At 44.8% G+C, this 269,219-nt stretch overlaps 2 protein-coding genes across 3 annotated transcripts; one reads left to right on the top strand and one right to left on the bottom strand.

Annotated features, from left to right (window-relative positions):
* Window positions 1-138,359: 138,359 nt before the first annotated feature.
* zmp:0000000660 (arf-GAP with Rho-GAP domain, ANK repeat and PH domain-containing protein 2) lies at window positions 138,360-247,799 on the bottom strand. Of its 2 annotated transcripts, none has more exons than XM_029117473.2 (33): window positions 247,663-247,799; window positions 241,516-242,434; window positions 241,194-241,279; window positions 238,907-238,971; window positions 238,172-238,221; window positions 235,352-235,762; window positions 231,934-232,003; window positions 220,849-220,969; window positions 208,571-208,746; window positions 200,202-200,308; window positions 193,018-193,217; window positions 189,081-189,166; window positions 188,589-188,771; window positions 184,878-185,052; window positions 178,496-178,621; window positions 170,289-170,433; window positions 166,430-166,532; window positions 165,633-165,831; window positions 162,285-162,348; window positions 161,939-162,102; window positions 161,397-161,609; window positions 161,074-161,179; window positions 160,013-160,160; window positions 158,695-158,772; window positions 153,339-153,413; window positions 152,145-152,262; window positions 148,065-148,193; window positions 147,480-147,619; window positions 146,544-146,626; window positions 142,203-142,238; window positions 141,586-141,649; window positions 138,939-139,043; window positions 138,360-138,719 (listed from the first exon to the last, which is right to left on the bottom strand). In XM_029117473.2, exons 2-33 carry the CDS (start codon window positions 242,307-242,309, stop codon window positions 138,381-138,383), a joined length of 4,959 nt encoding a protein of 1,652 aa, XP_028973306.1. In that variant the 5' UTR covers window positions 242,310-242,434; window positions 247,663-247,799; the 3' UTR covers window positions 138,360-138,380. The 2 variants fall into 2 exon arrangements, with proteins under 2 accessions (XP_028973306.1, XP_028973307.1); XM_029117474.2 differs by having other exon boundaries at window positions 235,352-235,750.
* On the top strand, window positions 247,186-262,554 carry dthd1 (death domain containing 1). The gene is made up of 11 exons (XM_020043254.2): window positions 247,186-247,678; window positions 250,679-251,289; window positions 251,913-252,309; window positions 252,771-253,101; window positions 253,187-253,366; window positions 256,519-256,778; window positions 258,045-258,194; window positions 258,922-259,211; window positions 259,999-260,261; window positions 261,103-261,160; window positions 261,250-262,554. Exons 2-11 carry the CDS (start codon window positions 250,851-250,853, stop codon window positions 261,561-261,563), a joined length of 2,682 nt encoding a protein of 893 aa, XP_019898813.2. The 5' UTR covers window positions 247,186-247,678; window positions 250,679-250,850; the 3' UTR covers window positions 261,564-262,554.
* Window positions 262,555-269,219: the final 6,665 nt, after the last annotated feature.

The following is a 269,219-nucleotide window of genomic DNA, read 5'->3' as shown; positions in this document are numbered from 1 at the left end:
TTAGAGCTCGTGATGAATGTTTTCATTTTAACAAAGCAATAATGGCCACTTTCAAACTCAAGCATTTTTCTGGCAGTGGTTTTACAGACCCACAACACCGACAGAGAGCAAAAGAAAACATAATAAAATCAAATGAATGGTGGTATATGCCTGTAAGGGTGGCTGTTTTAGTTTATTTTTCCGCAGGCTGTTGAGATCAGTTCTGTACTCCACGTCCAAGCTGTCACCCTCTGTCAGCCATTGTCCCCAGATCATAACACTTAGAGGACCATTGTGGCCCCAGGTGTCACTTAAAGTCCAGAAAATTACACTGCTACACTGCCAATGTCACACTGCCAAAGCACAATGGCAGTGATAAAAAAAAAAAAAAAGAACAGCATTCAGCCATTATAATTACAATACCAATAACTGGGCCTTAATCAAATGGCCTCCTTCTTAGATCCAATTATGAATCAAATTCCAAAACAACCAACAAAGATGTTTGTAAAAGGTTACAATTTACAGTACAGTGTTTATTGAAGCCAGGGACCTATATCACACAGATCTTTAAATGATTGAGAGAACTGAACTAGGAGTGTGGTGTTGGTCAGTAGTAGGTAATGTTGGTCAGTTATTGTTAATGTTGGTCAGCAGTGTTGGTTGTATTGGTAATTAACAGGTAGTTTTGGTCAGTTTATAAATAGGTAGTGTTAGTTAGTCATAGGTAGTGTTGGTCAGTAGTTTTGGTCAGCAATAGGTAGTACTGGTCAGTAGTTTTCATCAGTAATAGGTAGTGTTGGTCAGTATTAAGTAGTATTGGTCAGTAGTATTGGTCAGTAATATGTAGTGTTGGTCAGTTTTAGGTAGTATTTGGCCAGCAATAGGTAGTGTTGGTCAGTAATAGGTAGTGTTGGTCAGAAATAGGTAGTGTTGGTCTGTAATAAGTAATGTTGGTCAGTAATAGGTACTGTTGGTCTGTAATAAACAGTGTTGGTCAGTAGTTTTGTTCAGACAAAAAACTAAAGCAGAATGGTCCATTTTCCAATGTTGCCATTAGCTGCATTTCCTGTTGTGGCCGTGACCTTCCAGTATATCCCATCAGCCATCCGTGAGGTAAAACATTCATTAAGGTTGTAAAGGTTTACTTAAGAATAAAAGAAGGTAGTTGTTGTGAATGAGTGTGCATTTGCCTGTGTGTGTTTCATACTAAAGAACAAGGAGAAATTAGAACGATTACCTCTAAAGCTTACTGTGAAAACGTGTGCAGTGTTGTCCCTCCCACAGAGATAACAGACCCATACTGAGAGAAGGCTTCGGGGGGGAACAGAGCAGTAGATTGTCTCACATCTGCCTGACAGGGCCACAACAGGGGATGTTTGTGGGCTGGTCGAGTAGTTTTGGTATGAAAAACTGCTTTTCAATTTTCTGAAAGAGTGAGAAAGTACAGTGATACAGAAGCTTGCTCTTGCTGACCCCGTTGCCTGTCTGTTGGGATTTCAGACATTATCTGCATTGGCAAGACGACGGGTCTCATTCACAGTGGTGCAAATGTGCAGCTATTTACATAGCAAATGAGTTCCACTACGCGCATTGGACATATATTGCAGAAGGAACGTAGAGAACAGCTGAAATTCTACATGTAGTTTTATATCGTGCCTTTCAACCTCACACTTATACATCTTAAATAACCCATGAATGTCTAGCCATATCTAAGAAATCATCCATTTCCACCTATCTCTAAGAAATCATCCATTTTCACCTAACACTAAAGAATCATAAATTGCCACTTCACACCAACACCTAACTCCATACCAACACACACTAGGCAATCATCCATTTCAAACTCACAATCATAAATCCTCCATTTCCACCTCACACTAAGACATAATCCCATTCCATTACTTACAGAATCAATAGTGTAATTTCACTGATTTTGTGACTACATTTCTGTTTAATTACAAGCGTCTAGACACTTTCACTCTACTTCTCTCGCCATTTGTCTTTCCATCTTTCTTTCTCTTTCTGTCTATGTCTCAGACATACACAGCCACTCACTTGCACACAAAAACAATCACACACATTTCCCACCCCCGTCACACATAAATAAAGATTAACCCCCCCCACCAAAACTTGGCCCAATCGCATATTTCCACTGGCATGCTGATATACTACCACATGAAGCTATTTCTTGGAAAATACACTCAGTGCAGATCTCATGTGATTCCGATATTTGTTGAAACTACATACAATAAAGATGTCACTTCACAGATGGAAAGCAATATTTTTAAGGAAATGAAAGGAGGTTATATGTCCAGTGATAGCTCTGCAAGTCAGTAACAAAGGCTTTGGCGATTGGGTTTGGGGACAATGAGGAAGGATAAATAGACAAGGGTTTTTTAGCATTGGCAATGTCACCTTCAGCCGGACACCTCGACAATGATGTGCAAACCTCCTGTTCATGTGAGGACGAAATCACCTCAAATTGTGTGATTTTGAATGTATTTTGAGAGGCTGACATGATCAAACTTCTGGCTGGATTACAGCTGCTGACGCGGCGTGATTTGTCTGGAGTCGCTACCAAGGACGTGACCCAGCAACTGGCGTCACCATCTCAGTTTCACTTCAAGCTGGTAACTCGGTTTTACATGGTTAAGAGCCGGAGTTAAAAGTACAGCTGGGATCCATCCAATTTTGGACATCTTTGTTTATTTTACAATGAATTTTATGCTGCATGTAATGGCGAACACACTGGGTGACTAGTGTTCCTCAGTGCAGAGCAGAAAGCACTGCGTTGACACACCCAAAGATCACTAATGAGGCCTCACGCAGAGAGGTGAATCATGGCAACAATAATTCCATTAAAGACATTTGCATTTGCCCGATTAAGATCACAGTACAACGTAATTACTATAATTTGATCGGAGCGACGTATCCTTATTAGCCATCCAAAACAAAAAACCATGGAGAAGGGCACCAAACAGCGGGAGTGACATACAGATGACTTTAAAAGTTCATGATGGGAGTTTGCTCCGGCTGTATTCGCCTCCTCGAGTGAACCCTTTCTGTCTGCTAGAGTCTGTGCTTCGGACTGGGTCTGACATTGTTCAGTTTGTTCATACGTGATTTCGAAAACATAAATTCGGACATTAATTTGGCTAATTTGTGGGGTTCAATAGCTTTGGGTGCATTGTTGGACCAATGTACCATGGGCATAACACACAGAGAAACACATATAGAGTCTTTGGGACATTCTGAACCAGAAAATGAACAAGGCAAGCCTAGTTCAGCCGGCCCGTAGTTAAAGAGGATAAATGCTGTTGCTGTCCCTGGATTCAAACCCAGGCGTGTGGCTGTCTTTAACCACTACACCACGGTGCTACAGTATATGTTGGCCCAGTGTTGGTATAGCATCTCGACATTAGATCATTTTGTCACACTTTAACATCACGCCATGTTTGAATATTTCGCTAGACACCATTAAGTATTGTGTTAAACAGGCTAACGTTTCTTATTAAGTTTACCACCACCACAAATAGCATCTATGAAATGAATGGCTTTTGCCACTGGCCGTTTTAACAGCTTATTAGCCAGTAATAGGCTTACTAGTATCTAACTTACTACTTGAACTTAACACAGCCAAAGCTATTTCATGGCACAAAAAATATTCGTTTTTCTTTCATTCGTGAATGACATTGATGCAATAACTATTAATATAGGTGACGATAATTGACTTTTTAGTCAAGTGAAAAGATGAGAGAATCGTGGAAACCCCTACTCTTTTACTGCCCAAGGGGTTTTTATTTAGCCCATATCACCCCAAAAATAATACATGGATGGGTACTTCGAAAATCCACCAGAAATAGTCACAACATAACCATGAACAGTTTTATTTTTGGCTGACTGTAAAGCAGCTACTGCAGGTTGTAGCCAGCAAAGTTTTTATCTAACCAGAACAAATCCTAATTTGCTTTGACGAGATTCAAACACGGAACCTATTGGTTGAAGGTCCGTGTCTCTAACCACAACACTATTTAACAAGGCTTAGATTAGTCAGTCTCTCACTCACTCAGTAAGAGACATTCACTCTTCTTGGCTGGCTCCACTTACACGGTCCGGCAAAAATGACAGATGTGCTGGTCAGTCTTGACCCCAATGTGTCCTGGATGATTTCTGGTTCCAGTCCACCCCTGGGGAAAGGAATATATATACACACACACACACACACACACACGTACACACACAAACACACACACTCAAAGACACAAAGACACAGAAAGCCTATTGGACATATACGAGTGGTCTGGTGTGATGTCTTATAACGCAGATTAATTATGTATGTGAAAGTCGTTTTCCACATGATGCTGTATGGGGACCACTCCACACAAGTGGCATTCCACTTTTCATAATCCACTTCAATCCTGATTTAAGTGACTATCCAATCGGAATCAAATGTGTTATTCAAAATCCGTAGGGAATGAAAACGTCATTCCCGTTGCTCAAAACAACATCAGGTTGGTAGTAAATGATCTGCGCGTGGAAGACGAGTGCCTCTCAAGCAGCTCATTTCATAATTCAAAATATATTATAAGTGGCACCACCATGAAAATATATGTTTCCCAGTAAATACTGACCGGCACTCGGTAATTCAATTCACTCCATAGATGGAATTTTTACTGCGGAGCATCAGTAGCTAATTTCCTCAGGGAAATTAATGGACCCCGCTCTTAGCGTGAGGAGGTGTTGGATGAATGCTGACCACTGTCTCAGGCGAAAATATTGACAGTCGGTAGAACGAGCTCGCCGTGCTTTTTGGATCTTTCCACGTGACGGCTGAATTACGCCCCTTTGCCGGGGCACACCGCGTGTCTGGCATTCAAAAGTCCCCTCAAGTTATGCATTTACATTAGCAGAATGTCTGGGATGATATGCTACAGAAGAGGAGCGGGCTGGGGGGTGGGGGGGCGGGGTGGGTGGATCATGCTGGCCCTTGGAGATCGGCTCTTATTGTGGAGCACAGCCTGGAGTGTATTCTGTATTCATGCATTCTGACAACAGCGGCCTTATGTGACACGCGCTGTAACGGGTATAAAGGGTGGCATTTTCAAAGGTGCGTAGGGAATCGCGGTTGGCATTCTGGACCAACACTGGTTAATTCATGTGCTCCCCCCTTCTCGTTGCTCTTTCTCCTGTCCCCACTCTTACTCCCAGCCCGTCCCCGATTCCCTCTCGCCTCCCTCTCTCTCTCTTCACCCCGCCCCCCCCCCCCCGAATACATCAGGGCGCGAAGTCGGTACAGTTCGACGGACTGCCCGGCTGGCAGCTCACAGGGCCGTTGCGCTGGATTATTGGAGACCCTGGGGTCAGCGAACGTACTCCCGCAGCTCTGAACACCCAGTGCCTCACTTGCCCTAATGGGGGCCCATTCCCAGGAACACCCAGCTCCTCACCTGCCCTAATGGGGGCCCATTCCCAGGAATACCCTGTGCCTCACCTGCCCTAATGGGGGCCCATCCCCAGGAACACCCAGTGCCACACCTGCCCTAATGGGGGCCCATTCCCAGGAACACCCAGTTCCTCACCTGCCCTAATGGGGGCCCATTCCCAGGAATATCCTGTGCCTCACCTGCCCTAATGGGGGCCCATTCCCAGGAATACCCTATGCCTCACCTGCCCTAATGGGGGCCCATTCCCAGGAACACCCATTGCCACACCTGCCCTAATGGGGGCCCATTCCCAGGAACACCCAGTTCCTCACCTGCCTTAATGGGGGCCCATTCCCAGGAATACCCTGTGCCTCACCTGCCCTAATGGGGGCCCATCCCCAGGAACACCCAGTGCCACACCTGCCCTAATGGGGGCCCATTCCCAGGAACACCCAGTCCCTCACCTGCCCTAATGAGGGCCCATTCCCAGGAATACCCTGTGCCTCACCTGCCCTAATGGGGGCCCATCCCCAGGAATACCCTGTGCCTCACCTGCCCTAATGGGGGCCCATCCCCAGGAACACCCAGTGCCACACCTGCCCTAATGGGGACCCATCCCCAGGAACACCCAGTGCCACACCTGCCCTAATGGGGGCCCATCCCCAGGAACACCCAGTGCCACACCTGCCGCCGAGGCTTTTCTGCCACGACACGGAAACCACAAACTCATGGCTCTCTGTGTCGATATGGTCTGTTGATACTACGGGACGTTGTGTGCTCTGGGTTATACTGTTCATGGACACAGATGTTGTGTGCTCTATATGGATTAATAAGCTTAGATAAAGACCTGTGATACACAGTGAGGCTGGACTCCGGTCCTGGAAGGCAAAAACACACTTCTGGATTTCACCCTCTGGGGACGGGTGTGATGGGTTAACCTGTTTCTGTGGCGCTACGCACCTGTTTCAGGGACGCTGCGCACCTGTTCCAGTGACGCTACGCACCTGTTTCCTTGGTGCATTGCACTTGTTTCAGAGGTGCTACGCGCCTCTTTCTGGGGCTCAGGGTTGTTTCATGAACACCACAGGGAAGCCGCCTGCTCTTGGGGGAGTTTGACCCTCAGATGGGCGGTTAACCCGTCTTTGAAGCCCTTTGATATCATCCAGCTCTCCTCCATCACCGCTACTGGACACAATCGTAACGGACAGAACAGTGCGTCCACTCTGGCCGTCCCTTATTCCAACACATATCGAGTGTTGGGAGTTCAAAGAATCACTGTGCAGCTTCAAAGAAACCCCTTCTATGGTGTTCCCTTTTTTTAACTTCACTTAAGGAGGCACACCGAGGCTCATATATGGCAAACAGGCGCTCTTCTCGGGGGAAATCAAAACATAAGCGTCCGTACTTACCCCTCCCCACCCACTCGCCACGTCGATAATGTCAACGGTCGGCGCTCTCTGTCCTCCTTTCATTTCGACAAACACTTGGACGGGCATGCTGGATCAAAGCACCCCGGACCTTTTCCTCTGGCTTTGAGGACGGACGCTGCGTTTGTCTGGGCCATTTCCCTTTGAAACAATATGAAAAGGCCAAGCGAGAGCTTGGTTGAGAGCAGCGAACGGGAAAGATTTGACGTTTTCTTTAACGTGTGGACATTAGACGCTAATCTCAAACACAGAGGGGGACTTGGATCCTTTGGATATAGAATATTGGGGACCTCGAAATGGTTGGTCCACTGAGAGTTGCCAGGATCCAAGAGACCGTGCTTCAATATACATTTGCTGTTGGGACACAGCTTCTCACCTGCCAACACGGTATTTCGTCGGCTCGTTTGCACCATAGTGGATGTCACATCCTACATTCCTGGTAACTGCGTTGGTGATGATACACATTCACCATTATTGGGTAAATCTTTACCCTCCCCACGCCCTTATCAGACTACAGCTACTGAAACAATTTTTATGGATAGAATCCTACTGCAATGGGCCAATGTGTACGATAGGCCTCTGACCAGCGGTGGTCAACCCTGTTCAGAGAGGGGCTGAGGCAGCCCAGTTATCATTCAATGTAGTCGATGATTGAATTGATCTGTTATCTCGTTTTTGGTGTTGTGTCTAGTTGGGATAAAATCCCGGTACCTGGTGACATCCAGGCCCGGGTTCTCTTCCCTTCATATAAGAGGTGCAGAGCCAGTGACAGATATGTTTTTTTTTGCTGTCTTATTTTAATGTCTGAATTATCTGAGTGACCTCCTGCGAGTTGGTGTGTCGGCAGAATTGAAGTTCATTAGATCAACACGCTAGCGTTGGAGCAAAAAAGATGATTGCTGATTTTCAATAGATAAAAAAAACTATGCATTTAAAGTGTTTATGTAGACTCTGCCTGGCCTGTGAAAGATGTTTGCTGTTTGTACTTTTACTACAGAAAAAAATAAAAACATTTACAGCACGTCAACAAGAAACTCAGCTGAAACATGCAACCAAGTATAAAAATAGGCATTCAAACCTGAAGCTTTATCAATGTATTGCACCATCAAGGACATACATTACCATATGCTATTTTTAATCTCTTAAGACGCTGTTAAAAATGCTGTTTTGCTGTTATTTTCATAGGCCGGTATTCTTTATGAAAAACAAATTTTTCGAAAGCCAACAAATAAAGAGATCAAGGTTTCACCAATTAAGACGGATTCAGTTAGGCTCTCGAGGGACCCCGTGTTTCGCGCTTCAGATGAGATGCTATGGGTCCCAACAACGGGCGACAGCTCCGGCGCATTAATTGCATTTAAATGCGCTAATAACCCTCTCCTGCAGCTAGCCTGTCAGCTGTGATCCATCCTCACCTCGCTGCCCCTCCTCCCCCTTTTGATAGCACTCTCCGCTTGAGACGGAACAAGTGGTACGAGTGGAGGGTGTGTGTGGGGGGGGGGGCGTGTGTCTTCGTTCTCTGTGTTTTTGTATAAAACGGGTCCCGGAGGCGGTTTTCCAGGTAGGATGTGAAGGCTGTGCGGTGATGTAGTGCATCTAGGCGTTGTGACCGGGGTTCCTGCCTGGCTAGGTGGGCGGTGTAGAGCATACTGATGCTCCTGGCACAGAACAGCCGGGGCGGTGAGGTGGATACAGATACGAGTCTGCTGTCTCTTTTTCCTTTCTGCCTTTCATTTAGTCTATTACGCATCTATCTCTTCGCCTGCCTCACCTCATCTCGCCCGCTATCTCTTTGTTTCTCGCTCCCCCGCTCTCTCTCATTGCCTCTCTGTATCTCTCCCTCTCTCCGTCCATCTCTCTGTGGCTCGCTAACCTTCTCTCTCTTCATCTCTCCCTCTGAATGTATCTTCGTCTATCCCTGTCTCTCTTTCTCTTCTGTATCTCCCATCTCTCTCTCTCCCTCTCAAACTCCTACATACCACCTTCGTAATATTAATACAGCCACACAAACTCTCTGTGGGGAACAGTGATTCAATAATATATCATCCAAAAACAACATGAGGCCCATAATACCAGTACCTTATTCATAGCAGTAGATGTAACCAAATATTACCAGTACCATATTCATAGCAGTAGATGTAACCAAATATTACCAGTACCATATTCATAGCAGTAGATGTAACCAAATATTACCAGTACCATATTCATAGCAGTAGATGTAACCAAATATTACCAGTACCATATTCATAGCAGTAGATGTAACCAAATATTATCAGTACCATATTCATAGCAGTAGATGCAACCAAATATTACCAGTACCATATTCATGGTAATAGAAAAAAAGCAGGCAAAAAGGGAATATTTTACCAAAACAGGAACTTTCTTTGATAAGAAACTCAGGTCAGGGAGAGCATCGAAGTCAGCAGTGGAGATGATCCCGTTAAGGAAAGGGATTTTATCTAGAATTGCAGGTTGTTGGATTGTACACAAGCTCATTTAAAATACATCTGTCATCCTCATTTGTTTTCCAGCTCGTTTGTGTTTGTGTGTGTGTGTGTGTGTTTGATATCAGGTGATAATGGGCACTTTCTCAAGCGGCTGACTAAATTCTCTAAACATGAAAAGGTTTTGCCATGTATCATTCAGCCCGCCATGACATTTTCGGAAAAAAATTACTTCTGATTGACAGGCCACACAAAATACGGCGGGCAGTGGCTGCCATATTTCGTGCCCCGTACTCCATATAATCGCCTTATATTGCCATGACGTCTGCCTGTCCCTGGGTAGTTCCGTGTGAAAATTGGTTGTCTTTTACTGCCAGATGTTGTTGGTTCAAATCCTGCCAGAGACAGTATATTTTCACTTATTTTTGGAAAAATCATTTTCCCATAATAGGTGGGTAATTCCCTGTATTTAAAAGAAAAGAAAATGTTTCCTTTTTTATTACATGAATTATCTACTCTAAAATGATGCTAACCTGTTCAGCGTATTCCTGAGGAAGAGAAACAAAACAGAAAGACATTTTCTGAAAAAAATGCTGTTGAGTGACAGGGACACAAAAAAAGGTAGGCTGTGGCTGCCGTATTCCCTACTCCATAAAGATACCCAATATTTCCTGCATTGTGAGCCTTTTCCTGGGTAGCTCAGTCTATAAAGTCATGTACATTCACTGCCAGAAGCTGTTGGTTCGAATCCTGCAGGAGCCACTAAAAATGAAATGATTGTGGAAAACACCCTCTCAATTAGTAGGTGGGCAAAGTCATTTGATTAGTCATTTTTTTATTAATTTCTTTCTCATAGCTTGATTATGGCTGAAAGAGACATACACTCACCTAAAGGATTATTAGGAACACCATACTAATACTGTGTTTGACCCCCTTTCGCCTTCAGAACTGCCTTAATTCTACGTGGCATTGATTCAACAAGGTGCTGAAAGCATTCTTTAGAAATGTTGGTCCATATTGATAGGATAGCATCTTGCAGTTGATGGAGATTTGTGGGATGCACATCCAGGGCACGAAGCACCCGTTCCACCACATCCCAAAGATGCTCTATTGGGTTGAGATCTGGTGACTTTGGGGGCCATTTCAGTACAGTGAACTCATTGTCATGTTCAAGAAACCAATTTGAAATGATTCGAGCTTTGTGACATGGTGCATTATCCTGCTGGAAGTAGCCATCAGAGGATGGGTACATGGTGGTCATAAAGGGATGGACATGGTCAGAAACAATGCTCAGGTAGGCTGTGGCATTTAAACGATGCCCAGTTGGCACTAAGGGGCCTAAAGTGTGCCAAGAAAACATCCCCCACACCATTACACCACCACCACCAGCCTACACAGTGGTAACAAGGCATGATGGATCCATGTTCTCATTCTGTTTACGTCAAATTCTGACTCTACCATCTGAATGTCTCAACAGAAATCGAGACTCATCAGACCAGGCAACATTCTTCCAGTCTTCAACTGTCCAATTTTGGTGAGCTCGTGCAAATTTTAGCCTCTTTTTCCTATTTGTAGTGGAGATGAGTGGTACCCAGTGGGGTCTTCTACTGTTGTAGCCCATCCGCCTCAAGGTTGTGCGTGTTGTGGCTTCACAAATGCTTTGCTGCATACCTTGGTTGTAACAAGTGGTTATTTCAGTCAAAGTTGCTCTTCTATCAGATTGAATCAGTCGGCCCATTCTCCTCTGACCTGTAGCATCAACAAGGCATTTTCGCCCACAGGACTGCCGCATACTGGGTGTTTTTCCCTTTTCACACCATTCTTTGTAAACCCTAGAAATGGTTGTGCGTGAAAATCCCAGTAACTGAGCAAATTGTGAAATACTCAGACCGGCCCGTCTGGCACCAACCACTATGCCACGCTCAAAATCGCTTAAATCACCTTTCTTTCCCATTCTGACATTCAGTTTGGAGTTCAGGAGATTGTCTTGACCAGGACCACGCCCCTAAATGCATTGAAGCAACTGCCTTGTGATTGGTTGATTAGATAATTGCATTAATGAGTAATTGAACAGGTGTTCCTAATAATCCTTTAGGTGAGTGTATCTTTAAGTGGATTACAATACAAACCTCCAAAGTTGATCTTATACCAAAAATGAAATTAATAATATCATACAGTAGAATATAACGGCCCTATTTGAATTTAGTCTGTGTTCAAAACGCACACCAAATGCATGTTGTTTGTTCGTCTTCTTTCAAACTGTAAATAGTCCTCCCTGGAGTTTTGCCGTCGCTCTGCCATTTTGTGCTTTTGTGTGACTTTTCGGGAGGTCACCGATACCCCAGGTCCCCATGGTACCACAACACCGGGAATTATGCCGGCAAGCACAAGACACAAACAGAAGCACAACACAAACCAACATGCACACACACACGCGCACGCACGCGGACACAAACACACACACAAAACACGCACACCTGCGCACGCACTAATAGAGCACTGCCGGCCACCGTAACGGGACAGGTTTCGGCAAAGCCAGCCGGTGAAAACCCTAATACGGGTGAGCCTGTGCACGTACGTGGTGGGCAGGCGACCACGGCGGTTGTAATTCTGTTTCCTGCCTGGGCGACCTGGGACCACATGCCAGTCCATTCGTTCCCAGTGAACCTGTGACTTTCCTGACGTCTACCGCATCAGCGGCCCGACGGCACAAACCACGTCTGGGCCAAAACGGGAGACGGATCACATGGCGCTGCGTGTTGTTTACAGTGGACACGAGCAAGTCGGTAAATCCTCGCACCTATTTGGCCAGTTGTCTACCGCGCATTTGAATTTGAGGGAGGTTAATGTAATTGGTGTGAGGCTGACGTCCCGACCTTGGTCATAAATCCACTTGTATATAATACGTGCACTTTGACCTTTTTCAGATACTTAAGCATAAATAGCTCTTTCGGGCTGAATTCACCCCTGTGTAGAGATCAACAATTATCCAGAGACCATTTCTAAATTGTGTCCCGGTGGTCATCTATTTCCTGGCAAACCTAACCCAGTCAGTATTCCTTTAAAATCTGGGCCACAACACCATCCAGTCAATGATCTGACCCACACATCACCGCTGGGTGGTTTACAGGAGCCCTGTCATTTCAGTACTGTGTTGTTAGTGGTAACATTTAACCGGCCCCATCTCCTAGTTTAGAGAACGAAATGAACCGGGTCAGGCCGCTCAAATGTGAAAGGGCAGAATGTGGCTTTAACAGTCCATATTTTCTCGCTCCCCCCCATCCGCTCCTAATGGAGAAACCTCTACAAACAAATAGCCCAATGAAAGAGCAACCTCTGTGACTCCGCCCCTTCCCCGGCCTTAACGTCCCATGCGTTAGCCACTGCCGAATCCAAATATCTATTCCAATACAGGCCCAAAACATGATCTGGTCAACCGAAGCCACATGATGGCCACTCAAATGACCGATCGTTTTGCGCTGTGCGTTAGGTCATATTGACCCTATTTTTCTTTTTTCTGAAGCCACATGTCAAAGGGTCGGCACTGTACAGTCTGCTGGTGGGGTAATTCCGGCGGGTGGTGTTCCAGTGTCTCTTCATGGAGTAGCCTGACCCCCCTGCTACATCGAGTACGGAGTGCGTCTGACCAGGGACTGGCATGATGGGAAATCATTACTCCACTATCCTCATTACAAGGTCCTCATCAGCACCGGCTTGAGTGAAATATTAATTAGTGTGGAGAGGAGAAAAAAGAAATGAGGGCAACTCAAATGCCTTTTAGATGTCCGTTTTCTTTCCATGTAGCCCAGGATCGGCTGTCACCTCGGTTTAAGTCGGTAATGCTGCGCTGGGGCACTCTGGATATTTACTTTCGATTCATTTGCTGTCCAGTGTCAAGAAACTACAAACGAAGCAAAAATGCAGAGCATGACAAACCGTGTATTTGATTCAAATACCTGCAACCCCTCCCAGTTCACCTCTGCTGTGGGATGGGTGTCATTGCGTGTGGGTGTTATTGTGTATGTGTCAGTACATGCATATGTGTGTATGTGTGTGTGTGTGTGTGTGTGTGTGTATACACAGTGCTCCTGTCAAAGGGTGACTCTGGCATGCCTACAAGGACACCTCCCTGACAGGCGTGGCCAAATCAGTGGCACCACGATAAAGCAGTTACCAGAAGACACACAGTTGTTAGAATGGAAAGAAAAGGTTCCAGGACTGTGAAGGGGACCTTCACAGACTCACAAACACACTAACACCCAACTACAAACACGCACAGAAACATACACACACACACATCACAACAAACACCAAAACACACAAGACACATCACAACACACACCAAAACAAGACACAACAAAAACAAATGGTCCTCCCTGATACAGTTACATGTCCCTCTTTGATACAGTTACATGTCCCTCCCTGATAAAGTTACATGTCCCTCCCTGATACAATTACATGACCATCCCTGATACAGTTACATGTCCCTCCCTGATAGTTACATGTCCCTCTTTGATACAGTTACATGATCCTCCCTGATACAGTTACATGACCCCTACCTGATACAGTTACATGTTCCTTCCTTTTACAGTTACATGTTCCTTCCTGTTACCGTTAAATGTTCCTTCCTGTTACAGTTACATGGTTATTCCTGTTACAGTTACCTTTTCCCTCCTACTACAGTTACATATTCCTTCCTACTACAGTTACATGTTCCTTCCTAGTACAGGTACAGGTTCCTTCATGTTACTGTTGCATATTCCTTACATGTTACATTTTCCTTACTAATACAGATACAGTGGGGAGAACAAGTATTTGATACACTGCCGATTTTGCAGGTTTTCCTACTTACAAAGCATGTAGAGGTCTGTAATTTTTATCATTGATTTTTTTAAGTAATTAATTCGCATTTTATTGCATGACATAAGTATTTGATACATCAGAAAAGCAGAACTTAATATTTGGTACAGAAACCTCTGTATGCAATTACAGAGATCATACGTTTCCTGTAGTTCTTGACCAGGTTTGCACACACTGCAACAGGGATTTTGGCCCACTCCTTTTGGTACACTTCAACTCTGAGAGCCAGAATCTAAAACAAAAATCCAGAAAATCTCATTGTATGATTTTTAAATGATTAATTTGCATTTTATTGCATGACAGAAGTATGTGATCACCTACCAACCAGTAAGAATTCCGTCTTTCACAGACCTGTTAGTTTTTCTTCAAGAAGCCCTCCTGTTCTCCACTCATTACCTGTATTAACTGCACCTGTTTGAACTCATTACCTGTCCAAAAGACACCTGTCCACACACTCAATCAAACAGACTGCAACCTCTCCACAATGGCCAAGACCAGAGAGCTGTGTAAGGACATCAGGGATAAAATTGTAGACCTGGACAAGACTGGGATGGGCTACAGAACAATATGCAAGCAGCTTGGAGAGAAGGCAACAACTGTTGGCGCAATTATTAGAAAATGGAAGAAGTTCAAGATGACGGTCAATCCCCCTCGGTCTGGGGCTCCATGCAAGATCTCACCTCGAGGGGCATCAATGATCATGAGGAAGGTGAGGGATCAGCCCAGAACTACACGGCAGGACCTGGTCAATGACCTGAAGAGAGCTGGGACCACAGTCTCAAAGAAAATCATTAGTTACACACTACGCCGTCATGGATTAAAATCCTGCAGCGCTCGCAAGGTCCCCCTGCTCAAGCCAGCGCATGTCCAGGCCAGTCTGAAGTTTGCCAATGACCATCTGGATGATCCAGAGGAGGAATGGGAGAAGGTCATGTGGTCTGATGAGACAAAAATAGTGTTTGGAGGAAGAAGAAGGATGAGTACAACCCCAAGAACACCATCCCAACCGTGAAGCATGGAGGTGGAAACATCATTCTTTGGGGATGCTTTTCTGCAAAGGAGACAGAAGCACTGCACCGTATTGAGGGGAGGATGGATGGGGCCATGTATCGCGAGATCTTGGCCAACAACCTTCCCTCAGTAAGAGCATTGAAGATGGGTCGTGGCTGGGTCTTCCAGTGTTTCGGTCTTCCAGTGTTTCGGTCTTCCCGAAACACACAGCCAGGGCAAATAAGGAGTGGCTCTGTAAGAAGCATCTCAAGGACCTGGAGTGGCCTAGCCAGTCTCCACACCTGAACCCAATAGAAAATCTTTGGAGGGAGTTGAAAGTCTGTATTGCCCAGCGACAGCCCTGAAACCTGAAGGACCTGAAGAAGGTCTGTATGGAGGAGTGGGCCAAAATCCCTGTTGCAGTGTGTGCAAACCTGGTCAAGAACTACAGGAAACGTATGATCTCTGTAATTGCAAACAAAGGTTTCTCTACCAAATATTAAGTTATTTTCTGATGTATCAAATACTTATGTCATGCAATAAAATGCAAATGAATTACTTAAAAAACCTATGATAAAAATTAGAGACTTCTACATGCTTTGTAAGTGGGAAAACCTGCAAAATCGGCAGTGTATCAAATACTTGTTCCCCCCAATGTACATGTCCTTCCTGCCTTGTCTCTAGCATCTCCATGTGTTATGTTTGGGTGTCTGGTAATTAGATTGGTCATGCTTCCGACCTGGACTAAGTTTAAATAGACTCTGGACTCAGCCTTTATTAATTATTACAATTTGTACTCTTAATATGTTCACCTGGCACAGCCAGAAGAGGACTGGTCACCCCTCCAAGCCTGGGTCCTCTCTAGGTTTCTTCCTATATTTCGGCCTCCTTAGGGACTTTTTCCTAGCCACTGAAATTCAACACTATGGTTGTTTGTTCCTTTTAAGGCCGGGTGTTTCTGTAAAAGCACTTTGTCACAACCGCTGATGTAAAAAGGGCTTTATAAATACATCTGATAGATGGTGGATGTATAGGTGGGGAGTGCTTTACTTCAGCACCCGGGAGTTGGACCGACTTAGCGACAGAAGTAAATCTCGATCCTCGACCATCCAACACTTGCTGTGGCGTTGGCAGTACAAGGCAAGGCCATAAATGGGAGTTGGACATCCCAAAATTGGAAGGGGAGAAACATTGGTTGTCCATCTATCTCTCCCCCAGTAACAGATTACACTTTGACCAAACCACACGTGCTCCACAAGCAGAACCTCAGGCGCTGTGCAAACAAAACAAAAAGAAGAAAGTCTGTGACTGTGTGACTTGCGTGAATGCAATGCTGTCGTCAGAGTAGGGCACAGGGGATCAGGTGGAGAGCTTGGTGCGCGGGGGGAGAGCCTTTTTAATGCCCCCATATCCCATCAGCCTCCACTGTCTCCCATCAGCAGTCTCATCCCTTTCCTGTGGCTCTGAGGTGGATATAGACAGTAGGCCAGCCTGGCTGGCTGTCAGCTTCCTTTCCGCGAGGAGAGCTCAGCAACGTCAATCGGCTCGGCTTAACTCAGCCCGACACATGTAGCCTCGTTGAGTGGCAGAGACTATGAAGAGAGGAGAGACAGAGGCATCGCACAGTGGGGACTAACCCTAAATCTGAGAGTAAACAGAAAAAAAGTCACGTGGCGCTCAAGCTGCTGACCGTGAGAAGTCGTAGCTCGATCGATAGGGCCCGCACCCCTCGGAGTGGTGGTTCAGAGGCGGCATGGAGGTTCAAACTGAGTCAAAGGGCTTCGGGAGGTTCAAACTGAGTCAAAGGGCTTTACCCCAACCACAAGAAAAGCAAAGAAGTAGTAAGGGGACATAATCTGAGAGGTCAAATGTTAGAAGATGAGAGACACAGGAATAAAAAAGTGAATTGTAGAAAGAGAAACAGAGTTGTTTGTGTGTGTGGGGGGGACGGGCTGTGCGACATATTCTGCAGTGGGGCAAATTGATGGTGTGCGGAGAGAAGAGTTGGGGTACTGGAGGGAGTAGTTCAACTACAGACAGGTACAGTGAACAACAGACAGGTAAAGGGAACTACAGACAGGTACTGCAAACAGGTACAGTGAATAACAAACTGGTAGAGTGACCTACAGGCAGGTACAGTGAACAACAGACAGGCACAGTGAACAACAGACAGGTACTGTCAACAAGAGACTGGTACAGTGAACTAGCTGCACATGCACAGTGGTGAACAACAGACCTGTACAGTGAACTAGCTGCACACACACAGTGGTGAACAACAAACCGGTACAGTGAACTAGCTGCACACACACAGTGGTGAACAACAAACTGGTACAGTGAACTAGCTGCACACACACAGTGGTGAACTAAAGGCAGGTATTGTCAACAAGAGACTGGTACAGTGAACTAGCTGCACATGCACAATGGTGAATAACAGACCAGTAGAGTGAACTAACTGCACACACAGTGGTGAACAACAGACCGGTACAGTGAACTAGCTGCACACCCACAGTGGTGAACAACAGACCAGTACAGTGAACTAGCTGCACATGCACAGTGGTGAACAACATACCGGTACAGTGAACTAGCTGCACACCCACAGTGGTGAACAACAGACCGGTACAGTGAACTAGCTGCACACCCACAGTGGTGAACAACATACCGGTACAGTGAACTAGCTGCACACCCACAGTGGTGAACAACAGACCGGTACAGTGAACTTGCTGCACACCCACAGTGGTGAACAACAGACCGGTACAGTGAACTAGCTGCACACCCACAGTGGTGAACAACAGACCGGTACAGTGAACTAGCTGCACACCCACAGTGGTGAACAACAGACCGGTACAGTGAACTAGCTGCACACCCACAGTGGTGAACAACAGACCGGTACAGTGAACTAGCTGCACACCCACAGTGGTGAACAACATACCGGTACAGTGAACTAGCTGCACACCCACAGTGGTGAACAACAGACCGGTACAGTGAACTAGCTGCACACCCACAGTGGTGAACAACAGACCGGTACAGTGAACTAGCTGTATTAACACACTATCAACTCAAGACAGTACATGAACAACAGGGTCTTGTTGATTCATACAGCAGACAGTCACTTTGTACCTTGTGCTCATTTCAACATCAGTTCTCCCTTGTCCTCTCAAAAGATACATCATCATCCTGTCCTTCTGGACGAATTCAACAATCTGAAGCTTGCAGTACATAAAATAATTGTCCTGAACTGATCCCTGACACAAGGTCGTCTTTCGTGGTCGCCATGGCGAATCATCCCCATTAGAGCAGGGGAACGCAGCTCCTTCTGACGGAGAGTTACACCCCTCCTCCCTGGACAGCCCAGGGTCCAGGGGAAACGTGGCTGACAACGCAGTGTGAACGGAGGGGGAAACGGAAGACGTGGAGGAGGTGCAGGCTTTAGTTTGCCTTATGTTATACATACAGGACATTCATTAGCATTGTGTGTACAACATGTAGCCCAAACGCAGCATCACCACCCAACGCCGTGACAACCCAGCAGGGCCCCGGCACCAACACGCCCATACACCCCTCCTGAACACTGACCTTCAAACTGCATTACTTCCTGATGCTACCCCGCTGACATTTGCTACCACGGCGACGGAGGGTTGACATGAGCAGGTTGAATTAATTAGCCAATCAGCTAACTTCCCGCATATTAATGTGGCTCATTTTGGGCAACCAGACGAAGACCCCGGGACGCATCTCAATGAGCTCCTCCTCACCAATCACAGGCAGGCAGACAGAGAGCCCCCCCCCGCATCCAGGCCACGTGTCCGCAGGCCGGTGCAAAGTGTCAAGAACCGCCCCCGAAAGAGACAAATGGCCCGAGTTCGACATGTGCGCTGTATCTTCATTAGCTGCCAGATAGGCCCAGTGATTACTGCAGTCTTCTCCGGACACGCTGTCGCTTTGAGGACGCGGCCCTAGCTCGAGCTCTCACAACGTTCTTTCCCCGTTTCCCGCTTCCGTTCCGTCTGGCGGGCCCAATAACTGAAAGCGTCCGTCCACCAAAGCCGTTTCTCGATCCCGGGGTTGTCCGTCTCCTCTGGGCCGTGGGCTGGATCTGTGGATGCTGATAGTATTGACAGCTCTCTCCGTATGCGGTCCACTGCACATGGTTTTATTGAATGCTGGCGGGGTGCGGAGGGAGGGAAACAGAGAGAAAGAGGGAGAGAAAGCGAGAGAAGGAGCGTCCGCGGGAGAGAGAGAGTGAAAGCGCGAGCAAGATAAAGGGACTAAGCTTGTGGTCTGGAACGGGCCTAGACACCCACATATCCGCCGAAGCCACACAACTCCCGTCACCGCGCCCCCCCGGGAACGTAGACTTGCCGCCTGATGTTCCCTGCTCTTGCCTTTTGTTTTCGGTGGTGGGGAAGAGATAAGCCTCTTTAACTGGTGGTCTGGGCGCAAACACATGGGCTGTTTTTCTCTGTCAGCTCGGAGAGACTACAGGCAGCGGACAGTACAAGGAGGAATGTCAGGCAGTTGGAATTGACCACGCCAGCCACCGTACAATCCGTTTTCCCTCAGAAGTGTTATGGAGGTGAAGAGGGAATCAGTGTGTGTGTGTGAGTGTGTGTGTGTGTGTGTAAGATAGAGCGTTTGTCTGCTCTCCAAAGCTATCTCTTCTCTGACCAATCTCCCTCTCTTGGCTCAAGTCCCCCCCACCCATCTCCCTCAACCCATCTTCCACTCTCCCATCTCCTAAATTCTACACCCCCCCCACCCCAATCTCTATCTATCTCTCAATTTTCCCCCATTTCTGGCACTGCTGCACCACCACAGATTGCAGCCTTCTGCAGGCCAAAAGTATTGCTTGCAACAGCGACATAAAGAGGGTGAAAATCTGAGAGTTACTGGGAGCGGGAGAAGTTGGCTTTCCATTTAATTTCACCTGGGCAGGGTCCAATGCAGTCAGACAGTGGTGGTCTGGAGGTCAGTCACTCGGTCGATGAGGCATATGGTCAGTCAGTCAGTGAGGCAGGTGGTCAGTCAGTCAGTGAGGCAGGTGGTCAGTCAGTCAGTGAGGCAGGTGGTCAGTCAGTCGGTGAGGTAGTCGGTCAGTGAGGCAGGTGGTCAGTCAGTCGGTGAGGCATTCAGTCAGTCAGTGAGGCAGGTGGTCAGTCAGTCGGTAAGGCAGTCGGTCGGTGATGCAGCTGGTCAGTCAGTCGGTAAGGCAGTCAGTCGGTGATGCAGGTGGTCAGTCAGTCGGTGAGGCAGTCGGTCGGTGAGGCAGTCAGTCAGTCAGCGATGCAGGTTGTCAGTCAGTTGGTGAGGCAGGTGGTCAGTCAGTCAGTGAGGCAGTCAGTCAGTGAGGCAGTCAGTCGGTGAGGCGGTCAGTCAGTCGGTGAGGCAGTCGGTCAGTGAGGCAGTCAGTCAGTCAGTGATGCAGGTGGTCAGTCAGTTGGTGAGGCAGGTGGTCAGTCAGTCTGTCGGTGAGGCAGTCAGTCAGTCTGTGAGGCAGTCAGTCGGTGAGGCAGTCCGCCAGGCACCGAGCTGTTACTCTGCCACGAGTGGCACCCTGGATACGACTGTGAACATTCCCATTTACTGCAGGTCTCTAATGGCTGCGATGGCTCCACACAGACACTGGAGATCTCCGTAATTCTCTTTATCTGTCTCTCTCTTCTCTGTGTGTGTCTGTTCCTCTCCATGCTCTCACTTTCATCCTCTCACTGTCTCTGTCCCTCTTATTCTCTCTTCTCTTTCTGTCGGTTTGTCATCCCTATTTCCCTCTCTCTCCGTTCTGCCCTCTGTGTGTCACCATCTTATTCTCTATTCCTGTCTTTATCTCACATTATCTGTCGGTTTCTCTCCCTCTCATTCTCCCTTAGCCCTCCTCTATCGTCATTGAAAACATTAAGCAACTGAACATTAAAAAGCGGTGCAATCTACATATGAAATGTAATTTGCAAGAATTAATTTGGGCCTTCCATCTGTATGTTGGGCTTTCAGAGATAATTTGTTTAGACAAATGATTACACTGGTCCCCATCTGGGTCACTTGAAAAGCAGCTAATGTCTTAATTTAGCATTTACAGTCTGCGTCTCTCTTTGTGACTGTGTGTGTTTGTGCGTGGGTGTGTGTGTGTGCATAGAAACCACTGCTGTTGTATGAACAAAACAAACCAAAAAAAGCCCCACTTCAGAATAACAGATAAATCACAACTGGATTGGCAGGAATTGAACCCTTTACTGACCCATACCGGGCTAGGAGACAAATCGTGTGGTCCAGAACAACATGTAAACATCAGTGTGGAGGTTGAACATGGCCACAGTGCTGAATAATGGCCCGTGTGTCGAGTGGTGTTTACAGTTGCCTCTGCCAGGCTTGCAGGAGTGGAAACCGGTCTCCGTAGCCCCTCCATTGTGGCTCAAGGCGACCGGCACTCAGAGCCGAGAGGAGGAGAGGAGGGAGGTACCGCGGAGCAGAGGCACATGTACTTGGCTCTGCTCGCCCGTCCCTCAATTAAACCGTTTCAATCAGCCTCCGAGCAGCACTGAGACTGGGCCGCCGCCAGCTCCGTCCCAGGCATAGAGGGATGGAGGCAGGGTGGAGGGGGGGAGGCAGGGTGGAGGGAGGATGGCTGGAGGGACGTAGGCAGGGTGGAGAGACAGAGGCAGGCGCAAGGAGGCAGGGTGGAGGGATGGAGGCAGGGTGGAGGGAGGGAGGCAGGGTGGAGGGAGGGAGGCAGGGTGGAGAGACAGAGGCAGGCGCAAGGAGGCAGGGTGGAGGGATGGAGGCAGGGTGGAGGGAGGGAGGCAGGGTGGAGGGATGGAGGCAGGGTGGAGGGATGGAGGCAGGGTGGAGGGAGGGTGGGTGGCTGGAGGGACGTAGGCAGGGTGGAGAGACAGAGGCAGGGTGGAGAGACAGAGGCAGGGTGGAGGGACGGAGGCAGGCACAGGGAGGGAGTCATGGAGGCACGTGGGTGCGAGTGAAGGCATAACGGAAAAAAGAGCATCCAGCGGCCATCAACATTCCCAAATAATATTCAGGCGGGAAAACACTCTGCTTGGCATAGGACGACTTTAAAAAGGTATCTCTGATACATAAAGCGATCCAGGCTTGTCTCATAGTCTATACACAGTGGGTTAGTTCAGATCTGGGACTCGACTGGTATGATATGTTATGTTCGGTGTGGCCGCTAGGGGTGCTGTGAAGCTCGTTTCCCTGTAAACAGAGTTGCAGTTTGCCTAGGCTCGTTACTGCAGTGATGTCACTTAGTGAAGGTTACCCCTAAACTTAGCATTAATGTTATCATACGCTGTTGTGAACTTGTAACATATGATACGTTTTTGTAGGGTAATGCAATTAAAAGTATGATATACTGGATGAGTGATCCCAGAATTGACGATATGGCTTTGACCAGTGTTTGACCAGTGTTTGACTATATGGCTTTGACCAGTGTTTGACCAGTGTTTGACTCTATGGCTTTGACCAGTGTTTGACCAGTGTTTGACTATATGGCTTTGACCAGTGTTTGACCAGTGTTTGACTCTATGGCTTTGACCAGTGTTTGACCAGTGTTTGACCCGTGTTTGACCCGTGTTTGACTATATGGCCAGTGTTTGCGTTAACATACTCCAAAGGAACATTCTGCGTAATTAGATCCTCTCTGTGAGTAATTAAGTGAAGGATGACCTTATTATTAGTTACTCATTATTTACTTATTAGTTACTCTTTTCAGGCAATATGTCGTCTTTACCGTTAGTGGTAAGTGTTATTCTGTTTCCATCAACCTCTATGGTTAGACTAATGGCTAGACAGATTTCCAAAGAGAATTATGGAAATCTGCCATTGGTTTGAATTTAAATGAGTCTAACCCCCTGCCAGAGGACATCAGTTGCAGATGTGATATATCATGTGATTTTTGAAAATACGACATTGGGTACATTTTCTACAGGCATAATCTAAAAGGTACTAGCTAGGGACTAGCAGGCTAGTTGGGGTTCCATCTTTTAGTGTGCTTCTGACCTGTAGTGACCTGTAGTAATCAGTAGTGACAATCAGTAACCTGTAGTGTCCTGTAATCTGTAGTGATATGCAATAACCTGTAGTGACCTGTAATAATCTGTAGTTATCTGTAGTAACCTGTAGTAATCTGTAGGAATCTGTAGTGACCTGTAGTGATCTATAGTAAGCCGTAGTTATCTGTAGTGACATACAGTTATCTGTAGTGACATACAGTTATCTTTAGTGACATACAGTTATCTGTAGTGACATACAGTTACCTGTAGTGATCTATAGTAAGCCGTAGTTATCTGTAGTGACATACAGTTATCTGTAGTGAAGACGGTAAAATTAAAACTAGTCTGAACCAATCACTAAATACTGCAAAAATATGAATCTATTTGAATCTACCTGCAGTGACCTGTAGTAATCTCTAGTAATATCTAGTAATCTGTAGTGACAATCAGTAATGACCTGTAGTAATCTATATTAAACCATAGTTAATCTGTAGGGACCTTTAGTTATCTGTTGTAAACTTTTGTGACCTGTAATAATCTGTAGTAATCTGTAATGACCTGTAATAATCTGTAGGAATCTGTAGTGATCTATAGTAAGCCGTAGTTACCTGTTGTGACATACAGTTATCTGTAGTGAAGACGGTAAAATTAATTCTAGTTAGTCTGAAACCATCACTAAATACTGCAAAAACACTCTGAAATATGAATCTATTCCAACCCCCCCCCCCCCCCACCCCTTTTTCCCCACGGGGTACAGAGAAGCCCTACTCCAGCAGGATGTGGACACTTGCATCACCCCAGGCCCCTGGAGAGGAGCGTTTGGACAGGGCCCACAGGCAGCCAACCACAGAACAGCAGAAAAGGAGGTGAGGCGCTGGGGAAGCGTGCACGTTTCACATGCACCTGCAGAGTTTGATGGATGACGAGGATAATGACTGATGATATCTGGGAGGCCCAGGGGAGAACACCTGAGTGGCTGTGTCTCACACACACGCGCACACACATATCTAACAACAGATAGCTCTTCTGACTCAGACATGGTTGGTCATGGAATAGATTCAACACCCAGTGATAGAGAACAGTGTGGACGAGTAGATGTACTGATCAACCCCACCAAGACCTTAGGGACCAAACACACACAAAAACACACACACATGCACACAGTACATACATTATGGCCAAACATGGGGGGGGGGGGGGGTGGATTCTGTGATCGTTTTATGGGACGACATTTTCTCCAAAGCTGAGAACACTGTTGTGTTGTCTAGCTGACTGCGTGAACAGTTAACATCATGTGGAGTGTCTCTCTCTCTCTCTTGGCTTAAAGTGGGTACAAACTGTCAGCGGCCACTCACTCACACTGCAATTTGCTGTCATTTGTGAGATCTGAATAAGCAAATCTGAACAGCTGCCAGTCATGCTTCCAGCACACACACAGCACGGAACCGCTGGGGCTAACGAACACAAACACACAGACCAAATGACCACGACGTGCGCGTGGGTGTTTTTCTCTGTCACACTGGCCCAAGGATAACTAATGATAGAAGGTTGTTAATGCAATGGGGTAATCTAGGTCCCTTTGCAATTTTATGGTTTCATGCATTTAAAGCACATGTTTAATATAACCTTCCCGACCTTATCTACATAGCCTAGTTACCTGCCATTATCGCAATCAATATCAGTTACTGTCTAGATTTTTACGACCAGCCTTGAAACATCACCCCTTTAAATCCATTTAGACAAGTCTGCATGGCAATGTTAAGGGCCTAGGATCCAAAGTTGGGTTCGTAAACAAGAGGGAAAAGGGAATTCACCGCGATTTGGAAGAAAATACGATCTGCAACTCGGGGAAAAACACCCTGAAACAAACCTCTAACTGGTGCACTAGGGACTAGCCACGAGTTCTTCCACATGCTTATGTCGGACTCCACCTTCTAGAGAAATTATCTTGATTAGAGGATTTGCTATGTTTATACATATGTAACATCAAAGCATTAATTATAACAAACTATCTATTGTTTTGTCAACTCTATCATTTGATCGCAAGCAAGATAAATGTGCTTATAAGCTACAGTTGAGCTTGTTAGAAATTATCCAATGGCCAATTCCCCAACCAGTTCAAATCACACAAATGCATCTATCTGGCACTGATGCCATCACAACTGGTATGTTCCCAATTCCCAATTATTTATGAACACAGCATAAGCCCTGTCTCAGTGGCTGAGTAATAAGATGCAGGAGGTTATTTTGCTAAGGCAGTATTTTGCTTGTTATAGTCTATTCTCTTAGGTACCGCTAAATTATAACAACACTGTGTAGACAGATAAATGAGGATATAGCACTTTGCAATTTGCATTTTTTTAGGTTAATGTTTTTTTTTTTGTTTGTTTATTTATTTTTTTTGTTTCTGTTTTACTCCAGGGAAACCTTTTCATGAAAGAGGCCAAGAACACATAGCTCAGCAGAGACGAGATTTATGGTTCCGGCCAATTCTTAGTTTTTTACGTGTTCTCTTATTTAAATTACTATTTACTCTATTTATTTAATCAAACCTTACAGGCTACTTTATTCACTGCCAAGCCGCTTGTTTTTACAATATTCTTCAGACAGCCCCCCCCAACCCCATTTCTTACATCGTTCTTTTCTTCTCTCCCTGTTATTTTACCCATTTACTGAATGAGCAGCACAATGACTCACAACATCAAATTACAAGCTCTCCACACTTCATTCAATTAATAAACAACTGAGTAAATTGTGGTCCGGAGCACTGTAAGGCTGCCTCAAGTCATGTAGAAGCACGCGACTCCAATAAACCAAAGACACGTGAACACAAAAAGCAGGGAAATAAACAGGACAGCGGTGGGTTGCGTTCACATGGGGACAGCGAGTTAGCAACGTGCCTCGCGCGTGCCCCCGGCCCAACCCCCCACCGCGCCCGAACGTTGACCACGATGAGCAGCTCAGGCCGTACATCACCTAAGGCCACGCCGGCCCGGGCTCGTTTGTCACTCGAGACGAGGCAGGTGTCCGCGTGACGGCCCAGCGTGTGTGGGGGTGGGGGGTTTGGGGGTTGGCTGGTCTTCCGTTTACCGTTGCCGCGGCAACACGGTGTCACTCAGCATCAGCGGCCGTCAGCGATGACAGGAATTCACCGCTGAGACTTGGACGCCGCATACAGCAGAGGATTGTTCACTGGGGCGTGCCATTGTACTACTATGGGAACCAAGAGGCCACCGCCAAATTGATTTTGGCACAGCCACATCCTGTACAGAGTACATAAAAATGCCTAGATACAAACATGGCACCATGCAGAATACTAACAACTTTAATAATATCAACTTTTGTAAGTACACCTCCAAATGCCTTCCGTTCTACTGTACATGTTTTACATGCCTTGCTCAAGGGCAATGTTGATTTATGTAATAAATGCATTTTAATGTTAGAGTTAGGTCAACATTAGGTATCACAGCACTGGGGTTAAAGTTAGGGCTGGGGTTAAGGTTTGGGTTAAGGTTAGATTTCACAGCAGTGGGGTTAAGATTAGGTATCACTGCACTGGGGTTAGGGTTAGATTTCACAGCACTGGGGTTAAGGTTTGGGTTAAGGATTGATTTCACAGTAGTGAGGTTAGGGTTAAGGTTAGGGTTAACCGTTTGACGCGTACAATCACACCAGTGTGATCAAGCTAGAGTGGTCCCTGAAGCGTATGATCACACCAGTGTGATCAAGCTAGAGTGGTCTCTGAAGCGTACGATCACACCAGTGTGATTAGAATGTCTTGTTTAGAACGCACCATTAGCATGCCAAGCTACAAGTAACGTAACAATGGCTGGTCAGACCGCGCTGTTATTTTCTCACATTTAGCTCAGTGTTTATAACTTTATTTCCTGATTGTAATTGTTTCAAGACCACACTATGATATTAACCAGGTAGAAAGCATTCAAATCGGGACAAGAAGTGTTACTTACGTACCAACAGGCAGCCAACACTAATACACAAAAACGAATTATATTAGCGAGTACAATAGAGCATCAAAACCATTGTAAAAACCTTCTAGAAGTTACGTTACCCGTTGTATGCTTTTTATATAGTATATTCATTTTCACTGCACTGAATTACTGGTCACGCTTTGTTAGCTAGCGGTTAGCTGACGTTTGCTAGCGGTTAGCTCACGTTTTCTAGCTAGCTACAGTTATACATCAACCAACTTTTCCAGCTCTTAGAATTTGAGTCAACGAGAGAAGCTTGCAATGCAATGCATGTAGTGTTCCTTACCTAGCAAGGTGACTGTTCAAAGGCTGGCGTGAGTTCAAATGCTGCAGAGTACTGAAGTCACGTGCAAAAACACTCACGCTGGGGGGTCGGTAAGGAATATTTGAAACTCACGCGTGAAAAGGTTAAGGTTAGATTTCACTGCAGTGGGGTTAAGGTTTGGATTAAGGTTAGAAAGAAAATCACTTGTATCATATTGACAGTGTAACTTCACTACTCGCATCCTTTATCAGGAAGTCCCTCGTTGGAGAAGTGGGTGGAGCACCCATCTGCGGAGTGGAAAGACCTGAGTTTGAAACATGGCCTTTCCCTTTTATTTTCCGGATTATTATTTTAACGTTACTTTACCTAACGTAATATATCTTAAGAATTCGGCTGTCAAAGATTAACGTAAAATAGTCTACGTTGTCCCCTGAGACGAGGTTGAACCATTAGGCCATCTGCCACCACTATGCTACAAACCATTGTATTTGACATAACTGATATGTTTGCAGAAATGTTTTACTGATGATAGCTTGATGCCAACATTTGTGGGTTCGTTTTTAACTGTTATTTATGCACTTCGATTTCTTACTATGACGTTGAAATGAACATGTATATTTTTGCATATACGGATCCATTTGGATGAATTCCTTTTTTCAACACTGCACGGTTCTCCAGCACTTCCATTTTTGTATTTTGACTCCCTTGTTCCAGTTAGAGTAGTTTAGCAAATTTCGATCCCTAAGCTTTTCACCCCAGGAGTCATACTGAATGCAGATTGTTTATTACAATTGTTGGATATCCTCTCAGCTGGATTCCAAGTGGTAATATTTAACACAAAAATGCATAATTTAACTTGTGGTGTATTCCATGGATTTATGAACACAATGTTAAAGACTAATTTGCACCAACTTAAAACTATGAAATGTATTCTCATTATTTTACATGTACTGTTTGAAGTTATGTATAATTCAGTAGTTGAAAGCTTCAAGTCTGTGAGTTATTGTCATAGATGTCCCTGTCGCCAACATACAGTCTGGATGGGTATCTCTCTCATCTCCAAAGTCTTTCTAGGATATTTGAAAATAAGTAGTATCATTACCTTAGTGTAGTCATTTAAGTTGATAATAACCCAACCCAAAAAATGCAACAATTTCAAAAACAGGTTTCTATTGAGAATTCACCAACTTGTAACCAGTGGAAGTAATTTTGTTCAAGTAGGTCCAAATAATCATTTGTTTTCACCTGCATGCACACATGCATACTTGAATCCGACATTCACATACTAAAATAATATATTTGTCCTTGAATGGAGATATTTTAAAGGATTGGATTAACTTTGCTGTCAGGGTGAGGAGCTGACAGTGAGGGAATTGCACTCACATGTTTTAGGGGAACAAGGCTTTGGGGCTTTGCCCGTGATTTGTGCTTTCCTACAGCTCTACTTCCCAAAAGTAATTAAAGCTTGATTATGAGTAAATGGAAATCCTCAGCCAATCAGTCGTCCTCTGTGATGTGATTGTTGGCTTATGCTTACACTTGTAATTACACTCTAACTGGAGCTCATTTGGAATATAATATCGAGTAACACATTGGATTCCATTCGCCCAGAGTGAGGCACAGTAGATAGCTAGCCTACAAGAGTGGCGAAACAAACGGAAAAACGACGCCCGCTGATGGACAAGTGTAATTACTTAAGTCTTGACAGTCGGGGGGAGTACTCAGCTGTTTCCTCCATTCTGAACTGCTTTGAACGGGTCAACTCAATTTCAGCTGCGGAGCCCTAAATCAGCTCAGCGGCTGTTTGAAGCCAGTGGCTTAACGTAATGCAAATGACAAGTCTTCAATAGCATAAAGGGGGAATGTGGAAAGAGTTCATATTGCGCCGGAATTGGACTTTTCCCCCACCTGTCTCAAGCCAAAGTGTCATCCCTGATCGCATTCGCTAGAAGGGGTCCGTGTCAGCAATCCGCCGGCATCGTTGGGTCCTGGAAGCGTTTTTTTTTTTTTTTTTTGATGGATGCCAGCATCTCTGAAACGTTCAACTACCCCGCAACAATGAGATGTTAAAAAATAAAACACCCGTCTCAAATTCTGCCTGCCCAAAAACCACAGCTGACCATTCTTTGCTTTCCCACCGATGGCCAAACATTGACATCTCATTAGAATTAAGGATTTAGAACCATTTCGCAGTAATAGCTCTCTGAAACCTACTACTTTGCTTCCTCTAACCCAGTACGACTGAGAATTCGGCATGGGTGATGTGAGGTAAGTGGGAAGTAGCAGGAAGGAGAGGAAATCATATTAAACAAATTCTCCAAAGCATTGAGACCAACTGGAGTGTACAGAGCAGATAACAGCTGTGGACGCTGGGTAGGTTCACCTCCATTGGCAGCACCATGAGAGGAGAGGAGCCTTTTTAAACGGTTCTGGGCAAGCAGGACTTGCACATTGTTGTTTGGTCTACTTTTTAATTGCATCCTAATGAATGGGTTTCTACGCTGCGCGGTAACGACTTGGATGTGAACAGGAGGATAGACTGTCGGTGTCCATTTCTTTCACCGTGGTTCTGAGAAACAACAAACTGGAATGGTAAATCCAAAATGGAACCGGAAACAGTCTGTTGCCAGGATGATTGTTCTGTTCCTAATTTAAGGAAAAGTTTTTACAAGGAACTCCTCAACACGTAAAAATGAAAAGAAAACTGATTGAAAACACTGAAATATTGAATGTCTATTTACAAAAGCACTGTACATTGAAAGGCACCTCCAACAACGGGCCTGCAGGGTTGGACACTCCTCCAAACACACTGCGATCTGCGGTGTGTGGGTGCAGCCACACGCGCAACTTGATATTGTCTCCATCTGTGATTTCAATATGAATTTTTTCTTTTTCTTTTCACCTCTATTTAATCAGGAAAAGACCTTGAGGCTAGAAACGTCTTTTGTGAGTTGGAACTAGCATGACGTTGTTCCTTTCTCCAAGCGATTTGCGCGTTGGCGGACAATGGAGACAACGTTTCACCATCCAAAAATCCATTCTCAACAACCAAATGTCCAGTTGGTTAACATACTGTTATCAATCAATTTTTGCTTCCTTTTTTCTCTGAATGTTATAATAGAACCTCGCAAGGCAAAAGCCATTCTTATAGGGTCAATGCATGTCCAATATGCTCCAGAGCTTCCTGGTGTTTTGTAAAATGTCATTAAGGAAGAGCACACGTAGATAAAGGTGACATGCTGACATGAATGTCTCAGTTGTAGGGGACAAATGAAGGGCCACTGTCCTAATAGTCTATTACTACCATTGGCTGTGTTAATGATTTTCACTGCTTTTTTTATTTATTTCACCGGACATTTTTTATTTGATAACTTTCATGGTATGTCTCCGCCACTGGATTTGTGGGAAGTGTTTTCTGTCACTTGGTGAAGTTTCCTGGCATCAATGCAGACATATCATTTCCAATTGAATTCCATCTGAGGGAGAAATGTTGATTAAACATATCTAATACATAGAACATAATATCATGGAACGCCTAGCAATACAACTTCTGCACACAAAACAGGGGCTGTGAATTGAACCGGATGTCAACAAAACTGACTGGCAGTGACTGGGATGAAAATGACACACACACACACGCACACACACACACGCATACGCATACACACATACACACAGAGACACAGAAAGCCTGTCAGGTGGATCCATCTGCTTCTTCCTGATGATCTGGGTTCCTTGTGCGATCATCAGCGCTGGAACGCTGCATCGGGCACAGGGCTGTGCCGCCCCACATTGCCAGGCCTTTAGAGCAACAGAATGGGGCACTACCGGCGCCCGCAACTTCTGTGCCAGTCGGTTGGTTGAGACAGCACACCCCCAAAACCCCCGTCACCCCCCGACCCCCGCCCCCCCACCCAGCATCCACAGTGTCCTGCGACCGTTCTGAAGTGTGTTTTTCTTTTTCTTGTTCCATGGTCTGTTTTCCTGATTTGTCTTTTCCCAAACCGGAGCTGGGTTGGGGAGGGTGGTGTTTTCAAGGCTGACGCGCGTGTGTGTGTGTGTGTGTGTGTGTTTGGAAGGCCTGTCCATGTTTCCTGTGTCCTCCTGGCGTAGCTAAGAAGCCAGAGACGGAGGTCAGTTTTGAAGCATTTTCAGACAAGCTAATTAGAATGGACACTTTCAGGCTAAAGTAGCTGGTGCTTCTAACGAGGGCCACAGGGTATGTGTGAGCGGGGAAAGGAGAGCGAAGAGGTTAGGCGGTCGCGTTAATGTGGACCCCTATTATTCATGATATTTATTTCATCCAATGGAAGGCTGACCTGGGTTTATGCACTGAGGAAGATGTTCTCTCGTTGGAAACTGTTAACGAGACTCAGACGTACACAAGGATTAGTGCGGAAATGTGGAGCATTAAGACCCGCTTTAGGGAGAAAGTGTTGGGTCGTGTCTGACAATGTCAGGGATTTAATTGGGTGTTAATAATTAAGTTACTGGTTTTAATGGCTTAACATCTTGGCATCATTTTACCAGGTTTGCCTTACGAGAACTTCTAGCAGTTTGGACCAATAATCTTTAAACCAGTGATTTGACCAAGAGTTCATTAATGTGGCACAGTTGTTGTTGTTTTTTGGGCGGCAGGGTATAGTTTTGAAATGCTCACATTAAAATATGAAAGAACATTTAACAAATGCATGAAGTACTGTAAATGGATGGTTAGTTTCAGTATCTGAATTTTACACTTTAAATGGATGGTTAATTTCAGTATCTGTATATTACACTAAACGGATAATTAGTTTCAGTATCTGTATTTTAAACTGTAAATGGATGATTCGTTTTAGTATCTCTATTTTACACTGTAAATGGATGATTAGTTTCAGTATCTGTTTTACACTGTAAATGGGTGGGTCATTTTCATATCTGTATCTTACACTGCAAATGAATGACTAGTTTCAGTATCTGTATTTTACACTCTAAATGGACGGTTAGTTTCAATATCTGTATCTTACACTGTAAATGTATGATTATTTCAGCATCTGTATCTTACACTGTATATGGATGGGTAGTTTCAGTATCTGTATTTTACAATGTAAAAGGATGATTCGTTTCAGTATTAAAATCTTACACTGTATCTGGATGGGTAGTTCCAGTATCTGTATCTTACGCGGTAAATGAGTGGTTGGTGCCTTTTTGACACAACTGGTGGCGTGTGAGGGGAGGGGGGTACACTGTGGTACAGCCTGAAGTTGAAGCGACTGCAACATCTTGTAGAAAACATCTTACTACAACTTCCTCTCTCTCTCTCTCTCCAAATGGGCCCTTCGCCTGTTATTTGTTGGCCCCTTTTATGCTCTTCACCACTGTCACTTCACCCACAGGCTTGCATCTTTGCTTTAACCACGTCTCCCACAGCACACTCTCGATTCCTCCCACCTTTTAAGGCCCGGGAGATGACTTGAGCACCCCGTGTCCAAGCTACAAAGGCTTTCTCTCGACTACAAAGCGATGAGGATGAAAGAGGTGGGAAGGTCTTGAGCATCTCCTCGCGCATAAAGTGATTAACCCTTCCAGTACTGTGCGTGCATACATGCGCAAGAACACACACGCGCGCACACACAAACACACACACACACACAAATACACACTATACCACTGTGTCTTCCATCCAGCTCTTTAGATGCAAACAAGGACTTATCATTCCACCAAAAACATTCACATGTTTTTCAGTAAAACTAAAAAGCTTTGAACCCCCCAACTGATCAGTAGTTAAACTGTTCGTTGTTCTATCGTTTCATGTGATTAACTCTGTAATGCAATAGAGATGTCACAGGAATTGAAATGCTTGTATCCTGAAAGCCCTTTGATACGTGCGGGATAGATCTAACAACCTGCCTGCCCCAGACTTTGGGATCTCCAAGACACGTCTATCGTCAGAGCTGATGTGCCCGAACTCACTCAGTCACTTGGAAGACATTGATGTGTTTCAAAGTTTCTACATTTTATTGGCTGCGTACACATAAAAGATGATGATGATGTTATTGCAGCGTTGGGAGATGCTTCTGTACACCCACTGAGCAAAGGGCGTTGAAAAGACGACTTTCTTGTTAAAGACACTGAAAAGCAGTAAAGTATTTCGCTCAGTGGGTAGGCTCCTAAACAACGTGGTTGTAAACATTTTTAAAATGTACTTTCAATATGAGGAAAACAAAGAAATTACAATATACAAATGCAATCAAAAAGGCAAATGAAGTGAGCCGGATACCGAAAAAAGGAATGTGTCAAGACTATTTGTTTCGTACACGGGGAGTGTACACACATGCGTATGAGTGCAAAAGGTCTTCAACTGAGACTGAGAACTGAGGTTGCCAGGTACAGTTCTTGCACTGTTCACGCAGCTGAACAAGGAGCTTTGATTAATGTATTGATTCATCAACCTTCATCTGCTCAACAATAGAAACCTTCTAATTTAATGAACTATTCTCAACTATTTTTGAATTTTATAAATGTTTTTCTTGGAAATATTGCACCCGTTGTGGAAATGTTAATGTTTAAGGTAACCTTTTGTTGATCTTCCTGATTCTGGCACTGTCTCATCCAGGGGTTGGATATCCCTGTTATTGCAGATGTGGACCAGGACCTCATCTCGTCCTAAAATTTAAAACTGGAGGAGACATATCCCCCAGCACAATAATATAGCAGCGTAACACCTTGGAACTGAGACGGGGGGGTCCAGTGACACTGTGGCCCTACCCAGGGGAGGCCCCGGACAGGGCCCAACAGGCAGGAAATCAATCCACCCACATTGCCAGGCATCAACCAAAGGGACACCCACCAACCGCAACCACCCTGAATGAGGGCCGAGTATTGCTAGCAGCGTACAGCCCAATTGCACAAGTGTGCAACAGAGAGTCAACAACAAGCCAGTGACTCTTCCCTCGAAAGGCATTGGAGGGAGGGCATCCCAGTGGCGACGAGAGCCCATCTGGCAAGACAGCAAGGGTGGACAGCATCAAGCCTACTGGTCACCTTCACGCCCCCGGGCCAGGCTACACCTAATTATAAACTACACATCACTACACTTCACTTAGCACTACACATCACTACACATCACTTAACACTACACGTCACTACACATCACTTAGCACTACACATCACTACACATCACTTAACACTACACATCACTACACATCACTTAACACTACACGTCACTACACATCACTTAGCACTACACATCACTACACATCACTTAGCACTACACATCTCTACACATCACTTAGCACTACACATCACTACATGTCACTTTGCACTACACATCACTACACATCACTAAACATCACTACACATCACTTAGCAAGCCAACATAATGTGAGTGGCAGGCTTGACGTGGCCTGTAATCCAAGAGTTTCAGTCCGGGATATCATGTATTGCATTGACTTAAATCATTTCAATGACAGTATTACTTCAGAATCTCATATGAGGAAAGCCACTTGATGGAATAGTAAAAAAAAAAAATGCAACCAGTATCTGTCAATAGAAAACCGAGTCTTGGGTGGTTCCGGTAACTTTAAAATTCACTTGAGAGGCACCCTGGGAAATGTGGAAATTATGTCTAAAATTCAATTCCAATCCCTGATGGTTGAATCATGCTGAAATTGTGTGTGGTCCGTCCAATAACTCTTCTATTTATGGATCTTCACAGATGGTACCCTTTATGACATCACCGTCAAGAACCGTATTTGGTTCCGTCTTCCACCTTTCTTCTTCTTGGTGCATGATCACAGCTGCACCCTGAGCTGGGTTGCAGTTTGCCCCTGACAAAGCCTCCCAAGCAGAGTTCTAATGGGTTTGAACGCTTCTAAACATCGTGCCTCGGCATGCCAGGTATTAACCTGGGCAGTTTTTTTTTTTAATTGTGCTCCAACGATCATTTAAAGAGCCTTCTTCCATCTGACCTGAAAAAGAACAGAAAAAATGCTAGGTCTGTCAGTGGCAGTTGAATAACCGATGCACTTCAGACAGTTCATATTTAACTCCCCCTGTTCTGTATTGTAATGCTAATGCAACCCCCCCCCACCCCTCCACAGCCCCTTCTACACCACCCCCGCGCCCCCAGATTGTTTGTACTACCCATCCCTTCACAAGCTTCTTCCAAATTGCATTGCAGCAGGTTACCCGTCACAAGCTATTTACCTCAGTGAACTGGTGTCATGCACATTAGCTATTTTGCAATTGAACTGTGAGGCTAAAGGATTGTCAAGGCATGTTATTTCTTGCAGTAAGTACAGCCCCACAAAGAGCTCCTGGGAACGAAAGCACCAAACCATGTAAAGAAGAAATGTAGTCTTTGGTCTGACACGATTTAAGACCCTAATAAGGTGAAAATGCTCACACGTAATAACACCGGAAAGGCCAAGTAAGACATTCTGACTCAAACTTAATTTCAAATTGAAAAAAATGACTATTCATAAGGCGTATTTGCTGCCCTGTCACACTCCCCTCTGTCTTCAGTTGTATTAAGTGCATTTAATATTGTGCGTTTTGTTCGAATGTTGACTTGTGTTTCTTAAATCACAGGACATTTCTTTTATCACATACAGGTAATATGCAAGGATGTCAATCTAGACTCAAGATCCTGAGGTCACCAACACCAATATTATGGCGAAAAATCTTTGAAAACTGAAGACATTAGCTTCATTTTAACATATCACTGTTTCCATGGCTATCATTGTTTCACATGAGCTAAAAGCACCTGATAAACCTCAGTAACAAATTAATTGAAACGAGAACATCTTATATCTCTTAATTCCTTGTTTATATGTAAATGATACCCTTCATAAAAACAACCAATCAATATACACACAATACCCCTAATGACAAAGCAAAAACACGTTTTTTTTTTTTAAATGTTTTTGCAAACGTATAAAAGATATCCCACTAACGTAAGCCTTCAGTTCCTTCGCCCCAGTATGGCACTCAGGTGCATCCGTTGATCATCCTTGAGACGTTCACACAACGTGATTGGAGTCCGCATGTGGTGAATGCAATTGATTGGGCATGATTAGGAATTGTACACACCTGTCTACATAAGGTCCCACAGATGAGAACGAATGTCAGAGCAAAAAACAAGCTGTGAGGTTGAAGGAGTTATCCTTAGTGCGCCGAGACAAGGTTGTGTCAAGGCACGGCTCTGGGGAAGTGTACCAGAAAATGTCAAAATGTCTGCAGCACTGAAAGTCCCCAAGAACGCAGTGGCCTCCATCCTTCGTAAAAGGGAAGACATTTGGAACCATCAACACTTCCTAGAGCTTGCCTCCCATCGGGGAAGTGGGGGGTGGGGGGGTCTCCAGAGTTCCTGTGTGAAGTCAGAAGAACTTTCCAGAAGGACAACCATCTCTGCAGCACTCCATTAGGCCTTCATTGCAGACTGGCCAGACGGAAGACACTCCTCAGTTAACGGTACCTGACAGCCCACTTTGAGTTTGCCAAAAAGATTATATGGTCTGACGAACCCAAGATTAAACTCTTTGGCCTGAGTGCCAAGTGTTATGTCTGGAGAAGACCCAGCACCACTCATCCCGTGGCCAATACCATCCCTATACGGTAAAGCATGGGGGTGGCAGAAGAATGCTACGTTTTTTGCGAAAACATCTAAAAACCTGTTTCTGCTTGGACTTTGTTGGGTATTTTGATTAGATAGATGAGGAAAAATATGATCAGTCCATTTCAGTATAAGACTTTGACGTGATAAAGTTCTGTCTTAATATGTTGCACTGATGCACTGTATTTGAAATACATTTCTTAGACTTATAGAATATTTGATGCATTGGCTAAAAGAGGCAGTGGTCCACAAAGGCCTTTCTAGTGTTATGGAATACATGGCCTTGGTTGGGGCGAATTAACTGTAAATGGACTTTGTTGTGTTTTTGCATTGTCACATGTTGAGAAGGTCATAGGCTAAACAATTCCTAACTGAGTGCTACTATCTATTTTCAGTCACCAGATTGGACTCGTTGACTAACAGTGAATGAGTACATGAGTACAGGACGTTACACTTCACGAGAACAATGGGACAATTGGGTTTTCAAAAGAGAATAGCAATGCAGTCGTAGGCAGCATTCGCTAAGAATATTCCACCTGCATGACTCTGTGTCTTCGGTTTCCCTTGTGGCTCAATTGGTGGAGCACGGTGCTAGCAATGTCAAGGTTGTGGGTTTGATTCCCAGGAGGGACCTGTACCAAAATGTTTGCACTACTGTCACGCTGAGCAGGCATGTCTGCTGGATGAATCAAATGTAAATGCAATGTCTTTCCTCTCCCGCTCTTTCCAACTCCCCTCCTGATCTATCAGAAACGTGCCTTGTGGAGAAGAAAGCCGAAACTGGGGAGGAATGTGGAGACGAGGGAACGTGTGTGTAAAAGTTTCACGATGGTGCTCCAAGAGGAGCTTACTGCAGTGGATCTTTTTCTATTTCATAAACCCAAGGGTAAATAATACACGGTGTGTCATTTTGTTCTTTGGAGACTAAGGAGAATGAGCAATAAGCAATAATGTGATGGCGGAATACAAATCATGAACTGGTATGACATGACAGATTTGTGTGTGTGTGTGGGTGTGTGTGTGTTTGTGTGTGGGTGTGTGTGTGTTTGTGTGTGTGTGTGTGTGTTTGTGTGTGTTTGTGTGTGTGTGTGTTTGTGTGTGTGTGTGTGTGGGGGGGTGTGTGTGTGTGTGTGTGTGTGTGTGTGTGTTTGGGCAGCCTGGGTCTCATATCGTGGATAGGACCATGTCACAGTAAGTGCATTGTGTGGCGTACATTGTATGTTTATGTGTGTTTTTGTCTGTTTGTGTGTGTTTGTTTGTTTGTTTCTGTGTGTTGTTTGAGTGTGTGCTTACCCAGTTTGCAATTGGGAGCTCACAAGGCAAAAGTCTGCAACATACAGTGTTTCTAATTCCAAATACTTATTCAAGAAAAAAATATATATTTACATTTTTTAAATGTGTGCTAACATTCACTGTACCTTTATTACATGTTAGTGTACTGCAGTCTCTAAAATTCCATCCAAGATGGTCCATATAGGAACCATTTATTTGTGTTTATCATCTACTGATGCATCCCTGTGTTCATTCTTTACCGTCCAAGAAAGTGCATTTAGCAAAAACACATAAAACTGCACATACATTTTATTGAAGATGGCAACTTTGCGTGAAAGCAGACTTCTGTGTTCCTTCTTGGTTTCATGACAGCACTGGGTTTTGCTTTTTTTTAAAACCTGTTTTTATCATTTTCATTATTATTATTTATTTTCTGGAAAGCCCCGGCACAGAGATAAGCAGTACTGGGGCTTCATCAAAGGATGTCCTCAACCCCCCCCCGCCCCAGAAGTAATTACTTCAGCTCCTTGATAAGGTTGTGTTATTCTCCTACAGGACCTCAGACTCAGGTCCATCCAATAAGCAGACAAAAGGAGGATTAGGTGACCTGTGAAACATGAAGAGTTGAAGGGTCAATCTCTGACCAATCTTCAATGTCGTGAATCAGCATAGATATAGTATTTTGCTTTTAGTACATGTCATGGATTCTATTTTTCTTCAGGGGGAGTTGGAGATCACAGCGATAAATAGGGGGTGTGTGTGTGTCAACAGAGTTGGACTGAAGATGGATTTTGCTTAGATGTGGGCAATTAGTGTTTCCATTTTTTTCCATCATCATAGGGGACTTCACTTATTTTGGTCGTTTTGCTTAGTTGCAATTTTCTAAAAGTAGTGCAGTTTCCATGAAAGTTAGTGAATAAACAAAAAATGTAATTAGTTTCCGCAATGATTATACTCAGCCATTATTATCCACAACAGATTTTGTAATAATAAAATGTGATGTTCTCTTACGATTGTGTGTGTACGTGCCTGTGTGCGATTGCATGTGCCTCTCCTAGTGTATTTATTAAAGCATTTTGTGAGTTTTCTTTAAATCCTACATAGAAGAACAACATAGGCCTGTGGGTAATGTACAAATAGTCTCTAGCTGCTTTCCTGACAAAGCAAACAAACAAAAGAAAAGACATCTTCACTCGCACGGCATGTCAGAGGTTGATTTGAGGTAGACAAACCATTTAAAAATGACATTTCTTTGGAGGGAAAATGAAAAAAATCAAAGATAAATATTAAAGTTAGCATTTCTAGCCTAAAGTTTGCAGAAGGGGGTTGTTGTTTTGTGTCTGCAGGTAAATTCACCCAAGGGGGATGAGATGCCAACATCAGTCAGAAAGCCCAGAGTTCATACAACTTCACACATCACTCCGCGAAAAGAGACAACGAGGTGTCAATAAAACGCTGCGGAAAATATCACTTCACATACTGTTACAGAGAGCCTCCTCTGGCTCGGTGTAGGCGACACGTCTGAGGGGCTCCACATAAGGGGACTAGACACGCAATTTACAACCCAAACACGTCAAGATAATGTCACAAAGTAAAATAGCCTGGCACAGGCATGAAAGTACACGGGAGGAAAAACTTGGAAACACACCACCACAGTAATGAAGTCCTAGACATATGATAGAAGCAGAGGGGAAGAGACAGAGAAGAGACGGAGAAGAGACAGAGAAGAGACGGAGAAGATAGAGAAACTGACAGAGAAGAGCAGAGACGGGGAAAGATTCAGAGCGTGTCAATAATATTTTGACAGAATAAAAATAAGGTTGCTAGTTATTGTCATATTGGACAGCGGATTTCTCTTTCGTTCCCCAACACAATCTTAAATCTTCTTTGTCAGTTCTCTCCGTTGACGCTTTTCAATTCAGAGCATATTGAAATTCAATTGTTAGTCATCTTCCACACAACTGAACTTCATAATTTCACCGGTATCAAATGACATATGCTTGTTGGAAATTATCTATCTGTCCGTTTGACAATAGCTCTGCCTTCTGCACAGTCGACAATTACAAGAATTTTTGATTTCCACGGAGACAATTACCAAGGACAACTATTGGATTCTGTTGATAGCGCCGTGCCTGCTCCTGAATCACGAGCTCAAAACGTTGTTACATTTGACAATCGGCAGTGGAAAACACATTGTCGCCACACAAAAAGGTCACAGCAGCAATGTCTTTCTGGCTCAGCAGACAAAAAGGAACAAAGCGCTCTGAGGTCGGCGGCGTGTCTCTCAAATCTTTGGCGAATGCGGAGGTCGAAGTCTCCAGGCTGTCCTGCAGCCCCGGCTTCAGACTGGCCTCGGCGTCTTCGTAACCCCCCCCCCCCCGCCCCCGCCTTTCACCAGACGCCCACCCAGATGTTCAGACATCTGTACCCGTTGACGTGGAAACGGTGGCCCGGATGACGCCTGTCATCCGCTTGGTTGACGCAGTACTTCTCTCCTCATCCACTCCTCACCCGCTCCTCCTCCACTGATGCCCTCCTCTACTCGTTCATTTACCCGCATTCCCTCATCCTCCCCGTATTCCCTCCTCCCCGTCTCTCCTCCCTCCCCCTCCCTTCCTTATCGCCTTTTCTTTGCCCCCCCCCCTCCTCCACTATTCATCCCTTCCCTCATCCCCCCTTCCCTCAGCTGTCTCCGTCGACTCATTTCCCTAAATGTCAGTGTTTGGAGGGTGTTGCGTTCATCAATCAGCAAGCATGCCCTGGGTCTTGGTTGAACTGGCGGTGTAATCTTTGATTGGCTGGTGGGCATGCATATGCGTGCGCGCGTGTGCGTGTGTGTGCGTGCGTGTACACGATCAAAGCGCAGACAATCACAGTGGTTTGTAGAGGGTCGCATGGTTCCAGTGAAAAGCCCATTATCAAGCTTCTCTCTCTCTCTCTCTTTCCAGTCCTACCAGCTGTGACAGAGGATTCAAAGGCCGAGGAGAAGAAAAGGTGGATGGCAGCTGCTCTTCTACACCCCCCCTTTTCCCGCACATGCCAGAATGCCTCCAGCACGCTGGATTGGCAAGGCCTACCTCCATCCACTGTCCCAGTGGTATACTGGGTCATCCTTCTTGTTAGCTTCAGGAGTCTGATACGCCATGTTGGGCAGGCTGGCTCTATGACTGGGCGGATGCTCCGCCACCCTCCCTCCCTCCGTTCCTCAATCCCCCCTGAGCCGAAGGGGCTTATCCAGATTCGGCTCTTTGCCATGACACCAGCAGCAACCCCACTGACCCCCCTGTCTGAGCTCAAATCCTCCACCTTCACTTCCCGCCTCACTCTATTACCCCTCGGCCATGTGTGTGAGCTTTTTCAATTATTGTTACGTTTCTTTCTGCATTGGAGTAATTCGTCGCATGGCGGTGAATAGGTCATGCACGGCTGTCGTTATAACTGTCTCCATAACGCCATTTCATTCTCATCACTCCACCCTGACTACTTTGGACCCCGTTATAACAGGCCTTTATTTCACCGCGTTGTATACTTGTTTGTATTTAATGGAATAGTGTGAGCTTCTGGAAGACACAACAAAGTTATTTTTACCAGCGTATCTTGTTTGGATTGGAATTTATTTGTATTCTTTTTCTTTCGTTTGTCGTCGTTTGTGCGTCCCCCACACCCCCCCTCCGAGAGATTAATCAAGGTTCTGAGTTTCTCCTGATTTTGACTCCTCTGCATCGTTGACTTATTCATTTACCTTCTGAGAGTGCTGTCGTATTTCCGTATGTTCTGAGTGAATCTTAATTTCCTGTAATTTCCAGATGCAGGTGTGGAGGGAAGGAGGAGGAGAACAAGGAGATGGGGACAAAACAAGTTGTTGTCGGTTTCTGAAAAGACATACTTAGCATTAGTGTTGTATCGATCGCGGGGGGAAAATGCATCACCTTTAAGTGCCAACTGTGTCACACACTGCCCTACAGGTATTCCCCGAGAGTCAATGTTATATGCTTCTCCACAGATATGCAATAAATCTCTATTATAAAATGTCAGAAGCAACTGTTGAACTGCAGGTTGGTGGTACCTACCTATCTAACAGAAATGGCAAGAATATAATGTGGCATCCTTCTATTTGTTCTCATGTTTTCCCACACTCCCTTGTTTCCGCTCTCCCACAGTTGCTTCCTTACTCCTTCAACCGCTCTCCTCTATCGCTTGCGCATTTTCTCCTCTAACCCCCCATCCACCCCACCCCCACACCTTTCTCTCCTGTCCTCTGAGAGGTTCTGACAGCTTCATCCTACATCATCCAGGTGAGGGACCAACAGCTCCTGCTGACGACGAACTCTCGTCCCACCATGCCGTCATCCATATGCATCCACCGCTCAAACGTCCAACGCAAAGATGCCCGCAAAGGCACCCTGCTCCTCCCCCCTCCGTCTCCCCCGGTTACACGTCTGTCAAAATCAACACATCCCCCGTTTGTTCATTCCGCCATTCACGGTCCACGCGCCCCATTTTATTTAGCATTCAGATCGAATTATTTCATAGTTGGTATTTTTATTCAAATTAATGTTTGTTTTTCTGCAAATAACGCATTATCGGCAACCGCTGGTTCTATGCCCCCCCCCCGCCGCCCGCCCCCCTCCCCCCTCCCGTTGACTAATATGTTTGCTATCTTGTGTTTCCCCTGGGACACAAGGTCACCCTTCAGTCGGATTTGCATTTTATGAAATTGTTTCTAAGGAGAAGCATCTGATTTGTATTTATTGTATGTACATGTCAGGCTTTGCTTTTGACACGGCCTGCATATTCAGCAGCTCTGCGGCATTAACCTTTAAGGGGGGGGGGGGGGGGGACAATAAATCCATTTAAATTACATGTTACGTGATGTTGAATGGGCCTCGCCAAAGAATTGATTGTCTCTGAATGTTTTCCTCGGCTGGAATGTAAAAGAGGCCATTGACTGTACGGCCGTAAAGCTGACAGTGAGGTTTGGGGCCTTGTTGCTGATGCCGGGGACACATGTATGTCTCTACATCAGCTCTTCCCTTGTCTAATAAAATGACACACGGAAACATGAAAGCATGGGGAGAATGACTGACGTTAGGCCGATTTTAGATTCCCCCGGTTTATCGACTAGGTTCGGCATGTGTGACTCAGCTGGTCACGGCCTCTGACGCGGGTGTCTGCGTATGTGTGTGTGTGTCACCTCGGCCTCACTGGGCATGATTTCCTAATTTTGTGGGTAAAACATGAACACACGCTCCAATCGCCTCTCCCCAGTCCTGCGTCTGATTGTGACGTTTTCCCTTCCTCCAGCTCCCAGAATGCCACGACGCCACTACATTGTCTAGCGAAAGACACAGCGTGAGAACGAGACAATAAGATGTTAATGGGTAATGCGGAAGTATAATGCACTTATTAAAAGACTATTAAACGTGCATTGTTGCTTTGGACCATGTCCTCTGTCAAAATCAGACTTAGACAAGCACCTGGCACTTTGATCATCAGATCAGGTAGCTAGTGACTGTCCTAGCTACCACTGCCGCTCTTTTTACGCTCCTGTGTTACCACGTAGAGAAAGGACGGTTATTAGTGCAGAAATAATCTGGGCTGCAGCAGACAGAGTGTGGGGAAAAAAACACATCGGTAAAAAGCATCCGAGCTCGTTATCACTAAGTGTCAATGGAAATTAGTCAGCGTCTCCGTGAGCCGCGAGTTCAAATAAAAACAAATGCGAGGTCTTTCGCTGATGTGCCACTGATATCCATTTTCTGCGCGTCTCTCTCCATTTCAACCTAAAGATGGTTAATTTTCGAAGATGCATTCCCTCTCTCTATTCCTCACTCTGTCTTTCGCTCCCTTGCTCTCTTGGTTTGTATCTCATATCTCACGCTAATCTGCGACTCCGCATCACTTCCTGGGAATAAGCTTTGAGCTATTACCTCTGAAGTGAAGACTGCTGGGTAAATCGTGTAGCTTTATCACTGCGGATAATAATTGGGGAAGTAAACAGACACATAAACACAGAGCAGACAGACGGCAAGACGTGCCTGGCAGTAAAAAATAATCGACGTTTACTTGTTGCCATTTGGGTGGGAATGCAACGGTGGAGGAATGCTGTAAACTGTTTCAGACTGGTTGTCTCGAAATGGCCACTGTGTTCCTCTGTCACTCATATTATCCCAGGAGAGTGGGCCCTGCGATCCATGTGACACATGAACTATCTCAAATGGCCCGTAACACCTGAAATGCTCAGCGATTATAGTCACATGGCCAAGTAACCCATTGCCCGGTGACCTATTGAGCGCCCGGTCGATCTACACTAAAACCTAATTTACTTTTGTGCCACCTGCCTTGATGACTTCAACGCACATCCATTGACCCTAGCGAGAGTCTTTCGTTTAACATCCAGGGAAACGACAGCCGTGACAGAGCAAAGAAGGTGATTGTGTCCAGGGCTGTGGCATGTGAAGGGTCTCGGACAGGGGTGGGGCAAGCCGTTTCCTCGGAAACGCAAGACCCACGCAGTGATTTCAATCCACTGACGACAACAACCCCCCCCCCACCACCACCACCACCACCACCCCCGCAAAACACATCGCATCATGGGATCAGTGTTTGACGGCCTCTGTTCCTCACCCGTGTCTGGTCTCACTCCTCTAATTAGCATCTCTCTCTTTGCTTTCTCCAGAGCCGCGACCACGGGCACGCAAAAGCCTTACTGACACTTGAAAATTGTTATTTTTTGTATTTTTTATTATATTAACGACATTAGCGCCGTTGGGGGGGACTTTGCACTCAGCCGCATTTTTTTTTTAAATAAAACGATTGTGCGGAAATAGCGGGCGCAGCATATTAATTATTACCTTTTGCTGATTTCTGGGAAATGGAACTGTGGGTTCTCTTTGTCTCATCATTATTGGTTTGATACGGTGAGGTAGAAATCAACAAGGGGACCCTTTGGTTAATGGGTTTATCGTTACAGCAGAAAAGAAGAGATAAAAAAAGGTAAGGTAAAGGGCAAATGATAATACTCAAGTTAATGAAATCACGTTCTTTTTGGTGAGTCCTCTCATAGAATATGTTCTCACCTAAAAATACCTTGGGGTTTGATTATTTAATGATATGCAAAAAATATATATCTCTTACAATTCCATGCTGTACAATCACAAATAAATAGTAATACATGAATAGTAATGAGGATGATAAATAGGGAAAAACCTAACGGCAAAGAGATCAAATCATTCTAATTAAGGGATCAGGAGAACCATCAAACCGTCCCAAAAAAACACAAAACAGTTTAATAGTTTAGGCAGTGTGTAGACATCTACGCCTGGCTCCTTTAGACTTTAGACTTTCCACTGGGACGCACCAATCGGCTCCCTCCTTAGCAGGTGTGAAACCGCAATGTATCATGGGTAAATTGTGACTGACTGATCTAGACATAATGAGTCGTAAGACTGCCTCCAGACTGCCTCTGACCCACCATGCCTCCAGACTGCCTCTTGACACCAGGCTCCACCATGCCTCCAGACTGCCTCTTGACACCAGGCTCCACCATGCCTCCAGACTGCCTCTTGACACCAGGCTCCACCATGCCTCCAGACTGCCTCTGACACCAGGCTCCACCATGCCTCCAGACCGTAACACCTGGAGGCCACCTAGTAAAAAACTAAACGGAGGTTGTGACTAGAAACAGTTGGCAAGTAAGGAATTACCAAGTTTCTTAATTCCAAATAGCATACGACTAGCATAAAAACATACATGTTTAAAGGACACTGTGCAGAATCCGGCCTGTTCAAACAATGACACAACTCCTCATCGTCTCCACTTACCGAACAAGACCAGAATAATATTGTTTAGGCTGGGAACGAAATGTCTAGACTGCGAATGTCTGAAGTGAGTATGAGGAGATTATAAGTAAATGCATACTGATAGACGGACCAGCAAGAAAGTTTCAAAGGGGAATATTTCAGGCACTCTGAACGGTTTTGTATAAATAATATTTGAAACATTAGCTTAAAACGTTAACTTCAAATGTCTTCTGGTCATTTACGCTTGTATTTATGCTACCAGCACAGCAAGTCTTGCATATGGCCCCTTTCAAATCACATCAGATCAATTAGCCATGGAATATTCAGACAAAAAGCACACACGCATTTATTAAATAATATTTTCAGTGGAAGCTCATACAAATGTAATAATGGTAATACTGTTTGAAAAACACAAGAACACTCCAGAACTAGAACACAGACATGAGTGACAATAGCAGAAATGAAAACCACAAAATGGCTTTCAGACCGACACACACACACACACACACACACACACACAGGCCAGGACACGCTATGTAGGTCCGCCCGCCTGGCGTGTCAATTCAGGCGGGGATAAAAGAATGGATGCAGGTAATTATGATGCAAATATATGACAAAGCCAGTCTAATGGATGCCCATAGGTTGACAAGAACAAACGCAATATGGAGATTTTCCTCCCCTGGTCCCACTCACGCTGGAGAACCAAGGGCAAATGGAGATGGTTCAGTGGGGTGAATCGGCCCCTCAACCACCCAGGCAGAAAGCTTTGCTTTCCCATTTCAACTTTGAGCGCTGATGTTTTCGCACATACTCCAGTACATATTGTGGTGAGAGGAATCCACGCCGAGACGTGAAACGAAAAACCGCACGGGCTGCCACTTGCAAAACGGTAGCGTTTTCAACGTAGCAGTCATACTGGGAGGGGGCGCAGTCAAGGCTTAAGCAGTGCCGCGAGGACGACAAGCACGTCCACTGTTTTAGGGTCATTAAGCACCTTCCCATGAAAGATCGTACACCCACTGGTGTGGTCAGGCGCGGTTCTGCGGGGGTTGTCAGGCGCGGTTCTGCGGGGGTTGTCAGGCGCGGTTCTGCGGGGGTTGTCAGGCGCGGTTCTGCTGGTGTTGTCAGGCGCGGTTCTGCGGGGGTTGTCAGGCGCGGTTCTGCAGGGGTTGTCAGGCGCGGTTCTGTGGGGGTTGTCAGGCGCGGTTCTGCAGGGGTTGTCAGGCGCGGTTCTGCTGGTGTTGTCAGGCACGGTTCTGCGGGTGTTGTCAGGCGCGGTTCTGTGGGGGTTGTCAGGCGCGATTCTGCAGGGGTTGTCAGGCGTGGTCCTGTGGGTGTTGTCAGGTGCGGTTCTGTGGGGGTTGTCAGGTGCGGTTCTGCTGGTGTTGTCAGGCGCGGTTCTGCTGGTGTTGTCAGGCGCGGTTCTGTGGGTGTTGTCAAGTGTGGTTGGCGGCACAGCAGTAGCTGCATTTCCACATAGCACCAAACACACCATTCAGGCCTATCACACTGATTCGATCTCCATTCTGTCGAACAAAGATTCGACCGACCTCTCGATTAGAATTGACTGCTCGAAATTTAGAATATTTGTTCTCCTCATAAACAGACCCTGTCTCAGTAAAACCAAGTCATTTGTTGCTTTACACCGGTGCCAGACTGAGTAACAGGACAAGTCCATCGGAGACCAGCTCGGCAACAAAGTGGTCAACTGAGACGGACGGGAGTCAGACAGGTGTTGGCCACGCGACTCCTCAACCGAAAGAATCGGAGTCGAGCAGGAGACTCCTGTCTAACCAATCGACTGGTAGACTGAATTGGGACGGCCCTATTGGTCGGCTGATGTCACCGGCTTCCCTCATGGTATTCTGGCTTAATGCATTAGCAACGTTTTAGGAAAACAATCCTACCAAGCAGCTGATGGAGACAACTTTCCTTATGCGCTGTCAGCGATAATCAGGATCTGAGGCCCGAATTTATGTTGGTTTAATGAGACTGAATTATGGATCATCAGTACCGAGGCTTTTAACTCTGAACGGCCTGAGACAAATTAAAAGTGATATATATATATATATATATATATATATATATTTATTTATTTTCTTAAAGGGACGCTTACTTACTCAACGACTTAAGCACGCATTGTTGGACACGTTGGTGGCCAGGGGGGCTTAAGTGAGGTGTGGGAAGGCTGATGAGAACTGGAGACAGAGGTGCACTCATCAGTGTTCACGGGTGTGCTAAGTTAGAATGCGTGCACTGCTTTTACAAGTGAAGGTGGGGTTAGCAGACTAACTCCAGTGTCTGTGTGTGTGTGTGTGTGTGTGGGAGGGCAGGGGGGGTTATAGTCACAAACCAATGGTCCCACACCAGCAATGTTCCACATAGTTCTGTGACAAATCCCCCCCCTATTATCCAGTGTAAATAAGCAGGGAGCTTGCAGTGACAATATTTGCTGAACGTCTACAAAACCCAGCGTCTAAAATCCCCAAGTGCCTTGTCCTTTTACTACAAAAACGCATTTCATTATGAAACCGACGATCACACTATTGTGGAAACAACAAGACGGCAAACCAATTATCCGCGTAACAACTATCTGCATAACTACACAAACGACTGCAAACGGTCAGACGGGTAAACAGATGAGGTCTCCGGGAGTCAACGGCTCTCTTGGAATTTCCCGGAGCCTGTGAACGGCTGGTGTGTGGAAAAACAATGTCTGAGGGGGGAAAAGGTGTTCCAGGGAGTCAGCAAGTCTCGAGCCCTGTAAGAAAGACTAAGGGCCCTCAGGGGCCACACACACAGAGTCCGCCGGAACTCATTAGCTAGCACAATTCCCACCATGCACCACAACCCGAGCCCCTAAAAAAAAAAAAAAGAGAAATCGCTCGACCAAGCAACTCTTTAATCTCGCTCTCCCGCTCTCTCTCTCTCTCGAGCGCGCTCCCGCCCTCTCAAAGTGTGTCTAAATTTCCCAGCGGCAGACCATTCCAGGCTCCTAAGCTAGAGTTTATAATAAGCACAAGCCTTTTTTGTTGGCGGGGGGGGGGGGGGGGGGGGGGGGGGGGGGACCAACAGCAGAGCAAGAACGGTCAAATGTTTACATACAGAAGCTGTGAGACTTTTTACAGGACGAGGTCTTGTAAGCTGTACGGTAGCGAAGACACTATTTTTGGAATCAGTTCTGGTTTTGGCTTTTCTGCAAGAAGGGGTTATTAGCTGTAACAAGCCCTACAAGGACGTTTCTACACATGCTCCTGGCCCGGGTCAAATACCACACTGCAAAAAATTCTAACATTTAACTATATTTGAGGAGATACTTTCTTGATATAAGTGAAACACATCATAACTATAGGGAACATTGTATTTTGACATTCAACAGGTTGTTGTGTCTCTGATGCCCTGCTGCTTGCAGGAGTCAGTCTGTGATACAGCACAGTCACATTTGATCAATTACTAGTTAATGAATGAATCAGTGAATTTGGGCTTGGGTTGATGACAGGCCCAGGTCAGGGACAGTGGAGGAACAGAGGGCACAGGAAGGGACATCATACTTGCACCAGGATCTTGGAGTTGCAGGGAGATGTGAGCAGCTGAGAAAACCCTTTCTCAAACAAGACACACAGGACAGGTGTATTTCTTTCATTTTCCTGCCTCTCCGTGCTGTTTGTTCTAGTGTAGCGCTTTCAGCTACTCTACTGTGTGGCTCAGCAGTTAGCACGCTCTACCACTTTGACGAAGTTAAGCCGCCCAGTCTTCTCCAGGCAGCCAGACTGTTTCCTATTTCTCACTTAGTATTCCGGCTGTTAGACCGCGTAATTATGGCGTGATGGAAGCGCGGAAGTGTTGTGGATCTGATGTAGGGTGAGGAAATTGGAGTGATGGGGATGCTTTAGGTCAAAGTCCAGGGCCGTTTCTTACTGGGGACCGCGTTTCTGCTGTTAGATGGAAACAAACAGTCAGCAAACATATTAGCAGACCAGCCTTTGAACTGAACACATGGAACTGGATTGTGGCAATACCAATAAATGACTTCTGCCGTGTGCTTCTCTTGCATTTTTATCCACAGTTATGAGGATTGATTTGATTCCAGTCCCTGTTCCAGTTTTGGTTTTGTTGGTTTCCTTGCTTGTTAGCATCATGTCCTTATTTGGATTTCCTGTCCTTGTTAGTTAATTAGTCCACGTAGTTTACTTGTGTGTGCTCTCACCTATTCTCTGTTGTGTCCTTTGTATTTAGTTCAGTTGTTTGTTCAGTTCTTCGTGGGTTATTCTTTATCTTAGGACACTGTAAGTTTGTATGTTGCGTCTTTGTTGTTTCCTGGTTAATTTTTGCCTAGGAAGCCTACGGGTTGTGTCTGCCCGGCCTAGTTTGTTAAAGTATAGGTCATATTTACCTTTGAATGAAAGGTAATGAAAGATCTGTCGTACATGCACCTACTTTACAGACATTTGGGATGGGAAATCAAGGCTTTCTGAAAGAAACGCTTTCTCTAAGCTTTCCAGCACAGTGCACAGCAGGGACATATGCTGGACAGAATGTAATATGACATGTTTGATTTAGAAGTTTTGTGTTTAACCTGGAAGAATACACAAGCCCTTACCGGTCGTTATCGGCGCATTCAAAGTAATGGTGAAGATGAATGAGTAGTGAAGACCAATGATAAGGCTAAGGTCAATAAAACAGGAATTTGTTTGACGGAGAAAGGCTGACATTTTGTGTCCAACAAAATCATATTGCCTGCAATAGGAAGAATCAAACCTGTGACCATTTGAACAGTAGCCTGGAACAGTACGGTTCCGACCAACGTTTTGGACGGGTCCATTTGTTATTGGGTCACTGGTGCACTGTGGGTTGTTGCATTCTGGTTTGAAAATAACCTGGTCAGACGAAGCTTCGGATGTCATCGATCATGTGATTATGTCCCTTTGAAGCTGTAAGGTTGTGTCAACGTCGTCATTCCCTCCCACACCTCCTTCCCTCGTCTTGTTTCCTGTCTAAAACCTGGATTCATTCCCTCCATAGTATGTGTGTGTGTGTGTGTGTGTGTGTGTGTTTATGTGCTGAGTTAATCTTTCCTACCACAGTTTTTTTTTTTTTTTTACTAGTTGTAAAGCATTGTTTGGTCCTTCATAAGCACTGCATTAGAACTATTTACTGTTGTTATTACTAAAAGGTGACAGTTATTTAAACCAAATATGAATAAAAATATGCCTAACCAAGGCTTCAAACCTGTACTGAAGCTTCAAGAACATATAAGAACATTAATGTTTAGATGTTCCTGCGAAAACCTTTTTAGGCATGACAGATTGCAGAGGGCCTGGACACAGACCTTAGCCATTGTCGTTTGGCAATGTGTATAATGACTACATAAATAACATTAAAAAACAATACCATTCCAGCCAATGAGTCCACAACTCCTGTATTGACTGTTCAAACATAGTGTGGCCTACAGTTACAAAAATACACACATTCATATACACAAATACTCCATTGCTTTCTAATACACTACCCTAATTCCCAATCCCGGAACCAAGCTAAGCAACGCTCTTAATGATTATCTTGTGTAATTCTCAAATTACCTAATCTTTTGTATGACTCTCAAATAACTAGCTAACCGACACTGTACATTTTTCTCTTATAGAACTCTCAAATTACTGTTCAATGACAACTATCAAATAACAAGCCCTATTTTATGTCTCTTGATTAGCTTGCTCTTTCAATTACTTCTCTCTAATTTCCATTCGCATGCGTGTCTCAAACTCCTACTGACCGGATTTCATTAACCTTTAATGCACGCAGGTTCAAAACAGACATTCTGAAAACAGCACAGGTTGGAACTCGAAGGTGATTTTGTGACGTCCGAAGCTTAAAACGTCATTGGTCACGTGACGCTGTACTTTGAAACCAGCTTCTGGTACACTGCATCCAAACAGTAGAGCAAAGGAAAACTGAAATGTGCTATGGTGCTTCCATTTCATCCTATCCATACCAGACATTACAAATACTTCTTTATTTGGATATTTTGTTTAATGAAAATAAACAAAACTGTTCAGAGAGATACTCAAGGAACTTTTCTGTTTAAGAACCAAATAATTTTGTGACATGCCAAAGTCAGAAAATGCTCTTGAACCATGAGAACTGTTGGGACATAAACTGAAGAAAGGGCTAAGAAAGTAAGCTGATAATATCTCAGTTTTGAGTGACTGTAGAAATGATTTCTTTTCAGTTTTTTACTGAACTTTTATCGAGAATGAGACTTTCGTGTGGGGTCCGTTCATCTGAAGGTCAGATCGATGAAGCAAAGTAAATTATTATTTCATTTCTCAACCTCAAATCTCAAAACCAGACATTGAAGAACCTTTAAAGGTACTGAATGTGCATATATATATATATATATATATATATATATATATATATATATATATATATAAACAGTTTTCATTTGGACACTATTGTCATTTTCCAGCAACGGCAATACAAAAGAGTGATCAAATTAAGACCCTGCATCTTTACCAGGAGGAATTCAAACTCCAGCATTTGCTTGTGCATCCACACCGTGTCTCATACAATGGACTTAAAGAGGCAGGGAAAATCTCACCTGATTTGCCTCAATTCCTTGATCCTCCAATCTCCCGGCTTTTCAGAGGAGACGGACCTATGACCCCCTCATCCGACGGGTTTTGAGAGGGGATACGAAGACCGGAGGAATGGAGCAATAAACAAAAAATATCCCCGCGTAAAGATTGCCCACGAGACTGAACGATATAAGGGAAAAACTGCATGTTTTCCCCATACGTATCAAGAGGAAGTTTTGGGCACATACATTCATTGAAACTGTATGGGCTCTTATGCTTTCGTGCTTTTGCGACGCATCTAATAATAACAGACCCTAATAATACACAGGCAGGTATTCAAAGCAGTGTAGAACCTTCGTCGCAGCATAGCAACCGCCACTACAACCATGGGGACCAGTCTCAGACGGTCCACAGTGTTAGCGGTAGCACATTGACTAATGACGTCGGGAAGCTTGGAGTAATTAGACACATCAAAGCTGGAATCTGAAAATTAATTAGGCTCTCCTCGATACCCTCTTTCCAAATGAGCATCAACTCTCTCTGGCTAATGCTAATTAGCATAAATCCCCTCAATAAGGACAGAGATGCAGGTAGCACCTCGTGACTTTGCTTTCGCTTTTTGGAACATGTTCACCATTAGTGGTCCGGGCCTAATCCAAAAAATCTACTGTAATGAAGACGCAAAGAGAAAGGAAGTACACGTCCTCTTCAAACTTCAAACTATCCTAATTATAGATCATTATTGAGCACGGGATTGTATTTTTATTGTATTTTTTGTGGTGGGCTCTCAATCAAAATATCCCAGTTGTTTTCTGAGTGGTTTTTACGAAGTGATTTACCTTGCATGCCGAAAGAGTGAGAATATTGTGAGTTAACCCTTTTTTATTCCAAAAGGAGTTAGAGCAAGTAAAGTGAAAGCTCCTCTCATTCTACCATGGTCCTGTGGGTCAAGTGGGCCGTGTCTCCACTCGCTACAGTATGTCACAACGTTGTACCTTTGTGGTGTGAGTTTGTTCAACTGAGTATCAAGAGCTGCCGGTTGGAACCCGCTCTCCGATGAGCCAACCACATCAAAGGGACTTAGGGTCTCCTTGTTAACTTTTAATGTCAAAGGAAGCACTGACATTCACCGAACCCGACGGTCGTTTTCTGAGCTTCATTAGCCGTTCGTTCCCAATCCGGTTTTTGCTGTGTGAAGTGACATCAAAGAGAACAGAAATCACACGCTCATTCGCCCTAATGAAGAAGCTCCTTCAAACACAAGCGCTCATTATTAACGACACCTGATTTTAAATTTGAGGTGTATTATGTTAATTACACATTATCATTTTTCCCTTCCACTTATCATTTAAGTTTGTATTAGTTTTGTACACTTTATTCTTTCTCTGGGGCTACCAGTCTCCTCATATACCCATCACCTGCAAAATGGATGAGACTCTTGTCAGAGAAAAGCTTAAATATGAATGAAATTACTAAAACAGCGTACGTTTTTTTACGCAAAAGTTTGAGAAAACAATATTTTTTTATGCTAATATACGTTACTGTTTGTGTGTTTGTAATACTATACTATACTCAAATTATGTTCTATTGTTTTATTTGTATAAACCCATGAAGAGGCCAAGAAGAATCCAAGAGCCTTGTAAAAGCATTGAGAGCAACCGACAAATGTTAGCACCTGGAGTTTTTAAAACGGCATGGGCAGTTTTGATTGGGAATCAGTTCTATGGGCTGACAAAATGGAAATGCAGCCACTTGGCCACTCACACCAGTGATGGCTTTTGTGAAAATAAGAGGATGCACATGCAGAAAAGAACATCATACCTATGGCAAAATATGATCTTTGATAAGGAAATTATTTTGTGTTAAAAGTTGAGGAAAAGTTCCCAAAAAATAAAAGGACAAATTCATCCAAAATATGACCGTCTGTTCTCAATTTTACTTCTAGGCCACTTCTTCTACTTTATAAGACCATTTACACGCCCTAGTATACATATTCTAACCCTTTTAAATGACGCTGGACCTTGAAGATAGAAGTCAGGCAGTGAGCACTATATATAATAAGTACTTGATATTGTTAGTGGGTTTTAGATATTTCATTTGGGACATGGGCCTATCCACATCGAAAAGAAGAGTTTTCTGCAAGCACTTCCCTTAATAGATTGCTCCAACAGTTTTATGATTTTAGATACATATCAAGCGTCGTCAAGGGGAATAGTTTACACACACCCAAGGCCTGGAGGGAAAATCAATAACAGGACACTCAGCTTTTCTCCAAACCTGTCTGAAAATAAACCCTGAGGAAGTACTAGGTAGTAATCATTTGCATAGTGTGGTATTCCTAAGCGCCCTGACATAAAAAAATGATACAAATGTATTACCTCGACAGGAGAGTAAGTGCTGAGTACGGCAACCTAGCGCTTGCTGAATAAACTCCAGCAACGAAACCCCCCCATCTTGGTTCATGACATGATTCTGCACGGGATTGATCTAATAAATGGCAAAACCGTTTTATGCACAGTGCCATCATAAAATAAACCTTTCTCACAATTATTTGTGATGGCGCTAGCTGGCACTCTCTTGCAAATGTTTTGTTTGCCAAAGCTCTCAAATCCACAACAATGCAGTCTGCATGAACCAATGCTGTCTCACCACACACATGGAGGAAATATGTACCTACAACTATTAACATAACTTTAACTGTGACATTAGAATAAAAAGTTACACTGCACTAAGAATACATTTGAGATAATAGCATGTCCAGACAAAGTAACTCATCACAACTAGGGCAGTTCCTGTTGGCTACCTATCAACACAAAATTAACCAATTATCACCCACAGCCTTGAAGCCAAACTACCTCATTGCAATGAAGGTAAATTAGCCATAACACCCAGACAGAGGCACTAAAGCTCAAAGCTGCAAACCAGGTCATTCCGACAAGACATCAAGAGACATCTTCTCTACATGTTTTAGACATTGTTTTGAATGTTAGCGTTTCAGTGTTATTACAGGTTGCCATATAACATGGTCATTGATAGACAGCTCGTGTTGGTTACAGGTGTGACATAGACCCTTAATTGCAGCGCATGTATTCTGGCCCAGGTGCTTGTAACTGAGTATTAACTATGTGATTAACCACAATGGTTGGATGAGTGGAAGCCCAGGAGGTGCAAGTTAGAAGAACCCTGTGTGGTTGGCTCAGTGTTTGATGCCAGGGGAGATTTTGGAAGCCTCTTTCGCTAAGAGACGAAAAACCTTGATGAGATGGTGATGATGACGATGATGATGATTTAAGCTCAAAGACAACCCTGTCCCACTTCCTCTCCACCTGCGCTAAAACCTGATTGGTTTGATTTAATTAAATTATTACTGACACATCCGAGGACACGACGGTCTCTGAATAATGGGTCCAGGGAAAAGCGTCTGTATATGGCATATTAGATTGTGGACAGGGATTATGGACAGTCATATTATATTGTGGACAAGGATTATGGCGGTCATATTATATTGTGGACAGGGATTATGGACAGTCATGTTATATTGTGGACAAGGATTATGGACAGTCATATTATATTGTGGACAAGGATAATGGACAGTCATATTATATTGTGGACAGGGATTATGGACAGTCATATTATATTGTGGACAAGGATTATGGACAGTCATATTATACTGTGGACAAGGATTATGGACAGTCATGTTATGTTGTGGACAAGGATTATGGACAGTCATGTTATATTGTGGACAGGGATTATGGACAGTCATGTTATGTTGTGGACAAGGATTATGGACAGTCATGTTATATTGTGGACAGGGATTATGGACAGTCATGTTATATTGTGGACAGGGATTATGGACAGTCATGTTATATTGTGGACAGGGATTATGGACAGTCATGTTATATTGTGGACAGGGATTATGGACAGTCATGTTATATTGTGGACAGGGATTATGGACAGTCATGTTATATTGTGGACAGGGATTATGGACAGTCATGTTATGTTGTGGACAAGGATTATGGACAGTCATGTTATATTGTGGACAGGGATTATGGACAGTCATGTTATATTGTGGACAGGGATTATGGACAGTCATGTTATATTGTGGACAGGGATTATGGACAGTCAGTAAACCTGCAAACTTAAATTCTGTGACATCAAATCCAGTGAGTGAGACAAACTAAGCACTTTTGGTTTGTTTCTGCGCTCGTTTTGTCCATATGTGCTCCTACCTCCACAAACCCTAACCCTTCAGTACTCGAATCAAGAACAATGCTAGTTTCAGCATATTACCTGACAGTTCTTCCTTAACCATCAACGTATGTTTTTCATGATCCCCGCCGGACAGATGTTTCAATACTGACGTGAGCCCTGAGATCACACCTGGTCTCGATGGTCTCATGCGAAAGTACAAGCAGCAGTTTAGACAAAGACCCTGGATCAGCTGTGCAAGTGAGAGCCTGGGACACATCGCATCTCCTCAACTCTGCCTAAGTGAAACACCTCTGCTTCCAGCCTCCTAGGGCAAGACAAATGTGGGGACGCCGAATAAATCACAGTTCTGGCTGGGTGTCTATTTAAAAAGGTACCCTGCACTGTACTCTGCTTCTGTCCACCTGAGCCTCTCCTGCTTGGCGAGGTGGGACATTGTTTAAACATCCATCGGTCAGAATGCTGACAACACAGCGGAGCAAGGCAGTGTTCTTCATCACTCTCGGTTGTAGAAATGTCTGCTGAGGAAGAGCGGAGGTGTATTCGACGAAGAGGAGCGACTGCTCACACCAAGTCGCCCAACAGACCCCTTGGTGATGTTAATCAGGTGTCCCGCGTCACATTTGCTTCTCTAAAGATCTGGAACACCAGGTGTGGAACTCTGAGTAAACTGGGATGTAACTAAATGCATGATATTGTGGACATTTATCTGTAGTGTTTGGATTGCCCTCGCTCCCCTTAAAGGGAAGAACATTCTCATATGGTTTATTGTACCTACATTTTGTGGTCAGTTATGATCACATATATTTACAAATAAAATGGAGTCAGATTAAATATATATTCATTTATCACAAATGTTATATTCCTCAGCTCTTATTTTCCCAGCTCTTCCATCGGGAATCTTCTTAGTGGTAAACGTTCTATCACCCCACTACACACGTCCTCCCCAGCCATGAAAGGTTGTGTGTTAGAAGTTGTTTTCATTGTCTGTACATTTAATTTGATATTCACCACTAAAATATTCTATTCCACTCACCTTAATAATGTGGCCAAAATATGGTAAATGTATCAATTGTCTACAGAGTTTTTCCAAATAGAATAATTTGTCTGCAGTATTTATTCCAAGAATGCACATTAAACTCAGAAAAAAAAAAGAAATGTTTACAAATCTTTCAATGAGTATTCAAACATTAAAACCAAAACTGCACATTTCTTAGTGTTTAATTTTAACAGCCTCAGAGTAACCAAATGATTCTCCCATCACATTTAACTTCACCAACAATCTCCTCTGGCGAAACTCGGCTGAAAGAGACTGAAAGTCAACAAACTAATGAAGCCAATCAACTTTACCAAGGTTTTTTGTGGATGGGGGACTTCTGAACCCGACACACGGCGCCGACAAACACACAGACACGCGTGTTTGTTGGTTAATAGGGCAGAATTAAACTCGTCAAGCGACGTGGTGTGTGATAAGCAGTCTCACGGGTCCTGTGAGGGGGCCCAAAGAAGCTCTTGTAATGAATGGTTGGAGTGTTTCCGATGCACAGCAATCATTAACAGCCTAATAATTACCCATGGTATCTCAGTAGAGGGAGCACGCGTTAGGAGAGCAATCGTTGCATTTGTGTGCGTGTGTGTGCGTGTGTGTGAGTCAAGATTGGGTTTTGCATGCTGATACTGTTCTGCGAGTGGGCCTGGCTGGCCGCGTTCAACACAATTTCAGCTATGTGGAACACGCAGCCCTAAAAGGTTCTGTATCACCCCTGTTGTACCCAACATCCCTGTCATTATCCCCCAACATCTCACTCGCATGGCACATACAGTGAAGCTGTCCCCTGTAATGTTACTGATCACCCTAAATGAGGGGGTTGAAATGGGACCAACGGCGTGTGTTCACAGTGCACGTGAAGACCGATGGAGAAAACGTTACAAACGACGGAACCGATGACGGCAAAACAATAACTTCTCCTGCCTTGGGCACAAATAAAAATCCCTTGCAATTCAAATGCAATTTTTCTTTTTACAAACTTCCCAAAGTCCTATTTAGTGTCTTTACTCTTAAATCTAGATAAATGCTGCAAATCCAGAAACACAGCACACTACCAAGTGTGTGTGTATGTGTGTGTGTGTGTGTGTGTGTGTGTGTTCATCTGGGTATTTGAGAGCTTTTCTTCACTCAGCTTGTTATTATTCAAGTGCTGTGTATCGTTCCAGAACCAACCAGAGCGAGAGAGTGATGTCTCTATGGAAACCAATGCTTTCCCAGGCTCCAAAGCCAGCTCCACATAATGTTCTAATAAGAAGAAAGACAATGATGCTCTCAAGTAGCTCTCGAAACTCACTAAATGATTCAATAGCCTGTCTTGTGCTGGTAATACTAAACATTAAGCCCTTTAAGGAATATGCTACCTCTCAATAAATACATATTTAAAGAGCCACCCGTAGTAAATCGGCAACCGCCGCGCGCTGTGTGGACATCAAAGGCAGCCAAGTACTGCCATCACTCTTTGACTGTAAAACATTACCAGCGTTTAGAGCTCAAAACCTAATCACTTATTTATTTATTTTCTACAGACCATAAGAACATTCAGTAGCACATTACGGTCAACGCAGAAATGGAAGAAACAGACCGAACAGATCGCCCAGGTGTCTATGCGTTGGCCCAACAAGTTGCCTGGTCCGGCCATCACTCTGTTATTCCATGACCCCGTAGTCCCTTTTCCCGTTGTCCCCTCTGAAGCCCCCAAGTCGAGGAGGTCGCTCTGCTTTGACCCGGTGGCTCCCAATCCCGACGGGCCCAGCGGCTGGCCCACCTTCACCATGGCTTGGTCTCACGTGGGCTAATTGAACGGCTAGCACTAGAACACGGTGGCGGAATTAGACAGGGGGGAGCGTTGACTGCAGGGGCATATACGGAAGAGTTCCAGCCAGCTGCAATTAAACAGACAAATGACGCGTGAAATGGCAGACGAGAGAGAGCGAGAGCGAAAAAGGAGAGAGAAACGAGAGGGGGAAGAGAGACTCAGAGAGATGGAGGGAGGGAGAAACGAGAGGGGGAAGAGAGACTCAGAGAGATGGAGGGAGAGAGAAACGAGAGGGGGACGAGAGACTCAGAGAGATGGAGGGAGAGAGAAACGAGAGGGGGACGAGAGACTCAGAGAGATGGAGGGAGAGAGAAACGAGAGGGGGACGAGAGACTCAGAGAGATGGAGGGAGAGAGAGGAGGTTTGGGGTGAAAAGAGCTAGCATGAAAGACAGAGCGAGGGAGGAAAATGGAAAGAGACAAAGGACACGAGGGTGGGAAGTGTGCTGCTGATGGGAACTTGGGGAAGAATGAAACGTACGGGATGGTGAACGACACAGAGATGGATGAGAAGGGGGACCGAGAGAGAGGCTTTGCAAACAGGCACACTGTGTCGCAGGCTCCGGAGATGGTAAAATGCAGAATAAGCTTTGTCTGTTCATAACGTGTGACAAGACTTCTGACAGAACTTTTTTTCCTCCCAACAGAGGATTTGAAACAATATCTGAAGTTTGCTATCATCCAAAACCTTATTGAGGAGCACTGAAGTAAGAGCCAGAGAAGCGTAACAGACATTTTCATTCATTTATAATAGAACAAAACTTTTATTCCCTGAATGGTTTCAAGAACGTTTGAAGTGTCTTATAGAAATATGTTTTTGCATAGTTATGGCGCTTCATACCCCCTCGGCCATAACCATACAGTTAATTTAACCCACGTGGCATCAACGCAGTCATCTTCCTGAATGTAAATTTCTCTTTGACTCATCCCTAAAACCTCCCAAACCACCGCCCTGATTCCTGAACGCGGAACCTTCAATAAAAGTCAAACCGCCACAGACATCAAAGCGGGAAAGCCTTGCAATGGTCAGCATCAAAGGCCAGAGACTCCCAACCCTGTCACATGACCCTCAGCAGACATATTTAGGCCAATCAAAGTCCCTTCCTGTAACCGGATCATGGCTGCACCTGCTCTACGTGAACCTGTCACCTGTCCCACATTATAAACCCTCAGCATTGGTGAGACACATCCCGAAGGACGTTGAGGACGCGTGCAAATCAGCCGAGCGCCGTCCCCACGGTCACCTGCAGAGAACACAGTGTTTGCCGCTCGGAATCGTCTTCATGGAGGAGATGTCCCTAGGCTTTAAAAGTTGTTTGATCGGAGCTTTCCTTGTGAAAAGACAGCTGAGGGTTCTTTTGTGGTGGCAGGGAAGGCTTTGAGCAATTTTATAATATATTTTTGGTCCGTCCTGTGCTCTCTGCCTGAACGTTCCAATTGTCCGTGATTAACATAATGATGCTACGTGAAAGGTATTAAAAAGTTACAATTACTTTAAGTGTTTTATAATGAATCCAAAGTGATAGGTCGGGGCTCCTTTCCCAAACTTCGTTTGAATAGAGAGTACTCAAAGATTGTCAGTCATCACAAGGTCTTTTGAAGATACACTTGGATAGGTCATCTTTTCTGGTCCTGGTAGTGTTGATGACATTATTTTTAGGCTGATAGAAAGTGCAGCGAACATGTGGAGTTAATAGAATATGAAATACGGCAGACACTACAGAACGTCAGGGTGTTGCCGTGCAGTCCTGTGAAAAGCTCCTGACTGGTGACTGTGGTGGAAAAGACGTGTGTGGAATGAGAAGGTAAAAAGGATTGGGAGCATGATTTTCCACGGCCGGACCAACGCCTTCCTATACTCAAGCTCATGACCAGTTCATCCGTCGCTATCGGAGCTCAAGACCCCTGCCGGATGGGCCGGTGTGGCACTTCGTTATACAATCGCTGGCCCTGACGGGGACCACAATCTCCCAGCGATTTGAGGCCTGAGAAAGTGAGGCTTTTCCGATGGTATTACTGAGCGAGTCAGAGGTCTGGGTGGGTACAGTTAATGACCTGTAAGTGGCTCTAACAGCAACCCAACAAAGGTCAGCCTCTAAACGCGTCTGCTAATGGAAGGCAGAGCACGGGCCCGCTGTGTCGAAAATCGCCTTTGAATCGGCCCCCAAATATGACATGAGTGGAGAGGGGATTTTAGCTCTAAATCAACTTCAGATTTAGGATTTTCTCTCTTCCCAAAGCCGGCCTCATCTGAGCCTTAACTCACTGCAGTGGCTCCACGCTCGCCCAACACCTACCCTACGTACTGGAAAGAGTCGTACAGGCTGTTGCTAAATTCGCCGGGTACTAAATTAGCCAAAATACATTTCCAGCTATTTAATAACGCCACCGCTTTGGTGGAGGAAAATTAAATAGGCTGAAAGAGGCTAAAAACACCAACGAGAGAGGTGGTGTTGTATTACCTTTCCCTCAGTGACAATCAGTTCTCCGGATGCCGCATCCCCCTAGCACTGCCCCTCCCCCCCGACCCCCAACCTCCCACTTCCTCATCCCGCTTCATCTAATCCCGCCAGAGGAGTTTAATTTACTACCCAGAGTTCTCTCACACAATTTCTTTAAAAGTACATTTTATGAGACTGCAATTTCATTTCATAGGGGCCCCGTGCAGTAAATCCTATTTGCGAAGCGTCATGAGCCCTCGTATTAACATGACAAAAGTGCCAGTCTGTGGTCCTCCTCGTTGGAGCTCTGCCTTATATTATCCCCCACTGAAGCGCTTGATTGGACACAGGGGTGCTAACCCTGTCCGTCCACAGAAGTTGTGCTGTTCAAGGGAAGACACAGGACGAGGACAAACAACGGCAACCCCCGTTGTTTGTCGCATGTACACTGTTGTTTGTCGCATGTACACCATCATATTGCATGTACACCATTATATTGCATGTACACCATTATATTGCATGTACACCATTATATTGCATGTACACCATTATATTGCATGTACACCATCATATTGCATGTACACCATGCGATATGATGCTGACATCCAACACTAAGCATCAGCCAATTAAAACGCTTGACGTTCTGTCAGATGTCTGTCAGATTGAATACTACACTGTAGATCCAACTGAAAGGCTCAGGTGAAGCCCTCTGGTGGAAGAGGTGACCTATTCTAGGATGTGTCATTGGCTTCTGAAGAAAAGTTTATATTAATTGACTGGTGAGGAATTAATGTCACTAAATAACACATTAACACCGCCATCTGGTGATCTTATTCAATAGGGTGAAATACGGGACAGTCAGGGTGTAACCCCCTTCCCCACACACACCCACCACCTACCCACAATGCACAACAAAGTAAGGCCTAACTTTTTACTTTAAATCTCATTATATTATCAAATACACAAATATAGTCTATTGTGTTTGTACTGAATGAATTGGATTGAAGCAACAAAACACAATTTCACTCAGAACAAGACATCATGCATCTCTCTGGCAAAGATGAAAAGTTTCAACTGTAAAAGCTACTGTATACTCTAACAAAATACTGCATACGTGACAAACTAATGAATTGGATTGAAACAACAACAAAAGAGTGTTTGCACTCTGGATAACATGAACACATTATACATGTACTCTGAAACATGAACACAGCCTAGCTTCAGGTGTACACAGCAACAACTGTAATAACGTAACAGAATTATGCCTACTCACTTTTGCTAATTTGATTCGGGGGTGTGTGGAGTCCGGTTGTACTTTTCGCATGAGCCATTCTGTATCAGAGTCTGTGTGTGTCTTTAATGAGTTTGCCATAGACATCTGTGCACTTAAAAGCAACATTTACCTAAACAAATGACATTGCCTTCATGGATGGTTGTTACAGCGAGGTGGGATTTTGCGTTCTGGTTATTTATATTTGTATTTTGGCTAGTAGTGTGGTAAACACCCATAAACTAACCTTCATCTACTGTTAACAGGTATGGCCCCTAAGTGTTCCCTGACAAAGCACTAACCAATTGCTGTCTCAGCGGCGCTCCAGAAGCCGGAGAAAACTCTACAAAGTCACACACGTTTGTATCGTCAAATAGGAGATGCCACTGCATGAATATTTAACACCGAAGTCTCCCTCAGTAAACAACCAGGGGAAGTTTTTAAAGGTTTCACTCTCAGCCCGTCACAATGCAGCTTACCCCGCCCGTCATTCACATGGTATTCATGCGGGGGGGGGTGGGCGGATTTGTTGCCGAGGCGACCGACGTTCCGCCCCCCACCCCCCGGGGCGAAGGGAGGTCCAGGCAGCGTTTCCATATGGCCCCTACCTGCCCTCTCTCCTCTGCGTTTCAATCGCGGTGCCTGACTTTGACACCGGGGCAGATGGGGTGACTACAGGGAGAGGCCATATGGTCATGTGACAGCGGTCTTTGATGGCCCGGGGGTAGCGGGCTGGCGGCCCGTCGTTAATGAGCTGTGATTGATTTTAGCATCAGTGCCGCTGCGGCTCACTCTGCCGGCTGATGGATGCTAAACATAGGTCTGTCAACGACCTCTGACCCTCCTCTGCTCTGCTGGAATGTGACGGTGAGCCCCCCCCCACCCCCACACACACACCCCCCCCCCACACTCCCCCCGGGCTCCTGGTAGTGACCAAACCGTCAAGTGTGATGAAAGGAGTCGACTGATGATCTTCACTGTTGTTTTCTCTCAGGATGTAGTCAGGTCCTGTCCGACTGGATTAGCATAAGCCAACACAGAACTGTAAAACAGTGAAAAGCCTTGTTGCAAGTTTGACGAGATAACAGGGCCTCTGTGATTGTCACCTGTCCCTGGGGCAACATGAATTTCCGTTAGTCTTTCTCTCTCGCATCTGCCGCATTTGAAACACGGTCGCTTGGAAGTGCTGTAATTCATATTTTCTTACTATTGTTTGTTCTGCTTTGTTCCACAAGGTCACGTATTAGAGTGAGTCACTTTGTTTCAGTGAACCCTTTTTGAGTGTTTGTCTCGTTGAGGCATACCAGAATGATGGATTCGTGAGATACACTCTAATGACTCCTTAAAAATTCTATCTACAAATCTTTAGGTCGGTTCATATGATTTCACAATTTTATTTGTGATTTTGGAAATGGTTCCCTGATGCACCCTTGGGATTCGATCTAGCAACCTTTAGGTTGGAATTAGACCTAGCAACCCTTAGGTTAGAATTAGACCTAGCAACTTTAGGTTGGAATTAGACCTAGCAACCTTTAGGGGACTGGTTGGATGCGTTGGTTGTTGATAGCTCAGCCATGCTTTTTGGCTGTGGAATATGCACTCTTCCCAGTGTAGGGATAATTCCTGGAGTGAGGAGTGAAATACGAAGCAGCTTGGCGAGATGTGAATCTGAGGACACATTTGAAATGTTTTTCTTTTCTGAGCCTCATTGGGAGTTGCTATGACAAGGCAAAGCCAAAATAGGGAATTGGACATCATCAAAATGAGAGGGGTAAAAACTGTTATAATAATAATTTATAATTTACAGTTCCTGAAAGAGAGACTAATGAAACTAATCAGAAACCATATAAACAAATATAATTTTAAGCAAACCCAATACCTACTAGGCTTTGATCTTAACCTGTCCTAGTAAATGAAGAAGGGGCATCTCTGCCAGATGGTAAAGATAGGGGTATTTAATTATCCAGAATGCTAATTCCTACACACTGTGGACAGCGCTGTACAATTTACTCTTTTTGGTCATCAACATGTACATATAATTTCAGAGGACTCACACAGACTTGCAATGCTTTGCGATCACAAAAAATAAACATCAGCAGAATTATCATTATGATAAATAGCCTGACAATTAATTCCACATTTTCCCCAAATGTCACTGGTGCCAAAGGCTGTCTTTAACCGGTGAAGGGATCTACGTGAAGAGAAAATTGGTCGACAGTGCAAACGTACAAGTATTCATTGAATGCTGTGGCGTACACAATCCAAATAATTTCAGGAAACAGTCATTAAACTGTGAAACCATGTGACAGGTGGGCTGAGGGAGAACAGGGGAAACTGTGGCTGTCAGCTGCTATTGGTGCTTCATTTCTCATCGCCCGGAGGCAAAATTCTGGACAAGGGCCCATCAGATAAAAATGAAACCTCCCTAAGTAATAAATGAACGCTGTTACCTGTTTTACCTTTTCTCGTATTTAGCTTTAATCTTCTGCCAGGTTATTTTTGCTCCCACGATTACAACTAAGCTTAGAAAAAGAAAATGGCACCAGTGTTGTCATAACAAGCGCTCTGAATTGAATGTTATTTTATGCTTCCCACATAGACTGTGCACAGGGCATATATTTTTACATTTTAATAATTTAGCAGATGCTTTCATCCAGAGCTACTTAGATTCATTCATTTTATGTTAATTGACGTCCGATAGCTACGTGAGACAACCACACAACCAGGTAGTAGTAGGTAGAATGTATACAATGAAGGAGCTGTCAGAGGCATTAGTGCAAGAAAAGAAAAAGAAGTATAATTGTTACATACTTCCTCTACAGGTTTAATATAGGTTATATCACACCATAATATTGTAGATAATATATAATAAGCAACACAATACAAAATATCAGTGATCCTATACGTGATCCTATCCTATAAGTTAAAAATAAATATTTGTTAATCAACCTGTGTAGTAGGACATATTTCATATTTAATAGTCAGCAATTTTACCTGTGCAACCTGCACTGCATCCCATAAGCCCTACACTGAAGCATGGTGGTGTAAGCATCATGCTATGGGGATGCTTCTCAGCGGCAGGAAGGAGACTGGTCAAGTTTCAGGGAAGGATGATTGGAGCAAAATACAGAGAGGTGATTAATGAAATCCTGTTGTTATGCCAGGACCTCAGATCGGGCAAAAATGTATCTTTCAACACGACAATGATCAAAAGCGCATAGTAGCCAAAAGACAAAGCTCAGGTATCTTAAAGTTAAACGTCAAGAACAACATAACTGCAAAAAATTATTATTAGGTGTGTGTGATATGTTCAGCCCTATTCTTGATTTGTATCTTTTTTGTTTTCACTTTGATTTGTATCCAGTGAGACACCTTTTTCTTAAAAAGTGAAAATACAAAGAATGTTTAACTGACTGCGTGCCTGGGTCTGTGGTGTTAATTAAAATAACATTGGTTCTTGACAGTTTGTTTAACCAAAAGCAACACTAGAGCATGTTGTATTTTTCACTGGCTTTTGCTGACTTGGCTTTTGTGGAAGAAATCAGCTTATAACTCCGACTAGGCCATTGTGAACATGTCATTACAAATACAAACCAGATTCATCATGCAAAGAGGCTAACATCAAACCTGGTGCGAACGGCATAACAACTAGTTGCAAATGAAAAATGAACCATATGAAGTTGAGCGTTACAGCACATTCTTAACATTCCCTTGTAGCATTGCATAATTCACCACTTATCAGGCAGTCGCATTTAAGGTTTGTTTAAATTAAACATAGGCATAAGGACAGCGAAGAGAAAGCAAAAAAGAAAAGCAAGCATGGAGAACGGGTATGTCCGACCCACAATCAGGAGTTCAAAAACCGCTGTCTGTGCAGGTTTACAATGGTAACCTTCCAATGTGTGACATTTACATAAAGGATTCGGGCTTCTCTGAATGTTAATTATTGATGCGAGCGGTAATGAATGATTTATAACGAAAGACAATCAAAACCTGCTGTCTCTTGGCACCACCTGAGGTGTATTATATATTTATAAGTCAAGGACATGCTGTCATTGTTTAGACCTGGCTACCAGATACCTAGCGACCAGCTACAGTAGAAAGGTACTTTGTTCTCCTTCCTTTCATTGCCGTTCACCTTCTTTCCTTCCTCCCTTCAAAGACGTTGTCTACTGGAAGTTCGGCGGAGCTGTCTTCTCGTCGCAGAGAAGTTCTGGAAGTGTCTTTGTTTCAAGTGTGTTCTTGTAGCTGATGTCTAGCATGTGCCCTGTCCTCTCTGGTGTCGAGATGTCACTTTCGCTCCCTTCTTGCCGAACCCATTTTATTCAGTGAAATGGTCAAATGCAGGGTGCTTACGTATGTCCTGTTCCCGCACACCTGTACAAGTCTCGGAATTGTTGGTCTGAAATGGAATTGTGTTTATCGCCTAACCCGTCTCCCTCTAAGATACCATCAGAAAGTGCTGTCACTGCCAGGGATCAGCCATCCTTTAACCAAGTAGAGCTCAAGGGCAGCTAGACGGATCACCTTGTCAGCGCAGGGATTCAAACCAGCAGTATTTTAGTTACTTGGCCAATGCCGCAACGGTTAGCCTACCAGGCCAATGTGAAGAAACAGGATTCAGCTTTTGTTCCTAGCCTAAAATTTTTTTGATGTTACCCTGTTGGTGAAATGGCAATTACTTATTTCTCACTTTGATATTTGTTTGCGTATCCATCTGTCCATCTGTATATCTATTTATTTATGTTTTGACCTGTTCACTTACAAATATATCGCTTATTTTCCTGTATTATGGTGTCATGATCCGAAGTACCTCACCTTTATTAGTCTGAATATCATGAAATCTCTTGGGAACTTCACATGTTACTGAACAGCAATGGTCCATACATAGAATCTCTACGTTCGCCGAAGAAATGACGGTAAGACTGAATTGGTCATGCTCCCTCACGTCATTGTGTATTGAATTGAGGTAATGCACTCCAAATTAGACTCCCGCTGTATGTTAAGTGAAGTATGACCTGGGCTGTGAGTCCAGACAGCCGACCCATTCAGCCCGTGAGAGTACTTATAGTCGTTTGGGTGGTCTCTCTCTCCGTGCAGGCTTGAAATCACAGCTAAGCCTTTTCCATCGCAATTTAGCAGCTTTACAATCCCTGGCTCTCCATATTTTCCCGTCATCCTTCTTTAATCCGTTTGAGGTGTCGAGCTAATGAAGGGGGACATGGAAACGATGGGCCGTCGATGACATCATAACGGTTGGCCGATAAAAATGAGATATCCAGGGATGAATGGTGGAGATGCGCGCATGATTTCAATTGGAGAAAGGGTGTCCGTGCGTATCAACAACACTTACGTAAGCACACTGATGTCCTATTCTGCGTCTCAAAATCTTCCTTCAGTTGGTGTTTCACCCATTATTCCTTTCAGGTTTTATGAAACAGCTCATTGGGAACAATCAGTTGCATGGCCATAGTTCTCTTTTCATTTCTAATTGGCTTTCACTAATATGACTGATCTTATTCTCAAAGATGCATCCCGAACTATTTCAGTAAAGACGTGAGAAGCCGTGTTAGTGGTTTAGCAGTCACAGTGATGACGACAATCCATTAATATTCAGAAAATGGGGCAAGGTAATATGTTGATGATAACTCAAACCCGAATGAAAAAATAGATGTGCTTCCTCTAAGCATGTGATTAATTTAATACCCAGGGGAGTGACGTGTTGATTGGAGCTAAATTGATATTACATACAGTTAAATTAGTCTCATATTAATTGCTGCTACCTTGATTCAAGGTCAGGGTTCACATGTTAATACATGTCAGGATATTGATAGTAAAGGTGCTTTTTAATTGTGGCAGGTAAACTGACAGGTGAATTAACTTGGATCTTGGGTTCAAGGGTCATCCTTATGGCATACACTTCCTGTGTTACCGAAGTAGATTGCATATGATTGCATTCTGTAAATTATATCAGCAACATCATGCATATTTGAATTAGAGGGGTAGTCGGGAGTTGCTACATCAAATTAATAAAAATGTATCCTTATTTATAAATACAACCCGGCTTACAACCCCAACTCAACTGTTAGTGTTTTAACAGCTGATTCCATCTGTAAGTCAATCATTGCACTAAGTATCAATAACATAACAGAGAAAGTGATTGGTTCCATTGAACCTTACCCCCAAGGAGCACCCGACATGTGGCTTCGGCCGATGCTACACTGCATCCCATGTGGGATGTCCATGAACCTGACTTATTTAACAACCTGACATTTACCAGGAGGATTTAACGCTTGAACGATCCAGGACCGGGCAATTTCAACAGGAGGGGATAACGTCGGGTATCATTCGCACTGAGGGTAAATCAACGGACGATGGCCATGCAGTAATCCTTCCCATCTCACTCGCTCTTACAATCACACACACAACGCTCAATAACTCACACACACAGACACACACACACACACACACACACACACAAGCACATAGAATGCCTAGCTATGAATTATCCCACTCCTAACACCCACGCATGCAGTAGCCTCTTCCCTTTGTGTGGGGTTAGCGTCTGAAGAACAATACACACGCCTAACTACAAGAGCTTCAAACACTGTTGTTTCCATGGGGTTGCACTGTGACCTTGGCGTCTGCATTTTTATTCAAATCAACGTTCCGTCTTTCCTGCCGTCGGGGCCAAACTCGTGATGCTTTAACTTTAATTTGATTTTTATGAGAAAAAAAAAGCATAGACTAAATATAGACTAATTCTTTAATGAAATCAAACCCAAGCAAATGTTTTCGAGGTAACCCTTTTGTCAGGGAGAACATTGAAGTGTGCAGCATGTTTTGCAACATACAGCACAGCTTACAAAGGACTTTTTTTTAAAAATTGTTTTAATAATTGAGTCCTGATCTCAGACCCTCTTCTCTACACCCTTTTTTTTTGTTGAAACAAAAACACCCTCGCAGGAGTTACCGTTCTGCTAAGGGCTGTATATTAATCTCAAATTAGGTCTACATAGGAACAAATGGGACCCTGCCTGAACCCCAAAAACTTTCTGCTAAGGGAGGGCCAAGGATTGTAGGGTTTCGTCGTCGTGACTCATGACGTTGTCTGAAGTGAAGCGTTTTCAGGTTGCTTTGGCAGCAATGGGCACTGGCCTCCTGGGGGTTGTCAGCAAGCTCACTCTCCTCTATGTGTTTTCCCATTCACCTCCTGTGGATGAAAGAAAAGGGATGTGAATCAAGCCTTTGGCCTGTATTCCAGGGAATATCATTGGCTTTTCAAGTTCAATCATGAGCACAGTTTTTAATACCAGGAGCATCCTTTCATAGCGTTTTATGTTCCAAAAACCACTGTATTTTCAGTATGGCATATTTATACACACTTAGTATGAATATATGTATTTAACTACTGCCGTTAAAGCAACAAAGTTGTGTTTCAGTTAGTTAGACTTTCATGTGTTTGCAACGCTACAGTATTTTCCACTTGGTGCTGGCACTGGCCAACCAGACAGCTGTGAGGCAGTGGACTGACATTATCCTCTCCTTCAAGCTCCAAAGGAATGGGTGTCGGGCAGATCCAGTGACATGACTAACCTGCCTGGGTCAAGCGTGCTGTTCTGGTCAGCCAAGTGCCACGCCAGCCTTCTATTTGGAGTGATGTGGCTAATCGCCTGTGTTGTCAGGCTTCCTGACCAATGTATGACTATGGGTTTATGCATGTGCCACTGTTCCCAGTCTCTTCGAGGCTCAACTTGATTTCTGTGACGAAAATACTCCCGTTCTCCTAGCGGCTGGTTTCGGTCGGTTCCCGTTTGGAACAGATGGTGGTTGCGCCAATCTGGTCCGATTGTTACGACTGATATCTGGTGCTCTCGGAATATCCCAGGGGTTACCACTGCTGGAGAATTGGGGTACGCGCCTCTCGACTCACAAACAGCTTTTTCCTTCAGGCCAATAGGCTCCTCAACTAACAACACTGATCCATGATCATACTGATCACACATGAATGTTCCAGATGCTCTGATGTCTTTTCAGGTGCTTTCAATGTACATCAGAATATTTCCTCTCATGTGCAATTCGTAAGCATATTACACTCATATGTATCTGTTATATTCAATACATTTTCAGAATCCTACTCCTCCTCGTTTGCTGCTATTTGTATATTATGTATATTATTGCCATACTTGTCATGTCTATAATATTTAATTCTACTACCCATTTGCTGCTAGTTTTTCAGTACTCTTTTTAAAGTGCTGCTAGTTTTACAATGTTATTTATATTATCACAAGGCCGTAATTACAATATTTACACAATATATAACTAACTACAAGTCAGTTGCAATTATAGTCCTGGAGCAACATTTACTATTTTGTAGGAACAACAACAGGTCCCCCCTCAATGTTGACTCCATGGCTTCAGCCTCGTATTATCGCTTTTCTTTTTGCTATATATTTGGCTTTATAAATTTTTCTTAATTCTAACTACGTAAATGTCAGATGCCATGTCACAAGAATTGAATTGTGCAGGATCACGCTGTGTCATTCGGTACATTTGACAAATATACTTGAAACTTGGGTCGTTTGGTGGCAGTTATGATTGGCTAGCCCCAACAAGGGGTTAGAAAGGGAATTAGCTTGCAGTGTGTCATCATGCTGTGCACTCCAGTAGTGGCTGTGAGCTCAGTCAGGGTATACGTCCGGGGAGTGTGTTTCCTCTGGCGCACTAGGGATTCTGGTTTAGCCTGCCTTGTTGAGTGTGCGGCGTGACAAGAACCAGAACGGCATCGGAGGCACTTTGGAAGACACATATCTTGACATCGTCCTGTCTGCTAGGAATTGTGGCAATGAAGCAGGGCCTCAATCACAAGAAACATAATAATCTTAATTGCTCCGGAAGAATTCCCCTGGATCATAATGTGATTACTAAATGACAAAACATTTAGAAATGTTAGATTTCTTTAAAAAAAAAAGCACCCGTGAGCATAATGCAGTAACTAGTTAAAACTCTCACTCCTCCAGAAACAATTTTAGTAACTCAATAAACTCCACCTACGTGTCAATTTTACAACGTCGGCAAAAAGCTCGACCAGCAGACGTCTCAAAGATCACCGAGGACGTTCTGTGCTGCAGTCGTTGTTCTGGCCCCCGGTGAATCAAAGCCGCATTGGAAACACTAACTACCAATTCATTGTTCCGCTGATTGAGCATTGTTCAAATGATACAACGTTGTTTAGGATGAATTCACACTAGGGGCAATGCAGTGAGAGTGAGACAGAGGGGGAGAGAGAGACTGCGGAGGGAGGGAGAGCGACGACAAAGAGGGAGAGAGGGAGAGAGAGAGGGGAAAGGGGCCAAAAGAGAAAGGAAAATCGGCGTCCTCTGTGACTGCTGAAGGAGTGGGGACCTGTGGGGTTGAATGTGTACAAGGCAGCAATTAGACATGATAAAGTGGTCCTCTCTGCACAGCCCGTCTTCAACAGCCATTTTCCCCTGTGTTCTCCACGCCACACCAGAGCTGCTCGCATACGTCTCACTGCAGCAGAAGATCTCATTAACACAGCCGCCCAGTAGGACGTTGCGTCACTTTATCAAACTTGCGAATAACTGCCAGCCCGTCTCTAAATTGTTTAGGCTCTTTCTCTTTTTCTTTCTCTCGCTCTGCTTTGGTTCTCGCTCTGAAACGCTTTGTCTCAGAAGCAAATCAGAGCTGGTAAGAGGCGGCGAGGAGGGGCGATGGGGGAGGAGGGGGAGATGGGGGAGGAGGGGGAGATGCGCGAGGGGTTAGCTTGGTGAAATAGAACAACTTTCTTCATTATTATGAAAATTATGTTTTTTATTCTAGTGATGGGGGTGGGGATTGGGGGGCGGGGTAGCTCTCGTCTCCTTTTAAAGTAAATGACACAGTAATAGGCATAATTAGCACTATAAAGTCGAGAGCAAGAGCCATGAGAAAATGAAAATGAATGCTGATTTCAAATTGCCTCCTTAAATCATATTTCCTATTACTGTACATTTCCAACAAGCCCCTTTAAGTAGGTTAAGAAGCCTTTATTTTGAAGATTGGATTCTTGGTGGCGACGGATTACCAATTTTCGATAATGAATAAACCCTATCAGCAGAAGGGAGTCCTGAAAAAGCCCCCGCTAAACAATCGGAGCCTGTCTCTAAGCCTCAGTCACTTAGCAGGCTGACTTACAGTCATCTCCATGTCGCCCCCCCCCCCCCCCCCCGCACCAGCCACAGAGAATGAGAAAGAGGGACAGAGTGAGAGAGACGGACAGAGAAAGGAAAGAGCGAAAGGGAATAAGTGTGTTAGAGAGAGACAGAATCCTGGCACGTGGAGGTATTTCAAAGCTTGGGGACTTGGGGATGTTGGTGGCATAATGAAATGGAATTATATGTTAGTAATGGGAACTAAAGGAGATGTTGATTAAAAACCAGGTTTTTCTAACCTGAAGTCAAGTGTTAGTGTTTCCCTACAAAGCACACAACATCAAATCCAATGTCACCTGACGAATGAACAAAGACTAGAAGAAAATAAAGGATGAGTTGAAAAAGAAGTGTCTGCATTTGCAGAGCTGTGTTGTGAAACAGTTTAATACCCAACTGTTGGATGGACCGATATCTTTCTCATGATATTGATCTTATTATGCCTGAGAATCAGGGATTTCAGGTTTGGAGCCGATTTTTTTCCTACTTCCTGCATATTCACAAGAAATGATTAGGTAAATAATGTTAATTTAATTCATTGTTAAACCACTATTTCAGCAAGGAACACAGGCTGAGACCGAGGTCTCTTTTACAGCTGGGCCCTGCATATACATGTTTACACGTACATTTTATGTTCAGTGATTAAAAACAGTGTAAATCACAGTGTACAGACAAAACAAGACACAGAGAACAGACAAAACAAGATACTCAAATAAATAAGACAAATTAAATTGCTTTAAACACTGGTGTTATTCCCTCAGTGGGCTCAGGTTTGTAGTAAAAATTGGGCCTGGCGAGGTCTGCACTGTCCCTTAGGTGTACTGAAAAAACTTGGCGCACCTGTTTTCAAAGCATACATGTATACATCAAATGCATGTACAAATTGTGTATTTCTCTCACATTTTACATACAAGTCATGTACAATCAGAGCATGCCTGACATACCACTCTGGAGGAATTACATATATAATATACCCTAACCCAGGGACCTACAGACCATGTACAAGGCCTTGAATACATCAGATACCCTAACCCAGGGACCTACAGACCATGAACAAGGCCTTGAATACATCAGATACCCTAACCCAGGGACCTACAGACCATGTACAAGGCCTTGAATACATCAGATACCCTAACCCAGGGATCTACAGACCATGTAAAAGGCCCTTGAACACATCAGATACCCTAACCCAGGGATCTACAGACCATGTACAAGGCCCTTGAATACATCAGATACCCTAACCCAGGGACCTACAGACCATGTACAAGGCCCTTGAATACATCAGATACCCTAACCCAGGGACCTACAGACCATGTACAAGGCCTTGAATACATCAGATATCCTAACCCAGGGATGTACAGACCATGTAAAAGGCCCTTGAACACATCAGATACCCTAACCCAGGGATCTACAGACCATGTACAAGGCCCTTGAAGACATCAAAGCTTCTTTTAAAGTTTTGTACTTTTGCACAGAAAACACACTATTTAAAAAATAAATATTATCACAGACACAAATTTAAATCAGTTGAGGTAAAATGATCACAGACAAACCAAGAAACCGTTACAGGAAACACAAAACGTTCTTAAACCTCTCGCACATGAAGTTCTGTTTATTCTATGTTTTTCTCTTTGGTTTTCACTTAGTATGAGTATTCATAATTTGATTCTAGTGAGCAGTTAGCCAGAACATCTCCTTTTTACGTGGAGGGCAAGGCTGCCACAGACATGAGAAAAGCCATAACACAGTAATCTCTTGTATTACTGCTCAAGTGACATCAAAGCCAGGTGACTAGGTCTCACCTTCCTCCCTGACGCGGCAGCCTGCACAGTTCCCATAGCGACGCTTATTCATTCATCGATGGAACCATTCCTTCTCGGCTTCTCAGATAAGAGGCGTCTGCCCGGCAAAGTCGGCACAGTCCATTGTCTGGTGCGGTTTATTAACTCGGGTGACTGTTTGAACAGGACATCTGACGTGCTGTTTTTGACTGACGATAACGGGCGCAGGCAAACCTCACGCGAGGCACACTGTTGACTGTGCGAATACCAAGAAGCCATTTACCTAGGCTGACTCCCTTCTGACTTTCTGGCCCTCTGTTAACTTTGATCCCAGGGCCGACATTGCAGGGTACTGGGGTGGTTTTCGGGACTGTGGAAGCCAACAGAGTTCAGGTGGGGCCGTTTGGGTTAACCCAAATGAGGTTATTTGAAAGAAATCCGTCTGAAGTGATGCATTATCTTCTGCCCCACTGCGGAACAATGGTTTCCACAGTACCTCCGATTGGCTCGTCTTAACCTTGACTAGTGAGATAGAGAATTAGAGAGGGAGTGAGAGAGAGAGAGAGAGAGAGAGAGAGGCCACACAGGTCTCTGTTTGTTGACAAGATAAAGAGAGAGATGGGAGCAAAGGAGGTTGGAAGAGAGAGATGTCCTTGAGGTCGTCAATTTATTTGTATTATGGTGTGAAAAAAAAAGTTACATCCTGCAAGAATGTGACTTTAAGTCACTGACTGCTTTCATTGGTTGGCCTCCAGAGTATAATAATGTTTGGCTCCCGACAAATTAAAATTGCTGTGAGAATAGCACAATATTTGTGGAAGTTTTGCACTGTTAAACTACGACAACTCTTAACTCATTGCCCCCCCTCACCCTGTCTCCTTTCAGTCCACCTCTCCATCGCTTCGCACGTTCCATTATTGGCTTCAGATATTTCCAAATCTCTTTTACTGAATTCCTCTGGCAGAGACTCGCCCCCATTTGGAATTCCTGTGCTAATCACTGCCCAGATCCACACTTACTGGCAGGCAGAAAGACAAAGCGAGCCCCTGGCTTTACTTCTGTCTTACCAGGCCTCTGTGCTCCCAAGTCTCTCTCAACCGTTAGACAGACGAGCTTGAGAATTCACCTCTGGTCAGTCGCTAGAAGACTGTTCTTCATTCCTACCATTCTACGGACGTTCTACCATCATAATGTCCTACCATCGTACCGTTTTACAGTTGCGCTTTTCTACTGTCCTACCGTGCAAACGTGAAACAGTCCTGCAGACCCACAAAACAGTCCTGCCATCCTGCATCTTACTATTCTACTAACCCTATGTCGGTTGGTCAATCTGTAATTAAAGGATAATTGGAGAATTACCGTAATGTCACCTGATTCTAACCCTTCAGACACCCATTGCATCGTGGCCAACATTGTGTTTCATTTTCCCGCCAACGTAAACCATCGCCGTAGATTTCTTTCTCCTTCACCGCCATCCCATCCGGGAGTAATATGCAGATGAGGCCGATGAACACCGGAGTCCAGGGAGGCCGGGTTCGCATGAATGCTCGGAATCCATGATTAGCCATCTCATTACCATTACATTAACATTTCATTTGCCCGCGTGTCCGGGGGCAAATCACGGAGGAGGTGGGGTACATGCTAGCGCTCTGGCCGATGACCCGTGAACACGCCTTCGCGTCCTGCCCACCGCCATGCCAGGGTGCTAAGAGCATCCCCTGTTTGTGCAAATAATCATTGTACATAATCATGTCGGTCCTGAAGGGGAAAACAGTCGCGCGCAGGAGGGGGGGCGGTGGGAGTTGAATTGGACAGGAGCGTGAAAGAAGGTGCGCGGGTGTGTGCGTTTGTGTGTGGGTCCGTGCGTCGCAGCGTGTGTATTCAGATCATTCAGTATCACTCATGCTCACTTTGAAGCTCAGTGGAGTAACTGAACACGTTTGGAATTCATGTCCTATGTCTTGAAAGTTGTGGCGCAAATTCTAAAATGGTTAGCATGTGGTAACAGGGACAGAAAAAGCCTGCACCAACGCATTGATTGTTGTCCTTTTCCAAAGACGGCTTGGGGCAGTCCTTCAGTCCCCCCACCCCACAAGCTTTCCACTGTGGAATTAGCAAATTGTCCCAGCCGTGGCAGGAAGCACTGCCCGAGGTGGCTACTCTTCTCTCCAGTGGACAGGTCAAAGCCTGAAGCACCAGCGGGGTCTATCCAATGAGACGTTAAGGCTGTGGTCACTCCCTGCGCCCCAAGCAAGATTCCCAATCCCATTTATCATCAACGTACATAATCCATAAGGGTGGCGTTCGAATGACTGCCGCGTTAATGTAACACCAGCATTTTGAATCTCTTCAGATTTGACCGACAACCTCTCTCTGTGTGTGCCGGCGAAATCCAAAACCTTGAATATGAATATGGTAGCCGTACCGTTCATTTACTTTCACAGATTAGACTGGGGGTGAATGTAGTTAAGCGTCAAGTAGAAGGATGTGTGTGTGTGTGTGTGTGTGTGCGTGTGTGTGGAGTTCATTGATGTCATCCGTTCTGACAGGTGGAAGGTGGGCATTGGGGGAGGGGCATGAGCAGACATTCAGTTCAGTCAGAGGCCGTTCATTACCCAGGTAAACGTTGACATTTAAGAGACCGGGATATTTTGACCGCCTGCCTATCACAAAGCCAGTGTACACGTCAGGCTGGGATGCTTGAGCAACGGAAGATGGGAGAAGCGGGGGAAGGCCTGCAGAGATTTTTTTTTCTAACATGACAGGGGAATTTTCGACGTATCTGGACACACATTCATTATCTTTCAAATGCACATGAACACACAAACACAAATGCCCAAACACGCGTTTGTTTTACTCTCCTTATGCATGACCAGCCGAATCCCTGGACACTAAACCCATCCTTAAACCCAATCCTCCCCCTAATTTAAGATAACCCCAATACCTAAACCCAAACCGACCCCCTAAACTGCAAATAGTATTTTTCTTATTGGGGACCGGGCAAAAATCTGGTGCACACAAACACACACACACACAGATTATCATGTGAACCTCTGTAATTTGTGTCCTTGCAGATCCGGTCTCTCCCAACAGCCTCCGTGTATACCTGTCTTGACACGGGGAGAGGAATCAGACATCCAGTATGGCCTTTCGTGTCAAATCTCTCTGACCCCGTCTGACACCTGATGCTGATTGGCCGCTTGGGTCGTTAACGAGCACAAGCCCGAACATCGAGCCTCAAAAATGTTTTACATTTTAAATTGCAACCGCCTCTCGTTGATGTGACGCGTGGCCGTTTTAGCACCGCTCGCCGATAGCAATCCATTAGAGGACCGTGTCATATTTGATCATGGCAATCTGTCGGCTTGAGATGTTGTTTCCCCCCGACCAAGCCAAAAGCGGCATCGGTGATCACCAACACATAACCGCTGGGTTCTTTCCAGACGGCACGTCCACTGGCGCTTTTGCCGTCATCGGGTTGGTGAACCAGTCCGTCAGAACACAGGCGCTTAGTCCTGTCTTCCTACGTGATCCAGAACAATCCCCGGTCAAAGCAACTCGTCCCCGAGGACTCCGCGTCCTGTCGCTTGTCGGGCCATCGACCGTGTCTTTTTCGGACGTACGGCCATTTGTTTGGTTGCTGTAAAGAACATGAAAGGTCACACTTGGGTCAGCTGAGGTTGACTGGTGACAGCCCAACTGGGCGAGTCAGCCGCATTTTTACAGCACTCTGTCTTTTCTGTATGTCAGCCGTTTTTGGGCCCGTCTCATAATCCACACTGCCGTTCCCTGGCTTTCGCAGCCCCGTTGTTTTATTGGGTGGTCGGGGGGGGGGGGGGGCACGACACACACACACACACACTCGTAAAGCCACGCCTTCGGGATTCCAGGCGTAATTGGAAATTGGCAGAGGGGTGTTGACCGCGGAGCGGCGAAGGGTAGAAGGATTAGGGGGACAGAGGGCCGGCTGGCTGGGTGAGTGGAGGGGTGGAGTGGGCGGTGTGGAGGCTCAGTCGGCTGGTTCCTAATGGAACCATGTGTAGGACTTTCCCTTGTTACCCAGGGTACCCGAAGTGGCGGGATGTGTGGCTGTTAGGAGAGGCTCCATCCCCGTTCCAGACCGATTTGTCTCGGCCAAACGGTTCTCTCGTCCTTCACAGATGGCTGGGCTTACTCCCCCCTATTAGTGGGCACCAGGGAGGAGGACCGAGGGAGAGGAGCCGAGATGGAGGAGACACCTGCATGTCTGGTATAACAAATATGCGTGCGCGGTCCTCTCTGTGATCTACGGAGGAGTTGTTTTATACGGCATGTAAATTAGATTCAATCACAGATGAGATACATTATGGATAATATCCACTGCAGTCAGAGAGGAAAGTTACTGAGGCAAGCAGAATTCCTTCACAACTCCTTGGAGAGAATTAGCATTTTTCCCTGTGGGCAGAAATCGGTTAGAGAGAGGCAGAGAGAAAGAGAGTGAAAGAGAAAGAACGAGAAAGAGGGAGGGAGGGAGAATATAGACAGATTTGATATATATATAGATATAGATAACCTGATATATAGATAGATAGATGAAAAAGGAGACTGAAAACAAAGCAATACACATTTCAGACAAAGACGTTAAGAATTCTTCAGAGAAGAAGACCCTCAGTTTCCAAGGTTCTTTTCAAACTTGTTATAGAAGGTTATAGATGCCATAAAATCAATTCCGCACGAAAGATAATAGAAAGTGAAATGTATTTTGCCTGCGATCAAAGCACTTCTTTTTCCCTACTCTCTCCCTCTTTCTCTCACTCTCTCTCTCTTAACCCTTCCTTCCTTGGAGTTGGTGTTGATGGGTTGAGGCATGGCAGGTAACTGTATTTTGTAGTTGTGTGTAAGACCCAGTTGCATCCTGGGTAACGTCTTGTCGTAGTGCACCAGGGTACTTTCGGTATGATTTGACGCACGGCTCACCACCCTCTAACCCACTTTTTGTAAACCACAAAAGGTTCTGAGACCTTCTGCCCGTCTCCGTTCCCCTTATTCTCTCGATCTAAAGTTGAATCTTAACACATATTGGGCCCAACAGCAGACACAGTTCTGCAGTTACTCACTGGTTCATAGTGCTCTGTGCTTACTGGTCTGGTGCCAATGAAAAGTGTCCAATCACAGCTCCCACATGAAAATTGACACGCAGCTTATCATATGCTGATTGTTCTAAAGTTCCTGAAGACCTCTATCCCAGTAACAGGATTGGTTGAACAGACAACAGCGGGCACCGTAATCATGGCTGTGATGACCTGGTTAATTTGAGCTGTCTCTCTCCCAGAGATAGGTAGTCTTTGAGATTTGACATTTCTTAGATAGTATCTCATCTCTTCCACCATAATGACACCTGCAAGTTCCTTTTTCTATTATTTTCCGGAATTGTGATGTCTAAAAATAACACAAAGCCTTTAGTGAATTAAGGAAGATAATCAGCGTTCTTGTTCTCAATGGGATCTAAGGGCAGGGATATGCTTGGGTTTAGGTTATTTTGGACGCCCTGTTCCTGTGAGTTTCATTTAAAGTACGGCAGTCTTTCGAAGCATAAGTACGCTTCATATTTCCAAGGGGGGAAAAAAAGATATATAAAAGGCCCCTAAAACTTCCCATCAATGGTGACGTCCTCTGTGAATGACAGCAAATATGCAATATTAACTTCCCATCCACAATAATGACTCGCTTTGCAGAAAAGGCAAAACACACAGAAAGCGTAGAGGTCATATTCTGCCTTGTATGAAGAGAGTTAATGTGAAGTGAAGAGAATTACCCAGAAGGCCAGTGTAGCGATGGGCCTTAAGTAGGTGATAATCAAGAGAGTCTCCCATCTGGGCTTTTAAGGGGTATCAGCATTGAACCGTGTAACCACGGGATGCCGGAAAATGCACAATGGCAAAACACGTCCTGACACCTCGTGACTACTGGAGTCAGCGCCATTAATGGCTTTTGTTGAAAGCAAAGTAATCCTTGAAAAGCCGGAGAAGAAACGTTACGGCCTCACATCCCTCTGCCACCACTTTAGCCCCTGAGCATGGCCGCTTTTCAAATCCACCGGTCTCCTTGCTCTGCTCTCCTTTTCCTCTGTTTACCGGTCAAGCTGAACAAATTTAATTGTGCTCACCGAGCAGAGTGCTGCCTCGAAACGAGTAAAAAAAAAAAAAATAGAATGTGGAGAACGGGGGGGGGGGGGGGGGGGGTCTGATAGGGAGAAGGAAAGAAAGAGAACTGAGGAAAAGGGAGCAAAAAAGTGGCTTTTAAAAGGCAATTGCAAAACCATTAGGCATTGACATGAGAAAAAAAAATAGAAAAAGGGGGGAAAGGAAGAAAAAAAGTATGTGCAGACAGAGATGAAAGGTGGGGTGTACCTTTTATCCACAATTACTCTGCTTATCATTGGAAAGGTCACAGAGGCAGTCCCCCCCCGTCATTCCTCCATCGCTACCAGACAGCCGTACAGCCGCAATGCCTTTAGAAAAAGGGTGAACAAATCCACCCAGAGAGAGAGAGAGAGAGAGAGAGACCCCCCCTTGAACAGAAACGCAACAACAACCCATTGATTTGTTGTGATGTTGTTTTCCTTGGCAAAATGAGACTAATTATTTTCATCTCTCACACGGTGAAGGGGAAAAGTAACAAGAACAATTTGGAGTGAATGAGTGTGCAATATTTGGCATTGAATGACTGCGTGAAGGGTTTTCAACCTTGTAGTGTCAGCTGTGTGTTAGCGTGCATTATTTTCACAAGCCATTCCGCGTGTTCTCGTTGGGAAACAATGCGGCATCAACTGGAAGGACACGCCGAGAGAAAAAAGAAAGAAATAATATTATTATTATCATTACGATTACTTATTTGCACAAGTTTTTCCTCCGTCCCGATCGGAAAGAACTAGTCATCTGTTCCAAACCATTCAGCTTTTTTTTTGCACGTCCAGCCAGGAGGACAGATCAGCATGGGTAAGGGACTACAAGACTGATGACCTCAGTAAGCTCACAGGCTCTCAACCCACCTGAGCAGGGGCAGATAATCCTAAATGCTCCCGGGTCACTGTGCGTAATGGCTGAACCCTTGGCTGTTACCCTACTCTCGTAGGGTACCTGAAGGACAGTGAGATATGCACAAAAAGCCCACATTTCCAGAACAAGTATGACAACATATCATGCCAGACGAAAGCCTCTACTCTCATCAAAACATAAATGTCAGCACCAGCACTTAGCTAAACGTTATTGGAACTTTGATTGGAACTGGTTCTGTGGTCAGATGAGATAAAAATAGTCCTGCGGCCTCAAACACCAGAGGTGGGTTTGGTATAAAAAGAGGGATGGTCACACAGAAAATCCTCAGTCTGAAGTACGGTGGTGAATATGTGATGTTTGGGTCTGTTTTGATTCCAAAAACCCTGGCATTGTCGACTTTGTCGTGTACCAAGAGAATGTAGAGTAAAATCTCTCTGCCTCTGCCAGGAGGACAAAACTGGGTCATCGTTGGATCTTGTAAATGGACAACGATCCAAATCATTCTTCCAGATACAAAGAGAAATGTCTCTCTGACCACAGAATCGTGCTTTGGCAATGATCACCCCTGGCCCTTCACCTAGGGGATATTATACCATGGGGGGGTCTGCAGAGCACAACTCATGACTGTGCCCTGAACTGGAAAGATTCAGTATAGATGAATAGTTCCAGATCTGTAGGTACTTCATCAGACATGGTAGGACGGTTATGCAGGGCAGTTACATTGAAAACAGGAGTGCAGAAACTACTTACTGCAGGTGCCAATGATCGTGATGTTTCTGAGAGAAGTATCTTTTTCTGGATAAAGAATTGGATTGTCCTTTGAACAATTCTGTCTCAATCGTTTATCTGACATCTTGAGTGCACAATGAAGCTGACAAACAAAGCATGTGCTTATATGTTTGTGTTCAATTAAACATGCTATACATATTTAGCTTGACAGATTCCCCAAAGCCACAGAACTAATTATTCCTATTTTTTGGCAAACTCAACAAATAAGGTGGACAAATAAAATAATCAAATTCAACGTTCATTCTTTGATGATTCTTTGTAGGAAGAGAACGAAGTCTACTCACCACAACAGTAAACATCAATAGTACCCCCCCCCCCCCCCCCCCCCCGAGTCCCAAAAAAACATTATAGCAAATATATACTGAAAAAAATCATGCTCTTAAACCATTGTTCTTTCCAGTGATTAGACAGATGCATTTAATTCCACCAATTACATTCTGCTGGTGAGCTGCAAGCACAGCTCACAGAAGCTTCGGGGACAGAGGGGTACAGCTGGATCACTGCTTGACTTCCTTGGGGAGAAAGAAAACACGGAATCAAACACAGCAACCAAATCATACTAAATATGATCATTCGCGAGGGGGCCACGGCCGGCCGGCGTACTTCAGTGGGATTTTAGGAAGGAGGAGGCCTTCCCACGCTCAGAGAGAAACGCCTCCGGTCACCAGAGATCAGGGAAATGAGAATCAAATACTTCACTTATGGCCCGATAATACATTTAGCCTGACAGGCCTAGGTCAATATTTCTGCAGCTAGGGGCTTTGACACCACTGTGTTTCCTTCTATCTCTTTCTTTTTCTATCTCAATCACCATCTCAACTCCTTTTGTTTTCCTTCTTTTTCCCCTCTCTGTGTCTGTCTATTTATCTCGTTCTCGCCGTTACTTTCCGTCTTTGTTTCTGATTGTACACTATATGGAAAGAAAACAGATGAGGATGAGAAACACTCACCTCCAAAGTCACTTCCTTTACCCTGGCTCTCTCCATCTCTCCGCTCTCCATCTTTCCTACCTCTAGCTCACCTTCCTCCAACACTCGCTCGTGCCTCTCTATCTCTACCAACTCCATTCCCATCATATTTAAAGAAATAAATAAAAAAACTATCTTACTGCAAATTTGTACGTTCTTTCTGTTATAAAATGTGAAACTGTACCACCATCCAAGGTTGAATATCAGTGACAAAACAGTCATGAATTTACGTAATTCTTCACAAAACTCTTTAGAATAAAAAAATATTAAAACTTAACCCAGAGATATGATAAGGTATTGTCAAAATATATTTATTTTTTTTGCAGAGGGAGGAATAATTCAAATTATATACTTTTGTATGCATCTACTGTAAGTAGCTAGCTGACCAGTAACAATAAAATATAACGTGACTTGCAGACAGCGTCGCAAGTTGGGGGAGTTTCCCGGGCAGAAATGGGCTTGGGTGGGTTGATTTACAGATAGGGTTGTATAGTAAAAATAGCATTTGGGTAGGTTTTTGGCTGAGAACGTGGGGGATTTTTATGGTATATTGTCACTAAAATCTGGCAACCCTGCTTGCAGATATGGGACACACATGAGTACGTTTCAAAGGAAGCAGCATTTGTCAACCCCTCCATTATGTAGCAACTCTGTTGCCTTCGGAAAGGAGAGTATTTGCAAAATGTAAAACAAGTTAATCAAACTCCTTATCATCTGTTTATTTGGATAGATCTATAAATCGAAAGATGTTCCGAACCACCGATGGATTTTCAAACTAGCAGAGATTCAGGCAAACAACAATAATTCCTAGAGTCAAAGTGCCTATTAACAGATGGTGTTGAAATATATGAATCTTGACACCCTAAAATGATCTATGTCAGTCTAGATACATCTCACCTATTCACAATTAGGGATATTGCTTTATTAATAATATCAGTGGTCTAATGAAATTGTTGATATGGGAGCCAATTTGCAAATGAGCCAAGGAAACTGCAAATGAACCGAGGAAACTGCAAATGAACCAAGGAAACTGAAAATAAACCAATGAGACCACTGAGTGAAATAATACTTTAATTAGGTCAGAGACTTTCAGAATTAGGGCCAAGATCACCAATATCATCAGTCTGCGGTACTGAGGCCCTTCCAACTTCAATAGCTCCAACATTTTTACTCTGCTGAAAGAGCGTTTGGCCTCAGAACAATTTAATATTGTCCACCTACAGTGGGGAGAACAAGTATTTGGTACACTGCCGATTTTGCAGGTTTGTATCATAGGTACTCTACAACTGTGAGTGATGGAATCTAAAACAAAAATCCAGAAAATCACATTGTATGATTTTTAAGTAATTAATTTGCATTACATTGCATGACATAAGTATTTGATACATCAGAAAATAACTTAATATTTGGTAGAGAAACCTTTGTTTGCAATTACAGAGATCATACGTTTCCTGTAGTTCTTGACCAGGTTTGCACACACTGCTGCAGGGATTTTGGCCCACTCCTCCATACAGACCTTCTCCAGATCCTCCAATGTGATTTTCTGGATTTTTGTTTTAGATTGCGTCTTAAAAATTATAGACCTCTACATGTTTTGTAAGTAGGAAAAGCTGCAAAATCGTTAGTGTGTGAAATATTTGTTCTCCCCATTGTATGTATAGTATTCTAACTGTACTGTATACTTACATATGTGACTTTTGGGCTAAGAGTTAGAGATGGAGAAAAAAATAAGTTTATAATTTAAGGGATTAATTTCAGTCGAAATCCTGTTGAATATCAAAATTATTGTTGTTGAATGCTGATTCTGATTCTCAGAGTTGGAAATATACAGCACATGCAATAAACTCCAAAAGTATTTGGACACAAACACAGTTTCCTGCATTTTGGTATGACAAACCACTATAGCCCAGTAGTTCAGCTACTGCTCAAGACTCAATAGTTTCAGAAATGTAGCCCCATAAGGCAAACTAAACTCCCTTTATATGCACACCACATACCTGCCAAATATATATTTAACATGCATGTGTATTCCCCTTTAAGATCTGTCTCATGACTTCAATAGCATTCAAAGAATGCCCTCTGGAATTAAAGGGATTGGTACAAACATGATATCGTTTTGATCTAATAGATGAGCTCAACAATCATTACTTCTCAAAGCTCTACACATAGACCTACATTTAAATATAAAAAATATACACATATATGTGTGTGTGTGTGTATGTGTGTGTATATACACACACATACGCAACTTCTAATTTGCATGTGATTTAAATTTCAGTCATTCATACAGAAAAGTATTCATAAAAAAGCAAGTGGAAGTTGACAGAAAACAACTAATGAAAGCTAATTGACTCGATATCACTGGCAAAATCAAAGAATCAGGAGAACTCGGGAGTGTTTGGGGACTTTTGGTTGTGTTTGGGTTGTGTTTGGGTTGTGTTTGGGTTGTGTTTGGGTTGTGTTTGGGTTGTGTTTGGTCTAGCTGATGGAAAAGATGACGCTGACAAGGTGGTGTTGAATCACGGGGGGGGGACTTACGCATGCACGCCACAGCGCTAGGTTACAGCCCAAGTTATTCTATTCAGAGTTACACAGAAAGAATAGAGGATACATACAGGAACTGGAATTAAGTTAGCCTTTTCATCAGGCTAGTTGTTTCATTATGCCAGGATACTAGAAATGCTTGTCGCTTTCAGTATAAATAAGAGGTATTTTGCCACCTCTCAGCACTGCCATACTTCTCAACCAATCAGATCCTGTCACAGCCTACAGTGGGCTTGTTACTGTAAGATAATGGCAATTTGAGCCAATGACATACACTGATGGTCATTGGTGGACATTATGATGGTCACTGATGGACATTATGATGGTCATTGATGGACATTATGATGGTCACTGATGGACATTGTGATGGTCACTGATGGACATTATGATGGTCATTGTTGGACATTATGATGGTCATTGTTGGACATTATGATGGTCACTGATGGACATTGTGATGGTCACTGATGGACATTATGATGGTCATTGTTGGACATTATGATGGTCATTGTTGGACATTATGATGGTCACTGATGGACATTATGATGGTCATTGTTGGACATTATGATGGTCACTGATGGACATTGTGATGGTCACTGATGGACATTATGATGGTCATTGTTGGAAATTATGATGGTCATTGTTGGACATTATGATGGTCACTGATGGACATTATGATGGTCATTGTTGGACATTATGATCGCTCACAGGTGAAGCAAATAACGTTGATCATCTCCTAACAAGGTTTAGGTAGGTTAGATGATGAGCGAACAATCAGAACCATCAGCTCCCCCAATCAAAGTTCCCCCAGTCAAACCGTCGGGAGTAAGCAACTTTGACAAGGGCCAAATTGTTATGGCCAGACGACTGGGTCAGAATATCTCTGAAATGCGCAAGGGCAACGAAGGCTGTCCCGGCTGGTCCGAACCAACAGATCTACTGTGGCACAAGTCACTGAACATACTATCGATGGTTAGGAGAGGAATGTGTCACAACACAGTGCATCAAACCCTGCTGCGTACGGGACTGCAGAGCCACAGACCGGTCCGAGGGTCCATGATGTGTCCACCGCCAAAAGCACCTGCAATGGGCCCGCGATCGCCCAGGGACCCCGACCTTGGAGTAGTGGAAGAAGGTCGCCTTCTCTGATGAATCCCACTTTCTTTTACATCACGTGGACGGCCGTGTGCGTGTGCACTGTTTACCTGGGGAAGTGATGGCACCAGGATGCATTATGGGAAGATGACAAGCTGGTGGAGGGGGTGTGATGCTCTGGGTAGTGTTCTGCTGGGAAACCCTGGGTCCAGGCATTCATGTGGACGTCAATCTGACACGTACCACCTACCTAAACATCCTTGCAGACCAGGTGCACCCCTTCATGGTGACGGTATTCCCTCATAACAGTGGCCCCTTTCAGCAGGATAATGAGCCCTGCCACACGGCACACAAGTACAATCCACGGTAGCTACATCTTGCAACTTACAGCATTTAAAGGATCTGCTGCTAAAGCCTTGGCGCCAGATAACACAGGACACCTTCAGGGGTCTTGTAGAGTCCATGCCTCGACGGGTCGGCGCTGTTCTGACGGCACACAGAAGGCCAACAGCACGTTAGACAGGTGGTCGTAATGTTTTGGCTCATGAATGAATCACTGAAAAGCTTATTTCCCCAAACTGTTCAGTTTAACAGGAAATATTAAGATATTGTAAAAATTCTAATGGAATATTGCAGGACTCTAATAGATGCATAAGGCGTAAAACAACATTGTTTTTAGTAAATATATTGAATAATTCACATTATCAAGTTGATAAATTACATGTGTATCAGTTTGATCAGAGTCACTTCCAATTACCTTATGCAAAAAAGGTTGATAATGTCAATGTTTCATGCAACTGTTATAAAATTATCTCATGGTCAATGAGGTGTGTCAATTTTTTTTTTAACTACAAATACTAAATTGTCTTGAATTACCATGCCACATTTATTTATGGCTGTAATTGATGAAGAAAGTACATATTTTACAGAAACCATGTTTTGACATGAAACACATTTTTGCTACCTAAATATTAAATAACATCTGAAGGAATGGTATAGTCTGTGAACGCTACAGGAAAACACCTGCAATTGTTAAGCTCCTCTCTCAGCTTTACTCGCTTAACATTATCCCCTCACACTGTATCAGAGAAAAAAAGACGAAATCAGACCACCAACTGGTGAAGAGCGTGTCTGGCATTCACCAAGCACTTCACCTACAATGGTGTTAAATGTCTTTATTTCCCTCTCTCCTGGTGGCTATACAGAGAGGCACAATTCATTTAAGTCTGAAGGCGACTTCCCAGCAACTTATCAACATCCTGCAAAGGCGGAGTCTTCTCTCTTCTCGCTCAGACAGCCTTCCTCTAATGTCTCTCTGTTCTGAGCTGCATCCGGAGGTAAGAAAACTCTGGTAGCTAGGTACTGTTGTTACAAAGAACCAATTCAAGCAGTACAAACAATGACTTCTTCATTCCTCATGGTGTTTAAAGAAAAGCTCCAAAAATTGTGGAAAAAAATCCCAGATATTTTTTTCTGCTTTTATTTCATCAGCTGACTGTTGATATATTTCCAACATGTTTTGCAATCAAGTCTAAGATATAGAACTTTGAAAATGGAAACAGTTTCACTGTATGATGTATTTCACCTAATGTGCGTCACACAATGACAATGTATTCATTTCTTGAATGATCAACATAATGAAACTTCATTTCAGGCATGCCAAACATCTATTAATAGTCAACTAATGAGAAAAATACCAAAATATTGTTTCTGAGTGATATTTTACATACCTTCAAAAGGAAACTCATTAGAGCACATAAATAATTAGAGAATGTTTTCAAGTGTCCCTGTTGTGTTACATGAATCCATTGGATTGTAATTAAAATACATGAATCCATTGGATTGTCAAAAAAATACATGAATCCATTGGATTGTCAAAAAAATACATGAATCCATTGGAATCGAACAAAAATACATGAATCCATTGGATTGTAATTAAAATACATGAATCCATTGGATTGTCAAAAAAATACATGAATCCATTGGAATCGAACAAAAATACACAAAACCATTGGATTGGAACCAAAATACATGAATCCATTGGATTGTAACAAAAATACATGAATCCATTGGATTGTAACAAAAATACATGAATACATTGGATTGTAACAAAAATGCATGAATCCATTGGATTGTAACCAAAATACATGAATCCATTGGGTTGTAACAAAAACACATGAATCCATTGGGTTGTAACAAAAACACATGAATCCATTGGATTGTAACTAAAATACATGAAACCACTGGATTATAACTAAAATGCAGATTTGTTTTAAAGGAATGCTGTCATTGGATGAACCAAATATTATTTGTATTAAATAAACATGTTTTTGTAGGATCATTAGAATAATTAAAGACAGATAATATACTGTATATGGGAGTTTAAAGACAGATAATGCACTGTATCTGAGAGGTTAAAGACAGATAATATACTGTATGTGGGAGTTTAAAGACAGATAATATACTGTATGTGGGAGTTTAAAGACAGATAATGCACTGTATCTGGGAGTTTAAAGACAGATAATGTACTGTATGTGGGAGTTTAAAGACAGAGAATACACTGTATGTGGGAGTTTAAAGACAGATAATGTACTGTATCTGGGAGGTTAAAGACATGATGTTGACAGACATCATGTTGTATGGCATTTTGTTGTGCCTGCATTTTAAGTCTTGGATGTAAGCTACTGTCTTGGGACATAATCTACAGTTTGTAGGTATTGATATTGCCTCGTTGGTGGGAAGCCTTGTGTTCAGGTAAAAACCAGGTGTGTAAAAGATGTTCAGCTTCCCACAACAGGAAGGCAAAAACACTTCAAGGATGACGTAACCACCCAAACCCTACATCTTTTGGATTGAATATTTGTGTTGCTTTTGCGATGAAGCATGAAGAAAATACAAGTATTGTTACGTTTAGCTTTTGCCTCCCCTCCTGGTTAGTATCACCACTGTAGCGTTACAAAAAGATGTCTTTGGAGGAAGGTGTCTTCAAACCAAACTGGCTCATCAATTTCCATTACGTCACCAACACAGTTGGACCATGTATTTTCCTTAGCGTTCACAGGAATTTGGGGGGATGGTCATTTCCTGACTACTTGATGTTCAAAGCTCTCTGTGATGAACTGCAATGCTTAAAAACAGTAGCTTAAAATTAAAACATAGAGACGACGCATTTGCCAAAAATATTGGTTCCGTCCATTTCAGCGTGGCCCAGTATGTTATGGTAAATGTATGTTAGTATGTTATATTATGCAAGATAATGAATTGCTGTATAAATGTTGCCGAGATAATTTCTTTTTTACTCAGTCTCTCATTGTTACATAACAGTCTCTGTGGAACACTGTCAGTAATAGATGCACGCCAGGGAACCAAAACCTATGTTTGTTAGACCTAGCGTGACGTGCTGTGGTCCACGAACATGTGGATTCATATTAGGCAGTCAGATTTAGTAAATTAATCATAATTAATTGTTCTACCCAATTGTTGTTTGGTCGCAAAGATGGAACATTTGTCGTTAATTTCTACTTTACAGTGGGATTGTAGTTATCTGATAAAGTGAATATCAAACAGCATTTCAGGCCATCTGGAAGACAATGTCTAAAAGAGGTAAAACAGTCAGCGTCCAATTAGTCTTTTTTAATGAACTGGGCCTCTGATTATTGAGAAAACTGGAGTTCTGATTAACAGCAAACCCCCACAGATGAGTTATATGCGTCATAAAGAAATATGATCTATGTAAATGAATGATGTCTAATGTCGGCAGTTCCTACATTTTTAAACATTTAAAAAAAGCTCACCTTCAAACTGTCTGCTTGTGAAAGTCCAGATAATTAGTACACTTAAAGCCCATTCAGTTAACAGTTTCAGTGAATGAACAGGGGACTTATGCTCTTCTCAGAGCAGTTAATATTAAGAGTGGGTGATCAATATACAGTAGCGAGCCAATCACCCCCATAGCCTTTCCTTTCACTGGGGTCAGGCAGGAGCCACTGTTATCACACGTAACGCAGCGTACGATAAACCTGAGCATGTCCAGGCAACAGATCCACTAATCCTCAGGTTAATTTGTCCGGTCAAATAGAAATCCTGCTCAGATTGCAAAGCAGCATGGGTGTTCATCTGACTCTCCCATTGCGCTTCTGTAGTGTGGAGACAGGAGCCAGCCACTGGTAACCATGCATGTATGCTTTTCACAAAAGTAATAACAGTTGTAGTAATGGTAATAACAGTTGTAGTAGTAGTAATAATAGTAGTAATAATGGGTGTTGTAATAATAGCAATACTACCAGTAGCAGTAGTAGCAGTAGTAGTAATAACTGTAATACTAGTAGTAGTAGTAGCAGCATCAGTAGTAGTAGTAGCAGCAGTAGTAGCAGTAGTATTAGTAGTAGTAGTAGCAGCAGTAGTAAAAGCAGTAGTAGTTGTAGTAGTAATAGTAGCAGTAGTTGTTCTGCATTGTTTAGTAGCCAGCAACATCCTGTTAAACTGTGTATGTGGCCAGTAAACTTTGGTTTTATGATGTGGGGGCTGTAGCCTGGCAACAGATCAGATTGGCAACAGACTAGTTCATCGAAAATAAAATGTGCTCAATATAGGATTATGTAGCTTGAAGGTAAACAAACTAAATGAAAAGTTGACAATCCCTTGAAAACAAACTTACTTATTTGGCTTAGCCTATTCTTAGTCTCCAAGGATGGGTTTTGGCCATGAAGACTTTGCCAGCCAGAGTATTTTTGTAATTTCTTTGTAAATCTTTTAATCATGAAGAGAACTGCAGGAGTAACTCTGAGAAAGATGTAGGCTCTCCATTTTCTGTGTAAAAAGTTAAAAACACAACGAAGAAAAGCACTGAAGAAGGTTTTTGGATGACGTTATATTAAACTGCTTTTGCCTGAATGCATTTTGTTAAGACAGTCTTGGTGGATCAGAGATCCACTCCCTGAGTAATTTGGAGCAGAGTAACAGCCTAACAGCAACGTCTCATAGCCTGCCGGTTAGCTAAATGCCCCGTAAAGCTGTTCTTTATCCGATCTCCCCTACTGCAACAGACTACTGTCTACCCACCCATTCGGTGTCCTCCGAAAAGTGAGGAAACTGAGGAAACAATGTTCGCCTGGAGTTGGGCTCAGAGGGTGGGCGTTAGCAGTTATTTCTTCTTATCCCCAAGGGAACGCCGTGGCAGCTGGCGTAGCCGCTTCTCGGGAACAATCCAAAATGCTGCCATAACGTCCGGGCATATTTCCTGGGACGGCCGAGTGACTTCTGCATGTCACCTGCCGATACACAGTTAGCCGATCTTGTAACACAGAGGGGAAAAGATCTGGAGCTCCATGTGAGATCATTGTCATCGTGGATTGGAGAGCAGGAGGGAAGAGCGGTTTATTTGTCGAGTCTTCAACAGGCCGAGGGTTACATTTGCATGTAACGGTTGTGGCGTCCGCAGGTAAAAAGAGGTGTCATCGTTGTACTCATGGCTGAAAGGTTTAGAGCAGTTGATGTGGTCACCAAGGAGTGTCACATTGTACATTCTCTCGCTGAGAGGAGTTGGCGGCTGGCCAAAAACATTGCACACGGTCACCTCTTGTACTGTGTGTCCTCAAGTCCGAAGTCTCCAGGGAATACCATGACAATGGTGATACCTGGAAAAGAGCAAAGAGGGAAAATGACTCTACCATGTCTTTGTGTAGCACTGACTGCGTGATTAGGTTATGGCTCAACCCGACCGTGCAAGAAACGGATTGACAATAATGGAATTGGTTTCTCCTAAGTCAGTGCATAGTACCCCCTTATGTAAGCTCACCAACAGGCTGTGTTTCTTTTTCAGTCAAAAGATCAATTACCGACCAAAAAATAAATTGGCTGTGTAAAGTCTGCCCATATGAACATCAGCTAAGTTACGTTGAAGTGGGTGAGATCCATTCATCTACATGTCAGATTTCCCTGAAATACAAAATATTTTTTATTGGATTAGGAAGGGGCCTTTACATTTTACAAAAAAATCCTCTAAAATGGTCTAAGAAAATGCCACTTAGTTAGACTTAAACCAATCCTCTAAGTCAGACAAATAAGTGTCTTTTATTTTGGAATAAGCAAAGGCCTTTCAGTTGGATGAAGAACAGTCCTATAAGAAGGACTAAGAAGAATTCTCAAAGACAAATAATTATCCTCTTAGTTGGTCTAAGAAGAGTCATCTAAATTTGACAAAGCAGAGTCCTTCCTATGTTGGAATTAGAAAATAACTTTGGATTGGACAAAGAATAGTCTTCTAATAGTCTTGGACTGAGGGGAGTCCTGTTAGTTGGAATAAGAATATTCCCTAAATAGTCCTCTAAGTCTGACTAATGTTCTGTTTCTAGTATTCCACCCTGCTGTGGATGTCACTGAGAAGTTCTCCCACCAGTACTCCCACCAGTTCTCCCACCAGTACTCCCACTAGTAATCCCACCAGTTCCCCCACTAGTATTCCCACCAGTTCTCCCACCAGTACACCAACCAGTACTTCCACCAGTTCTCCCACCAGTACTCCAACCAGTACTTCCACCAGTTCTCCCACCAGTACTCCCAGAGACATGCAGACAGTGTGGAGATTATCCTGTAACGTTAGCATGGGAGTGCTTTGCCTGTAGCCTAATTCTCATAGACCTGGCCTTAGCATAGGACTGGTCATGCCATCTGGCATTTCAGCTCTATTACTCTGCCCAACTCCCCCCTGATAACTGCACGGAGACTGGGAGGGTGAAGGGACCACATAAACTGAAGGTAGTCAGGCAGTTCAGACCTGATGTGGCTTAGTTGCTTTATCCAATTGTGCCTTATGCTTTAAAAAGCTGGGGGGGGGGGGGGGTCTTATATGAACCGATACTCTGGCTTGTTCTCAGCGATTCCCAAAGTCCACGGCGTCCACAGACTGGAAAAACAAATCATTCTAAATAAGCTGCCATTAAAAGTAACATGAAAAGCCTGCACCTGAGAGAGATGGGAGGAACACAAATGGCGGGCAAATTTTATGTTCACGATTGCATGATCGCTTTTAAGTCTGTTAAAATGAGAACACTGTCAAGTAGCCTTGTTGAGCAGGACTTCTAGTGTGTATTATCACTACCCTCTGCTGGCCAGAATTGGGAACAGCAATTGGAGAAGTTGAACATTGCAAACATTTTTACTACCTTGTCCGTACCACCTAGAGGCATTCTGACATCTATATTTCAGAGTCAGCATCAAGATAGCCTCAATTATTAAGCTCTCCCCATTATATCATTTTCTAGTAATATGGGCAGAGGCAACAAACAGTTGTATGAAGTTAACCAACGTATTTACTCAACATTTTGACAGATTCATTTATTTTCTTTTATTCATTTAATTCTGTGCCTCTCTTCCAATCTATGTTCCCTCTCTCTGTCTGTCTCTCTCTCTCTCTCTCTCTTTAATTTTACCTAAATATGTGTATATTTTCCAATCACTGTACATCTCCCTCTCCTTCCTTTCTACTTTTGTACTGCTTTACTACTGGTTGTCTACTTTAAGCCCAGAATCCCCATTGCTGGTCACACAAAATGACTACCGGTATGCATAGCAGAAGAGATTTGTTTTCATCCTACAGATTTAAATACTTTGGCACTTGGATTGGAAGAGGTGCTTTGGTCAGACTGTATGAAAATAGAGCTCTTTGGCCTTGCACACTGCCAACAAAAATGAACCAGCCTGCTGTTAAAGATGGTGGTGGATCTTGGATGTCATGGGGCTCTTTGGCTTCCTCTGCTTCTGGGGCTCTAGTTAAGGTCAAAAGCATTATGAACTTTACTCATTAGAGGGTTGTTTTGGCCAAAAACCTGGTTGCCAGGACACTGAAAATCTGCTTCTGGATCTGACTGCAAGTCTATAACACCCAAACACTCAAGAAAATCTTAATTGGCCAGAAAATCTCTCCAAAGTCGAATCCCATTAAAACATGTGGTTTGAGTTGCTAAAGGCTGTCTTTAAAAGCAGACAAAAACATTTCAAAGACCTGGAAAGATTCTGTATGGAGGAGTGGATGATCCCTTCCAGTGTGTTTTCCATCTCATGAACATTACTTTAAAAGACTCAAGAGTGCACAAAAGTTCGTTTTTGGAGAAAGCAGGCTAGTTTTTCAAGTATTTCAAGCAGGCTAGTTTTGCTCATATTCATCATGGGTGCCAATCCTTTTGGAGGTAACAGTAAGTCAAAGGCCACACAGCTAGCGAGGTATTGCTTCATACTAAAGCGGTAAGGTACCCTGGAGGAGGAACTATCTGCTTCCCATTGGCATCCAAGATAGATGAGACCCATCCTTAAAAAGGTTCACAGACCCCACCCACACTACACACGTTCAACACGTCCGAGTACAGTAGGTGGCCGTCGTTGTTTTCTGTCTCAAAAAGTCCTTATGAGGAGGGTCCAAATTCAGCATACATTTGCTCTACGAAGATTGGAAGAATTATTGCTTGCAAAGCCATGGTGCCAGTGTTGTGGCATATATCTTGATTAATAAGCCAGGCCAGGGGTTGATTCTGAACTCCCCCTACAGACCATTTATAAGCTGGAAAAATTTTACATAGCTCGAAAAAGTTTTCAGAAGTAGATGCTGTCTTCACCGTTCCGCTGCGAAGTTGTTCGGAACACATCTAGCACGTATCCGCTCACAGAATCAGGAGTACTAACCAATCAATGCAACGCAGACATTATCCCTTCCATGTTTAGAAATGAATAGCTTAAAAAGCCAAAACCAACACAGCATCTAGCAATTAATTTCCAGCGAGTTGCCCATGTCTGTGCAGGCTGTTTCATCCCTCAGTTAATGATAATGATAATAACTTCTCGTGAGTTGGCAGAAATGCGATGAAACCTGCCGCAAAACGTTATTAAACTACAGCGTGGGCTTACCTAACGGAAGTGCATCGTGAATCGTTCTTATCTATTATTGTTAAGAATTTGTCTGAAATAGCAACCCCTATAATAATTGCTTATTAACCCTATTTTACCAGGTATATTGAGTGAAAAGGGATTCACTTTCCTTTTATAATAATATTTTTTTTATTATTGCCAGAAATGGGCAGTACAGTCAGAGTCTTTATGGTGAAACTGAACTGATTAGACACCTCTCCCCTAGTATCATCCCCCTCTACCTCTCCCTCGCTGTCATCCACTTCCTCCTTTCTCTCCGTCCTCCTCCTCCCACCTCTGTCTGTCCTCTTCCATCTCCCACTTCTCTCTTCCTTCTCTCGCCTCCTCTTCCTGGTCCTCTCTCTCACTCTTTTAATTATGCTCTTCTTTCCGTCGTCATCCCTCTCATCCCCTCTCTCTTGCTTTCATCCTCCTCCTCTTCATCCTCTCTGTCCTCTTCCGCCCCCCCCCTCCTTCTCTCTTTCTTCTCTCTCCTCCTCTTCCTCATTCTCTCTCACATTATTTTTATTGTAGGCTGATGGAGGCAATAGATCACTGGTGAATTAAATGCTTACGCCTTGTACTGTATGGCTAGGTTGTTTTACTGTGTACATGTAAGTGTGTGCATGTGCGCGCATGTGTGTGGCTGCGCGTGTGTAGTATATATGGATTTCAGATGAGAGAATTTAGCCCCGAGGTAAGAATTGCAATCTGAATGAAATGCAACCGGGATGACCACTCATTCTGGCCTCAGGACTAATTGCATAGAAAGGTAGGGAGAGAATGGAAGAGGGAAGGAATGAGAGTGGAGAGAGAGAGGGGACAGATGGGAGACAGACGAGAGATACAGAGAAAGGGAGAAGAGGAAATAGTAGACTCATTAACTATCCCAGACATGTTCCAATTGCATGACCAGATTTTAAGTTCTACCTGACTCTACCATTACATGGAAGTATGCAGGGAGAACACAGTTGTTGTTTTTAAAGCTTGATTCATTGAGAGCAGTGAAGTCGACTGAATTGAACGGCGGGTAAAGTTATATGATCAACTTTGAGACAACAAGATCTCTAACCAGAAGAATGACTCTGTCTGTCAGACATTTTATTGTGTGGTCTCTTGATCATGCCTTAGGCTTCCTTTAAAAACGTTTATCAACGGGTTTGTGTCACATATCTGCCATGAGAAGTTTTATTCTGAAGGGGCTTCTGCACCTGGCAGTTTAAACACTACACTTGTACGTCCTCTCCTGTAATGCTGTTGTCACAGGGTTGTCACACTCGAATAGCCAGGGAGGAAAAGGCAATCGAGAGGAAGAAACAGAAAAAGTACACAGGAACATGGCCAAGTTAGGTAATAAGACTAGGAGGGAGGCCAGGACGCTATGGCAAAGTGGGAGAGAGAGAGTGAGAAAGGCAGAGATGGAGCTATTTGTCCCTGTACTGAATAACATCTCTGAGGACTTGCTGTTAGAGGCCAAGTCAGCAGATTTAGTAGGTGGAGTTCAGAGAACAATGCAGGAAGCAGATACAGGTGGAGTCCAGAAAACAGCCCAGTCAGCAGATATAGGTGGAGTTCAGAGAACAGCCCAGTCAGCAGATATAGGTGGAGTTCAGAGAGCAGCCCAATCAGTCGATATAGGTGGAGGTCAGAGAGCAGCCCAATCACCAGATATAGGTGGAGTTCAGAGAACATCCCAGTCAACAGATATAGGTGGAGTTCAGAGAACAGTCCAGTCAGTCGATATAGGTGGAGTTCAGAGAACAGCCCAGTAAACAGACATAGGTGGAGTTCAGAGAACTGCCGATTCAAGAAATATAGGTGGAGTTAAGAGAACAGTCCATTCAGAAGGTGCCATTCCCAACCAACCGCAGGTCCAGTCACAGCTGGTTTCACCTGGTAAAGCTTAGCAGACTCTAATTCCTGGTTTTTGGGTGTCTGTTAATGGTTTTCAATATTTTTGTCTCTCTTTTGTTTTCAATCTTAGCTCAGTATCCTCTTCCTTGGGTTCTTCACTTTCTCCCCCTCCTCCTGTCTTCACCCCTCTCCCCCACATTCCATTAATGTAATCTGTCCCCATAGACCAGTCTGGCTTTTAATAATTATATATTTATTTCCCTGGCTGCTTTTTCTGCGTTAAATGTCTTGTCTGTGATATTTCATTTCAGCTGACATCATATTTGAGGCTTTGGTTTATGTTGCTACCATGGCTTCATCCCAAATGTATTTTATCCCTTTTAAAGTACACACAGGTTACTCTGATGCCATAGTAGCCCTGCTCTAAAGTAGCGTATACTTTAGGGAATAGGGTGTCATCTCTCCATAGGGTCCTGGTTAAAGTAGTGTACTATATAGGGAAAAGGGTGTCATCTCTCCATAGGGTCCTGGTATAAAGTAGTGTACTATATAGGGAATAGGGTGTCATCTCTCCATAGGGCCCTGGTCTAAAGTAGTGTACTATATAGGGAATAGGGTGTCATCTCTCCATAGGGCCCTGGTCTAAAGTAGTGTACTATATAGGGAATAGGGTGTCATCTCTCCATAGGGCCCTGGTCTAAAGTAGTGTACTATATAGGGAATAGGGTGTCATCTCTCCATAGGGTCCTGGTCTAAAGTAGTGTACTATATAGTGAATAGGGTGTCATTTCTCCATAGGGTCCTGGTCTAAAGTAGTGTACTATATAGGGAATAGGGTGTCATCTCTCCATAGGACTCTGGTCTAAAGTAGTGTACTATATAGGGAATAGGGTGTCATCTCTCCATAGGGTCCTGGTCTAAAGTAGTATACTATATAGGGAATAGGGTGTCATCTCTCCATAGGATTCTAAATTAATGTAATACTCAGGCAATAAGGTGCCTTTTTTGGGGTTACCCACAGTCCATATGCACTGGGCAATATAGCAGAACCCTGAACATAAAAGATTTGCCAGAAGGACTGAAAAGCTGATCCATTATGCGATTTCTTTTGGTACAATTTAAAAATTATAAACCACAAATTACAAACAAACCCCTTTGTTTGCATGTTTTAATATATTCTTTAAATTTAGGACTGACTGAATTTCCAACAGAGAAGTCATCATAGAGAGGGAAACAGCACCCCTTCTTTTACAGTATGTGTAAGCCATGTATCTGATGCTGCCTGGCCAGCAATTTTATGAAATCAGGAGAGCGATCGGCTTCCCCTGACAAAACAATGAAAATACATGAAATAATGAGCCAATTAGAGTTGAGCTGAGTCCTACCTTGGGTAGTCCTGGCGCTGAACAAACCGACCCTCAAGGGGACGACATTTTGGGTTTGGCGTCACACCAATCACATCAACATAAAAACATCATTGACATCTTGTTATGTTGTTGGGCCTCAGGTGGCTAGTTAGCTTAAAATTGGCGAAATTTCTAACTAGCCATACTCACTTTACTGGCATCTGGATTTTTTGTATTCATAACCTGCGTTTTCTCTCTGGTCTAATGGATGGAGGATCAATTTCCCCTAATATTGAACTAGCTTGGCTGTTGTTGGCTTTCATAGCCATCTAAGGAAGCCAGATTAGCCTCAAGCGTTTAGCTGAGCAACAGAAAAATCAAAAGCATTTTTAGTTTTATGTGAAAGAGTCAGACTGTTTGGGATGTTGGCAACCAGAAAGTTTTTGTACACACCCACACTCACACACACACACACACAAAGCGACACAAACCATTAGCTTACTGTGGACTGTATGATACAATTTAGCTTACTGGTACATTGACTGGGCAAATGCATTTCGGTGGCCATCCTTATTTAAGTTTAAGGCAATTTGAAAGCTTTGCTAAAATGTTCAAGTGACGCTGGAATAGCAGAGGCTGCTCTTTGTTTTCTCTCTGTGACTTGTGGCAGGTCCCTGTGGTGTAACATACACACCAGACCTGGTTGTTCTGAAGTCTGTTAATGTCAGATACATTCATCTTGCTTAGCCATGCATTACAGTTCATACAACTGTTTGTTACCTGCTATATGTGCTTTATGGACTTCACCCGACAGGCTTTGCTCTTTCTGATGAAAACAAACATGTTGTTGGATTTATTCTGCTGTTGCTGCTGTGTGGCACATGAATAATGGCTTTTAGTGCAGAAAATAAATCAAAATCACAACACATTGTGAGTTGTGGGGTGTCTTTTTTTTTTTTTCACGGGCTTGGTTTCCTCAGTGATTTGACCCACCCACCACCACTATGAATCAGAGTGATACTCTGTTATAAGCATCTAAACAGTACTACGCCCATAGTTAACTATACACTCTACACAGGGATCATCAACTCTTACACTATGAGGGCCGGATCCTGCTGGTTTTCACTCCTACCTCATCGTTAATTGGACCCACCATGTGTCCCAGGTCTAAATAAGCCCCTGATTAGAGGGTTGGAAGGAAAAAATGGAGTGGAACTGGCTTTGAGGGCCAGAGTTGATTACCCCTGAGTCCTACACTGTACTACACCCAGCCAATCTACAGGCTATAAACAGTGCCACACCCAACCAACTATATGCCCTCTAAACAGTTGTATAACCATCTACCAACAGCCTCTAAACAGTTGAATACCCATCTACCAACATCCTCTAAACAGTTGTATACCCATCTACCAATAGCCTCTAAACAGTTGTATACCGATCTATTAACAGTCTCTAAACAGTTGTATACCAATACAACTAGTCCCTTTAAACAGTGTTACACCCATCCAACTGTAGTTAATAGTGCTAAACCAATCCATTTGCAGTCACCAATCTGTTGCCTTTAGCAGTGGTTCTGAACACACACATACATGAAGAGAGCATTTTTTATCAATCATTTTTAATGTATTCACTGGTAAACGAGACCTCATTAAATTCAAAGAGTGTGATTCTGCAATCAGCAGGGATGTTGAACATTAACTTCCGCCGTTGGTTGGTAATTACGCTGGGTTTACATGTTCTCCAACCCAAGCGCTCTCAAAATATCACTCAAGTGCCATTTATTATCTACAGAATCATAGGGGCACAACCTGTACTTTATCAAGATCACATTTAGGTGATTACACACCAAAATAACTTTGAGCGTTAATTTCCAAACTGTTTTGTGCCTTCAGTTCGGTTCATTGTGAACACTCAGTTGTGAACTAAACAATGAACACTTGTTCACTACCATGATATTGGGGGGAATACATACATATATACAAATGCTGTTTGTGACTCCCATTAGTGAATGTATATGCGTTTTTGGCATTCAGAAACCTGAAACGTATAGCTGTGATCTTTGTGGCTGCGTATTCAGTCCGTCCCTCAAGGTTCTCTCGTTAAATAAAGGTACAGTGCTGCCAAGGCAAAGTAGTGATGTATTCTCAGTAGAAATTGTATCGAAGAATCATTTAGATTTTTTATATTCATGTCATTATAGACTGAAAAAGCACATTATACCATGTTTGGTACCAATTGCATTACTGATTATATATTTGGTTTATGTATAGGGGGAATGATTTAACATTTTATATTTGGGCAATTTAGCTAATTCCATGATATTGTCTAACTGCTGATTCTCAGAAATGTAAATTGCCATAAAGCCCTGGAGTAAAACTTTTAAGTGGTTAAAAGTATTTCGACAAATTCAAAATATGTATTCATTCAGGATTATCTGTCATGATTGTAGCATCCACCCGATTTGGGTGAAAACACCAGCCGATCAAAGCTGACAGTCGGCTCTTTAATCTCACAGTCAATGTGCCGTTTTAAATCCAAAGGGCCTGGAGTACACAGTCCAAATAAATAAAATGTGTCAGTGTCACAGTGTGTTCTGGACCTCTCTGAATGTGCCGGGGCCGCTCATCAAAGTTTTGAATTTTTTTTTTCAAAGTGACTGCATTCCAATGCACCTCTCACCCATTTCATTTCCTCTCTTAAATGTTTGCTGTTATCAGTATATCTAACCGCACCCTGAGAACTGGCGAACGTGGCAAATACTTAGAAAGCCAGCTATTCATACCAGCCAATGCAAACGTAAATTGGCGAGGGGAAAAGAACAAACAAAAATTGTGAAAGACTTAGTGCGCAATTAATATAATGTACACTCACCTAGGATTTTTAGGAACACCATACTAATACTGTGTTTGACCCCCTTTCGCCTTCAGAACTGCCTTAATTCTACGTGGCATTGATTCAACAAGGTGCTGAAAGCATTCTTTAGAAATGTTGGCCCATATTGATAGGATAGCATCTTGCAGTTGATGGAGATTTGTGGGATGCACATCCAGGGCACGAAGCTCCCGTTCCACCACATCCCAAACGACGTTACCGATTGGCCCGCGCATGGAGTCATGCCTGTCTGTCTGTCTGCCTTTCCTGAGATGACAGAGACTACACCTATCTAACCCATGAGCTCCTGCATAGCCCCCAGTTGTGGGTGACCATGCTCGAGCTCTCCTCTGTCTTCAGGGACCCTCTCTGTGACCAGCTCATGTAGAGTATTGGTCCTCCCCATGTCCCTGACGCCGTGTCCTAGCGTAGCGGCTATTAAAGCATAACCTCACCAAGCAAACATCAAGATCGGTATAATATACAGTTTATTAACGTACACATTAAAATGTCACATTGTATACTATTATTTATTTTATTTTATTGTATGTGTATAACCTGCAAGCGTTATAACAAGTGAAATGATTCCCCTATGGGGGATCTATTTTTATACCTGGCGCCTTCACCGACTTCTGAACATAGAGCTCTTACATAACCTCTCACCTGACTACAGCACACATCGGCTGGCACATTTATCTTCACACTACAAAGCCTGATGTGTCTCCCAGTGTTTCTCGGGGAGTGCTCGTCCTCTACCTCTGTATGTAGCGTACCAGGTGTGAGCTTTCCATTATTATAACCTGTAATGAGTCCCACTGTGTCTCTCTACTTCTGGTGTGGTCTGTGGTTTGTCAATTATCACTTTTATCATAAACCAGCTTTTAAATAAGATGCCTGTGTTTGTTCCTTCACAGGGTCTTTTATGTTCATACTTTGAATAGTAACGGTACAGTCCGTATGAAATAATGTCTGGTTAATGTACCGCCATGTCATTTACAGTGACTGCCTTTGCACGATGTAATCCTACATCTAACACTATCAGGAATAAACAGTGCCCTCCAGAATGATTGAGACCCTTGGTAAAGATGAGCAAAATCATTGTTGTTCATCACCTGGATGTTACTCTTAATAAAAAATTAAATATATTTCACAAAAACATGTTTCATGATTCAATTAAAAATAAATTAAATTTTCAGCCATTTAGAAGAACTGAAAGTGGTCACCCATGACTCTCTGTTTTGAAGGGATATAAATATGAGGTGACACACAGGTTATAATCCAATAGTCATCTTTCAACATGGAGATATATAAAATGATAATTGAGCAACGGCTATGAAAACGCAAGTATGTACACGCCTGAAAATAACCATTGCCACTATTATGGCAATAATGAGTATGTTTAAATCAACTGAAGCTCTGATAAACCGGTCTGGAAGAAAACAGAGATATATCATTTCCCCAAGCACAGTGAGGAGTTTTCTCTTCTGATATTGTTGCGGCCTTTGGTCAACTAATTGTCCAAAAACCATGTCGCTAATGCGCAAATAACGTGAAGTGATGATTCAGGTTTCCTTCTACCGCCTCTTTCACCGTTATTTCTCTCATAATTCCCTTTACAGACAGAAATGTCCTGCCGTGTCGAACAAACAAATCATTCCACCAGCCTGGTGGTAACGGTTTTAATGTGCCGATTAATCTGCATTGAATAGTCAGATGGTAACGTTGTTATAATTACCATTTTTGGAAGTGAAAACAATTTCATTCGTATTAGTAGTAATTATAGGTCACATTTAATATCATATCTGAAATATGCACAGCTGGAAAACCTGTCCCTCTGTCTCTCTCTGCCATTTCCCCTCACCTCTTTTCCACCTTGCTCTGCTCAGTATTATTCTACCAATTGACACTGACTGTAGCTTTCAGGACTCAGGCCATTATTTCCTTGATCTATCTTTGTATCTCAGTGTTTTCATCTTTTAAGCCAAATAAGAATTCACAGCATTACAGACAGTCACAGATCTCAGGCACATCCAAAGAACCTACGGTGGTGAAGACAGACAAGGGCGCACCAGTAATTACAGTAAAGCATGCACAATGTCTGCACCGAAGTTTACATCCCAGTGTTCCCCGGGGAATTTGGCTTTCCCTTCAGGAAGCCAAATTCATGTCGGCCGAGTGGAGGAGTCACGTGACCTGCTGGCGTTTGAAATCAACAGAGGGCTGCGAGCTGGCCACCGAGTTCTACTCTGAGTTCTATGATGACACAGACTCTAATGGAGGAGAGAAGTGATGCACTGATATCCTTAATTGATGGATTAGAAACGTCTGCGTCCCACAGGAGTCGGGGGGGGGGGGGGATCAAGCAGGAGAGAAAGGGAGCGGAGGAAGTATAAGAAGCGCACGTGCCCGGCAGGCTAATTGAACGAGAGGAATTCCCAGGATATTTAAAAACCAAGGAAGAGGAGGCAGAAAGGCAGAAAGAGAGTGTGTTAGGGAGAGATATTAAAGAGCCAGGGAGAGCGGAAAGAGGAGCAAAATCAGTTACTCTCACTTAGTAGAGAGAGGGAAACAGAGATGGAGAAGTAGAGACAGTGAGAAACGGAGACGTGTATTGGAATTTAAATATACTTTAACTGGAGTTAGGTATTTATGGAGATCAAGTGAAGGTTGGGAAGACAGGAGAGATAAACGGAGGGGTTTGAGGATAAAGGACGGAGGGCGACCCGAGAGGCGAAGGAAGGTGGAGAGGCGTGGAGGCAGGAAGCAGCCCCGAGACTAGGAGAGAGATGGAGGCATACATCAGCTTAGATGGAGTGATAGGTAGATCCAAGGGCAAAGATGAGGAAGAATAGGGCCTGCGTTGGATGGATGGAATGAGGATGACGGAAGAGGGAAGGCTAGAGGAGTGAGACCCCAGGGGGAAGCATGTGAGCCCTGGCTACAGCCAGGCCTTCATGTGCCCCCCCACGTGGAGGAACATCAATGGAGACCAGAGGATCATTACGCATCAAAGGACTGTCTGTCCAGGCACATTAATCCACCCTAAATGTAGCTTTTCAAGAAGCAAAGTCTCCCCGATCCTTCTCTTCTGCCACCGCTACACAGAATACTAAACGATTGAGTATTTATTGATTCTCAGTGTTTTTTTTAATAATAATGATATGTACATACGTGCATGCATGCACACACACACCAATAGTTTCGTCAGTTGTATTTCATACTTTTACTATTAATGTGTAGATTTGTGGTTTTTAGTCGGCAATTTTTTATACGTTGATTTAGTTTCCACTTTTGCTAAATGTATTCAAATTGTAAAGCCTTGTTTGCCAGGAACAAATTGAGGTTTTCTTTTGTGGGTCTGTTGTCCAGGAAGACAAGCTGTCACCATGGTGTCTGTGGGGAGCCAAATAAACAAATAAAGTCAGTATTAGATAATAGTCTGGGTTCTTGAAAGGGGAATGGATGTCGAGGCTAACTGAATTTTCCTTCTTGCAACAGTCACAAACTTTATTCCAACCCAATCTCCGATGCAATTTCAGAAATGTTCCATAACTGCTGTCAACTGAGGGGCTGGACCCCTTCTGTAAATGAGGTACCGTCGATGCTTCTGGTACACCCCGCGGTTCTTTAGTCCAAGGTTCAAACCCACAGCCCGGGTTTTGCATTCTCCACGCTCTACCCACTGTCTCTCCCTCTCGCACCCGGCATGTGTCTCTCTTTCACCCGCTCCTTCCCCGTTTTTCTTACTACAACATGTAGGTCGCCTGTGATCATCTTTCGTCCAAAGTAACAGTGTGCTGATTTGTTTTCACACTATGCTTCTGTGGGAATCAAACCGCAGACCTTGACCTTAGCAACCCCCTCACTCTCTCTCCTTCGCGCACTCCCTTCTCTCTTTCCCTTCACCCTCATTCCTTCTCCCTCTCTCTGTTCTATTCCTGTCTTCCCCCGAAAAGAATCAATGAATAATAGATTCGGTTTTTCAGATTTTATTTTTTGAATACGATTGTTACCCCCCCCCCATCTAGCTTGCATTCCCACCCACCAGCAGGCACTCTGAGGGGAGTAGAAAGAACATAGTGGTCTTTTAGATGGAGAGGAGACTTTGTAGAAGCCTTTTTTTTTCAGCTTCTGGATGGATCCTCTCTTAAGTCCCTGAAATGCTTCCTCAGCAACACGCAGCGATGTGCTTTGTTTTGTCTCTTACCCTCTCCGCACACGTCTTGCGTTCCCCTCACTCCATCGTATTCTTCATTCCGGTGGCCCCTTTTTCCCGGTTTCGAGGGGCGAGTCAACGACATTGACAAACACGAATGAGTGAGAGCCACGGATCTTCATACCTCTCAGCTCATACAGCATGAAGCTCCAGGCCCAGGCGCTATGAAGGTCTTACCTCTTTGTCATCCGTGATGAGGGACTGAGAAAACCCGAAAGAACGAGAGGTAGAAAAAGGAGGGAGGCAGATAGAGAAGGAGGGAGGAACCAGGGAGGGAAGGAAGGACTGTTACTAAAACAATGGGATTAAAGGATGAGGGGTTTAAACAGCCTTACTTACGATCAGGGCTCTCCTTGTGTTTTGATCTCATATCCCTCCATCTACTTCTCTATATCCCTCTCTCTTTTCCTTTTCTTTACTCTTTCCTTTCTCACAAACACACAGACACACACTCCTCGTCTCACCCAGACACACACTCCTATTTCCCTTTGTCAGCATTTTGTTCTCTGACAGTGAATCAAACCCCCCCAGTGTGATGTCGAAATTAAACCTTTTTTTTTTTTTTTGGAAGCCGATGAAAGTGTATAGACTGGTGTACTGGGTAAACTGCATTAATGAGCTAAATGAGCCTTTCAATATTTCATATCTGAACTGTAATATGCTCCAGACTGTATTATATCACCAGCATACACACACACACACACACACACACACATGCACACAGCCCGTATGCATATTAACATATATTGGTTGAATATATTTATATAATACATAATCAAATAAAATACATTTAAATATATTAGGTAAGTCTATGTGTAAAATAGACCCCCATAACCTTCTCTATCTAAGTCTCCTCTAAACTGGCATATAAGAATGAATCAAAACAATGCATAGTCTTCAGAATGTAAACAACTTATTAGAAAAGTGGGTAGGATAATTGACCTTGTAGGTTATAGTAGGTGTGGACAGAGTACACAGGGCATGTCCTCCTATTCAAATATTTCCTTCCCATATACTGAAAGATATTAACATATATATGGAAGTACATGAATTTGGCCAAAACTGTAATATTTAAATATGTTCACACACACATATTATATACAAATACATTAATATATATATATATATATACAGTGGGGCAAAAAAGTATTTAGTCAGCCACCAATTGTGCAAGTTCTCCCACTTAAAAAGATGAGAGAGGCCTGTAATTTTCATCATAGGTACACTTCAACTATGAGAGACAAAATGAGGGGAAAAAATCCAGAAAATCACATTGTAGGACTTTTTATGAATGTATTGGTAAATTCCTCAGTAAAATATGTATTTGGTCACCTACAAACAAGCCAGATTTCTGTCTCTCACAGACCTGTAACTTCTTCTTTACGAGGCTCCTCTGTCCTCCACTCGTTACCTGTATTAATGGCACCTGTTTGAACTTGTTATCAGTATAAAAGACACCTGTCCTCAACCTCAAACTGTCATGCTCCTAACAGTCAAACTTCATTTGGCCAAGACCAAAGAGCTGTCAAAATTATAAGAAAATGGAAGACATACAAGACCACTGATAATCTCCCTCGATCCAGGGCTCCACGCAAGATCTCACTCCGTGGGGTCAAAATGATAACAAGAACGGTGAGCAAAAATCCCAGAACCACACAGGGGGACCTAGTGAATGACCTGCAGAGAGCTGGGACCAAAGTAACAAAGGCTACCATCAGTAACACACTACGCCGCCAAGGACTCAAATCCTGCAGTGCCAGACGTGTCCCCCTGCTTAAGCCAGTACATGTCCAGGCCCGTCTGAGGTTTGCTAGAGAGCATTTGGATGGTCCAGAAGAGGATTGGGAGAATGTCATATGGTCAGATGAAACCAAAATAGAACTTTTTGGTAAAAACTCAACTCGTCCTGTTTGGAGGAGAAAGAATGCTGAGTTGCATCCAAAGAACACCATACCTACTATGAAGCATGGGGGTGGAAACATCATGCTTTGGGGCTGTTTTTCTGCAAAAGGACCAGGACGAATGATCCGTGTAAAGGAAAGAATGAATGGGGCCATGTATCGTGAGATTTTGAGTGAAAACCTCCTTCCATCAGCAAGGGCATTGATGATGAAACATGGCTGGGTCTTTCAGCATGACAATGATCCCAAACACACCGCCCGGGCAACGAAGGAGTGGCTTCGTTAGAAGCATTTCAAGGTCCTGGAGTGGCCTATCCAGTCACCAGATCTCAACCCCATAGAAAATCTTTGGAGGGAGTTGAAAGTCTGTGTTGCCCAGCGACAGTCCCAAAACATCACAGCTCTAGAGATCTGCATGGTGGAATGGGCCAAAATACCAGCAACAGTGTGTGAAAACCTTGTGAAGACTTACAGAAAACATTTGACCTCTGTCATTGCCAACAAAGGGTATATAACAAAGTATTGAGATGAACTTTTGTTATTGACCAATAAATTCATTAAAAATCCTACAATGTGATTTACTGGATTTTCTTTCTCATTTTGTCTCTCATAGTTGAAGTGTACCTATGATGAAAATGACATGCCTCTCTCATCTTTTTAAGTGGGAGAACTTGCACAATTGGTGGCTGACTAAATACTTTTTTGCCCCACTGTACATACATACATACATTTGTATATCTGTCATTTGAACAGATAAATAGGTAAATAGATGAATAGGTAAATATATGCACATACATTTTGTAAAAATATATACCAGCATATTCCTCTTGCTTATGGCCAGACATATCAGCACACCCACGCTGTAACGTTGAGGGAATATTTCCCATTCATTTTGCAGTAAGTGTGCATACTGTAAACCTGGATGAGGACGCTGGGAGGGGAACAATCAACGATGATCACCAGGCACTTCATCAGAGCAGCCTATTGAACGACGTTCCACGGCTATAACGTGGTGACCACAGTACTGAAATACACAGACACACGTTTCCCACAAGGGCGTTAACGGGGTTTACAACACACAACCCTCAACAGTGTCCCGACAACAATCAAACTCTTTCTCTTCCCTCCCGGAAAGCCCGGACCCCACTTCAACATCGAGAAACCACATTAAGGGAGAACGAATGAGAGAGGAAGAGAAAAAGGGAGGGAGAGAGAGGAAGAAAGAGGGAAGAAAAGGTATAGGATAGGATCCAGCTCATCCCACTTCTCTTGACGTCTTCCAGTGTATATTAAAATTCAAACGCTTTCCGAGTGCAAACCAAATTCCCAAACCTAGAGGGGAGCCCGCTATTGAAATAACATCAATTTTACATTGTTTTATTCATTCCCAGCATCCCTTTCCCGCAGCGTTCTTCCGAACGACGTTCCCAATGAAGCACCAGCGCTCCGTTATACTCCGTGATTACTATCCGTTTCCATGAAAAAAATAAAGAAAGCCTGAATTGCGCCGCAACTGGGAAAGGCTCAAAGAGTGTGGCTACAGGAACACGTGTCCCATTGAGAGATCAGCATTGGATTCACAGACGTCTGGGGAGAAATGCGGAAACTGACAAACCAGAGGTGCACGGCATAAAGACACCAGTCAAATAGAACCGGCAGTGATGGAGTGAGAAATCTTTGAGATGTTTGTACCCCTAAAAACGATGTCATTCAAATCAATCAGTCACATTTATTTCATAAAGTATTTTCCTAAAACCCCAGAGAGCATGGAACAACAAGAAATGGATGCACAGTGGCTAGGAAAAACTCGCTACAAGAGTGGCATGTCTTCCAGCCTTTCAGTAGTATGTCTTCCGGCTGAAGGTTATTGAAGTCAGGCTCTTATTCCACGGTGCAGTGTTGCTGTGAAATGCTTTTGTTTGGCTTTTGATGTGTAATTGGGCTGAAAGGCTGACAAGATGTCATGTGTTTGTATTTCTGTTTTATGTTGGCATTCCGCTAAAGACATGAAGGGAGATGCTTCTTTCCCTGGGTGGATGTTGAATGAAGGGGGAACCCTCGGGGCAGACATGGAGAGGTGGGAGGATGGGTGTAGTCAGGGCACACACACACCACACACACACACACACACACACAAACAGGAAAAACAACAACGTCAGACCGGTTTCGGCACCGCGAACAGAGACAGAGAACGTCAGACCGGTTTCGGCACCGCGTCGGAAGACAAAGTAAACTTTTCCACTTGAAGCTTGAACCTTCTAAACATCTTCACCTCCACATGTCAGTATGAACCCTACAAGGACCTGTGAGTGGGAAAATGCACCGCGAGAAAATGCTTCATTACTTCATTACTTTGTCGGACATCTCATATTTCTGTCATGACCCTCCATTGCCCTTTGGCCTGAGTAAACACAGCCCAGGCCGCGAGTAGTGAGGTAGCAACCGCCGCCGCGGTCAGCGACGATAACCGTCAGCGCATCTGTAGTGACTCATTGGTTAACAGGTGGTTTGTAGAAGGGCCGGAGTTTCTACGGCACCTCGACTCCCTGTTCTGCATGACGGCTTTCTTCCCCGTTTCCATGACAAACCTTTCCCGGGGTTGACGAGAGGGGCGGACCTGTGGGGGAGGGAAGGTGGGGGGGAAAAGGGAGAGAGACAGGCGTCCAGCGGACAGATCGCTCTGCAAGAATGCATTCGTTGTCACCGTGGACACCTCGTCACCGACCCCGCCAGGGATCTCCCAGTCTCACCGTCACACGTTTTGGAAGTTCTGAATAGGGAATAAAGTTATGAAGGAAATTAGAGCACACTTTCTGGTTGCTAACACTGCGAACCCAGCAGGAAAACAAACAGCCTTATCAACTTCATTACCACCTTAAATTGCATGTTTATCTCCTTAAATTGACTTCCACCCTTGTTGTTGTTGATTCCCAGTGATTTCGGGAAACAAACAGAGAAATTAGCTCAAAGGGATCCCGACTCCATTTTGCTGCCTCTCTCTTGATAACATCTGTCTCTGAATATTCAGCGCCACACACAGCCGCTCGCCCCTATAGACCATTTTCACCTTTATCTTATTTGTTTTGAGAGAGGTTCAAATACTGGCGAGGTGCACTTAGGAACCTCTGTGCATTTCTAAACTGGCACTTTTATAGCCACGATCCCCATTCGGAATGGCAATTAGCTAGCACTACTCAGGGGGGGAACAATGAACGAAGCGTTGATATGCATAGAGGCAGGCAAAGTTAATGGACTTTTAAATCGACACAGAGCGCCAAATTCGTTGATTAATATGGTCCCAGTCGCATGCAGCTCCCACCTTGTGTGGAAATTTATCGAAAAGGTCATCCTGAAATGTCAACAGAACAATGGTGAATTGGATACACTTCTGTATGTTGCCATATTGTCAAGCATCAGGGATCACCTGCTCACCTGAGGAAAGGTAGGAGGACGTGCAGGGAGAAGTTCAATTTGGGAGTTTTCATCATTAGGTTTCTAAAGGTTTCTTACAGGGGGTGAAAGGTCTGTTGGCCTAATGGTTATTGTTGGGCGGGCAGCTGAATTGTCACAGGATAAAATTCCGCAAGCTAACAAGGCTAAACAAATCTGTTGTCGTGCCCTTATGTGCTCAACCGTTAAGTCGCTCCAGATAAGAAGGGCAGCTGAATAACTTGAATGTCAATGGTCTCCACTTCTCTCCTCCATGCGAGGTACACAGCCTGACCATAAGCATGTGTAGAAAAGGTCTGTCGGTTTCTGCTTGCTCCGGCATATTGTTGCCTTAGGTTTGTCTTCAGCATGTGAAAAGCATGTTCACTCGGATTCAGATTAAGGAATTTCCGGTTTATCATTTTGACTTACCGTCACTTTGGTGCAGGTGAATTGTTTACTCTTTCTAACAAGAGTTTTTTATAATGCACTATACATCATCAAAAAATACTCAGTGCACTATAACACAGTAATACTGCAGTATAAGGACAGTAATAGACACTTGAGGAGACTCATAATTCCCTTTCACGCATTCTAAATATAATCATGGTCACTTGGAATGTGCAGCAAAATTGCGCTTTATAACTGATGGTAACTTTTTCCTCAATAATGAGTCAGATGAATTTGCTGTTTTTGTCGGTGAGCAGCACATCATTACCCCTGCATCGTTATATAAATACTGCTATAGATCCTTTTTCTTTTTGCTACAGTTAATATGGCAAATTGCCGTAGAAGTTTGTGCAAATCTGTCATGTTATGTTCCACTTGCTGAGTGAAGTGCAATGAGAAAGAACTAAAAACTTTGTGTTTTGTCACTTTGAGAGGGACCACTCACATAATATTACAGTAACATATGGTGTATTGTATCTGATAAAAAAAAAAATGCATTATACTTTCCTTTCCAAAACACTGCTTGCTCTTTTCTATACTTTTATGGCCACCCTGCTTTTAAGGCTAGCCAGTATTTGTGCATCTTGCAGTCCACCTTCTTTAGTTTGGCTGGTGAAGTCCTGACACATCCACGCCTACCTCCTGTAGAGTGTTCCTGGTCTGCCGGGCAGCTGTTGTTTTCTTCTTCATCAAGGTAAGCATTCTTTTGCGATCCACCAGAGTGGTCTCCCTCGGTTAACTGGGTAATATCCCACTGCTAGGTTAACGAGTGCATTCTTTAAAATAGTTGATTTCGGCGGGCCTAATGTTTAAGCAGCTTTAGAAGTAACTGTTCAAATACTTATGTCACCAGTTGGTATGTAAAAAGCGGTCTGCAATTTCAAAACACCCTTTAAATGGAAGCTGCCAGTATGCACTTCAACCCCATAGTTGATTGAATTTGTTCAAATCCAAAGTGTAAAAATACAGACCACAAATAAAAAAGGTCCGAAAGTACTTTTGGAGTTCACTTTCTCCTTACGACGGCCTGGCCAGTTTTCTGATTGACAGAGGGAATCTGCCTTTGGGCTGCTGGTGTGAGTTAACCTCCTTGGACCCAGAGGTCGAGGAGGACGGTGAGGATGGGGGACCGTAGCGTGGTGGTGAGGCCATGGTCGGAGCCCAAGGCACCAGACAGTTAGCTCCGACACCATCAGGCTGGGGAACTTAGAGGAAAGCCAGAGGCAAAGTTGAACATTGCAAATCAAAGAGAATGAGTGCTCCAATCTGAAAATAACCAGTGGGTTGAGCACATAAATTCTATTGGCGGCACAGGAACACACACACACGCACACACACACACACACACACACACAGAGATGGTGGAGAAACCTGGAGTAAAGTGACTAATGCCGATCACAGACACTTTAGATGTCTTGCATGTGGAAGAAACGGGTAGCAAAGAAGGGGGTGAGACCGGGGAGAGGAAACAGGGTAGGAAAAGAGATGGAGAGAGGAACAAAAGGGATATAGTGGGAAAACACAGGGTCTCCACTGTCTGTCCAGTTTCATTTGTTTTCCTAATTATCTGATCACTTCCTCGTCAACCTCATGGACTCCCCCGTCTCTACCGACTCCCCCGTCTCTCCTCAATATAAGGACGCTGATCATTCCGAGTGCCACCGCTCAAACCCTTAACCGAAATGTGGTGTGATTGTATGAAGCGAAAACCGAGTTGATAATTGAGGCGCGGCAATGGGGGGTACCAGCAACTCCAAAACGTTCCTGTTTATTAAACAGAATGAACTAAAAACCCAAATCCAATTATTACACAAAATGTTTTTTGTTTTTCCACAGACAGTTTTAAATAGTGCTGTTACTCGCATCATGCCCGGGAGGCCCGTCATCTCACGACGTCTCATGTCCCACTTGAAAGAACCCATCCAGATGTCAGTGAGGAAACTTTCATTTAGCTGTTTTCACAGGAAAATAGTTTTCTTTCTTAAAGTATTATTTTTTCTCTTTGTATATTTAGACAATGTAACATTTAGCTGCTCGTGACAGGACTTGGACAGTGTTGGAAAAGGCTTGTAGCATTTTGAGTTCTTTCAGTCCCTTTGAATTAGAGATGGAGGAGAAATTGTGGAGGAAAAGGGAGAAAGAAAGGGCTTGGCAACAAGTAACCTTTAACCTTATTACTAATACCAAATACTAAAATGAATACCTTACCCTTAACCCCAATGATAAACCTTAACATTCAACCATATAACCTGAATTTAAACCTGAAATACCTAATCCTACCTGTATTACCTAATTTGTGTAATCCAAACCCTGCCGTTTACATTCCAACCAAACGAAGTTCTGCTTGTTGGCAGAGGGGCAAATGGGGTGACAAGTGCAGGTGTTGCCATGTGTCTGTCAGAGCTCCTGAGCGTTCTCCCCTGTTTCCGCATTCTCCCTCTATCCATCTCTATGCTAACATAGGCACATGTGCCCATTAGTTAAGGGTACTGGAGAGTGGATCGTGAAGATGAAAAGGATGAAAAGCTTTTGGAGTTTGAGACAGCTGTCAGGCATTGTCTAGACACACAGCACCTACATGTAGAGCTGCATGCTAAAATAACAGGTGACAACAACAGAGAAGGCTCAACCAATAACTTCCGATGACATTGACATTTCCTCTGTGACTTAGAAACTCACAACTCTGGGCAAACTGACATGAAATAAAAGTCGACCACCGCTTGTTTGAAGTAGAGATATCCTTCGCAAAGCATTTGAAACTAATTGATTGGGTGAATGAAAATGTGGGGCACTAACCATAATGTCAATATGCATCTCGACTCGAAGCTTGTCTCTCCGTTTATTTTGAAAGACATTGGTGGAGGCATTGGCTGGATTTCTTGTCACACAGGCAGTGTTGAAGGAGGAGACTTTGCTGAAACAGCAGTGGCTGGGATTCAAACCCATGTTGTGGCAGCACATGTTCACTGGAGTCAGAGGCTTAGACCCCTGGGCAACCAGTCGACGCTTTTGGATTTTAGAAACCCAGAGACAAGCGACTTAACGCCCTGTGTACACCCCCACCCCCCCCCCCGCCCCGCCTTCCTTGACACTCCTTCCATCTTCAGTTCTCTCATCTCTTCATTCCCTCCATCGCGTCTCCATCTTTAATTGAATCACTGCAGGCCGTCCCCAGTCGGACCCATAATGCTTTGCTCTCCGCGTGCCCGGCGGCCATGACTGTGCTGCTGTGTAATGAGTCCCCTTATCTGACACAGTTATGCAAATATTAGGTTCCAGCGTAACGTCTGGAGCTTGACTAAGACTTTCTCCGCAGTCTGATCGTTAAGTGATAGGAATGCACACGCACGCACGCACACACACACACACACACACACACACACACACATACATGCACACGCGCACACACACACACTTGTCGTAGAATAAATTAACAGTGTGTAATCGTGATTAGTCCTATCGTTTTCAGTGACACAGAAACCCATCTACGGAGGACGGTTAACACACACACACACACACAAAGCCGCGGTCACGCATCTGGTCCAGGCACGTGCACACTCGTAGGATTACTGACATTGGGACATTGGGAACACTGGGATGCATCTTGAGCTCCTAGAATAATAAGTCAGAGGATGCTGTGTCCATTCCTAGCTGGTGTCTCTCCACCAGTAAAGCGATCACAGCTCACTCAGACACGTCCCAGTGAGTCCTGGGGAAGATGCACTCCAGCCGCCCCCAACGTGAGGGACACCGAAACCATAAGCACAAATGAGACGATGGCGACGTCCAGACATGAACGCTGCCTTCCTGACGGAAAGTGTTTCGGTGGCTCTTCAGGGTTCCGAATGCATCCAAGACAGCCAGATAACAAAAAGCAACGTGCACATACACACACGACACCACACAAAAAAACACGACACACACACACACACACAAACACAACATCTCCGGGCCGAAATCAAGGTTGAACATGACAAAGACAAGCGTCGTTAACGTCATAGAAATATAACAGTGCATTGGTACACACAGGGAAACAACAGGTCTGGACAGATGTATATCTATCATCCTAGAAAAACAATAATGCATTGGTACACACAGTAAAACAACAGGTCTGGACAGATGTATATCTATCATCCTAGAAAAACAATAATGCATTGGTACACACAGTGAAACAACAGGTCTGGACACATGTATATCTATCATCCTAGAAAAACAATAATGCATTGGTACACACAGTGAAACAACAGGTCTGTTCACATGTATATCTATCATCATAGAAATACAATAATACATTGGTACACACAGTGAAACAACATGTCTGTTCACATATATATCTACATTACAATCATAGAAATACAATAATGAATTGGTACACACAGTGAAACAACATGTCTGTACACATATATATCTATAATGGTGTCCATGGCCTGTGAGGTGAGAAGTACGAGTCATTCTTTTTTTCTACTGGTCATGTTCCGGGGACAATCTATCTGACTCCAAGGCCCAGCTTTAGCTTGTGAAAGACCAGAGGGATTTCGATTTTGAGTAGAAACATGTTTTGTATAGCTGGAGATGGAGGTCACTGTAAGGGCAATGTACGGGAGGAGGACATTACGGGAGGTGCGCTGGACGTGAGTTCAGTAATTAGAAATGCTCTTATTATGCTCTCCATTAAGGCAATGAAGCAATTTGCCTCGTTCTGGTTCTATATTCAGAAGGGTTTGATTCGAATCCAGCCATTTACTCAATGGCTGGAGGTACTTTCCTTCACATCGGTTTCACCTTTTGACGACAGACAACTTTTTGTGTCTGTCAACAATCAAAGAGGTCAGTGAAAGTGAAACAAGTCATTATGAGGCAAAACCAGAAATAACCCAACCTTACCAAAAACAACTGTTTGTATTATTATCAAGGAGGAAACCTTTGTTTTTTGTAAAATAAAAGTTGCCAGAAAGTGTTCTATACACTTTTGTCTTCAGTTCAAAGTCTTTACATTATTCATGAACAAACTAACAAATAAAAAAATAAAAAATCAGATGTGAAATCAATTGTTCATCACTTTACAGTGGACTTTTATGTAGTCGATACAAATCCACCCATACTTTTCAAATCTTTTTCCACGGAGGTCTATTGTTCAATTTTGTTTTGGTTTATTACATTGTTTGTCTACAAAGCTAAATAGTGTGCTGGATGAAATTTTATTGTATTGACCTGTTATCTAATTGCCATGAATGACAGAATATAAAAGGTAAAATAATGTATCAAAAAGCTTATAATGTTGACTGCCAATACATTGACTCAATTAAATCAGCGAGGTCTTTCCAAATTGAATTGCCTATCATAACGCAAGGAGGACACCCAAAATAAGGAACGCGTTTTCATTGTCAGGGCCCATCTTCATAAAGTATCTCACCGTAACGGTCCCCCAACTGGGACCAGGTTCCATTAAAATGGGACTACCGTGTTTCTAGAGCATCAGAACTACCCTGCGGCTAAAACCCGGTCCAATGGTCCACACAGAGCAGCACTATCTTAATCCAGCCGGCACTATGGACCCTTCTTTCATCAGAACATATTGGTTATTGGTTTCCTTACTCTTATTTTAGCAAATGGACCGGAGCTGTCAGGGTTACATGCCTTGCTCAGGGACAGAACGACCTTTTGTTGTTTTGGCACTAGACTTCCCTGTATCATGACACAGATTCAAACAGAAGTTAAGTTAAAGTGACGGGTGCCTTTTCCTGTCTGATTGTCTTCACACACGATGGCCTGGAACATTCCGTGCTAATTAGACAGACATTTTCTAAACACATCACAGGGGCTTCAGATGCCTTCACAAAGAACATCCCCGTTCCACTATTCTTTTGTTTGCCTCTCCATCGTTCCGTATTACGTCTTTCTATCTTTCTTTTTGGGGCCAACGGAGTAACGGATTGATGGATGGAAGTCGGGAATATAACTGAAAGATAACTGGAATGAGGAGAGAAATGAGTTGGCAGCCAGCCCGAATAACAGCTGAAAAAAAGGTGTAATAGAAATGTATAGACATAGAAAAAGAGGGGATCAACAATGAAGGAAGGCAGTGACAGTGACATGAACGAAAAAGAGAGAGACAAAAAGAGGACCGAAAAGGGGGGAGAGCTGGGTAATGAGAGACAGAAAGTGACTGAGAGGAGCTGAACAGAGGGTGTGTGGGAGTGTTGGGAGGCTCTCCACGAAGCCCTGAGGTAATCTGAAGGTTTGTGTTTGGACTCGAAAACATCTTGCTGCTTTGCTTCATCTTCGTCTTGGCACGGGACAGAGACCGTTTTCAGAGGCAGCGGGCGTGTGTCTGTCCACGAAGGTTGCCCGGCTACGACTGCCCACCACAGAAGATAAAAAAAGAAAAAAAAGAAATCAGCCAATGTTTCCATGAACAAGGAACCGACAAAAATGACTGATCCCTGTACGTGACACAAACAAGAGTTATGCTTGTGGGAAAAAAAACTACTTGTTGTTACAATACCCACCACTGGCTTATATGACGACTGTATGGGGTTAGAATACAGGCCCTCTCTGGCGGTGAGGCAATATAAGACCCTGTGAAGAGTGGGAGAATGTAAGGAATACAGGGGGAAAACTATAAGGTGCCTAAAATGCACTGAGTAGGAAGAATGCAACATCCCACGTGTTAATCAGTATTCACAAACTCAGGGCCGGACATAAGTCTGTGTGCCATTTGCCGTTTCAGAGGACAGAGGTTCTGTCTCATAAAGCACACAGAAGACTGAGTATTGAAATGTGAGTGGGTGAATCTACTGCTCAATAAATCAGATGTCATTCATCACACCGCCACCCCCTTTGATCCCGACTCCTCCCTTCGACAAATGGCCGCTGTGACCTTTACACTCTGGTTAATTGGCCCTCGCCACGCACACAGCGCCACACTCGCTTGGGACTAACTTGGCTGGGAGTCTCTAATAGTTCAATGCCTCCTCTTACTCAGCTCACTCTTTAAAATCTGTCCACCCAATAGAACCTGGACTCAGGTATCTCACTCACGGTAGCTGAGCGGTTTGAGCATCTGACCAGTGACTGAGAGGATTGCTATATTGAATAAGTTGTTCTGTCCCTCAGCAAGGCAGTTAACTCCAATTACTGTCAGGTCATTGCTTAAAAGTTTATTGAAGAGAAGTGTCTCGCTCCAGTGTAATTGTATGTTGTTGTTTATTTCCCTGTGTATTCATTTCTATTCCCATTTTGCATTGATTATGTGGTTCCCAGTGTTGTCCTTTCCTCTTGCAAGTCTTTGGCCAGGTTTACAAACTGAGAATTGGTTCTCACCCAAAAGATAAAGTCTCACAGCCCAAATTATAGTATCTCACTCCTAGAGCTAATCTCTCACTCATATAGTTACTCTTTCACTCAGAGAGATACTCTAACTCAGAGTTAATCTCTCACTCCTATAATGCCGATACTCCCTCCCTATCCAAGAGATATATACTGACTCCTGGATGTACTCCCTCCCTATCCAAGAGATATATACTGACTCCTGGATGTACTCCCTCCCTATCCAAGAGATATATACTGACTCCTGGATGTACTCCCTCCCTATCCAAGAGATATATACTGACTCCTGGATATACTCCCTCCCTATCCAAGAGATATATACTGACTCCTGGATGTACTCCCTCCCTATCCAAGAGATATATACTGACTCCTGGATGTACTCCCTCCCTATCCAAGAGATATATACTGACTCCTGGATATACTCCCTCCCTATCCAAGAGATATATACTGACTCCTGGATGTACTCCCTCCCTATCCAAGAGATATATACTGACTCCTGGATGTACTCCCTCCCTATCCAAGAGATATATACTGGCTCCTGGATGTACTCCCTCCCTATCCAAGAGATATATACTGACTCCTGGATGTACTCCCTCCCTATCCAGGAGATATATACTGACTCCTGGATGTACTCCCTCCCTATCCAAGAGATATATACTGACTCCTGGATGTACTCCCTCCCTATCCAAGAGATATATACTGACTCCTGGATGTACTCCCTCCCTATCCAAGAGATATATACTGACTCCTGGATGTACTCCCTCCCTATCCAAGAGATATATACTGACTCCTGGATGTACTCCCTCCCTATCCAAGAGATATATACTGACTCCTGGATGTACTCCCTCCCTATCCAAGAGATATATACTGACTCCTGGATATACTCCCTCCCTATCCAAGAGATATATACTCCCTCCCTATCCAAGAGATATATTCTGACACCTGGATGTACTCCCTCCCTATAAAAGAGATATATACTGACTCCTGGATATACTCCCTCCCTATCCAAGAGATATATACTCCCTCCCTATCCAAGAGATATATACTGACTCCTGGGTGTACTCCCTCCCTATCCAAGAGATATATTCTGACACCTGGATGTACTCCCTCACTATCCAAGAGATATATACTGACTCCTGGATGTACTCCCTCCCTATCCAAGAGATATATACTGACTCCTGGATGTACTCCCTCCCTATCCAAGAGATATATTCTGACACCTGGATGTACTCCCTCCCTATAAAAGAGATATATACTGACTCCTGGATATACTCCCTCCCTATCCAAGAGATATATACTCCCTCCCTATCCAAGAGATATATACTGACTCCTGGATGTACTCCCTCCCTATCCAAGAGATATATTCTGACACCTGGATGTACTCCCTCCCTATAAAAGAGATATATACTGACTCCTGGATATACTCCCTCCCTATCCAAGAGATATATACTCCCTCCCTATCCAAGAGATATATACTGACTCCTGGATGTACTCCCTCCCTATCCAAGAGATATATTCTGACACCTGGATGTACTCCCTCACTATCCAAGAGATATATACTGACTCCTGGATATACTCCCTCCCTATCCAAGAGATATATACTGACTCCTGGATGTACTCCCTCCCTATCCAAGAGATATATACTGACTCCTGGATATACTCCCTCCCTATCCAAGAGATATATACTGACTCCTGGATGTACTCCCTCCCTATCCAAGAGATATATACTGACTCCTGGATGTACTCCCTCCCTATCCAAGAGATATATACTGACTCCTGGATGTACTCCCTCCCTATCCAAGAGATATATACTGACTCCTGGATATACTCCCTCCCTATCCAAGAGATATATACTGACTCCTGGATATACTCCCTCCCTATCCAAGAGATATATACTGACTCCTGGATGTACTCCCTCCCTATCCAAGAGATATATACTGACTCCTGGATATACTCCCTCCCTATCCAAGAGATATATACTGACTCCTGGATATACTCCCTCCCTATCCAAGAGATATATACTGACTCCTGGATGTACTCCCTCCCTATCCAAGAGATATATACTGACTCCTGGATGTACTCCCTCCCTATCCAAGAGATATATACTGACTCCTGGATGTACTCCCTCCCTATCCAAGAGATATATACTGACTCCTGGATGTACTCCCTCCCTATCCAGGAGATATATACTGACTCCTGGATGTACTCCCTCCCTATCCAAGAGATATATACTGACTCCTGGATGTACTCCCTCCCTATCCAAGAGATATATACTGACTCCTGGATGTACTCCCTCCCTATCCAAGAGATATATACTGACTCCTGGATGTACTCCCTCCCTATCCAAGAGATATATTCTGACACCTGGATGTACTCCCTCCCTATAAAAGAGATATATACTGACTCCTGGATATACTCCCTCCCTATCCAAGAGATATATACTCCCTCCCTATCCAAGAGATATATACTGACTCCTGGGTGTACTCCCTCCCTATCCAAGAGATATATTCTGACACCTGGATGTACTCCCTCACTATCCAAGAGATATATACTGACTCCTGGATATACTCCCTCCCTATCCAAGAGATATATACTGACTCCTGGATGTACTCCCTCCCTATCCAAGAGATATATACTGACTCCTGGATATACTCCCTCCCTATCCAAGAGATATATACTGACTCCTGGATGTACTCCCTCCCTATCCAAGAGATAAATACTGACTCCTGGATGTACTCCCTCCCTATCCAAGAGATATATACTGACTCCTGGATGTATTCCCTTCCTATCCAAGAGATATATACTGACTCCTGGATGTACTCCCTCCCTATCCAAGAGATATATACTGACTCCTGGATGTACTCCCTCCCTATCCAAGAGATATATACTGACTCCTGGATGTACTCCCTCCCTATCCAAGAGATATATACTGACTCCTGGATGTACTCCCTCCCTATCCAAGAGATATATACTGACTCCTGGATGTACTCACTCCCTATCCAAGAGATATATACTGACTCCTGGATGTACTCCCTCCCTATCCAAGAGATATATACTGACTCCTGGATGTACTCCCTCCCTATCCAAGAGATATATACTGACTCCTGGATGTACTCCCTCCCTATCCAAGAGATATATACTGACTCCTGGATGTACTCCCTCCTTATCCAAGAGATATATACTGACTCCTGGATGTACTCCCTCCCTATCCAAGAGATATATACTGACTCCTGGATGTACTCCCTCCCTATCCAAGAGATATATACTGACTCCTGGATGTACTCCCTTCCTATCCAAGAGATATATACTGACTCCTGGATGTACTCCCTCCCTATCCAAGAGATATATACTGACTCCTGGATGTACTCCCTCCCTATCCAAGAGATATATACTGACTCCTGGATGTACTCCCTTCCTATCCAAGAGATATATACTGACTCCTGGATATACTCCCTCCCTATCCAAGAGATAAGTGGGCTTGGCCTCCTGTCATTGATCTCTACCTTTCTCGGATCAGACCTGGAATAATGCCTTTTTATTGTTCAAACTACCGTATCATGGAGCATGCCTTATGCACAGAATAATTTATTTCACGTTTTGAAGCAAATCTTTTTGCTTATTGTTTAAATGATCGTAGCAATTCTACTTAATCAGCTCATTGATTCAAATTGCTCTATCCTGTCCTCCTTTGATATCACACAGTTACATACTGTTTATTAGACTTTAGAAATCCATTTTCTTAGTCTGACATGGGCCGTATAGGAGGAAACACACTTGAACTAATGACTGCTCTGCTACACGTAGACACACTCACGACGGTGGCGAGGCATCAACAAGTCATTCCTCATCTATTATGAACGAGCCCTGAGCATCTTCCTTTACACAATCAGCCTAATAAATCAGTGTCCTGCCACCATTTGCATTCCTCTATTCATTAGCAGGGCTGCCTCAGACACAAACGTCGCCTCTCTCCTGATTGGGACCTAATATAGAGCGAATAAATAAATAAGACTAGAAGCCAAACGAGCGGTAAAGCAGAAACCAGTCCTCGTCCCTGTAGTTCATTCATGACCTGGATAGCACGTTGTCGCAAACAAGTCCAGTTAGCGTTGATTTAAGTTGAAAGAGAGAATTAAAGGAATTGATCCATAGAAAGGCAGAGAGATGGATGGGGTGAAATATGTAGACTGGAAGGGAGGACAACGTTCGGAGCACATCGAAAGAACTTGAAAAGTATTGAAAATAAAGACAGGGTACAAACATAAGAGTTAACACTGAATCCTAAAGACACTTCCTAGTAAGAACCAGCACCGACTCTCCGACATCAGTTCAGCTCATTCCAAAGGTTGCCAAACTAATTGCGAGATATTTGGAGCAGGAATCCCAAAGGAGCGCCGGGGGGAAAAATGGCGCACGTGACCCGGAATGACCGACCGAATCCATTTCCCAAAATCAAATTGACTTTGTCGTTAATGTATAATCGCCACGGTAATTGCTTATAATACGTTTTGGAAAAGTGAGGGAGCAATTAGGGAAGGGAAATTAAACTGATTGCTCACCATAGGGAGAGAACAGGAAACGATGCTGGATGAGTAGAGGACACAAAATAAGTTTAGGACCACGGTTTTGTTAACAATGCAGCCTTCTTTTCTGCGCTGCACAGATGGAGAGAGAGAGAATTGATGAGGTGATGAAAAGGAAATCTTATTTGGTCAGGTGCTATGGTGCGGAATGGGACACTCCTACTTTGGAAACACTTATCCTCCTGAGTCCCGGCAGAGCATATGTTATGGAATTTAGACAGTTCTTTTTTTTTTTTTTTACATCCTGGCACTGATTGGTGCATAAGAAACATATTACAAAGTTTGGGGATTTTTATATTTCATTTCATGTACACCGTGGAGCGCAGCAGAACTTTGTTGTTGAACAAATACATTTTACAGATGGCTAAAATAACAATCAGGGGCACCAAAACAGGTGCAAATAACCAGACATTTTTAGAGAGTGACTTTGACAGACTTGGCATAAACGGGAGGTCAGAAAGGTCAAAGCGTCGACTCTCAGAAAATACTTTCAAGACACGAATGAGGTTTGCCCGGTAAAGACCAGAACTCTTGGGGAACAATGTGTTCTGGGGCAAAATCGGCCATTGAGATCAGATTTAGGGGAGACCAATGCATACTGTCACACTTTCCACTTGAATTGGATTTAGACATACTGTGTATATATATATATGTAATATCAGACAGATACACTGTCCATTAACAAACCTCTGCGATGCTTTGATTAACATGTTCAGAAATCTTGTTTCAGAAACACAGTCATTAGATTTAGGAAATGTCATCCGTGCATTTCCTCCGAACCCACTGGAGTTTGGAAACCCTCTTGGGGGCATCAGGGCAGGCCTCTTGATGGAGAACACATCTACTGTTGCCTTGTGGTGGCCACCTGACCATTGCGTTCATCATTTAGACGGTAAAACTCTATTTTAATTAAACATGCTGTATCGAACTACTCTGACAGGTAATCAAGTCAGGTTAAATATTAATGCAGCTTACTTTAGGCCACACTCTGATGTCTGGAAGTCCATCAAGAAACGCTCAAATAAGCAAAAGAAACAAAGCTGCAAGGACCCAGCATGAATATGTGGACCTTAAGAATAGCATTCTACACTGTGTTTTTTAGCAACTCAGCCAGCACATTCGGTTCCTTGGCAATTATCGAAACATAAGGAGAAGTTCTGAAGTTGCCTGTACTATGAAAATTAATTTTTCACATTACACAGACATGAGAAACTTATACCCTTGTTTGAAAGTTTTCTTGGGAGAGTTATTTTTCTTACACACATTAGAAAAGTGAAACAAGTTTTCTTTTTGTTTTAACCAGATGCCTTAACGCTGCAATATGGAACTTTGGAACAATTCAGGAAGGTCCTTTCCTGGTTCCTTCTATTTGAAGGAATATATACACTCTTGCTGCCTAACCAGAATAGAGTGGTGTTATATTTCTATCCTAATGACATCAGCTATCTAAACGGGTTTATCTCGTCAAGGCGGAGTCCACTGCATTTGTCAGGAGCGGTGGGGAGGCTCCAATACAAGCGGAGCGAGGTGAAAACAGCCCAAAGGGTTAACAAAAGCAGCGTTTCGATAATTCACCAATGAGCCGCTATTGCACTCGTCTAACCGGGAAAGAAAACGTCATAAACTTTTTACACTTGACGAAATAATGGCCAGATTGGTGTCACGTACAAGACAAGACCTCCCTGAATACGGGACGCGGCATTCCAGGAGACAGGAGCGTCTAGCTACTCAAACAATACACAGTCATAAAGACAGCCACGCAAGTCAGGGATAGAGCAGGACCCCAGATAACATGTTCCACAGCTTGAAATTCTGTGTCTCTCATAAAATATTAGCTCAAAGGTATTTTCGAGCTCCTATACCTGCAACCACAATGAGTACCGGTTCCTATTTCACTCCAAGTCTAGCAGGGCATGAAAGCTGAACACACGTTTGAACACAGCCAATAAGGGATCACGACTCACAGCTAATAAAAGACATGCTAGAACCCCCCCCCACCCCAAGCCTCCACCCCCCAACCCAGACTAGTCTACCCTCCACCCCCCACCCAAGACTAGTCTACTGTGGCACTGTGTTCTCATAATATACAAGACACATAGAAACTGTGATTACATTACGGATGGCGGATATGCTGAGATACATCCAGAACTGACAGTGTTTTGACATGAGACCAGGCTGAACACGACCACTCGGTATCTGACCGCCATCAACCGCCCATTCCTCTGGCGGGAATGCTGAAATACAACCAGAACTGACAGTGTTTTGACATGAGACCAGGCCGAACACGACCACTCTGAATCTGACCGCCATCAACCGCCCATTCCTCTGGCGGGAATGCTGAGATACATCCAGAACTGACAGTGTTTTGACATGAGACCAGGCCGAACACGACCACTCGGTATCTGACCGCCATCAACCGCCCATTCCTCTTGCAGGGAATGCGCGAGGCCACCGCCTCCCAGTCGAGTGAACTCTGTCGTCATTATTTATGATTTCTGCCGCTCTGTTTTCAATTTTAAACGGTTTTCTAATCACGGCAGACACACCCCATTTCAAACGAATCCTGTAGTCATTGGTTGGCCAATTTGGTTCTGGCCAACATAGCACTTAAGCGGGGATTATAGAGTTTCCCTAATGTTTTCATTAGACTTCCAATTCGAAGCGGGTCTGAAGGGATACCATGTTTCCTCAGGTGAAACGACATCCCAGTTGCACCCCACTTTGAAAACTGGAGGAATAAGTATCAGAGGGACTGACTATTCGACATGGCATTGTTTCAAACTCACACATGATGTTTGTTAAGTGATTTTTGAGTGGATGAACAACGCTGGTCTGGTCATCGGGGTCGCCTTCATGTTTTGTAGGTGGCGTCCAACCGTCCTTTCACAAACATGCTCGGCCAGGGGTCAATTGTTCAGAGGTTCAGAGGCCCTTTATACACATTAATACTCATCGTTTGATACGATTTTGTAAACACCGGAAAACGTTCTCTGTTGCGTTTCAAATTCCGGTAAACATTAATATGGTGCAGCTGTATTTTAATTAAGCATGGCATATTGAACCAGTTCAGGTAATCAAGGCAGGTTAAATATTAATGTAGTCATAACTTACTTTAGGCCACAGATCAAAGTCAAACAAACAGGTTGAGGTCTATCAAGAAATGGTCAAATAAGCAAACATGCCCAAAAATCCAGCCGGAAGATTTACTGTCCCATTTCAGTTGATAGCCTGTTCAATTATCCAGAGGGAAGTAGTATAATGAGTACCCCATAATTTACTTCTCACTGTACTGTAAAAAATATACTATTCACAAAGAACTGTAGAAAATATACTGTTCAACAATACATTGTGGTGGTCTAAAGCAATAGCTTTTTAATGTTGTGAAAATTCAAATGTTACTATTTTCTACTGTCAACGGGAGCCAGAGTTTGCCCACTTATTTTTGCACATCGCTGTTCTCTAATCCTGCTGTGAATACAGACTAGAGTGTCATTCAGTAGTCAAATACCGTTTATCACTGCAGAAAGAAATTCCCTGAATATAGCCAACATGCTTTCTTGGACTAGAAGTCAGATTGTCAAAGGGGCATGTCTGTACATATTCTAATTATATCAAAACAATCCAATCCAACAATCTAAACATTACATCCTGCCGAACACATCCCTGGTCATATACAGACGACAGTTAAACGTACAACAGAACATCTGTAATTTTCCACAGCATTACGTCCTGCTGAACGCCTCCCGTCTCTTCAGTCCCCGACGACGGTTAAACAAAAGAGAACCCCCGGCTACAGTGAAACTATCGGCCTGTTTAACGACGAGAAGGTCTCTTCCGATGGTTTCGTAGCGAGCTGGGACTGCGAGGCGCTTAACTGCACCGAGCACAGGACGTTAACACGGCCCGGCCGAGCGCCGTAAAGGGCCACTGGCCGCAGTGTTTACGGCAATCGTCGCCGCTAAATTACACTGGTGCTCAGAGACAACACAGGATGTAGCTTTGTGGCTGATGGCTAGAATGTTCGCTAACTATGCTCTCCCCCTCTGTTTTTTTCACTTGCTCCTCACTCTCCCTCCCTCGTCCTGTCACTCTGGCGCCCTCTTCACTTTCTCCTCACCTCTCTTCTGTCTTTTCACTCACATCTTGCTCTTTTCAATCTCACCCTATTATCCTCGGTCTAATTCCCTCCCCCCGTCTCTCCTAGCTCTGCTTCCCCCTCCCTCACCTCCTCCATCCCCCTGGTCTCACTGTCCATCTCTTTCACCCTCTCTCCCCTTCCCCCTGCCTCACCCCTCCATCCCTCTCGCTCCCAACATCGATCTCATTTACTCTAGATAAGTCTCCTTCCCTCCCTAACCCCCCATCCCCCCCCCCCCCCCCCCGCCCTGATATCTCTACATCTTCATCTCACCCACTCCCTCCCTCTGGGGCCTGAGCTGATCTCTTATCGGGGCCAGCTTTGTCTTTCAGGTAGTGGCTAATTAGCAGAGTATTGTTGTTGTGGGGCTAATCAGACCATCTCGCTGGCCAATCAGGGTCATTTTCAGTCCATCAAAAAGGAGAGCGGATTGACTGACTTGAGGGGTGTATGTGTGTGTGTGTGTGATCAGCATTATGACGGTCATATGATGAGTCAAAAATAAAAGGAGAAGACAGGATCCCTTTCAATCACTTCCCAAACGGCAGGACTTTGAACTACATGATATAAAATTTAAAAAAAAGAACCGCTGATTTTACAGTTTTCTGTTTCTCATCTAAATGTATGAGCATCGATGCTAATAAGAAGAGGCGGACGTTTTCTCACAACACAGGACGTAAAAATTGCTTTCATCACAGTGCAACACATAAACACGCAGCGCCTCTTCATAATCCAAAAGACATCTGAAATGGTTAACCGAAGCCAGATATCCAATGTACATAAGGAACTCACTGGAGTGGAAATTACAAAGTAAAAATGACAAACTCCGGTCCAAGAGTGGATGGGCAAACAAACACGCCGTGATGAATGCAATTTAATTGGGATCATTCTGGAAAAGATTGCCGGCATTTCCATTCAGACGGCTATTGTGCCGCCTGCTATCGCTCATCTAATCTGCGGCTATTCTGGTTCTGGCAATGTTCTTCACAATGGTAATTCGGGTCGGCACTAGCCCGCCTGCACGAGGGGGCCGACGCCGTGTCGTTCTCCAATTGAAGGGGTTTATATTGAATTGAAGAGGTAGAGCGGAGAGAATCCTCTCAGCCTTTGTTTATCCTCGGGGCCTGATTATCTCTGATGGATTTTCGGGTGTCATTAACACGGGCAGCATGACACACACACACCCCGGCACACAGTTGAGCATGTTGGGAGCTGATTATTGTGACCCCCCCCCCCCCCCACACACACACACACACACACATACACACACACCATAACAAAATAAAAAATGATACGTCCCCTGTAATTCTCTTGGCCAATCAAATTACCTGGAGGAAAACGTATTACTTGTAGTGCTGGTTTCTGTTAACTCAGCGTAGCGGGTGTGAAAACCCAGAGCAGGCACCACCACGGGATTTCAAGGGTGAATAGGAAGCCAGAGTGATATAATGTTTTCCTGAAAACCGGACGCTTCCGGTTTCTTCGGAGCTCACCGATGGTGCTGGTAACAGCGACAAGTTAACAACCACTTGAAGCTTAACAATTATCCTGAAGCTTTTTTCCCCCCCAAGTCTACTGTATCTTAAACCACACTCAAACAGTATTTTCCCATTTTCCAAGGACAATGATTTTAACATTTAAATCAGTGTTTACACACCTATGCCATGACGACTCGCCCTTTTAGCACATAATCAAAAAATTATAACTTTATTGACAGTTATTTGATTGGAGCAAATATTCAAGGTCTCCAATATTGACTTGCTCCCAAATTCTAGTGACAGTGATGCATTATTAATGAGCTCTCGAGCTCTGTGATTGGTCCATCGGTATGGAACAAGGACACCATCAGCTTGTTCAAACCAAATGGACAGACACAGGCAAAAACACACACCTTTTAAGTTCTACTATCCTTGTGAGGACCCCAAACATTAAACCCATTCAAAATGACATTGTCTCTAACCTTAACCCTAAAACCAAACTAACTAAACCCCTTTCTTAACTTTTAATTTGAACGTTTACTCTAAAACCGGAAATAGACTATTTTAAAATTGGAATCAGCAAAATGGCCCCCACAAGGAGACATAACATTTTCATTGTTTCACGAAGATTTTTGGGTCCCCATCAGGATAGCAAAAGCTGGACATTCCCTTTCTCTCTGGAGATTCCTGCCGTTTCGAAACTCTATACATCTTTAATGAGCAAATGGTCGAGTCAATTTTAAGTCGCCGCTGTTCTAAATGAAGGTTTTGCCGTGTTGATAACATAATTTAGGCCAAACAAGCCCGGAATAGAAGGTTAACCCAGCCACAGTCTTTCAAATGAACTTCACACTCTTTGTAATACATAATTTATGCCATTGCTCTCAGAATACAGAAATAAGCGTCAGCTCTGGCCTCCTCTACAAACCTTCATACAAAAAACCCAATGTGGTGAGGAGTGGAGAAAAACAGATATATGGAGGGAGGGAGAGACAGACATCGAGTGTAAGAGAGACGCAAAGGGGTAACGCAGAGAGAGTGAGGGAGATGAACGAGAAACATGCTGGGAGGTGAAGAGAGAGAGGGAGAGGAGAGGTTACTCTGAGAAAGGGAGGGGGTTAAATGAAATGGTCAGGGCCTCACAGAGGAACTCAAATGCAATATGGGTGTTGTGGACAGAGGTCACGGGGTCATAAAGCTCTCTAATTCTCACCCTCACTCGCCCCGTCTCCCTGGCACGCTCCTCAATCCGCTCTTTATTTCCTCCTTCTCCACGTCCTCTCCAGTCCCCCCCCACCCCCCCCGCCCCCCCCCCCCTCGGGACCGTGCGTGGTGGTGTCCAGGGGTCGACTCGGTCCTGTTTCTCATTCCACCTCTGAAGTTGATTACAAAATGGAAATGACTACAGGGTCCGGAGGTCTCCAGTGATCAGCTCTCACCCAGCGTAGGCCAGTGACAGCCTGGCCGAGCCCACCTCTCTCCCCTTCATCACTCTGGTCAGACGCTTCCACAAGGGCCCGACCGGGTACCAGTTCCAGAAACCCCGTTAAATAACTGAGCTCCTCGTCCGAGTTCTCCGCAGTCCCCTTAAGAACCTGCGTCAGAATCACGGGAGGTCGGAAGAACGACCCAGTCTCCGGTTGGCACCCGCGGGGGGGAACTTTGGATTGAATTCAATTGAATTAAAACAAATAACGCTTGGCCCTTCTGACAGGACCTCCTCTTGCAAACGTGTAAATGCAATCTCTCAGGTGATGTTTACTCTCCATCTGTAATCTATGAAACCAGGAGGGCTTTGGTTAAAGTGCCAAATGAATCTCATGTGGCGCACACATGTGTGTGTATGTGTGTGTGTGTGTGTGCGCGTCTCGTTTGTGTCTGTGTGTGTGGGTTTCTGTGTCTAAATCTTTCCATAAAAACTCACAACCACACCGAAACCTAAATACCCAGAACAATCTCTTGAAGAAATTCAGGTGACATGAAATGCACAAGGTATTATGAATTCAAACATAACGCCACTAAAATCTCCAGGCCTTTGAGACTGGTCAACTTGGAGTTCCCAGTCTTTTGCATTTTAAACCACAAGGGAGTTGCAAACTCCCACAAGTGTGGAAAAAACACAATAATTTGACTTTATATATTGCGGATCACGTTGCTGATTGGCCAGACTGTCTGTTGATAAGCAACTGGTTGCCACAGCAACGGTAAGGGTGAGGTTTAAAATAAGGGACAGTGCAACGCCCAATGATGCAATGGACAGAAGTACTGCATGGAGAAACCGCATCTCATATTGGCCGGAGGAGAAGGCGGGACAAAGGCTTAGGTAACCAATCACAGCTCATTATAGCCTACAACCCCTGTTGGATTGGCTGACAAAGGCTGTTTGCACCTGTCTCTACCTACACTGCTTGGTAACCTGGACTTACATGAGGGCATCAGAGGTTGGCCAGGCCAGTTCCACCCTTACAGTGTTTTTTCTTAGCCCCGTAATAGTTAAGGTTAGGCCCCTCAAATTCTTCATTATACCATGTGGAAAGAAAATGCTGGAAAGACGTTCAGTAATGAAGCAACAGGGTTCTTCACTAACTCCTGGGAAGCAGCATTTTAAATGAAGACGCACAGTTTGGACAATAAAGGATAGAATTCCATTTTCTTCTTGCATTTAATTAATTACAACATCCATCTCTTTATTAACGGCGCAATTTTTTTCTTCCTGGAAACGGATAGATTTTGAAAGGGCAGAACTCCCTGTTGGATTGTAACTGCACCAGCTTTTAATTAGATAAAGCTTGACAGGTTTAAACATATATTTTACAGTCATGTCGGGCTAAAATTGGGTTTGTGTAGTAAATATTGCTGGCGACATTAATAGATCCGTGATTAGGGACAAGGAAAGCGTGGATCAACCTAGAAAAAAAGGAGCAAAGCTGGAGAGGTGCCACACTGAGATATATATATATATATACACACACACACACACACACACACATATATACATATATATACATACATTGGACATTTATAACATGGTTCTTCATGGAGGTGTAAATTGCAACGGGTGTGGCCCATATTAGGAGCATGTATGTAAAAGCACATTGTGACAACTGCTGATGTAAAAAGGGCTTCATGAATACAGTTGATTGATTGTTGAGGTTGAACGCAGCCTGTCTTAGTCAAGGATGGACACCGCCTCAGTTATTACGAGGAGATCCTTTAATGTGCATCTAAAGCTCCATGTGATTTGTGCTGCTAGACACAGTAACTGTGGTATAGAGTTAGTGTAGGTGCGGTTGTTTACACGCATGTCCTCGGGAAAAAAGGCCGCTGGTGCCCTGACCCATCATGTCTGAAACTATCTCGCTGATAAAAGCAGATGGTTTATCCAACTTGATTCTGCGTAAAGATACTACAGCCTGTCTCGCTGATTAAAACTTTTCTTGTGTCTCGCACAAGGGTTCAACGTCCATCACTTTATGAAATTCTTTTTTTACCTCTTTGTCTTTCACCCTGTCTTTCTCCCTCTGTCTCCATTTCATCCTCTTTGTCTCTCCCTCTTCTTCACTCGGTCTCTTCAGCATTCCCAGCAAACCCCTGGAGCCCTTAAGAAGCTCATGTGACAACTTCAGCACGTTCCTGGTGACTTCCTGGTGACTTCCTGGTGACTTCCTGGTGACTTGTTCTTGGTTTGCAGGCTTGCCTGTGTGAACGTACATGTAGGAAACCAGAGCTGCTCCGTTCACTGTGTTTGCGTGTGTGTGTGGGGTGGTAGTGTGTCAGGTAGTGACTGCTGCTTCATTTGGCACCGAGGGGTATAAACGTGCTGAGACACAGGACAGAAACCCCCCCCACCCAAACACCAAGGGGTATAGACGTGCTGAGACACAGGACAGAAACCCCCCCCACCCACCCAAACACCGAGGGGTATAGACGTGCTGAGACACAGGACAGAAACCCCCCCCCACCCAAACACCAAGGGGTATAAACGTGCTGAGACACAGGACAGAAACCACCCCCCACCCAAACACCGAGGGGTATAGACGTGCTGAGACACAGGACAGAAACCCCCCCCACCCACCCAAACACCGAGGGGTATAGACGTGCTGAGACACAGGACAGAAACCACCCCCCACCCAAACACCGAGGGGTATAGATGTGCTGAGACACAGGACAGAACCCCCCCCCCCACCCACCCAAACACTGAGGGGTGTAGACGTGCTGAGACACAGGACAGAAACCAACCCCCCCCACCCAAAAACCGAGGGGTATAAACGTGCTGAGACACAGGACAGAAACCACCCCCACCCAAACACCGAGGGGTATAGACGTGCTGAGACACAGGACAGAAACCACCCCCCCCCCCCCCACCCAAACACAGAGCCATTGTGTCTAATCGCCACCTCCACTTCGGTTCTGTTAAGCACCGTGACATCTGGCTTGGTTCTGGTAGCATGGAAGAGACCACATGGCACTGGGAAATAGATGACGGCACAATTCAGTACAGGTGGTCTGGAATCAGAACTATCAAGGATGGGAATAAGTTTAGCTGAAGGGAACATCAGCGACAGTCACTCTGGGAGGAGAGCTTTGAGGCGTGTTAACGCCTCACAATGACACTGAATCCAGTTCACCTGATAGTTCACTTTTATTTTATTTAGTATGTAAGGAAGCACATATACAAATCTGAATGGGTTATTTCTAAGCTGTATAGCTGCTACTACTCAGGTACTAGAACACTGCAGAGTACAGGTAAGGCCATGTGACTCTCCTTTCTCTGGACCTCAGAAAAGTCACACGGTACCTAATATTGGCAGCTGACTAAAATGAGAAACATGTTGTACCTAATCCCTAAAGTAAAGTGCAGCGTCCGTTTATGGCGGCTATGTAAACTCTGACATTGATTAATCTTGCCACAGACTGTTGCTCAATTGGTAATGTTCCTTTTTGTCTTCATCTAATGCCTTTTAAAAGGAAAGTAATCCGATTGTGCTACAACATTTAGGTAATCCAACAGTCAAGTTACTACTTTGTACAGGTAATTAGGAACAGCAACAGGGAACATTTAGAAAGAGTTACCCACCCCAAAGACGCAGTTTACACCAAGAGGACAAAGGGCTTGTTATTAATGAGATATCGTCAGAATTATAACACACATTGGATGCAAATTATTAGATTAAGAAGACGGGATGAGACGTTGGATGAAAGTACAAGTGGAGGTTATGTGTTTGGAAAAAGGAAAATGAAATGTTAGGATGCATTTTTCATGGACAACCGGGGCAACAATAACCGACGTGAGCATTTTCACTGAGTCTGTGATGCATTATTCATTAGGCAGAGCGGATGACTTAAGATCCACAGTTTATTTATTTTTTTACATTTTACTACAATGAAATGGGCTCTTTGATGAGGTCTATGAATAAAACAATGACACTCACAGACACAGAAAAGTTGGAGGCCATTTTTTGGGGGAAGAGTATTCTTGAATAGGTTCAAATCCCATTTGGGAATGGAGTAGGTCCTGGCGCTCGAAATCGAAAAAAATAAAAAAAGTATTTGAATGTTTGTGAAGGAAATGCCAAGTAATAAAATATACATACGTTATCTAATACTAAGGGTTGCTGCTTTCTCCATTGCCACATGTAGTCCAGACAGTACAGTGAAATAACATGCAGTGAGGTCTGTATTATACAGCTGGTAAATAAAACATGAACACAGTATGGCACTAGGAAAGAACAGGCATTGAATGCAATCCCACATAGTAGTTCAATTAAACCTTGGGTATTAAATATACATTTATTACATACAGGCAGGTGACAAATTAAAAGAAAAACAACATTACTGTGACATTAAGTGTCTCAGTAAGGTATTGCGCCATGGTGCCTTGACATGTTGCTGTGATTCTACATTAGTAGGACACCGGTGCCCCGATTGGAGAAAGCTATCAGGTTCCATGACCTTACGGAGGCAGCCAGCAAGGCCAGCCCTGCCCCTGTACAGCTACCAAGCCCAGCCCTGCCCCTGTACAGCTACCAAGGCCAGCCCTGCCCCTGTACAGCCAGCAAGGCCAGCCCTGCCCCTGTACAGCTACCAAGGCCAGCCCTGCCCCTGTACAGCCAGCAAGGCCAGCCCTGCCCCTTTACAGCTATCAAGCCCAGCCCTGCCCATGTACAGCTACCAAGGCCAGCCCTGCCCCTGTACAGCTACCAAGCCCTGCCCCTGCACAGCTACCAAGCCCAGCCCTGCCCCTGCACAGCTACCAAGCCCAGCCCTGCCCCTGCATAGCTACTGGTAGCTATGCAGACTGGTCACCCCTCTGAGCCTGGGTCCTCTCTAGGTTTCTTCCTAAAATTCGACCTTCTTAGGGAGTTTTTCCTAGCCACTGAAATTCAACACTACTGTTGTTTGCTCCTTGGGGTTTAAGGCCGGGTGTCTCTGTAAAGCACTTTGTGACAACTGCTGTTGTAAAAAGGGCTTTATAAATAAATTTGATTGATTGATAGCTACCAAGCCTAGCCCTGCCCCTGCACAGCTACCAAGGCCAGCCCAGCCCCTGCACAGCTACCAAGGCCAGCCCTTGTACATCTACCAAGCCCAGCCCTGCCCTTGCACAGCTACCAAGGCCAGCCCTGCCCCTGTACAGCTACCAAGCCCTGCCCTTGTACAGCTGCCTCCCATTGGGACCTCATCAATGGAGGTATAAAGAAACCCCAGTAGAGCAGGATTGGGGGTTCCCAGGAACACAGTGGGTACCATCATTGTGAAAGGGAAGAGGTTTGGAACCTCTAAGAATCATCTAGAGGCGGCCGTCTGGCCAAACGAATTAATCGGGAAAGTAGGGCCTCGGTCAGGGAGGGGACCTCGAACCCAATGGCCACTCCAACCGAGTGTCAGAGTTTCTCTGCTGAGATGGGAGAACCTGCCAGTAGGAGAACCCACCCCGCAGAACTCCATCAATCAGGCCTTTATGGTAGAGTGGCCATAAAGGCCTGAGTTAAAGGAGTATCCGTGCTGCCTGAAGGACTCTGAGAGCATGAAGAAAAAGAACACTGAATACTTTCCTAAGGCACATTGTGTATGTATGTGTGTGTGTGTGTATATATATATATACACACACACACACACACAAATATATACATACATGATATTATTATGGTACCATAATATTCTATTTAATAATAACAATTCAGCTGGCCCTTTCATACAAAGCAACTAAGTAATGCATGCAAACCTTTTTAAGTATCTAACCAACAACATTAGCATTGCCAGCGCTGTGCTCTATAAGCTGAGACGAGCAGTGAAGCAATGTTCTGCTGAGGTTCGAGAAGAGCTAAACGTGGCAGCGTTAGCACATTGCCATCAGGGAGTTCACTGAGAGCATCACACACCTGTTCTCCACATCTCTATTCACTGTCAGCTCCATCATTTTGTGCAGCTCGTAGCGTGGGGCAACCAGTTTATTTTAGCATCTCAGAGTCTCACCTTCAGTCAGTCTCAACGTCTCTCATTCTGGTAATTCTCCAGTCCATTCTGAACCTAACTCCGCAGGACCTCCAATACATTCCCCAGTCTGATATCTTTCTTCTCCTCTGTGTGTATCTCGACCTCTCAGCTCTTCTCCTCTGTGTGTATCTCGACCTCTCAGCTCTTCTCCTCTGTGTGTATCTCGACCTCTCAGCTCTTCTCCTCTGTGTGTATCTCGACCTCTCAGCTCTTCTCCTCTGTGTGTATCTCGACCTCTCAGCTCTTCTCCTCTGTGTGTATCTCGACCTCTCAGCTCTTCTCCTCTGTGTGTATCTCGACCTCTCAGCTCTTCTCCTCTGTGTGTATCTCGACCTCTCAGCTCTTCTCCTCTGTGTGTATCTCGACCTCTCAGCCCTTCTCCTCTGTGTGTATCTCGACCTCTCAGCTCTTCTCCTCTGTGTGTATCTCGACCTCTCAGCTCTTCTCCTCTGTGTGTATCTCGACCTCTCAGCCCTTCTCCTCTGTGTGTATCTCGACCTCTCAGCTCTTCTCCTCTGTGTGTATCTCGACCTCTCAGCTCTTCTCCTCTGTGTGTATCTCGACCTCTCAGCTCTTCTCCTCTTTGGCGCTACGGCCCGTCTTGCTCAGTACAGAGTTAAGTTCGTTGAGTAGACTGGGGGGCATTAAAGCCCTGTCTCTCCCCAGCCCAGGCCTCCGGTTGGGGCTCTTAAAGACACTCCGCTGGGGCTCGACGCCCGGGGACGGGCTGTGCAGGGCCTGGATCGCCCCGGCAGAGGCTCTTCTCTGAACAGTCTCACGGGGCAACAGGCGTTCTTTCTTTTTCAAGCAGTCAGCCACCAGGGCTGACTTGCGCTGGAGACCGCCGGTGTCTTCGCTGGCCCTTGTTTTCATATCTCCGATGTTCAGGGAGATCTTTTCAACTGACTGCAACAGGAGGGAGAGATAGAGAAAGGGTTAACCTCTTGATCGTGATAATTAATCTCTGGCCTCCTGATGTGATAATCTCTTGTTTGCAATGGTTCAAGGTCTGTACAGTTATTAACACAGCAAATAGAAAGGTGTACTACAGTCGCTGTATAGGTGTATTTGCTTTGTTCACTTCTTGAAGCTAATTGACGGTAAAGATATAATAGGGAGACTTACATATTTGCGTTTAGTGTTCTGTGGACTCTGAGGGGCTGCTGAGACTCTTGCGTGAACTGTGGATCTTCCCTCATCTCTGTTCTTTGAACAGAAGCCTCCTCCATGCTGAAGACATTAACACCCACATAGGTCAACACATTGTACTACTGGACGTCTAATTGGCATGCTAAACACATTTTTGCAAATTTTCGCAAAAACTTGACCACACAAATGTATGGAAATGCGTTTATTTATTTATTTTTTACCAGGAATCTATTTGGAGAAAACGTATAGGTTTCAGATGAAAAAGAAAATACTGGAAACACACGGTTTTGGAAATAAGTAAATTACAAGAGCAGTATGCTTCTTTCATAAAATAGCAATTTCCCCAACTCTGTATGAAATGCTAAACTTTCACTTTCATCTGGCAGTTTTAAAAGGCTGTAAAAATTCCATATGCTGTTATAGAAAATACATGTTAGCGCCATTTAGACGTTAATATGACTCTACATAATTTCGTGCATGAACCAGAATTGAGCCGTGTAGATTATTCTGCAAGCAGCATTTCCTATTCGAGAGTTGGTCCGTGCCGGGGGGCAAATAAATCAATAGGCAAATATCACAGGCAATCACAACCCTGGTGGAAAACACTGTGAAACACCATCGGTCCACTATTACTTTTTCTGAAATCCCAATTCAAAATTGCACATAACAATTTCATGTGTTGCATTTCTGAAACCCTACTACCAGTGTCCCCTGTTCCATGGTCTCTGACACCATTGGGGAATAAGAGTTTTGTCAGCAATAGCAGTCAGCGGTGCGGCCGTCCCTTCTGAAACTGGCCTGGGTATACTTTCCACAGAATTGATGGTGAGCCAGCGGCTAGCACTAGCGCGTCCGGAAATATAACAACTTGTTCACTTCCTGGTTACAGGCTGACCTGAGAACCCATTCCTCTTCTTTCACATCCTTACTTCCAACTGTGCTCGTACCTGTCGGAGCCTAGCTCACTCACTCACTCCCTCTCCTCAAACACCAACAACAAAAACAAAAAAAAAAACACACGAGACATTCTGCACCAGTTGCCATGGAAACAATTTCCGAAAGCCAAATGCCTGCTAACAGGTAAAAGGACGGGGAGAGGATTGAAGTGTTTTCTTTTTCTCTCCCTCACTTTAGTCCTCTCTCTCTTGCTCTGCCCTTCCCACAAGTCTGGTGGAAGCCGCCAATCCCACTACTTAGCAGCTTTGGGAGAAGTATAATATTTTTAGCCTGCTTGGTCTGCTATAGATTTAGTTGTTTGGGGTTGACTCCAAGAGCTGAAAGCTTCTAGAAAGGGCAGGCGAAAGTCAGTGTTTCTCGCACTGGAGCACACATACCCTTGAGAGAAGAATACAAATAGCCAACGCTCCGGCCAAATATTGCCTTCCCGTTTAGATCAATATTCCTCTGAGAATTGTTGGCGCTTTCTCTGCTGTGCCTAAAGTAATTGACTAAAGAGGAGGTCTGAACTGTGATGAACTATAAACACAAGGGATGATAGTAATGTAATGAGATCACTATGCACAAACAGCGCGGCGGCAAACTGATGTCAACTAGTCTATCCATGAGGTCACAAACTGTGTTTCAGAATCATTTGAGGAAAGACCTCTGGTCCGATCTAGGATCTCAGGTTAGGTCTTTGGTTTAGGATAAGGGAACACAATAGCAGTTGACTGTGTGTCTGTGTCACTTACAAAGCTACCGTTTTCTCACAGTAATGACAACAGTCTATTCTTTATTAGAAAATCTTACTCCGTCTGTAAAGAATAAAATAAAAAAAAGACTTCCAAAGCCGCCCTGGGAAGAATACCAAGAAACAGAGAGGAAGTTGTGAGAGAGGCAGAGTGAGGAAACGAGAGAGAGAGAGAACAATATAAGAAGAGACAGAGAGTGATATTCTCTCGCTCATCTGAAACATCTGTAACTTCTCTCCCAGTGTTTGCTTCTCTTTGCATTATTTATGCCGTCTGGTTGCTGTGTCAGCCACTGACGGTAACAATGCTTAACTGTATCTCCGGGCTAAGCACTCTGCTGCACTGCTCGCCAATGTGATTGTTACAGTCTCCTGAGCCTATTCCAGGGGGCTAAGAGACATTCCACATAATGTGATTTATGTTATCACAGAGTGATCTCGAAAAACTTCACAGCACACTTTCCCGTTATTTATCTAGTTTTGTAACCCCCCCCCCATTTAGGGTAACAATGGAAATGGGGAATTATGATTTGGGGGGGGAGTAAATGTGATTTATTGTGTTGCTCGTTTACAGATGCAGTTTACCCTGAGTGGTAATCAAACTATTTTTCATTGGAATACGAAAGGTGAAAGAAGAAAACGGCAATGCATTCTCAGGGTGTATCATTGTCATTTGTTCCGGAATGATTTTGTTTTCATACTCTAGGTGGAAAGAAACCATATAATGAAACCACATCCTAGCATTAAACTCATACATTACGTGTATCTTGAGTGATCATTCTACACCAGAAGGGCTTATATTACAGCGTTTCAAAATGAATTCACTGTGTTGAAATGACCTTAAACACAGTGAAAAACTGCCGGCTGAACACGCCCTTTCAAATGAGAAAAAAAAGAAAATGTGTCCCAATCGTCCAATAAGAGTCAACATACCTTCATTGTGATGATGTCGTTTACCCATCCTATCTGAGACTCCTTTCCTTCACAGCAGAAATGCCTGGGGGTCATAAAATGACATTTGAAACATACTGTTATACCTCAGATATACGGCATCTTCATCCTAACTTCCGTTTCCCTCCGAAAGGTGGATGCGTGAAACCCCACTCAGGCGTCCTGTCAGAAACTGCTGTGGTCTGGAATGGCAGACCTTTGGTTTTCATACTTTTAAAAAGCAGGACTCAAGCAGTTCATCCAACTTTCAACCCATTAAGACGTCGTTCGGTCTTTGAACTGTGAAATACGATTGATCTCAACCTGAATCTGGGGGCAACCTCTACCTTGGGATAAAAGTGTAATAAAGTAAAGAGATACTTAAAAAAACAATAAAATGTCTCACTTATCCGGCCCTCGACACTTCAGCACACAAGAGGTTGAGGGCAAAATACGTCCTTCATTTTTAACAGTGAAAAATATCGGATTTATCTGCGGGAGACGTCGTTCCGTCTCAACCTCTTGTTTTTCCCCCGTCAACCTCTGATTCAAAAATAGAATGAAAGAGGAGGGCGAAGGTATTGAATTATTGCATTTCAGAACAAGTAAAAGGCACTCACCACTGCAGTTTGTCTGAGTAGACCGTGAAGCCCCAGCTATTAAGGGAAAAAGAGAAGATGCCTTAAACTTTGTTTTTTCCGGCAACGAGTGACCCACACTCCGGTGAAAAGTTGCCACAGCAAACTCCCGAACTCGGCGACCACGAAAGAACACAGAGTGAAGGTTCGGTTGGACAAACATGACACTTGGTGACCGAAACAGCTGTGACTTCCAAACCACTTTCGTAACTCTTTCGATTAGCATGTATGTTAATGTATGTTAATGTTTATGCATATTAGAGTGAGCGCAACTATATGTACCGCATGTACATATGTACAATATGTTCAGAGGACAGATGCAACACGACCGTTCGTTTTCTAAAACCTGTTAACGCGCGCGCAGGTAGGCCCACGGCCATCAGGTTATTTCAGTAATGAGTACAGCTGCTTAATCAGCGATCCAGCTCCTTAATCTTTCCCAGTATCCAGACCCCCTGGATGGAGACATAGATGAAGTGGGGGATGGGGAGTGCTGAGAGCAGAGAAAGGGGGTGGGATGTGAATTTGGCTAGGTAAAGGAGGAAAAGGCCGGCCTCCACCTCTCTCCGAAATCCCCGCTGGTGAAGAGAGGAACGGAATGGACAAACCAAAGAGATGAGAAGAGAGAGCCTGAAGCCTATCTAAACCCTGGCTGGCTAACCCGGCCTCGCTGACCCCCTCCACGCCCCTTCTCAGGCAGACCCAGTCTTAATGATGTGTCTTAGATCCCCTCACCTCCTGTCTCCATGACTCCCGCAGCCTCTCTATCTTTTATTTATTTATTTCTCTCTCATTCGTACTCCTTCTGGATTTTTCTCCGTTCCTTCCTGTGCCTGTCTGCCGTCCGTTTTCACCGTCTTTCGCTGTTTTTTTTTTTGGCTCGCTTGTCTCACTTCTGCTTCCTCTTCCTCTGCATCTTCCTCGCTCACTCTCTGCGTCACTCCCCCTTTCACAAGACCATCACTAGCAATCCTTTTATTTTCTCTTATCCCCAATTGTCCCCTTCGGTAGTGAAAACATATACAATATACATAGCACATTCATTTTTCATGCTTCCCCACCGACTCTAATTCTGACACAGAGAAAATTATGAGAAATTATAATTGGGTAATATGAAACATTGCGTTGGTTTGGGCCTGTCCCCCATCTCCTTCTGCCAACAAAAAACACAGCTGGCTTGACATCAGTCATAAATTACGATAATACAACATTATTAAAATAACCCAAAGTGGCAGCAATATTTCCCAATTCTGAGGAAGCAGACCGATAATTTGTATTTGTTAAAACGTAATTACATTTAATCAATTGTGTTATTGTGAAAAATAAGGCGGAGCTGGGAGTGGTTTAAGTATCCGTGGTGCGGAGAGATCGTTACAAGTCCTCTGGATTAGAAACACACCCCGCGAGACAATGACATCACAGAGGAAGAAAGGCGCTAATGAACAAATAATCATTTATCCACCATAATAACAGTTTTTGGAAATAATGATTTTACTTTCAGGCCAGAAAACAACACCACCAAAAGACAGATCAAAGGCAATAAAAAAACAAAGCTCCCAGCTTATTCTGGAGTACAGCGCCGTTCCTACCCTCCAGTCCAACACCCGGCAGCCATAGATGTCTTCATCAGGAGGATGCACCCAACTGTCAGAGCTTTCTAATTCATCTCTCCTTCAGCTAGCTGGCTAATCTTATTACCTTTGTCTTCAATTTACACTGTACACCGTGTACATATTACTGTCCATATTTATACAAAATGTGCTGCCTTATTTTATGGGGGAATTAACTATTTTACATATTTCACGCAATTATTTAACAGTTTAAATCGTATTTATTTTTATGTGTGAGGAAGGTGAGGATACCATTACAGAATAGGGTTAGGGGGTTAGGATAGGGTTAGGGGGTTAGGGTTAGGATAGGGTTAGGATAGGGTTAGGATAGAGTTATGGGGTTAGGGTTAGGATAGGGTTAGGGGGTTAGGATAGGGTTAGGAGGTTAGGATAGGGTTAGGAGGTTAGGATAGGGTTAGGATAGGGTTCGGAGGTTAGGATAGGGTTAGGGGGTTAGGATAGGGTTAGGGGGTTAGGATAGGGTTAGGAGGTTAGGATAGGGTTAGGATAGGGTTAGGGGGTTAGGATAGGGTTAGGGGGTTAGGATAGGGTTAGGGGGTTAGGTTAGGGTTAGGAGGTTAGGATAGGGTTAGGGGGTTAGGATAGGGTTAGGGGGTTAGGATAGGGTTAGGGGGTTAGGATAGGGTTAGGAGGTTAGGATAGGGTTAGGAGGTTAGGATAGGGTTAGGGGGTTAGGATAGGGTTAGGAGGTTAGGATAGGGTTAGGAGGTTAGGATAGGGTTAGGGGGTTAGGATAGGGTTAGGGGGTTAGGTTAGGGTTAGGAGGTTAGGATAGGGTTAGGGGGTTAGGATAGGGTTAGGGGGTTAGGATAGGGTTAGGGGGTTAGGATAGGGTTAGGAGGTTAGGATAGGGTTAGGATTGGGTTAGGATAGGGTTAGGGGGTTAGGATAGGGTTAGGAGGTTAGGATAGGGTTAGGAGGTTAGGATAGGGTTAGGGGGTTAGGATAGGGTTAGGAGGTTAGGATAGGGTTAGGAGGTTAGGATAGGGTTAGGATAGGGTTCGGAGGTTAGGATAGGGTTAGGGAGTTAGGATAGGGTTAGGAGGTTAGGATAGGGTTAGGATAGGGTTAGGGGGTTAGGATAGGGTTAGGGGGTTAGGATAGGGTTAGGAGGTTAGGATAGGGTTAGGATAGGGTTAGGGGGTTAGGATAGGGTTAGGGGGTTAGGATAGGGTTAGGGGGTTAGGTTAGGGTTAGGAGGTTAGGATAGGGTTAGGGGGTTAGGATAGGGTTAGGGGGTTAGGATAGGGTTAGGGGGTTAGGATAGGGTTAGGAGGTTAGGATAGGGTTAGGAGGTTAGGATAGGGTTAGGGGGTTAGGATAGGGTTAGGAGGTTAGGATAGGGTTAGGAGGTTAGGATAGGGTTAGGGGGTTAGGATAGGGTTAGGGGGTTAGGATAGGGTTAGGGGGTTAGGATAGGGTTAGGAGGTTAGGATAGGGTTAGGATAGGGTTAGGATAGGGTTAGGGGGTTAGGGGGTTAGGATAGGGTTAGGAGGTTAGGATAGGGTTAGGAGGTTAGGATAGGGTTAGGGGGTTAGGATAGGGTTAGGAGGTTAGGATAGGGTTAGGAGGTTAGGATAGGGTTAGGATAGGGTTCGGAGGTTAGGATAGGGTTAGGGAGTTAGGATAGGGTTAGGAGGTTAGGATAGGGTTAGGAGGTTAGGATAGGGTTAGGATAGGGTTAGGAGGTTAGGATAGGGTTAGGAGGTTAGGATAGGGTTAGGATAGGGTTCGGAGGTTAGGATAGGGTTAGGGGGTTAGGATAGGGTTAGGAGGTTAGGATAGGGTTAGGATAGGGTTAGGGGGTTAGGATAGGGTTAGGGGGTTAGGATAGGGTTAGGGGGTTAGGATAGGGTTAGGGGGTTAGGTTAGGGTTAGGAGGTTAGGATAGGGTTAGGGGGTTAGGATAGGGTTAGGGGGTTAGGATAGGGTTAGGGGGTTAGGATAGGGTTAGGGGGTTAGGATAGGGTTAGGGGGTTAGGGGGTTAGGTTAGGGTTAGGAGGTTAGGATAGGGTTAGGGGGTTAGGATAGGGTTAGGGGGTTAGGATAGGGTTAGGGGGTTAGGATAGGGTTAGGAGGTTAGGATAGGGTTAGGATAGGGTTAGGGGGTTAGGGGGTTAGGATAGGGTTAGGAGGTTAGGATAGGGTTAGGGTTAGGGTTAGGATAGGGTTAGGGGGTTAGGGGGTTAGGTTAGGGTTAGGAGGTTAGGATAGGGTTAGGGGGTTAGGATAGGGTTCGGAGGTTAGGATAGGGTTAGGGGGTTAGGATAGGGTTAGGAGGTTAGGATAGGGTTAGGGGGTTAGGATAGGGTTAGGAGGTTAGGATAGGGTTAGGATAGGGTTAGGGGGTTAGGGGGTTAGGTTAGGGTTAGGAGGTTAGGATAGGGTTAGGGGGTTAGGATAGGGTTAGGGGGTTAGGATAGGGTTAGGGGGTTAGGATAGGGTTAGGATAGGGTTAGGGGGTTAGGGTCGGGGGGTTAGGTGTGAGGACAGGGTAAAGGTTAGGGTTAGGACAGGGTTATGGGGTTAGGGTCTGGGGTTAGGTTAAAGAAAGGGTAAAGGAATATGGTTGAGGTTAAGCTTCCAGGCCAGTAAAGCCTCATTATCTTGCCTCTCCCTCAAGTATGATTATTCATGAGGTTCGAGTAATGACACACAAGATGAGATTTCTCAGTGTCACAGATACTTACCTGGTGGGCGGTTTGAGCTTCCTCTTCAGGCCCAGGTAACACTTAACAAACTTCAAGGAGATCTCCCTCTCTGGCTTAGTGCTCTAGAAGACATGGAAGGTAAAGGGCAGTGGACAATGACACCACCAGTGACAGGTCCAACCCACCCAAATAACCCCACAGCCTTCTGCAAAGGAGTAAAACAGACGGGTCGGCCAAACTCATGGCGCCCAGAAACCATCATCACCTGAAAATAATTGACACTACTCCACTGCCTGACGTCAATGTCAGGTCAGACATATAACTGCTACTTATGGCCACACACTTACACACACACACACACACACACACACACAAAAAGAAACGCCTCAGAAAATCAATTAAATTTCCGCTACACTGCAAATTTCCACCTTCTTCGCACGATAATTAGCCACATTGTGGAGCAGCCTGATATACCACTAATTAAGGAAAGAACAGCCTTCATTTAAAGTCCCCTCCCTCCATAACTCCTTCCAATCTCTCTGTGCCTCAACCTCCAGCCGTTATTGAATCATCTTCACACTTCTTTACAGGCCGCAGCCCAACTGGAGCATGGCGCTCAGGGAGAACGGCCCCATGGGAGTCTGATCCCTGAGCGGAGACACTCCACCTATTCTGACGCCTTCTAGTTCCAGTGCTATAACGCTAAGACTGGGGGGATTCACAGTAAAACACTTCATTGTCTGAGTGATGTGTGTGCGTGTTTGTGCGTTTGTGTGTGTGTGTGTGTGTTTGTGTGCGCTACGGAGAACAAATGAAGGCAGAAGAACAAAGTGCCCCATTTTGGATTGCAGATACACATTGTGTATAAACAGTGTATAATTGGCAAACAAACACAAACACAGATGCAAATAACCACTAGCAAATACACACACACACACACAAACAAAAACAAACAAACAAACGCACACAACTTACTTTAATTTCTTTGTACAGTAGCAGCTTCTCATCTCGGAGGATGACGTATCTGTCTTGGAATTTATGGCCAGAAAGCAGCTTGGAGGACCCATCACTGAACTTCACCTGTTCCCCTCTGATCAACTGCTTCTGCTTGTTCCCTGAAGGATGAACACAACGGCGAAGGACTCAGCATTTCTCCTTCACCCCTCGAGAGTATGACAAATGCCAGGGACTCATCGCAATTCTGAATGCACATTTTGGCCTTTCTAGTTCAAACATTATTAGAAATTTCCCAGTAATTGTTGTGCAGAACTTCAATTCATTAATCTATTAAGCTATACCCAAAAGTAATGGAAAAACATGTTTGCTAATATAAAAACTTTGAAACCATTGAAGGGGGGCAATGGCATCCACCAAGGTCTTTAGCACTGTGTGGAACTCTCAATAAAGAACCTGTTTTCATAGAAAAATAAGCTTTTTAGTTCAATCAATACCTTTGTCAGTGTGAAATGCTGGTGTACAAGAGCTGATTTGACACCCCAGCTATTTCGAGCACAGTGTTTCTTTCAGACATTATGGATCCACAGTAAATGCGTGCTATACCTGTAGGAGCATCAGCCATTTTGTCTTCCCCAAACTTCTTGATTACCAGGAAGGCAGAGCTGGGGTCATCCAGACTGCTCCATTCCAGTACTTGCTCCAGAACTTTCTCTTTGTGGTGCAACGGACGTTCTGTGCCCAAGACAAAACAAATCAATTTCTCTTTGCGAATGAGTTCTTTGTGTCTGCAAGACAGTCTTCTGACAAGTCAGGGTGTTTTTGGCTGCAGGTCCAAACCGGTTGTCTGTTAGTCAGTTGAGCCTGGGAGACAGTGAGTAGGCTCTGCGAAATACCTCAAGACTGAAAAACCATTGTTACTCTACGACGGGGCCGTCGAGCTAGGCAACAGCCTTCACTGTCAGGCACCGCCATTGGCCGAAAGGAATGAGGCTACGCTGCCTGTGAGCTGCTGTGTCCAATGGCTGTGACCAATGGTTTCGTCCAATGGCTGTGTCCAACCTCAAAAGCTGCCAAGGTTCCAGCAACAGAGGCTGACTAGGGTTTATTCAATTTTGTGAATGGAAATAACGAGGGAAATTAACTTGATTTCGGGGTAGCAGGTAAATCGTTTCATTGGCACCATGTAGACGGCAAAGCAAATCAACACAAAGTGGAGCTGAAATTTAAAAGGCTTTTCTCATCATGTCTTTTGCATTTCTTGGGTTTGAATATCCCCCAAAAATACAGTCCAATTTTGACGCATCAGACCACTCACATCAAGTCTAATTAGTTTTCCCTCCCATTTCCCGAAACAGCACACTGCCACGAAGAACGAACGTTTAAGGCTTATCGGCGGCAAATGTTGTTCAAAGTGGCTAGAGATGATATTGTAGTGAAAGAAAACGAGCCTATCCCACTGAAAAGAAATGCCAGGCCTACTGAAAATATTATAGGATGAATCATGACAGGAGCTTGGGCTGCCTTTCAATCAGTTGCAACTTGCATCCCATTTAATAAGCAAGGAAACAGACACCTGTCAGATCATTCTTTCCACATATGCTGATTAAAGAGATTAATTCAGGCATATAGGTTACCTTTAGAAAACTTTATGACTGGACGGAGAGAATTACCCAACTTATACACGCACATAAAGGACCTATCCATCAAAGCCACCCACAGTAGATCTCACCCAGACAAATGAAAATTAAATGTCTACTTTTCCATGTATTAAAAACATTTTCCTCAACAAATCCTTTCTGTTGGAAAAGCCTATAAAAACATGTTTATACAGGATGAAGCCAAATCACAGCAGCAAAATATATACATTGATAATGACCTCATCTCACCCCCTTGACCTCCACCATATCTCACCCCCTAACCTACACATCTCACCCCCTTGACCTACACCATATCTCACCCCCTTGACCTCCACCACATCTCACCCCCTTGACCTCCACCATATTTCACCCCCTAACCTACACCATATCTCACCCCCTTGACCTACACCATATCTCACCCCCTTGACCTCCACCATATCTCACCCCCTAACCTACACCACATCTCACCCTCTTGACCTCCACCATATCTCACCCCCTAACCTACACATCTCACCCCCTTGACCTCAACCACATCTCACCCCCTTGACCTCCACCACATCTCACCCCCTTGACCTCCACCACATCTCACCCCCTTGACCTCCACCACATCTCACCCCCTTGACCTCCACCGCATCTCACTTTCTTGACCTCCACCATATCTCACCCCCTTGACCTCCACCACATCTCTCTTGGCTCCACCCGCTAGCCTCTACTGCTCATAATAATGGAAAATGGACATGCACGTCTGAGTTATGCTACAATAATAAAAGTAAATAGCACAAGTTTCAACATGCAATTCAAAATGACGATAATTTTCATGCAAATTTGAAACATTTATCCTCACAGTTTGCCATGTGTTTTCACAGTCCGTACTGATGTGGTTCAGCTTTATGTGTCCCTGAAACTATTGGAATCTTCATGTCACCGAATTAAATTGTCTAAATAGCCATCAGGAAATGAAATCCCCGCACGAAAAAAAATCTATCTTTAATAGTTTTTCTTTCCTCCACCAGAATTATAATTGTGTAGTTAAAATGTGCAATTATCCTCTGCAAATCTGAACATGATTAGAAAACACACTCATGTGCAAAATAGGCCTATTATCTCGCCCTAATTTGTGCATGGACTAATATGGTACACGCTATGAGCTAAAAATCACTAGTACCCCACCCTGTATACCCCCCCCCCATTCCCGTTCTACAGCACCAATCTCCGCACATCCTGTTAATAGTTTTTCATATCCGAGGGAAACAAAAAATATCCCAGGTGTGTAACTTATTTATGAGAGAATGGTTTATCTTGGCTTTGGGAGTCTCAGGCCAACGAAATGAGCTGCTCATCCTCCAATCCAAATATTCCCCTCCCTTTTCCCAATTCGGCAGCGATAACACTACGAATCAAAGCTAGCCCCCCAAATTGATAATTAGTTTAATTTCTTTCCCCCTTCCTGAATTGGTCATGAATAGTCACAACAGCAGTTTTAGAACAGATAAGCCATGTACAATCTCTGTACACAAACCCCAACAACCTAGTATCCCTCTGTACTAACCATAAGTCGCTTCTGCATAGTAAATACTGTATATACTAGATATATATTCCCTGTGTTACTATTTTTTGGTATTATGTCATTTTTGTTGTTATTGCCTATTTAAAAAAAAATCTTAAACGTTTCACTGTCAGTGTATGCAGACAGGAGGTGTAGCAATATGAGGTTTTAGCTGCAGTTGTGTCAAATTGTAGTTAGGGATACCCTTGGTCTTTTCAATGCTTTTTCTGCCTATGTGCATTCCAACTTGCTAGGTTCCAAATTGCTGACACCCTTCAAATCAATGAGTGCTCAGGAATTTTAAAGCCAGTTATCGCAGAATCATCTTTTTGCATATTGAGCCGAGACAGTCCTCAGCTCCTGACTGGTTGTTAACATATAACATTGTATTTAAACGAACTGGAATGGTAAATACATCTGTTGTCTTGAGCAGGGGGAAAAGAACTGAACTGTCATCAAATATGGCTAATATAGATTGCCTAGCCCATTTTAAACCAAGGACAAATCAGTGTCAGGTCACATTTTGGGTTGAGAACGAGCGGCTACACAAACTGGTGAGCAGAACTGACAATCTGACCAAGTTATCTCTCCCACTTACCCACAGCTGTTACAGGATCAATGGCTGTGTTATTATTTGTGCTGTCATTCAAGAAGGTAAGTATGCTAAGAACAGATGACTATTTATAGCAATGACCTGGAAGCGATTGGGGTGAGCTGTCTCGCTCGAGTACACAGCAGTGACCTTTCTTCACCTTGTCGGGCTGTGCGATTACAACCAGACTCGTCGTTTTACGGGTTAGGGTTAGGAGCCGAATCCTCTGGCCACTGGACTAACCTGCCGCCGCTCTTCCCTACCGCTGAAAACAGCTGCTATATACATTATCTTATCTTTGGAGGAGAATAGCCTGAAGCCATGGGTCAGCTCCCTGGTTTATCAAGAAAATGAGATCATGCCTAATGAATGACACATGATGACAATGACGATGATTAATTAATGACCGTAGTATCATCAAAGGACGTACGCCGAGCTAATTCTTTTTCTCTGCCTCCGCGTCCACGGACACCGGGTTCATTACCGAGATACTGTCACGGCCTTATCGTGGAATCGCCGGGCCCTGAGATGAGGGAATGTGTCCCCTCGCACGCGACCTGAATGAGATCAATCTGTCAGACCGTGTCCCGGCCACAGAACAGCCATCCATCAAGGGCTGGATGTATAGAGACAGGTGACAGCTCCGTTATGAGACATGCTAGGAACCATCAATCAATCAATCAATCACATTCATTTTCTAAAGCCCTTTTTACATCAGCAGCAGTTGTAGTTCACAGATACCCAGCCTGAAACCCTACAGGGAGGAAAAAGTGAAAGCATTTAGCTCATGACGACAATATGCACAGCACTGAAAAGGGATCCAGAAATAAAGATGAAAATTCACAACCGCCTTACTCATGACCACCTGACAAACTCAGTTCCCGTGGAATGCCCGGGCGGCGACCTACCCAGTTCGCCGTTCTCGATGACCTCGAACGTAGTCCAAAGGTGGGGAGGATTCGTGACCACATTCCTCATGACCAGCGCGGACTCTGCCAGCTCGTCGGAGCGCATGGACGGAGACACCTACCGCAAACACAGCCACAAGAAGGTCGTCACACGGGAGAGGAGGCAACGCGCGGCACAGAACCAGAGCACAGCGCGCGCAGCCCCGCGTGTTGGTTATGGCCATTAGTTAATTAGCGGGGGGAATGGAGAGAAACGGTGGGCCTTTGAATCACTGTCAAAGGACCGGAAACACAGCCCCCACCCCCCCCACCCCCACCCCCACCCCCACCCATCCCCAGTTAAGTCGAGATCTCATGAACTGTTCCAAAATAATTGTGTGGAGGGGAACAGAAAGCCAAGGCCCCGCACGGCAGTGAGAGCCCCGCCGAGCAGGTTCCCTCCCCCCTCCCTCCCACGCCCCCGCACGCTGCTCCACACCTGCGGCATGACACCGTTACCTGCAGCTCACCCCTGCCGCTGATAAAACGCAATTACTCACACAATTAAATCAGACGTTTCTTTGATTAGCTGGCTTCTGGTTTATTTCCGTGGCGGTAATCCCATCAGGTTTAACCACCAACATCTCGGCCTTATTATAACAGCCACCCCGCTACCTCTCCCTCCACATTTCTACTGTTTAACCTGCCTCTACCTCTCCCTCCACATTTCTACTGTTTAACCTGCCTCTACTCCCTCCACCTTTCTACTGTTTAACCTGCTTCTACTCCCTCCACCTTTCTACTGTTTAACCTGCCTCTACTCCCTCCACCTTTCTACTGTTTAACCTGCCTCTACTCCCTCCACCTTTCTACTATTTAACCTGCCTCTACTCCCTCCACCTTTCTACTATTTAACCTGCCTCTACCTCTCCCTCCACCTTTCTACTATTTAACCTGCCTCTACTCCCTCCACCTTTCTACTATTTAACCTGCCTCTACCTCTCCCTCCACTTTTCTACTGTTCAACCTGCCTCTACCTCTCCCTCCACCTTTCTACGGCTTTGCCTCCATCTACCTCTCCCTCAACCTGTGTACTGTTTTACATCCCTCCTGCTCTGCCTCCACCTTTCTACTCCTTCACGTCCTTCACATCTTCCATGCTCTCTACGGCTTTACACCCCTCTGTCTCTCTCACACACGCACACACACCTTTACCTTGATTAAACAGCAATTCTCTGGCAACCTCCTTTCCAGGTACACCTCGAAGATCAAATCCCCAGCTGGAGAGAACTAAACAGAAAGAGAGAGAACAGAAGACAGGAACGGAAAGAGAGAGAAGGTGAAAAGTAAGACTGATTGTTTTTCGTTCGGATTTCCCACCTCAATTTGGTCTGACCCCAGATGGAGAAAAGTAAAGTGAAGCATTAAAGGGATTTGGGGAGAGTAGTAGAGGTCGTGCTCTGAGCTAAAGGTCAAACTAAATCCAGTGTGTTTGATTGATGTGATACTTTGACAGAATAACGGTAGCAAGTCAGGGGGGGTACTTCAAATACAGTCTGCGTTTCTGCCAAACATCATAATATCCCGACTGAGCATTCACCCCTTCAGGATAAGGGATTAACGCTAACGTTAGAGCATTAATGCTCATTATATTTTGAAAATGGACAACCTCAGTCTATCGATATGCATACAAGGCTCCCGAGATGAGTATCTTAGATATGGAGTCCATTCATTATCTGTGTGGAAATCTCAAGCGCGCAGATCTCAAGTTAGGATTTCATCACCACTTTTGACTGACCTGGTCTTCGTCAATCTGTACAAATCCGGTTCATATAACACGGGCCACCAAACAGTTTATGAACAAATGGGCCCTGGGAGGAGACCATGGAGACCAGACTAGAACTCACACCTGACACTCAATTTCCCTTCAGCCTTGCTCCTGCATTGTAAAACAACAGCAGAGAGGCTATTGGACAGAAAGTGTCATTGCGTCAAGAGCCATAGATCTCTCTGTCCTTGTCCTTTGTCGTTCCATACCTCCCTCCATCATGTCTCTCTCAGTGACAATGATTAAAGAGCCACATCCTTACCGACGTCACAAACTTCTCAAGATCAGGTCACCCGGGAGCAGGCCAACTTCGGAAAACAAAAGTGAAGACTTTTCCTTCTTATATAAAGACCCTACGACGGCCTAACAGTGGGAGATAGAACATTCTAGACAACCAGAAATATGTCGGGCCCATCTAATACCCAACATACCCAAACCCAACTAATCATTCAGTGAAGTTGTGTGGTGGGAAACTTGGAGTGACAATAAACAGCATGAAAATACAAGAAGTTAATCACATTCTCCTGACTACCGCGGAGCGAACAGGTAAGGAAGAGGTAGACTTGTGTGCGTGCCATGTTCCTGAGCGTCCATGGGTGTACAGTGGGGGGTAAAAGTATTTGATCCCCTGCTGATATTGTACGTTTGCCCACTGACAAAGAAATGATCAGTCTATAATTTTAGTGGTAGGTTTATTTGAACAGTGAGAGACAGAATAACAGCAAATATATCCTGAAAAACGCATGTCAAAAATGTTATAAATTAATTTGCATTTTAATGAGTGAAATAAGAATTTGATCCCCTCTCAATCAGAAAGATTTCTGGCTCCCAGGTGTCTTTTATATAGGTAACAAGCTGAGATTAAAAGCCCACTCTTAAAGGCAGTGCTCCTAATCTCAGTTTGTTAAGTGTATAAAGGACACCATGGCCAAGACCAAAGAGCTGTCCAAGGATGTCAGGGACAAGATTTTAGACCTACACAAGGCTAGAATGGACTACAAGACCATCGCCAAGCAGCTTGGTGAGAAGGTGACAACAGTTGGTGGGATTATTCACAAATGGAAGAGACACAAAAGAACTGTCAATCTCCCTCGGTCTGGGGCTCCATGCAAGCTCTCACCCTGTGGAGTTGCAATGATCATGAGAATGGTGAGGAATCAGCTCAGAACTACACGAGAGGATCTTGTCAATGATCTCAAGGCAGCTGGGAACATAGTCACCAAGAAAACAATTGGTAACACACTACGCTGTAAAGGACAGAAATCCTGCAGTGCACGCAAGTTCCCCGTGCTCAAGAAAGCACATGTACAGGCCCGTCTGAAGTTTGCCAGTGAACATATGAATGATTCAGAGGAGACCTGGGTAAAAGCGTTATGGTCAGATGAGACCAAAATCGAGCTCTTTGGCATCAACTCAATGAATCCTTTTTTGGAGGAGGAATGCTGCCTATGAACACCATCCCCACCTTCAAACATGGAGGTGGAATCATTATGCTTTGGGGGTGTTTTTCTGCTAAGGGGACAGGACAACTTCATCGCATCTAAGGAACGATGGACAGGGCCATGTAACGTCAAATCTTGGGTGAGAACCTCCTTCCCTCAGCCAGGGCATTGAAAATGGGTCGTGGATGGGTAATCCAGCATGACAATGACCCAAAACACACGGCCAAGGCAACAAAGGAGTGGCTCAAGAAGAAGCACATTAAGGTCCTGGAGTGGCCTAGCCAGTCTCCAGACCTTAATCCCGTAGAAAATCTGTGGAGGGAGCTGAAGGTTGAGTTGCCAAATGTCAGCCTCGAAACCTAAATTACTTGGAGAAGATCTGCAAAGAGGAGTGGGACAAAATCCCTCCTGAGATGCAAAACCTGGTGGCCAACTACAAGAAACGTCTGACCTCTGTGATTGCCAACAAGGGTTTTGCCACCAAGTACTAAGTCATTTTTTGTAGAGGGGTCAATTACTTATTTCACTCATTAAAATACAAATCAATTTATAAAATTTTTGACAATCCTTTTTCTGGATTTTGTTGTTGTTATTCTGTCTCTCACTGTTCAAATAAACCTACCACTAAAATTATAGACTGAACATTTTTTGTCAGGGGGCAAACGTACAAAATCAGCTGCAGTTCACATGGAACAGGTGTCTCGGCTCCAACTCAAACCATAGCTGCTCGGTGTTGGCAGCCGTTGAGAGACTTTGGCGGTTCATTAAGCGGACAACGTGCGATTTCTTTTCTTGTTTTCTGTATTTTGTTGTGTTTCATGAAGTCGTAATCATGTTTTATCTATTCTCTCCTCAACTTGCGTTAGCGGGACCGGTGTGTTCAGTTAGCATCAGTGCAATACGCGCCCATTTCAACAGGGTGTTATTCCGTTAATAACCAGAGTTGAGATTCATAGTTAGCAGCATTAGAAAGCCCTACATTTAGCACGTTTTATTTTGGGCCGTGTGTGATTTGTGAGTTTAACTTAGCGGTCGGCCTTTTACCAAGCCTAAATGGACACATTTATCATATCAAAACTGCAGCTCAAGGTTGGAAACAACTTCCCAAGTTTAATCAAGCAGTCCATTTAGAATGTATGTTAAAGCTGTCATGACTTGGCTAATAGAATTCTGTGTTTACAGTTTCTGTATCACATCAGAAAGATTCTAAATTTGTATAGGCAGTCATTTCCTCAGGCCTCTACATAATCTCTCAGCTTTAATGCATAAATATGACTCCTCAAATCAAGAGACATACTTGTCAAGTTGCACATTATCAAACTGAATCAATTAAAACACATCCAGACAGAGTGAAAGCCGAAGACAACGTTCAGTAGTAAAGAGCCCGACGAGTCTGTCATCACCCGCACAGAAACACAGCTACAGCCGAGTATATAAACTGTCTAATCACTCAACACGCGTCATCACAGTACTAATGGTTTGTAGAAACACAAAAACCAAGCAGTTTCCTACTGAAGACCAGAGCATCCCAGACAGAAGGCTGCTGCCCTGCTCCCAATCCCTGGTTCTTATTCTCCCAAACCACTAACCCCCAGAAACCACGAGTCACTTCTCCACTGCAGAACAGCCATATATATATCTATATATATATACAGCTCTGGAAAAAATTAAGAGACCACTGCACCTTTTCCTTTACTTTCCAAAAAATCTGAAAAGTAAAGTTTTGAGTGAAGAAGAGAAGCATTTAATTTGCAGTGGTCTCTTGATTTTAACCCCTCTGTACCTCACTCAAAACATTCCTTTTTTGAGGAACAGTGGGGAGCATGAATATTTCAACAGTAAAGCCTAGGTTATGTTGAGATCTAGAGAGGGCTGATCTCCACTCCAAAACACCTACTCTAGCAGTAAGAAATTGTTTTAGTAAGTCCGTCAGCATGCAGGCAATATAAAGTGTTTATCCTATTACAAATTATCCTATTCTTTTACATGTATTAATGTGAAATCAGCTCCATCCGGGTGGATCAGGCAAACGAGTGGGCTCAAGTTCCCAATCAACATCTCAAGAACATCTACAAATCAGAATCAGAACACCTTCAGAATCTACCAGCAGGGGCAGCAGTGAGGGAAAATACTGTCTATTAGGCCCTTTGTACCAAAAACTGTCATTGTTACATGGTTGGGTTTCGTTGATTTCTGGGGTGGGGGGGGGGGGGTGGGGGGTTGACTCTAAGATGCATGTGCATCCCTGTTGGACATCAGTGTGACTGGAACATTCCAATCTAAAGCACACCCTCTAGTTTTTTTTTTCAGAGAAGTGGGCAAAAAGACTGCAGGCCACCTTCAATTGAGTAAATGAGAAAATTAAACCCCCAGGTTTCTACCTGGAACCCTCATTCCAAATGAAAGAGCTTGTCACACAGACAAGAGAGGAACGGAAACAAAACAGGGAAAGCTAGAAGAAAAAGAAAGAACGACAGCGATGTTTTCAAGTTGGAGTCTCCCTGTGTGTTTTAGTGTGTGTGTGTGTGTGTCTTTGACGCTGTGCGTGTTTTGTGTGTACACCACGTACTTGTGCATGCACGTGTGTGTAGTGTTTGCGTCTGTGCACTCCATCCACCAGCTTACTGAACAACCTGCGCCACCCAGGTGCTAGACTAGGCGCTAGGCTAATCACACCGCTACATAAAAACACAGCACGCCACTAACAAGGCCTAATGGAAAAACTCAACATGGCAGACAGAGCCTTTCTGTCCCTCCCTGAGAGGCCCACTCTTTACTAAAAGCTTTAAATTGAATATCTGACACTTTTCCGGTTTCCTCGGATCCATCCTGCTACCGGTTTGCTGAAAACCTTGACTTATAGTCCCTGAGTGATTTTCTGTCTTTTGTTTTTGTTCGGGACCATTTTCTAGCAGGTCTATAATAGAATTGACCCGAAGTAGTGTTAACCCTTTAATCCTCGCGGCCAGACTCTGGGTGGGGGGAGTTGGGTGAGGAAAAACAGCAGCATTTGGTTCAACCGCTTTTCAACTTCTGCGGGCAGCGTAAGGTGGATGATTAATTTGTTTTTCCAGGTTATCTGACCAAATAGTTTCTTGCAGTGCCGATGTTCAGCCATAAAGTCGCAGTGAAAGGTTAACCAACACACAAACATTCTCATCGCCTTCCAACACAGTGTGACCGTTCAAATGCGTTGGGCCAGAGAATTCGGCACACACACACACACACACACACACACACACACACAGATAATTCCAGAGGGGTGACAAAGTTTGGCAGTGGACCTGGCAGGTTCACTCACCGTGGTGTCCTTCCTTTCATTCCATCTTGTGATAAAACTGTTCTCCTTCTCCATCTGCTTGAGTTGGTTCTCATTGACCTGTGAGGTTACATTCAATAACACACACACACACACACACAGAAATTGAAAGACTTTGGAGTGAAAATGGTTGTTTTGTACATTATAGAGGACTTGGAACATAACAATTCATCAGGTAAAAATAGAAAACGAGTCCCCTGTAATTGCAGCTCTGCGCAGCCCCACAGGCGGTCGGTTCAACATCTCCGCACATTTTAATTTGGTTGAGTTTCAACTAAAGTATGTTCGATTTAAAATAAAATCGCAGCGTGTCATTGGATCAGCACTGATATAAGTCACCTGAAAAGTGTTTTGACCGTTTCCGCAGCAACGTGCGCTAAATGGATCAGAGTGAAGCTGTAGCGGCACTGGGCCTGCGTGTTCTTGTTGTGGGTTGTGTTTCTGAGGCTCACTCAACTCTCCTGAACCCGTGAGGAAGTGGACAAGGAAGTTGGATTGTTCCGTGGGAGGCTCGGTTTCAACTGAATACATTATAATTTCCCTTTCGGGAGTGTATTTTTTTTATTCAAATGTTTTTTCCCATATCGTTTTCAGGGAACACGTCGACTTGTCAGGTCTACGCATTGCAAAGAAGATTGGAGGAGAGAAGGAAAATACATGCCGACCGGGGTGAAAACACACACACACACAACACACACACACATATACACATGCTGAGGGTTTGGGTCTGATAAAAGACCCTCGTTGATGACATTCTCCCAGAGAATTGCACTCTTAATTAGCCAGAACGTCCCATTGGTTTTTACGTGACGTGGTGGGTTATGTATTGGGACGGGGCCATCATCAATTCAGCTAAACTGTTATCTTTCATGATAACGTTGGCCACGTTCCAAACCGATTTTCAAGCAAATGCGCCTTCTCTAGATGGGACAGGGAGAAGGAGCCAGCCTTTCCCAGGGGAATTATTAACATTCCTAACTGTTCCAAATCCCATTAGCCAGGCAACGCTCCAAGTGCCACACTGACACCTTCCCCCTAAATACTGAGGTTGTGTCTGGATTCAGAGGTGCAAATATTTCATGTTTCATGTTAAGGCGTGACACTAATAACACTCCCCGGGTGGGAGGAGGTGTTTACAAAGCAAAGTTGTACAAGAACACAGAAAAACTAAATGAGACGTGGTTGCTGGGTTAGTATCGATTTTCCGACGCTCAGTCTATTAAAAAACAAAAACACCGTTACGGTTAGAAAGTTTGAAATGCACTGTTTGTTATTCTCACAGCATTGAGATGGAACGTACCCCAAAAAGTTGCACATAGTTGTTGATGAGGTCTTGGACCACGCTGACCTCCAGTGGGGTCTGTCCATCGGTCTGGAACAGGCAGGAGGAGAAGACGCTGGCCAGGTCTCTGGTTTGCATCTGGTTGATATGGGAGCACTTCTGGAGCCTGCAGATGATGGAGAAGCAACACGACCTTGGTTTTCCAAACACGTTGAATCATAATCCATCAGGGAAAAGAAGTGACACTCTGTGGTTAAACACACACACTCTCTCAACACAACACACACACACACACAGTACACGTTGTACTGGAATCAGCCCAACTGTGCTGCATTTCATCATCTCTTTAGTGTGGTACTTGATCCTCTGAGCATGCTGGCTGTAAGCATTCCACATCCAGAGTTCAGGTTCAGGGTGCTAACGCCAGATAGCGGTCGACCCATAACGCAATAAAACATGCTTTACTGTAAATGCTATGACATGAAAATGAAAAAAAAAAGAGAATTGGACGCTTTGTGTTCATCAGACCGCGGGGAACCAGACAACGGGCTTCACTGCCAGAACCCTGAACCGCCACATTTGTCTTTAAACTAGGCCACCGTTCAGAAACCAGCAGAAGACTTCCCCAAAGACGCCGAGCCAATAGCATGAGTCAGGGTAGAAATCTGACGCTTGCACTGTGGCTGGTGAGAGCAGCGGCGCTGTAATAATCGGACGAGACATCGTCCGGCCAGACGTCGCAATCCCGCTAATCCCGGCAGGGAAGCACAAGCATTTCATTTTTATGGAGGAGGTAGAAGGTGTCGTGTTGCCCGGCAACGTTGTTGGGTGTACTAGCAGCACGGGTGTAACTGTGAGACGGCCAGGAGGAACACACAGCCAAGTCTTTCACTGGAATGCCATCACGTTTCCGCTAGCTGTCGGAGTTTGGTAGAAAACGCATCCAAGGTCAGAAGCGTCCGTGTGAATACGTGGTCTCGCTATGCGGATACTGATGTCTGCGTGTGTGTGTGTGTGTGTGTGTGTGTGTGTCGACCAGAGGGTCTTTGGAGCTCGATACTTCAGCCTGGGACCTTTACCCATAGAGGTGCTGTAGCAGGGCAGCCAGCGTGGACCTGTTGACCTTGGGAAGAGCCTGGATGAATATAGAGTACTTCTCCACTCTCCGTTTCTCGTCCACCTCATCTACACAGGAGGTCATTCGTCGAAGGGGGAGACCACAAAATATACAAAATATCAAAGGAGAAATAGCATTTCTGGTAACGCAGGCGCACAGTTATTCCTGAGGATCATCACTAAGTGTTATACAACAGTTAAATAGCATTATGATATACTGCGCGTGTATACGGAGGTCTGTCCCATCGGCATTCACTCATTTAAAGTGCCACGTGCCTCGGCCCACCTAGGGCCGATACCCAGTAGGGGTACATCTCCTTGGCCAGCAGGGCGTCCTCCGCCTGGGACAGGAACGTCTTCAAGGTGTCCGTGACGTCGTCCACCTGGTGCTCCTGGATGTGCAGCTTCACGCGGCGGGCGTCTTGCCTGAAGGCATCCAGGAGCCGGGCCACACGTCCAGGGTCCCCGCGGCCGCGATAGACCCCCTCGCGGCACAGCCCTGGAGGGGTGGAGACGGGAGGGAGAAAGGGAGGTTGTGGGACAGGGTGGGAGAGAATGAGGGGGAAAAAAAGCATGAAAACGGTGGTGCGTTGATGTTCCACAATGAACAGCGTTTGTGTTTGGAACATTAAAGATGCCCGCGTTTGCCAAGGCAACGACCTAGCGATGGGTCAGACATTCTGCCGCCCCAGTCAACGATGTAGTTGTCAAGAAACCAATCACAGTAGCCGGTGGAAGCTCCCGCCGGGTCACTTTCCGTGGGTTTGCGGTGCCCTGCATTCAGGGTGTCGGCGCGTGAAAGGTCAAGGGTCGGTGTGCGGAGCTTACCGTACTGGGTGACGAAGGCAATGCAGCTGTCCACGATGATGGGCACGCCGTTCTTAGTCAGCTGCTGGTTCCCCAACGCCCTGCCGTCCGTGCCGGCGGCCAGCTGGATCGCCGAGTGCCACAGCGCAAAGTCCGCTTTGTTGAAACCATGGATGTACACAGTTCTGTTCGGATGCAGGAAAGAGATAAACGGACAAAAAAAACCATTCGGTAAGGAAGGGAGGGGGCCAATAACACACAGAATTTCTTGGAACGTAGACTTCTATAAATGACAAGCCTACAATGAATATGTCAACTTGATAACGTAGCTTCAACAGACCAACCAACGGCCCCCGGGTGAACGTACCTTCCGCCCTCCACCAACAGCAGGACCTGGATCTGCTCTTCACCTTCTGTGTGAGTGGAAACAGCTGGGGAGGAGAACAACGACAGAAGGATGCGTGTGAGGAGCAATGTGTGGTCACAAAGCTCCAGTCGAGCGTAGCTGCAAATGCACTTAGAAGACAACTCGGCGCTGTCTGAGAGGGAGGGTGTCCATCCCAGGTCCAGGGAACATGTAAGTCCTGCGCGTCCCAGGCCGGTCTTCCCGGACTGCGGGAGAAACGGTGAGAATGAGACGGGAAAAGAGAGGGATGGAACAGAAAGCAATCGTGCCGGCTACTTTAAATGCCTCGAGGTACTGAAGTAAATAGGGTTTTCTTGTAGCTGTGTAGCCAGCATCAGCGTGTTCGTCTGGCCACTGTCGTGTTCACGTCCCGGCGTGGCGCCTCTCGGCAGGGGGGAACTGGGGCGTGAACACCGGGTGTTGTCAGACGTCAGCAGATACACCGCGGTGGCCTGGGCAGTTTCAAATCAGATCACAGTCCCAAAACAGTCAAAAACAGACGTTGCATTTCACAGCCAGGACTTCCTACACGCACAGCACTTTACAATGGAGCATCTTTCTTTCCATGCTTATTTGGTTTCCTTTGGTTGCCCAAAACTATGCCAAGTTTAAGTAATAGGGGACGAGGTCACGTCTAAGAGCTGTTCATAGCCGCGTCACATGGCGGAGTGCCTGGACACACTGCTCAGCCGTGGCATATTGGTAAAACATCACAAACCCCTTGAGATGCCTCTTATATACCAGTTACAGCGTAGTCAGGGCCGTGAAAAGGTATGTGATGTCATAAGTTTCCATGTACCACGGCTTTCAGCCAATCAGCATTCAGGATTTGAAACACCCGGTTGATAAGATATTGTACGCCCTATAAAGTCTAATAATTAACTAGTTTTAACTGTACTGGTACGTATGTTACTGTGAGCAATGCTATTATAAAACCTTCGAGTGAATTGTCTGGAAAGTCAAGAAACTGTCAATAATATTACTGTATGGAGGTAAATCTCTCAGATAATTAAAAAGCAACCGAAGGGGGAAAAACAACAACTTTACTGATTTAAGTCAACCGCTCTTTAACTCCCTGGTGGCAAATGTGCTGCTACTGTGTTTGGCGGAGTTTCAAGGGCAGGCGTGCAGCTCTGATTCCTCGGTAAAAGAACAGGAACCTAAGAGACTTGAGAAGGCTTTACCAATAAAGCAGCGTTATCAGGGAAACGCAAACATTTTATTTGTTATTTTTCGAAACAAACATCAAAATCCATCGACCAAACTCTGAGCTCCAGAAATGCTATTATGCTTTCAGTTTCTGGGGTTAAGAAGCTAACACCGCGGACTTGTCGGACGATAATTACCATTGGGATTTGGTTATAAAACCGTGTTATGCCTTGTCTCTAGCTTCAGAAAATATTATAAGCCAACAACAGCGCACATCATAGAAGAATCAGTCATATAAAAGCAACTGGAGAAAAAAAAAAACTCCTGCAAAAAGTTGGAAATTATTTTGCAAAAACTATTTTGCTGCATATTTTTACTGTTCAGACAAGCAGAGGCTGTTATCCAGAGCGACTTCCCGTTAGGCAATCCATCTTAGAATAGCTAGGTGGAACAACCACACAAGCCAGTAATAGTAAGTGGATTTTCCTCAACGCGGTGGCCATCTGCAAATTCAGTGATATAGAAACAAATATATTACAGGGGGGTGGATTATTTATGACACTGTAGAGAGAGCATGACAAAGAGGCAGAGTCACAGGTTTTGTTAGCAGTTTAGATTAGAGGGATTCTATCTGTAATGTCTGGTTCCCCCCTAAAAAAGCATGGCTTGCTCTAATCTGCTTTGGTCTACATTAGTTGTTTAGTTTGTTTCTTATTGGCCAGTGATCTTATCCGAGGATTAGTTTTGATTAGCTATTATTCTAATGGCACCGCGCCGTGTGAATGAGCAGAGCATATCTTTCAGACTGCTCCGGACCAGCTCTTATCTGAGATGTACAATTTTGGAATAATAATACGAGATATTATAAACTGCACCCCTGTAACCAATGCCGAATTGATGACGTGCTTATCTTGTTTTGAAACAATAGGGGATCCACAATGAGATAAGACAACTGTGACAGCTTAGCTTTAATCAGACAGTTCATCTTTCCTTCTCCGCCATGCCTCCGTCCTTGGTCCTGGCTGATTATAAGGGCCTTTTCTCAATTTGATTTGCTCAATTCTGGCTTCCTCTCTGAATTTTCTCGACTCCTTTAGGGAAAGGTCAAAGGTAACCAAAGGTGCGTTCTGAGGGAATGTGCACAGAAACTGTGCTCGCGTGAAATTAGACGCTCCTTTGCATGGGTGGATCCCAAAATAAATACGTTAAGGACTGAAAACGGAGTACATTCACTTGAGCAAGACATTTCAGAAAGATCTTTCATGGCATTTGTAGGATTTATGGACAGACAGAGATAGAGCAGAGAAAATCTCAACCGGTCAACCATCAGTTTCCAGGTCACAAAAGGGGGAAGATTAGAGGACTTACTTTTCTCCCAATTGAGAAAAAGGCCAAATTAGTCCAGATTTTGTCCGGTCCAGAAAACAAGCCAAAATCTTCTTAACAGCAAAGAACGATTCACAGGAGCATTTCTTTAACACTGAGAATGAGCTCACCCAAAACAGCAAACAAACCGGTGCCTCTCGAAACCAAACTTTTGATGTTTCTGTGGTACATTAAAGCAATTCTGGGGTTGTGTTGCCAATCAGTGCAAAGCCTGTAAGAATGGGGGTTCACTGAATTCCACAATGTCCCACCCCATAGGAAGGCACACTCGTAGCTCGGAGGCTTCCCGCCTGGCAACCAACAGGTTTCTGGAGCACCACGACCCCCTGCTCCCTAATCCCAGCCCAGGAAGAGGTAGGGGGGCGGGAACGCAGAGACGTCTCTGATTTGATTCGCGGTAGGCCTTAAACGGATTAAAGGGATGTATTGATTTTTTCCCTCTTTTTTTTTTGCGCCCGTAGACATCTTCCTGGCGCAATCGATTGAAAGGCTGCAAATCCAGTGTCCTGTCAACTCTGAGTGAACTCCTCCCCGACTAAGTCGACATAACCCTCCGGGCAACTCCATCGCGGGGAGAAGACGACGGACGATGGCTGAAGGGCCGCCACTTCCTGTAGGACGCCTCTCGACTATTGTGTGGTTTCACTATGGCAGGAGAGAATAAAGGGAGGCACCTGGGTTTTGGCGGGATGGTGCCACCCGAGTGTCTGATGATGTCTGGCCGTGTTCATTGGCGCGCTGAACTGCATACTGACGTCGGTGTTCTATACTCACTGAGCTCCTGTAGTTGTTTGAGCTGCATGGCCGCCTCTTGGCCTTTCTCCTCCCCGGAGCTGAAGTACAGGACAGAGCCTTCCAGGTTGAACCAGCCAACCCTCCAGTGGTAGAGGTCATGACCTTCCTTGAAGTAGAGGCGACCAATCAGCTCGCAGCCTCTCCTCAGCATGGCCTCTACGTTAAGTGGAACGAAACACTGGAGGAGACAGAAACCAAAACACAGAAACCAAAATAAACGTAAAGTCAAGTCACAGCAAAACAGAACAGAAACCAAACCCCTGACATAAGTGCAGCAAACTCCAAAGTCAAACCGTCCCTGATGTATTTCCCCTGCTGACTTAACTTCTAACAGCTTAACGCCGGTGCCCGAGTCGTTTCATACGCGGCCCAAACTGAAACAGCGACGCGTCTTGAGCCTGGGAGACACAGGCGGACGGACGCGCTTCCTTCTTCCACTGTCAGTCACAACGTTGGTCGGGATTAATCGATTTAGAATTAATTTAAAAAACTGCGAGTGAAAAAGAAGAACGGGTTGCTGCTACTGGCCATAGGAACGCCATGTCTTCTTGATGGTGTGTGGTGAGGCGCGGCAGTGGTGCTAAAGCCCATAAAAAAAAACACGCTGCTATAGATACAGATACACTCAGTTGTTAAAGGCACTAGTAAACAGTCGATGACACCTGTAAAATCCAAGGAACTGGTAAAGGGTTATAAAACTAAAAGATTCATTCAAAGAGTAACACACTAGCTGCATGCACACAAAAACACACACACACACACTTATCTCCACACACCTTGGCAATAGCCTGGAGCCAGTCCTGCTGAGTCTCTAGTGTCTTGGCTCCAAACAGCAGCACTTTGTCTGACTTTAGATACAGCTCCATGGTGAACATGACCCTGTGAGAACACCACACAGGGAGGTTATTTAAGCTGCCCGTGGCTGCTACTTTTCAGGCTGGGCTAGTGAGAAAATAAAAAGACCAAATTGTTTGTTAAAACATTTGCACACACACACATCTGACATGTGCAGTGACAACTAGACTGGCTATCCAGTTTTCAAACTGCTCATTTGCAATCCCTGGCACCAACAATTGTCCTCATTGAAAAAGAAAAGGAAAAAAATGAAAAGACAGGTTCCAACCTTTTATCACGAATCAAGATTCTAAGTGGAACATGAAACGGGTTCTCTTACGTGGACAGAACATTAGCAATTTCCTCCCAAGAGTGTTTTAACACCTGCATCCCCACAAAGAGAGACAGCTTAACACACAGAATGAGGTAACAACTGTTGTTTTAGAGAAGAACACCTCTGCTGTCTGAAGTCACAAAGCCACTATTAATTAAATGTCCTCTCCCTCCCTCCCTCCCTCCCTCCCTCTCCCTCTCTCTCTCCCTCTCACGCTCTCACACCTCTGACTTCAAAGGTAGAGGAGGTCGGAGCAGCATGTTCCTAAAGGTTTCGACATGGCAGCGGGTCGGGGGGGGGGTCACGGTAACACTGAGGCAGGTCGAGGGAACATGAGGGCACACAGGTGTTTCTGTCACCCCGCCGGCCCTCTGGCTGGTACACAAGTACCCGTTATAGTCCCAGAGGAGAGGGGGAGAAGGGGGAGGGATGAGGGAGACAGCTAGAACCACACGAGAGATGGAGATGGAAAAGGAAAGAGAGAGAGAGAGAGAAAGAGAGACAGACGAAAGGCAAGGAGACATGCTGCAGACTACTTGGTAAGGTGTGAAGAACACCTAATTATAAACTGAAACAACTGTCCTTAGACAACACGGTGGAGAAAAAAAAAAACCCGAAACTCCAACGTCCAAAACTCTTCCAACACCCACCCACCCGCTTCCTCCATGAGCCGCAGTCCTCCATCCAGCCACATACACACGCATATTTTCCACATAATCCAGAGGAAAAATTCAACATGGGCGCTCCCGGATAAAGCGGAGGGGGCAGGCGGAGATTTGCAGGTCCCACACCTGACAAAATTACCCGAGCGGAGAGTTTAATGTAAAATAACGCCCACACAGTGAGAGAGCAGAAGCAGGCAGCTCAGGGCCAGTTGCAGGGTGGGTATTCTACATCGGTTAATATGCATGAGAGAGAGAGAGAGAGAGAGAGAGAGAGTGTGTGGGTTTATTCTGCTTCTGTACTGTCTGGCTGCTGTCTGCTCTCCCACTGGAGGGAGAATACACCGTTCTACTAGTCCTGTACGTGTTTTAAAAACACAAAAAGAACACACACACGCCAACAATGTCCCCCCGACACACACATCCACGCAACTTCTTTGACACATGTATGTACAGTGCGTGTGTGTGTGTGTGTTTGTTTGTTTGTCTTGGCTTCAGAAAGTTTTCAGACCCCTTCACTAACCCCCACATTTATTTGTGTTGTAGGCATCTTTTATAAATGACGTTGTTGTTTTTTGTCGACACCCAAATCTACACACAATACCCCAAGACAAACAAAGGGAAAACACATTTGAAGAGACTTGCGCCAATTTATTGAGAAACAAAAAGACAGGTCTTCGTCCTTCCAAATCATGTCCAATCAAATTAATTTTCCACAGTTGTCAGGTTCTAGAGGCATGTCAAGGACCAAACAACACAGGAGGCCTCTGAAGGTGTCCTGTGGTATCTGGCACTAAGATTTTAGCAGCAGATCCTTTAAGTCCTGTAAGTTGTGAGGTGGGGCCTCCATGGATCGGATCTGTTTGTCCAGCACATCCCACAGATGCTCGAATGGATTGAGATCTGGGGAATTTGGAGGCCAAGTCAACTCCTTCCCATAATGCATTCTGGTGCCACGTGTTCTCCAGGTAAGTGACACACACGCACCCGGCCATCCACGTGATGTAAAAGGCAATTCATCAGACCAGGGCACCTTCTTCCATTGCTCCGTGGTCCAGTTCTGGTGCTCACGTGTCCATTGTAGGTGCTCTCGGCAGTGGACAGGGGTCATGCATGGGCACCCTGACTGGCCTGTGGCTAAGCGGCCCCATACGCAACAAACTGTGATGCACTGTGTGTTCTGACACCTTTCTGTCAGTACCGGCATTTACTTTTTCAGCAATTTGAGCTACAGTAGCTAGTCTGTTGGATCGGACCACACGGGCCAGCCTTCCCCACCACGTGCATCAGTGAGCCTTGGCCGCCCATGACCCTGTCACCGGTTCACCACTTTTCCTAAGTTGGACCACTTTTGATAGGTACTGACCTCTGCAGACCAGGAACATCCCATTAGGGCTGGAGTTTTGGAGATGCTCTGACCCAGTCGTCTAGCCATCACAATTTGGCCCTTGTCAAAGTCGCTCAGATCCTTACACTTGCCAATTATTCCTGCTTCTAACACATCAACTTTGAGGACAGAATGTTCACTCGCTGCCTAATATATCCCACCCACTGACAGGTGCCATGATAACGAGATTATCAGTGTTATTCACGTCACCTGTCAGTGGTCATAATGTTACGGCTGATAGCTGTATATATATATATATTTCTCATTATGGGGGTATTGAGTGTAGACAATATATATATATATATATATATATATATACATACATATTTACTAACTCAAGTCCATAACCCAACAGAATGAGGAGAAAGTGACAGGAACAGAATTCTTCCTGAAGGTACAGTATACACACACGCACGCACACACACACACACAAACCATCCCAATTTCCTAGACTCATACCTAAACACCCACACACATGCATACCCTGTCCTCTTGACACACACACACACACACACACACACAGGAAACGCACAACGACAGAGAAAGGGCTTGAGTGTGTGCAGGGCCCCACTGGGTCAAAGTACCGAGTGGAGCCAGATGTGTTGATGATGACATCATAAATAACATTACAAATCAGCGTATTGTTCCCCCTCCAGAACATCTGCTGCCTGGGAAATTAATGGACCCATTATCACACTGCCGTCTACAACAGACCGACACACAAACACACACACACACACACGCAATATGATGAAATGCAGAGTGAAGCTTATTATGTAAGTTCAGAAAGAAATCAGTAAGTACACTCTAATAACAGGTGTCAATGAGTAAGCAGGTCAGAGAGAGACAGAGAGAGAGAGAGAGAGAGAGAGACAGGTGTGAGAGTGACTGAGAAACAGACACAATGGGGGTGAGCAATTGAGAGAAAGTGAATGAGGGTTGAGTAAGACAGAGGAGAGTCAGGGGTGAGTAAGGCAGAGAGGGGTGAGGATTGAGTAAGACAGAGAGAGTGGGGCAAGTGGGGGTGAGTGAGGGGCGAGTGAGGGGTGAGTAAGGCAGAGAGGGGTGAGGATTGAGTAAGACAGAGAGAGTGGGGCAAGTGGGGGTGAGTGAGGGGTGAGTAAGACAGACAGAGAGAGGTGAGTGAGGGGTGAGTAAGACAGACAGAGAGTGGTGAGGGGTGAGTATGGCAGAGAGGGGTGAATGAGGGGTGAGTATAACAGAGAGAGATGGGCGAGTGAGGGGCGAGTAAGACAGAGAGGGGTGAGTGAGGGGTGAGTAAGGCAGAGAGGGGCGAGTGAGGGGTGAGTAAGGCAGAGAGGGGTGACTGAGGATTGAGTAAGACAGAGAGGGGCGAGTGGGGGGTGAGTGAGGGGTGAGTAAGACACAGAGGGGTGAGGTAATGGGTGAGTTCATACCCGGCTCCGGTCATCGTCTCGGTGTTGTTAACAGCCAGACTGACCACGTCAGCGATGTCCACTCGGCCGGTCGCAGTCGCTGTCCGCTCGCTCTCATAGTAGCTGAGAAAGCCCCCCTCCAAGGTACACCATCGCCGAGCCATGTCTGAAAGCACACACACACACACACTCCATTAACTGACCCCAGCCCGACCCTCTGAGTCAACGTCCGATGGAGCGCAGATACTCAGACGCAGCTCGGACGAGCACGCCCCCCTACCACCCCCCGCCCCCCCCTCCCGTCCCCGGCCGGGTCTGCACCGACGGAGATGATCTCTGAAAAGTTGTAAGGAACCAAATTGTCTTTCATGATTGTCTGACATGGAGGATTTGAATATTTAACAAGCATGAAGTTAATGAAAACACACCTCATTTTGGATTTCAAAGTCACCATCTGCTTTTTTGTTCCGCTGTCAACACACACACACACACACACACACAATTGTATTCCACTCTTAACTTTGTCTCATGAATATGGTAATTATTGATTTCTTTGCCAGTGTGTGATGCTTCTGAAGGTGCAGTTACAGTACCAACAGACAAACGACTGTCTTAGAAAGACAAAGAGATGTGATCGGCATAAATAAAAAGACAAGAGGTTCCCTCCCTAACCAATATGTCTTCATAGACCCCCTGGTTTGTTTCTTCCTGTTCTCTCTCTCTCTCTTTCCATCCCTCTCTCTTTTACACTTCACATTCCTGACTCCAGCGAAAAACAATATGGACAACATTCCACTGATAAATGACCAAAGCTACTGGCGTCAAATGGCCTTAGATGACAGTTAAAAAACACTAAAGAAGGAAAATGTGTCCCCATTCTACCCAGCCAACACTCCCGCTCCCCCTCCTACAACCATGCCCAATTACTTTCACCCCCAAAGTGTGCACCTAGTTGCCGTGGTGACAGTTGGTATTTAAAATCATTAACAATTATATCCACGCGCCCGGATGCCATAGTTGCTCCAGTCTTCATGACAATTAAATTACCACGCAGAGTTTACATCAGTGCAGAAATACACTGACCAGGTGCTAAATGTCCTCCCAAAATGCCGTGTCCGTCACCTCACCACAGAAAAAGGGTATTCGGTTTTGTTCTCCACTTTTATGATATCTGTTGGTCTATTTTCCACCTTTAACAATGTTTTACGTTTTAGACCATATAACAAAAGCCAGCATCCCTGTGGATTGGAACAATGGCATCCATGTAAAGATTGTAATTGCTAAAACAAAGATTATGGATTTTAAAGTTTTGCAAACACGGCTTATAATAATTCCCCAATAACGCTTCTAGGAGATGTTATGTCAGCGTAACCCAGCATAAACATGCACAGATGGCCAAAGAGCGTGTTCCTTCTGGCGCTTAAGGAATCCGGTACAGACTTCCTGGTTGAGCAAGCTAACTGATAAGAAACATAACACCATTGTAAATGCTTCAGAAGACATCAGTATTAGATATCATGAAATTTGGGAGAAAACGGGGCGAAAAGTTAACAATGTATGGCTTTTGCCACTGGCCGTTTTCACAGGGTATTAGCCAGTAATAGGCTTACTAGTGTCTAGTAACTTCCTAGGAATAGTCATAAGAATTGAGCAATTGCTAGCGAGACCTGAAACTATTTCATCTCATGGCACAAAAACATTAGTTTTTCTTTCATTCGTGAATGACATTGATTCAATAACTATAGGTGATGATAACTGACTTTCTCATCAATTGAAAAGACAAGAGAATCGTGGATACACCCACTCTTTTACTGCCCAAGCGGTTTTGATAAAGCCTAGATTATTACCCGCAAAGACAAACACAGATGCATACCTTTGCAAATCCCCCAGAAACAGTCGCAATATAACCGTAAACAGTTTTATTTTAGGCTTGCACTATAATGCAGATAGTGAAGGTTATAGCCAGCAAAGTCTTTGTCTATCCGGAACAAATCCTAATGCATACTTTGTTTTGACTGTGAGGAAATTCGATCACGGAACCTATAGCTTGCAGGCCTGCTTCTCTAACCACTACATTATTAAACAAGGTATGTTAGTCAGTCAGTCAGTCAGTGAGAGACATTCGCTCTTCTGAGCCAGCTCTGATCACTCAGTCCGGCAAAAAAAGATATAAACTGTGGCTAAACCCAAAACTTGAGAAAAATGCTGTCAGGTTGTATTCAGTCTCAAACTGTTAAGCTTGTGTTGGTGTGCATGAATTCAAAGATGCAGTTTGTGCAGAGTAAGAAGGAAAGTGTTTCTTACCCGGGAAACACAGATTAATCATCTTACGTAAGTCAGTCCTTCAGTCATAATTAGTTATCGGTGGGCATGTCAAATTGTACGATATTATCAGTTATAACACTTCTGAAACACCAGGGTGCCCGCTATATGGTGTGGGAGAAAGACATTAGTTTAAAACGAGCAAGAGAATACAAATTACGAATAGGAGGGGAGAAGATTCCAGAAACAGCATTATAAAGAAAGAAAGAAGAACTAAGAGGAAGAAAAATTAGGGAATATAGAAAGAAAGAAACCGAGAGACAGGGGGTGAAGCGGAGAGAGGGAATCGGAGAGGTGTAAGAAAAACAAAGAGAAACCGAGGCACCGCGATCTGAAACACACGTGGAAACCTCCGGAGCCAACGAACGGGACGAACTACCAGGGGTTGAAACCGCAGCCGAACCAGGGATGGGGACAGAAATACAGAGGAAGGAGAAAAACAGGCTTTCTTTCCGTTACGGAGGCCCTGGGGTGGGTGTGGGGGGGGGGGTCTTCTGACAGGAACTGACATCACCAAAATCCCGCTGACATCCTCACCACAGTCGCTTTTCAATAGTGAATATAATGTGCGCACACGCCTGCCTCTCTCCTTTTGTTTCTCGCCAGCGGGCTCCTTGGGGGCGGGGCGGCGTTGCGCTGCTTTAGCTCATGCACCATTCTACAGGGAACAATATCGGGCTGATTTACAATCAGGCAGCTGCATCCATTTCCAGCTGTTTTCCCCACACGCACACACACAGACACACAGAGACGCACAAAGGAAAACACGCAAACGCGCCCAAACACGCACACGCACGCACACACACACACACGATGGTCCCCGAGGCCCTGTAAAGCACTACAGGGGGGGGTCACCACCAACCTCCGGAGAAAGCTACCCCCCACAACTCCCCCGAAAAGAAAGAGGAAAAACAGCCTCCACCCGATGTTTGAATCAGACCAATTAGCTGAGGCACGGAAAGTGTTCCCCGTCCCTCACATCAGCGGTTTCCCAAAGAACCAGGACGAAAGTGGGACGAAAATAAGCGTTTTCAAGTCCCCAACGGTGTGAGTATTCGGGATGGGCAAACGGATCGGTCCAATCGGGTCATCGATAGATCAACTAAGCAACCAATTGGACATTAACGAACGGAGGCGGACAGGGAAGTGGTCGGAAGGAAAACACACCACCTAAATGAATGAGGTCCATGAACTCCTGCATGGACTGTTTTTAAGGTTCAACATCCTATGTGTGTTTGTAGGTTTGTGGATGTGTGCACTTTTTAATGCTAAAACCAAATGATGTCCATCACCAGATCCAAAATGAATGTCACCCTTTGCTCTCCACACTCAAACTGAGCTCTGTACACTGACTCATCCTCCCCCTCCCCTCATCTCACCGTCCACCTACCCTCATCCTCCCCCTCCTCTCATCCTCCCCCTCCCCTCATCATCCCACTCATCTCATCCTCCACCTCATCTCATCCTTCCCCTCATCCTCCACCTCCCCTCATCCTCTCCCTCATCCTTCACCTTCCCTCATCATCCCCCTCACCCTCTCCTCATCCTCCACCTTCCTTCATCATCCCCCTCCCCCTCCCCTCATCCTCCCCCCTCATCCTCCACCTCCCCTCATCCTCCCCCACTCTCCACTCTCAGTCTCACCCTCCTCCGTCAGACTAAAATATATTGAGATGAAGACGTCTGCTAGACAGCGTGTCAGTTGGGCTGAAAATGGAAATGGAGAAATCGAAGGGGTCTGAACGATCTGTCTGTGCTCGTGGGGAACATGCCGGAATCACACCATTCTTCATTACCACTGGAAGAGATGAAGAAGATAACACTATCCACCGACCAGCGCTAAGGTCAGATCAACAGGCCCGCGTCCACAATGACACGCATCACACTACAGTGGAGTGTACTTCTTTTGTCAAGGGCCAATGCCAGTATCTAGGCAATAGAGTGCCATTTAGGATACAGACCTAGAGAGTTTTTGCCTCACGACACGTTGATGCGGGAAAGCGGACATGCAGCATGACCTTCTGTGATTTGAGTAGGTGAGCCAAGTTAAATACATTAGAAATGACTGATTAAAAGTTATTTGGAACTTTAAAAAGTAGCCTATTAATAACGATTTAACATCAATGGCTTAAAGCGAACAATGCCTTCAACCTTCACTAAATCTAAGAACAAAGCCAACGGTTCTCTATGTTCATCTGAATCCAGAATGTTTTCAAAGTCCCTTTGAACGAAACAGACGTTGCAAATCAAAGGCGGATGTATGACATCTGAAATTATTTTCTGTTTAATTTCGACCATTGTAAATAAAGCGGTAGGAAATCCAATGTCACCTTTCCAGTGAGTAGAGAGACGCACTCAAGAGGAAAAGACAAACTAATCAGAAATTAGGGGCGTTGATTACCACCTGTCACTCACTCATTCAGGAAGTCACTTCTCTTTTCACTACCATCCTGACCACCTGAATGGGAGGAGGCCAATCCCTCACACAGCTGCTCATGGGGAGACAAACGCCTCAGGGGACTGGATTGGTTTTCTACCGGTACAATAATGAAATGACGAGGATGAAGGTTGTTACGCGTTGTGTCCGCACCGCGAGGGAAGTGGGCCCAAGGTTTTCACCCACAAACGTGACACAACGTGTTGAAAGACTTCATAACTTAATCGTAGCTTCTTTTAAAACTTATTTTTGGAAATATACGGAACTACCCATAATGCATTATTTTCAACAAAAGAGCCTGGATTCTGCTAGGCTAATGTTAGCCACTAGCCATGAACTGTGAATGAAATGTCATCTAGTCACAGCATGGGAAGGGACGCTATATGACTACAGGCTAAAGCTAGAAATACGACAGTCTTGTCCGTTACAGGTTAGATACAGTTAAAAAGTGTTAGTTGGCATTTTTGAACTTCTCTAGTTAAGAATGTACTACAGTGTCGCCCATAAACGAGAGCCAATCAGAGAAGAGAAAGTAGTTCTGACCGTTGAGGCAGTCAAGGTCAGGTACGGCTGCTATACGGTAGCATATGTGGCCGACCTTCAGCGGGATGGGCGAGCTGTTTGTGGAGACACAAGCCTTGTGTCAAAGACGGTCTGCTCCAAGACAGATAGCCAGGCCCTCTATGTACTGGAGACTGCACCAGGGACGTACTGTCGTGTGTAGAAAGATTAGAAACAGTTCATATACTCAGGCTGTAACATCTATTGTTTGACTGCCTTTGGGGCGTGTGGTGAAGCAGTCCCGGTAGGTGTTTTCAGGCTTTTCCTCTCACTGTCGTGTTCCAGCGGATTCACTTTGACAACGTGCAAATCAACTGAAGCACGCCGAATGCTAAGCTGTGTTGTACTTGGAGATACAATCTTCATTCTCCAATTGGGAGAAAACATTATGTCCCCCGAGGAGTTGCGGATGATTTGTTTGGGGAAAGAAATGATGATAGTATCGCCGTTTATCGTTTTGTTTAAAATTCTCTGTGCTTTGCCATACAGTATTTAACATGTAATGAGTAATGGAGCATTACTTTTATGCCTTTACAATCTGTAGCGTTACCAGACATCTAAAGAAGCGCCTTGCTTTGGGTAAGTCACTATTCTGCCAGTTGACCTTCACTTTATTTCTTTTTACCTTCAGTAGTCTCAGCTCTCTCTTTTCTGGTGATCTGCTGCTGGATGGTTTGTTTAAGTTGTATTCTGTGTGGTTCATTCATGTGCTATTTCGTCTTGAATTCTAGGGCATTTCAACACGTAGTTTTAAAGATATGAATTTACATTGTAGGTGATAGGCTGGCTGAGTCCTGTCTGTGATATCACATCCCTCAAAGACAAGCATCTGAAAGTGAATAGAGTCGCGTGATGTATGTATGAAATAACAAGGTACTTACAGAGCACTGTAGCCAATCGTTGGGCTGTATTGGCTTTTTTCCTGAAAGCTTCGGCCTTTAAACAGATAGTTCAAACTAATTTTGAAAATAGACCTCTCAAGTGCTAGAAAACATAATTCTCTGCTAGAAAAGGCCTGAATCTCTCCAATAAGTCAACATTCAAAAAAAATAAAAAATAAAAAAAGAGCTGTATAAGTTGAGCTAAATAGTTTGTATTAAAAGTTCACTGACTACATTACATAGAAATTAGGAAATGTTTTAAATGCCCTTTAAATATGTAAATTTCCACTATTGGGGTGTCATGATGAAGTAAAGGGTGGAACTGGCTGAGAGACCACTACAGACAGATACAGACCACTACAGACAGATACAGACCACTACAGACAGATACAGACCACTACAGACAGATACAGACTACTACAGACAGATACAGACCACTACAGACAGATACAGACCACTACAGACAGATACAGACCACTACAGACAGAAACAGACCACTACAGACAGATACAGACCACTACAGACAGATACAGACCACTACAGACAGATACAGACCACTACAGACAGGTAGGTAGAGACCACTAAAGACAGGTAGGTAGAGACCACTACAGACAGATGGTAGAAACCACTACAGACAGGTAGGTAGAGTCCACTACAGACAGGTAGGTAGAGTCCACTACAGACAGATGGTAGAAACCACTACAGACAGGTAGGTAGAGTCCACTACAGACAGGTAGGTAGAGTCCACTACATACAGATGGTAGAAACCACTACAGACAGGTTGGTAGAGACCACTACAGACAGGTAGGTAGAGTCCACTACAGACAGGTAGGTAGAGTCCACTACAGACAGATGGTAGAAACCACTACAGACAGGTTGGTAGAGACCACTACAGACAGGTAGGTAGAGTCCACTACAGACAGGTAGGTAGAGTCCACTATAGACAGATGGTAGAAACCACTACAGACAGGTTGGTAGAGACCACTACAGACAGGTAGGTAGAGTCCACTACAGACAGATGGTAGAAACCACTACAGACAGGTTGGTAGAGACCACTACAGACAGGTAGGTAGAGTCCACTACAGACAGATGGTAGAAACCACTACAGACAGGTTGGTAGAGACCACTACAGACAGGTAGGTAGAGACCACTACAGGCAGGTAGGTAGAGACCACTACAGGCAGGTGGTAGTGAGAACACCCACCACGGTTCACTCTCTCCCTCAGAGGGCCCCTCCCCTCTCCCAGCCACAGACCTGTTCGGTAGCAACCAGCAGAGAGCTTGACGGCAGGAAAGAGAGTTGGGAGGGTAGAGGAAAAGAAGAAGGGGGGGGGTGTGTTCCGCTCCCCAATCTCTCCGGAGGAAGGAGATCCAACCAGCTGGTCCCCGGTAGCAGATAAAGCTTCACATCACCCCCCCCCGCCCCCCCCCACCACCACCCCCAATACCTCTGCCCCAGGAGAGGAATCCAAACCTGGCTACGCCCCAGCTCCAGCTCCAGATGTTGGATAGGAACCACAGAGAAGGATGGGGAGGATAGCTCACACGCGCAGGAGGTGCGCCGGAGTTTTGTAAAAAAGAAAAAAAGAAAAAATAGCTTGATTAAAAGTTTTCCATGGCCTCGGCAGAGGAGGTACTAGGGAGATCTATTGGGGGTTTAAGGTAGTGTTATAACTACTGCCATCTACTGGCCAAGTGTGGCACTGCCATTGCCCCTCTGCAGCTCCATAAGATCAGGTGATAATTCCAGGACATGTCTTCTGTTCCCGGGACCTCAAGTGCACGAACACCGGGTGTCACTGCGTCTGATCTGTTCTCACTCACAAGAGGAAAGCCAGCAAAAAGTGCATTTTATTGACTCCATGACACTGACTGACTGTCAGTTTTTGACTGAACGGCATGACACCGGTTGACTGATAGCCACTGTTTCCGCCAACCGCACCTTTCACCAACTGCCCACTGGAGGTGCTGACTAAACGGTTGATTGATTAGCATATTGCGGGTCAGTGTTACGCCGACCAACTCACCGTCTCTGCCTCTCCGATCCAGGGTGACCTTGGCTGGGCCGGCGGAGCAGTAGAGGAAGCCGTCCATGAAGGACGGAGCGTCAGACGGGGAAGCGGCCTCCGAGGAACTCTCCAGCTTGGGAAAATCTGAACGGACACAGAGAGAGACTGTCACACAACTTTGAAATTCGGAAGAGAGAGTCTGTTGAAGGAGGGGGGATAAAAACAGACCTACAGGAAGACTGTAGGCCCATGAGCAACATCACGTCATTCATCACTACCAAACACCGTTAACATACAGCACACCCTGGAAGACACTGTCATCTTCATCATCATCATCATCATCATCATCACTACCAAACACCGTTAACATACAGCACACCCTGGAAGACACTGTATCATCTTCATCATCATCATCATCACTACCAAACACCGTTAACATACAGCACACCCTGGAAGACAGTGAATCATCATCATCACTACCAAACACTGTTAACATACAGCACACCCTGGAAGACACTGAATCATCATCATCATCACTACCAAACACCGTTAACATACAGCACACCCTGGAAGACAGTGAATCATCATCATCACTACCAAACACTGTTAACATACAGCACACCCTGGAAGACACTGAATCATCATCATCATCACTACCAAACACCGTTAACATACAGCACACCCAGGAAGACACCGAATCGTCTTCGTCCTCATCATCATCCTTACACACCCTTCCCACACAGACTGCTGCTGTTTGGATCAGCATCCTCAGCATCCACCATTGAAGTGATGTATGACTGAATCCCGGTGGTGTAACGTCACATGTAGGTCTGGTGGATGAAACCATGTGGTGGGACACGGAACCAAAACGACAAAGAAACTCACCAATCGTTTATTTGTTGGTTTTAATCCCCCCAGAAGTATTTCCGTGCCTCTGTATTTTTCTGTTTGTTTTGGCGGGGCCTCATTGTGCCATCGACGTACAGTGTTTTTCAGATCCCCTTAGGAGAGTTCTGATGGCCCTAATCCCATCTGTGCCTCTACTCAAATATCTACCTTTTTATTTATTTCATTATTTATTTGTTGATACAGACACACACATTCATCTATTCATTTATTTCTTCCTGTCGCGCCGCCATATACTCCCAAGGTTATTGGCACAAGGTGTTTTGTGAAAGTTTCACGGCAGAGAGAAAACTATTGAGTCTCTTGAAAAATGACAGAAATCCTCAGAGTGAAATGAGAGAAATCCTCTTTATCCAGCATGACACACCGTTTTTGTCTTCTCTTCCCTCACCCCATTTTCATCTGTATCCTTTCATTTCATCACCTACCTCACTCAGTCTCTATCTCTCTTCTGTCTCTCTCTTTCTCCACCTATCTGTTAATCCCTCTCTCTTTTCTCTGACTCCCTCTCATGTCTCTTAAGAGCTTCCCGTGTACATCTTCATCATTCTCATATTCAATTAGCTCCGATGCTTGGTTTTTATTTTCTGCTGGATCCCTGGCTTTACCTCCGTAGATTATTTCCATTGTTCACACTTACATTCTTTGCCAATAAAACAAGGCTCAGAAGGTCATGCACATCGGGAGGACACGTGTTCTAATCTTGGACTCTCCCGCACCTGCAGCGGAATTGTCATGCCAACACAAGGCCGTAACCGCAAATTCATATCGAAGGAGGGAGAAAATTGTCTAAAACGTGAGTGTATAAAAAGGCGACGCAAAATACGACACTCCGATTGTCCGTGGTCTTGTTCTCCATTCAGAGAGTCTGTTTGCTAGCTACTGATGTGAATCTTACACAGGCGGTTCTCAGCCTGAGCTTCCAATTATGTTCAGACCAAAGCCCTGGGGGACTGGTAGCCAACAAGGTTTTGGCAGGTTAACCAAGAAAAAAACATGACTAGAAGCTAACGCCAAGCTTAGTTACAGTAAATGTATTCTGTTTGCTGGATGTGAATGCAGCCACACCAAAAGACATGGCTATTAAAGGAGAGCCGTCGTGTTAGACTGTGTGTCCGGCCCTTTAAACAGCCCCCAGCGGACCCCTCGTCACTCTGTAAAGCGCAGGCTCGACGGCTCAGTCCCGCTGCTTGTGGCGGGCTACAGCCCATCCCTCGGCAGTGCTGATTGGCTAACTCCCCAGTGGGGGTGGCGACATGACAGAGTGCTCAATTAGCTGCGGGGATGGTCTGCGCCGTAACGGTCGAGTGTCGGCCCCAAACCACAATGGACTGTTTGTGACACCGGCCTTCGGAACGGAACGCTGTGACAACACACACACACGCACGCGCACGCACACGCACACCACTTGGCCTTGTTGAAAGTATGGATCGACAACTTCCAGGAGGGCTTAAATGCACAAGGGGAATCACTGAGTCTAAACACAGCTTTGTAGACACAAACACCTACACCTGCATCTCCACACACACACACACACACACTTCCATACAGTAGGTGTCCCAGTACCAGCATGCCCCTTCTGGTAACGGCCTACTGTGACCCAATGGTGACCCCGTAATGAACTGACAGGGTCACCCAGGTATGTGTGTTTGTGTGCGCGTGTGTGTGACTACAACACTGACAAACAGCCCAGCACTTCCTCCCTGTCGCTAATGACAGGGTGGGCTAGGTTGCGAAGGTGGGGGGGGGGGGGGGGGGGGAGCAAGAGCCACTGTTGTCGCATCATTGTTTACTTCCCACAGAAAGCAGGATGAATTTTTAATGGGGCTGCAGGTATGAGGCGCCAGGTACAGTGGCGGGATGACAAAAATAAACCCAGAGTTTCCCGCAGTGGTTTTTCCTCTTAAAGACCAAGGGAATGGATGTGAGGGGAAGGAGCCACTGATGTTCATGGGACCTCTATTTCTTTTAAAAGCCTAACACGATGTTCCCTACCAGGGAAATAAATAGCATGTGAGAAATGAGTTTTAAAAGGCGTGTCCACCGCAGAGCCATCAGCGGGGTTTGAGGTCATAGTGTCCTCCGGAGTTGGGACCCTCCATAAAGACGTGGACATCAAAGAAAGAAACAAATTCTTAATTCCCCCCCAAAAAAACTTGTGTGCCAATGTTGGCACCCCTGCATTTAGTCATTTGTGCTCCCTCCCAATGCCAAGATGAAAGCATTGAGTCTTCTTCTACACTGTTTGATGAGGTGGGAAAACACAGCAGGGGATCTGAGACCATTCATCCACGCGGAATCTCCCAAGATACTTGAAAGTCCTTGGTCCTTTGGATCATCGTCCAAAGCCCATCCAGTTTTAGGCCTCCTAGGTAGAGACGGACTGATTTTAGTCTAAAATCTCCTGGCGCTTGACAGTCCATGTTGCCATGTATCCTATCAAGGTTCCCAGGCTCTTATGAAGAAAAATATCCCTGCATCATCACAGATCCACCACCAGAATAGGTAGTAGTGTAAATTATACAGTAGGGAGTAGATTATTTCACAGTAGGTAGTAGATTAGGGAGTAGATTATTTCACAGTAGTGGTTAGATTAGGGAGTAGATTATTTCACAGTAGTGGTTAGATTAGGGAGTAGATTATTTCACAGTAGTGGTTAGATTAGGGAGTAGATTATTTCACAGTGGTGGTTAGATTAGGGAGTAGATTATTTCACAGTGGTGGTTAGATTAGGGAGTAGATTATTTCACAGTAGTGGTTAGATTAGGGAGTAGATTATTTCACAGTAGGGAGTAGATTAGGGAGTAGATTATTTCACAGTAGTGGTTAGATTAGGGAGTAGATTATTTCACAGTAGTGGTTAGATTAGGGAGTAGATTATTTCACAGTAGTGGTTAGATTAGGGAGTAGATTATTTCACAGTAGTGGTTAGATTAGGGAGTAGATTATTTCACAGTAGTGGTTAGATTAGGGAGTAGATTATTTCACAGTGGTGGTTAGATTAGGGAGTAGATTATTTCACAGTAGTGGTTAGATTAGGGAGTAGATTATTTCACAGTAGTGGTTAGATTAGGGAGTAGATTATTTCACAGTAGGGAGTAGATTAGGGAGTAGATTATTTCACAGTAGTGGTTAGATTAGGGAGTAGATTATTTCACAGTAGTGGTTAGATTAGGGAGTAGATTATTTCACAGTAGGGAGTAGATTAGAGTGTAGGGAGTAGATTATTTCTCAGTGGGGAGTAGATTAGGGCGTAGATTATTTCACAGTAGTGGTTAGATTAGGGAGTAGATTATTTCACAGTAGGGAGTAGATAAGAGTGTAGGGAGTAGATTATTTCTCTGTGGGGAGTAGATTAGGGAGTAGATTATTTCACAGTAGGGAGTAGATTAGAGTGTAGGGAGTAGATTATTTCTCTGTGGGGAGTAGATTAGGGAGTAGATTATTTCACAGTAGGGAGTAGATTAGAGTGTAGGGAGTAGATTATTTCTCTGTGGGGAGTAGATTAGGGAGTAGATTATTTCACAGTAGGGTGTAGATTTGAGATTAGGGATTAGATCATTTTTCAGTAGGGGGTAGATTAGGTAGTAGGGAGTAAATTAGGGAGGAGGAAGGAGATTCTTTCACAGTAGGGAGTAGATTAGGAGGGAGGAAGAAGATAATTTCAAAATAAGGAGAAAACTGTTTTCAGCATGACCACCCTTATTTTTACGCCAGACCTACCTCAGGTGTTTGTGGCATAAAAGCATTCTCAGCTGAACATTGAACCCGCTTTTGATCAGTCATCCAATTAACTTTAGCAGCTGACATGACATGTCTGGATGAGACCAGAGGTTTACAACCTTTTGTCGTATTTCATTTGTGAGATCTCTGACCCTCCCAACGTTGATAATAAGGGAGTTTGCGTCACCTCATATTTATACCCCAGTGAAACCCCAGAGGATGTCATGGATGACCCCATAAGAATTCCTGATGACTCAGATTTAGTTGAGAATATCCAGCGTGACAATTAAAGAGACATGTTTTTGAGAAATGAAAAATGTGTTGCCTGAAATACAACTTTGATTTTGAGTGCAAAAACATATTTACCAAGGGTGCCAATTGTTTTCAAGGGCAAAGTCTTTTTGACTTGACTTGGTATAGGTAGCCCTGTGGACTAATGTTTTTTGGTTTAAAATGCATCTGGACGCAGTATCAGCTCTACTGTTTTATGTGGGTGTCAGTTCCTGATCCTTGAAGAACATCATCTGATGAAAAGCCAGTCAGGAGAGGGAAGGATGGAGCCTTGCTGAGGCGGAGGGATTCTAGTGATCGTGCCTGGTTAATGCGTAGAACTTGGTGTGGTGAGCTTTCAAGCGCACATCAGTTACTCTGAGTTAGGCTTATATTACAATATATTCTTTCAAGGGGAGTCAATTCTGATGTTCCCACAACGATAGCTGAGCTAGACGTATGTGTGTGTGTTCGTGTGTGTGTGTGTGTGTGTATATGTGTTCATTTGAGTGTTTGTGTGTGTGTCTCACCCAAGTCTTCCAGCAGCAGCACGCTTTCAAGTAACGGCTGCGTCACCATAGCGACCAGGTGACAATTAGGACTCCCCGGCGGTCTATAGGAGCCTGGCCAGCATGCACTGACGCATGGCATGCATTACGCAAATCTTAGTCCCCGGGAAAGCAGTTCCTGCCTTGGACTGGAGCGCCCTTCTCGCTCCCCCACCTGATTCTTGCTTGTCGCTACACACCGCGTGGAACCGACGCAGCGCAGCATGCGCCTCACGGGGGAATCATGACAGCGCGACACACGTGTAGCTTGCCTCCCACTACACTATGCCGAGGGAATTACTCCCGCACTGGAAACTCAGGGGAGGCACGGCGGGGGGAGGACGTGGCGGAGTGGGGATTTTCTTGTTTTCTAACTCCTTTCATAAGCTGTTTCTCTTTCTTCCATGCAGCCTTCGGTCTCTATTCAGACGAGGGCGATGCGAAAAAATAACATCTCCCGCTCTACTATGACGGGGAAGCTGGCTTGAGTTAGGTTTAAACATGATTGGCTTGTGAAGTACAAAACACAACACCACAGTTGTGTGCGGGGGGGGGGGGGGGGGGGCGAGGGAGGGAGGAAGTGGACGAGCCTTGTCTGGTCGCTCATAAAACACCCCGCGCAGAGCGCCCGATTTTTAAAGAGCCTTTTCACAGATCTATCTGGGAGAGACAGACTTGGCAGGCCTGAATAGGAAATAAATTAGCTGTTATTGTTCCGTTGTGGAGGAGTGCGGCCGCACACAGGCCTGTCCACTGTGTGGCTGAAATGCTGCCGGGGTAACAATGTGCTTTGTATGTTAACTTAAAAGCGCCTTTTGTGGGACAGCGGCTGACGGACAACGGGACAAACAGTCAGAGGCTGATGGACGACACAAACGCTCGCCGCGCCCCCCCCCCCACACACACCCCGCGCACACACGTCGGCATGGCAGCGAACACAGGCGGCGTGCTACCTGAGAGCTTGTTGTGGTGCAGGAACTCCATCTGTATTCTCTGGCCTGCCCTCTGGGCCAGGAGGTAGGGGGTGGAGCAAACGGGGTCCCCCGTGGCACACATCACGTCAGCTCCGCTGTACACCAGCGCCATGGTCTCCATCACGTCGGGCAAGACCACCGCAGCACACAGAGCCTGTGGAGGGGGGATGGGGTGGGGGGGGGGGGGGGTTTGGGGTTGTAAAAAAAGAAGAGGCCACCCACAGCGGGCAGGTTTGTGTGTGGTCACTGCACAGCAGGGGAGGTGAGAGGCATACGCTTCCTCTCCTGTTATCATTCGTCAGTTGCAAGAGTGACCGGGGGAAATAAGACAGATACTTCTTATTGTGAGCACGCCGTCCTTATTTGTCAAATAATTGGAAACACTTCGAATTCCTTGTCGGAATTTAAGGCAGAGGAACATTTTATTCAGAGCAATATCGTTTTTGCTTTTGAGAATAGCTGGCGAATGCTTACTCATTTGTAACAAGCAACTGTGCTAGGCTAATGTTATGCTACACCTCAGCGTTATTCAAAATGCACGCTGAGACATAAAAATGGTACCTATCAGTTTGTCTATCTTTGGGCAAAATTCGGTTGTATCCCTTTAATGTTGATTCTATTATCCTAAAAAAAAATGTTCATCACAGTGTACAAGCTTGGGCAACATTTACAATGGATCTCCTGTCAACTAATTCATTTTAATTTCAGGGAGAAATAAGTAGAGAGAAAGTGAAAGAAATGCATCATGTGGCGAAATGGGCAATCAATTTCGATAAAACACACACTTCGCCCACAAATACAAAACAAAAATATACACAAATTCCCCAACAACACAGGGAAAAGAGATGAAAAACAATCTGGAGAGACACTGCCCTTTAGAGAGTACACAGAGAAAGAGTTTCACACTTGGGTAAAAAAGCATGCGCTGTTTGAAATGAGCTGTGAAATCCCCTTAATCCATTTGAAGGGTTGTTGAGAGAAGCACTTTGGAACTGAAGGCAGGGTCCAGGGAAAGAATGCTATCCAACCAATTAAAATGAGATCTCTCTTTCTGTCTCTGTCTCTGTATCTCTGAGTCGATAAACACAGTAGTGTTCTCCCCCTAAACCAAAGATGAGAGTCAGAGGTGTGTAGTGGTGATAGTGTAATTTTGCCTAGCGTTACTTTCATCTGAAAACAAGGAGCCAGCGCGTTTTATCGATCTGCCAAAAACAAGCTAGATCTGTCTGAAAGTCAGGCCCAGAACGCCTTGAATACACACCAATAATGTACAAACACATGCCCAGACACGCCCACCCACCCACGCGCACACAGACACATACACACACACAAGACGCAGACAAACACAGAACAGAACAGTGATGGAATTTAACACAAATAAACAATCAAACAAATAATAATATTTTTCCAAGGCAGTGTTCAGCCAATCAGATCATGGAAGCTTCACCCAATGTAGTGCAGTGCATCATCCTGTGTTTCAGTTGTAGACTTCATCCACTAATGAATTTCAGTTGTAAACTTCATCCACTAATGTGTTTCAGTTGTAGACTTCATCCACTAATGTATTTCAGTTTTAAACTTCATCCTCTAATGTATTTCAGCTCTACATTTTATCCTCTAATGTATTTCAGCTGTACATTTTATCCTCTAATGTATTTCAGCTGTACATTTTATCCTCTAATGTATTTCAGCTGTACATTTTATCGTCTAATGTATTTCAGTTACATACTTCCTCCTCTAATGTATTTCAGTTACATACTTCCTCCTCTAATGTATTTCAGTTACATACTTTCTCCTCTAATGTATTTCAGTTGCATACTTCCTCCTCTAATGTATTTCAGTTACATACTTCCTCCTCTAATGTATTTCAGTTGTAAACTTCATCCTCTAATGTGTTTCAGTTGTAGACTTCATCCACTAATGTATTTCAGTTTTAAACTTCATCCTCTAATGTATTTCAGCTCTACATTTTATCCTCTAATGTATTTCAGCTGTACATGTTATCCTCTAATGTATTTCAGCTGTACATTTTATCCTCTAATGTATTTCAGCTGTACATTTTATCGTCTAATGTATTTCAGTTACATACTTCCTCCTCTAATGTATTTCAGTTACATACTTCCTCCTCTAATGTATTTCAGTTACATACTTTCTCCTCTAATGTATTTCAGTTGCATACTTCCTCCTCTAATGTATTTCAGTTACATACTTCCTCCTCTAATGTATTTCAGTTACATACTTCCTCCTCTAATGTGTTTCAGTTGTAAACTTCATCCTCTAATGTATATCAGCTTGTGGAGATACTAGATACTATCATCTCTAGGTCACAGGGCAGGTGGATGCCTTGTGGAGATCTCTGTGATCCTAGATACTATCATCTCTAGGTCACAGGGCAGGTGGAGACCTTGTGGAGATCTCTGTGATCCTAGATATTATCATCTCTAGGTCACAGGGCAGGTGGAGACCTTGTGGAGACCTCTGTGATCCTAGATACTATCATCTCTAGGTCACAGGGCAGGTGGAGACCTTGTGGAGACCTCTGTGATCCTAGATACAAATGGTAATCCCTGAGGTAGTTTCCGCACATCAGAGAGGAAGCAACAGGGAAAATAGAGACTATTATCTGGTGAACCTGTGGAAAGCCTGTGGCTGTGAGCACCAACACACAGCACTCTATGGCTAGTCATGTTCAACATATGACTGCTATCTGACACTCTGATCTCTTTTAAAGCTGTGTTGAGCCCTTTTATACAGAGAGGCCGAGGGACAGAGAGGTGAAAAGAGAGTCAGGGGGCGAAAGAGAAAGAGAGAGAGGGAGGATGGGAGAGAGATGGAGAGAGATGGAGGGTGGGAGAGAGATGGAGAGAGATGGAGATAGATGGAGAGAGATGGAGGGTGGGAGAGAGATGGAGAGAGATGGAGGGTGGGAGAGAGATGGAGAGAGATGGAGGGTGGGAGAGAGAGGGAGGGTGGGAGAGAGATGGAGGGTGGGAGAGAGATGGAGAGAGATGGAGGGTGGGAGAGAGATGGAGAGAGATGGAGGGTGGGAGAGAGATGGAGAGAGATGGAGGGTGGGAGAGAGCCAACACCTCCAGCCATCTCCCCTTCCTTTCATCCATGTCTCCCTAGAAAAGCTTAGCATTTCCCTCCACGTCCTTCATTCTCATCTCTCTTCACACCCGAGAAGCTTTCTGTCCTTCCACGCTATTCAAACAGATTCACAGTTCTTTAAAGCAGCCAGGCTAACACACACGCACACACGCACGCACAGTAAAGCCGTGAGAGAACCTACTAAAGCACTTCAGTTGTGGATCCTAATCCATTTTTCCACTTAGCAAGTAGGCTATCGCTGGTTCTCTTCTTCTCCCAATACAACTCCCAACCTTGCTCGCTCTCTCACCTTTTTGGCAAGATGGGGCAAAACAGTAAGCGAGTCTGACCTTCATAAATGCCGACGTGTTAAATCAGCCTCTTAGGGGCTCAGTAGTGACACGCCTCAGGTCCGAAGGCTCAGCCAATGTTCCTCACATTCCACAGCATGGAAGTATGAACGGAGACGAACCCTCAACTAGAATGGCAGAAACTCACATAAACTTGTTTCGGGCCTATTCAGGCCTGTTTAAACGGATCGCAACCGGTTCACACCGGTTCATGCTTGCTCGGACCGGCTTTAACCGGTTTGCTCGGTACCTGGTTGAGCTCCTCCTGGCTGCGAAGGCCCTCCAGAACCCTGCAGTACTTCCTCTCCCTGTACTTCCTGCGATGGAACGTGGCCCTCTGCTCGGGCGTCGCCCCCATGTGAATCTCCTCGTCCAGCGGCAGGCTGGCAGCCCAGAAGCTGTTGGCGTTCTTATTGCCCACTTCCAGAAAGAGCTACGGGATGCAGGGGGTGCAGAGGTCAAATGTGCAAACAGCAAAACAATGTCACGCGCGCCCTCGGTTAAATTCAAAACATTGTTCTGAAAGACTTATTTAGTATCAACTAAGTTTTTGAGGATTTTCTTCTCCAACAATGGCCTGCCACAGACTTCCTAGAGTATGGATAATACAGAATTGAAGACAAACTAAATAATGACCGTTGTGATAAAGCAATACAGGTGTTCAGAATCCTTTGGCCTCTGAAACTTTTATAGGAAGCAAGGTTGACACGTTGCTTGTGATCTGGATCAAACGTCTGCCCACCTCCACCAGCTCGTTGCTCCAGATACTGCTGTCTAACTTCAGGCTCCGCACTTTGGAAAGGTTTGGGCCCAGGAACCGATGTTGACCTGAGGGTAGGCACACACACACACACACACACACGCTGTTTAGAAACAAACCGGCACACCACAGACATCATAAAGGCATAGCTGGGAGCCTTCTTCTGCTCAGACACCCTCTATTTGAAGAATTATTTACACCGTTGAAAACAGCTAATTGGAAATAAAAAAGAAAGACGAGAAATGGAGGAGAGGAGAGGGCCATTAATTGCTAATGATTCATGAGTAATTAATTGTGTTTGTTGGTCTGTCTGTTTATTTGGGTGAACTGGAGGGTTTGGGTTGTTTATGCGTTAAGATGGTTGGATGAATAAAACATAATAGAGGAGAAGGGATTTATTTGAACATGTGAATGTGAATACGGTTACTGTGCTCACTGTATTAGTGCTCTTTGCAACCGATAGCATTACTGTCAGTGAATGGAGCAGACGAGGTGCTGACCAAAGGGGGGGTTGCACAGATACACATGAGAAGGGCCTCGATTACGGCCTGAGGAGGGACGGGGGGGGGTATAAAGTGGTCTAAAGCGTTTTTACACCACAATAGTTTGATATAGACGCAGAGGAAACTCCCCTAATGTGTATCGGAGGGGAATGAGCGGCGATGTCTGGTTCTGATTGTCCTTGCGTCTCTGGGAACAGAAAAAAATAAATAAATGCTGCTACTATTGGAACAATTCCACCCAATCACTTGCTAAATGAGGCACGCCATGTTAGTCACCGGGTAAACAACACTGTCAGGGGGGTTTATACCGCTTCCAGGTCAGCGATCTGGCCAGTGCGTCCGGGGTTTCGCCTCAGAGCGCGGCGGGCGTCTCTTGTCGCGATCTGGATTGAAAATCGTGTTCTGCACATTATGTACATCTCATTTGAACGACACTGATGTCACGAAAGAATTGTGGTGGTGTCATCCGGGCCCGTAAAGGGTGACAGACGACAGACAGACAGATCACTAGATAGTGATGTAGAGGCAGGGAGGCACACAGACATGGTGTGGGGGTTGTGTTAGAGATGGAAGGAGATACTCTAATTCTCCTGGGATAAAAGCTGCTAAATTACCATCTAGTTATTATTGTGGTCATTAATGGACTGCTGTTGAATAGAAGCCCTCTGATGTTTTTTCACAGGTGATTAGTAAGAATCAAAAGTGTGTGTGTGTGTGTGTGTGTGTGTGGGGGGGGGGGGGGGGCGTGCGTGCGCATGTGTACAACCGGCTTCTTTAGAAGTCTAGACCTCGCCCAGTTGCCAAGTGTCCAATTAAAAACTTCTAAAAATACTTCTGTAATGAGACGGAGGACACCTATATCAGCCTCATCACTCGGGTGGCCTTTCGCAGAAGCACCCTCCCTCCTCTACCTCAGTCTGAACAGAAGGACGAAGAACGGGGGGGGGGGGGGGCAGGCCCCTTGCATACGAGATCGCCACGGCTGTCAGGTTGTTCCATTTAAAAAGGTTCATTACAATCACAAGGCCTGAGAAGAGGCAGGACGACGACTCGAGAGTGTGTGTCATCCGGGTGGGCGATCGTGACTGAGGGGCGGAGGGAATGGCAGGGTGGGGGGTATGGGGGGTCGGGGGGAGAACAACGGAAAGAGGATGGACACTTGTCAAGTCGTGTTCAGGTCAGACACACCGGAAAATGGGGGGAAATGGGTTTATAGCAGGGCTACTGACGGTTTGACTACCTGATTTCATTTGTTCAATCGGTTTGACTACCTGATTTCATTTGTTCAATCATTAAAAAAAAACTGAGCCTACATAAGATAGCACTAGACATAACAGAGCCTACATAAGACAGCACTAGACATAACAAAGCCTACATAAGATAGCACTAGACATAACAGAGCCTACATAAGACAGCACTAGACATAACAAAGCCTACATAAGACAGCACTAGACATAACAGAGCCTACATAAGACAGCACTGGACATAACAGAGCCTACATAAGACAGCACTAGACATAAAAAAGCCTACATATGACAGCACTAGACATAACAGAGCCTACATAAGAGAGCACTAGACATAACAGAGCCTACATAAGACAGCACTAGACATAAAAAAGCCTACATAAGACAGCACTAGACATAACAGAGCCTACATAAGAGAGCACTAGACATAACAGAGCCTACATAAGACAGCACTAGACATAAAAACGCCTACATAAGACAGCACTAGACATAACAGAGCCTACATAAGAGAGCACTAGACATAACAGAGCCTACATAAGACAGCACTAGACATAAAAAAGCCTACGTAAGACAGCACTAGACATAACAGTCCTCCACACAAAACAGAAGGCTTCAGAGAAAGAGGAGGGGCGTGGGGGAGGGAGAGGGTGAGAGACATTCTTTGATGACATCATTCTGGACACACCAAATCCTAAGAGGAAGACAAGGAGAAATCACAGCCATAACAGGCCACAACATGACATCAGAGCAGACACTAACAGGGTGCCGGTTAAAATTAAAATTCACCCATCCCATCAACAGTCTGGTCTCTGTCGGTCTCCCCCCTTTCATTCTCCGTTCGAATTACGAGAAGAAAGACAATCTGGAATGATTTAATCATTAGTCTTCTCATTAGCACTTCCTCTTCCTCCAGTTCTATCATCCCCTTCTATTGGCTGTGACACCCTAAACATAATAAAAAGTATTTGTGCCATTGATATTCAGAACCAGGCTGGGTAATACAAGGCAACTGGTCAGTGGGATGGCCTACTCATCTCGCCGTCGCCCGACGCTACAGGTCTTCCAAAGTGCGCGTGTGTGTCGACAAAATGTAATGTTAAACACTTGTGTAAATTAAATAATATAAGGGCCATTTTAAAAAGCTGTGGCGGAAAATAAGAGGAATACCAAGTACGCGGGCTCTGAAGACAGGTGACGCCTTGAAAGACACCCTGACTTGAGAGGGATCTGACAACAGACTGGAAGTGTGTGCGTGTGTGTGTGTGTGTGTGTTGGGGGGGGGTTATATTAAAGATAGTTTATCTAGGGTAAAGTCACCAAGACTCCCTTTTGATAATCGACGACCCCCATGTACCGGGGGTATCTGTCCAACCCATCGGAGTGGCATGTACACCGGCCTCTGAAACCATATTTACCATATTAGGGTGAAGCTCAGCCGTTACGGCGCGTGACCTAATCTCTGTTTTCATTTACTATAATCCACCTAACTAGCCAGAGGGTTTAAGGCTCAGCACAGATTTAGGATGCATGCGCACACACGCACACACGCACACACGCGCACATACACACACACCCGCACACACACACGCACGCACACACACACACACCATATATAGTGCCTTAAGACCTGAGATATTATCTTAATAGTCCCTGAGGGTTACAGTCAGGCTTCTTCTCTCCCTCTCTTATCTCTATTTTCTCTTTCTATGTCTCACGCCCTCTCCACTATCTCTTCTTCTAAATGTTTCCACATCCCCCCCCCCTCCACTCCCCCCCCCCCTCGTATTCTTTCCTCCAGCAGTGACGGTTTCACCATCTGTTCACCCCCCTGTTCCTTTGGGAAAGTGAGTCAGGAAGTCAAGCTCCATCTTCGTGTTCAACAGAGTCTATCAATCAGTTAGCGACAAACAAGGAGCAGCGGAATGAGAAAAGGAGTGGAAGCACGGAGGAGGAGGCGGAGGGAGGAGGAAGGGAAGGAGGAGAGAAGAGGAGGAAGAAGGAAGACAAAAGAGGGGGGGGCCGTTGTGGAGGAAGATATGAAGAGACGGAAGAAGCAGAGGGGATGTTGAGCCTAAGGGCAGAAGTCCAGAGGGAGAAAACAAATACACGCAACTTTCAGAGACGTTGTGTTTGTGGCGTTGCGGACGTCTCAGAGTGTGTGGTCTTCATTACCTGCACACTTCTTACAGATGACAACGCCCAGATTAATGGAGGCCCATTCCGGCTGTGGCGCACGGCAGTCCGCACAGGTCCTGTTGGATTGGTTGAACCAGATCTTCTCAGCCACTTCATAATCGGAGAGCGTTTCAGCTATCGCTTCCTGGACTGCTTCGATCCACTCCTCTTTCTCCGTTTCTGACTCAGCAGTGAAGCTGCAACCACAGTATTTCTGTTCATACCTAGTTATCGGACAGACCAACTTGCCAGTACATTTTGACCAATTAACCAGTACATTTTGACCAATTAGTCAGTACATTTTGACCTATTAACCAGTACATTTTGAACAATCAACCAGTACATTTTGATTAAATTAATAGCACATTTTGACCAATTAACCAGTGCATTTTGGACAACTGACCAATAGAGTTTGACCAAAGAACCCAGTACACCATATTGGCCAACCAAGCAGGAAGCAGGAACAAGAGTACTCATGTATTTAAGTACGCATTTTTTTTTGTACTGAGGACAGGAATATCATTACTCCCTAAAATAATGTAAATTTATACTTTTAATTGTAAAAAAATATTTTAAAAGCATGCATGTAGTTTTCTGTAAAATATAGCAGTCAAACATTCAATAAATATTGCATTACATCAAACTGGCCAGAGAGCAGGTGGAGGCCTTGTGGAGATCTCTGTGATCCTAGATACTATCATCTCTAGGTCACAGGGCAGGTGGAGACCTTGTGGAGATCTCTGTGATCCTAGATACTATCATCTCAAGGTCACAGGGCAGGTGGAGACCTTGTGGAGATCTCTGTGATCCTAGATACTATCATCTCTAGGTCACAGGGCAGGTGGAGACCTTGTGGAGATCTCTGTGATCCTAGATACTATCATCTCAAGGTCACAGGGCAGGTGGAGACCTTGTGGAGATCTCTGTGATACTAAATACTATCATCTCAAGGTCACAGGGCAGGTGGAGACCTTGTGGAGATATCTGTGATCCTAGATACTATCATCTCAAGGTCACAGGGCAGGTGGAGACCTTGTGGAGATCTCTGTGATACTAGATACTATCATCTCTAGGTCACAGGGCAGGTGGAGACCTTGTGGAGATCTCTGTGATCCTAGATACTATCATCTCTAGGTCACAGGGCAGGTGGAGACCTTGTGGAGACCTCTGTGATCCTAGATACTATCATCTCTAGGTCACAGGGCAGGTGGAGGCCTTGTGGAGATCTCTGTGATCCTAGATACTATCATCTCTAGGTCACAGGGCAGGTGGAGACCTTGTGGAGATCTCTGTGATCCTAGATACTATCATCTCTAGGTCACAGGGCAGGTGGAGACCTTGTGGAGACCTCTGTGATCCTAGATACTATCATCTCTAGGTCACAGGGCAGGTGGAGGCCTTGTGGAGATCTCTGTGATCCTAGATACTATCATCTCTAGGTCACAGGGCAGGTGGAGGCCTTGTGGAGATCTCTGTGATCCTAGATACTATCATCTCAAGGTCACAGGGCAGGTGGAGACCTTGTGATACTAGATACCAGTGGGAAACACTGGGATACTTTTCTCACATTAGAGAGAGAGGGAGATAAAAATAGATGAAAAACTGAGGAAGAATTAGAACATTGGTGATGGCATTGAAATATCAGCCATTCAATTCCCTGAGTGTGTGTGTGCAAAATAAAATTCAAAAGTGTGTCTAGCAACGCCCGAAACACACATGCACTATGTTTCATTTCTACTTTGCATCACTACTACAACTCCCTTCCCACTGTCTCCCCTCTTACATCTCTCTCTTCTCTCATATCCCTGTTTCCTGTCTCCCTCTCCCTTCCCACTCTTGTCTTTCTTTCCTCTCAATTCCTTCTCTTTTACTTCGCTCTTTCCTTTCTATCTCTTTTCCCTCTGTCTTCTCTCTCTCAATTCAATTCAATTCAACTTTATTAGCATGACAGTTATTACAACCATATTGCCAAAGTTAAAGGTACAGTAAGGAGTCTACACGGTAGCAGCCCCATTTAAGGTGACATCAAGAACAACAATAACCAGCATTTTCAGAAATATTCAGCAATAACAAAATGCTCAGAGTGAACAATCTCTCTCTTCTCTCTCTCTTCTCGTCACTCTTCCCTCACTCTTTTCCCTCTCTCTTCTCGTCACTCTTCCCTCTCACTCTTCTCGTCACTTCCCTCGCTCTTTTCCCTCTCTCTCTCTCTCTTCTCGTCACTCTTTTCCCTCAACCTTTTCCCTCACTCTTTTCTCTCTCTCTCTCTCTCTCTCTCTCTCTCTTCTCGTCACTCTTTTCCCTCACTCTTTTCCCTCTCTCTCTCTCTTCTCGTCACTCTTTTCCCACTCTCTCTCTCTCTTCTTGTCACTCTTTTCCCTCATTCTTTTCCCTCTCTCTCTCTCTTCTCGTCACTCTTTTCCATCATTTTTCCCTCTCTCTCTCTCTCTTCTCGTCACTCTTTTCCCTCACTCTTTTCCCCCTCTCTCTCTCTTCTCGTCACTCTTTTCCCTCACTCTTTTCCCTCTCTCTCTCTCTCTTCTTGTCACTCTTTCCCTCACTCTTTTCCCTCTCTCTCTCTCTCTCTCTTCTCGTCACTCTTTTCCCTCACTCTTTTCCCTCTCTCTCTCTTCTCGTCACTATTTTCCCTCACTCTTTTCCCTCTCTCTCTTCTCGTCACTCTTTTCCCTCTCTCTCTCTCTCTCGTCACTCTTTTCCCTCTCTCTCTCTCTCTCTCTCTTCTCGTCACTCTTTTCCCTCACTCTTTTCCCTCTCTCTCTTTCTCTCTTCTCGTCACGCTTTTCCCTCTCTCTCTCTCTCTTCTCGTCACTCTTTTCCCTCTCTCTCTCTCTCTCTCTTCTCGTCACTCTTTTCTCTCTCTCTCTCTCTCTCTCTCTCACTCTCTCGTCACTCTTTTCCCTCTCTCTCTCTCTTCTCATCACTCTTTTCCCTCTCTCTCTCTCTCTCTCTCTCTCTCCACTCTGCGTTAATACTGAGACACACAAACACTCCTCTACCTCCTGCCACTCTCCCAGGCTGTGAGAGGGAGAGCTCCCAAATTGGGTGCCTATCAGGGCCTAAAGCGACTGGGAGTCATCCGAGACTGCCTCTATGCTGTCATTTAATCTGGCCATGTCTCACTCATTAGGCTCCCAGCGAGACAACTACCGACCCGGCACAGCAAGCCCGACTAAGACAGAGTGCATCCTCACCCCCCAAAGCTGTTTAACATGTCTATTGCTTTGCACACATTTCGGCTGTGGGTGAAGTCAGTCTCTCTCTCTCTCTCTCTGCTGGGATGAAGTTCAGTGGGTGGTTTCCATGGTAACCTCTCTCCACTGTTGAGAGGGTGGGGTGGTGGTACGACTCCAACCAAGCAACAGTAGCAGCTGTATCCATACCGGAGTGGAGGTTGGCCGAGGTCAGGTGCTCTCCTATTTCCTGTTTTCTAAGGTCCACAGGGATGACTGCTCCTATCAGAACCTGAACTACAGCCTTCAAACCACAGAAGATGAAGAAAGTAGAAAGTAGTGAACTACATTCTCCAATACTGTAAAGAAGACGGTGAGCTATATCCTCGAATACCGTAGAAGGTGAACAACAACCTCCAATTCCGCAGAAGAAGAAGGTTAACAACAACCTCCAATACCGCAGAAGAAGGTCGAACAACAACCTCCAATTCCGCAGAAGAAGAAGGTTAACAACAACCTCCAATACCGCAGAAGAAGGTCGAACAACAACCTCCAATTCCACAGAAGAAGAAGGTGAACAACAACAACCTCCAATACCGCAGAAGAAAAGGGAGGGTCTCAATAACAATGCACTTGGCAAGAAAGATTTTTCACTTCAACACGCAAGTTACGGCACGATGCCAAACTGATATGAAAAGCAGACACTTTTGAGATCAGGTCCCAGTACTAAGTACAAAAGTGTTCAAATGTTTCTGTTTTTAGCCATGTCGTACATATACCTAAAAAAATCAATAATGACATTTGTTGCCAACAATTTTTAATGACCAACATTCTCCTTTTGGTCGATTAGTTGTTGCAGCCCTAGGTGTGTTTTTTTTTTGTGTTTCGGGGTATTCATACTGAGGTGGTGCAGGTTTACATGTGCCAAGCTGCTAGCAGCTGCATAAGCTACTTTTCATCAAGCAGTGTCAAAACACAGTTAAGGTTTTATCAACAACTCTTTGTCCATCATGTTGTGGTCCACTGGAAAGCCAAAATGCTGCCAAACCTGAGATGTGCACGAAGCTGGAGGACTCTCCAATCTCGGTTACTCACCACCCCCATTGGGCCTTGTGGAACGCCCCGGTTCTCCTCGTGTCCAGCTTGCAGAAAAAACAACGGGAAAAGCGCCAGCAGTCTTTATACGCTAGATTACGACATTGAAACAGAGCAGCCTAAAGTGTTTTTTTGTCAGCTCATTCAGATGTATTAAAGAGGCATTCAACACAGCGTAGCTAACGATAAATCACTTTTTTTGAATGTACCAATTCGGGTCCTCACGCGAACCAGCAGGAGCTCCCTGAACCACGCGGCGCGCTACAGCCCTAGTGGAGGACAGTACAGAGCAGTGGGTTGGAGTCTGAGAAACCCTGATGCAGGCGAACCAGGAGCAGTGACTCAGGCCTTCTTTCTGAGACGTATCAAAAAAGACTCGAGACGCTGGATTATTTTGCTGTGCAGTTTTGCGGGTATAACAATAGCTCGAGACGCCACCTTCTGAGGTAGCGTGCACCACATTTATGATAGAGAGCCCTCCCGGAGTTTCGCAAGACTGAAAACTGTAATAAACTACACAAAAGGTCCGTGCAGCGCGCAGGCGTAATGCTCAATTTCCAGCGATTGACAGGCCGCAATTCTGCGTGGTACGTCTCAAACACGCCAGCGTAAATTCACTTCGGACACAGTTCATCACAGTAAATACAATGTCAGCGATGTCATCATTCATTATCCTTGTATATCAGCTGCACGGAAATAAGCTAATTAACGCGGACTCTTCAAAAACGCTTTACGACGACTGACCGAGGTGGCAGAGGTGGTGGCGGCGAAGCGGAAGGAAAACAAAGCGGAAGCGTACAAGGAAGTGGAAGAGGACGCCGAAGAGGAAGTGGAAGAGGACGCCAAAGAGGAAGTGGAAGAGGACGCCGAAGAGGAAGTGGAAGAGGACGCCGAAGAGGAAGTAGAAGAGGACGCCGAAGAGGAAGTGGAAGAGGACGCCGAAGAGGAAGTGGAAGAGGCCGCCGAAGAGGAAGTGGAAGAGGACGCCGAACAGGAAGTGGAAGAGGCCGCCGAAGAGCAAGTGGAAGAGGACACCCAAGAGGAATTGGAAGAGGACGCCGAAGAGGAAGTGGAAGAGGACGCCGAACAGGAAGTGGAAATTCGATGCCCTGTTCACTGTTCTCCGCCGTGTTGCTTCGTTTCCCCGCCAGTCACGTTACGCATTTCAGTGTGTGTCGCTCGATCAAGCGCGCAAACACACACACACTCATTAGAGGATGACTGCATTGCTGCATGCAACAGCACGACGGTGGTTTTCCAAAACGTCCCTGATTACTGATCTTTTATTTTTTGAATTTGTTTTTACAAATCCACCCGGGAGGGTCGCAGACGCTGAGATGAAGCCCTGGTGTGGACTGACTGCGGGTCAGGACCCTGGGCCCAGTACAGCAAGAATTGACAAGCAGTGTGTTTGCTTGTCTTTTAATGACCCATTTGCAGCCGAACTGCTGCAGACAAAAAGGGGGTGGGGGGGAACTGTTAGTTGTTTCTATTTGCTCTCTGCCGTTGTATTTATATATTTATTTTCTTTTGGATTCTTGCCGCGCGGTAGGTGTGTTTTTGTTTTTTTTGTTTCTCAACCTAGGGTGTATGACAGATCGATCTGTTTGTCTCTCCCTCTCCATCCTTAATGGCCGAGATCGTTTCTGAGTGGGTTTTATAAAGTGCTGGGAATAATTGTGATTTTGTGCTAAAAAGAGCAGTGTGAGATTACAGCCAGCTCCTGATTGTTACGTCCTGATGAGGTGGCGCGGAGCCTCAGGGGGCTCCCTGGATCGAATCGATTACAGCCCCGCCGGCAACTTCTACCTGGGATTTAGATAAAACTCATTTAATCTCTTTAAGCTGTTAAGACTCACTCTGTGAGTTGTTTCATTGTTTTTAATGGCGGGATATATTTGCCCTGTGGTGTTCTTCTTGCTTTGCTTCACCATCGGTGGTGAAAGAATGGGGATATGGAAAAATCAGGTAATAGTCTGTTTTACAAATTAAGAGAGAGAGAGAGAGAGAGAAGGAGAGAGAAGGCATTTTCAGGTGACCGTCGTAGAGTCAAAGACAACTTTCCGTTCTTATTAAGCCTCCATGTATAACGTTGCATTCCAAGGTGAAATTGAGATCAAGATTGGCGGCCGTTTCACTGCCAAATAGCATTTGAATTCAAACAACAGCGGCTCTGGTATCAATACACAATATTCACCATGACACATGTCTGCTCATTAACACACTCGCCCTTCACTCTTCTCACTGCTGTATTCAATCATGACATTTCCAGGTCGCCTTAGCGTTGTGACCATGTTTGAACTTTGATGTTTTTTTTCACATCAAAGCATATTTTTTTATTTTTTATTACTTTAAACAGACCAGTTAGTATTCCAAGGATAAAAAAACAAACAAAAAAAAACATACGTATGAATCATATCAACAACAGTGACCTTACCACCCGTTTGTCTCATACAACGACACCCGGCCTAAACACTGGGACAACTTTCCAGTTAATAGGGAGGAGCTACGCTAACAAGGAGAGAGGAGGTTCGCGTCCCAGACAGAACCCACCTGTGAAGGAGTCGTCTTGAGAGCCGCGGTTGTGTGAGCAACATGAAAGCAACACATCCACATGGTGAACGCTGATCAAACAACACGTCTTTGGAGTGCTCTCCCTACAGTGGCTAGGCCCTCGCAGAGGTAACACCGACGCCAATCCCAGACCAAAAATATACACACATAACTAAATACAGTTGAATGTATATTCTGGGGGGGCTTTCAGATACATTGGCCAATTTATTTATTTTCTATTGCATTTTGCAATGCATTTAATTGGCGTGACATGCATTTTTTATTTGGCCGATATATTTTCCGCACACTCACACACACACACACACACATACACACACTCACCAGAAGTTTCTAAAGGGAGTGCTGATTTCGAAGCTCCTCCTGTCCGTATCTTCAAGGCTGGCACCCGTTAGGTCAACCAGGGCTATGCCAAGACCAGCTCTGAAGTCCTGCAAGACACACAAACCCCAAACGTCTTTAAAATCCCTCTTAAGGCGGCTCTCCGGTGGCGCAGCGAGCTGCAAGCCGACCACCACGGCCGAGCCCTGGGGGGTGACCTGTCGGCTCCAAGACCTCTCCATCAAGCCGTGACCCGTCCAGAGTGCCAAGAAACATCAGACGCTGGAGAACACCCCGCTCACATAGGTTTACGCCCCGCTAAATCTGGAGGGCACGGTGACCGAACCCAACGGTCAGATTCCTCCCCGGTTCCCAGCAAACCTCTGAAATGATCCCCACTCCTAGCCCCCCATCGCCAATTCATTGAGTAAAACGTACAATTAAAGGGCTGTTTGGTCGGCCAGTCTGGCTGTCCTGAGACAAATGTACGGTAGCTGTGAGATTGTCCGCCAAATGACTAAAACGTAACGTATTGGCCACAGTGATAAACGCCTGACCCGGTCGTCATTTATTTTTATTTTTTATCGTACCTGCATTATCTTTCAATCAATTTTACTTCCAGTCTTCATCAAGGTCCTGTCTCATCCTACTGCTCAGAGTAATTTAGACTTGTGGTTTTGTGCTAAAAGAGAATTTAGACGGGGGGAAAAAAAGCCTGCCGATGCAAAACCGCACCTAAGGGAGGCCTTGTAATAGCTGCTTTATAATGGGCCTATAGATCGGCATCACCTCACACTCAGCGGGTCGCGCCTGAACAGCGTATCGGGGATGGAATATCACATCATTACAACTAAATCTGGCCTCTCCAACCAGACCCAGTCATTGTTTGGTCTAATGAAAACAAACTCGGTGCGCACCAGAGAGATCGACAGCCACTTAATGTCAGGCCCCTGCGCCCTATTTCCCAGGGGGCTTTGCACCGAGATATAACAGTTGTATTGTTCCTTTCCTTTCTTGCTCGCGTGTTGTGCGTGCGAGCGCGTGGGTGCTTGTGAGTGTGCGCGCGCGCGTGCTTGTGAGCGTGCGCGCGAGCGCGCGTGGACTAGGATACTAAACTAACTCAAGATGTCTTTGATTGTTCGTCTGTTTTGGGACACAATGCTGGAAGACAACAGCCGCCATCTTCACACGGCAGAGAAGAGATGCTTTTCCATCCCACCCCAAGAGAGCGAGAGAGAGAGAGAGAGGGGGGGGGGAGAGATGGAGAGGGTAGGGAGGTATTGAAGTAGGGGAGAATAAACAGGCCCCGTTCCAATGTATCCTGACTGTTGAAACAGGCTGCAGGATAACATCGTCACTGTGACCTGGTAAATCAACTCCGAGCAAAGCGACAGAGTTTATTCTCATTACCACAAACAAAGGGGGAAATTAATTGACACCATCTTTGTTGATTAGGCGCTTTTCCCAAATGGACGGGGGAGATGAGGAGAGGGTCACGCCGTTTTCAGGATGCATCTCGCATGAATACAGCTTAATTGGACAGTTGTGAGGCATAAGGGGAGACGGGGAGGGACGGGGAGGCAAAGAGGGACTGAGAGGGAAAGAGGGATAGAGAGAGGAAGAAAGTATTCACACGACAGTCTGCCCTTTGATTAATCAACACATTTCCAACACATTTCCAACACATTTTCCATCAACAGAACAGGAAAGAAGAGATCGAATATAACGGAAAGACGATGTACAAAAGGGAGGAGGGAGAGAGAGGAGGGAGAGAGAGGAGGGAGGAAAGGAAGGACTGTGGGAGGACAGCGACCGGATAAAGAAAGGAAAGACAGGATGGAGAGAATACGTCACTCTAGTAAATAAGAACTTGAGCACATGAAGTGAATATGTACACACACATATACCATCCATTCAATTGATTACTGAGGTATGACGTCACCAGTCCCCGTCTCCCTCCGTCACAGCTGACATCAGGCCGACCACTGAGGCACGAAACGCGCAGCATCCAGCACCACCTCATCTGAAGCGCGATCCACTGCCCTTTTACGGGTTGTCTACAGCGTTGCGAAACGAGGACATCTCCGTGTAAAGGGTGTTTTGGGGCGTGCGTGCGCGTGCGCGTCCAGCGGGCCGAGCGTGTCGGCCATCTAATGGCTGTCATCCCTCTCAGTAGCCAATTACAGACACGGCTGTTAGCGGCCCGATTCGGCCTGACTGCTAGTTACCTCGCCAATAAGTGTCGTGGCCTCCTGCCCTGTCCAATTAAATCAACAGGGATGGGGGGGGGGGGGGGGAGCAGGGATGGGGGGTGGGGGGGAGCAGGGATGGGGGGGGTGGAGGAAGAGCGGGGTGGAGAGAAGGAAAGGAAAAAAAACTCTTCTCTCCAGGCACCATATTGCTCACATGTATATTTAAATAACCTGTAAACATACAGTGGGACAAATGTAGCAAGCAGACAGGGGAAGGATCCAACTTAAAAATCACAGTTTAATACAGTAGCAGTCAGGGGAAGGATCCAACTTAAAAATCACTTTTCAATACAGTAGCAGTTAGAGGAAGGATCCACCTCAAACATCATGGTTTAATGCAGTAGCAGTTAGAGGAAGGATCCACCTCAAACATCATGGTTTAATGCAGTAGCAGTTAGAGGAAGGATCCACCTCAAACATCATGGTTTAATGCAGTAGCAGTTAGAGGAAGGATCCACCTCAAACATCATGGTTTAATGCAGTAGCAGTTAGAGGAAGGATCCACCTCAAACATCATGGTTTAATGCAGTAGCAGCTAGAGGAAGGATCCACCTCAAACATCATGGTTTAATGCAGTAGCAGTTAGAGGAAGGATCCACCTCAAACATCATGGTTTAATACAGTAGCAGTTAGAGGAAGGATCCACCTTAAACATCATGGTTTAATGCAGTAGCAGCTAGAGGAAGGATCCACCTCAAACATCATGGTTTAATGCAGTAGCAGTTAGAGGAAGGATCCACCTCAAACATCATGGTTTAATGCAGTAGCAGCTAGAGGAAGGATCCACCTCAAACATCATGGTTTAATGCAGTAGCAGTTAGAGGAAGGATCCACCTCAAACATCATGGTTTAATACAGTAGCAGTTAGAGGAAGGATCCACCTCAAACATCATGGTTTAATGCAGTAGCAGTTAGAGGAAGGATCCACCTCAAACATCATGGTTTAATGCAGTAGCAGTTAGAGGAAGGATCCACCTCAAACATCATGGTTTAATACAGTAGCAGTTAGAGGAAGGATCCACCTTAAACATCATGGTTTAATGCAGTAGCAGCTAGAGGAAGGATCCACCTCAAACATCATGGTTTAATACAGTAGCAGTTAGAGGAAGGATCCACCTCAAACATCATGGTTTAATACAGTAGCAGTTAGAGGAAGGATCCACCTCAAACATCATGGTTTAATGCAGTAGCAGTTAGAGGAAGGATCCACCTCAAACATCATGGTTTAATACAGTAGCAGTTAGAGGAAGGATCCACCTCAAACATCATGGTTTAATACAGTAGCAGTTAGAGGAAGGATCCACCTCAAACATCATGGTTTAATACAGTAGCAGTTAGAGGAAGGATCCACCTCAAACATCATGGTTTAATACAGTAGCAGTTAGAGGAAGGATCCACCTCAAACATCATGGTTTAATGCAGTAGCAGTTAGAGGAAGGATCCACCTCAAACATCATGGTTTAATACAGTAGCAGTTAGAGGAAGGATCCACCTCAAACATCATGGTTTAATACAGTAGCAGTTAGAGGAAGGATCCACCTCAAACATCATGGTTTAATACAGTAGCAGTTAGAGGAAGGATCCACCTCAAACATCATGGTTTAATGCAGTAGCAGTTAGAGGAAGGATCCACCTCAAACATCATGGTTTAATACAGTAGCAGTTAGAGGAAGGATCCACCTCAAACATCATGGTTTAATACAGTAGCAGTTAGAGGAAGGATCCACCTCAAACATCATGGTTTAATACAGTAGCAGTTAGAGGAAGGATCCACCTCAAACATCATGGTTTAATGCAGTAGCAGTTAGAGGAAGGATCCACCTCAAACATCATGGTTTAATACAGTAGCAGTTAGAGGAAGGATCCACCTCAAACATCATGGTTTAATGCAGTAGCAGTTAGAGGAAGGATCCACCTTAAAAATCACGGTTTACCTTGGGCGCCGGGGAGGACAGAGCGGTCCAAAAAATGACGTAATCTGTCGTAAAAATAAAATATCTTCAAAACAGATTATGATAGTGAGATTCGGTTTTCTTTGTGGTTTTCCTGAGATTCCGCTGAAAAGAGCCGTATGAGTTGTGTTTACGTGGGGCATTTCCTGGTTGTCGTCCTCCAGTCCAAATCCAACCTACCCCTAGTGCACCAGACCAATGGATGGGCTGTTGCTTGGCAGTATCCAATGCACAATCGACCAATGGAAAGATGTTGCTATTCAAAATATTTTCTTTTACCCACTCAGGGGAAGGTAACTGTTTTGTATTCTAGCAAATCAAAAGTTTTGGGGGTGAGACATAATGAGTTTTCTGTTAGTGCTCAGTGACTAGAACACAAAGAGGCAAACACAGTAAGCTAACGTAGCATGCTAACAGAGCACACTTGTGCAGCGCACAGACAAAGAAAGGATATGTGTTTTCAACAGCTTAATAAGTATTATTATTAGTAGTAAAAAATGGCAAAAAACGAAAAAACACTGTTACACAATGTAGCCCTAGTCCTTTTCTGTTTTTACATGCTGGATAGGTGAGTTACCAGAAAAGGAGGAATGCTAAAAACATGCTAACGCCGGAGAACAAGAACAGAGTCCAATTATAGGACTTTTAAGTAACATCAAATAACCTATTGATCATGAAATAATGTAATACAAATGTGATCATTTTAGATATTGTCTGCTTTGAATATTTGGAATGGGAGAATTGTATGTATGTGGTCTGATATCGATGATAAATCGAAAAATAATTATGGCTGTCATAAACATATTGGACTGCTTGCACAAAATGTGAATTATTTCATTGTTCTGTTCACATTTATTGTGACACAATGAATATTTGTGAAAGAAAAGGGGTTTGCAAAGAACATTTGTATTGGGAGAAATGTTCCGAATTGTTGTGTTCTGATCAGAATTCAATGATATATAGAAAAAATCTGATTTTGCTTTTTAAAATAACTTATTGATAGTGCATTTTTCACTCAAATACTACCTTATAGGTACATTAACATGCGTGCTTATATTAGCTGAGGTTATTTAGAATCATTTGATGCCAAATACATGATGATCCATAAACATTACATATTGTTTATGAGCCCAAATGTAAAAGTAGGGGGAAACAGAAATAAAAGAGGTTAGGCCCCAAAGGGTTTAATACAGTAGCAGTCAGGGGAAGGATCCACATTAAAAATCACGGTTCTGTGCAGTAGCAGTCAGGGGAAGGATCCACCTTAAAAATCACGGTTCTCTGCAGTAGCAGTCAGGGGAAGGATCCACCTTAAAAATCACGGTTCTGTGCAGTAGCAGTCAGGGGAAGGATCCACCTTAAAAATCACGGTTCTGTGCAGTAGCAGTCAGGGGAAGGATCCACCTTAAAAATCACGGTTCTGTGCAGTAGCAGTCAGGGGAAGGATCCACCTTAAAAATCACGGTTCTGTGCAGTAGCAGTCAGGGGAAGGATCCACCTTAAAAATCACGGTTCAATACAGTAGCAGTCAGGGAGCGTCTCCCCGAGGATCTGCGACACAGGCTGAATACCACGGCAACCCACCGAGCCAAACCCCACCAATCCACATTTCAGTGGAACGTTTAAATGTCAAAGTATTGGACAAATCCACGGCTTTACACAATGAATGCCGACCCCACCAGTTGCAACCTGGTTAAACTGTACGGCACAATGTGACCAGCGTTCCAGAGGCACGGTCAGGGCCCGGCGGGCTGGGCCGGGGGTACCTGGCTGGGGTTCTGGTGCCCGGTGCAGCCTTTAGTTCCAGCAATATACAATTCTCCACGTCCCCGTCAGTTTGGCCTTGTGTTACCTTGGGAACCACAGCGCCTGACCTTAAAGAGACTTCCCTCCCTTGGCTGGCCGTTTGAGGGGCGGGGGGTGGTGGGGTGGGTGTTTTCAAAAGCTTGTTCGTCGTGTTGGATTAAACACTCCACTCCACGGTGAACAAGAACAGGGCTACAGATTCTCTCCACCTCTCTCTTTCTCCATCTTCACTACATCTTCTCCTTATCGTTCCACCTCATCTCTCATCCCTCTTTTAACGTCTCTCCATCTCTCTCACTTCAGCTAAGGGTGTGTTGATGCCACACTTGGGATTCAACATTTTAGCAGGACGAATGCAATGTTCTCCATACTTCTCTCTCTCTCTCCCATTCCCTCCCCCTCGCCTTTCCCTCTCTATGCTAGTGGAAACGTGTTGACACAAAGAGATACCCAAAGAGAATGATGATGAAGATGTTTGTCCATGCTAATGGACAAAATAATGAAAAAACAACAGACAGAGCGAAGGAGAGTGTGTGGAAGGAGGAGAGGAGTGTTTGCTGAAGGGGGAGAGGGACGGAGTGTTTGTTGAGAGGGGAGAGGGGATTCGTTTTTTGTGGAAGGGGGAGTGGGAAGGAGTTTTTGTGTGTGTGTGTGTGTGTGTGTGTGTGTGTGTGTGTGTGTGTGGAAAGGGGAGAGGAGTGGAGTGTGTGTGTAAAAGAAGGGGAGAAGGGAGGGGTTTTTGTGTAAGGGGTGACGGGAGGAGTGTGTGCGGAAGGAGAGGAGTGTGTGGAAGGGGTGAGGGGATAAGTGTGTGTGGAGGGGGAGAGGGGATACGTGTGTGTGGAGGGGGAGAGGGGAGGAGTGTGTGTGAAAGGGGGGAGGGGAGGAGTGTGTGTGGAGGGGGAGAGGGGAGGAGTGTGTGTGGAGGGGGGAGGAGAGGAGTGTGTGTGGAGGGGGGAGGGGAGGAGTGTGTGTGAAAGGGGGGAGGGGAGGAGTGTGTGTGGAGGGGGAGAGGGGAGGAGTGTGTGTGGAGGGGGAGAGGGGAGCAGTGTGTGTGGAGGGGGAGAGGGGAGGAGTGTGTGTGGAAGGGGGGAGGAGTGTGTGTGGAGGGGGAGAGGGGAAGAGTGTCCTGTAGCAGGATTTAAATGCATTAATTGCTTACACAGTAAAATAATATCTCACAGTCAGGTATCATACGGAGTTAACAGACTTTACTGTTCATTTCCATGGGAGTTAGGAGTAAAGTTGATGCCCGTAAAGGCTATATGCACATCCGGGTCATGAATAGCGTTGACATCTTTCAGGATTTGTAATCTGTAACGTGTAATCAAATCAATCAAATGAATACTATAAAGTCCTTTTAACATCAGAAGTTGTTGCAAAGTTCTTTAACAAAAGGAACAGTGTAAGGAACAAGGAATGTGGCAAATCGATCAATGTGTTCCCACATGTAGTGACAATATGACAATAATTAATCCGATGGCTCTCAGTGAAACAGGGTCCAAACCAAGTATTTCAGTGGTTCATAAAAGGATGGAAACCCTAACGGGCAATCATCAGAGCGGCAGGATTCTTGGAGGTGGAGCATCACAAGGCACCACGAATCGTTCTTGGTGTTTACGACCACAACCATGCCTGGTAACCAGTTCGAACACTGGCTGTCCTTGTGTTGAGTTGCGGAACAGGATTTCATTTGGATGCCCATTAGCTACGTTAAAAGCAGTGGCTACTCTTCGTGGACGGAACACAGATTAACCACTTACGTGATGTACCGACATGACTCATAAATGTCAATACATGCTCGAGAGTGATTCTTACCCCCGTAAAGCCTTCAGGCGTTTGGTTCACCACTGTACGATTCCACAGAATTGAAAGCCTTTTCAGTGGAAAAGTGAAGGTAATATCTGCTAATCATCGAGAAATCATATATTACGTCCGACATAAAGTGCAAGGTCTTATCCAAGTTTTTTTCTATCAAGATCCAAATGATTCTGGTCTACTCCTACATCTAAAAACTCTCATTTCCAGTGTCTCTCTTCATTCCATAAGATTAACACACGTAAGCAAATACATAAATAAAACCCAAACAACCAGTAATAAGATGCCAAGAAAACAGACCAGTTTTGAATTAAAACGACTCCCCCCCCCAGACCACCCCCCAGCCACTGTCATGTACTTCGCATGCCCTCTCAGATTTTTGCGGAGGATGTAAGAAACGATCATTTCGTCAGCGGGAGAAAAAAAAAACACCCCATGGTATACTTAACTTCATGTAAATCACACGTTGCGTATGACAAGGAGTAGGACTAGGTTCTAAGCTTGAAGACAGCCGCCCCAGTTAAAAGAGAGAACCCAGATGTACCTGTTCTGATTTGCAGAGTCGGAACCGGGTTCCCGTGAGGGACACGTGAACTCTGCCTTTGTAGCCTCTCAGCTCAACGTTGCCGTTTTTGGCGCCACACGTCTGGGGCTTCTGGGAAACGGAGGTGGGGGTGTGCATGCCCGTCCGAAGAGCCACGACCCAATCCTGACGCTCCCCTGTGAGTGTGTGTGTGTGTGTGTGCGTGTGTGTGAGGAAGAGATAACAGATGACACATTAGAACAATGCAGGTAAGGAAAACAACACAACTTGGGTGGTGCTGTGGGGCTCTGGGATTCATTTAAGTCGAAAAACATTCTCTCCCTCCATTCCTCGTTGTGACCCTTCTACAGCAACGTGTTAGTAATGTGAATGACAATGAATTTGTACTTCACGTAATTCTTCCCAAAAGTAAAAACTATTTGTCCTCCGTGGTCTAACACTTGACCTGGAAAAGCGCTTTGGTACTCGGATAAACGGATCGTTTCTTTGCGTCAGAATACTGATGACGATGGCGATTTCAGGTGCTGTCTGTGTGGATAGTGGGGATGTTCGGGACGCGGGCAGAGGAACACGTGTCCCTGCAGTGCCACACCCCTCCCCAGAGATACATACCATGGCAGAGACACACACACACACACACTCACACCCCCAACAGCTGGACACAACACCTGGCTGGCAAAGACAGGAGAAGAAAAGAGAGGAGAAGAAAAAACAGAGAGATGGATAAAGGGGATGGGAAGAAAGGAGCGAGGGATAAAGGGGAAGGAAAGACAGGAGTGAGGGATAAAGAAGAGAGAGGATTTTTACTTTAGGCAAATGAACCGCCTCAATAAAGAAAACATGACTTTGGCTGAGCTGGATAGAGACATACTGTACATTTACATAGAGTACAGATACAGCTCCGGAAACAATGAAGAGACCACTGCACCTTTTTCTTCCCTTTCCAAAAAAGTTGAGAAGGAAAGTTTTGAGTGAGGAACAGAAGCGTTCAATTTGCGGTAATTGCATTAATGAGAAATTGAACAGGTGTTCCTAATAATCCTTTAGGTGAGTGTATGTATATGTGTGTATATATATATATATATATATATATATATGTATATGAATATGTGTGTGTATATATACAGTATGTAACTGAAATTAGTACAATGACAACATAAACCAGTGAACTGTTTTTGTTTAGGAAAACTATATGGTGTTTTGAATTTAATGCCAGCAACACGTTTCAAGAAACTTGGGACAGGGACATGTTTATTATTGTGTGGCATCTCCTCTTCTTTAAACAACACTATGTAAGCGTTTGGGAACTGAGGAGACCAAATGCTGTAGATTTGAAAGTTAAATGTTTTCCCATTCTTGTTTGATGTGGGATTTCAGCTGCTCAGTAGTTCAGGGTCTCCTTTGTCATATTGTTTTTTCATAATGCCCCAACTTTTTTTCATGGGTGACCGGTCTAGACTGCAGTCAGGCCAGTTTAGCCCCCAGACTCTTTTACTACAGAGCCATGCTGTTGTAATATGTGCAGAATTTGGTTTGGTGTTGTTTTGCTGAAATAAGCAATGCCTCCCCTAAAAAAAGCAGTCATCTGGATAGCAGCATATGCTGCTCCAAAACCTGTTTATAATGTTGAGCATTAATGGTGCCTTCACAGATGTGCAAGTCACCCTACCATATGCACTACTGCACCACCATACCATTACGGATGTTGGCTTTTGAACTGTGTGCTGATAACAAGCCGAATGGTCCCTTTCCTTTCTAGCCCGGAGGACACAGCTTCCATGATTCTCAAAAATAATTTAAAATGTTGATTTCTCGGACCACAGGACAGTTTTCCTCTTCACCTCAGTCCACTTTAAATGAGCTTGGGTCCAGAAAACACGACAGCATTTCTGGATCTTGTTTATATCTGGTATCTTCTTTGAATGGTAGTTAAACTTGAATTTGTGGAGTTAAACTTGTATTTGTGGATGCAGCGACAAACTGTGTTCACAGACATTGGTTTTTGGAAGTGTTCATTTTCATGTAGTGATTTCCACCACAGATGATTTCCACTAATGCAGTGCCACCTGAAGGCCTAAAGATCACAGCCATCCAATATTGGTTTTCAGCCTTGTCCCTTGCATACAGAGACTTCTCCAGAATCTCCGAATCTTTTAATGATATACAGTCGATTATGTACTGTAGATTATGTACTGTAGATTATGTACTGTAGATTATGTACCGTAGATTATGTACCGTAGATTATGAGACCCCCAAACCCGGTGCAATTTAAAAATGAGAAACATTATACTTAAATTGTTGAACTATTTGCCCACAAAGTCTTTCACAGACCGGTGAAAGACTTTCAACATTTGATATGTTGTCTTTGCACTATTTTATATTGAATAAAGGGTTTAAATGATTTGCACATCTTTGCATTCTGTTCTATTTCCATTTTACACAGCGTCAAAACGTTTCTGGAAACGGGGTTGTGTATATATACACACACACACACACACACACGTATATATTCTGGGGTCCTCCCGACAACGTACAACCCTCAAAAGAGACATCTTGAATCCCCACCTCCTGTGCCAGCCAAACCCATAACTGCTAACCACAAACTTGTGTAAAAACTTTGAAAGACCCAGAACTTTAAGATTGGTAAACTATGGGGCTAAGAAGAAGGGTGTGTCATCTTTTACATTTTTCCAAACAAAAAGTACTTTACAGACACACACACACAAAGACACACACATACACAGAAGAACTTAAAACAGCAGCAGCAGTGAGCAGTGAACCTTTCTCTTACCCACACACACACACACGTGCACAAATGTACACAAACGTGCAAACACAAACAAATACACCCTTTTCTACCCACCTCCCCCAAAAAACTGCTAACACGACCTCGACCAATCCATCCGCGGCCATATGAATTGGCAACAAGCCTAGATTAATAATCCATAAAGACTTTAATAATTCACAGCTCCTTACATCACCAGACTTTACTGGTCTTCCATGAATCCTTCCTTCCATTACCTGTCTGACTGACTGGCTGGGAGACTCTTATTTGCCTGTTGATTTATTCAGGGCCTTCCTTCCTGTCCTCTCCTCGATCTGCCCTCCCTCGTTACTCCAACAGAGGGGCAACAGAGAGAGAGAGAGAGAGAGATGGGGGGGGACAGAAGAGATATGAACCGGCAGGTGTAAAAATAACTATTTTAGTGAGAGGAGAGGGATGGAAGTGGAGTTGAGGGAAGACAGAGGAGGAAAGCAAGAGAGGGGAGGTGAAGGAAGACAGAGGAGGAAAGCAAGAGAGGGGAGGTGAGGGAAGACAGAGGAGGAAAGCAAGAGAGGGGAGGTGAAGGAAGACAGAGGAAAGCAAGAGAGGGGAGGTGAAGGAAGACAGAGGAAAGCAAGAGAGGGGAGGTGAAGGAAGACAGAGGAGGAAAGCAAGAGAGGGGAGGTGAAGGAAGACAGAGGAGGAAAGCAAGAGAGGGGAGGTGAGGGAAGACAGAGGAGGAAAGCAAGAGAGGGGAGGTGAAGGAAGACAGAGGAGGAAAGCAAGAGAGGGGAGGTGAAGGAAGACAGAGGAGGAAAGCAAGAGAGGGGAGGTGAAGGAAGACAGAGGAGGAAAGCAAGAGAGGGGAGGTGAAGGAAGACAGAGGAGGAAAGCAAGAGAGGGGAGGTGAAGGAAGACAGAGGAGGAAAGCAAGAGAGGGGAGGTGAAGGAAGACAGAGGAGGAAAGCAAGAGGGGGGGGTGGAGGTGATAGAGCACGAGGAAGGTAAGAGACGGGAGTTGATGGGAGGTGATGGAGGAGGAGGACGGTAAGTGAGTGGAGGTGAGGGGAGGTGATGGAGGAGGAGGAAAGTAAGTGAGCGGAGGTGAGGGAAGGGATGGTAAGAGAGGGGAGAGGAGGGAGGGGGAGGTGAGAGACGGGAGTGGGATTTGAAAGGGGTGGGGGATGAATTACCAGCTAAGACACTGACATCAAGGTTTTGTAGAGGTCAGGTGTGTGTGTATGTTTGGGAGAGAGTTACTTGTGCATTTCCTCTCCTCCCCACCTCTCTCACCTCCTTCCTTCTCTCTTCCACCCCCTCTCTAGATCCCATCCATGGGGCAGTAGGGTTTCCTAGTGGTCTAGAGCATTGGTTCAGAAAACTAAAGGTTGTTGGTTCTAATCCCCAAGCCGACCAAATGAAAAACACTGTCTACCCTAATTGCTCCCAGGCCATGCTGTAAATAAGAATGTAAATCTGGAAATACTGTTTTGTAATACATTGTTTTGTAAAAAGAATCCTCTCTACAATGAGACCACAGAGAGGAGAAAAGGGAGAAAAAAGGAGCCACTATAGTGGGAGAAAGAGTGGTTGTGTGGGAGGTTGTTCCACGGCTCATAAACCTGTTCCAGTTCCATACCGAAGCTTCTGTACTAGAACATCTAATCAATCAGAATAAACAACACTACCTACGGGGAAACACAAAGCAAAATGCAAAGCCTTAAACAAAAGTAACCCCATAGCCAACTGTTTGACCAGGGTTACTGACCAAAACCTTGATGAAGTACGGACTCTGTGGGCACGTCTTTGAAAAAGGGGTGGACACTGAAAAACCTGGCTCCATGTAAAGTTCAGAACTTTCTGCATTTTCTGACAAATTGTTTAAAAAAAACAGACTGTGGATTCCTTCCCTAGTGATGCACTGCCAGGCCTGTACTGGGTTTCTTCCCTGGTGATGCTCTGTCTGGCCTTCAGTGGGTATTTTCCATGGTGATGCTCTGCCAGGCCTGTACTGGGTATCTACCCTGGTGATTTTCTGCCATGCCTGTACTGGGTATCTTCCCTGGTGATGTTCTGCCAGGCCTGTACTGGGTATCATCCCTGGTGATGCTCTGCCAGGCCTGTACTGGGTATCTTCCCTGGTGATATTCTGCCATGCCTGTACTGGGTATCTTCCCCGGTGATTTTCTGCCATGCCTGTACTGGGTATCTTCCCCGGTGATTTTCTGCCATGCCTGTACTGGGTATCTTCCCTGGTGATGCTCTGCCAGGCCTGTACTGGGTATTTTCCCTGGTGATGCTCTGCCAGGCCTGTACTGGGTATTTTCCCTGGTGATGCTCTGCCAGGCCTGTACTGGGTATTTTCCCTGGTGATGCTCTGCCAGGCCTGTACTGGGTATTTTCCCTGGTGATGCTCTGCCAGGCCTGTACTGGGTATCATCCCTGGTGATGCTCTGCCAGGCCTGTACTGCAGCTATCTTCAGTTCCTGCTTGTGTCCAGAATATTAGCATTACGTTCCACAGGCATCGGCTTGCACTGTAGCAGACAACATACTATTGTCCACTTGAATTCATCCTGCATCCACCAGCAGCCGACACATCAATGAAGACAGTTCCCAGAGTCACCTTTAAATGCCAAATCCAAAACAACCCATCCAAAATATTTTACATGTTGATATATGTCTCAGTGGTCCACTGGATATTATGCATTAGGATAAGGTTCGTTTTAAGATAAATGCGCTCACCAGTGCTTCACGTGTAGTAAAGAATTCCTTGACTTTTGTTAACACCTCTTTGGTCTTCATGTTGACCGACACCCACAGCAAACTCCAAAGGCTAACACAAAGTCTAGATTCTAGACTAGACATGGGTAGTTCTCCTACGCCTGCACAACTGAAACACCTATCAAGCAAACTGTCCCAAGTAAGTGGTTGCCCTTAAATTGAGGGATTATGTAGAAAAACCAATGTCATTTCTAAATGGCGACACAAAAATGTCCAACACAAGCTGTAAATGTCCAACACTTCAACCTTGTAGTAATAGCATTTACAATCAAATCCTTCGGTGTTGAGGAAAAACCTTTGGTTGTTGAGGATAAACCTTCATTGTTGAGGAAAAAGCTTCTGTGTTGAGAATAATCCTTCTGCGTTGAGGAAAAGCTTCGGTGTTGAGGAAAAAGCTTAGGTGTTGAGGATAATCCTACGGTGTTGAGGAAAAACCTTCGGTGTAGCCGAAAACATTTTGGTGTAGAGGCAACAGAAGAGAATTGCCTTACTATCCCAATCCGGTACTTACCGTGAGGCGTTGGGGCTGCCTGTAGACATCCAGACCCGGTAGACAACCCCCAGCCTGCCCGGTGAGCACGGGAGAGAACAAGTGAGCCCACCAGTCTTCACTAATTGCCCTTGTTTCTCTGCCCATAAAAACCAGCCAGGCAGGGGTGTCATGGAGATCGTCTAGATAAGCCAGCACTGTGGAACTACCAAATCATTCCAGATACGAGGACCTATGGCACTGTGGAACTACCAAATCATTCCAGATACGAGGACCTATGGCACTGTGGAACTACCAAAACTTTCCTGATACGAGGACCTATGGCACTGTGGAACTACCAAATAATTCCTGATACAATGACCTGTGGCGCTGTGGAACTACCAAATAATTCCTGATACGAGGACCTATGGCACTGTGGAACTACCAAAACATTCCTGATACGAGGACCTATGGCACTGTGGAACTACCAAATCATTCCAGACACGAGGACCTATGGCACTGTGGAACTACCAAATAATTCCTGATACGAGGACCTATGGCACTGTGGAACTACCAAATCATTCCAGATATGAGGACCTATGGCACTGTGGAACTAACAAAACATTCCTGATACGAGGACCTATGGCACTGTGGAACTACCAAAACATTCCTGATACAAGGACCTATGGCACTGTGGAACTATCAAATAATTCCTGATACAATGACCTGTGGCACTGTGGAACTACCAAATAATTCCTGATACGAGGACCTATGGCACTGTGGAACTACCAAAACATTCCTGATACGAGGACCTATGGCACTGTGGAACTACCAAATCATTCCAGACACAAGGACCTATGGCACTGTGGAACTACCAAATCATTCCAGATATGAGAACCTATGGCACTGTGGAACTAACAAAACATTCCTGATACGAGGACCTATGGCACTGTGGAACTACCAAAACATTCCTGATACAAGGACCTATGGCACTGTGGAACTACCAGATCATTCCAGATATGAGGACCTATGGCACTGTGGAACTACCAAAACATTCCTGATACGAGGACCTATGGCACTGTGGAACTACCAACACATTCTTGATACGAGGACCTATGGCACTGTGGAACTACCAAATCATTCCAGATATGAGAACCTATGGCACTGTGGAACTAACAAAACATTCCTGATACGAGGACCTATGGCACTGTGGAACTACCAAAACATTCCTGATACAAGGACCTATGGCACTGTGGAACTACCAGATCATTCCAGATATGAGGACCTATGGCACTGTGGAACTACCAAAACATTCCTGATACGAGGACCTATGGCACTGTGGAACTACCAACACATTCCTGATACGAGGACCTATGGCACTGTGGAACTACCAAAACATTCCTGATACGAGGACCTATGGCACTGTGGAACTACCAACACATTCCTGATACGAGGACCTATGGCACTGTGGAACTACCAAAACATTCTTGATACGAGGACCTATGGCACTGTGGAACTACCAAAACATTCCTGATACAAGGACCTATGGCACTGTGGAACTACCAAAACATTCCTGATATGAGGACCTATGGCACTGTGGAACTACCAAAACATTCCTGATACGAGGACCAAGGGCAGCTGGAGAAAAAGAGTTAATCGCCCAGGGAAGACAGATTATTGAACACTCCAAACAAGCTTTCGTCCCCACCCGTCCCTTAGTTCCAGCTTTGAGTTATTGTTTTGTGTTACACACATTAGCTGCACTCTTATTTAACTTATTTAACTCTTGTTCCAGACCCATGTTTAACATGAGCTCCCGATTCAACACTTTTGTTTCAGTCCCCAAAGTTTGGGAACCTGACACCTGTGTTGATTATCTGTTGGATGAAAAAGAGACACTATGTATAAAAGAATCGCAGACTCTAACTTGTTTGGCTCGTTAATTGTTTTCTACATGCCCCGCCTGTTTTTTTTTTTTTATCAGTGGGCCCTTTTAAAATCCTTTTACAATACAAACACACTGTTTCTAATCATCAGTCTCTCACTCTTGCCCTGTGTCTCTCCCTCTCTCTCTGAGGTTAACATGGAAGTGTGTGATTTTGAAAAGCCCTTGTGAAGAGACAGACGACTGGTTCCCCACACCCTCTTCCTGTGCAAATGGACAAGCAAGTGCAAACACCTGTCGTACATTATTTACTGCACAGAAACTAGAGCTTATATTGTCACATTTAGGTAGGTCCTACCCACTTCCATTCTGCTCCCGGTTGGTACCTTGAGGTTCCAGTGAAAATACTTCAATCATTAAAAAAAATCCAAGAGTTCTAGCTATTACACTGCTCTCACATTTTAATGAATGTTTTCTACCATTAACTGATCTCCATTAACTGTCCACCTGATTCTGTAGCTGTTGTTTCTCCCTAAATATACACAGATCAGCCATAACATTATGACCACTGACAGGTGACGTGAATGACGTGAATAACACTGATAATCTCGTTATCATGGCACCTGTCAGTGGGAGGGATATATTAGACCGCAAGTTAGCATCCAGTCCTCAAAGTTGATGTGTCAGAAGCAGGATGGGAAAGTGTAAGGATCTGAGCGACTTTGACAAGGGACAAAATGTGATGGCTAGATGACTAGGTCAGAGCATCTTCAAAACTGCAGCCCCTGTGGGGTGTTCTCGGTCTGCAGTGGTCCATACCTATCAAAAGTCGTCCAAGGAAGGAAAAGCTGTTAACCAATGACAGGATCATGGGCAGCCAAGTCTAATTGATGCATGTGGGGAGCGAAGGCTGGCTTGTGTGGTCCGATCCAACAGACAAGCTAATGTAGCTCAAATTGCTGAAAAATTTAATGCGGGTACTGTCAGAAAGGTGTCAGAACACACCCCATGCTCCACTGCCAAAAACACCTACAATGGGCATGTGAGCATCAGAACTGGACCATGGAGCAATGGAAGAAGGTGGCCTGGACTGATGAATCATGTTTCCTTTTATATCACGTGGATGGCTGATCACGTGTGCGCTGATTACCTGGAGAACACAAGGCATGAGGAAACCTTGGGTCCTGCCATTCATGTGGATGTTAATTTGACACGTACCACCTACCTGAGTATTGTTGCAGACCATGTGCACCCTTTCATGGCAACAGTATTCCCTGATGGCATTGGCCTCTTTCAGCAGGATTATGCGCCCTGCAACAAAGCAAGGAATGGTTTGAGGAAGACAACAATGAGTTCAAGGTGTTGACTTGGCCTCCAAATTCCTCAGATCTCAATCCAGTCGAGCATTTGTGGGATGTGCTGGACAAACAAGTCCGATCCTTGGAGGCCCCACCTCGCAACTTACAGGACTTAAACGATCTGCTGCTAATGTCTTAGTGACAGATACCACAGCACACCTTCACAGGTCTAGTGGAGTCCATGCCTCGAAGGGGTCAGGGCCGTTTTGGCGGCAAAAGGGGGACCTAGACAATATTAGACAGGTGGTCATAATGTTATGGCTGATCGGTGTATTGTGTTCTCCTCTGGCACACACACACAGTCAGTGTAAGTCACTATCTGTTCGATAAGCGACTGCTTGCTAAGGTGAGGGTTTTTTAATGTGGGTTAGGGTTGGTTGATATGGACTGTCTAAATAATGGTTGGGTGTCTTGTTTGTCCGCAGGAGGTTTACTCCAAAGGTCTGATCCCATGCAGTGTGATGAAGAAGGTACGAGCCCAGGGGGGACAACCGCTTCTGCTTTCTCCTCGCATTAGAAGTCCTTCAATCACTCCCCACCCCACCTCCCTCCCTGTTGTCCTCCCTCCCCCACTTCCGTTTGTAAAACTGTGGTTTTGCCATCGCTTTTCCTTTTGCAACCTATCTACTGTCGTGTTTCAATTCTTCCCTTTCTACAGCTCCACCTCTACATCCATTTCTTCTTCAATCTCTCATCCCTCCATCTATTTATTCCTCTCTATATCCCTCTTCATTCTTCTGTCCTCCCATCACTTCGTCTCTCTGTCCCTCTATTTCTGCCACCCCCCCCTTTCTCCCCCCCTCCCCCTTTTTTCCTAGGCTCTCATGTTTGCCCAAAGATTGATGACTCTCTCAGTCTGGTCCAGAGGCCTGCTTAAAGATGCATGAGGTGACCTGGCCAAGCATTCCTCTCTCTCGTTCACTCTCTCCCCCTTTCTCTCTCTCTCTCTCTCTCTCTCCATCCCTGCCTCTCTATTCTACTATTTCTGTGTGAGACTTTACCCAAACCCATGCCGTCTCCACTGCTCAACATCAAACCCCAACCCCCCCCGACCCCACCCCCCACCCAACAACCCACCCACCCACTGTCAAGTGGGCCATGTGTGATGTATGAAGTCGAACCACCGGGTGGTGTGAATGTGGAGCATGCTGCACACCAATGCCCCGGGACCAGACACAAGAACCGGACAGAGAGCAGCGATCTGTCGACGGTGAGGCCTCTCTGACCAAGAGAGAGGGATAACCAGCGTGACCCAACCCGGACAGAAGATGGGAAGCTCCAGTACGTGCCTGGGACCGGGCCCTGTGTTTGGTTTCAATTTCATTTCATCTATGCTTGTTGGATTAGAAGTTACATTTTGAAATTCATATGTTCATACAGGAATACTGCAGCTCAATGGCCTTTCCGTAGAGATGTGTGTTGGTTTAAGTCCAGGTCTGAGAATCACGTGATGGGTGTTGGTTTAAGTCCAGGTCTGAGAATCACTTGAAGTCTTAAGATGTTTAGAATTGCAGTCCAATTCAGATCATTTCCCCCCCTGTTGGTTCAGTACTTTGATCAATCACGTCAGATCTTTTCACATAATTTCCAAATCTGATCTGATCAGTCAAAAGGGGATCCCTCAGGAAGCCAAAATTGTGAAAGGTTTGGGTTCTGGATCCAGTTTATGATGAATGGGCTAACCCAGTGTGTCTCAACCCTGTTCCTGGGTTCCCCCCTGCCCTGCATGTCTCCCTGCTCTGTCACACCTGATTCAAATGATCAGCTCATTATCAAGTCCTTGATGAGCTACATCAGGTATGTTAGGGCAGGGATAGATCTAAAACATGCAGGGCAGGGGGTGTCCAGGAGAAGGGTTGAGAAACACTGGGCTAACGAGATAGGCTGACCTAACAAGGCCTTTAATGATGAACCATTAACATCAACTCTGATTAGCTCTCATTCAATACACAGATCAGCCTGAGTCAAATATTCACACCACAACTGAAAGCATAGAAACATCAATAATGTGTAGATGGACGTGTTATTGGCTGTAAGACATCAGATCATGCTTCATGTTATGACCTTACTCTCTTAAGCGTGCACACACACACACACACACACATACAAACAACCACACACTCAAACAAACAAACACACACGCTCAAACAAACACTCACACAATGGTCACTGTTGTTGCCTTGACAACATATTCCCTTAATCATGTACAGTACAACTAGCTTTCCATAATGAGACTGTCAGCCTGACCTACAGTACACACACACACACACACACACACAAACACACCCGCCACAAACACACACACACACCCACCACACACACAAACACACCCACCACACACACAAACACACCCACCACAAACACACATATACATAAACAAAGAGACTTACAACACCCGCTTGCGCACATAGACACACGGAAGAAAGCGCTAGTCTTTGTGGCGATGAACTAGCGTGCATGAGACACGGCAAGGGGCGGTTTGGCTGTAAAGGGAGGGGCTACGGAGTGAAAATATCTCTGTATCCTCTCATTAGGACGGACCGATAACCACCCTTACTGGCTGAGATGTTTACACGGGCCAAGCTCCATCCCTATTCTGGTCGAAAATAGAGGAATAGAGGGTGATGTGTCTGTGCGTGGGAGGGGGGGAGAGAGAGAGAGAGAGAGAGAGAGAGGGGAGAGAGAGAGAGAGGGAGGGAGGAATCAGAAAGCGGTAGCCATGCAGACCGATAAAGCATCCAGTAAAAACTAGACCGAGGGGAAAGTGGTTGAGATGAGATCGTGAGAAAGACACTGAAAGGCCATGCCACTCACCAAGCCCACACCGCAGTCTATAAACAGCAGGAGAGGATGAGTGACAGGGAGTTGTTACTGTAAAGGGCCCCCGAACGTCATTGACTGGCTGACTGATCGACGTCCACTTCCGGCCGGACCCCTCCAGTACATTAAGACTGATAAAAGGATGAAATCACCCCGGGCGTGGTCCCGCTGGGCGGTGAGACGCGCGCACGACATTTACCTTCCCCCTCCGCCCGGAAGACGAAGGTCCTCAGCGAGGTGACCACTTCAAAGCGGTTGTCCCCTTGGGCTCGTACCTTCTTCATCACACTGCATGGGATCAGACCTTTGGAGTAAACCTCCTGCGGACAAACAAGACACCCAACCATTATTTAGACGGTCCATATCAACCAACCCTAACCCACATTAAAACACCCTCACCTTAGCAAGCAGTCGCTTATCAAACGGATAAACAATATGTTGAGCATCTACAAGCGGACACTGAAAACAATGTGAAAGCAGGACTAATGTACAGTAGTATTGTCAAGACGTGACAGAGGCATTGTTTACAGAAACATACTACAGTAATATATCTGTCCACGCATACTAATTTCCTGTAATATATCTGTCCACGCATACTAATTTCCTGTAATATATCTGTCCTCGCATTCTAATTTCCTGTAATATATCTGTCCTCGCATTCTAATTTCCTGTAATATATCTGTCCTCACAATCTAATTTCCTGTAATATATATGTCCTCACAATCTAATTTCCTGTAATATATCTGTCCACGCATTCTAATTTCCTGTAATATCTCTGTCCTCGCATTCTAATTTCCTGTAATATATCTGTCCTCGTATTTTAATTTCCTGTTATATATCTGTCCTCGCATTCTAATTTCCTGTAATATATCTGTCCTCGCAGTAAAATTTCCTGGAATATATCTGTCCTCGCATTCTAATTTCCTGTAATATATCTGTTCTCACATTCTTATTTCCTGTAATATATCTGTCCTCACATTCTAATTTTCTGTAATATATCTGTCCTCACATTCTAATTTTCTGTAATATTTCTGTCCTCACATTTTAATTTACTGTAACATATCTGTCCTCACATTCCAATTTACTGTAATATGTCTGTCCTCACATTCGCATTTACTTTAATATCGAGTACCTATGAACACATTCACATTTTATTTAATATACCTGTCCTCACAATCCATTTTACTATAATATGCAGTACCTGTCCTCAAATGGCAATTTACTCTAATATACCAGTTAAAGGTTACTTTTTACAGACACAAGTTAAAAGTTATATCTATAGTAAAAAAAAAAAAGTTAATACAGTTAAAATCTCCAAAGAAGTCCCTGAAGGTGGTGTTGGTGAAGGACCGTAAGTACATTACGTTTCCATAAGATTCTCTCTCTCCACACAGTGAATTAACAGGACATTATTTCTGGGTGCTGTAGCGGAATAGAGGCCCAGGCAGACGCTGCATTATTCATAGCAATAATGTCATTATCATTGCAAAGTACGGTAGATAAAAACACCCAACGCCTTCCTCTCTCCCTCTCGCTCTCTCTCCCCTCCCTCTCCTCCCCTCCCAAATAGGGTTGACCTGAATCTGATTCTCCCAGCAGAGGAATGTTGTAACTTTATTGTATTATAATGTAATACTGTGTGTGTGTGTGTGTGTTGACAAGAAGGAGGGACAGAATGACTGGGCGGGGTGACTGGATGCTTCTCTCTGTCCCTCCATACGTTCCTTAATTAAGTCCGTGACCTTGACACCCAAACACTGTTTCCGGATTCCGTACAGGCTTGAAATACCCCTGTGAAGATTTAGCCAGGGACTCCTCCTTCCACCCGACAACTGAGGGAGTGACGTTCGAGAAAGAGATGGTTAGACAGAGAGAGGGACAAGAGACATTTGAGAGAGAGAGATGGTTAGACAGAGAGAGGGATGAGAGACATATGAGAGAGAGATGGTTAGACAGAGAGAGGGATGAGAGACATATGAGAGAGAGAGATGGTTAGACAGAGAGAGGGATGAGAGACATATGAGAGAGAGATGGTTAGACAGAGAGAGGGATGAGAGACATATGAGAGAGAGATGGTTAGACAGAGAGAGGGATGAGAGACATATGAGAGAGAGATGGTTAGACAGAGAGAGGGATGAGAGACATATGAGAGAGAGATGGTTAGACAGAGAGAGGGATGAGAGACATATGAGAGAGAGGTGGTTAGACAGAGAGAGGGATGAGAGACATATGAGAGAGAGAGATGGTTAGACAGAGAGAGGGACGAGAGACATATGAGAGAGAGATGGTTAGACAGAGAGAGGGATGAGAGACATATGAGAGAGAGATGGTTAGACAGAGAGAGGGACGAGAGACATTTGAGAGAGAGAGATGGTTAGACAGAGAGAGGGATGAGAGACATATGAGAGAGAGATGGTTAGACAGAGAGAGGGATGAGAGACATATGAGAGAAAGATGGTTAGACAGAGAGAGGGACGAGAGACATATGAGAGAGAGAGATGGTTAGACAGAGAGAGGGATGAGAGACATATGAGAGAGAGAGATGGTTAGACAGAGAGAGGGATGAGAGACATATGAGAGAGAGAGATGGTTAGACAGAGAGAGGGATGAGAGACATATGAGAGAGAGATGGTTAGACAGAGAGAGGGATGAGAGACATATGAGAGAGAGGTGGTTAGACAGAGAGAGGGACGAGAGACATATGAGAGAGAGGTGGTTAGACAGAGAGAGGGACGAGAGACATATGAGAGAGAGGTGGTTAGACAGAGAGAGGGATGAGAGACATATGAGAGAGAGAGATGGTTAGACAGAGAGAGGGACGAGAGACATATGAGAGAGAGATGGTTAGACAGAGAGAGGGATGAGAGACATATGAGAGAGAGATGGTTAGACAGAGAGAGGGACGAGAGACATTTGAGAGAGAGAGATGGTTAGACAGAGAGAGGGATGAGAGACATATGAGAGAGAGATGGTTAGACAGAGAGAGGGATGAGAGACATATGAGAGAAAGATGGTTAGACAGAGAGAGGGACGAGAGACATATGAGAGAGAGAGATGGTTAGACAGAGAGAGGGATGAGAGACATATGAGAGAGAGAGATGGTTAGACAGAGAGAGGGATGAGAGACATATGAGAGAGAGAGATGGTTAGACAGAGAGAGGGATGAGAGACATATGAGAGAGAGATGGTTAGACAGAGAGAGGGATGAGAGACATATGAGAGAGAGGTGGTTAGACAGAGAGAGGGACGAGAGACATATGAGAGAGAGAGATGGTTAGACAGAGAGAGGGACGAGAGACATATGAGAGAGAGAGATCGGATGAGAGATTGAGGGGGTTACATGTGAAAAAAAAATAAAAAAAGAACAGAGACCCAAAAACAGCCCGACGCACTGGGAGGCAAAGACAGTCGCTGAAAGAAAAAGAAAGACGTCAGAAATGAAGAAGCCTAAAAGGGTCAGTGAGGGGTCCTTCCACTCAAATGAAGGTGCGGTGTTAACAATGGCAGGGAGCAGCTAACCCTAATTACTGACACGGAGCATGTTCTCCTCTCCCTGGGATTTTACTGTGGTACTCATTTACCGTGGTAGCACAGAGACACCCGCACCAGCCGCCACAGAGCTTTGAACTTTTAGCAAATTTTAATGAAGAGCTCATTACCCCTCTCTCCGTCGCTCTCACTCAATCCCCCTCTCTCCCTCTCTCTTTCCGTTTCCTTCCCCCCTTCTCCATATCTGTTTCACTTCCTCCCTCATTCTCCCTGTCCCTCACCCCCCCCCCCCCCCCCCCAAATCCCGTCCATCATTCCCTCCACCTCTCTCCTGATGGAGTATGAATAGACATAAACAAAGTAGAAGCGCCGCGCCGCCGCTAAGTGCTGATAATTACGTGGGGCTGTGTGTAATTCATTGTTTTAATTGTGTATTTAGGGGTCCTGGGTAAGAACAGCAGTTTTAATGGTGAGCAGCATCTTTAAATACCAAACGGACTGATTCAGAGGAGGCGGCAGTTGAGATCAACATCAGTGGTGGTCTAACAAGCCCCTCAGACACCACACCACATCACACAACAGACACACACACTAGATACACACGCCACATCACACAACAGACACACACACTAGATACACACGCCACACACAGGTTTGGCAGCCAGGTCCAGACCACCACCTGGGGAGCAATGAGACGTTCATATCTGTCACTCATGGCAATAGACAAACCTTTTACTCCTCTGTTCCTCTCTGTCCTGTACTCCTCTGTCAATCTCTCCATCCCTCTTGCTCCCTTTTACCCACCACTTTTACCTCCTCTTCCCTCTGTTGTTTTCTTCCCTTCCTTTTGTGTAGTTTGATTGTATGCTACTGTGTGTGTGTGTTTTACCAAATGTGTGTGTGTGTGTGTGTCAGCATTTGTTTGTAAAATAACACACTCCTTTGCTGGTCTACAAAGACACATTCAGGAAGAAAGTAAGGTTACGGACTGAAAAGCCCGCAACGAGAGAGTCCGGACGAGAGAGGAGAGGACAGGAATACAGAGGAGATGACAAGAGAGGTGAAGATAGGACAGGAGAGAAGAGACGAGAGGAAAGGAGTAGAGAGGAGAGGAGAAAACAGGAGGATCCAAAACCACCCTTCGCTCTTCATCTGCTGCATGGCAACCAAACGACGACAGACCAAACGACGACAGACCAACAGAAAGACAGACCAACCGACTGATGGTCCAGAACAACTGATCTGCAGAGAGACTGATACAGAAAGAAAGACAGACGAAAAGAGCGCCAGACAGACTCACCGACAGAGACCTACAGACCAACAACCTCCAGGAACTGATCAGTGGAGGCATGGGGACACCCTCTGGTGATACCATCAAACTGCGGTCAGAAAAACAACCGTTTGGACAAACTGGCAGAGTGGCTTTGCTAGAACGCTAGCAATGACTTCAAACATGAATGTGAATCTTTTAAATGTATACAAGAAACAAACAAACGTTAAGGTGTAAATTGATTTAGAAAAACAACGACAGCGATGTGCCCTTGATAGTGTTGCATTTACTGAAAGAGACACTTCATCTTCGCTGGGATGGCACAGGAAGAAAACGTATGGTTATAAATGGCTACCAACACGCACATCAAATTATGAGACAGCATGGAATCCAGAGACAACAATCCAGTTCTGCAAAGTACAAAAAGCAAATGCACTGATAAGAATAGTGAGGTTTGAGGAAAAGAGAGAGAGGGGGAGAGAGAGATAGGCAGAAAAAGAGGGGGATTAGCGTGGCTTTTCAGTGACACTCAGACAGCCAGAGGAATCATTGATCTCTTTATCTCTCGTACATCGCACACACACACACACACACACACACACAAAATCAGAGCTATTGGGCAAGTGCTTTCACACACACGCTCACATGTGACATCAGATCGCCCCCCCCCCCAAACAAAAGGTCCTGTGGAGGGCCCCGTACAGACTCTGGAGGCCCCTAGATGTCTGGGAGCCAATCCAGAAGTTGACGAAATCAGACGAAAGGAGGATATTGACACCTAGCATCAGTGAGGGAAATCCTCTGGGTGGGTGGGGGAGAGGGGGGTGAGAACGCCAAAGCCTCCCCTCTCCCACGGCACTGATGACATCCACCCGACAGGGATGTGGCGGTGACTGCGTTTGTGTTGGACCATTGGAGATCATTAAAAAAAGGTTGCAGTGACTGGATGAGAGAGTGACAGCTGGAAAGTAAGTAAAGTAAGAAAATTAAGGGAAAGTTCATCAAAGTTTCCCACAATGCATTGGAGAGGTGTCAAGGGTGATTCTTTTTTTTTTAGTACCCCGACACATCAAGGAATGGTTAGATTCGTTAACACATCTCAGGCATAACGAGAAATCAATAACCCTGATACTGCAGGAGGAGCCAAATACATGACTAAAGGAAAACACTGACACACACACAGTTTATTTCATCCCTAACTCTTCCCCCTCCTTGTCCTTCCCTCCCAGCCTCTTACATAAGTTGCCATTGACAGAGTGCCAATCTGCCCTCTGTCGGTTTCATTGCTCCCGGGCAGCGCCGACCCACTGTGGTGATGTGAAGCCCCGTCCCCTTCTGATGCGGAAGGACAGAGAAGGTGACGCGGACCTTCACCCATAATGCTAACAGATCTCCAGCCCTGCTCCAGAGACAGACTGACTTTGCATTCACTAAACCACTTTTAAAGTCAAAAGATCATTGTGCCGCGTCATCGCATGACCAGGGTTTGAATCCCACTCGTGGATGAGCTCAGGGGCCCTGCGTGGAGGTGGTGCCAGTATGAGAAAGCTCAAGGATTAACGTCTAGACATCCTGGTTGAACGAGCAGCGTGATATCAACCAGAATGTCATTGGACGTGCTTCGGGGGAAAAAACATTTCTCGACATCGACAGTCCCGAGTCCACTATGAGTTGCTGCTATGCGGCGTTGGCTATGAACCAAAAACGGATAAAACGGAACAAAAAATAATCAAAGAAATAAAACACGGTCCCACGCGGTAGTAACCCATCACACCGATACGCACGCACAAACACGCCTACGCACGCACATGAATGCGCACACGCACCTCCCCACCCCCAGCCGTATCACCGCGGTAACCCCGACAAACACCCACTGTCACAGGGAACATAAAACCTCTGACCTGTCGCCCCTCTCCCCCCCCCCCCCGCCTCCCTGTCACTGACATCCTTTGGTACAAACGAGCGCGTCCCAATAAACAACGGGACAAACCCAATGGAAAAAAAAAATAAACGAACAGGGGACAGCCGTAAGGGGAGATATAATTAGTCAGTGATTAACGATCGGCCGGCGGGCAAGGCTCACACCGCTGACCGGGACGCCCGGGAATGTCGCAGCGGAAAAGTGCCAGCGTAGCCTGGGGTGGGTCTGCTGAGGTCACCACGACGACGAACGCTTTTCATTTAAAAGTTCTGCCCGGTCTGGTGAGGGTCAGCGGGGGACACGACACAACGTGTTCTAGCCAAAGGGAGGTGGTGGAAAACCGACAGACGTGTGCAGTATATGATATCCTTCGGGCTTGACAATGTCATCGCGGGGCCAGATGATTGTGGCTTGCGCCACAACACTTGTCCTTTGGAGTTTGTTGTTCATTTTCTTCGTGAAACGCTCTGAATAGGAACTTACATATTTAGATGAAAACCTGTTATTTTCTCATTGTAGGCTTGCTTTTTTGACGTCAGACATTATGGCAGGAACATTGAAGAGCACCAAAATCTGTTTCAAATTGGAACACATGACACTTTGGCACTTAAGTACTTTGACAGTATTGTATCAGCAGGTCAATGGCAATTATTAGTCAAACAAGTAACGCAGATCAGCATAAAAACCTCCCTCCTCAACAAAAGAGCCTTTATATGTCCTCCGGTGATACACCAAGTATAAAAACAAAAATGTACAACAATTAGAGGGTTATGTGTATATAATATATACATAATATATAAATGTTTTGAGCAACATTTCTAAGAGCTATGAAAACGATCAGTACCTTACGTCCCCAGGCTTAGAGGTTTGGACCATCACTCTAACACACATCAATCTTGACATGAGTGTCTGCATTTGTTCCATTTGGACAACCAGATGGTTTTAAAAAGACTGATTCGATTATAATGCACTAATGGCTTTGCTTCTTATGACAACAGCAGGTTGCTGACGTTCATAACATAGACAAAAGTCTATAAAGAATATAGTTAAATGCCCAAAATTATTCCTATCCATAGTAGGTAAATAACTGCAAAGTTTTAAATCAACGGACGCTGTGATGAACTGGTCTGGTTGAGGACCAAGTGTATTTTGACACCACACAGAGTGAATAAGACCCAGAGGTAAAACCAAAGGGTCAGCTGGAGAATTGCAGAAGTTGGTCGAATATCAGGGTCACCAAGTATAAACCACCTCGATGGTAGCAAGCTATTTAGACATCAAGCCAGAAGAATGATTCTACACTCACCAATACAAAATATTATTAAGAAAAATATATTCATCCCCACTGTGAGTAACGATGGAGGATGTGTGATGTTGTGGGGCTGTTTTACTCCCAAAGGCCCTGGAAACCTGGTTAGGATACATGGCAACATGGACTCCATGAAGTACCAGGAGATGTTAGACGTCAACCCAGCCCAGTGGTTCTCAAACATCTCCTGGGGACGCCCAGCCTTTCCCTTTATTAGATGGATCCCAGAGATGGATATTAGATGGATCCCAGAGATGGATATTTGATGGATCCCAGAGATGGATATTTGATGGATCCCAGAGATGGATATTTGATGGATCCCAGAGATGGATATTTGATGGATCCCAGAGATGGATATTTGATGGATCCCAGAGATGGATATTTGATGGATCCCAGAGATGGATATTTGATGGATCCCAGAGATGGATATTTGATGGATCCCAGAGATGGATATTTGATGGATCCCAGAGATGGATATTTGATGGATCCCAGAGATGGATATTTGATGGATCCCAGAGATGGATATTTGATGGATCCCAGAGATGGCCCACCTGAATTACCTTAACTAATTATGGAGGCCTTGGCTACTTGATTCAGATGAGCCAGTTCAGGGCTACAACAACACTGTGAAACGGCTGGGGGATCTATCAACACTGTGAAACCACTGATCTAGCGAATGATAATAACACACATGACTTTGAGAAATATTATTTAATTAACATGTAATTAAAGGTTAGATTTTTCTTATACTTTGAGTGCTAGATCAGGCTAATGAACAAAAATGACATTTTTCATAGCCTTCTTTTTTTGCTAATCTTTACCAATTACACCAATTGTTCTGGAGGGTGCAATATATATGGGTAATGAACTAGACGTATTGCACATCAAGTGACAATAAACAAATAAAAAAGATTGAGTGCATACTTAAAGTAAAGCAGGTGTTAATGGAACAATATGTATAACTGAACGCCCATCTGGAAGCTATAGGTGAACTGAAGGCAAAGACATTTTGCATTTAAAACCACCCCTCCATCCCATCACTGCCTCTCACTGGCACTACAACATGTCCACATTTACATTCAACCATTCAGGTCCTGTTATCTACACAGACATAGACAAGTTGGTACTGTTTCACTTAATGTCCATACTGTCACTTAAAGCATACAGTGGGGAGAACAAGTATTTGATACACAAATATTTGATTTTTGCAGGTTTTCCCACTTACAAAGCACGGAGAGGTCTGTCATTTTTATCATAGGTACTCTTCAACTGTGAGTGACGGAATCTAAAACTAATTAATTAGCATTTTATTGCATGACATAAGTATTTGATCACCTAATCTCTACCTGAGAAAATGTATTGTATTAATTTAAAGACAACGTTATTACTTTGTGAATATATTTCCCACGTTAATTCATACGCCACAGTTTATGCAATAATATTTTTTTACAGTATATTGTATACATATTTTCCTAGCTATAATATGAAGTATTGTTCGGTTTGCAGTGTGTACCAAACCGTGCTCTGTGGCCCCGGTACCGTTCGGTTCACTACGAATAAGAAAAATACGAATCCCCAAGAAATCACATTAGGTGCATCTCAAACAGTTTGAATATCGTGGAAATGTTCATAATACTGTGAAGCACAATAATCCCACAGTTACCGCAGAAATGTTATGTACGTTTCTGATTTCACAATGCATGAATTCTACCTATTAGGACTTTAAATAATGTGAAAAGGACAAGGAGTGCCACTATCCAATCATGTTCATTCTACTGTATAAATAATCTGCGGTTTACTGTCAATACTTTTCCCTTCAACGCTACATCTTAGTGTCAAAACCTCAACCCCTCATGCGACAGCTTAGGCCAAAGTCTCATCCCTTCATTCCGAAGCCACTTGTGTCCATGACATCCCACACCTGACGAGACTAAGAGCAAATGACTGTAGAAAAGGAGTGACGAATATAGTGGCGCAATAAACAGTGTGAAGTCTAAACCCAAACTTGTGAAGGTTACACTCATAGCATTCTATCAGTCTCTGGTCTGTTCTCACTTCAAGCTGCAGGCTTTCATTTCCCTCTCACCTCGCAATCCTTCCAGACCAGCCGCACTCAGCGTAACTTTAACCTTCACACTAGAACAGGAAGCCAGACAGACAGAAACAGAGACGAGGGAGGCGGCGGGAGGGAGGGCGATATTTGCTGAGCGAGGCTGTAAAGACACTCCTCATCCCTCATGCTCCAGAGCTGGTGCGGTGCCAACGTCGATGCATTGCAGTGCATGCCCGGGCACAGAGGCTGGTGCCCCGTCGAAGCCTGACAGACTGTCACTCCGTCCTCAACTCTGAGTCGTTGCAGTGCCACTGTAATGATGACGGGGCGAGGGAAGGGGCCCTCGCGGCTTGGATGGGCCGGAATGTGTAGTCGGGGGGGGCGGGTGGATCAGAGGATTGGATTAAAACACCTTTCTTCAGATAATGATGACGAGGGTGTGAAGACGTGTAGTAGAGGAAACGATGGGCATCAGAGAAAGCTACCAAAAGAGGCCAATCGCAACCTTGAACGAGCTGCGGAAATTTTGGCAAAAACTGGGGACATTGCAACCATTGTTGGTATAAATCTGAGCTGCGGGGAAGGGTGGTAAGACGAAAGGCATTTCCTCACAAAAAAGATGTAATAGACACAATAATTATCCCAAAACCATGTTGGAAAACCATACTGTTAAGCATGGTGGCGGCAGCATCATGCTATGGGGCTGCTAATCTTCAGTGGGTATGGGGGCTCTGGTCAGGATAGAGGGGGGTAATGAATAGCGACAAACCTGCGTGTCAACTGCCAAAAAGCTGAAGTTAAAGAAGAATTTCACCTTTTCACACAAAAAGAAACAGCTTGCGAAAAGGAAAATACATTTCCTGGAATTACCCATTCAGATCCAGGACCACAAGCCTAAGGAAATCTATGGACTGACCTAAAGATGGATGCGCACTGGTGATCCAATCGCAATCTGACTGTGCTGGAACTCTTCTGCAAAGGGGGATAAAACTGCAAAATCCAGGTGTGCAAGGATGACAGAGACTTATCCAAACAGACTTAACACTGTAACCCAAGCACAATTACGCTACCAAGATATTGACCGTTTTTGTTTTGTGTTATCAAATTACCCATTGGATATTCCATCAATATTGTGGTTTACAAGAGCATGTTACCTAGGGCGCCAATTGTGGAGAGCACTGTGTACAGTATATATGTATAAATATATTGTAATAACCTGGTTTGTATGTGTGTTCCACTGACCTTATCATTGTTGTAATAAAAGAGGTTGTCTCCATCAAACGTCACCCATCTTTTCTGAAAGACACACTTCCTGGAAGTGAAAAAAAACAGAGATGACTGAACAGCAAAAAGTGGACAATACCATATAAACAATGTAAATGATTAATAATCAAATTATATTACACTGTGAATCATTTCTGTATTTCATTTCACTTTGCATATCGTAATATTACGACATATTAAGTTTTTGCACCAAAATTCCAGTATATTTCTTAAAATGTTTCAGAACATAAAGCTTCACAATTATTAATCAGGGTTTCAGTGTTGTAATATACAAAAAGAACAAAATGTAAAGGTAGCATTTGTAATTCATTAATACTAACAGTAATATTTATAGAAACATGAGCATGGTCAGATGGTAGTTACAATATACCAAATTAGCACCAATATGCAATGATAATATTATATAATGAGTTCCCAGGGCAACTAAATAATATCAAAGTGACAGCTGGTCATGCACAGACATATTACTAAAGAAAATCAAAGTGACACCTGGTCATGCAAAGAAATACAGTGGGGAGAACAAGTATTTGATACACTGCCGATTTTGCAGGTTATCCCACTTACAAAGCATGTAGAAGTCTGTAATTTTTATCATAGGTACTCTTCAACTGTGAGAGATGGAATCTAAAACAAAAATCCAGAAAATCACATTGCATGATTTTTAAATAATTAATTAGCATTATATTGCATGACATAAGTATTTGATACATAAGAAAAGAAGAACTTAATATTTGGTACAGAAACATTTGTTTGCAATTACAGAGATATTAAGTTCTGCTTTTCTGATGTATCAAATACTTATGTCATGCAATAAAATGCATCTCTCACAGTTGAAGAGTACCTATGATAAAAATGACAGACTTCTACATGCATTGTAAGTGGGAAAACCTGCAAAATCGGCAGAGCATCAAATACTTGTTCTCCCCACTGTATAACTAAATAATGTTGAACAGATATACAGTGACAACACTGAAGAAATGACACTTTGCTACAATGTAAAGTAGTGAGTGTACAGCTTTTACAACAGTGTACATTTTCTGTCCCCTCAAAATAACTCAACACACAGCCATTAATGTCTAAACCGCTGGCAACAAAAGTGAGTACACCCCTAAGTGAAAATGTCCAAATTGGGCCCAATAGTACTTTTCCCTCCCCGGTGTCATGTGACTCATTCATGTTACAAGGTCTCAGGTGCGAATGGAAAACAGGTGTGTTAAATTTGGTGTCATCACTCTCACACTCCCTCATACTGGTCACTGGAAGTTCAACATGGCACCTCCTGGCAAAGAACTCTCTGAGGATTTGAAAAAAAGAATTGTTGCTCTACATAAAGATGGCCAAGACCCTGAAACTGAGCTGCAGCACGGTGGCCAAGACCATACAGCGGTTTAACAGGACAGGTTCCACTCAGAACCACTCAGAGCCTCGCCATGGTCGACCAAAGACGTTGAGTGCACATGCTCAGCATCATATCCAGAGTTTGTCTTTGGGAGATAGACGTATGAGTGCTGCCAGCATTGCTGCAGAGGTTGAAGGGTTGGGGGGTCAACCTCTCAGTGCTCAGACCATACAACACACTGCATCAAATTGGTCTGCATGGCTGTCGTCCCAGAAGGAAGCCTCTTCTAAAGATGATGCACAAGAAAGCCCGCAAACAGTTTGCTGAAGACAAGCAGACTAAGGACATGGATTACTGGAACCATGTCCTGTGGTCTGATGAGACCAAGATGAACATATTTGGTTCAGATGGTGTCAAGCGTGTGTGGCAGCAACCAGGTGAGGAGTACAAAGACAAGTCTGTCTTGCCTACAGTCATGCATGGTGTTGGGAGTGTAATGGTCTGGGGCTGCATGAGTGCTGCCGGGACTGGGGAGCTCCAGTTCTTTGAGGGAACCATGAATGCCAACATGTACTGTCCCTTCGGAGATTGGGCCGCAGAGCAGTATTCCAACCTGATAACGACCCCAAACACACCTCCAAGACGACCACTGCCTTGCTAAAGAAGCTGAGGGTAAAGGTGATGGACTGGCCAAGCATGTCTCCAGACCTAAACCCTATTGAGCATCTATGGGGCATCCTCAAACGGAAGTAGGAGGAGCGCACGGTCTCTAACAACCACCAGCTTTGTGATGTCATCATGGCGGAGTGAAGAGGACTACAGTGGCAACCTGTGAAGCTCTGGTGAACTCCATGCCCAAGAGGGTTAAGGCAGTGCTGGAAAATGATGGTGGCCACACAAAATATTGACACTTTGGGCCCAATTTGGACATACTCACTTAGGGGTGTACTCACTTTTGTTGCCAGCAATTTAGACATTAATGGCTGTGTGTTGTGTTATTTACACTGTTATACAGCATATTTACACTGTTATACAAGCTGTACACTCACTACTTTACATTGCAGCAAAGTGTCATTTCTTCAGTGTTGTCACATGAAAAGATATTCTCAAATATTTACAAAAGAAATGTTAGTGGTGTACTAACTTTTGTGATATACTGTAAAATAATATCTAAGTGACACCTGGTCACACATAAATATATAATAACATTTAGGTGACACCTGGTCATGCACAAATATATAATAATATCTAAGTGACACCTGGTCATGCACAGATATATAATAATATCTATGTGACACCTGGTCATGCACAGATATATAATAATATCTAAGTGACACCTGGTCATGCACAGATATATAATAATATCTATGTGACACCTGGTCATGCACAGATATATAATAATATCTATGTGACACCTGGTCATGCACAGATATATAATATCTATAATAAAGGGAAAAAAAGGTTCAGTGGTCCCTTGACTGCTTCCGGAGCTGTATAACTAAATAATATCTATCCACCCCAGGGGCCCATAGACCATAGTTTATAAAACCCTGCAAGAGGCCTTTAGACTTTTCTATGGGTTAGATATATTTGTTAATGTTTTTCATAGCTAAAAAGTAGGGCACTGACAAAGTAAGAGGAAGAGGTGGTTGCCCACATAGCCAATGCTTCTGGCATGTCAATGTTCTGGTTTCTAATTAAGTGCATTGAAACCCACAGATTTCCAGAGTACTACACCATACAGTCAGTAAAATGTTTTTCTCATTTTAACCCCCCAGGGCTTAAAAGGGGAAGACGAAATATCGGTCACCTAGTAAGTGCACAGATTTAAACTAGCGAACCTTTACGACTCAAACACAGCCGGACTCAAACGCAGCCAGCCCACTAGGGCGTCTAATGTCCAAAGGACCCAGCTGATGACACAGTAGAGGACCATTGGTTGGTTCATTGCAGCCAATACTTTCTTAGTCAACTGAGAACCCAGACAAATGCCTACAGAGCTGTAGAATGCAGTACATGCAACATGTGGTGTCCTACCCTTGAGGAGACAGCTTGTCCAGCCAGCCCGCCTTGAACTGAGTCTTGGGGGCCCCGTAGAAGCAAGCATAGGGGGAGATATTGTCCGTGAGGTCTACGGGTATTCTGGGTAGCGTGTTCCTCACCAGACCCCCAATGGCATCAAAGGGTTCCGAGTAGAGGTCACACGCCTCCATCGTCACGGCGTCGACCTTGGGGAGGGCCACAGGAAGCGGGGGGCCAGGGGGGAGAGGCGCAGTGGCCGTCACAGCAGCTTTGGACCAAACCTGGTTAGATAGTTCCAGGTTGGCGGCACACTCGTCCACTGTGGAGTACTCATCCTCGTAAATGTCGTGGACACCGGGCGGAGTCGGGATTTCATCGTCATTCACTGATTCACCGGTGTTAGCGTGCTTCTTCCTGTAGGAGGGGCTTAAGCATGAGTTCACATGGTCAATTCGTCAATATGGTTGTATGTCTGTATGTCTTTTAGTCAGTCAGTATTTGTGTTAAGTTTTTTTTTTACAAATAATAACTGATTTGCATTTTTGTAATGCACGTGCAAATGGATTCACATGGTTTCACATTTGGTACAATATTATCAGGGCTCCAGATAAAAAAACGTTAAAATACCAAAACCACCTTAAAATATTTTTTTTGTCTTGTTTATTTCTTAAATATATCTTGTTTATTTTTTTATATTTTGTGAAGCATTCTCATCCTAATACCCCACTCTATTTGCGTCTGTTTCACGACTTGGGCGCGTGGCTGCGTGTGAGCCAATCACTCACTCTCAAACACCCCTCCTCCCAACAGCCCCCAGTCGTCTTTGACCACAGACTCACAAATACAGTATTGTGAAAATATTTTAGGCAGTGTGACAAAATGCTGTAAAGAATGCTTTCAAAAATAGACTAATTAATAGGTCAGAGTGAATGAAGAAAAGAAAACTCAAACCACTCTTTGCCTTCAAAACAGCCTATGTTCTTCTAGGTACACTTGTACACAGTTTTTGTAGGAACTCAGCAGGTAGGTTGGCCCAAACATCTTGGGGAACTAACCACAGTTTGTCTGTGAATTTAGGCAGCCTCAGTTGCTTCTCTCTCTTCATGTAATCCCAAACAGACTTGATGATGTTGAGATCAGGGCTCTGTGGGGGCCATAATCATCACTTCCAGGACTCTGTCTTTACGCTGAAGACAGTTCTTAATGACTTTCGCTGCATGTTTGGGGTTGTTGTAATCATGCAGAATAGATTTGGGGCCAATCAGATGCCTCCCTGAAGGTACTGCATGATGGATAAGTATCTGCATGTTCTTTTCAGCATCAGGGAGACCATTTATTTTGACCAAATCTCCAACTCCACTTGCAGAAATGCAGCCCCAAACTTGCAAGGAACCTCCACCACGCTTCACTGTTACCTAAAGGCACTCATTCATGTATCGCTCTCCAGCCTTTCTGGGTGAACAAACTGCCTTCTGCTGCAGCCAAATATTTCACATTTTGACTCATCAGTCCAGAGCACCTGCTGCTATGGTTCTGCACCCCATTTCCTGTGTTTTCATGCATTGGGTCGCTTGGGCATCCTACCGAAAAGGGACAGATTGGTGCACTAGGGCCCCACTTTTGAGCTGATGGCCACTGCTGGACCGCTTGGGAAGGGAAGCAAGCGCCTTGTGTCTTCCATCCACTGCAGTAAGTTTCCTTGGCCAACCGCTGCATCTACAGTCCTCAACGGTGGAAACCCCTGGCTGCCTTGAAATGTCTGCCTGGGAGAGACCCTGCTGATGCAGTACAAGCACCTCGTGCCATGTCGCTGTGTTCAGTCGTGCCATGTCGCTGTGTTCAGTCGTGCCATGGACTGTCTTCAGCAAGCACACCTTGTTAGCCGAGTTTGACTGCTCCTCACCCAGTTTTATTCCTCCTACACAGCTGTTTCTGTTTGAATTAATGATTGTATTTCAACCTACATACTGAATTGATGATCATTAGCAACTGTTTGATATAATTGTTTAATAATACACCAGACTATATGTCTACAAAATTCCTGACTTTGTGCAAGTGTACCCAGTTGAATTGATGCTGTTTTGAAGGCAAAATGTGGTCACAACAAATATTGAAATGATTTAGATTTTGTTTCTGTTCTCTCACTTTGCTTTTTGTCAATTGATTAATATAATCCATTAACATGAAAGCATTCTAACGTATTCTACAGGTAACACCTGCCTAAAACCATTGCACAGTACTGTAAATGCATTGTTAACTAATAGTATTTTGAACTCATATTGTTTGTTTCTTCGGTGGGATAATAAATAATCTTTAATGCACTGTATTTACGTATCTCCAAGTAATGCTTTTTGCAGAGTGACGTTTTGGTAACAATGAATGTGGTCTGTGCACTTCAGAAACAAACATCGACCTTCGGCAGTGGCTAAACTACGACATGGAGCCACTAGAGCATCACCTTTACAAGTCTAAAACACATCAGCAATAGCCCCCGTTATTCACAGCGACAGGCTTGCATCTTTATTCAGAACCAATATGTTAGATGTTTATTTCACAGCAATTATCACACAAGGTAAGTGATTGGGAGTGTGACCAAATCGTGCTGGTGTCACCAACTGAAAGACTGTGGCACGAGTGGAAAATGTTAGATTGGAGACTGAAAATACGGCCACTCCGCAGTGAAATGCAGCATGATGTAGAAAGCATGGCAACGTGAGTAAACACTTTCCTCTATTCGAAAACTGTGAAAGGCTATTTATGGCAGGTGAGATGTGAGTGTGGACATGTGTAAGCCTTACTGCACAATTAGTGTGCAAAGGTGTGTCCTCGTTTTACCTCGACTCCTCCTCGATTTCCGCCTTGAACAGCAATTTAGCACCCCGTCCCTGAGACGAGAACAGAAATCACCAATCGAGAAACACTTGAGGCGCTCGGTCAAACTGCCACCATGGCGGCTAGGTTAGCTTAGCAGCCAGGCTGTTGGAGTGACATTTCTGCTAACCTCAGAGGCCGAAGTGAAACTGACTGTGCATCTCTAGTTTGCCCTACTCTCGGGTTTGCGGTGAAAGGAAACACAAGGGGAAGTGGATGTCCGTGTGTGTGACTGTGTGTGTGTGTGTGTGTGTGGGGGGGGGGGGGTTGGGGGTTAGACTTTTGGTTATAATCGTATTTCCAAAAAATACCTGTTCCTCTCTCATCACTATCTACTACCACTGTCACATCACACATCAGCACAGAAACTGAAACTGTAAACACGTCACCTAGATGCCCTGTAAAATGGGTAACATGTCATGGACACAACACAGGAGGAGAAACAGTAAAACACTGGAAATAGTGTAGGTTTAATAAATAATAGGGGATGAAGACTAATATTGGCAGACATATTTTAAGGAGTCAAATGAAACTTGGTGTCTGATGAAACTAGGGGTCAGATGAAAGGTCAGTAAAGAGCACTGAGCGCAAATAATGCTTCTGTATTAAATTGTAAGTAATAAACACAACTGTAGCATTTTTGGCAGAAGTCTACGTGTAAAATTTGCATCTTCACTTTTTTGAATTTCTCAGCCTTACCTGTAGGCTGTCTGGGTTGTTGTACAGGAAGGTTTCTCCATAAGGAACAATGTGACACAGCTGGGCTGAGGAAGAGATGGCACACAACAGACGTGAGATATATATATATATATATATATATATATATGCAGTATATATGTCACATAGGCTAAGACCATATTACCAGCATTGGTACCATTGTAGGTCCAGTAAGTTAGAACTGAAGACAAGATAACTATAGAACTGGAGACAAGATAACTATAGTACTAGAGACAAGTTAAAGACAAGATAACTATAGTACTAGAGACAACTTAACTATAGTACTGGAGACAAGTTAAAGACAAGATAACTATAGTACTAGAGACAGGTTAACTATAGTATTAGAGACAGGTTATAACTAGTATTAAAGACAGATTATAACCACAGTATTGGAGACAGGTTATAACTATACTATTAGAGATGGATTAACTATAGTATTAGAGACAGGTTATAACTATAGTATTAGAGACAGGCTAACTACAGTATTAGAGACAGATTAACTATAGTATTAGAGACAGATTAACCGTAGTATTAGAGACAGGTAATAACTAGTATTAGAGACAGATTATAACTACAGTATTGGAGACAGGTTATAACTATACTATTAGAGATGGATTAACTATAGTATTAGAGATAGATTAACTATAGTATTAGAGACAAGTTATAATTATAGTATTAGAGACAGGTTATAACTATAGAATTAGAGACAGGTTATAACTATAGAATTACAGCCACCTTCCACCCTTCTACCTCCCTTTTCCTGCCTCCGTCTTTCTCTCATACACACCCTCCCTTCATCTTCCTCTCTTCTAACGTATCTCTTCCTCTCTCTCCCCTGTCACCTGTCCCCCTCTTCCTCCTCCACAGAACTGCAAAAACATGTTCTCTCTCTCTCAGACAGACACTAGCCCTACCAAGGACGTCCCCTGTCTGAGGGGCCTAGCTGAGACCTCAGCAGCGGTCACATCGGGGTACGGTGGGGTACCGGGGGGGGGGGGGGGAGGGGATGGGGGGGACAGTGAAGCCACCCAGACACCATTAGTCTCAAAACCCGGGGGCGACCCAGTTTGGACCGTTGCCTGTCATGGTGAAAAATGACTTCACCCATCCCTCGCGGACGGGGAGAGGGCCGGCCGACGCCCCCCGGTGGACGGAAACACACATTAACACACACATTAACACACACATAAACACGCACATTAACACGCACATTAACACGCACGTTAACACGCACGTTAACACGCACGGCGATTCAGGCGCACGTACAGACACGAGCTATTAGCATGGAGGCCGTCCGTGGCAGAGTGTCCGGGATGGGCCCAGTGGGCGTGTTGTATTTCTACGACGGAGAAGAGCCCACTACATCATCCGCCATGTCTCTATGGTCAGGTCGGCTGTCTTTAAAACTGTACAGCCATTTATCAACATCTATTAGGCTGACCTTCAGGCCACCATGATATTCTCTCTCTCTCTCTCTCACACGAAGCACCAACACACCCACCCCCTGGCACGCGCACACACACACACACACACATACCCACGCACACACACCCGCGCACAGAGAAAGCGAGAGAAAAGGAATGAAGACACATTCGGAGTGTCACCTGGTTTGACCTGGAACAACTTGCCCCAAACCAAGTGAGATAGAAGACATTTGTCAAGGGCCTATGCAATTTATAGGAGGAAACAGCACTTAGCATTGGTACATTGGCCATATAAACTACACTGGTTACCAAGGCATTTAGGACAGTATGAAGTGATGTATATATGATTATAGTCCAAGAACACCCTGGCTTTCAGCCAATCCACTTCCAGGATTAGAACCATCTGGTTTACAAAAGGGGAGGAGCTGGAGGGAAAGTGGGATTTATTTTCTACAGAAAGGAGTGAAACCGAGGGATCCACTTTGACAGAATTTGGGGAGCCGCCATCAACGAGCCCCATAAGTCACGACACATGCGCACAGTATGCATTCTCTATAACAGAGACCTTTTTAAAAATGCCATGGAAAGTCTGGAGTGAGGGAGAGCTTCAACGGCACCCCGGCCGAAGACGACAGAAAGAGAATCCCGGTGAGGTGGCATGCAACACGTCGCCTCGTCCCGTAACGAGTCCAAAACACCCTCTCTCCCTCCTCCCTCTCCTCCCCCATTTTTCCCACGGCTGTAACCATGGCCGCAGACCAGAACGGCGGCTGCCGACGGCGTGAGGTAAAATATTCATTGTGGAACGTTGCTAAAGCGCAACGTTGCTAGGTGCTCGGCGGTACCTGTCGGCACGCCGTCGGCGGCGCTGGGACCCGGCACACCGGGAAGGGCTTCGGGGCTGGTTGTGGATGTTGGCTGCGGCACGATCCTGAGGAGGGAAAGAAATCACATCGTAAATACATTGGCAGCTGCACAAGGGAAACCAACACCGCGTAGCGGGGCTATGGGTTTAAAATCAGCGATTTTAGCCGGCCTTGCTTCGTTTCCCCGCTGATAGAGCGCTCTAAAAGTTTAAAAGTGAATGTGAAATCAACCGCACACACAACCGCTGATCAGGAATCAGCGTCATAATGGATTCCCGGCACGTTCAGGGGATGTGCCTACCAGTCCGGAGGGGGTAGGATGACTTGGTCTGGAATCTCAGGGACAGGCCGGTGTCTCAGTCTGTAGGAGCGTGTGGGCTGGAGGCCCTTGGCCCGCGTCTTTAAACTGGGCCCTCTTTCATAAATCTCATTAGTCACCATATCTCCCTGGAAAACCTCCTGGTCTTTCCCAGAGGAGGCTCCCCCCGGCCTGGAGGAGGGGTCCGTGGAAGAGGAGGCGGTCTCCTCTTCCACGGATATCTCCCAATCGGAGGGCACCTCTCCAGAGTGGGAGGAGACGGACAGGGAATCGCAGCTACTGGAGGTGGAGGGCGAGAGGGCAGAGCTTATGTTGCCAGGTTTGCGGCGTGGTGGCCTCGGTGGCCTCGGAGACACCGCCGCAGAACTGTTACCGTCTTCTTCTTCGTCTGTCTCATCCATCTGTAGGCCACCCTCAGGGGGCAGTGTCCGACTCTCCTCCCAGCCCGCCTGCTCTGTCTTCTGGGTCTGCTGGCTGGAGGTCGCCCTCTTCTCAACGGTCATGAAGATTTGTCTGGGTTGGGGGACAGGCTTCCTCTGGCCTCGCACCTCTTCTTTCTCTTTCATCGCCACTCTGCGGGCTTCGAGGCTACGCAAGATCCTTCGGCGGTGGCCTGTAGGGAACACCCTTAGCTCAAGGAGGCGCTGGTCACTTAGCCCCCCACAGTCCTCCAGGCACCGTAAGCCGCCCAGCTGGAAGTCCTCAGCGTATTGGGGAAGGTGCAGGCTCGCGAGCCAGTCACGGATCTCCTCACCAGGGTCCGGGGGCTCTGACATGGTGGGGGCCCGGTGGAGGTCTGGATCCAGGGAAGACTACCGCACCAGAGAAGGCTTGGTAGTGGATCCAAGGTTAATCCGCATTGATGCCTGGCAGTTCGAGTTAGGGAAGGTATTGGTGGTGGCTGAAAAGAAACAGAAATACACAGTTAATGCTTGGACCAGGCAGAGTGTTCTCCTGCCTTCCGACTTTGCGGAGGCCGTTATCCACCAGAACAAGACCAGGCGTCTTCATTAGCGTCCCCGCTAACGGCTATGAGTGAGCCACACATGAGCAATAAGCACAAGCAGTACCCAGAGAGGGTCTTCCTACCTGCCTCAGAAACTTGTTGCCAGAACAAAATAAGAGAGGCATTCCGCTCACAGCTTACAGGCAAATTAACAAGCATTAAACAAATACATACAGGTTTTTCGACCCTACGATGTTAAATATTGCTGAATTCCATTTTAATGTCCGGACATTTTCCGCATCACAGATTTTTTAGGGCTCAAGGATCTCCATTAGAACGTTAAAATGCTGCACACAAGAAGAACCAGAAGGGGGAACATTCCCGACCACAGTAAACTGGCAGGACACCTGATTGTTCCTTCAGTCCCATGGCAACAGGCGCCATAAAGACTTCCTGGGTTCACATTTCACTGAACTACAACTGGCTCACCAAGGCGAGGGTGTTTATATTTTCCACTCTGGTTTGGATTTAGGTCAACCCACAATGTTCCATCACAACCCCGACACAGCCATGTCATAGTAGCCTATCACACACCATCACTTCAGCCAAATTATGTAACTGTTATTTAGTTGTAAAACAAGACAGCACACAGAAAAACATACATTGTGTAAAAATTATCAAATAAGATATAATACACATATAGATATTTAGTGGGGGTGGACAAAAAAATGGAAACACCTCATGGAAAGGGACTATTACTTTGAAGTAACTAAAGCACATTTGCAAATGCAGCTGAAGGTAATGTTAGTTTGTTTTCTCAATGAGAGGTACATATGGCGGTTATAACCTAGGTCTGAAAATTTGCACTTTGATATTTGAGTTTTTAGAGCTACATAAGGCAACTAACCCTAAAGTGACTTAAAAAATAAATGAATTTGTGCTATCAATCAATCAAATGTTTTCATAAAGCCCTTTTTACATCAGCAGGTGTCACAAAGTACTGGGTCATTAGAACGATGACAACAACAGAACAGTGTCAGTCTGTTGGGTTTTGGTCACGTTTGACAGCGAATAAATACAACTCTTTCTATTAGGTTGATGGAAGGCCTCCAGATCCTTTGACACTGACAATAGAGTTGTGCCTAAAGTCAGACTCAGAACATCTGGTTGGACCACATTACAGTCAGGGCCTCTGGCCTCGATAAAGACCTTTAGACAAACAATTTCCCTACATCATATACTTGGTATCTGTTTTAATGAATTACGCTCTTGTGCCCACTGTCCTTCTGTTGTTGTTTAATGATTATTATTTTGTCATTCAAATAATTTGTCATTCAAAGATTTGATCTGATCTGAATCTAGCAGCTTTCTGTGCAGAGCAACACCAGACAACCGTTGGTTGATCTGTTTAGGCGGTCCGTTTGAGCGAGGAGGCAAAGATCATTGGCAGCCCCGTACAGCGATGTGAGTGAAGAGTCAAAGGATAGTGGTAGCCCTGTGAGATGATGCAAGTGAGCGATGCCAAATATATAATACTGTATGTCCTATGTTGAGAAACAGCATCATACAGTATACTGTATAACGTATAAACTTCCATGACAATTCCTCTTTTAACAACAGCGCTTCTTTTTCAAGTGCAGCTGTGTTAGTTTCATTTCACGACTTCAAAGAAATCAAAGAAGAAGAGAAACTGACATTTAACAGGGTTATTAGTACGACTCCAACTTCGACATGAAGCATCCATTGCGGTCAGCTCAATTCACATTGCACTGATATGTCAGGAACAGATTAGGGCCATGGATTGTAATGAAAATCTAGCCTAATTTTAGAGGGGAAAGATTAACAACACGTGAATTTAGTATGATTAGTCTTGATATGTGTGTTACTCACTTAACATGCAGGAACCTGTACCAGCATGGGTCCAGGCCTAACCCACACACACACACACACAAAGCCCAAACTGTAAACATTAGATTGGAACAAACTCACAAAGACTTGCTACAAACCCGATTCCAAAAAAGTTGGGATACTGTACAAATTGTGATTAAAAAGGAATGGAATAATTTACAAATCTCATAAACTTATATTTAATTCACAATAGAATATAGATAACATAACGAATGTTGAAAGTGAGACATTTTGTAATGTCATGCCAAATATTGGCTCATTTTGGATTTCATGAGAACTACACATTCCAAAAGAGTTGGGACAGATAGCAATAAGAGGCCGGAAAAGTTAAATGTACAGATAAGGAACAGCTGGAGGACCAATTTGCAACTTATTATGTCAATTGGCAACATGATTGGGTATAAAAAGAGCCTCTCAAAGTGGCAGTGTCTCTCAGAAGTCAAGATGGGCAGAGGATCACCAATTCCCCCAATGCTGCGGCAAAAAATAGTGGAGCAATATCAGAGAGGCGTTTCACAGAGAAAAATTGCAAAGAGTTTGAAGTTATCATCATCTACAGTGCATAATATCATCCAAAGATTCAGAGAATCTGGAACAATCTCTGTGCGTAAGGGTCAAGGCCGGAAAACCATACTGGATGCCCGTGATCTTCGGGCCCTCAGATGGCACTGCATCACATACAGGAATGATACTGTAATGGAAATCACAACATGGGCTCAGGAATACTTCACACAATCCACCGTGCCATTCGCCGTTGCCGGCTAAAACTCTATAGGTCAAAAAAGATGCCTTATCTAAACAGGATCCAGAAGCGCAGGCATTTTCTCTGGGCCAAGGATCATCTAAAATGGACTGTGGCAAAGTGGAAAAGTGTTCTGTGGTCAGACGAATCAAAATTTGAAGTTCATTTTGGAAAATTGGGACGCCATGTCATCCGGACTAAAGAGGACAAGGACAACCCAAATTGTTATCAGCGCTCAGTTCAGAAGCCAGCATCTCTGATGGTATGGGGTTGCATGAGTGCGTGTGGCATGGGCAGCCTACACATCTGGAAAGGCACCATCAATGCTGACAGTTATATCCAAGTTCTAGAACAACATATGCTCCCATCCAGACGTCATCTCTTTCAGGGAAGACCTTGCATTTTCCAAAATGACAATGCCAGACCACATACTGCATCAATAACAATGTCATGGCTGCATAAAAGAAGGATCCGGTTACTGAAATGGCCCGCCTGCAGTCCAGATCTTTCACCCATAGAAAACATTTGGCGCATCATAAAGAGGAAGGTGCGACAAAGAAGACCTAAGACAGTTGAGCAACTAGAAGCCTGTATTAGACAAGATTCCTATTCACAAACTTGAGCAACTTGTCTCCTCAGTCCCCAGACGTTTGCAGTCTGTTATAAAAAGAAGAGGGGATGCCACACAGTGGTAAACATGGCCTTGTCCCAACTTTTTTGAGATGTGTTGATGCCATGAAATTTTAAATCAACGTATTTTTCCCTTAAAGTGATACGTTGTGATCTCAGTTTAAACATTTGATATGTCATCTATGTTGTATTCTGAGTAAAATATTGAAATTTGAAACTTCGACATCATTGCATTCTGTTTTTATTCACAATTGTACAGTGTCCCAACTTTTTTGGAATCAGGTTTGTAGAAAACTATGCCCTGGCAGGATAATAAGATGAAGATCAGTGAGACACTAGAGAAGAAATTATCATGGATCAACAGAAGGCTATCGAATAAAGAGAATAGAGAACAGTAGGCTATAGAATAAAGAGAAAAGACAACAGAATGCTATAAGATCAATAGAGGTTTTGAACCCAAAGATAAAGATATGGTAGAACAGAATGCTATAGAATAAAGTTAAGATAGAACAAAACGGTAACACTTTATTTCCGAACTCCCAAAAGTGTGTCTGTAGATGATGACTATCGGGAACATATTAGTTAACTATCTACTAACCCTAAACTTAACTTGCAAAAACATATTCCCATTCAAAATTTCAGAAGCCCTAACCACAAAAACGAACTCAATAGTATAGGTGGCTGTTTGTAAAATGCATTCTCCATGTGGAAGCTAGGTGAATTGTCAGTAATTTTCTTCTTGTTCTTACATGCACTGCTAGACCTGGACCAAACACTGCAACACACACAAACACACACACATACACACCCTTCTATTTTGGATGCAGACAATCAGTAAGTGAGCAGGTTATAGTTACTGCAGGTGTCTCCCTGGTAGTTAATTGCATTCTGCTTTACTAAGGGGCTGAATTAGTCCCTGATCAGGAGTGGGTGAAAGCCAGACGTGTTTGGTCTCTCGATGACTTGGTTCGGATTCGAGTGGGCGTTGGGTTTAAGGTTTAGAGAAAATAGGATTTTGAATATGGTAATATATAGTGCCCCAACAAGGTTAGTAAAACATAAACCGCGTGCGTGTGTCTGCCAGGTAATCGGCCCTTCCTTTTCCCAAGCTGTTGCAAGCCTGTTAGGTTCCACAATGACTAACCACTTACATATCTCCACAGCACAGCCGAAAAGCACAAAGTCCAACCTGACTCTTCTACCCGCTTCCGTGTGAATAACTATAACACAAGCATGGCAACTTTATAGAAAATATGCACACATTATTTACATTCGCTGGCGAAGAAGACTAGTAAGATCGCTTCATATTAGATTTTGATGAGCCATTTGAGATAATTGACGCGGTAAGCCCATCCACGGCCCCGCTGGGCATGGTAATGTCATTGAGGTGTGCAACAGAACGTGTTATGTGTTATAAGTATTGTACTCAGGCCTGCATGAAAAGACTGGACCACGAAGATAAGATTCATATCTGTCTATACCACTAATCTCTCTTTTTTGGTAAACACTTTGCGCCTTCACACAGTGGAAAAACGCAATGGGGTAGGTAGCGCAGTGTAGCGTACAGGGATACTGACTCCAGACTCAGGTTCTGACATCAGTGCAAAAAGCTGCCTACTCCATCAGCATTTGCTACAACAGGATTCACTGCGGTGCGTCAACTGTCATCCGTGTATTCGTGCAAGTCCACGACTCCCAACAGTCCCTACTGTTAATCGTGTGTCCACGATTCTAAAACATATTAGGAGGAAATCGTTAGTCTTTCAACACAAAATGTTGACCAACGCGACGCGTTGCCTACGTTCACGGACAAACCGAAAACCACGGGTGAAGAACTAAAAAGAAAAACTTAAGTGAGGACCATGCAACCTAACCAACCTGAGTCATTTGGTGTTGAACTTACCTCAGGTTCTAACCAGGTGAGCAGAAATCCCAGATATCAGCTCATTATAGTTCCCTTATGCGCGAAACGTGTTGTCGAGCTTTGAACTTTCTAAGCGTTTAACTGACACAAATTTTCAAGGCGTGTATTAACGCTGCCCGTTTCCTACTCTAGCCTGTTGAAGCGTGATGTTACTGTACAAATCCCCGCCCTTTCAGCCGCTGTTCAGTGATAATGTTCGATGTTTAGGAATTCCCCGTCTACAGAAATGATGGCTATTAACTGAGTTAATACTACTGTTGTTATTTGATTTTGTAAGGCCTCGATTTCTGAGTGAGATATAATATAATAATACTTGTTATGATTATAATTATTACTATTTTTGACGTAATACTTAACTGAATTCCTGTCGGTGCAGTGTTATCAAAGGCATTTCAACCGCTTTGGTACAAAGTTATCTGCCTGGATTAATGCTAGGATGGAAGATGTAGAAATACAATCAATAGAATCACTGAAGCGAATGGGAATCCTGTCGTATTCATCGTATGACTACGTATTTTTTCATAGCTGACATAATACATCTGGATAATTATAAAAACTGGCACCTTTTGATTGTTAGATAAAATATGCTATTACAGTTTTTTGTCTTTTCCATAACATAGAAGAGCGCATCCAGTTTCTCGACATGTCCTAGCCTGATCACGCCTCAGGCAACGCATTTTGCCTAGAAAGGAATGTGTCATCTCTTACACCCACACACACACACATACGCACAAGTATACTGACACACAAACGCGCGCACACACATATACTCACACATGTACTTAAAAGCCAATGAGAAATGTTTTTATTCAATGAAAAGTTGTTTCGCAGTAAATAAATTAATCCTTACCAGTTTAGTGGTTGGTGTAATATAGAGGTCATTTTCTGTATGACGAGCCATACTGAGTGCTTTTTTTGATTGCCATTGTGTGTACTGGTTGTCTTAGCTTTGAAGGATTACATTTAATAAAATGTAATCATGACATTACATGAAAATATGAGCATGGTGACAAGATCTGACATTTTGCAAGTCCTGACTTTTCTACAGGCTTTAAAGGCTTATGGGTTAAAATTAAGTTTAGAGCTAACACATCATAATGTGTGTGTCTGTCTGTCTGTCTGTCTGTGTGTGTGTGTGTGTGTGTGTGTGTGTGTGTGTGTTTTGTGTGTCCGTGCACACTTTGTGAGTTTGAGAACAAGTGTGTGAGCTTGAACAAGACCATATCATCTTAGAGTTCTCTAGTAATATGACTGGCTGTGCCTGTAGCAGCACACATCGTCCTACCTGTGCCCTGCCCAAGTCAATCACTGAATTCAGGAACAATAGTGGTGAATGGGCTGACCCCACTGTTGGAGGTTTATGTGAGGCAACCGCACGGAGTCATTACTGTTTGATTTATTCATACACAGGTCTTACTGTCCATACCGCTCCAGAAAAAATTAAGAGACCACTGCACCTTTTTCTTTCCTTTCCAAAAAGTTGAAAAGGAAAGTTTTGAGTGAGGAAGAGAAGCGTTCAATTTGCAGTGGTCTCTTAATTCTAACCCTTCTGTTCCTCACTCAAAACCTTCCTTTTCAACTTTTTTGGAAAGGAAAGAAAAAGGTGCGGTGGTCTCATAATTTTTTCCAAAGCTGTATATAATGTATTGACTTGTATCTCCTGAACACAACTGCATGCTTCCACAATGGAGTATTTAATTATATCCAATAGGCAAAATCCACTTAGATACTGTAACTTAGAAAAACAGCCACTTATAACAACATTAATTCAGTGTGCATTATATACCAAGGTTTGTCAATGCGAGAGAGTTGTCACTAGCTTCTTTAGCCACAAAAATAATTATGTTGTCAGATTCCATAAACCCAAAGTTGGAGAGAATTGGAGAAAAAAGGCATGACTTAAAACATTTGGTTAGGTTTAAGGTTGAGGTAACAATTTCACTTTTACATTTTTTTTACATTTCTGTCACAGTATTCTATTCAGGACAAGAAACACTGTAATCTGGGGAGCATGTGAGATGAATAGTCAGCATTGTTATTATTTAAACGGCCAGATTCTCATTAAGTAACACAAATAAATAACGTGATTGTGGATTTCTTGAAAATAAAATAACATTTTGCGTGCATGAGTATTGGTGTAGTATGTGTAATGCGTTTTTGTGTGTGGCTGTGCCTGGTGTGTGTGTGTGTGTGTGTGTGTGTACGTGTGTGTGTGCTTGTGTGTCTGTTGGCCTGCATGCAGAGGCATGTTTGATATCAGTTTGCCTCTCGTTATAACGGCAATCTCCGGTTCACTGAACAAAAACACAGTAGATGAATGGGCACCCCAAACACACATACACACACATTGTCAAGTGCAGGTTTCACAGCATCGTACGTACCGAACATTTGCTACATTATGTGAATCAGTCAATTAATTAGGATAAAAATAGTCAATGTGGTTATCCAGGCCAGGAATAGCAGATATCCCCATCAAACCAGAAGGAGATGTTTGGAGGAAAATCTCCATTAATTATCAGAGGCTGTTACTGATAAAAGTGGTACTTTTATCAGTAATATATGCTTTGAGTGGGGGCTTGAGACAACAAGGCAATATCTTTCTTTATAGACAAAGGGTCAGGGAGTCTAGAAGAAGTTGAAAGAGAAAAAACTGCAAGGAGAGGCGTGAGACAGTCCGAGGACAGCACATTGTCTTTTTTGGACTCCCTTGCTGTAAAATGGGGCCTCTTTTGTCTCCGCCGGCCACACCTCCACATGTCGCCATAGTAACATTTTACTGCGACTCTCAATGGGTGGTAAATACAGCCCTATGGGTTGTTGTAGAGACAGCAGCTAACTCAGTCACACCAGGGCCAAAGCCTGGAACAAAGTGGGCTTGGATGTAGTGTCCGCAACGACTGGCCAGATTCCTTTACACTTAGGGAAGCATAATGCGTACACTATTTTCCTGATTCATATATTTTTTTTTTTACACTTGTTTGTTATCAATCAAAAGCTCTGGATTATTCCTTATTGGACTTCTATCTCAACTAATCTCTGAACAAGTGGGTCGGCCAGGCTGCGTCGCCCTGACAATGACGACCAGCATGCCAAGAAGCAGGAAAGGTCCAATGCTTGGCTAACACGACCCATTGAGACTGCGGACGAGTCATCGTGTTGAGCTGGGAATGGAGAAATCAGAGTTCCACCAGGGACCCGGGAGAGTGGAGAGACTCCTGAGGCAGCTGAAAGAGACAGTTCTGGAGTTGGGAGAGGCGACTGCCACCAGGGACCTCCCGGAGGGGAGGCGGGGGAAGACTGGAGGTACGAGCCAGGAGGAGGAAGTCAAGGAGATGAAGAAGATTTTTTGTTTCCGAAATGATGGAGAGAGGTCTGACACGATGAAGGAGACGGAGGGCTGGAGGGCGGGTGGTTTGGTGGTCCTAGAGGAGGCATGGAAGGAAAGGAAGAGAGAGGGACAGTTCAGGGTTTTGAGACTCCTCCAGGAGCTGGGAGAGGTCCACACACAGCAAGTCAGTCTCTGGAGAGAGTCACTGCAAAGCACAGTGCGCATGCTGTCCTTGAATCCGACCGAAGAGAAGACTCCGGAGGTGTCCTCTCCAACAGGTACTGTGAAAGGCTTTCCTACCTGTGATTAGGTATTAGATTCACCGTTGGTTTTCTGGCATGTTGTGTTCACCCGTTAACTAAGCTTACTTGTAATCTCAAAGGGGGACGGCAGTCACAGGCTTACCACACGCAAATAGACAAAAGCAAATGTTCTCAAAAAGTGTCCGAAAGGGATCTCCTATCCTACATCATCCCAATCCTAATACCAATCCCAATCCTAATCCCAGTGCTACAGAGAACATTTGCGAGGTGGGACACTTTAGATGGATGGAGATCTCACCCGGGATAACCAGGAATTGATATGCTGGCCAAGGAGATGCTGTTCACCCATTTGAGCATTCAGTGGCCTAGGTAAACAGGAGCCAGACCACGCCAACCCTTCTCGCCCCAAAGCAATCAGCCAAAGAATCGCCAGGTTTTTAGCCCACACTGGCCCTCAAACGCTCGACTCAAGCCGGCCCCCGCCAATGCCAAAATGGGCTAGCTTACCGCGACCCTAACAACTGCACAACGTAGGCCGGCCCACAAAAACCTAGACACAGAACAACCCAGGCCGCTCCAGCCACGGGTCCGGGGTTTCAACTCTGTCACGTTTCCTGCGTTTGTTTGTTCTGTTTCAGATGAGCTCCACTCTGACTGTCTCGGCGCCACCCTGGTCAGCGTGGAAGCAGACATCAGGGTCATCGAAGACAAACTCCGTCTCATCCGCCGCAAGCTGACGACGGCCGCAACCGGAGTCCGAGTGGAGCGGGGGCAGGCGACCGACGCCGAGGACGGGTCGCCGGGAGGCCGGGATGTTGACGGCGTCCAGGGGAGCTGTAGCCCCCGATCTGACAGCACCGGCGCTGTAGAGAGTGGGTCTGCGGTCCAGGGATCAGCCCTAGACCCCGGGACTGAAGTCAACCCAGAGGTCACACCGGAGACTCAGGCTGACTTACAGAAGGAGAGAGACAGGAGAGAAGGAGTTAAAGACGGGACCGAAGAGAAGGGCCATCAGAGTGGATGGGTCACACTCGGGTGAGTTCTAAAACGTGCACGTTTACAAGCACGCACGGGCACACACCCAGGGAGACACACACACAAACGTGCACGTCCTCACGCGTACTAACACACTCAGCCGAGAAACATCATATTCTCCGAATCCATGAACTCAGACGCTATTTCGTGAATCCATACTTCTCCTGACCGGTGAAACTGGAGAGCCGTGTCGGGCCTCATTAAGTTGGTTTGATGTGCCGCGGTCTGTTCCGTGTCAGGTCAACTCTGGCTTATGTCGACGTGCTTCAGTTGTGGAGTTCACAGTCAGGTCATCACAATCATCGACCAAACGGCAGTCATTTTGGAAAGGCAAAGTCAAGGAGAAAATCACATGCATATCACTTGCAGAGGCATAATTCGGTTCGACACGATATCAGATCCAATGAGAACAAGTGCAGTTGGATCATGTGACCTGCGCCGACCCCTTTTTTTCCCAACAGTCTAACAGGTCGGTCAGCCGACGGCCTGGCCGACATTCCCGATGCCTGCTTCGTGTCGGTCCCCGCGGGCGCGGCCGGAGCCCTGACCTGTGACCTGGCGGACGCCCTGAGCTTCGCCGTGGTGACCGGCTCAGAGGAGCTGGTTAGCAGGGTCCTCAGGGTCAGGGTCCGGGACGGAACCTGCTGCCCGTTTCCCGTCGCCGTGGCCGTGCCTTTCCGGGCGCGCTACCGTGGAAACTACCGGGACGTGGCGGTGAAGGTGGTGGACGAACAGGGGAGGACCAGCTACGTCCGTCCATCGTACACGGAGGAGATGTGCAGGGGGCACAAGGTACGAGTATCAAGGTCATTACCTCCAGGAGGACGATCGTCAGCTGACTGACCTTCCTCTCTTTGTGTGTGTGTGTGCGTTGCAGGGCTCATTTGCAGAGGTGAGGGTGTACACTCTGGGCCTGTTTGCGGTGGTTTCGTGTCTACGGAGAGAGAACTACACGGTCCCCAGGAGAGGTCTGTCACTCAGGCTCAGCGCAGACCCCCGTGTCTGTCTCCACTACCTCCCAGGATGCTTCACTTCATCAGTCGTGGCCCAGTCCATGGTATGGGAAGAGTTTATTCATTAAGACACTTGCTTTGTTATTAATTGGGCTTAAATCTCCCTTGTCAAATGGTTTTTGGACGTCCCAAAACACAAATCCCCTCACTTTTAAGGACAAACCATGTTTAATGAAAACAAACAAATGGTGTTTGTAGTATTTTGCATGGTTATTTGGGTGTGTGTGGTATATAATTGTTGTTCCATTCTTGTGAGGGCCACAAATACCTACCAACAATTTAACAGTGATACAAGAAACATTTCACCTCGTGGGTGGAAATTTACTAGCCCTAAAAAGGAAAAACAAATGTTGCCAATGCATAACACAGTCCATTCATCACAGCAATATCACATTTTGATTTTCAAGGAAGAAGTGTGGTTATATATTTCTATTTTTTTACTGTATGTTTTTATTTGGTCATTTCCTGTAACGACAGTGATCCTCCATACACGTCTTACCACATTCTGATCATCAGCACACGGCTCAGTCTACCAGGAAGTGTTTGGCCGGGCTCATCATTGCTTAAGGGTAACACATTCCCTGGCTTTACAACCATGACTAAGATTAAAGGCGTAGCCAAAACGTCAAATAAAACCACATCGCATGAAGGCAAGACACAGGCAGAGGTATCAGTAGCAAAACCTCATTGAATCCAAACAACAACACTTCTGAACTACTGGAGCCCAGGGGGAAGTAATTAACAGTCTGACTGCCGTTAGGACCCGACCGGGGATGGCTTGTGAGCGGAGAGAGGAGGCAATGGCCCCCTCACTCGAGAGCACTTTAAGAGGATATCCACGGCAAATTTGGAGGACCTGTCGGTTTCCGAGTTTTGCCACGGCTTGAAGGAGGGGACCTAGACCTGTCAAGGGAGGATCAGAAATAGGAAATAATGAACGGATCTGCATAATTTCAGGATGGTCACATGACTCCCCTATTCGAGATGGAGGACGTTAACCACAAGGAGGTCACAAACAGTCCAAGTCTGAAGATCAAAATAGATAATTAATATTGTTAGTATTATGTCCTTTCATACTGGAGGGACTGACAGTGGATTTGGTAATGAGGTACCTAGACACTAGTTGGAGAACAACAAACATACGACAACAAAGACGACCAAATCTCAAAGACTGAACTAGAGCAGAGAGCAAAGTAGTAGGTTTAAAAGCAGAGAGCACGAAGAAGGGGGTAAAAAGAGAGTACGCTCAACTAAAGGACAGACACATCAGAGAAATGGCCAAGTCTGTGATGAAAATAAGGAATGGTGGCATAGAAAGCTCTATTGAATCTGACAGTTCTGACTTCTCGTCTGTTGAATGTGATGATGCCTGATAAAGTATCCAAGGGCCACAAAGAGGACAAGAGAGAAGAGGCTGTAGTTCAGTCGTACAGGAGATTGAAGCAGCCTGCTTGGAATAATTCTAAATAATAAGTCGGGTTGATCAATTCTATTGGTTTTTCACTGACAAATCGTCTGATTATTCATGTAACAATTCGTTTCCGGTTCCGTAACATGCTGTATTATCTTTGTAAAATGTTAGGAAAATGTTAACCCAAAATATGTGACAAGAAACTCAACCTCTCGTAATTGTTATTATGGGACCAACTACAATGTTTCTAATGCATCCCTTGATGGTGGAAACAACCTTTGAACCCTCTAATGATGTCATGTCCAGACGTAGACATTAGTTTGGGCAGATGTTCCGGTTTAATGAAGAAAAAAAGGATAACAGATTAAATTCCTATCGCGGCGTTCTTGTGATCCCGCCCTACAGAGGTGACAGACAGAGCCGGACAAAGTGTGTCCTATCCGAATGCCCAATGCACACAAGTCACTGGGTTGTGATGGTGTGCTGAACAATTTCACCTCCCAGGACCATTCCAGCCGTCTGCCACCACAGACCTGGCCACCTGGGAGGCCATTAGGTGTAACAACTGCTGATGTCCTAGTGGCGTGACGGCTGGAGTCTCCAGGAAGCGCAACGGAGTGGAGTTTCCTGTGGTGCTGGCTCTTGCCTCAGTCTGTAATCAATGGTTGTCTAGCTACTTTTCTTAATGGTGTGAAAGCAGCACTTGTGTGTGAGTGTGTTTTTGAGTTTGTGTGTGTGTGTGTGTGTGTGTGTGTGTGTGTGTGTGGTGTATGTAGGTGACCCAGTGTGTGTGTGTGTTTGTGTCCTCAGAGGTGATTCAGCCCTTCAGTCAACCCAAGGAACTAATTAGCCAAACCAAAGGCAATAATTATCCTAATTAGAAAGTTTCAGGCTTCAGCATCACACCTTAGAGGCCCATGAACATCACTTCAGGCTGGGTGGGAGAGCAAGAGAGAGGGATGGATCGGGGGAGAGAGGCGGAGAGGGGTGGGGAGAGGCGGAGAGGGGTGGGAGTGTTTGAGACATGGTGGTGGAGAGGGATGGGCTTCAGGATGTAGAATCTATAGGATACTGTCTCCTTGAATTGTGCTTAGGTAACAGTTCTGTCTTGCCGCTTCCCTCTGAATGGTACGACAACGCTTCCATTCCTGTTCTACGGTCCAGCCCTGAGACGGATGAGCAAAGAAAATGAGCTTCTCTACAATGTTCCCGGGCTTCAGCATCTCCGGGCTTCAGCCGTAGAGGCCCAGAAGTTTTTCTGTGGCAAAGCTATTCACACACTGGTTAGGGAATGAGAGGGACGTATGAGTGGATGAATGACCGGAGGGATAGAGAGACAAGGGATGATGGATGGATGAATGAATGGATGATGGAGAGATGGAATCGATCAATGGGGTAATTGGATGGAGTGATATAGAGGGATGGGTCGGAGTGATGTATTTCTGATGGGGTAATTGGATGGAGTGATATAGAAGGATGGGTCGGAGTGATGTATTTCTGATGGAAGAAGCCCATTCTCATCCTCACTATTACCTGGAGACCTAGAACATCTCTGGTTACTTTTTAGTCTAGCAGCATAAATGGTTGTCTTCCACGTAATCTTCTGTAGCTCAGTAGTTAGAGGATTGCCCCTTGCGATTCCCGGATAGTGTGTTCGATTCCCGGGACCGGCCCTATGATGAAATGTCCACTTGGCTGTCAGTCACTCTGGATGAGGTGTCCACTAAATGTTTGCTCTTTGAATTGTCTTATGACGACGTGGCATCATCAACGTGTCTGTGAAAGCTCCAGCCCGTCGACGGCTCCCTACTGGCCAGCCTGAAGTCCCGGAGAGATGGTTACCACGCGGTCCTGTCCACCAGCCCCCTCCTCCACATCACACACCCCTCCTCCCAGAACCTCCGGAGGCCCCTCACCGTCACACTGCCCTGCCCCCCCAACCCAGAAAAACGGAGAGGGGCGGGGCAGGGCGGGGAGCAGGCCCAACTCACCCGTCCCATCTGCGGGGACGCGTCGCGAAGCACGCCAACTCTCCAGAAAGTGAGGTGAACCGACTGCTTCCTGTGCCTTCCTCCTGGTTATATGAGGTGTCTGTCCACTTTCCATTCAGCCATTTTGGGCCATTTTCATTCACAAGGACATATGTACTGTATTTTATACACTGCCGATTTTGCAGGTTTTCCCACTTACAAAGCATGTAGAAGTCTGTAATTTTTATCATAGGTACTCTTCAAATCCAGTAAATCACATTGTATGATTTTTAAGTAAATAATTTGCATTACATAAGTATTTGATACATCAGAAAAGCACAACTTAATATTTGGTTCAGAAACCTTTGTTTGCAATTACAGAGATCATATGTTTCCTGTAGTTCTTGACCAGGTTTGCACACACTGCAGCAGGGATTTTGGCCCACTCCTCTATACAGACCGTCTCATCTCCCATTCCTCCTCTGGATCATCCAGATGGCCATTGGCAAACTTCAGACCGGCCTGGACATGCGCTGGCTTGAGCAGGGGGACCTTGCGTGCGCTGCAGGATTTTAATCCATGACGGCGTAGTGTGTTACTAATGGTTTTCTTTGAGACTGTGGACCCAGCTCTCTTCAGGTCATTGACCAGGTCCTGCCGTGTAGTTCTGCGCTGATCCCTCACCTTCCTCATGATCATTGATGCCCCACCAGGTGAGATTGTGCATGGAGCCCCAGACCGAGGGAGATTGACCGTCATCTTGAACTTCTTCCATTTTCTAATAATTGCGCCAACAGTTGTTGTCTTCTCACCAAGCTGCTTGCCTATTGTCCTGTAGCCCATCCCAGCCTTGTGCAGGTCTACAATTTTATCCCTGATGTCCTTACACAGCTCTCTGGTCTTGGCCATTGTGGAGAGGTTGAAGTCTGTTTGATTGAGTGTGTGGACAGGTGTCTTTTATACAGGTAACGAGTTCAAACAGGTGCAGTTAATACAGGTAATGAGTGGAGAACAGGAGGGCTTCTTGAAGAAAAACTAACAGGTCTGTGAGAGATGAAATTTTCCTGGTTGGTAGGTGATCAAATACTTATGTCCTGCAATAAAATGCTAATTAATTATTTAAAAATCATACAATGTGATTTTCTGGATTCACTTCACTGTTGAAGTGTACCTATGATAAAAATGACAGACCTCTACATGCTTTGTAAGTAGGAAAACCTGCAAAATCGGCAGTGTATCAAATACTTGTTCTCCCCACTGTATATATTTGTAGTAAAGACTAAACTGTTATTATATAGATTTGTCTATGCGCTGTATTCATATTTGTGTTGGTTTTTTCAGGGTGTCACTGAAGTGTTCTGGAGTGTTGTCGAGTGAGCTTTTGGTTCTACTGGGCTGGAAGGATGACAAGTGGAACATTCTAGATAAGGTCACCTTGAGGAACCTGCAAAACGGCCTGGTGTCCTTCGAGCTGAGCGAGAACATTGAGAGGTATGTTTGGTCAACACTGCCTGGTGGTAAGTTATTGTGCGACCCCTATTGTGCGACGAAACAATAGACAACTTTGATAGGTATCAAACTGCGGAGACGCAGTGCATTCTGGGAAAGAAAGCTTTGCCAAGGGTTTTAATGTATAACCTTCATTATTAAACGTATTTATTTCTGCATACAGTTAACTAAAAAGGTAATCCCATTATTTTATTCCTCCTGTGACTCAGTTTGAGGGGATTCATCATTTTATTCCACTCTCACTAACAATCCTATCTCCCTGCTTTATTTCTGGCTACTACAAAGGTGCCTGTCTGTTTCTGCTCATCCTACCCCCTTCAATTATTATAATCCTTCCCGTCTATCGCTCTCTTTCTCTTCCTGTCCATTTCTCTCTCTCTGTCCATTGCTCTTCCTGTCCATCTCTCATCAATCCTTATCCCTCAGATTCTCTCCATCTCTTTTCTTGTTATCTCTCTTCATCTCCCCTTCTATCACTTCCTCTCCACCTCCGTCACTCTCTCTCCATCCATGACTAGACTACTCATCATAACTCAAGCCTTTCTCTGGCATCTCTTTTCAGACACTCTCTACTTCCTGTCTAAGGTTCCGAGTTCCAGTAACTTCACAGAAATGGCCGGGTTTTCCAGAAATCACTGACGGAGTGTTCCGGACGCTTTGCCTATTTACTCCTCACAGTGTTGTGTGTCCCCCCGCTCCCCTTCCCCAGACTGTTTGTAGTGCGCCTCTTCTCTCCAGTGAGTCCCTCCCGCCTGACCGCCCTGGCAGAGGAGGTGGAGGAAAGGGTTCGGTGCACCGCGGTGAACATAGTGCTCCAGCAAGCGCAGGCGGACCCCCACACGGCCCTGGTGGCCGTCCTGCCCAGCAGAGACCTGCCCCGGGCGATGTCCGAACTCCGGGCCCAGGGCTACTGCGGCCCTGCGGAGCCCTCACTGGAGATCGCCATGTCAGAGGGGGAGCAGCTGCTCGTCTCCTTCAGTGGAAACATTACGTTGACAGGTGAACGGCCGCCGCCCTCATCTCCACCCTCATCCGGGTCTACAGTGTACCTTAGTAACACTGCCTCTCGTCCCCATCACCTTGTATAACTCCTTGGGTTGGAGAAATGAAGGGGCGCGTCACAGCTGACGGCCGCACCGGCAGACATTCCCTACAGCCGCGTTTCCACGGAAACAGCAGCCTCATATTACAAAAGGCCCCGTCACACCCCTAACAAGACAGAGCTGCCCGGAAACCTTCATGTCAGAGGTTGTGACGACACTGTGACCAGTGTCCCCTTATCTACAATACACAAGTGCCGCCGTAAATCCCGCCACACACACACACACACACACACAACGAATTACAGGTTTCAAGATAAAGCCACTGTGATGCAAGTGAGGGATTATTCAATCAGCCCATCTGGGTCTGGCGAGAATGCTTTGATGGAGGGAACGTCAGAGTCAGTGATTTGGATACCGGTCGGTTGCTCCGCACATTGATAACGTCAGTGTGAAGTGTATTCAACCGTGACAGAATAGCCATTTAGTACGGCTGTGTGCTTTTCTAAAAGAGAAATATGAAGTGGAGCAGCAGTTGTTTGGTTAGTGGCAAATACCCATATTCAGTGACAGCGCCTGACACCGTCACGCTGGCGTGGCAACTTCAGTGAATTCAGAACACAAGTCCAATGCGGACAGCACAATGAGGATTACAGTGGGTGTGAATGCGGGTGGGCCTTCAGCCAGTGCTCAAACATTCCCAAGAAAGTTTGGTTCCAGTTTTATTCACTGGATGTTTCCTCCAGGGTCCCGGCACCATCAGAGTGGCGAAGGTGGCGGCGGTGTTTGTGAGCGAATAACTTTCCACAGTCAGAGAAAGAACCACCTCCGCTTGCATTTGACCGAGGTGGACCCGTTTGGGAACTACAGCTCGCCCCACTACAAGGGCACGGCCCTGTTCTACAAGGTGGCTGTTGGTCGGGTGGAATGGCGAGAGGGCCAGGCCACTCCCTCCTGCTGTGTGTCTCTTAAGGACCTCGTCTGCAAGCTGTCTGTGACTCTGCCCAAGGTACAGTACTAAATCTTTATTCCAATTGTTTGTCATCTTCCATAGTGACATAGTCCACACCTTGTTTCATACATTCACTTACTATACACACCTGGTTTCATACAGGGACATGCTATACACACCTGGTTTCATTGTGACATGCACACCTGGTGTCACACAGGGCCATACACTTTTGATTTCATAATGACATACAAACCTGGTTTCATACATGGACGCATTATACTCACCTATGTTTATCGTAACATATTCACCTGGTTTCATAGTAACATATTCACCTGGTTTCATAGTAACATATTCACCTGGTTTCATAGTAACATATTCCCCTGGTTTCATAGTAACATATTCACCTAGTTTCATAGTAACATATTCACCTGGTTTCATAGTAACATATTCACCTGGTTTCATAGTAACATATTCCCCTGGTTTCATAGTAACATATTCCCCTGGTTTCCTAGTAACATATTCACCTGGTTTCATAGTAACATATTCACCTGGTTTCATAGTAACATATTCACCTGGTTTCATAGTAACATATTCCCCTGGTTTCATAGTAACATATTCACCTGGTTTCATAGTAACATACACCTGGTTTCATAGTAACATATTCACCTGGTTTCATAGTAACATATTCACCTGGTTTCATAGTAACATATTCACCTGGTTTCATGGCGACATTTTATACACAAAAGGTTTCATGACTAAATTTTTCACATACCTGGTTTCACAGCAAAATACTATACACACCTGGTTTCATAGCAACATAATATACACACCTTGTTTCATAGTGACATATTAATCAACTGGTTTAGTAAATGTTCTGGTTGTTCTGTCGTGTTTCTAGAAAGTGAGAACCAGAAGTCGACCTGTGAGTGCTAAGGTGACATCACATGGCCAGTCAGGTACTACAGGAAACACACACACTCTCTCACTTGCAACATGTCAGACATCAGTGTCCACAAACCCATGACAACGACCTGTCCTCGACCAGGGTGTCTGTCGGACTCCGCCCTCCTCTGGCTGTCCGAGGAGCTCTCTGAGGAAGACGTTTCCCAGCTGGTCCTCTGCTTCCGTCTGCACCGTGGCTCCGTCCAGCTGGCAAGGCACCAGGCGCCGGGCGGCCCAGCCTCATGGGCCTACCACGTCCTGGCTCTGTGGAGGAGGGCGCTCCCGGCCGGCCCGCACTCCGCCAAGACCGCCTCTCTGGCCCGCTGCCTGGCCAAGAGCGGACGGCCCGACCTGGCCAGAGAGCTGCTGTTACGACAGACGGCCACAGGGGAGAGCCCTGTGGATTCTGACAAGTAGAGGGGGGCTGTTGGCGCATCCTGAAGATGAAGTGTATGCTAAGCAGTGGTTCCCGGTGTTTAGTAGTTGTTAGTCCTGTGAGGGCTGCATGACAGAACTAAACCTGTCTTTTATTGGAGCAGCCAGTCCTATCAGGAGGGACTTACAATACAACATGTATATAAGCTGTAGTATGACATAATGTGAAGCTCGAGGGCAGTCTTGAATGAATCTTATGTCTCCATATTGTCTTTGTTTCGACTCATGAATGATGGCTGTGAGTGTGACTCATACATAATGCAGATTATAGGCCTCTAGCGGCCAGAAGGCCACTGAACACGTCCTCCATTTTAATATTGTCATTGGGCTTCATCACTCCTCATCCTCTTTGCACTTCACTGCGTATCTCTGCATAACGGAACGCTCCGACCCGCTGTATGTTGCTGAGGAGAGACCGTGTTCGTGGTCTCACCCGCTTGTGTCTTCAGCGGCCGAGTCCATGGCTTAACTGTCTTCAGAGTAGGAAACATACTGTGCCGGGTTGGGTCCTCTGAACGTCTGTGTTACATGGCAGCGTTGTAGCTTGCTCTGACGCTGTTTGTCCACATGGGGGCAGCAACAGCCAGGGAAAATGTCTTCAGTTGAGTGGAACAGGGTTGCAGCATTTAGGGAATTTGAAATTAGGACTGGGGCTTTTTGGAAAGCCAAGGAACCTATTGAGAGTTGAGCAGAATTTTTCAACAATGGAAATCAGTTAGCTTTCACCAGTAACAAGTGCATTTGATTCGTCCGCGGAAGTGAATGAGCGTTGCGTGGGAAAATCACGAAATCCCGCTTCTCAGGACCGTGGACGTGCTGCAGAACAGGAATACACGGTGTGTGAACGTTTTGTGGTGTAATTCTGAGGAAAAGCATGTGATTGGATCTTTGTGGCTACTGTAGCTGCACCCACGATGCTCTAGTTGTAAAATGTGATCAATCGTTTGACGTGTAATAAACTCCTTAACAACAACGCGTGTTTGTGGGTGACTCAGTAAAACCTGTTTCAACAGGTGAGGGCAGCAGTGAAGGAAATACTTCCATACTGCACAGCTCCCCTCCCATACTGTAAACTGGTGTAGTCCCTTTTTAAAGTAAAGCACTGTGCAGTCTTAGGCACCTGAAAGTTGAACTAAAGTCATTTGTTTGGAAAGTAAGTGTTTATTTGTAAGAACATATAAATATACATATTATATGAATGTATTTATAAATATTATATATATTTTTTTTTTCCATTACAACGCTTATTACCTTATTATCAAATAAATGGCCTTAGTTTGACATTCAGGTGCCTAAGACTTTTGTACAGTCCTGTAAATCAACTGATCACTATAACCAGATCATAAACCAGACTGGAAAATAATAACCAGCAATCAATCAATCAAATGTATTTATAAAGCCCTTTTTACAAAAGCAGTTGTCACAAAGTGCTTTACAGAGACACCCGGCCTTAAACCCCAAGGAGCAAACAACTGTAGTGTTGAATTTCAGTGGCTAGGAAAAACTCCCTAAGAAGGCCGAATTTTAGGAAGAAACCTAGAGAGGACCCAGGCTCAGAGGGGTGACCAGTCCTCTTCTGGCTAAGGAAACCACGACACTCCTGACACAGTCTGCCAGGTGCCGGCAATCTAATTCTTGGCTTCCGCTCCTTTTCCCTCGGCTGTGTCTCATTCTCTGGAGCCTCGGGGGTCAGCAGTTGGAAACGGAGACCCCTGCAGTCAGGTGGAAGTGGATCTGGGGACCCCCCCATGGAGAGAGAGAGAGAGTGAGAATGCGTGGTAGGCAGGAGACCCCTCTGCATATCAAATGGGGGGTAAAGGGAAAAGTTAATGAAGTATTAAACACAGATGGCTAATGAATGCTTAAACACTCCCCGTCACGCTCTCTCTTTCCCCGTCCCTCTCATCCTTTCTGTATAATTTCGATCCTTCCGATTTTGTGATGTCCACCTCAAAATGAAGGCCTTGCCTTGTCGCGACAGTTCTACCAAATGTTGGTTAGAGATTGAAATGGCCTTAAGTTGTTCTGCTATTGCTCACATTGCTTGCTAAACCAGACTGCATTGACCGACACATATACAGTGGAGGAGAATGCATTCCCTTGCCGACGACCCTGAAACTTGAAGGCACTTGCTCTTAAGGAGTCTCCTGAGAGCCACCATACAAGGTAATCCATCAATCCTGCTAAGCCAGTATGCAGCCAGCTCTGCAGGAACCCCAGTCATTCATTATGACACGAGCAGAATTTGAACTCCTGACCCAAACGATGCAGCTGTACTGAAAGGCAGTCGCCACTGAGGAAAATCCAACCGTTTCTCTTTTCTCCCACTCTCTGTCACTCCATCTGTCTTTTATCGCTCTATCTATGTGACTCCATCTGATTTTTATCGCTCCATCTCTGTCACTCCATCTGTCTTTTATCGCTCTGTCTTTTATTGCTTTACCTCTGTCACTTCATCTGTCTTTTATCGCTCTATCTCTGTCACTTCATCTGCTTTTTATCGCTCTATCTCTGTCACTTCATCTGTCTTTTATCGCTCTATCTCTGTCACTCCATCTGTCTTTTATCACTCTATGCCTGTCACTCCATCTGTCTTATCGCTCTATCTCTGTCACTCTGCCTCTAACTGTGCTCCCTGTCATCATGCATGTTGTTCTCCTTTCTCTCTCCATCTCTTCTCTCTTTTCTCTCCAGGCTAAAAGATATGTGACGATCGACCAGGGGAATCAGTGCCTCAGAGTGTGTGTGCCTGCAGAAGGTGTCATTAGAGTCTGGCACACAGGGGTCCACACACACACACACACACACACACATATATATGCACACATAAACACACATACACACACACATACACACACATACACACTTTGCGCCTGGCTAGAGGTAAATGTCAGAGTGAGAGGAAATCATTTCTCTCTCTTCATTATGTAAAAGGCCACACAGCACACAGCTCGATGGGGGCTCTGCCTGGGAGCGAACCCAGGGCCAATCTAGTAATGTAATGAGACACACCGAGGAATTTTAAGCTGAACTTATTAAGAGCTCCTCACTGGACACGTGATGCATTACGATTCAAATGACTTGCCGTCAAAGGGATGATCTCAAACTTGACGTCTGGTGGATACTCAAATTTGATAGAAGTCCTTCATCAATCACCAGGCCCCGGGTGTCTTCCCACTGGGAACGGATGTCACTTCAGCATCCTGTCTAGGTTTGTGCATGGCTGAGTCTTTAACTGATGTGAATTCCATGTGATATCCACATCAAAAGTCGGCATATCCGTAGATTCGGGTGAAAAGGTTGTGTTGGTGAGGAAAAGATAGGGTTTCTGCAGAGCCCAATGATGTTTAATGGAGGGAGGTGCTGTAAACTCCAGTGAGAAAACCACAGGTGTTTAATGGCGGGAGGTGCTGTAACTTCTGGTGAAAAACCCATTGATGTTTAATGGAGGGAGGTGCTGTAACTTCTGGTGAAAAACCCATTGATTTTTAATGGAGGGAGGTGCTGTAACCTCTGGTGAAAAACCCATTGATGTTTAATGGCGGGAGGTGCTGTAACCTCTGGTGAAAAACCCATTGATGTTTAATGGAGGGAGATGGTGTAACCTCTGGTGAAAAACCCACTGAAGTTTAATGGAGGGAGATGGTGTAACCTCTGGTGAAAAACCCACTGAAGTTTAATGGAGGGAGATGGTGTAACCTCTGGTGAAAAACCCACTGAAGTTTAATGGAGGGAGATAGTGTAACCTCTGGTGAGAATTCAACATCTGAACCAACTAATGCATATTGCGAGACTATTAAATGAAGCATATTTTAATAAACCCTTATACAAATATAAAGGCCTATGTGTCTATATGTTCATACTGACAATAAAACATTAGCATGTTCTGTCCACAGATCCCTCTGGCCCTCTAGAATATCCCTCGATTTGCTCTTAAATGAGAGGAGCCTGGTAAGAGCAGATGAATACCCCCTTAGCAGATCTTATCTTCCCCCTCCTCAGGTAATTTTCCATATCATAATGTGGTTAAGTCTAATGCAATGATCAGGAAGAACTTCAGCCTTATACACAAAAGAATACGTATTCAGGCAGGGGGTGAATTTCCTGTAAAAGGGAATATATGGTCTATTTACAGCCCTTAAGTGGCCATGTGGATTTTATTAAGTATGAATATCTAACAGAGAATATTACTAACGTTTATATTTGTGTGTGTATATATATATATATATATATATATATATATATATATATATATATATATATATATATATATACACAGTGTTGGGTAGTTTACTTTTAAAATGGAATATGTTACAGTTACAAGTTACCTGTCCACATTTGTAATCAATAACGTAACTTTTTGATTACTTTAATCCAATTACTTTGTATTACTTTTAGAATACTTTAATATTAAGAGGCATTAGAAAACAAATAGGAATAGCCTATAACCAACTGAACACATTTTGTGGGATCAATCAATGTTAGAGTTTCATAGCTGGGCAAAAACATTTTAGCATACAAATCTGAGATGCTAGGTAAAAGCAGGATCATGGCTTCCCTGTATAGTCCAGTCATTTTAAGCCAAAATGGGGGTCAACCTAGGACAAATTGCAGCAGAAACAAACTCAACTGATTTTGTATCCTCAATATGTCCTGAGTAAGGGGGAAAAAAGACTGTATAGCTAGCTAACACAGCTGCTAACACAGTTGTGTTAGCTAGCTATACAGTTGTGTTAGCTAGCTTAGCTAGCAGCAGCAAAGAACTTGTTAGCTGTCTCGAGACTAATTCACTTGAATTACTTAAATGGCAGTGCAATGCCTACGATAACCCATGTATAACCTCAAGAAATTCAAAGAAAGTGACATGTTTCGAGAGCAAGTCAAGGTGCTCTATGAACATTCAGCTTCTACAGATGATGTAGCAGAAGCAGGGGAGAAAGCTATGGTGATTCTCTACAATGGAAGATCTACAGACTCCCTGGACTCCCTCCGATATCATTGATTCTGTGAGAAGGTGGCATCCAGTTCTACTTACATTCAGCCACAGGTCTTACCACTAACATCGGGAGCAGCAAAGTACCACAGCCTGCGAGTGTACAAGAATGGAAGGGATCAACATCTGGTACATTAAAATTTTACTGAAACATTTCTTACAGATGGACTCTGTCCTATGGAGTGCCAGGGATTTGTGCCAATTAAAACAACCCTTCCTCCTGCTCCTGAGAAGCTCATGAAGGTCATAAGGTCCAGCTGCCAGTCTGACTGCAGCACCCGGAGATGCAGTTGTAAAAAAAAAGCTGTATAGAATGCACCCCATGGACACTGCAGGGGAGTGAGCTGCACATTCTCAATCCAGTTGGCCTGTGATGAGAATGAAGATGAGATTCTCTAGTGCTGCATTGAGTACGTAATTTGATTGTTTGATCCAGCCACTGTTTATTTTACCTACCTTTTGTCTTCTGCATTCTCCTTACCCTTGTCTCCTGTTCTTCCCTCAGACTCATCCCCCAGAAACAGTCCCACGGACCCAGCCCCAAACCCCATCTCTGCAATAATAATGAATAAAGGCTGGTTTAAAGTGCATCTTCCTGCCTCTATGTATTAATGCTCATGCGTCGAGTGGATAACTAAATCACATTTAATATGGGTAGGCTTATCGTAGATATACTCTGCTTTTTACCAATAAAACTAGCGCTTCATCGGTCACTAATCTGGTTATGCACGGCCACTTTTGCGCACACGATGACCACACCCAGCAACTGAGGTGCGCAATTTTTATTATGGTTCAAATAACTATGTTTTCAAAACATTATATAAAAATAAATAAACATACAAAGTGTCATAATTGTTCAGCGCAACTTTTCTTTTTCAATTGAAGTAATCCAAAAGTAATCATACCTTTTTTTTTCAAAAGTTTCTGTAATCCGATTACAATATTTTAGTTGGTAACTGTTTTTCTGTAATCCGTTACATGTAAAATATATATCAACCCCAGCTCCCTGTAGCCGGACACTACCTCTGGATGCGACGAGTGCAGACTGACAGTCCAGGGCTTTGACGTTGTGATGCTACTGAAGCAAGTAGGGGATCAATGCAGCGAGATGTGTGTCACATAGAAGCAGAGGGACCAGGGCGCCCTAGAACCTAAAGCTACAGGCTTCCTCCTGCGGACAACAGGTGTGCAGCATGCACTCAATCTGTCCCTCATTATTAATTGTTATTTTCTTTCTATTTATCACTTTGAACCCTGACCTGGATGTCCTCATGCAAAGCTGAGCCTGCTCCTGGGCCCCGCCAGGATGCTGACATGGGTTGTGTGTGTGTGTGTGTGTGAATGCGTACCTGTCAGCTGTTGTGTTCACTCATCCATTACCGAATCCTCATTTCTCCCTTCAGCGGACCAGACCCCCTGCCCGCACGCTCCCCAGGGGTTGAAAGCAGTAGATCACAAGCTATCCGTGTTGGGTGTATGTTAATAGCGTGTTTGATATTCCTGGGATCATTCCATAGGTTGTATAGGTTTGGGGAGGAGGGGGGAGGAGGGGGGAGTATATGGGTGAAAGCTAGCAGACAGGCAGAATCACTGGGCTGTGAAACCTTGACATCCAGGCCGAACCGTCTGTATGAGTGACCTGGGGAGGGCCTGGGGAGGGCCAGGGGAGGTCCAGGGGAGGGCCTGGGGAGGTCGTCTCTCTGTCATGTTTTCTCCTCTCTCAAACAATAATATTCGCCTGAGTAGACACATACACACACACACACAGACACACACACAGGGACAGCCTCCTCTTAGCCACCCAGGACATCTCTCAGGGGTGAAAGGTCAGGGGAATCGAGATGCAGTCAGGCTTCAAATATCATCATTTAGCATGCGGTTGCATCATAGATATCAAGGCACTCTGTGAAGAAGTCACACAGCTCTGTCAAAACGTGTTACCAAACTGCAAAGAAAATGTATTTTCAAGTATATTTATCTTATTTTCTGGTTAAAAATTTAACCATTCTTAAAATAAGGGCATTTTTTCTTAACAAGCTAAAGTTGTCATAGATAACACGACTTGGTTTTAGCAATTTGTTGATTTGTTGACAAAAGGCTTTTACCTTTTTCCGTTTTATTGTTCATAACTGCTGTGTACACAGATCTTTTTTATTTTTTTTAAATACACCAAGCTAACAAATCCCTGCAAAAACAGAACCATTTTTAAATATATTTTCCACAGTATGTTATACTCTATACAGTTCCTACTGGTTCCACAGTTGACCTTCTGATATCGGGCTCGACCCACTATATAGTTCTTTGTATTCCACCTCGAGCTACTCCACCACCAATGCATCTGAACTCTTCTTCCCATACCCTTGATTAACCGATTTCTTCAGTAGAGTTGTGTTTACTGTTTGGCACAAAATATGCATGGCATTGACATTGTGTGTGAAATCAATGAAATCAAGAATACTGCTGTGCTCTTTGGGTTATAATGGAGATCGACTGGTACCCGTTTTCAATAGAAGTGTCTTAGGAATCGAGAAAAACAGTATTAAGCAAGCCAACACCAAGTGGAGAGGGCGGACATTTTGGCTGAAGTGATGCATTTAACAGAGGCGGTGTCTTGACAGTGCACAGCAGGACAGCAGGACACATGA

Source organism: Esox lucius, chromosome 24, assembly GCF_011004845.1.
Source record: "Esox lucius isolate fEsoLuc1 chromosome 24, fEsoLuc1.pri, whole genome shotgun sequence".
In the NCBI taxonomy this organism is placed as follows: Eukaryota; Metazoa; Chordata; class Actinopteri; order Esociformes; family Esocidae; genus Esox; species Esox lucius.
The sequence above is the reverse complement of the archived record's forward strand: the minus strand, read 5'-3'. Positions and strand labels throughout refer to the sequence as shown.

What these genes read in the sequence shown, in the direction of transcription:
- zmp:0000000660 (XM_029117473.2), bottom strand. Translation starts at nt 242,309, where the DNA reads ATGTCAGAGCCCCCGGACCCTGGTGAGGAGATCCGTGACTGGCTCGCG. An exon ending in CGCCGACGGCGTGCCGACAG is followed by an intron (nt 238,972 to 241,193) that starts GTACCGCCGAGC and finishes TCTCTTCCTCAG; the next exon opens with CCCAGCTGTGTCACATTGTT. An exon ending in ACTCCCTTTAGAAACTTCTG is followed by an intron (nt 193,218 to 200,201) that starts GTGAGTGTGTGT and finishes CTGTGGTTGCAG; the next exon opens with CTTCACTGCTGAGTCAGAAA.
- dthd1 (XM_020043254.2), top strand. Translation starts at nt 250,851, where the DNA reads ATGGAGAAATCAGAGTTCCACCAGGGACCCGGGAGAGTGGAGAGACTC. An exon ending in AGTGGATGGGTCACACTCGG is followed by an intron (nt 252,310 to 252,770) that starts GTGAGTTCTAAA and finishes TTTTCCCAACAG; the next exon opens with TCTAACAGGTCGGTCAGCCG. An exon ending in TGGAAACATTACGTTGACAG is followed by an intron (nt 259,212 to 259,998) that starts GTGAACGGCCGC and finishes TGTTTCCTCCAG; the next exon opens with GGTCCCGGCACCATCAGAGT.